The 253506-nt window shown below is 41.5% G+C and overlaps 2 protein-coding genes and 1 pseudogene across 4 annotated transcripts; 1 reads left to right on the plus strand and 2 right to left on the minus strand.

The window, feature by feature from the left end:
• The first annotated feature begins 44114 nt into the window (after positions 1 to 44114).
• Positions 44115 to 199584, plus strand: IGF2BP2 (insulin like growth factor 2 mRNA binding protein 2). Of its 2 annotated transcripts, XM_032406974.1 has the most exons (16): positions 44115 to 44366; positions 45957 to 46017; positions 156554 to 156602; positions 157709 to 157760; positions 161090 to 161153; positions 163340 to 163612; positions 165745 to 165879; positions 174707 to 174829; positions 175167 to 175302; positions 177713 to 177841; positions 188537 to 188605; positions 189502 to 189618; positions 192970 to 193044; positions 194421 to 194552; positions 196258 to 196371; positions 197715 to 199584. In XM_032406974.1, exons 1-16 carry the CDS (start codon positions 44189 to 44191, stop codon positions 197805 to 197807), a joined length of 1800 nt encoding a protein of 599 aa, XP_032262865.1. In that variant the 5' UTR covers positions 44115 to 44188; the 3' UTR covers positions 197808 to 199584. The 2 variants fall into 2 exon arrangements, with proteins under 2 accessions (XP_032262865.1, XP_032262866.1); XM_032406975.1 differs by lacking the exon at positions 177713 to 177841.
• A 10574-nt stretch (positions 199585 to 210158) lies between these two features.
• On the minus strand, positions 210159 to 243970 carry SENP2 (SUMO specific peptidase 2). 2 transcript variants are annotated; one of them, XM_032406976.1, is made up of 17 exons: positions 243719 to 243970; positions 241399 to 241454; positions 237216 to 237349; positions 236724 to 236790; positions 234810 to 234900; positions 230915 to 231083; positions 229097 to 229200; positions 227681 to 227775; positions 227200 to 227251; positions 226315 to 226381; positions 224526 to 224702; positions 223204 to 223335; positions 221313 to 221516; positions 220597 to 220676; positions 217303 to 217387; positions 214573 to 214668; positions 210159 to 213027 (listed from the first exon to the last, which is right to left on the minus strand). In XM_032406976.1, the coding sequence occupies exons 1-17, from the start codon at positions 243817 to 243819 to the stop codon at positions 212965 to 212967; spliced, it is 1773 nt and encodes a 590-aa protein (XP_032262867.1). In that variant the 5' UTR covers positions 243820 to 243970; the 3' UTR covers positions 210159 to 212964. The 2 variants fall into 2 exon arrangements, with proteins under 2 accessions (XP_032262867.1, XP_032262868.1); XM_032406977.1 differs by lacking the exons at positions 241399 to 241454; positions 243719 to 243970 and having other exon boundaries at positions 236724 to 236756; positions 237216 to 237302.
• A 1347-nt stretch (positions 243971 to 245317) lies between these two features.
• Positions 245318 to 246631, minus strand: LOC116633572 (annotated as a pseudogene).
• Positions 246632 to 253506: the final 6875 nt, after the last annotated feature.

A 253506-nucleotide genomic window follows, 5' to 3' on the forward strand; every position in this document is an offset into this window, starting at 1 on the left:
CTCATGTATTCTTCACATCTCTGTCTCTATCCCCATTCACTGCAATTGGTGCAATATACAGTTTTTGCTAAGCATCCTTATGATGAAACTCTGGTGTTTTCTATTCCATTATATTCTAGCATATTATATTTCATTTAAAAATAAAAAGCTGGTCAAGAGCTACTAACTTCATTTCATGACCTACTAATGGATTGTGCCCTAGGCTGGGTTATATCTACAATATTAAAATTCTCCTTTTGTTAATGTTTAAATTCACTTAGCTCTTTTGAGTCTCTGTATCTTTACTTTTATCTTCCGTATATGTGCTTTTTGATTTCCACGGTTCTTACTGTGATCTTCTTTTTTATTTTAAAGATTCATTTATTTATTTCAGAGGGAGAGACAGAGAGAGCAAGTGAGAGCATGGGGAGGGGCAGAGGGAGAGAAAAACTTTAGCAGACTTCTCACTGAGCTCCCCATGCAGGGGCGTGGGGTGGGGGGAGCTCGATTCTATACTCTGAGATCTTTTTTTTTTTTTTTAAAGATTTTATTTATTTGACAGAGAGAGACACAGTGAGAGAGGGAACACAAGCAGGGGGAGTGGGAGAGGAAGCAGGCTTCCTGCTGAGCAGGGAGCCCGATGAGGGGCTCGATCCCAGGACCCTCGGACCATAACCCGAGCCGAAGGCAGATGCTTAACGACTGAGCCACCCAGGCGCCCCCGACTCTGAGATCTTGACCTGAACCAAAACCAAGACTTGGATGCTCAACTGACTATGCCACCCAGGCGCCCTAGTTCTTACTGTGATCTTTACAGTTCAGGGATATGATGGAAATTCTGAGTGTGGGTGATTTTGTAGATGATGCCATGGTTTCTTTCTACCTTCAAAGAGAAAAGTCAAACTTGCTACGCAATAACTCAGTCCTGTTCAATTTCCTCTTATCCAACATCTCAGGGACTGGTCTTAAAGTCTTAAAGTCACTCTTATCACTGGGTCTTTCTATTTGCAACTCACAAAATTCTACCTTTGGGGTACCTGGGTAGCTCCACCAGTTAAGCATCTGCCTTCAGCTCAAGTCATAATCTTAGGGCCCTGTGATCAAGCCCTGTGTTGGGCTCCCTGCTCAGCAGGGAGCCTGCTTCTTCCTCTCCCTCTGCCCCTCCCCCTGCTCATGCTCTCTCCCTAAGTAAAATCTTTAAAAAAAAAAAAAAAGTCTACCTTTGTTTTTAAAATTTAAACACCTAGCAAAGAGGAATCTTGAAAAGGAATGAATGGATATTTTTCTGAGTATTCTATTGCTACATGACAAATCACCCCAAACCTGATGGAGTAAAACTGCAATCATTTTATTACGCTATGGATTCTGTGGTTCAGTAATTCAGAGAGAGCACAGCGGAATGGGCTTATCTCTTCTCCACATGTCTGGGGCCTCATCGAGACAAGACTCATGTGGCTGAAAGATGGATCATCTGAGAGTTTCTTCACTCATATGTCTGGTGCCTGGCTGGGATGACTTGAGGCTGGGCTCTGTGGGGTCTGTCAACTGGACCATTTACTGTGGCCTCTCCATATGGTGTGCGTTTGTCTTGTACCTTTTTGTATAAATGCCTTGAGATTTAGGTTTCTGGGTTGTTGTTTTTTGTCCATCACTTAATTGTTCAGTGATATCTATTCAGATTTTTATTACTTATCTTGATGTCTTTGGCTCATTTATTCATCCCCAAATATTATAGATCTACTTGTTTCAGGCATGATGCTGAGCACACAGGTACAGAGCTCAGACACAGCTTTCACTTCAGGCAAGAATGTATCTTAGTGAAGGAGCATTGACGCTGATATCAGGCAAATTGCACTTAGAATCACAGCTTCATCACTTACTAGTTGGAATCTTACTTGAAAAATTACATAGGTCCTTGTCCTCTTTTTTCCTCCCAAGAATGGCAATACTACTCACTTAACTAAAACAGTGCCTGGAACTTGGTGGAAACTTAATGTGTTTATTCCCTTTAAAAACAAGAACTCAGTGGAAAATTAATAATTACATCAACACATTCAAAACAGTGTGAAAGCGTTAATATAAAGGTGTATATAGGGGGGCCTCGGTGGCTCAGTTGGTTAAGCGACTGCCTTCGGCTCAGGTCATGATCCCAGGGTCCTGGGATCAAGCCCCACATTGGGCTTTCTGCTCAGTGGGGAGCCTGCTTCTCCCTCTGCCTCTGCTGCTCCCCCTGCTTGTGCTCTCTCCTCTGTCTCAAATAAATACTAAATAAATAAATCTTTAAAACAAAATAAAGGTGCATGTATAAGATACTTTGTGAACAGAGAAGTACTACCTAGCCTAGGCTGGCATCTTGAAAAATTTCCCATAGAACAGTAATTCCCATGTTGGGGTGGGAAGGAGGAAGGAGTACAGAAGCTGATGGGGAATCTTTGCGCCGAAGGACCAAGACTAAAAAAATACATTCAATATTACAACATTACTTTATATATGAGGAAGTGAAAAAGTATTGTTCTGATGATGCAAACTAGAGAAGGTAAATATAAAATCACTCCAGATGGTAGAGATATTCGTATGTAGAGGATATATTCTGTATATCAGCAATTCTCAAAAAGGTAGAATCAGAATCTCTAGGGAAGGTTGGCATGAAATGCAGACATAAATATATATCACTTTAAGGGTATTTTTTTTTTTAAAGATTAAGAAACTTCACTGGGGTACCTGGGTTACTTAGTAGGTTGGGCGTCTAACTCTTGGTTTGGGCTCAGGTGGAGATCTCAGGGTTGTGGGATTAAGCCCTGAGTTGGGCTCCGTGCTCAGTGGGGAGTCTGCTTCCCCTCTCTCTCTGCCCCTCTCCCCACTTGCGCACTCTCTCTCTCTCTGAAATAAATAAATAAATCCTAAAAAAAAAAAAAAAAGATTAAGAACTTCACTAAAAAACCTAGTGACTAAGCCTTGAGTACTGAGTAGGAATTGGCCAGGTGAAAAAGAGAAGAAAAGAAAATTCAGGGTAGTAGGAGCAGCCCTCACAAGAGCTCCAGGGTGTGACAGAGCCGGCCTAGCTGGAGGACTACAGGTGGTTTTACATGGCTGTGAGTGAGGGGTGGATGAGCATGGAAAGGCTGGTCGGGGCCAAATCTTAAATCACTTATATGCTCTACTGAGGGAATATGGAAGGCAATTGGGAGTCACTGAAGGATTCTGAGGGAGAAAATGACAAAGGCAGATTTGTTTTTCTAATAGTACCCATAAATTTCCTTCCGCCGTCATGATTTCTTCTTTAATCTCTCAGAAAGCAGTAAGTGCGAGTTTAATGACCCTGGCCTGATTCTTAACTGGTAACTGCTTCTGCCATGGTAGATGCCCTCTTTTTTGTGCTTTCTCTTTCTGTCAGACACTTCAATCATTATTGATTGCACAGGTGAACCTGGATAGGTACGCTGCTGTTTTGGAGCAGATCTTACTAAATTGTTACCTTTGAACTGTCACTATTTTGGTTTTTATTATCTTTTTTTTTTTTTTTTTTTTACAGAGAGAGACACAGCGAGAGAGGGAACACAAGCAGGGAGAGTGGGAGAGAGAAGCAGGCTTCCCACTGAGCAGGGAGCCCGATGTGGGGCTTGATCCCAGGACCCTGGGATCATGACCTGAGCCGAAGGCAGATGCTTAACGACTGAGCCACCCAGGTGCCCCTAGCTTTTTGTCTTTTGATGAGTCTATCTAGGAAGCTTCCAGGGCTGAGTTTACTGGGAGGTCATAGGAGGAAGTGAAAAAAACACATTAGGCTTGTAGTTCAAGTACATGATTCCATATTTTGCCCTGCATGACTTTGAGCAAGTCACAACCTCTCTGAGCTACAGTTTCTTCACTTGAACCATGGAACTAATAATAATCGCCATGTAAAATTGTTGCGGGACTAGAGACAATGTTCTCCACGTGCCTGAATCAGAGTAGGTGTTCAACGATAGTAAACTTGGCAGACGTTGTCAGTGCCCCACCTGTGTTCCCTCAGCACTCATTGTTCCCATACAATGAACAGCTTCTCACCACAAGCTCCCGTGACTCTACCTGCAGCCTTTCTCTAGCCACAGAAGCGTGATCAATCCTTGCGTGGGGTAGGCTGGAAATGCCAAGGAATTAATGCCCCCAGATGCAATCCTTTCAACCAGTGATCAATGGGAGTTACTAGATTAAAACTCCCCTTTCCTGTCCTCTGAGTGACACAAACGGAAGCCTATTCTACATATTCTCCAAGAGGTGCCCAGTGGACTGTGACTCAGTAGTCTCCAGGGGTACTTTCTCATTGAAGTGTCCTGTATTGGCTTCTTTCCTTTCCCAGCCTCACTTCTCCATGTCCTACCGGTGATCACATCCCAAAGAAACTACTTGCACTCAAATCCTCATCCCTTGGTCTGCTTCTGGGGAACCAGTTGGAGACAGTAACTACTGTTCATGCATTCAGTAGTCATTTAGTCATTTAGTACAGACAATGTGTCAGGCATCTTTTTTTTATTATTACTGCTCCATCTTCCTGTAAAAGTCTACATCTGGGATTTCTGGTTTCTTGCATTTTAAAAAATTATATTATTTAAAAATTAAAGGAAAAATCTTTCCCATAATCACAGCAGCTTAACACAAAAGCTACTTTTATGTCTTCCTATTTCCTTCTTTTCTTTAGCCACGTGTACATATATTTCTCAGCTGCAACTGTAGGTGCAATCTAGTATTCCATGTTTCATTTTTCTACTTGGTTTCCTACCACACTCATTTTCCCTAGCCTTCAAAATTAGCACTTTAAGGGCTGTGTTGTATTCTATCACCCTATTGTAGGATATTGTGATGGTTAATTTTATGTGTCAACCTGACTGAGCTACGGAGTACTCAGATAATATTTGGTCAAACATTATTCTGAGTCTTAATGTGCTTAGATGAGATTATCATTTCAGTTGGTAGACAAAGTAGAGCAGATTGCCCTTTCTAGTGTGGGTTGGCCTCATCCAATCTGTTAAAGGCCTGCATAGAAAAAGGCTGACCCTACTCTAAGTAAGAAAATTCTGTCTGCCAGCCTTTGAAATAGGACATCAGCTTTTTATTTCCTCAGACTCAAACTGAAATATCAGCTCTTCCTGGGTCTCCAGCTTAAGTCACTCTGCAGATCTTGAGACTTGTCAGCCTCCATAATTGCATGAGTGAATTCCTTATATCTTTTTATGCACACACACACACACACACACTATTGGTTCTGTTTCTCTGGAGAATCCTAATACAGATGTGTAGGTTGTTTTTTATTTTTTCCCCATTATCACTAGCACTGCACATAAAGTCTTTATGCTTGTTTTAAATTTTATTTATTTATTTATTTACTTATTTTTAGAGAGTTGGGGGAGGGGCAGAGGGAGAGAGAATTTTAAGCAGGTTCCATGCCTAGGTCAGAGCCCAACACAGAGCTCGTTCTCACAACCCTGAGGTCATGATCTGAGCTGAAATCAAGAGTCAGACACTTAACCTACTGAGCCACCCAGGTGCCCCTAATTCTATTTATTTTAAATGAACAATACATGAGCATTATACAAACTGAAAAGATTTTCCTTCCTCCACAATGAAGCTCACTATTACAAACTTCTTGTACATCATTCAAGAAGTAGACTCTGCCTATATCGCACAACTGACAACTTGCTACACATACTGTTCTGTGCTTTTTCCATTCAATGACACAATGCAGTCATCTTTTATGCCATTATGCACTGCCTCAGTGCTTCTGACAGGCTTGTTCCCTCAGCTCCCCTTGCTGCTACTTTTTGTAACACCACCTCCCCAGCACAGGGGCTCTCTCTCAGGCAGATAAATCACTATCCACCTTCTCTCACTATCCACCTTCTCTACTAATTCATTTAGTCACTCGACAAATGTTCACTGAATATTTGCTATGAGCTTAGCACTGTGCCAAGCAATGGCACAGAATGGTGAGCAAAATAGGCCATAGCTTTGCCCTCGTGAAGCTCAGTCTAAGGACACAGAAGCACTGAGCCAGAAATTTCAGAGAAACCAGGAGAGTGAAGTGATGAAGGATGTTTGGGGTGCAATGGATGACACAAGAGGGAGAACCTGGCCCAGAAGGGCTTTCTGAAGGAAGTGTCACCTTGCTGAGACCTGAAGAAAAAAGAGTAAGCTAGGGGAAAGGACTGTGGGAAAGGGATCCCTGGCAGGAGATGACAGGAGAGGGAGAGCAGAGGGAAAAAGAGACAGCATAACATGGAGAAAGCTTACTGGGCTGGAGAGATGAGGCCAGCAAGGTTGGCAGGAGCCAGGCCATGGAAGCTTCACGGATTCTTTCCCTGAGGCACTGAAGGTTCTGCTTTTTGTTAGTTCCTTCAGTTTGATGTTTTTTTATCTTTTAACTATTTTACATACTTATAATCTATTGACTTTTTCACTACATACTCTGCATTATTGTTCAGTGCTTATTCTAGGGTTTACATTGGCATCCTTAATTTCTGCAGCCGAATTTAGTGTTTATATTGTATCACTTTACTTTTTTAAAGATTTTATTTATTTATTTGAGAGAGAAAGAGCACAAGCAGGGGGGAGGAGCAGAGGGAGAAGAAGGATCCTCACCGAGCAGGGAGCCCAACGTGGGGCTCAATCCCACATCCACAGGATCATGACCCGAGCCGAAGGCAGACAACCAACTGACTGAGCCACCCAGGAGCCCTATTGTATCACTTTATATAAAAGGTAGAACCTTAAACCATGTGGGTCCATTTACCTACCCAACCCCACTCATCTTTATGAAACACATGTCATATGTATTACTTCTGTATACCTTATAAATCCCCCAGGAAATTGTTAAATTTTGTCTTAAGCAGTCTTACTTTTTAAAAATTAAAAGGGAGAAAGTAGTCTTCTATATTTATCTAGATATTTACCATTCCTAATGCTCTTCATTCCTTCTTAAAGATGAGTTTCCATCTTAGTATCATTTCCATTTAGCCTGAAAAGTCCATTTAGCATTTCTTATAGTGTAGCCCCGGTAAAAAATTACCTTATTTTTAATGTGGAAAAGTCATCTTTTTGTTTGCATTATTGATGGATATTTTTGCTGGGAATATAATTCTGGGTTGACAATATTTTGTAGCATTTGAAAAAATGTTGCTGTTACTGTGAACAACTATACATCAACAAACTGGATAACCTAGAAGAAATGGATAAATTCCTAGACACATACAATATTCCAAAACTGAATCAGAAAGAAATAGAAAATCTGAACAGACCAATTACTAGTAATGAAATTGAATCAGTAATCAACATATTCCCAACAAACAAACATCCAGGACCAGATGGATTCACAGATTAATTCTACTAAACATTTAAAGAGCTAATATCTATTCTCCTCAAAGAATTCCAAAAAATAGAAGATGAAGGAAAGCTCTCAAATATATTCTACAAAGCCACCAATACCTTGATACTAAAGCCAAAGATACCGAAAGGAAAAAGGAAGGTCAGAGCCCAACACAGAGCTCAAAAAAAGGAAACTATAGGCCAATATCCATGATGAACATACACATAAACATCCTCCACAAAATATCAGCAAATCATATTCAACAATACATTAAAAGAGTCATTCACCACAATCAAGTTGGATTTCTCCCTGGGGTGCAAGGATGGTTCAACATTCACAAATCAATTAATATGATACACCACATTAACAAAATGAAGGGTTAAAATCATATAATCATCTCAAAAGATGCAAAAAAAGCACTTGACAAAATCCAACATCTATTTATGATAAAACCTCTCAATAAACTGAGTACAGAGGAAACGTACCTCACCAAAATGAAGTCATGTATGATAAGCCCATAGCTAACATCATACTCAATAGTGGAAAACTGGAAGTTCTTTCTGTAGGATGAGGAATAAGACAAGGATGCCAACTCGCACTACTTTCAATCAACATAGTACTGGAAGTCCTATCCAGAGCAATTAGGGAAGAAATGAGGCAGTAAAAGTCATCCAAATTGGTAAGGAAGAGGTAAAATTATCTCTACTTGCATAACACATGATACTATATATAGAAAACCTGAAAGATTCCACCAAGAAACTGTTAGAATAAGTGGATTCAGCAAAGCTGCAGAATATAAAAATCAATACACAAAAATCTGTTGCTTTTCTATCAGAAAAAGAATTTTTAAAAATATGAATTACAGTTGGATCAAAAAGAATAAAATATCTAGAAATAAATGTAATGAAAGAGGTGAAACACTGAATATATATATTTCAGTATTCTGAAAACTGTAAGACACTGAAGAAAGAAATTGAAGAAGACACAAATAAATGGAAAGGTATTACATGCTCATGGATTATAAGAATATTGTTAAAATGTACATAGTATCCAAAGCAATCTACAGATTCAATGCAATCCCTATCAAAATTCCAGTGGTATTTTTCACAAAAATAGAACAAACAATCCTAAAGTTTTTAGGGAACAACAAAAGGCCCAGAATAGCCATGGCAATCTTGAGAAAGAAAAACAAAACTGGAGGCATCATATTACGATTTCAAATTATATTACAACTCTATAATAACCAAAACAGTATGGTATTGTCATAAAAACAGACACATATATCAGTGGAACAGAATAGAGACTCAGATATAGACCTATGTACATATGGTCAATTAATTTATCACAAAGGCACCAAAAATATACAATGGAAAAAGGATAGCTTCTTCAATAAGTGGTATTAGAAAAACTGGACAGCCAGATGCAAAACAATGAAACTGAACCCCTATCTTACATCATATTCAAAAGTCAACTAAAATGAATTAAGTAATTGCATATAGGACCTGAAAACATAAAACTAGAAGAAAAAATAGGGGTAAGCTGGAGGACAATAATCTTGGCAATTTTTAAAATTTAATACCAAAAGCACAGGCAACAAAAGCAAAAAATAAACAAGTGGGACCACATCAAACTAAAAAGGGGTGCCTGGGTGGTTCAGTCAGTTAAGCGCCCAACTCTTGATTTCGGCTCCAGTCATGATCTCAAGGTTGTGTGACCAAGCCCCACATCGGGCTCTGCGCTCAGCAGGAAGTCGGCTTCTTTTCCTCTCCCTCTCCCTCTGTCTCTGCCCCCACTTGCATGCTCTTGAGTACACACTCTTTCTTGCTAAAATAAATAAATCTTTAAAAAGCTTCTGTACAAGGGCACCTGGGTGGCTCAGTTGGTTAAGCGACTGCCTCCGGCTCAGGTCATGATCCCAGAGTCCTGGGATCGAGTCCCACATCGAGCTCCCTGCTCATCGGGGAACCTGCTTCTCCCTCTGACCCTCTCCCCTGTCATGCTGTTTTTCTCTCTCTCTCTCTCTCTCTCTCAAATAAATAAATAAATAAATAATCTTTAAAAAAAGGTTCTGTACAGAAGAAAAAAATCCGGGGTGCCTGGGTGGCTCAAGTGGTTAAGCATCTGACTCTTGATCTCAGCTCAGGTCTTGATCTAAGGGTCATTAGTTCAGGCCCCGTGTTGGGTTCCACACTGGGCATGGATCCTACTTAAAAAAAAAATCCATCCAAGAAAATGAGAGGCAACCTACATAATAGGAGAAAATACTTGCAAACCATATCTTCAATAAGGAGTCAGTATGCAAAATACACTTTAAAAAACTCACAACTTAATAACAACTTGTGCACAACAAAAGAGAGACCACACAGAGAACAGGCAAAAGTAATGGAGACATGGTAATGAAGGGAACATCCCCTACCACCCCAATCATGCTACAAACTACAGAGGGGAGGGACAGTACCCAGGGAACATGAGCAAATTCATCTGTGCTGGGGTATGGAAGAAAAGCTGCAGTTTAAAAGGGTAACTAGAATATAAAGGAACCAGCCCTAGAACGCTGCCAAATAGCAGAGAAGCTGCTGGAACTCTCTCTAGGTCAGAGGCACTGGCAATGCCACAGTTTGCACACCCTCTCTGCCATGATAGCCCAGATGCGAGCACACTGCAGGTGCCATAGCATGCCTTGCCTCAGTGATATCTGAGTCCATACCATCCCCACATGCCCTGGCACAAAGAAAAAGAAGCTGCGGGGAAAAAAAAAAAAGCAACTGGAATAAAAAGATCCAGCCCTAGAACACTGCCAAGTGGTGGGAAAGCTACTGGAACCCTCTCAGGGTCAGAGGAGCTGGCTAATGCCACAGCTTATGTTCTTTCTCCACATTGATAGTGGGACAGGAGTAGGGTCAAAGTACCCTAGCCAGCCTATCACCTCAGTGAGCCCTGGGCCCCTGGCCAACACCAACCCCAGCCATCCCACTGAGACTACCCCAGCATGGGGCACATTGGGACACCTCTGGTCAGTTCTCACTACAGCCATCATGACAAGATGACACAGGCACAAAGCACCCCAGAACACTCCAGGCCCACACCACTTTGACTTCAGATGGTTTGCTAAGACATCCCTGACACAGACCATTCTGGGACCCCTGGCTCCTACCTGCTTTGGCTCAAGCCAACCTGCTAAGGCACCCTTCATGCAGAAAGCCCTGAAACACCCTCACTTATATCCACTTCAGCTTCAGCTGTCCTCCCAGGGCATGGAACACCCTGGGACCCCCGGTCTATGCCCCACTTTGACTCCAGCCACCCCACCAGGGAACCCCCCCCCCATGGTGAGCCTCCCGACATCCTGGCTTGCACCCATTTCAGCTTCAGCCGTCTTGCCAGGCTACCCTCTGCACAGAGAGCCCAGGGACTGCACCAGCCCACACTCACTTCAGCCTTAGCTGTCCTGCCAGGATGCCCTCTGTAGGAAGAGCCTCAGGACCCCCTGGCTTGCACCACTTCAGCTTTAGCTGTCTTTCCAAGGTATCCTCTGCACAGAGAGCCCTGGGACTGTCCCAGCCCATATCCATGTCAGCTCTGCCTTCCCACCAGGGCAAGTCCCAGCATGGAGCACCTCAAGACCCCCAGTCCATGCCAGCCACAGCTCTGGACAGACAGCCCAAATCACCAGGCACACACACAGTCTACACAGGGAATGACCATATTTCAAGTTTAGGAGAAGCAGCCATTCTGCCTAATTCATAGAAACAAACAGAAAGTCAAGAAAAATGAGACAGAGGAGTATGCTCCAAACAAAAGAACAAGACAAAACCTCAGAAAAAGAACTAAATAAAACAGAGAAAAGTAGCATTCCTGACAAAGAGTTTAAAGTTATAAAGATGCTCACTGGATTAGAGAGAAGAGTGGAAGAACTCAGTGAGAACTTCCACAAAGAGATAGAAAACATAAAAAAGAACCAATCAGAATTGAAGAATGTAACAACTGAAATGAAAAATAGACCAGAAGGAATTAACAGTAGATTAACAGATACAGAAGAATGGGTCAGCGATTTGGCAGACAGGGTAATGGAAGTCATCCATGCTAAACAATAAAAAGAAAAATAATTTTTTAAAATGGGGATAGGTTAAGGGATCTCTTGAACATCAAGTGAACAAACATTCATATTATAGGGGTCCCACAAGGAGAAGAGAGAAAGAAAAGGGTAGAAAACGTATTTGAGGAAATAAGTGAAAACTTCCCTAAACTGAGGAAGGAAATAGTCATCCAGGTTCAGGAAGCAAAGAGAGTTGCAAACAAGAAAAACCCAAAGAGGTTCACACCACAACATACAATAATTAAAATACCAAATGTTAAGGAAAAAGAGAATTTTAAAAACAGAAAAGAGAAGCAAGAAGTTACATACAAGGGAAACCCCATAAGGCTAGCAGCTGATTTTTCAGCAGAAACTTTACAGACCATAAGGGAGCAGCATGATATATTCAAAGTGCTGAAAAGAAATAAAAAATCTTCAATCAAGAATACCCTACCCTATCCGAAAGGGTACATGCACCCCAATGTTTATAGCAGCAATGTCCACAATAGCTGTGGAAAGAGCCAAGATGCCCATCGACAGATGAATGGATAAAGAAGATGTGGTATATATATACAATGGAATATTATGCAGCCATCAAAAGGAATGAGATCTTGCCATTTGCAACGACGTGGATGGAACTGGAGGGTATTATGCTGAGCGAAATAAGTCAAACAGAGAAAGACATGTATCATATGACCTCACTGATATGAGGAATTCTTAATCTCAGGAAACAAACTGAGGGTTGCTGGAGTGGGGGGGGGGGGGGGGGGGGATGGGGTGGCTGGGTGATAGACACTGGGGAGGGTATGTGCTCTGGTAAGTGCTGTGAATTGTGCAAGACTGTTGAATCTCAGATCTGTACCTCTGAAACAAATAATGCAATATATGTTAAGAAAAAAAAAAAAAAGAAGAAGAAGGTAGCAGGAGGGGAAGAATGAAGGGGGGGAAATCAGAGGGGGAGACGAACCATGAGAGACGATGGACACTGAAAAACAAACTGAGGGTTCTAGAGGGGAGGGGGGTGGGAGGATGGGTTAGCTTGGTGATGGGTATTGAGGAGGGCACGTTCTGCATGGAGCACTGGGTGTTATGCACAAACAATGAATCATGGAACACTACATCTAAAACTAATGATGTAATGTATGGGGATTAACATAACAATAAAAAAATTAAAAAAAAAAAAAAAAGAATACCCTACCCTGAAAAGTTATCATTCAGAATTAAAGGAGAGACAAAGAGTTTCCCAAACAAACAAAGTTAAAGGAATTTATCACCACTAAACCAGTCTTACGAGAAAATTTCTTTCAGTGGGAAAGGCCATAATTAGAAATAAAGAAATTGTGAACAAGAAGATATAAAATATGACAACATATACATAAATCTTTTTTAAAAGATTTATTTATTTGAGAGAGAGTGCAAGCAGGGGGAGGGACAGAAGAAGAGGGAAAGGGAGAGAAGCAGACTTCCTGCTGAGTGATAAGACCGACTAGGGGCTCAATCCCAGAACCCTGAGATCATGACCCGAGCTGAAATCAAGAGTTGGTTACTTAACTGGCTGAGCCACTCAGGCACCCCTTGACAACATATGTATAAAATGCTGGGGGCGGGGGAAGAGTAAAAAAGCCAGTTCTTTTAGAATGTGTTAAAACTTAAGTGAAGGGGAGCCTGGATGGCTCAGTTGGTTAAGCTTCCAACTCTTGGTTTCAGCTCAGGTCATGATCTCATGGGTCGTGGGATCAAACCCTGCATTGGGCTCCATGATTAGCAGGGAGCCTGCTTGAGAATTTCCTCCCTTTGTCCCTCCCCACACCCACTGTCTATCTCTCTCTCTGATAAATAAATCTTTTAAAAAAACTTGGGGCACCTCTGCTCCTCTCCCCTAATGCTATCTCATAAATAAATTTTAGAAATCTTTTTAAAAAATATTTTATTTATTTATTCGACAGAGAGTGATAGAGTGAGAGAGGGAACACAAGCAGGGGGAGTGGGAGAGGGAGAAGCAGGCTTCCCACTGAGCAGGGAGCCCGATGAGGGGCTCAATCCCAGGACCTTGGGATCATGACCTAAGCTGAAGGCAAATGCTTAACGACTGAGCCATCCAGCCACCCCAATAAATAAAATCTTTAAAAAAAAAAAACCTTAAGTGACCACCAACTTAATATAGACTGCTATATACTTAGAATGTTATATATGAACCTTATGGCAACCACAAACCTGAAACCTATAATAGATATACACAAAATAAGGAAAGAAAGCCAAGCATAACACTACAGAAAGTCATCAATCAAAAGGAAAGAGAGCAAGAGAAGAAGAAAGGAACAAAGAAGAATTACAAAAACAATCAGAAAACAATTAACAAAATGGCAATAAGTACATACCTATCAATAATTACTTTAAATGTAAATGGTCTAAATGCTTTAATCAAAAAAACATAGGGTGGTGGGATGGATAAAAGAAAAGACCAATCTATATGCTGCCTACAAGAGACTCAATTCAGATGTAAAGACACATACAGACTGAAAGTGAAAGCACGGAAAAAGATATTCCAAGTAAATGGAAGCAAAAAAAGAGCTAGGGTAGCAATGCTGACATCTGACAAAATAGACTTTAAACAAAGACTGTAACAAGAGACAAAGAAGGGCATTACATAATGAAAATGGGATCAGTCCAACAAGAAGATATAACAATTGTAAATATCTATGCACCCAACAGGGGAGCACCTAAATACATAAAGCAAATATAAATAAATATAAAGGGAGAAATTGACAGTAATACAATAATAATAGCAAAGTTTAACATCCCACTTACCTCAATGAATAGGTCATCCAGGCAGAAAATAAAGAAACAGTATCTTTGAACAACACATTAGACCAGATGGACTTTACAGATATACACAGAACATTCCATCCAAAAATAACAGAATGCACATTCTTTTCAAGTGCACATAAAACATTCTTCAGAATAGATTGTATTAGGCCACAAAACAAGTCTCAATAAATTTAAGAGGACTGGAATTATTTCATGCATCTTTCCAACCACAATGGTATGAAACTAGAAATCAATCACAAGAAAAAAACTAGTAAAAACACAAACACATGGAGGCTAAACAACATGCTAGTAAAAAACCAATGGGTCAATGAAGAAATCAAAGAGGAAATAAAAAAATACATGGAGACAAATGAAAATGAAAACACAGTGGTCCAAAATCTTTGGAACACTGTGAAAGTGGTTCTAAGAGGGAAATTTATAGTGATACGGGCCTATCTCAAGAAACAAGAAGAATCTTACATAAGCACTCCAACCTATCACCTGAAGGAACTAGAAAAAGAATGAACAAAATCCAAAGTTAGTAGAAGGAAGAAAATAATAAAGATAAGAGCAGAAGTAAATGAAATATAAACTAAGAAAAATAGAAAAGATCGATGAAACCAAGAGCTGGTTCTCTGAAGAGATAAACAAAATTGAAAAACTTTTAGCCAGATTCATCAAGAAAAGAAGAGGGAGGACCCAAATAAATAAAATCAGAAATGAGAGAGAAGACATAATAACCAACACTACAGAAATATGAAGGATTATAAGAGACTACTATGAAAAATTATATGCCAACAAATTGGGCAACCTAGAAAAAAATAAATTTCTAGATACATACAATCTTCCAAAACTGAATCAGAAAGAAATAGAAAATCTGAACAGACCAATTACTAGTAATGAAATTGAAACAGTAATCAAAATATTCCCAACAAACAAACATCCAGGACCAAATGGATTCACAGATTAATTCTATGAAACATTTAAAGAAGAGCTAATATCTATTCTTCTCAAAAGATTCCAAAAAATAGAAGATGAAAGAAAGCTTCTGTATACATTCCTGATACTAAAGCCAGACAAAGACACTACAAAAAAAGGAAACTACAGGCCAATATCCCTGATGAACACAGACGCAAAAATCCTCAACAAAATATTAGCAAACCACATTCAACAATACATTGAAAGGATCATTTACCATGATTGAGTGGGATTTATTCCAGGGATGCAAGGATGGTCCAATATTCACAAATCAATGAATATGATACACCACATTAACAAAATGAAAGATAAAAATCATATGATAATCTCAGTAGATGAAGAAAAGCATTTGACAAGATTTAACATCAGTTTATGATAAAAACTCTCAACAAAATGGATTTAGATGGAACATATCTGAACACCATAAAGGTCACAAATAACACCACACAAGAAAAAGAAATAAAACACATCCAAATTGGTAAGGAAAAAGTAAAACTGTCTCTATTTGCAGATGACATGATACTATACATAGAAAACCCTCAGACTACACCAAAAAAACTGTTAGAAGTATTAAATAAATTCAATAAAGTTGCAGGATACAAAATTAATACCCAGAAATCAGTTGCATTTCTGTATACTACTTATGAAGTAGCAGAAAGAGAACTTAAAAAACAAGCTCGCTTAAAATAGCACTGAAAAGAATAAAATCCCTAGGAATAAATTTAACCAAGGAAGTGAAAGACCTGTCCTCTGAAAACTTTAAGATCCTGATGAAAGAAACTGAAGATGACAAAAAGAAATGGAAAGATATTCCATGCTCATGAAATGGAAGAATATTGTTAATAATAAGCTGGAGGTATCACAATTCCAGATTTCAAGATATACTTCAAAGCTGTAGTAATCAAAACAGTACAATGCTGACACAAAAAGAGAGACATAGATCAACAGAACAAAATAGAGAGCACAGAAATAAACCCGTGCTTATATGATCAATTAACCTATGACAAAGGAGGCAAGAATGAAAGACAGTCTCTTCAATATGTGGTACTGGGAAAACTGGTCAGCTACAAGCAAAAGAATGAAATTGGACCACTTTCTTATGTCATATACAAAAATAAACTCAAAATGGATTTAAGAACTAAATGTGGGATCTGAAACCATAAAACTCCTAGAAAAAAACATAGGCAGTAATTTCTTTGACGTTGGCTTTAGAAACATTTTTCTAGATATGTCTTCTCAGGCAAGGGAAACAAAAACAGAACTAAACTTTTGGGACTACAACAAATTTTTTTAAAGCATTTTATTTTCTTTTTTTAAGTAAGCCCTATGCCAAATGTGGGGCTCAAACTCCAACCCCAAGATCAAGATTTGCACACTCCACCAACTGAGCCAGCCAGGTGCTCCAGGACAATACCTGGGGGTATTAAAAGCTTTTGTACAGTAAAGGAAACCATCAACAAAATGAAAAGGCAACCTACTGAATGGCAGAAGATATTTACAAATGATAAATCTAATAAGTGGCTAATATCCAAAATACACTAACAACTTCTACAACTCAGCACCAAAAAACCAAATAATCCAACTTAAAAATGGGCAGAAGACATGAACAGAGATTTCTCCAAAGAAGACCTACAGATGGTCAATAGACACATGAAAAGATGCTCAACATCACTAATCATCAGGGAAATGCAAATCAAAACTACAGTGAGATATCCCTTTACACATATCAGAATGGCTAAATCAAAAAGACAAGAAACAAGTGTTGGTGAAGATGTGGAGAAAAAGGAACCAATGTGCACTGTTGGTGGGAATGTAAATTGGTGATGCTACTATGCAAAACAGTATTGAGATTCCTCAAAAAATTAAAAATAGAAATACCATATGATCCAGTAATTCAACTACTGGGTATTTACCCAAAGAAAATGAAAACAATTCAAAAAGATATATGCACTACTATGTTTATTGCAGCTTTATTTACAATAGCTAAGATATGGAAGCAACCCAAGTGCCCATCTGTAGATAGATGGATGAAGAAGATGTGTATGGATATACAATGGAATATTAGTCAGCCATAAAAAAGAATGAGGTCTTGTCATTTGAAACAACACAGATGGAGCTAGAGGGTATTATGCTAAGTGAAATAAGTCAAGGAAAGACAAATACCATATAATTTCACTTACATGTGGAATCTAAACAAAGAAACAAAAAGCAGAACAGAACTATAAATATAGAGAACAAACAACTGATGGTTGCCAGAGGGAAGGGAGTGGGGGAATTGGAAAAATGGGTGAAGGGAGGGGGATACACAGGCTTCCAGTTATGGAATGAGTAAGTCATGGGGCTAAAAGGCACAGTATAAGGAATATAGTCAATAGTATTGTAATAGTGTTGTATGGCAACAGATGGTAGCTACACCTGTGGTGAGTATAGCATAATGTATAGACTTGTAACATTGTGTGTCAACTATACTTCAATAAAAAAGTATACAGCTCAAAAACTAAATAAAAAACAGGCAGAGGCCCAAATAAACAAAATCACTAATGAAAGAGGAGAAATAACAACCAATAGAAATGCAAACAATTGTAGCAGAATATTATGAAAACCTATAGGCCAGCAAATTGGACAACTTAGAAGAAATGGATAAATTCCTAGAAACCTATAACCTACCAAAACTAAAGCAGGAAGAAATAGAGAATTTGAACAGACCGACTACCAGCAATGAAATTGAATCAGGAATCAAGAAACTCCCAACAAACAAAAGTCCAGGACCAGACAGCTACATAGATGAATTCTACCAAACATTTAAAAAAGAGTAAATATCTATTCTTCTCAAACTATTTCAAAACATAGAAGAGGAAGGAAAACTTCCAAATTCATTCTATGAGACCAGTATGACCCTGATACCAAAACCAGATAAAAACACCACAAAAAAAGAGAACTATATGCCAATATCTCTGATGAACATAGATGTAAAAATCCCCAACAAAATATTAGCAACCTGACTCCAACAATACATTTAAAAAATCATTCAGAGAGGGAGACAAACCATAAGAGATTCTTAATCTCAGGAAACAAACTGAGGGTTGCTGGAATGGAGGGGGATGGGAGGGATGGAGTGGCTGGGTGATGGACACTGGGGAGTGTATGTGCTATGGTTAGCGCCGTGAATTGTGTAAGATTGATGAATCATAGACCTGTACCCCTGAAACAAATAATACATTATATGTTAATAAAATGAGTTTCTTGTGAAAAATAAATAAATAAATAATAAAAATAAAAAATCATTCACCATGATCAAGTAGGACTTATTCCTGGGATGCAAAGGTGGTTCAATATTCACAAAACAATCAATGTGATACATCACATCAATAAGAGAAAGGATAAAGGCCATATGATCATTTCAACAGATGCAGACAAAGCATTCAACAAAATACAACATCCATTCATGATAAAAATCCTCAACAATGTAGGTTTAGAGGGAACATACCTCAACACAAAAAAGGCCTTATATGAAAAGCCCACAGTGAACAGCATACTCAATGGTGAAAAACGGAGAGTTTAGCCCCTAATGTCCAGAACCAGACAAGGATGTCCACTTTCACCACTTTTATTCAGCGTAGTACTGGAAGTCCTAGCCACAGCAGTTAGACAACATAATGAAGTAAAAGGCATCCAAATTGGTAAGGATGAAGTAAAATTCTAACTATTTACAGATGACTTGATACCATACATAGGAAACCCTAAATACAACACCAAAAAACTACTAGAACGGATAAATGAATTCAGTAAAGTTGCAGGATACAAAATCTAGGTACAGAAATCAGTTGCATTCCTATACACTAATAATGAAGTAGCAGAAAGGGAAATTAAGAAAACAATCCTATTTACAATTATACCAAAAACAATAAAATAACTAGGAATAAACTTAACCAAAGAGGTGAAAAACTTGTACTCTGAAAACTATAAAACCCTGATGGAAAGAAATTCAAGACAATGCATAGAAAGGGAAAGACATTCTATGCTCAGGGGTTGGAAGAACAAATATTATTAAAATGTCTATACTACCCAGGTGCCTGGCTGGCTCAGTCAGTAGAGCATGTGACTCTTCATCTCAGGGTTGTAAGTTCGAGCTCCATATTAGGTGTAGAGATTACTTAAAAATAAAATCTTAAAAAAAAAAAAATGTCTATACTAAACAAAGCAATCTGCAGATTTAATGCAAACCGTATCAAAATACCAACATCATTTTTCACAGAACTAGAACAAACTGTCTTAAAATTTGTATGGAACAACAAAAGACCTTGAATAGCCAAAGCAATCCTGAAAAAGAAAAACAAAACTGGAGGTACCACAATTTCAGATTTCAAGTTATATTACAAAGTAATAGTAATTAAAACAGTATGGTACTGGCACAAAAATAGACACATAGATCAATGGAATAGAATAGAAAACCCAGAAATAAACCCACAATTATATGGTCAATTAATCTTCGACAAAGGAGGAATGAATATACAATGGGAAAAAGAGAGTCTCTTCAACAAATGGTGTTGGGAAAACTGGACAGCTACATGCAGAAGAATGAAATGGGAGCATTTTCTCTCACCATACACAAAAATAAACTCAAAATGGATTAAAGACTTAAATGTGAGACCTGAAACTATAAAAATCCTTGAAGAGAGCACAAGCAGTAATTTCTTTGACATTGACCATAGTTAACATTTTTATAAATATGTCTCCTGAGGCAAGGGAAATAAAAGCAAAAATAAACTATTGGGACTACATCAAAATAAAAAGTTTCTGCACAGTGAAGGAAACAGTCAACAAAACGAAAAGGCAACCTACTGAATGGGAGAAGATATTTGCAAATGACATATCCAGTAAAGGGTTAGTATCCCAAAATATAGAAAGACCTGATACAACTCAACACCCAAAAACCAAATAATCCAATTTAAAAATGGGCAGAAGACATGAACAGAGATTTCTCCAAATACATACAGATGTTCAACAGACACATGAAAAGATGCTTAATATCACTCATCATCAAATGAGATTTGGTATCATTTGATATCACTTCACACCTGTCAGAATGGCTAAAATCAAAAACACAAGTAACAACAATTGTCAGTGAGGATGTGGAGAAAAAAGAACCCTCTTGCACTGTTGGTGGGAATGCAAACTGGTGCAGTCACTGTGGAAAAGTTTATGGTGGTTCCTCAAATAATTAAAAATAGAACTACCCTACGATCCAGTAATCACACTTCTGGATATTTGCCCAAAAAATACAAAAACACTACATCAAAGGGATACGTGCACCCCTATGTTTATTGCAGCATTACTTAAAATAGCCAAACTATGGAAGCAGCCCAAGTGTCTGTCGATAGATGGATAGATAAAGAGGATGTGGTATATATATACAATGGACTATTATTTAGCCATAAAAAAGAATTAAATCTTGCCATTTGGGACAACATGGATAGAGCCAGACAGTATAATGCTAAGTGAAATAAGTCAGTCAGAGAAAGACAAAGAGCATATGATTTCACTCATCAGTGGGATTTAAGAAACAAAACAATCGAGCAAAGGAAAAAAAAAGAAAGAGTGACAACCCAAGAAACAGACACTGAACTATAGAGAACTGATGGTTACCAGATGGGAGATGGGGGCGGGGGGAGGCGAATGGCTGAAATAGGTGATGGGGATTAAAGACTACACTTATTATAATGGGGGAAAAAACCAGACAGAGGAACTGCATAGACATTTTTCCAAAGACATATTAAATGGCCAACACATACATGAAAAGGTGCTCAATATCTCTAATCATCAGGGAAATGCAAATCAAAACCACAATAAGATATATCACACCTGTGATGGCTATTATAAAAAAACAAACAAACAAGAAATAACAAGTGTTGGCAAGGATGTGGAGAAAAGGGAACCCTTAGGTACTATTGGTGGGACAGTAAATTGGTGCAGGCATTACGGAAAACAGTATGGAGTCTCTTCAAAAAATTAAAAATAGATCTACCATATGATCTAGCAATTCAACTGCTGGGTTTTTATGTAAAATAAATGAAAACACTATCTCAAAATGTATCTGCACCCCTGTGTTCATTGCATTGCAGCATTTTTTACAACAGCCAAGATATGGAAGCAACCTAAATGTCCACTGATGGATAAAGAAAATGTGAGATTGATATATATATATATATATATATATATATATATGTAATATTATCATGTTATGTGTGTGTGTGTGTACGTGTGTGTACATGTGTGTGTAACAAAGAAGGAAATCTTGCTGTTTGCAATAACATGCATGGACCTTGAGGGCATTATGCTAAGTGAAATAAGTCAGACAGAGAAAGAGAAATACTGCATGATCTTACTTTTATGTGGAATTAAAAACAAAAAACCCCAAGCTCACAGATACAAAGAACAGACTGCTGCTTGCCAGAGGCAGAGGGTGGAGGGTGGGCAAAAGGGTGAAAGGTAAAAAAAAAAAAAAAAAAAAGTTGTTTCACTGTCTCCATAGTTTTTACTAAAAGTCAGCAGTTAATTGAAGTATTGTTCCCCTGCATGTAATGTTTTCATGATTGTCCCTTTATCTTTTTTAAGCAGTTAGACTATGGTGCTTGTAAGCATGGCTACTTTATATTTGCCCTGCTTAGATTTCACTGACTTTCTTTACTCTGTAAATGTCTTTTGCCAAATATAGGAAAATTTTATCTATTATTTACTAAAGTATTTTCTTTATCTCACTCTTTTTTTTTAATAGCTTTTTAAAATATTTATTTATTTATTTATTTATTTGAGAAAGAAAGCATGAGCAGGGGGAAGGGCAGAGGGAGAGGGAGAAGCAGACTCCCCACTGAGCAGGGAGCCGGATGTAGTGCTCAATCCCAGGACCCCAAGATCATGACCCGAGCTGAAGGCAGATGCTTAACCGATGGAGCCACCCTGGTGCCCCCCCATTTTTTTTTTAAGGATTTTATTTATTTATTTGAGAGAGAGAGCACAAGCGGGAGGAGGCACAGAGGGAGAGGGATTATCTTTTCTCTTGAGAATGGGTCACATTTTCCTGGATCTTCAAACTGTATCTTGGACCTTGTAAATGCTGTTTTAGAAATTCCAGACTTTAGGGGTGCCTGGGTGGCATAGTCGGTTAAGCATCAACCTTTGGTTTCAGCTCAGGTCGTGATCTCAGGGTCATGAGACAGAGCCCCACGTTGGGCTCTGTGCTCAGCGAAGAGTCTGCTTGAGATTCTCTTTCCTGCTCCCTCTGCCCCTCCCCCCAATCGTGCTCTCTAATAAATAAATCTAAAATTAAAAAAATTCCAGATTTTGCTATATTTCTTTAAAGAATGTGGTGTTTGGTTGGTTGGTTGTTTGTTTTTTTATAAACCAGCAGTTTTCTTGGACTTAAACTGTAAACTCTATCTTTTAGATGGTAGCTCAAATGTCAATTCAGTTCTTTTTCTTCTTAAGCTCCAAGTCTCTCCAATGCATATATAGTTCAGGGATCAACCAGAAATTTGGACAGAGTTTATACACAGAATTTAGGGGTCTCTCTCTATGACTCTCCCCTTTCTCAGATTCCACCTTCCCTTTTCCAGTACCTGGGATTTCCCTGAACTTTGTCCTGTGGTGCTTTAGACCAGGAAGAGTTGTGTTTTAGTTATATCATGCAGAAGTAACTGTGGCGTGTCTTTAGGCAAAAAGCTCCAAAAGTGGGTAATTTTCCCTGTGATATTCTTTTCCTGAGTATTTTCAAAATCTGCTTGCTTTTGATTACTCTCCAATGTCCTCAGGTTTTGTGCTTTTGTATTTTGTCCAATTTATAGTAGTCTGTGGGAGGACTGAGTCTACTAGGAGCTACTAAGCCAAATACCCAATGGTCTATTCTTGTTTTGAATCATATCCTTAGGATAAATTCTCAGAAATGGGATTTGTGGGGGAAAAAAGGTATACAGCTTTATGTTTTATAATTTGCTTGCTTGTAGATATTTCTTTTAAAATATTAATATTTAGAGAAACTCATTTAGATTTGTTTATGTCTTGTTTTACTGTTTTTATTGAAATTTTTTTAAGATTTTATTTGTCAGAGAAAGGGAGAGAGCACAAGCAGGGGGAGTGACAGGCAGAGGGAGAAGCAGGCTCCCCGATGAGCAAGGAGCCCGACTCAGGGCTCGATCCCAGGACCCTGGGATCATGACCTGAGCCGAAGGCAGATGCTTGACCAACTAAGCCACCCAGGCATCCCTGATTGAATTTTTTTTTTTTTTAGAAGGCTGCATGCCCAGTGTGGAGCCCAGTGCCAGGCCTAAGATCAAGACCTGAGCGGGGCTCCTGGATGGCTCAGTCGGTTGGGCATCTGCCTTCGGCTCAGTTCATGATCCTGGGGTCCTGGGATCGAGCCCCGCATTGGGCTCCCTGCTCCGTAGGAAGCCTGCTTCTCCCTCTCCCACTCCTCCTGTTTGTGTTCCTTCTCTCACTGTGTCTCTCTCTGTCAAATAAATAAAATCTTTAAAAAAAAAAAACCTGAGCCGAGATCAAGAGTCAAATCCTTAACTGACTGAGCCACCCAAGCACCCTTGAAATTTTTCTGAAAAGGTGAATGGGGAGCATAAATGTCAGACTAGTGGTTGGACTCAAAGGATACAGTTCACGGACTGAATCATAGTTCTCTAAATCTCACACAAGGTGCCCACAGTGACCTGGTTTAGGATCTTCCAGCGCCAACCTCAGAGGTTGTTGAAGCTAGAACCTTCTACTCTTTAGATTCATACCCTTGCTATAGCCTCATCCTGGGCAGAATATATTTCCATGACCCCAAAAAAAGGACTTCCTTTTAAACTCTGGAAACCAGCCTATTTCTTCTCTTTTTCCCGTTGTTCATCCTTACTCTGGGCCTGACCCACAACTGGTTTTCCCACCCTAGAACTTGAGAGATTTGGGGTTTATGTTCCTTTTTTTCTCAGAATGCCATGCATTTCTATGTGAATTTCTCCCTCCTTACTGGAGACTAGCTCTCGTACCAAGTAAAGAGGCAGTATGTATTAAATAAAAGGCCTTGTTATACCCTTTCCAGATGGTGAGAACTTGTAGACCCTACGTTCGTATAACCAAATTTGGACTTGTATTTACATATCAAGGGATTCCATTTGGTTACTTAATACAAACATCTTTGTGTTTCATATCTGTTATAATAATTCTATATAAAATATAACAATCCATAACTCAGTGACTTAAAACTATAGTCATTTATTTTTTACTTATGCATCTTCAGACTGCCTGAGCTTTAAGCTTTATGCTGCAGGTTGGGTCTATGTTTTCTCCATGTATTTCTCCTTCCCCTTGGACCAGAGGTTGCCCGATTATTCTCATGGCAAAAAGCAAGAGTACAAGAGAAAAGGCTGCAATATGCCATTTTAAGCCTTCCTTTTCATTATTTTCATCCTTAATCCACTGGCCAAAGCAAGTCACATGGCCAAGCCCAAAATCAAAAGTACATGGAATCCATTCTATCTATCCTGAGGCCACAACAAGGGTGTGAATGTAAAATACGCCTACAGGGCAGTGAATAATTGGGACAATAATTCAATCTACCACACTTAGGGTACCACATTTGTATGTCTTTTCTACGTGGTTTTTTCATTTAAGGAGTATTCAACAGCTGTTAGAGCATGGAATTTACAGTCAAGTAGACTTGGGTTTCAATCTTTACTCCAGAATTTTGCTAACTACAAGAATTTGGGCAAATAACCTCACTTCTCTGAATCATGGTTCCTCTTGAATCATTCATAATTCCATCACCCAGATTTAAACCCTGTAAATATTTTGGTGTGTTTATTTTTTCTAAGCACATAATAATTTTCCCCACAAATTTGTAATAATACAATATGTTTTTTAAAATTTTTAACTTCAGGAGGCCTGGGTGGTTCAGTCAGTTAAGCATCTGCCTTTGCCTCAGGTCATGATCCCAGGGTCCTGGGATGGAGTCCCGCATCAGGCTCCTTGCTCAGCAGGGAACCTGCTTCTCCCACTGCCTGCCGCTCCCCCTGCTGTGCTCACTCTCCCTCTCTCTCTCTTTCTCTCTCTCCCTGACAAATAAATCTTAAAAAAAAAAAAAAATTTACTTCAAGGGGCACCTGGGTGGCTTAGTCAGTTAAGCATCTGCCTTCAGCTCAGGTCATGATCTCATGGTCCTGGGATCGAGCCCCGCATCGAGCTCCCTGCTCAGCAGGGTGTCTGCTTCTCCCTCTCCTGCTCCCCCTGCTTGTGCTCAATCTCCCTCTCTGTCAAATAAATAAGTAAAATCTTAAAAAAAAAATCTTAACTTCAAAATAGCATTTCCCCAGACAGCAAAAATGTTGTGAAAGAATGATTTTTTTTCTGCTCCCCTCCCCAATTTTTTTAAAAGATTTTATTCATTCATTTAGAGAGAAAGCGCAAGCACACACACAAGCACACGCACACACACACACACACACACACACACACGAGCCCACACACGAGCACACGTGAACAGGGGGAGGGGCAGAGGGAGAAGGAGAGAGAATCTCCTGCCAGTGCAAGGCTCCACCTCACGACCCTGAGATCACGACCTGAGCTGAAACCAAGAGTCAGATGCTCAACGGACAGAGCCACCCAGATGCCCCTGCTCCCCTCCCCAATTCTTATCAAAGTTAAGACCCTGTCGGTGAGGGTGGGGGGTGTGTTTCAGGCTGTGCTTGTGACAGAATCACATGGAAACCTCAGTAAAAATATGGACTCCAAAGGCCCCCAGACTTGCAAAGACAGAACTTGGGCTGGGCTTCAGTCCCCCCACTCCACCCTTAAGATGGTCTAATTTTCACAGTCCATGGAGGAAATTAAGTTCCTAAAGGGACCCAAGCCACTCTTACTTTCCATCCTGGAAATCCTAGAAACTCAGAATGGTTATCCAAATATTTTAAACTGCCTGCCAGTTTCAGGGAAAAGCACAGTTTTTAACTGCCACATTATTTTTATCATATGGATATAACAATTTATTTTCCTCTTGCTGGGCATTCAGGTTGTTTCCAATTTGTCCCTATCTCACGTAAATCATGTTGCAATAAACATATTATACATAAATCTCTGGCTACATTTCTGATTATTTCCAGTGAAAAGATTCCTAGAAGTGTGATCATTGAACCAAAGGGTATAAACATTTTGAAGGCTCTTGATAAGAACTATTTTGCCAAATTGCTTGACAAAAATGTTATATCAATTCATTCTCACACAAGCATAATCTTTACATAGTGTTGCTAATGCTTTTAGATGGAACTCCAAAGGGATTATTTTCACTTAGGGTGAGAATGTGAAACTGTCACAGAATAGAATCGAATATGGCACATTTAAATATAAATTTCTTTTAAAAACTGAAGTTGGAAGCAATAAAAATCTTTAGATATAAAAATCTGAATGACAAATTGAGGAGAGGAGTAGGAAATAAACCAGAATCTCTGTCAATACACTTCTAAGAAAAGAGGAAAAGAGGGCACCTGGGTGGCTCAGTCTTAAGCATCTGCCTTTGGCTCGGGTCATGATCTCGGGGTCCTGGGATTAAGCCCCACATCAGGCTCCCTGCTCAGCGGGAAGTCTGCTTCTCCCTCTCCCTCTCCCCCTGCTTGTGTTCCCTCTCTAGCTGTCTCTTTCTGTGTCAAATAAAATCTTTAAAAAAAAGAGAGAGAGAGAGAAAAGAAAAGAGGAAAAGAAACAAAAACAACAAAATGAGGTCAAGTTAGAAAATAAGGACAATACAGAGGGGTTTCAGAAACGTACTATAGGGGGAAACGCCTGGTGTTCTAATCAAACTACCAGTACACAAAAGTGATCCAAGAACTCAGACCACCTCTTAAATTCACACGCATGTGAGAAGGGTGAAAACACTCAAGATGAAGCTGGCAGCCTGCAGATTCCCCATCATCAGGGTAACCCAAAGGTTAGCTGGGCTCTGCTCATGTCTTTGATCAGATGCGCTGGAGCCCTCCTATGCCCAACCAAGGTCCACAGCCCTTCCAAGCCTTCTGCTGATTTACAAAGGCATGTGTTTTGGAAGGCCCCTCTGCCTCCCAGCTCTGGCTCTTCTGAAACCATTTCGGTTCCCCAACATGTCCATATGGTTCCCTGCTCCTCTTTCAGCAAGCTGCCACTCACACAGAACATTAGTGTGTTCAAGTTCACTAAGATGTGGGGGCTTGGGGGCTGGGTCACATTGCCCATTATGCCACAAAGAGCTTAGGATTACGTTTCAGGCTTTCTGGTTCATAAAAGTCCTTTTGATCATTCCCTACTGGTTTCTCCCTGGCTTTCATTCCCACAATATCCTACCCCTCTCCTCTCCTCTCTCCCCCACCCTATAGGGAGCACCTTCTCCCCACCCCGACCCCCAAGAAAAATTAATTTCCTGCTTCTGTAAGTGCAGCCTTCTGGCCCTTTTTGGTTGCCTGAGCCCTAGCCAGCCCTTACGCCCTAGGGGCTTATCATGGTATTTCCTGAAACTAAGACAGCTACTTTCCCAAGAATTCTGCTAATAGATCTTACCGCTGAAAGACGCTCCCAGAAGATGATTAGAGTCAGCACTCTGCCTTCAGCAGGTAACTGAGACTCAGATTAAATGAACTGTCCCAAATTCTTAAGAATGAAGTGGTGAGGACCAAACTCTAGGTTTTCTGTTTCGAAAGCTGTGCCTTTTCCACATCAAATTTATATTTACCATGTGATGGTAGCCTGTCTGGCTTCTGAGTTAGTAAACCTACTTAGAGAGCCTTCAGTCTCTCATCAAAAGCAGAATCTCTACCACCATTCTTTATGCCTTTTGCTTCTGACGAGAGTAACTGAGTTGGACAATTCAAAATTCTTTACTGCTGGATTCAAAACATCTGAGAACTGCTGAATTGAATACTATCATAGACCTTGTAGATACAGTGATCACCCACTGCTACCTCACTCTCTTCTCTTAGAAAAGGCAGCCAGGCCAGATGAAAAGCTTAAATGGAGTTAGGCATAATGCTAGTTTTGAAATTAATCACATTTTCCACTGACTTCCATTATCAATTTGATGATGCCTTATCACAGAAAAAAGGTTTTGTGCGTAAGGTAAACAATATTTAAGCCTGCAATAAGATTTTATAAACTAGTCTTTTTTTAAGATTTTATTTACTTATTTACTTATTTATTTGTTTCAGAGTGAGAGAGCTCAAGAGCCTGTGAGCAGAGGGAAGAATAGAAGGAGTGGGACAAGCAGACTCCTCGCTCAGCACGAGCCCCACGCAGGGCTCGATCCCATGACCCTGAGATCAAGACCTCAGCTGAAATCAAGAGTTGGATGTTTAACTGACTGAGCCACACAGGCGCCCCTAGTCTTTTAAAAAATAATCAAAGGGAACCATAATGCATAGTTCTTCTACTGAACCAAAACCAAATCGATATCTTACGAAGCTACAGAAACTCTCCTTCCTCTGACTGGAGCACGGTGAAAAGATGCTCACTGGTGTCCTGCCTGACTTTTACATTTAGTCTTTCAGTCTAGCTTGAGCCCAAGATAAACTTCCTTAGAGGCAGGGGTTAGCTATTTGTTTATTTCATTGACCTGGTAAGGGCTGTTAATAGGTCTATGTTAGTTGTTCTTTTTAAAACAGCAACAACCATGAAAAATCGCTTATAACCAGCTGCTTGTGTGTTACTTAAAATTGTCCATCTGAAAAATGGCAAACTTCTGACAAAACAACAATTTTCATTTTGGCATAATATTTAGCTGTTCTCTTTGACAGTAATTAGCTAAACAGATCGTCTGCTTCTGAAAACCATTTCTGGGGTGATTGCTAAAAATGTCTTTCATATAAAGGAGGGTGATTTTTTTAAGTTATCTAGGAGGGTATATATCCAATTTGTCTAAAATGGGAAAAAATTGGGGCACCTGGGTGGTACAGTTGGTTAAGCGTCCGACTCTTGGTTTCGGCTCAGGTCATGATCTCACGGTTGTGAGACTGAGCTCCGCATTGTTCTCTGCACTCAGTGCAGAGTCAGCTTGAGATTTTCTCTCCCTCTCTCTCTTCAAATAAGTAAATAAATCTTAAATAAATTTTAAAAATGGGAAAAAATTACAAAATAAATTTTTAAAAATTGAGTTACCTGGGATATAAAAATAGATACCTCCTACTACAGCTAGATTTAGTCTACCCATTTAATATCAATGGCTATTGGTTTTTAATATTTAGAGAAGAAAATCTCAAAAACCAATCACCAGGCATAGTGCCAATCTTAAAAACAAATTAGTGAGGATTATTCAGTTGAATACAATAAAATGTTCAGTCATGCTTCCTCAAAAACACCGTGAAAACCAGAGATAATTTCCCTGGCTTTGAACAAAAGGACTCACTAGTGTTATTTATCTTATACTAGGTGGTTCTGTATTGTGTCTTCTCTATCAACATTGCCAGAAAATACCAACAATGCTAGACTTCCAGAAATTTTGCTTAGGTTTATTTTAAAGTCATGCATGAGTCTGATACTTTATTTGGGCAAAACTGCTAATTAACAACTCTGGTTTTGGGGCAACAGGTCTATTTCTTCCTTTGACATGTTGCCCTATCTCCAACCCCCCTTCTTTTATGTGCATGTTAGAGAAAAAGTTAAAATTAAATCTATAATCACGAATATTACCGAACATCTTCTCTAACCTGGCATAGAGGTTTCAAAAACACAGAAGACAAATTATAAGTGTCCGGTGAGGAGGGCCACAGCCAAGAGGGTTGTGAATAACTGTGACCCTAGCTCAAGTTCTTGCTTTTCTAGGTCTAATGGCCATCCTTCGTCCCAGATCTGACTCACAAATAGCCTCATTTCACTCTGCTGAAGCCAGATCACAGTAAGAGTCAGATTTAGTTCTAGGCATCACAAACTTGCATATGCAAAGGTGGGTGATCAGAGTGGTGAACAGTGGACCCTGGTTCATGGTGGGGATGCTGAGGAATGGAGTATCCGAAAGAATAGGAGGCCATGATAATTGATAACACTAAAGGGCAAGGAGGAGGCTGTTCTTTGTAGCTCTACAATGCATTAACATCAAGAACACTGCCTTGCCTCGTGTCCCTGAGCCTCAGGCTCTTCATTTATAACATAAGCTGGTGGGCTGGAAGATCTTGCTCTAAATGGCTTTGAGTCTATAATTAGCAGGGAAACTGATTTCATCCCAACTCGAGGAAAATCTTTCTTCCAATCAACCAATCTTCTAGTAACAGGCAGCTTCAGGAGGTGAAGCTCCTTGTTTGTATGGGCAGAGTTAGGACAATCGTCTGTCAGGAAGCCTATGGCAGGATCTCATGCATCCCCTGGGAAGATGGACCAGATTACTGCAAAAATCCTTTCCAACTTGTCTAGAAACTTTTCCTGTTTCAAATAGTTGCCAGGAGAGCAACTCCCATTGTAGTAATGCTAAAGTGCTCCAAGTCAAGAACCTCAGCAGGAAGAAGGAAAGCAAAAACAGTCTGCAGTAAGAAAATCGATATCCTCTTCTGGGTGACAGGCCTCGTGCCAGGTACTTGACATCTGTAAGTTAAAACATCTTGGCATCTTTAAGTTACAACAGTTCCATTAGGCATTGTTCTCCTTTTACAAAACGGAATTGAAGCTCAGAGAGGCTAAGCCACATTATTAAGGTCACACAGCTAATAAGTGAAACTTGGGAAGTTTAATTCTAGGTGTACTGACTTCAATATAGCATTTTCCACAATGCTTTCCTGTCTCAAAGGAACAGTGTATAATGGGAGAAGGCAAAGAACATAGAGAAGTAGAATATCAAGGAAGCCCAATGCAGTGTAGATCAGAAACCATGAGCTAAAGACTAAACTTCCATGGCCCGTAGGCAGGGGAGAGGGTATTTACTTACATGCTGAGTTTGGGAGGCCACAATACTGATAATGAACATTCAATTATAAAACAAGAGGCTCCTGGTGTTTCTGCTGACATGACTGTTTTAGACTGAATGTTTGTCTCCCTTCCAGAGAATCTGCCAGATTCCCTCACTGGGACTGTCCCCAGTCTTTTCAGGCATTTACCACTTTTCAACATTTATTGTAATTACTTGACTCATGTTCCCTTAGACCACAGATTCATTGACTAAAGTTGTTTTTTATTGTTACTTTATCATTTTATTATATGCTGTACATCTACAGACTTAAATATATGATACTATTGCTTGGATATCTTCTAGATGCCCTTCCAAATCCACTCTTCACCCTTCCCTGCCCTACTGTGTGCTGGAGGCTGCCAGTTACAAATGGCACTGATGGGCTCCCTTGGCCTCTGCCTTCTGCTTTGGCTCAGCCATTAGGGGGCACAGGCAGGAGTGGGAGAAGAGTAAGACGGTACTGCCTCAGCTCCCAACTTGTCACGCCACAGTGAGCAGTGACTGTGCTTGACCCAAGGCTGAGGTTCCTACTAGGTAGTCTGCTTGTCCTGTAGCTCTCTTGATCCCATTAAATTGTCCCTGCCTCCCATCTCTCTTGAGCCAAGTTCCCTGTTGCTGCTTGTGGCAGGGTGCTTCACCAGCCCTTGTTTATGTCACCTACCCCACCCACACCTCTAAATGGTGCTTTATTAGATTTTCAATCACTCTGAGTGTGTCATGTTTCTTACCAGGACCCTGACTAATATATGTACTTAAAAGCCTCATTAAAAAAGAAGGAAGGAAGGAAGGAAGGAAGGAAGGCAGGCAGGCAGGCAGGCAGGCAGGCAGGCTGGCCTCTCACTCTTGTAGCTCTTTCCTTTGGCAATTATCTATGTATCTGTAACGAATTTGCTTACACTATTCCTTGATTTATCAATTTTGGCCATTATCTCATCGATATCCCATTGAGGTCAATGACATTTAACACTTCCACATCTTCCTCTTTCCAACACAGTTAGAAACCAATGTCTTTTGTTAAATGAGATTGGTGAATAAAAAGGCAGCCTTTGTTCTTAGTTAGGATGATTCAACCAAAAAGATGTCTATTATCCTAAGTTAATTTACAGTATAATGTAATCTCAATAAAATACCAACTTTTTATGGAGCTTGACAAGCTGGTACTAAACTTCATATGGAAGAACAAACACGCAAAAATAGCCAGGAAAACACTTTTAAAAAGAAAGAGTGAAATGAAAGAAAAGAAAAAAGCCACAAGGGGGACTTGGCATACTGGACATGAAAACATACTATTAAGCCTTTCTAACTAAACAGTCGGGTATGGGCACATGAATAGACCAGTAGAAAAGAAAGTCTACACATAGAACCAGTCCTTATGAAACTTTAGTATGTGATAAAGTTGGCATCTCAAAATACCTGGCTAAACGGATTTTTAAATAAATAGTACTGATACAACTAGTTAGCTACTTGGAAAAAAAGGTAAAATTAAATCCATACCTCATACCATACACAAGAACAAATTCTAAATGGATCTAAATAGAAAAATGAAACCACACAAATTTTATTTTAAAAAATGAGCAAATTCCACTTTAACCTGGGTGTAGTGGAAAGCTAACTCAAAATCAAATGGAATGCAAGAAAAGACTAATAAACTTGACTATATAAAAGCAAAAATTTTTGCATGGGAAAAACACCATAAACAAAGTCAAAGATTAAAATCTGGAAAAAAATATTTGCAACATGTATCACAGATAAAGGGCTTCTATTTCTTCTATTTAAGTAACTCACAAAAATTGAGGTGAAACATAGATCAAAACCCAACAGAAGAACAGGCAAAAGATATGAACAGAAAATGTACCCAAAAAAGGAAATAAAGGTGATTATTTTTTTTTTTTAGAAAATAAAGGTGGTTCTTAAACATATGAAAAGAAGTTCCTTCTCACTCATAATAAGAGAGATACAAATTAAAACTACACTGAGATACCATTTCTCACATGTCAGACTGGCAAAAAATAAAAAGTCTAATCATATACCTTTTTGGCAGGCTGTAGGGAATGGACACTCATATATTGCTGGTGAGAAGGTAAATTGGTATAACCTTTATGGAGAAGAATTTCACAACATTTATTTAAAACACACATGTGCGGGGTGCCTGGGTGGCTCAGTCATTAAGTGTCTGCCTTCGGTTCAGGTCATGGTCCCAGGGTCCTGGGATCGAGTCCCGCATCAGGCTCCCTACTCAGCGGGAAGCCTGCTTCTCCCTTTCCCACTCCCCCTGTTTGTGTTCCCTCTCTCCTTGTCTCTCTCTGTCAAATAAATAAATAAAATCTTTTTTAAAAATTAAAAAAACACACATGTGCACACACATATAATCTTTTGACCTAGCAATCCCACCAAGAATTTGCCCTGAAGATAAACCTCCAACAACACAAAAATAAATACGTAAAGGTTATTTGTAGCATCACTGTTTGCAAAATTAAAAACTCCTGGAAACCACTGACATGCACATATAAATGGCATATGAGTAAACAAAAAAGAATGAGAAAGATCTCTATGAACTGGTACGGAGTGATTTCCATGATATATTGTTAAGTGAAGAAATCAAAATGCAAAAGAGTATCTGCAGTATGCCTTTTTGCTGGAAAAAGGAGGAATAAGAAAACATACATGTATATGTTCATTTGTGCAAAAAGAAACACAGGAAAGATAAACTAGAAGTTATTAAGATTGGTTACTCTCAAGAAACAGACCTTTTTAAAAAGATTTTAAAGATTTTATTATCTTTTTATTTTATTTATTTATTTGGCAGAGAGAGAGCAGGAGAGCACAAGCAGTGGGAGAGGAAGAAACAGGCCCCCCTGTCAAGCAGGGAGCCCAATGCGGGGCTCGATCCGAGGACCCTGGGATCATGACCTGAGCCGAAGGCAGTCGCTTAACCAACTGAGCCACCCAGGCGCCCCCCTTTTTAAAAGATTTTACTTAGTTATTTGAGAGAGAGAGGGAGAGAGCATGAGTGGGGGGGGGCAGAGGAAGAAGCAGACTCCCCACTTAGCAGGGAGCCCAACTTGGAGCTCGATTCCAGAACCCTGGGATCATGACCTGAGCCGAAGGTAGATGCTTAACCGACTGAGCCACCCAGGCTCCCCAAGAAACACTCTTACCTATAGAAAATAATTTAATTGTTACCAGAGGAGAGGTTGAGGGGGGAGGTTGGGTTAAATAGGTGATGGGGCTTAAGGAGGGCACTTGTCGTGATGAGCACCAGGTGACATATAGAATTGTTGAATCACTATATTGTACACCTGAAACTAATATAACACTGTATGTTAACTAACTGGAATTAAAAAAAAAAGACTGGTTACGCTCAGGGGTTGGGTGGGAATGGGTTGGATAGAATAGAAGGAATGGAAAAGGGATGAAAATCATCTGACTATACCTTCTGTGTTTTGGAACCATGTTAACGTTTTACATACTCAAAACAACAGGGGCGCCTGGCTGGTTCAGTTGGTTAAGCGTCTGCCTTCGGCTCAGGTCATGATCCCAGGGTCCTGGGATCGAGCTCCAAGTTGGGCTCCCTGCTCAGTGGGGAGCCTGCTTCTCCCTCTCCCTTGGCTGTCACCCCCCCGTTTGTACTCTCTCTCTCATTCAAATAAATAAATAAAATCTTAAACAACAACAACAACAACAAAAAGAGAAAAATAAAAGTAACAAGGATGGGGGCACCTGGGTGGCTCAGTCGTTAAGCGTCTGCCTTCGGCTCAGGTCATGGTCCCGGGGTCCTGGGATCGAGCCCCACATCGGGCTCCCTGATCTGCGGGAAGCCTGCTTCTCCCTCTCCCACTCCCCCTGCTTGTGTTCCTTCTCTTGCTGTGTCTCTCTCTGTCAAATAAATAAAATCTTTAAAAAAAAAAAAAAAAAGTAACAAGGATGGGGGCACTAAAATGTGCAAAACAAATGAACCAACCAAATTTCAAATGAATAACACTGAAGGGGGAAATAAAACACAAGTAACTTTTGAACACTATAATTGGACTGTATACTCTCAGGCTAAACACAAAAGAACTCTAAACTAGTATTAGATAACAGGAGCCCAGTTAATAGCCACCTTTTTTTCCCACGGAAGCATGTTTTAGCAATTCTGTGTATTCTAGGATTGAGCAAATAAGTAAATATATTGCGGATAATGGGAACCAGGTTTCTCACTGTTGAAAGAGTTACAAATATGAAAAGTGGGAGGGAAGAGAAAATGAATCCTATAGTGTTTCACTGGAATCAGAAGTATTGGTATGAACTTGAGATTTTTTTTTTTAAAAGATTTTTATGTATTTATTTGAAAGAGAGAGGGCACAAGCAGCAGGGAGCGGCAGAGGGAGAAGGAGAAGCAGGCTCCCTGTTGAGCAGAGAGCCCGATGTGGGGCTCGACCCCAGGAGCCTGGGATCATGACCTGAGCCGAAGGCAGATGCCTAACCAAATGGGCCACCCAGGTGCCCCTGAACTTGAGATTTTAAATATAGTAATAGACTGGCAAATATAGACAGGCATAGATCTGCATGTGTGTGTATTCACATAATCTATCTCCTAGCCTTTTTGGTTGAGAGGCTCTAGAATCAACAATATCCCAGTAGCAATGAGCATATCTAGCATGCAGATCTTTGTTTCTAAATACTGTTCTCTGCTAAAGAAGCACCAGGGCTCCCCAGGTAAGTGGCTGATGATAGGACTGAGGCAGAGAAAGTACAAACCAGGAACAATGTCAGAAGTTCACACGAGCCAGCTTGAAGGGGCTCTTACTGGCTAAAAGTGGGGCAATCTGAGCAGAAAAATACTTAATGGTAGTAAAAGTTTATAACACTTTGAATAACATATGCATCCACATGGATATATTAAATGGGGGAAAAGGGAATGCTCTTCCTTCCAGTAGAAAGCCAATGAATACAAAAGGAATGATGAAATTATAATCACCATTTGGCAACCATAATTATTCTAGGCAAGGATCAACAATTGATACTAAAACTAGTGGTTGAAATTTTAAGGAATAGAGTATTTAAAGTTTCAAAGTATCTCCCCTAGAGATACTTAGTAACTTTATAATAGAAAAACCTGGCACACACCACTTTCAGCAAATGAGCAAAATTTATATCACCAAAGTTAGTAAGGCGACAAATCAGCATCATAAGCCTACTGATACAATGTACAGCATCACTGTTGTGGTATTCCTGCAAGAAAATCTATAATCTAATCATCTAATCATGAGGAAACATCAAACAAACCCAAATTGAGGGGCATTCCAAATAAGCTGTTTTTTTCCATCAATAATGTCAATGTCATGAAAAACAAAGGACTAAGGAACTGTCTAGAATAAAAGAAATAGACAAAACAGTGATCCCAACAAACAATTTCAGATTTTCTTTTGCTCTGACAAACATTATCGACATACCTGGTAAAATCTGAATAAGGTTTATGGATTAGACAATAGTATTATTTATTTCTTAGTTTTGACAATTATGATGGGGTTATATAAAGACTGCACTTTTGTTTTTCAAGGGCAGTTTTTAATTTTTTTAAGATTTTATTTATTTATTTGAGAGAGATAGAGAAAGACAGCATGAGCACGGAGATGGCCAGAGGGAGAGGGAGAAGCTGAGTGGGAGACGGAGGCGGGGCTTGATCCCAGGACCTGGAGATAATGCCCTGAACCCAAGGCAGACTGAGCCACCCAGGTGCCCGAGACTGCTCTTTTTTTTAAAGTAGATATAAACTGAAGTTTTTAGGCATAAGGGAACATCCTGTCTGCAGTTTACTCTCAAATGGTTCAGACAGAGAAAAGGATAAAACCAATTTGATAAAATGTTAACATTTGGGGAATCTGGGTAAATGGTATATAGGACTTCTTTGTACTATTCTTGCAACCTTCCTCTAAGTCCAACATTACATATATGTTATATACATTTATAAATTTACCTGTGCATATATAAACATACAAATATAATTTTTTATTATCTGTATAAAATAAAACAACTTTTAGTTTTTAGAAAATGTAGATTCCTGGGCCCAGCTCTGAAATTTCTGGTTCAGGAGTTTTAGTAGTGGGTCTTGGGAATCTGTATTTTTAACATTTTTCTAGTGATTATGATGCTTAATCTGGTTTGAGAATCATCCTCTGCCAGATACAGAAATAAAAATTTTGCTACTAAAGAGGTAAAAAAGAACAACCCATTTACCTACCACCCCGCTTTAAAAACAAAAACCAAAACCAGTTACAACGGGAATTGTGTGCCTTCCCATCTCCTATTCTTTTTTCCCCTCCCAGAGATAATCATCCCAAATTTGAAGTTTGTCATTCCCATGCATGCTTTTATACATTTATACCATATAAATATGTTCATATTTGCACATTTTCAAACTTTGTAAGCAGTTCATAACACTCCTTCCAACAATATAACTTTTCATTTAGCATATTTTGATATTTAACATTGATACAAGTAGCCAATCATTGATTTCATCCAGAAGAGAGGGAAAAACAAATGATTCCAGAAAAAATGAATAACATGCATATTCTTTGACCTGATGTATAATATTCAATTTATGACTATACCACAATTTTAAAAATCCGTTTTTTTAAAGATTTCAAGAGACAGAGCGTGTGCGTGCATGTGCATGAGCAGGTTGAGGGGCAGGGAGAGGGACAAGGTCTTAAGCAGACTCCTCCCTGAGCACGGAGCCTGATACGGGGGCTGGATCCCATGACCCTGAGATCATGACCTGAGCCAAAACCAAGAGTCAGACACTTAACCGACTGAGGCACATGGGTGCCCCTAAAAATCCATTTTCTTGATGATAGATCTGGGTTCCAATTTTTCACTATCCTAGTGTGATAATGAACCTTGTATGTTTGTACATGTTAGAATTTCTTTAGAGGAGAAATTGATAGGTCAAAGCGTGTGCACATTTATTCATTTTCTCTGGATTCATCAGTTTTTCCCTCTCTTTTGGATCATGCATGGTCATCCATAGTAATAGAAGAGAAGGCAGGGTCTATGGGCACAGATGCGGATATGAGGGTCTGATAGAACATGCTGAAGTGTTCTTCTCTTTGCTTCTATTTTCTCAGTGAAACAGAAAGCAAGGTTATCGAGACCTAGGGTGGATGAGGAGCAATTGGAGAGTAGAGGGTACGAAGAGAGGTGAGATAAGTAAAGGCCATCTAGGAGAATGGGAGAGATTGCCAGGGAGTGCTAAGAGCCTAGATCTCCAGTTTTACTAGATACTGACAAATTGTTCTTTAGAGGAATTGTACCAATGTACACTCTTGCCAGCAGTGGATGGCTGTTTCTGATGCTCTACACCTTCACCAATCCCTGTATTCAGAATTTTATAATTTTTGCCAAGTTGTTTGTGAAAGGTTTTAATTTCCTCAATTACTCATGAGTTGAACTTATTGTCCATTTGTTTCATCTTCTGTGAATTAGTACGTTCGTGTTCTTTCCCATTTTTCAAACAGTTGTCTTTTTCTAATTTGTAAGTTCTCTTTATACAGTTTAGATAATATATCAGTTTTTACATTATGACTATACAAATATTTTCACTGTTGAGCCTATGACCATTGCTTCTTTCTTGTATGACCATGTATTTTTCCTAGAGTTAATGATTTCCCTTTCCATCTGCCTAGTTTTCCATATACCTATGATTTTTTTTTCCAAATGCTCCAACATGCCTGGCATCTGATCAGAAATAATTACTATGCATTCATATAGAAGTGCCATTTTTTTTGTTCCTTGAAGTCTTCTCTTTCTTAGCCATCTATCCTCTTGTTCCAATTTGTGTTGGTCGCTCTCTGGAAAGCTGCTCTGGTAGCATTGTGGATCTTCTATTCATAGACTCCTGGGTTGGATTCCATATTTCCCAAATCTCCTATCTTCCTCTTCCATGGTTTTGCTGGTACTTATCCTCCAGTAGCTCCCCCCAAATGGGGACATATCTGAATCCATGCATGTCTTTTTTTTCAAGTAAACTCTATGCCCAATGTGGGGCTCAAACTCAGGACCCCAAGATCAAGAACTGCATGCCCTTCTGACTGAACGAGGCAGGTGCCCCGTGCTCTGGATCTTTCATGCCTTCAATAAACCCTTCTGAAGATCCGTGTCTTTAATTCTAGAAAAATTTTGTTGTTATTTTTTTTTGGTAGGGGTCATTATTTTCTGTTCTCTTTTTCTCAAACTTAGTTCTGAATCAACATTTGAATTTGATTGTAGGTGTGGAGCAGATGCTTTTTTTATGTTCCTGTGCCTTTGCATTTGTTACTCCTTCTGCCTAGCATGCATTTCCTCTCACTCCTTCTCCTATCCTAGCATATCCCTGCTTATCTTTCAAAACTCATTTCCTGTATCAGCTCTTCCATGATGATCCCCGCCCTGACCCTAGCTGAACGAGATGGTCTTTCCTCTATGCTCCCAAAGTCTGTTATGGAACCTCTTATGCCATACTACAGTGTGTTTATACATCTGCCTCCCCTACTGATCATAAACTCTTTGAGAGCAGGATAATGTTTATCCATTTCTGTATCCTCAGTGCCTAACATTGTGTAGTGCCATGAATAAATGAATGGATTCAACGAGGGGAGAAAAGTGAACATTTCCTCCTGCTACATGTCAAGCACCAAGCAAGACAGGTACCATCTCCTACATCTTCATTTAATCCATAGAGCAAATCTCAGGTAGTAATTGCTTATGCAACAAATATTACCTGAGCTTCTATTACATACAAGGTTTGGTACTTGGCCAAAGAATGAAAAAAAACAAAATCTCATTTCTCCTGAAATTTACCACAGAAAAGACTTTTCTCATATAATTTTGAAAAATTGACATTTAATTCACATACCAAAAATTCACCTGTTTAAAATGCACACTTTAACAGTTTTTAGGATATTCACAAGGTCATGCAACAGTCAGCACTGGACAAGATACTTTTTATCTGTATGAATGAAGTGCTGTATGTATCCTGGGGTCAAGTCAGAGGAGGAGGCAGTTTACCAGGGGAACACTTTCCAGGGAAAGGAGCAGTATGTGCAAAGTAGTAGAGTTCTGAGAGCCTAGTATTTGGAAAAATATGAAAAATACAGAGGAGCTGGAGTTTATATTGAGGTAGTAGGTTATACTATTTTACAAATGAGGAATCTGAAGGTCAAAGAGGTGAATTAACTCAACCAAGGTCAGACAATTTTTCTTCTGCTAACTGAAAAAGTATCTGAAGGTTACCCTACCACCAAATCATCCCCTTGAGTAAGCACGCACTGACACCACCAAACACTGAATTGGCTCCAACTACAGTTTCTCCCCCAGCCTTCTAGCAAATAGGCCTCATTTTCCCTCCCAACTCCTTGTATTACCTAGCACCACTGGCCATACAGACCACCATCATTAGTTGAGCAAAAACATTTTCACCATGGTTTTATAGATTCAAACAGTTAAGGCAACCACAGTGATGCTATCAGAAGGTACTCTGTCCCTGGACAAAAATATTTTGGTCATGAAAGTCCAAGGGGCACCTGGCTGGCTTGGTTGGGAGAGCACGTGACTCTTGATCTTGGAGTTGTAAGTTCGAGCCCCATATTGAGTGTAGAGATTACTAAGAAATAAAGAAAGAGAGAAAGAAAGAAAGTCCAAATCGAAGCCCTAACACTTCATAGGTTCTTTGTTTAGCTAGAATATGTTTGCCAGTCATGTTTCAAGCTCTGTATGACCAGAAAGAAAGTCTACTTTCCTGGGCCTCAGTTTTCCTACCTGCAAAGTGACATTAAGAAATCTTGTCCCAGCTACGCTACTGCGATCCTCACTGAGAAACCATGAGGATCTGTATTGCCTTCAATGTTCTTGAGGAAACGGTTAATATGCCTAAAAGTAATATGCCTAATACAAAAATGTCTCCAAATTTCTGACCTCAGTTAAACGTTCATAAAATCTTGGCTTAGTAGGTTTAAATTCAGCCCAGATCCATTTCCATTTCAACTCTCTGGGAGCGGACGAGTTAGGGGAACTCAGGAGGAAACAGGCAGAAAATAAAGTTTTGTCAGGGAGGGGCAAGGACCTCTGGATTTCTGGTTTGGCATTTGAGGCTGTCCCCTTCTCTCTCATGTGAAAGAGCAACTCTGCATTCTAAGATAAGGAACTGTCTGTGCTACAAATCAGAGGTATGGTGGAAACGTGTCCACCACCACACTATGTAAACCCTTCTGCAGCACCATGGTTTACAAACTGCTGGCAGGACAGAAGACACAACTGCAGCAAAGAGCAGTTATTTCTCAGAAAAAAAATTTGAAAGTGACCAGGTGAGACATGGCAAAAGAGTTCACCAGAAGCCACCTTGGCTAAGAATCTTTAGATGCTTGTTGCCCACTAGAGAATCCATGCTAAAATGTTTGTGGTTTTGCAGTAGGACCAAGGAATTGATATGTCTGAAAATATCACACAACAAAAAATAGCTTTACTAACCTTTCAGAGAAGAATGAGACCAAGCACCCCTGCCACTCTCATTTCTCTTTTACACGGTGCAAATCTGAATTATTGGAAATAAAATGAGCAAATGCTGTCCTATAATACAAAGGTGACTATACTGATTAGGGGTATTTGTTTAAACAATCTGAATATCATTACCCCTGGGTCTGCTGAGGTTTATATACACACAGTAGTTTTCATTTGTGATTCTCCAGTACATTTTGATAGGGAAGCATCCATACCTAGTTTATCTATTAGTTTGGGAAATAATGGCAAAGTCCATTCCCAACTCCAGGAACAGTGCAATCCAATCCTTTTTTAGAGAGAGGAAATATGTGAATATTTGAGACCACAGCCAGAATTCAAATAACTGCAATATGTAGGTATACATTATTTTTCCTCTGGACAACTAATTAATTTAAGGAGATCTCCCTCTCCAAAAGAAAGTATTTAGAAGCTCATTAGTTTCTAAGAAAAGCATTATGTGTGTGACCACTGTGTCTTAACACACTACTCAGTTCTCCTTCATAGAGACTTCACAACAGCCCTGCAAGGGTTAGTTGTTTTATCCTTTTTTTTTTTTTTTTTTAAACTGAAGAAACTTAGGCTCACAGATGCAGGAACATTCTAAGCCACACAGCTGGGGACAGAAAGGAGGAAGGCCTGAGTCCTAAGCCTATAGGCTTTCCACCTGCCAGTGCGTCCCAAACAAGAATCACCTGCGAGTACGTAAGGAAAATACAAAATCCAGGCTCACAGATTCAGTCTGCAAAGGGGCCTGGAAACATGCTTTTTTTTTTTTTTTTTTTTTTAAACAAGCCGCTCTCCCTCCACCCTCTTTGTCAACAGGAACGCTTAGGAAAGACAGTCCTTCACGACCCAGCCAGGCGATCTGAACCTGTTCCATCTTCACCGAGACCCCCAACGTCCTCAAGAACTCTTACTCCTCTGATCAAACCATCACCTCCACTAAGGCCCCCAGAAGTCCAGATCTTGGAATCTTCTTCTGCCCCTTCTTCACCTCTGAATCCTGCCAATTTTTTTTTTTTTTCTTCCCTGTATAATTTCATTTCCTGGCTGGGACCAGGCTCTAACCACCAGACTTCCAGCCGGGCCCCGGAACTCCCAACAGCCTCCAGCCCTTCTGGCTCCTTCCCTAGCCCCTCGGCTCGGGCTGCTATCATCCCAACCCTGCCTCTTCCGTCGGTCACGTTGTTTCCTCCGCTTGGAAGGACCTCTTTCCTCCCCGGGCCCTTCCCAATGCTCGGGGAACTCCTACACAGCCCGAGCGCCTCCGCTTCCAGCCACCCTCGCCTCCCACCACCCCGGCTCTGGGACCAAACCCGGCCTCGCAGCCCAGCAGTGAGCGTCCGTCCTCCCGGCCGCAGCCCCTGCCCCCTCCCCGCTGGCCTCCCCACCCGCCACCTGGCTTCGCAGCGGCCGCTCGGGAAGCCCTCGGCACTTCCCAGAATAGAGAGCAGCTGCCAACGTCAGGCTGCCGCCCGCCGCGGGGTTCCGGGCGCACGGGGTGCGGGCGGAGGGGACTGGACTTCACTCTGGCCTTCCGTCTCCCCCAAACGGGCCGGGAAACTGAGGCCCAAGGCCGGCGGCAACTTCCCCAGGGTACACAGTCCGCGAGGGCCCGACCAGTCCCGGGCCCCAGGCGTCCCGACTCCCGTCCGCGAGCCCTCGACCACACGCGCCGCCCGGTCGCCCCGGAGAGCCGGACGGGGAGCGGGTCTCTGAGGGAGCGCTCCGCCCGGGACCGCGCAGAGCGCCAGACGCGGCCAACTCGCCGCGAAAGTTGCCCAGCCTGCCCTCGCCTCTCACCTCCGAGGCACACCTTCCCGCGGGCCCTAGCAGCCGCACTCTCACATCCGGTCCACCTTACGCACACCCCTCTCCACGCTCTCCCACGGCCCCTCTCCCTCCCACGCCTGCGGCTCGCGGCCGCTCCCCCGCGCCCCCTCGCGCACTCCCACCCGCGCCCGGGGCGCGCCTTCCCCGCCCCGCCGCACGCCTGGCCTCCGCGCCGCGCCCGCCCGGGCTTCTGGCGCCCGGGAGCCGCAGCCCCGGGCCGCGACCCGCTTCCGCCCGCCCGGCGGGAGGCAGAAGCCGGGGTAGCCGTGCGGGGGGCGAGGGGCTCGGCGGCGCGGGGCGGGGAGGGGGCGCTCGCTCGCTCACTCTCGGCTGCGCACACGCCCGTACAAACTCTCACACAGACACACGCGGGGTGCGCTGCCGCCGCCCGCCGCTGCTCCTCCTCCCGCCACCGCCTTGAGAGAGAGAGAGAGAGAGAGGAGAGAGAGAGGGAGGCAGAGAGAGCGCTTTGTCCGCGCGCCGCCGCCCGGCCCGGGACTCTGCCCCGAGGAGGCAGCCGCGCCGAGTCCCCGCCTCCGCCTCTGCCCCCGGGCGGGCCGGGCCGGCCGCGGTGGGGGGAGCCAGGCTGAGGGTGGGGGTGGGTGGCGGGCGGGCGGAGGGCGGGGAGGGGGGGCGGAGGAGGAGGAGGAGAGACGAGGGCAGCGGAGGAGGCGAGGAGCGCCGGGTACCGGGCCGGGGGAGCCGCGGGCTCTCGGGGAAGAGACGGATGATGAACAAGCTTTACATCGGGAACCTGAGCCCCGCCGTCACCGCCGACGACCTCCGGCAGCTCTTCGGGGACAGGAAGCTGCCCCTGGCGGGACAGGTCCTGCTCAAGTCCGGCTACGCCTTCGTGGACTACCCCGACCAGAACTGGGCCATCCGCGCCATCGAGACCCTCTCGGGTAAGCAGTCGCCGCTGCCCCCTCCCCCCGCCTCGCCCAGCTCAGGCCGGGACGGCGCCCGGAGGGAGGCCGAGCCCTGCGGGCGGCGCCCGGCGGGGGCTCCCGCGCCCGCACGCTCACTTCCACGCACCAGACCCTCAACTCTCGCCGCCGGCCCGATCCCGGGACGGCCCGCTCCCCTCCCCCCACCGCTCCGACTCCCCCCCCCCGCCCTCCCAGCCGCAGCCCTGGGGCGACCCCCGTGCCGCTCCGAGGGTGCCCAGGGCTCACTCGCTCTCTGGGGGCACCCTTCCTCCCCCTGGCTCCCTGAGCTGCTCTCCAGAGTTTCCCCACCCCCATCCTCAGAGAGCCCCCGTCCCCTCTCTTCCCTGACCTTCCCGTCACCCCCTTTGTCAGGGGACCCCCTCCAAATCCTGCATCTCCTTCTCCCTTGACCGGACCTTACCCTTTTCCGTGCCTCGTGCCCGGGACCTCTCGCCCTCTGGCGTCCCCTGAGCCGCACTCTCCTTTCAAGCCCCCTCCCCACCTCGCCCCGCGGTCCCCCACTTTCGGCACCCCCTCGGCGCCACCCTGATGACCCCCTCCGAGGTTTCGGGGCTCCCCCAACCCCAGCCCCTGCACGACGGCACATCTCTCTCGGTCCTCTCCCGAGCCTCAGTCCCCTCTCGCTCGTCTCTCAAGCGCTCCTATTTTTCTCTGAATTTTTTGTCCGATTTTATTGAGAAGAACTCGGGGCTGGGGGCTTTCCGCCGCCTGTCCCCCCGCCTCCCGCTCGGCCAGAAGCACCTTTTTACGAGGTACCCTGTCTCAACTCGGTGGGGGCCCGGGCTGAGAACCGGGAAAGAGGCGACCGGGGGGGCCCGCGAGAGCGCTGGAGCCCAGACGGGAGACGGAGAGCGACACACACACACTCGCGCGCGCGCGCACTCACCAACTCTCCCTCTCGCACACGCACCGCTCGGAGCCGCGCTCGCCCCCGGGGCGGGAGCCTGCGCCCCCCGAACCCCGGCCCGGCGGGAGCCCCTTCCCCACTGGCGCGCGGGGTGGGGGCGGGGCGGCAGTAAGGCCAAGGTGACACCCAGGAGCCGGCCGGGACTGGGCTCTCGCAGAAGCGGCCCCGGGGTGGTGGTGGTAGGGGGGTGGGGGGCTTCAGTGCGTCTTCTCGGGGCCACCGGGTGGAGAGGGCAGGGAGGGGAGCGCAGCGGAGCCTTCGGGGCCCGGGTTAGCGGAATGGAGAGGTGGGGGCCGGGAGAGGAGCGGGGCCGCGCCAGCCCTGCAGCTTGAGTTTCAAATGAGCTCATCCTTTCAAATTGGCGCCGCTCTTTATTAAATTTGTTTTTCCGGTAATGCCACCCACAGCTATACCTGGGGTCGGATCCGGGCTCGCGCCCTTCCCACCTCGTCCCAAGACTCGGGGCGCCCACCTTGCTTCCCACTGGGAACCAAGTTTGCCCAGCTCGAGCGGGGTAGGAGACCCCTTGAGGGCGCCCGAAGGCGGAGCCCGAGCGTGGAGTTCTGTGCGTGCCCCTCCTAGACCCCCGCCGGTTTGATCTAAGGAAGGTTCTGAGTGCTTTAATTTCTGTTTTAAAGGTAAAGTGGAATTGCATGGGAAAATCATGGAAGTTGATTACTCAGTCTCTAAAAAGCTCAGGTAAATATATTTTGCTTAGTTACTTTGTGATAGGGCTTACGTATAAATACAGAAATACACTCAGTTTTTTAAAGTGTGCTTTTATAGTTTTTAAAAAAGGCTTTTGTTTGTTTTGTTAAGTGGAGATAACATAGTTTAGAAAGTTACATTTTTTTACTTTCATTATATAAGGTGTTTACTGTACTTGGAAAATATCTGGTGCCTTATTGGGGGTGAGGGGTGGCGAACCCTAGCTGTGTGAAGTTCGCTGGGACCGTTAAACTTGTTTATCAAAACTTGCCTCCCACCCCCCACTCCCACCCCTACCCCCAGCACAGTGGCAACAAATGCTTGTCAAGACTTCCTGTGAGATGTTAAGAGTAAATATTTACTTTGTCAGCTAAATTGCTGAACTAAACTTCGCGATTAATTAGTTTTCTTTTTTAGATAGCTTAACGTTGAATAATAAAATAATTCAGTAAGGGGTCAATATTTTGCATAGCACTCTAAAGAAATAAGTTGTTTGGATTGGGTGGCAGTTAAAAAGCCAGACTTTTTTAGTCACTGAGACTACTGACTATTGCTTCTGAGCGTTTTGTTGTTGTTGTTGCTTTTAAGGTATGTTTGAGGCTAAATAAGTATCTTTGTGAAATCTGTAGTTATATTTAAGTGCACTGTTGTTAATGAAGGAGTAAAGAGTTTTGTGGAAGTTGGATTTCTCCACAGTGATTTGCCTACGTGAGAAGTATCTATGAGGAGAGAATGAGGGAGAACATCTTTGTTTAAAGTTTATTGTGGACTTTAAATTGGGGCCCTTTATTACTCATTCTACATTTTTTTTTTCTCCCATGTGTCCTAACTTAGTTTATATCCCATTCACATACATTTCTTCACCATTAGTCATTAAGTAGCTGGATTGAAAACTCTAAGTGAAGTCTTTGATCTACCACCTTTACAATTTGTGATACTCAACATTGTAACCGCTTACTTGATTTTTACCAGAATTGAACAGATTTTAAAACAAACGTACTAATTTTATAAATACTTAGATGTTTTGTTAAAGAGGTTTTAAAAATTGTGGGCGCATTTTCAGATACTTTTATTTTAACTAAGTGACAGAGTATCTTTTGTTTGCAAATGATTCTGTGACGTGTCACAAAGGTAATGCCTTTTTAAAAAGGCAAAAGTTAGTTATGATTTGCAGTTTCATGTGTAATACTAAGCTAGTTCTTCTCTCTAGGAACAGATGTAGTGTGTAACTGGTTTTTCAGTTAAGTATTTTAATTTATATACTTTTCTATAAAGTTTTTTTTTGCCTGAGAAATCCAAGTTGAAACTTTCTGATATATTAAGTACTTATTGTAAGTTTAAATTACTCATCCTACAACACTTGAAAATTTGATGACTATATTGAGCAAAACTTGAAAGAACCACCTAAAACATTTGATGGGCTATTATTCTATAAATGCCTAATTCTATTGGCTGTCTAGCTGTTTTGAGTCCTTTTTGGGGTTATAATTAATAAAAATCACTAGAATTTTAACTTTGTTTAGTTGGTGTCTCATTTCATGTTGCAAAGTACATTATTTCATGTTGCAATGTAAGGGAAATACTAATTTATCTAAAGTTATTAACCTCTCCTAAGACTTCTCAAAAATAAACTTCTTCTAAACTTTTTCTTTCGAAATGAAGAGGTTATTTGCTGTTAGCCAGAGTGTCATTTAAGTAATTTTGTTGTGTTTATGTGAGAGTTCAGAATTAAAAGCATGTCCCCAATTTTTAGTATTAATTAAATAAAGAGCAAACTAGGACTTATACAGCCCTATTAGTACATGATTTCTTTGAACATGTGGGCGATATGAAATACCTAGGAGGTAGATTAAAATGCGCTGTGTATGATTCACTACACTGAAGACGTCTGACATACCAAATGTATGCATAAGCTGCTGCTGTAGAGGGTTGCATCATTTCTGATTGGATGGTTTTACTCTTTTTTTCCCTTTCCTTTATTGGTTTAAAATGCAGGAATTAGTTGCTTGTACTGCAGGCTAAGGGAGAGATGGCTAATGACTGGCGTTGTGTACTGAGCTCAGACCCCTGGGATGAAGCAGCTGTATGTTCTCATGTACAGGGCACTACCACGGTGCTGGCTTTCAAAAAGCAGGGTACTGTGACATTTGAAACCAAAGCTTTTATGTTATATGGTGACTATTTTGGTGTTCCTTTGTTGCATTTCCATGAAATTTAACAAGTTAGAAGTAAATTTGTCAGCGTTAAGTCAGTTCTATATGTGGTTTTTGTGTTAGTTGAAGTGAAAATGTGAAGAAAACAATTCATCCTCATTGCTTGCTTACTTAAAAAATCATTTAACAATTGAGTGTTCATTTTCTTTATATTGTTCTGATTTCTTTCTGTTTTCAAGAATCAGTTTTAGTATCTACATTCCAAATAGATTTTTTTAAGCTAATGGTACTTTGGGAGGAGATGTTTTTATCTTAAGTCATGAAATTATTGGCATGCCATTTGCTTACCAATTGGGTCTTTTGTTATATATCATTCTAGCATCATTTTACATGTGCTATTATAGTAGACAGACTAGATAACCATTATTTTCTCAGGGTCATCAGCAGCAGAAAACTCTTTTTCCTTTTTGCCATATGTGTTTCATTCTTACTAGATACAAAGTATTGTAATGCAAACCATAGACAAACCATCTATTTTTCTTACTTTCTAAGTTGATTTCAGGCTTTGTTGAATAAAAATCTTTGGATTGTTTTTCTCTATTCATATTTGTTGGTAGTATATATAAATCAAAGATTCCTTAAAGAGGAAGAACTTGGTAGTGACTTTAAAATTCTGCTAAAAGTTGTGGAAACTTCCTTGACAGAAATTTCATTTTTGATGTTGAGGAGAGTTTAGTTTAAAAATATATACATATATCTGCATATGTATCTACTCGCACGCACACATCACATAAATTGTTTTGAGCTAAGACATACGCTAACCTGAATGTGCTTTGTAACTAAAGTTGAATGATTCTGTGAGAAACAAAACTTTGAAAAATGCAATTTCTGCCCACTGCTAGGAAGTAACCAAGTGGTGCTAGACATGCTTTCACTGAGATGGTGTGAATACTATGAGGTAGTGTAGGAAAAAGCTATGAATTTGTCTTTCATGAGTTAAAAATCAGTAATTGTGTTCTCTCCAATGCAAATGAATTCGGTCTCCTATAGGAATGTTAAAGAAAACAGTATCTCAATTGTATTTTGCTTGTATGTACTACATTGTGTATAGTTGAATTAAATACCAAAAAGGAAAAAAAAAAATCACCCAACCTCAAGCCCTCCCTGCAACAAAGGCTTTTGCTACATCAATTTTTAATTTTGTAGCAACAGAAAAGACTTTTTTATGTTAAAATCATATGATAGCCTTCTATTTAAAGAATTTGTTGAATTAAAAATTAATTCCTGAATTTAATTAGATAGATTCCATGTGTGGATATAACATATATTAATATAAAACACATGTCAAACTGTAAGGTAACTTATGATTTGACTTTGAGTTGGACATTTAGTTTCCCATTTTTAAAACAAAAATTTTTTCATATGGTTCTTTCTAGGCAATGCCATAAAGAATTACACATTTTTGTGACCTTTAAGAGATAATAGAAGCAACAAAGAAAAATATTAGTTGATAATTCAGGTGATAATGTAGGTTTAAAGTTCTAGCTTACAAATATTACAAGACTGGTCATTTGGTGTTTTTATGTTATTTAGCTAAATATTAAAAAACATTGAAAGCTACAAATCAAAATACTTTTTATGTGCTGCTTGATTTACCAATTTGTCAAATTCATCTCAGTTTTAAATTTGTATTGTAGCAATTTATAAAAGTATTAAATGGCTGCATCTGACCATTAATTTTAAAAGGAGGTTTGGTGATGTTTAATACATTTGTCAAATGGTGTTTTTTAAAATGTTTCCGTGTAATTATGGCTGGATATAAGATGACCAGTAAGGGATGGTCTCAGAGTTTTGTTTTTTACTATTTTAACCTGAGATTACATAAACATGAGAGAAGATTAGTAGTATTTGTACAATACCTTTTACACATGGTAAAATAATGTATTTTCTTTAAGAAGAATTTTTTAAAGGACATTAGATGATTTAGAACTAATTGCATGTCAAATTTTACATCTAACTATTTTGAGTAGATTTTTTTTTTTTAATGGAAGTTGCTCCAGTTTTTCAGCTGGGGGGATGTAAATGAGGTTGAAAGTGCATAAAAGGATAGTAATTGGGCACACTTACTAAAAGTCAAAACAATGAAAATCAGATTTCTACAGGAACTTTTTACGCATATCTGATACTTCTCAACTTTCTAAATATTTGCTGTCTATTGCTGAATCACTCTTCCAAGTCTTCTAATGAAATTCTCAAAAGTAGATGAGCAATTGGTCAGAGTTGTGAGAGGATATTATTTGAGCTAAGTGTGTCATCTCTGTGATTCAGTGGGGTGTGTGCACATGGGTGTCTGTGTGCATGTGTGCTTTGTGGGGGACAGTACTTTCAGATGGTATCAAGAGGGAAGTGGAGGAAATCTTTAATTGAGCAACATTTGCTCTGGAGTTTAGAATCTGACAAGGCAAATGAAAATTGCTGGATGTTTGAACCTTGTGACAAAGGGAATCAGTATTTGCTTTGAGTGATACATAACTCTTGTAGGTGGTTAACCTTTTGGAAGCCAGGGCTCCAGCACCTGTGGGGGCTTCTGCACCGAGTGTGCTGCTAGGAGGACGATATAATGCACAGTGTACTCTCCTTCCTCTTGCTTGGATATCCTCTCTCACTATTAGAGTTAGCTCAGTGATTCTGTGAAGGCTCTGATGATGTATAAGCCATTTTTATAAATGTTAGAAAATTCAAAATTTGAATATGCATTTTCATTTAGAAATTCTATACTGTGGAAGACAGTATATTATTTTGTACAACAGAAGTACTCTGACAGAATCAATTTCATTAGAAGCATAAATATTGAACTGGTTTCTTTGGAGACTCTTAAAAAAAGTTTCAAAATATACTTTTAAAAATTCCACTTACATGCCACCAAAGTGTCTTCACGTTCTTTTTGGTGTTGAAGAAGAGAGTGGCGTGGCTTGGCTAAGCCAGTTTTTTAAACCAGTTTTCTAAAACTTTTAGTCAAAAGCATTATCTCTCAAAAGTTATGATTAACTTCTTAATTTGAAGGATGACATAGTTCTGTTTAACAAAACATGCCCAAGTAATTTATTAGTCAAGGTTTATCCTTTTTACACTGAAATTCAAGTCCAGTCAGTTTGGGTAGTCATTCAGAACACTATCGTTGAAGAAAACGTAATAGCAAATAAACAACGAACACCTACCGGTAAAGATAACAGTTTTTCCTCCCATTTATCATCATTAAAATATTTTTAAAAATCTTTTACTTTATAATTTGACTTCATGCTTACAAACTTATAATTTTCATTTGGTGGCATGGACTGTATGGGTTCTATTTTCGGCAGCAAAATTGCAGAGTGCTCAGAGCATTATTTTTAAGGTTTTTCTTTTCCTGTTTTGATCATGTACTTTGGTCTTTCCATAAAATAGAGAAGAAAAATTATTTTCCTTTATAGAAAAATTCAGATTCTGTTGCTTTGGCTTCCAAAGACAAGGGAGGATATGATAATTGTTTCTTTAATTTGGTTTAGAGTTTGATGGCATATTGAGGTAAAGATTAAGTAGACCAGAGAAAATGGATGCTTTTGCACTAATAGCAGGCAATCAAATCTGAAAGCTAACCCAGTGTCCATCATTGAATAGATATATGTCTCCTTCCAAGCCTCTCTTTCTCACTATGTAATAGGCTTGCATTTTTGAGATACATTTTGTTCATTTATTCCCAGATTTCCTTGTTATTTATCTATTCTGTACTTTATTCTTAAAATGTGAATATTACTTAGAATTTTCCCATTCTGTTTACTATCAAGAATATTTCATAAAATAGCTGTTTTAATGAGTCCCATAAATGAAAATTAAGCGTTCGAATGCATATTTTAGACTTTCTGATACTTACCTGTATCATAAGAAATGTTGTACCTAATGACCAGGAAAATATGTATGGGACCATTTCAGCTTTTCTCATTATGATATAATTAATATGTGCCAGTGTGTGAGAATTTGTCTTAGGGGGAAGCTTGGATTTTTAATTTTTGTTTTGAATGTGATCAGAAAGGTTGTTTCATGATTCCATGTGTTGATGTGTAAATAATGCTAGTAGTATTCTCTCGGGGAGATATATGTATTTTTATGTGCCTGCATCGTATATTCATATAGTACTGATGTCTCAGCCTCTTCAACACATTATTTCATTTACTCCAAATAATAATTATGTGAAGAAGATAGGACAAGTAATTTCCTCCCCTTTTTTCTGATGAGGAAACTTAGTTTCAGAGAGATTTAATAATTTGCCCAAGGCCACATGGCTATTAAATAAAGCTGTGGCTAGAGCCCAGGTCTTCTGATCCTCAGTCCAGCATGCTGAGACTTTTTTTTTCTATTTTTTAAATTAAAGAAGTCAGTCAAAAGTGTTGTAAGGCTCAAAGGGTGCCTTTCAAGAGTGATGGAAGTATATGAAAATAGATTTGTTTGTGAATGATCCTTTGCAGTCTTATTCTTACATCAATCTGAGTGATCTGTGCTTTGTTACAGTTTTTTTAGAAGCAGAAATAATTAGAAACAAACAGAGACAATTTAAACATTACCAGCAGCATTACCTCCTCCTCACACCATGCTCGCCCATAGACAGAAGTGGGGTTGGAGTTTGTTGCTTTTTTCAGTGGTTGCATTCCTTGTGCTATGAAATAGAACACTGCCAAGAAAGACGTATCTCTCGACATCTTGCACCACACACATTAGGCAGTGAGCTGTAGCTCTGGTCAAGACTATCAGCCTTGTGGTAAAGGAAAGTCTAGCTCAAGGAATCACTTGGGTGGGTTCTTCCTGGGTTTTAACCAACCCATTGCTGGAGGTCAGGACTGTGTTTTGGTTTCTTTTCCTGGTGGCTGCCAGGTCTTTCCCTAGATTTGGTGTCTCTCTGCTTCACTTTCTGTACAGAATATGGCCTTTGGCCTCTCTTGTGGGGATGGAATGAGTATTAGTAGGATAGTATCCATGAAGTTTTCAGATTCATTAATGATACAATCACTCAAAAACATATACTAAATAACTAAGCATGTGAAGTGCAGTTCATTTTCCCTTAATTGTAAACTTTCCCTGTATTTATCCTCTTGTTTCCTTTAAGTTTTGTGTACTGTCCTATGTATATGGTGGTGGTGGAAGGGAGGAAGGCACTATCAAAAAATAATAGGTGAAAAGATTATTTCCAACTCCCCACACATTTCATTTCTTTAAGTTAGGATAGTCTGGAGTTAGGTATTGCATGTTCTGTGGAATTCTGACTCTGAAGATGGGGAAGGAAGGTAACTAATACTTAGGAAGCAGTTCCTGTGCTAGGGGGCTGCACGAGGCCTTCTGTGTATCTTATTTTATCCTCACAACAGCCGGGAGAGACCTGTACTTCATCCTTTTTACAGATAGGGTGGTCAGGCTTCAGGCTCAAAAGCAGCTCCTCCTTCCACCTGACCAAACCTGCTTCAAAGAAATAGTGGTCCTATTACCTTTGCTCTCCTCCTAATTTAAATATAGTAACAGTACCCTACCAGTAAAGCAGGAGTTGTGATAATGTTTACATAGGCTACAGAGTAACTTTGTATGTTTTTCCCAACTCAGAATAAGAGATAAAGTTTACATGTATACAACAGATATGCTGAGGAAGATAAGGGGCTGAAGTTTAGTTATTTTTAGTATAATTGAAAAACAGTGAAAAGTGTTAGTCCTAATTTGAGGACACTTTTTGAAGTAGTCCTTCCTATTGTAGAGGTGTTAGTAATTATGAAAGAGAGGTGTTTTTAAAAGTCATTGTGGCTGAAAACTAACATAATGTGTATGCAGTGTGGGGAGAGGGTCTGTATTCATGCTTTTGGCCCAGATATATTTTTTTAAACCCTGAAAAAAGACTCAGCCTTTTTTGTTTAGGACCTAGAATGTTGCACAAAGTTTGGCATGGTTTCATTTTCATCTGTATATAAAAAAAATGTGTATGGTCTAGAGAAGGAAAATATGGGATTCTCACAAATTGCTTTTCATAAAATGATTCATCTTACTAACATTAGAAAATTTTAAACCTTTCTGACACATGAAAATGTCGGTGAAAGCACAGGGAGTGGAAAGATGGGTCTTTTTGATACAATACTTAAATATTATATAGTACATTGGTGACTTTTTTAAGTAAACAAGATGTAAGATACAATTATACTATCAATGAAATGAGATTTACAAGAGTTTTGCTTCTAGAGATAGAGGTGCTTTTTTGATAAAAACATAATCTTATGAACTTTATTATGATTAAAAAATATGATTTTTCTCAGTCAAGAACCTCTAATAGAGCTTAAAATGTTATCAGAGAAGACATTTTTATTATCTTGCTACATCTTCTCTTTATGCTTTCTCTTCAAAAAGCAAAGCAAAAAATATGTAATCGAATGGTGATTCTGGGGACAGGTTAACCTCAAACCAATTCACGAAATAGAAGATATTTTGAAAAAGCTCATGTGAGGACAGGCTATAACTGTATTATGTGGAGACCTTTTACTTGAGTCCCTCCTGATCTTTGTGATTTTAACAATGCATAATGAAAAATGGATGTTTTTCTTCATTGTATGGGTAAGATTTCGGAGTAAAATATTTGTGCATCTTTGAGAGAGTCATATAGATGATTCAACAGTTTAACACTAAGAAAAATGGAGTTTAGCCTCTTCAAATAGAAGGAAGGGGGGAATGAGAGAAAGAAAGAAAGATAGACAGTTGGAGGGAGAGAGGGAAGGAAGGGGGACAGGAGACAGGCGGCCATAGCAGCATAGGTGACTGAGTGAACTATGTCAGGCAGCTCGTGCATTCTCTAATTCCGGAGCACGGGGGGAAAGACTGGTACTCACTGATAGTGCACAGAAGACAGTAAGTGACTCTAGTGGTGCCAGCAGGACTGAAAATCTCACACAATTTATTCTTTGATGTTTAAAAACTCTAGGAGTATGTGGCTGGCCTGCCCCACAAAAGGTTTTGCATTTCTTTCTATGAGGCCCTGTACTGGCCACTTCCTCCCTCCCTCCCTCCCTCCCTCCCTCCCTCTCTCTCATTCTCCTTCCCCTTTGCATTTCCGTGGGGATGGCTAGGCAGGGCTGGAAGGTGCCTGGTGTGCAGGCCTACCTCCAGTGCAGTGCCCCCTCGCTGGCTGAGTTTGTGTGCGCTTGCTCAGTGTGTTGGAATGTATGGGTTCTGTGGCATACACTTACCGGGAAAGTGCAGCAGACAGACACACAGACCCACACACAGACACACACACACACACACATACACACACGCTTGTCAGTGGTTGGGGGGGTTGTCAAACATAGCTGGCTTTTATGAAGAGTTGAAAATTTGGGAAGGAATTTCCTACTGTTGAAAGTTTAGGCTACTTTTCTCCCCGCTAGAGTGCAATTGTATTTATTCTTTGTAAAGGGAAAACATCTTCCCCCCCCCACAAATACCATTGAAGGATAGAAAAAAAATTTGTGGATGCATAATCTGGCCTTGCTCCTGGATCTTGCTGTACTCTTTCCCCCTTTCTCTTTATATGAGTAGTGATGTCTTCAAATCATGGACACTGAATTTGTAAAATAAGCTTTTGAAAACTCTGAGTTGTGTCACTGCTAATGATGATAAAATCAAGGATCTTTAGAAACCAGGTTGTAAGCTCAGTTATTTTAAAATGTAGGATTAATTTCCCTTTTGAGGAATAAAGAATAAAATACTTGCTCAACGAAGACTTCTAATTTTTTTGCCCCTTAATATTTTTTAAAATTTTACGTTCATTTATTTTTTTTATTCACAAAAGATTTGAGATAACAAAGGTGCTGTTTATTCAATTATTTGAAATAAAGAAGACAGAGATTTAGTCTTATGAAGTAGGTTAGTGAAACTGACATTTTGTTTTAAGGGCTATAAAAGACTGGGAACAGGTGGTTGGTTCTAATATAATTCTTTATACATCTTAGGAGATTTGCCAGGGAAGAGTTAGCTCTTTGGTTCATTGATTTTTGTATTAATGGTTTGCTGTGCCTGTCTGTTTCAACGATTTCAAGACAATAATTTTGATATTGAAAATTGGTGGCTTTAGTTCACAATTATGGACAAGATGTTAATACCTGCCTTAAAAATTTCCAGGCCTGGGGCACCTGGGTGGCTCAGTCGGTCAAGCGGTTAAGCGTCTGACTCTTGATTTCAGCTCAGGTCATGATCTCAGGGGTGGGTGAGATCAAGCCCCGCATCAGGCTCTATGCTCAGCGGGGAGTCGAGCCTGCTTAAGATTCTCTCCCTCTCCTTCTGCCTCTGCCCCTGCTTGTGTGCCCTCTCTATAAAATAAATAAATAAATCTTTAAAAAATATTTCCAGGGGTGCCTGGGTGGCTCAGTCGTTAAGCATCTGCCTTCAGCTCAGGTCATGATCCCGGGGTCCTGGGATCGAGCCCTGCATCGGGCTCCCTGCTCTGCGGGAAGCCTGCTTCTCCCTCTCCCACTCCCCCTGCTTGTGTTCCCTCTCTCGCTGTCTCTCTCTGTCAAATAAATAAGTAAAATCTTTAAAAAAAAATGTTTACAGGCCAAAGTCCTATCTTTTACTCCCCATGGTAGTACGTTTAACAGTGTGTTTCACAAAGCCTTAGGATTCTGAGGAGATGCCAAATTCATGGGAAGGAAGAAGTGGACATATGTACATGGGAGATCCTGGCTTCTTAACCACCTTTCAGTCAGAAAACAGCTATATTCATTGCAGTTTTATGTGTTGGAGTTCAGTCTAGAATTTGGTTCAGAAAAGAGGTTTGCTGCTTTAAAAAACAGTTTGAAAGTTATCTGTCCTATAGTATATAATTCTGGGCCTTGAGTCCATTCCTTGTTCAGACATTCCAGCAGATCCAAAGCTCCTTCTCAAGGAAAATTTAGACCCTGCCTTTGCTACTTCTAAATCTACTTCCTGTGGAATGGCCTGTCACTTTCGCTTTAGTAACAAATGTTTGCTTTGCCAACTGCATGCCAGACTAAATCTATGGATTTTTCTATAATCAGTAGCACAGAATGTTTGCCCTTCGGGAACTTTCTAAGGAGCTCCTTGGCCAATGATTGCACTTCAGTTCTTGGTAGAGCCATTAGAGTCAACTAACTTTGAAGAGTGATGGGTCTGGTGACAAGGGACCCACTCATTGATCAACAACAGGGCTTTGCTTCAGGAGGTCCAAGCAGGTTGGCCCTCTTGCCCCTTCTTTAAACAGAGCGTCCCTACTTTTATCTGTTGCATATGGTGAGTTTCCATGAACACAGGGGTGATCTTCAGAATATTTTCAACTGGTTAGAATGGACACCTCACAAGTCAGAGGGGACATAAACCATTATCTAATACACACTTGCACAGCATCAGTCCTGCATGCATGAGTCTTGTTCTAAAACAGGATATTAGGGGCGTATGGGTGGCTCAGTCGTTAAGTGTCTGCCTTCGGCTCAGGTCCTGATCCCAGGGTCCTGGGATCGAGCCCCTCCTTGGGCTCCCTGCTCAGCGAGAGCCTGCTTCTCCCTCTCCCTCTGTCTGCCTCTCTTTCTCTGTGTCTCATGAATAAATAAATAAAATCTTAAAAAAAAAAAAAAACCCAGGATATTATTACTTCAAACAATATATGTTATTCTCTCAGTGATTTCTTAACCTGTGGTCAAGGACTCTTGGGGGCAGTACTTAAAGTCCTTGGACTTTGCCTTCTATGTTATTTAAAGAGCCTCCTGGAGGGTTTTCATGCCCAGAGAGAGAGGAGGCTCCCCTCCGAGCTCTGCTTTGTGCCCACGTGCTCCATTGCTCCAGCTTCAAAGACCACTGATTTCATATCCTACATCCAAGTTTTGTAGTAAGGTTGTCACAAGAAACCACCATATATTTACAGGGGTCCACACTCAAATACCTGCAGGTGATGTAAGTGGTGGCAAGGGGGGGTTTCTGTGACGTACAGGACAGGTAGCTCTTAAGTCAGCTTCAGCCAGCTGCTACCATGTGGAAATGTAAGGCCAGTGTTCGCAAATCTGATTTTTCAGAAGAAGCTGGAAGTCAGAATTCTTATGTTAAATATTGGCAACAATTCAAAAATTTTTGTAGAGATTGTGAAGGTCGAAGAAGATAACTTGTGGGTTGAATCTGGCCCACGGGTTGCTGGTTTGTAGTCTCTGCCACATGAAAATTCGGCAGCTTCTATAAAATATTGTTGAAGACTCTCCATTACGTTTAGTATCTCCTACCCTTAAGGCTTGTCTGTGAATGAGAGGGGAAAGTCCTTCTGTTGATGAACTGGATAAACTCGTATGTCTCTTATCTAATGATGATGATAGCTGTTTAGAAGCTCAAAATTAAAATTATGTCTCAGTTGCTGCAGCCATCCTTAGTCTAGTTAGTTTTCTGGAATAATTATTTTCTCTACTATAAAGTACCTACACTTTTAATTTTATATCCTTATTATGTTTCTATTATATGGAACCATCTGAAATCCTTTTGTAAATTTAGAAGGTACATATGCTGAATGTGTGACCATCTTATAATTTTATGTATATGCTATTTCATTATACATGTTCATGAGAAAAAAAACAAGCCCTATTTTCATATAATTGGAGGAACGTATTTCCTCATCGGTCTCAATTACACCTTCTCCAGTTAAACACTGGGCCAGCTATAGATGATGTTTTAAACTGTTTTTAAGAAGATATGATTCTCATATGTCTAGCAAACATTTTTTTTTTAAATAAGAGCTTGAATTCTGCCTGTAAATCAACATCTGATATAAGGCAGGTAGTTTTAAAAGCATAGTGTGGGGGCGCCTGGGTGGCTCAGTCGTTAAGCGTTTCCCTTTGGCTCAGGTCATGGTCCCAGGGTCCTGGAATCAAGCCCCACATCGGGCTCCCTGCTCAGCGGGAAGCCTGCTTCTCCCTCTCCCACGCCCCCTGCTTGTGTTCCCTCTCTCACTGTGTCTCTCTCTGTCAAATAAATAAATAAAATCTTTAAAAAAAAATAAAAGCATAGTGTGTACTTGGCAGGAAAATTCAGTGGTGAAAAGTAGTGCTTTTAAATATTTTTGAAAAGTGTTTTGGTTACTGTTGCACTTTCTTGTATTTAAGTTGAGGAAATTGAAAGCCGTATGGATTCTGCTTCTGGGTCCTGGGTGCAGTAAATACTCATTAAGGCCAAACTAAATGGAAACTGCCAGTTACCTGAGGGACCTTTACAAAAAAAACAAAACAAAAAAAACAACAAAAACACAAAACCCAAAGAAAACTGAAACACAAAAAACTAGTAGGATTGTTGGATTAGCATTTTAAAAATGTATCTTTTTATTCTAAAACTTACATGAAATTAAATAGCTCATTAAGAATCCCTATAATGGTGAGGTAGAGCGCATGTCTTGGGGAACATAAAATTAGATGATCTATGGTAAGACATAATAGAGTGGCATATAAGAGTCTGAGAATTCAGGATTTCATTTGGTTTCCCTCATTTGTGAAGGATCTAATGGCTATCAGTTCCATAAAAATAGCTAACTCTATTTTTTGGACTGATCTTTTGAACTTTAAAATTTTGAAGTTCCATGAAATCTTGCTCTTGTCTTGTTTTTTTTTTCCACTGGTGCATCTTGAATGCCTTGAAAAGTGAAATTAGCTGCTCGTTAAATATTTTTCAACTTTTAAAAATTAGAGCCATAATAAGGTATCCTTAATAATTTGCTTTTATTTCTTTTCCTCTTCTTTATTTTCAAGCTGAGGGTGGGGAGAAATAGCAGTTCAAAGATTTTACTCTTTTGTGAATGGGTTTTTCAGTCTTTGTACTGAATCCTTGGCCTAAGTGGAATGAAATCTTCATGGGCATTTTAGGTACAAAGGTCCTTTAAAACATGAGGTGCACTGCAAAGAGCAGTTTCCCAGGGCCGCAAAGTGAGTTTTGGAAAGCAGAGCCTTAGATTTGGTGGAACCAGAATAGGTTTTGCAAATCAGTCTTTATAATAATAATAATAATAATAATAATAATAATAATAATAATGGTGGGTTAATCTTAGTATTACCAGATTCAGTGTGATTACTCGAAAATACAATTTTCTCTGTAGATATTTCTCTCTCCAACCCAAATTAGATTAAAAATATGCCAGGAGTCATGGAAGAAAAACATATATAGCCCCCCCACACACACACACACAAAAATGGCTATCCTCTTATTGCAAGATAGTAGGTGGATACAAGAAGCAAGTTAAGTTGTGTTTTTATGTAGTAAATCAAAGATGATCAGTTTAAGCAGACAGCGTCTGAAATTGTTGTGAAAAAATAGACAAGTGCAAAAATGACAGAATTTACCAATGGGTAAGATAATGCATACCCAAGGAAATGACTGATCTTAAAATAAATGTTAATTGCAAAACAAGATGCTGTCAAATGCTCTGTATTAGTAATCTATTGCTGCATACAAATTATCCCAAAACTGGGGTGCCTGGGTGGCTCAGTCAGTTAAGTGTATGACTCTTGATCTCAACTCAGGTCTTGATCTCAGGGTTGTGAGTTCAAGCCCCACACTGGGCTACATGCTGGGCATGGAGCCTACTTAAAAACAAAACAAAACAAATTATCCCCAAAACTTAGCAATTTAAAGCAGCGAACATTCATTATCTCTCACATTTTCTGAGGGTCAGGAATATGGTAGCAGTATACCTGGGTTGTTCTAGCTCAGCATCTTTTATGAGGTTGCAGTCAAGAAGATCTGCTATCAAGCTCACTCTTATGGCGGTTGAAAGGCCTCCGTTTCTCTGTGGCTGTGGCTAGAGCTTTCAGGCCTTCATAACATGGGCCTCTCCATAGGTCTGCTCACAGCATGGCCACGGGCTCCCCTGAGTGAGTAATCGAAGAGAGCGTGACACCACAGTGCCTTGCCCCACCTAGTCCGTGAGTTGTGCATCATCACTTCTGCCTTATTTTGTGTGTGAGACATGAGACACTAGTCCAGCCCGCACTCAGTGGGAAAGGGTCACTCAGGAAGTGAATACCTGGAGGTGTGGGGATCCTTGGGGCACCTAGGATTTAACTAAGTCAGTCAGGAAAAGTCAACAAGTCAAAGAGAGTCTTAGCTGACCTGGAGTTTATACTGAGGAGAATAATCCCCTTCTATTCATATTGATACTTAGCTCCTTTTGGAGCAAAACAAATTCCTTATAAAACACCAGTAATAACAGTTATGGATTACTGAATCCTTTTATAATCCTTACTTAATTTTTCAGAACCCCTTCTAGGGTGAGGGAGGCACTGCTCTCCTTATTTCAGAGATTGGGGAACTGAGGCCCAGACTGTTCAAACGGCTTAGACAGGCCACATATTCAGCTTTCATCCCAAAGTGTCTGCTCCCCGCCTCTCTTTTTACCCTCTTTCTCTTCTATCCTCCAAAGAATGATTGTAGTTACTTTCTCTTTTATAAAACACAATTTAATTTTTCCCTTTCAGCCTTATCTGAAAGAGCTGATTTTTTAAATGCTTAATTGAAAAGTTTAAAACACTGTTCTTATAGTATCAATAAAGTTGTTAGCCACTTTTCTGCCAGCAGTAAGAGCCCTTTTTGCTATTTTTGTAACTGGGTGAGGTCTGATTTCTCCAAAATTGTGCCGTACTGTGGTTAGCCATAGTCTACAAGAGGAAAATAGATTTACCCTTCTTTAAAATCATTGGTTTTCTAAGAAATATGCTATTTACTATACCAAATCTGAGTAAATCTTTCTGGGACAAAATGCAGTGGTCACTTTGATATCAGACAAGGCCAGTTCTCTTCCCCACTAAAAATGCAAAACATCAGGCCTTCAGATCTTTGGTATCTACCTTTTTATACATTTATTTCTTGAGGAGATTTGATCGTGTTTTTGGTGTTAGTCATATCCACATTGGTGTTGAAGGATTCATTCTGTGTGAGTGTTTTGCTAAATTCATGCAAACCTATCAACTTTGCCTATAGAATGTCCTGACTTTGACTTCACTCAAATATAGTATTTTAATAGTCATGTCTTTAAGTTTTTATTGAATCTCAGTGCTTACTTTACTTGCATTACATATTCCTATAACCCATTTAACCTTTTCTCTCAAAGGTCCTGATAACACGATAGTGTCGAGTGAGGAGTTATTTTGATTCTTTTCTTTTGAATGTGTATAGACTGAGACTTATAGAGTGTTAAAGTCCTTTAGGAATGACTGCTCTCTAGGAAAGATAGATACTTTTTATATTGTTTAAGAAAAACCACTGGGGGGGGCGCCTGAAGTGTCTGCCTTCAGCTCAGGTCATGATCCCAGGGTCCTGGGATCAGCCCCGCATCCGGCTCCTTGCTCCGCAGGGAGCCTGCTTCTCCCTCTCCCACTCCCCCTGCTTGTGTTCCTGCTCTTGCTATCTCTCTCTCTGTCAAATAAATAAATAAAATATTAAAAAAAAAAAGAAGAAAGAAAAACCATTAGGGGCAAATACTGAATTTTTTTTTTAAGATTTTGTTTACTTACTTGAGAAAGAGAGCACGGGTGGGGTGAGGGACAGAGGCAGAAGCAGGCTTCCCGCTGAGCAGGGAGCCTGATGTGGGGCTTGATCCTAGGACTCTGGGATCTTGACCTGAGCAGAAGGCAGATGCTTAACTGACTGAGCCACCCAGGCGCCCCCTGAATTTTTTACACTCTGTATATTCTAGTTAAATGAGTATATCCTGAGTTATCCTTTGTGGGAGAGGGTTGTCCTTGAGTGGGTTCTCAACCTCTCCATAGTTTAAAATCTTGATGTATTTTTTTCACAAAACAATCAAATGATGACATTAAGAATTTTTTTTTCTTCAGAGATTTGAAAGAGAACTCCCCAACTGCCTTCAGTGGAAGGACCAAGTTTACGATTTGTTTCAGATTTTTGTCATCTTCAAGTGTTAGGAGGTTAAAGGTGAGCATGAACAATTCTGGGAGCTCAGAGGACCAATGTGATATGTAACTCTACACGTTTTTTTTATTGTTGTTTTTGTAATATTTTGACTGCCTGTAGATATTCACCCAAAGAAATGTATTTTTTCTCATTCTTCCTCAGAGATTTATCTTTTTAGAATCCCAGCCTGGGAGAGAGGGAGGAGGGAAAAAAATCAGAAGCCAACAAATGGGCTGAACTGCCACAGGTGACCTCCTCAATCTCCTATAATCTCAGTTATTCCTCCTCAAGTTGCCCCTCCAGTTGATTTGTTTTTCAAGTCTAGAAAAGCAGCATTTGGGGTGGAAGAGAACATTTCCTGCTTGGCTACCTGACAGAGCCTGTTTCCCAGGTCTCCTCCCAGAGCCACAACAGGTGTCTCTACCTACAAAACACCTCAGCACAGGAGCTGTCCACAGAGTTCTGGGTAGGACACAGCTCCTCTGAGTGTCTCTGGGTGTGTGTCGTGGCTCTCCTGGATGGTTGCATGTTCTTTGGAAATGTACATGTTTCCTGGTTTTTCAGAAGTGCTTCTGGGCTAGTGCAATTGATGTTTGAACCTCAGACATTCTCTCTTGTGTCTAACAGCCTAGGGACTACATAATGTACAGTGAACGTGGTTGGGTGTTTTTCATCATCAAATACATCAGACCCTCTCTGAAAACACAAGCGGCATCAATTTCTCTGAATCTGGTTGATGCTGTTCAATTCTTGACCTGAGGTTATGGTTAGAATTAAATACATTGAGGCTTTATTGATGCCGGTTAGGGGAAGATCAATGATAATTCGTCAAATGTCTGAACGGGCAGATTTTTTTAAAAATGTATGTTACTTTCAATTAAGTACTGCAACCTGAGTTAACAAAATGTTGCTAAAGAGCAATCCTACCAGACCTTTTTATTGAATAGAAAAAATGATTTATATTCATCATATCAGTTATATGTAAATACTTCCGAAATGTGTTTAAATAGCTTATTCTCTTGAGTAGTTTAAATTTCCCTGTTATGATCTTGTTAATATTGATTCCTTGGTTAAATCAGCCGCCCTTCCCTTCTTTTTAAAGAAGGAGTAAATTCCAGTTCTTTGCTGTTAAAATTAGAATTAATGACATTTCACTATTCAATGGGCTATAATATCTCAGTTCTTTGTAGGTTTCCAGTGCCCTTAAGATGGAAATAATTTAATGTCTGAGTATCAAACTATTCTAGAAGAATTTAGGATGATGCCTTTGTAATTTTCACGTGACAGGAAGTGGTTAAAAAGTCATCCATTCAAAAGAGAGTTCAATTTAAATCATGGCAATCCATTATTACGTAATTGACAGAAATGAAGGCAATTTTGATCAGAATAATTATAGTTTAATAAAATGGAAATACCTCTTTTTTCAGTACTTTTATTTGGGAAATAGTCACCAACAAGAATCTAATAACCCAATAGTACTTTAATTTGGGGGCTGTTTTAATGTTTGATCATTTGACATTTGATTCTGTACTACCCTTTAAAGGTAAAATTTATATATGTTTTAGTTTTGAAGGAAACATCGTGGGTAACTTCTGAGATTGAGCCTAGCAAACTACATTTTTCAGAGATAGGATGATAACCTTCAATATCCCGCTGCTAAGTAGAAGAGGCTGCCTGGGAGCTGTGTTCTGGTGGGAGATATGGAGCCTGCAGTCTGCTAACCCCTCCTACATCAGCACTCAAAGGGTACTTTCAGCGTTTAACTTCTACATTTATTTCAGTTCTTCTAGCAACAAAAAAAGTGTTTGTGGGTGTTTTCATCTTGAGAAAAGCTTTTACTTCTGGCTATTTTCTCTGTCGGGGGTCTTTAGAGACCTGAGCTTTGTTGATAGTGCCTCAGTCTGGCTGGTGGGTAAGAGGGATTCTATGCTTACTTGGTGCTATTACATTTGGATTTTGAAATTCACTGCCTGCCAGCTCTCAGTACCTCAGGTGAATATCAAATAATGTCCCAATAATTTAAAAAATGTTTTTGAGACTCAGTAAGGAATTCAGGTTATTTCAGTTTGGAAGAGGATTACCTGAGCACCTACTATGTGTTTAGCCAGAGTGCAGGGCACAGAACGTAGGACACAGAAGAAGCCAGCCCTCAGTCTCCACATTAATGAGCTAGGCTCTAAAGAGTCTTCTCTTATTCTTTCCAAATTCACAGAAGCGAACGATGAGGAAACTGCTGCTTTTGGCCCTTACCATCCCCATACCAGCTTAATGTGTTGCCATATTTCTGATTAGTCAAGAATACTTTTCAAATGTCTATGGTGTGTTAAGCTTGGGAGGGAGCAGGACTCAACCTGAAATTGAACCAGACTCTGTCCCGTGTGCCTGAGTGCACCCCTGGTTTGTGCAGTAGGTTTACCTTCCACATTACACTTGTTTTAAAGATTTATTTATTTCAGAGAGAGAAGGAGAGGGAGAATATGCAAATGGGGAGGGGGCAGAGGGAGAGGGAGAGAGCGAACCTCAAGCAGACTCCCCACTGAGAGTGGAGCCTGACATGGGGCTTGATTCCACAACCCACAAGATCATGACCTGAGCTGAAATCATGAGTCAGATGCTTAACCATCCAAGCCACCCAGGCGTCCCCCACATTACATTTTCTCATTACTTACTCTCAGCTATTCAGCCACACTTACACGTGAGGCATTGGCCTAATTGTTGTAAGAAGTACAAAGGTAGATAAACCACAGAACCTGCCTTTGCCTGGAAGTGAAATTAGCCTGTAGTTCCTGATCACACCTGTCATGCGGGGGGACAAGGTCCAGATGCACCCTCATGGGGCAGGGAGTACACTCACTGGGTGTTGTAAAATTTGTTGTGGGCCCTGGGAAACTGGCAACAGGGTGATCCCCTTGAAGATGTAGCTATAAGGTCCCCTTCCTGTGTAAGGCTCGCCCAGCTCCTTCTGAAATGTTCCCACTCAGGTTTTCGCTATTCCCTCAGCTGTCACCGTCTGACTGCAGAGTTATCTGTGTGCACAGCAGGCTGGTCTGATAGTCTGTTCACTGTTCTAGGAAGGAAATAGTGACTTACCCATGGTGTGTGCCCAGCCATCACATGGGCGGTGCTTGCTAATGGTTAAAGTGAATTGTGTCTGATTTTATCCTGGTTTAACTTTAGTAACTAAAATTCTCAGGGAATGGTACATTCTGATAAACTAAGTGATTGATGGTTAATCAGAAAATCCTTTCTTTGGCCTGCACTGTTGAAAACCTTTCTAAAATTTTAGACCTCACCTTATTGAGGAGAGGTCTAATATTTTTGTAATAAAATTAATTTAGAATAACTATTAATATTGTTCAGCTAGAGAAAGTATAAGGAAGTGATTCTCAGTGTGGCCTTTTGACCATCAGCATCACCTATGAACTTGTTAGAAATGAAGATTTTCCACCATAGCCCAGACCTCCTGAATCAGAAATTCCCAGGTGGGTCCAACAGTCTGTGTTTTAACAAGGCCTTTAGGTAATTCTGATGCACTAAGTTAAGAGCCGCTGGTATAGGTCAGTTGTTCTGAACCCTGGATTCATAGTGTAACACTTGGGGAGCTTTAAAAAATGCAGCCCCTGAGCCCACTCCCAGAAATTCTGATTCATTTGGTCTGGGGTAGGCCTAGCATAGCTGTCTTTTAAGTGCCCCTGGGTGATACTGACGTGCAGCCAGAGCTGAGACCCAGTGATGTAGGGAGTGGAATTACTCACATGATCATCTGCAGCTCTCTTAATAAATCCAGGGGCACCTGGGTTGCTCAGTTGGAAGAGCATGCAACTCTTGATCTTGGGGTTGTGAGTTCAAGCCCCACGATGGGTGTAGAGATTACTAAAAAATAATAATAAATTTTTAAAAATCCAAAATAATGCTTCTTTCTCCTAAAGAAAAATTTACAGTTGTGTTTTGCTTAATCTGGGTTTCATTGAGCAGGCAGTCCCCACTTTTCATGGCATTGCATTAATAAAAAAGCAGGTGTTTTGGGCGCCTGGGTGGCTCAGTTGGTTAAGCGACTGCCTTCGGCTCAGGTCATGATCCTGGAGTCCCTGGATCGAGTCCCGCATCGGGCTCCCTGCTCGGCAGGGAGTCTGCTTCGTCCTCTGACCCTATCCCCTCTCATGTGTTCTCTTTCTCTCATTCTCTCTCTCAAATAAATAAATAAAATCTTTAAAAAAAAAAAAAATAAAAAAAAAAAAATAAAAAAGCAGGTGTTTTAAAGTCAGTGGTATTTTCCCACAGGAACAATGTAATATTTGGGTGTTAACTTCCTGATCAAAGCCTTGGCATCAAATAAATCATAGATGGGACCAATAACATGTCATAAAATCAATGATACAATAATTATAAACCTCTATGGTCATTTAAAATCATAAAATTATCCTCCAAGTCCATAAAATCATCATAAATGTGGTGTGCAACCTAGGATCACCCCAGATGTCTCAGTGCTGTAGAAAAATGCGTGTGGTCATAGGAAACACAGTTTCCTGAATCTATTATGTAATAAATATTCATTAACACTATTTGTATGCACTCTTAGAATTTGGAGAAGAAAGATTCACATAGTCTAGGTCTCTCAAAATGTCCAAGGATGTCTTGAATGGATGCCTTTTCTCCCAGTCGACTGACCAGGAGTAAACTTGGAGGTGGATAAAAATACAGGGACCTAATCATTGTCTGCTGCTGTTGGAGGTGGTGGTAATGTGGGTGTTTCTATCCCTGAAAAGCTCTTTTTAATGAAAGGACTGATCTGAGATCTCTTCTCTTGGTCTTACTTAGTTCCTTCAAAGTTCTGCCTATCAGCAGAAATAGAAAGGTAAGAGAATAAATGATGTGATCAATACACTTCACACTTGACTGAAAAACCATAAATTTTTATATCATTAGGGCCTGCTTTTTAAGGGAGGAACTTCAGATGTTCTCTTTGGGGTGGCCCAGTTTGGTATAGGCTTGTGAGAGTATGGGCAAGCGGTGTGGAGGAAGGAGTGCTGGACTTGGAACCAGTTTAATCCAGCCGTGCTCCTTCCTACCTGCGTGGCTCTTGATAGGACACTTCTTTTTTTTTTTTTTTTTTTTTTGAGTTTCCTCTGCTTTCCTGTAATGTGAACATGAACACACCCTATTCCCAGAATTGTCAGGGATGAATTGGTTAATAGAGATAATTGTACCCAGCAAGGGACGCTTTCCATAAAGGTTACTTTAAGAAGTTGAAATACTGACTGGGGAAACAGACATGAGGAAGTCTATCTGTATCTTGCTCCTCTTGACCCTGGAGTAGAAAGCTTGCTTCGTGGTAGGTACTCAAGCAGATAGAGTTCTGGGAAGCTAGGGAAAATAGGGTGCAAATCCTTCCTGAGAAAGACAATAATAATGGCCATAGCCTGGGTCATTAGGAAAGGCCCAAGAATGGCTGGGATTTGGAGTGTGTTACTGTCTCACTTGTAGCCAGGTCTGCATTTTGACTCTGAATGCCTTGTCAGTTAGGGATCTTGGTGACTGTATGTTGCTCAGTAACTGAAGGGTTGTTTGGACCAAACTATTGTTTCAAACTTTTCCTGGCAGGTATTCCCTGTTGATACTGAACTCAGTGCTGTGCATTGAGACCAACTTCTATAAAATAATCACAAGTTCACAGTGACTTAAATTAAACCACAGTGACTTAGAGTATACAGATACTACACTCTAAAAAAATTCTAAGGCAATTATCAAATAAATGTGCTACTAGGGAAGATTATTGCCTATTATATTACATTAGTCTCATTGATTTTATTAAATTAGTCTCAGTGATTTTTTTTCTAGCTCAGGGGTTCTCCTTGCCCTTGAAATTTGTTTTTCAAGAATACACGAAGTTCTTTAACTAGAAACAGTTCTTTAAGCTTTAATATGATTGGTTATTCAAACAGAAGTAAAGGAAAGTAAAAATGGTGAAGGAATTGGGGCGCCTGGGTGGCTCAGTTGGTTGAGCGGCTGCCTTCGGTTCAGGTCATGATCCTGGAGTCCCGGGATCGGGTCCCTCATCGGGCTCCCTGCTCGGCGGGGAGTCTGCTTCTCCCTCTGACCCTCCTCCCTCTCATGCTCTCTGTCTCTCATTCTCTCTCTCTCAAATAAATAAATAAAATCTTAAAAAAAAAAAAAATGGTGAAGGAACATAATAATTCTCTAAGTTTTTCCATAGATTCCTAGAACCCACAGAATCTATAGACTTTAGGGATTGTCTAGACAACTCTCCTCCCACTGTCTCCTTTGTGCTCAGTGAGGTCAACAGTGTTACCTTGGGCATTAATACAGAGTCATCCTCCTCACTATCATTGCTATGGTTTTTCTTCTACCTAACACAACCCCTAAAAGAGATCTTAGCTTAAGCTAAGTTCAGGAACAAAACATTCAGTATTTTTATTTTCTTTTTTTTAAGAATTCACCAACCAAGATGATTTAGTTTCTTCAGTTTCCTTTGAGACACATTTCAAAATAGCACTGGTATACCATATGATCCAGCAATTCCATTTCTGCGTATGTACCCAAAATAAAAGCAAGAACGCGAACAGATATTTGTACACCTATCTTAATAGCAGCATTATTCACAGTAGCAAAATGTGAGAGCAGCGTAAGTGTCCATTGACAGATGTGATGTATACAGGCAATGGAACACTTTTCAGCCTTAAAGAGGAAGAAAATTTTGACACATGCTGTAACATAATTGAACCTTGAGGACATTATGTTAAATGAAATAAGCCAGACACAAAAAGTCAAGTACTGAATGATTCCACTTATTGTGAGGCACCTAGAGTATTCACATTCATGGAAACATAAAGTGGAATAGTAGTTGCCAGGGGCTGGGGGGCGGGGTAAGGGGAGAATGAGGAATTACTGTTTAATTGCTACAGAATTTCAGTGAAGAAGAAGAAAAAAGTCCTGGAGATGGATGGTGGTGATGGATGCCCAGTAGTGCAACTGTATTTAATACTGTCGAACTATATACTTAAAAATGGTTTACAGGGCTCCTGGCTGGCTCAGTGGAAAGAGCATATGACCCTTGATCTTGGGGTCATGAGTTTGAGCCCCATGTAGGGTGTAGAGATTACTTAAAAATAAAAACTTTTAAAAAATGGTTTAAATGGGGGCGCCTGGGTGGCTCAGTTGGTTAAGCGACTGCCTTCGGCTCAGGTCATGATCCTGGAGTCCCTGGATCGAGTCCCACATCGGGCTCCCTGCTCGGCAGGGAGTCTGCTTCTCCCTCTGACCCTCCCCCCTCTCATGTGCTTGCTCTCTCTCATTCTCTCTCTCTCAAATAAATAAATAAAATCTTTAAAAAAAAAAAATGGTTTAAATGGTAAATTTTATGATACACACACACACACACACACACACACACACACACACATATTCACAATAAAAAATGTTTGGAAAAAGGTGATCTTCCAAATAAAGTCAAGACTTTGAAAGGCTTTAAAAAAAACAACCACCACCACCCTGAAGGAAGGGAACTGGCTGAATGAGATGGTAAAGTCTGGTGGGAGGAATGCTGGCCTGGGCTCTACTTGTTCTGCCATTCACCAGCTCTGTGCCCTACCCAGCTGGCCATTAGTTTTGACATCAGTAAAGTGAGTGTGGAGGCTCGTTCCCATCCAGCCTTCCTGCCTGCTTTAGAATTCTGGGAGTCACAAGTCCTTCGGAAAGAAATACTTTCTCAGGAACTCCTGTCCATATGAAGATACGGAGCCAGGCACACCTGCGATTTGAGGGCAGCCCAGTTCTCTAGAACTTGTTCTGACCAGCCCTTGACTCAGGCACATTTGAAAATAGACTAATCATTTTATTTTATTTTTTTTTAAGATTTTATTTATTTATTTGACAGCAAGAGTGGGAACACAAGCAGGGGGAGGGGGAGAGGGAGAAGCAGACTCCCCGCTGAGCAGGGAGCCTGATGTGGGGCTCCATCCCAGGACCCCGGGATCATGACCTGAGCCAAAGGCAGACACTTAACCGACTGAGCCACCCAGGTGCCCCAAAAATACAGTAATCATTTTAACCTGTCCATCTTGCCTCACTGCTCTAGAGGCAGGAGCAGACCTCCAGAGTTGTTGGATTCCAGAGCTATATTTTAGTGTCCTGTACCTGCTTTGACCCCAGGCCCAGAGACGGGGGCTGTTTCTCTCAGTGCTTTTGACACAGTGATTGTGGCATCAAAAGTCAGTTTCTGCCTTCAAGGATGGGGGCTGTTCCTCCCGAATTGCCTTTATTTTCACTCATCTATGGAAAAGGTTCTCTCTTACCTGGGCTAGTATATCAGTCACGTAAAAGTTGTTTCTTTTGGCTTTGGAGCATATAGTTTTGTAAGAAGTTAATCCTTCCCCTCAGGTTTCGTGTAGGCTCATGTTAGCAGAGCTTTGCTTTTATTAAGCACACACAGGCTGAGTGGCAGGCTGCAGCTTCCCTTTAGCACATTGTGAGTGCCGTGTGCGGGCAGCACGTGGATATGTTGTGTGAGAGGAGGTACACACAGCCTGGCATGAAAACTAGAGGCCATTGACTGGGCTGGTTGCTTGTATGGATTATCTCCCATCTCTCAATAGCCCTGTGAGGCGTGGTGGCAACTTTATTCCTCAGAAGAGAAGATTGAGAGGTTTGGGGAGACTGCCACTCTCCCAAGGCCACCAGCAAGAAAGGTGACAGACCTTAGATCTGAGCTTATATCTGTCTGACTGCAAAGCCTATATATATAGTCTTTCTGCTATACCACACTTCATAATATAGAAAGACATATAACTGTGCTACTTGATAATGTAGAACTGAAAGATTATCTCTAATAAGGCAGTAATAGAATCACTAGCTAGTTCTGTTTGTAATTTTTCTCCCCATAAGGCTGAGATCTGACCAGTTTGTGACTAGTGAGCCATGTTTGTGATAGCTATGACCAAAAAGTAGAACAATTCTTCCATGTCCTTGTATCTTAGGACAATAGAATATCCTAGCTGGGATAGAGGAGGAAGTGCTGTAGCTGCTTAGGAGAAGGTCTCAGGTGGTTCAGAGCTATCCTAGGAGTCTAATGCTGCTAGTTCTTCATAGGTCTATTTATGGTGTCTTTTAGGAATGCTTATGGTGTGACCAGATACTCTCATTTTGTTTGCACCTGTGTATTTCTAAGTAATAGTGGCTCTTACTCCATCTATTTTTAACTTCTACTCTAAGTCTGTAATTTATTATAGGATAGTACTTGGAATTTATCTTGCCTTCCTGTTCCACTCATTAGTCATTCATTTAGACTCTAACAAGTCAAGATGAGATATAGAAAGAATGCTACTTGATGTTACTGGTTGAGGGTGTGTTCCCTTTGTGTGTCCCTTCTCCCCTCCCCCCAATATTTTTCCTAAGGCTAATGTATCTGACACATAATTTGTTTCCATGGATTAATTTGATAAATAGATGAAGGAGCTTGCAGTTTATAGAGAATCACTGTTTATGTCTTTGATAACATCTGTGTTAAATGAATACATAATGCAATTTATTTTAACTTTTGGGACTGGAGAAAAAGGATAGATACTCAATTCCAAAAATAGACTTTTATTCTGTATATCTGCTGTCTTGGGAGGGGTCATAATTTGATGGTGTTTGAAACCAATAAAGTAATGATCTGCTTTTTAACAGGATTTGCTATAATTTGATGGGTGATTTCTCTGTGACTGTGCATTCAAGCTGATAGCAGCAATAGTAATATCTTTACTATTCCACTAAAGTGGAATTCAGTATGAGAAGGTGCATGTGGGTTTAATGAGGTTCAAAATTAAGGTGTAGCCACTCCTGTTCTTCAAATACCCAAATGATCCATGTCATATATAGGAATATCATACCCACCCCCGTCTTTCCTTTTCCTATTTTCCCACCCTAGGAGGCCCCCATTATCAGAGGTGCCCTTTATTTCTTTTCTTCCACTTCTGCCTGAGCAATGCTCCCGAAGGAGGAGAGAAGAGAAATTAAGAATGGGGGGCCTGTTCCTGGAACTATATAGCATCCTGTTAGAATTTTTTTAGAACATATTTCTCTGGGGCGCCTGGGTGGTTAAGTGTCTGCCTTCGGTTAAGTGTCTGCCTTCGGCTCAGGTTATGATCCTGGAGTCCCAGGATCGAGTCCCACATCGGGCTCACTGCTCAGTGGGGAGTCTGCTTCTCCGTCTGACCCTACCCCCTCTCGTGCACTCTCTCTCTCTCTCTCTCTCTCTCTCTCTCTCTCTCAAATAAATCTAAAAAAAAAAAAAAAAAAACATATTTCTCTGTAGAAATGATATTATGGAAATAATTGGTTATATGATACTTTAAGCTCATAATGGCTAGTTAAGATACTTAGGTGCATTTAAAAATCACCATTCTGTTAAGTTTTCCATGGTCTTCTCTCCCTTCTTCCCACTTTTACAGTCCTACCTAGGATGAACCTCCTGGTGAGCTGCTGGGTCCTGTGAAAGCTGGGCCTCCAGCTGATGTCAGCTCATTCTGAGGTGCACCTTGGGATGCACCTGTATCTGTGTGTCGGCAGCTACCAGTCTGGTGCCTGGCACAGAGGACATTCTAGCCAGTTCTTGCTTAATTAGGTTGAATTTAAGGAAGAAAAACGTTTGCATTCTCTATTTTATCCTCATTAGTTTTTCAAGAACTTTCTTATGTAGAACTCATCAGCATGGGAAGTAGGACATGCAGTTGGATTTATTCATTGACCCCTTTATTTACTTACCAAACATTTATTGATCACCTATAATGTGCTGGGAACTACCAGGCTCTAAAAGCATAACAGTGGACCTGTACCGTTCCATTGCCTGCTCTCTTGGAGCTTAGAGTCTGGTGGGAAAAAAGAACCATCATCAGGAAGGCCCTCACTGGGTCAGGTGGGGACTGTTCCTAGAAATACATAGACTGCTATTTTAGAAATACATGGATGAGCTTTGAATAAGCCTATGTGTCTGATGGCAAAATCTCTTTTCTTAAATATTAGTATTGAAAAGTGACTTTTACAATTATTCAGAATTGTGCTTAAAAATAAATTAATGAAAGATACGATGTGGGCAGTTTGTTTTTACATAGTGTTTGATTAGAGTAATTCTCATTTACTTTCTTTTTAAATGAAGTCTTAAAGTAGTAATCTGAGATATTAACTAATAAACTTTTCCAAATACTCTGTTAGCAAATTATTAATTTTCTGAGTTTTCTATTAAGGCAAGTGATCACTTTTCCTTGTGCCTGGTGACTAATTCAGTTGCATATTATTTCTATTCATAGTTCCCCAATCTTAGGTAAAACTGAATAGATTTAATGGTGAATAGCTTCATCAGTTTCATGTGGGTAAAAACAGAAAAACATGAAAAATAAAGTTAAGAAAATCATAATACAAAGCCAGCAAGATAAAGGGTGGCCAGGTTGGAAGAAAGTGAAATTTTTTCTTGATATTCTTTCTGTGATGCAAGATTTCTTTCCATAGATTAGTATAATTTATTCAAGCTATTTGAAGAGATTATATTCTTAACAGTTCCCGTAAAGTTCTTTATTACGTACAGTCGGAAGCCCAGTCACCTCTTCACACTTGTTACTGTGAGTGACTGCTCTTTAAAATGTAGAGGGGCTTTCAAGATAAACATAATTCTGTTGGGGGACTTTAGGGGAGCTTCTGAGACTATGGATAAACAGTACCTCATGTCAGATCTGCCTGTGTTAGGGATTCAAGCACACCTGCTAGCAAAGAGGTTTAACCTAGTTTCTCAGATAAAAACTTGAGGTGGAAGAAGGCTGAGGAACCATCCAGGGTGAGCTGAGGAGGTGTTACCTTCAGCCTACTTTCCCTGGGATGATGCATTTTATCCTCAGGTCAGTCAACTTCCTAGGCCCGTGTATTAAAATTCTTGGTTGTGGGGTGTCTGTGTGGCTCAGTCGATTAAGCGTCTGCCTTCAGCTCAGGTCATGATCCCGGGGTCCTGGGATTGAGTCCCACATCAGGTTCCCTGCTCAGTGGGGAGCCTGTTTCTCCCTCTCCCTCTGCTGTTCTCCCTGCTTGTGCTCTCTCTCTCTCAAATAAATAAAACCTTAAAAAAAAAAAAAAAAGATTCTTGGTCGCGAGTAACAGAAACTCACTTCATCTAGCTTAAGCAAAAGGGGGGATTTTTTTGCTTACTTAGCCACCCTGCAGAATGAGCTGGAGTGAAGTGGGCTTTAAGGACCTTCAGAATGAGGGACTTGAACACAGCTGTAGATCTCTGTTTGGCTCCTTCCCTCTTTCTTGCCACCTTTTGTCTCTATCTAGCTTCATTTTTTTCATATCTCAGATGGGCTTTCTTTACATGGAAGGTAGTACCACATTCAGTGCCAACCTGTAGATGTCTTTAAAACCTGTGATCTGGGAGGAAACAGCTTAAGTTCCCTCCAGTTTAAGTTTGAAAAATCCCAGGGAAGAATTCTGATTGACCTGGCTTAGGTCCTGTGCCTTTGACATTTGTACAGACAAAGGGATAAGGTATATGATAGGCTTGGCTTGTGTCCCGTGCCCAGGGAGGTCACACAGACATTGCCCTGCAGGAATCGTTACAAATAGCCAGAGCTATTTCTTGCTTTTTTAGTCCATATGAGGCCCAGTTCAAACAACTAGTTAAGATTCTTTCTCTAATTCGTTGAAAATCATTTGAAGTCTTTTGTTGTTGTTGTTTTTGTCAGGTTATGGACTTTACACCCAGCTAACCTGTAGGCTCCTCTTTGATTTGACTCTGTTTTCACAAGAACACAGACTAGCAGCCTGTGCTGTAGTGTGTTTTTGAGAATGGTAGTTGATTGACTAAATGAATACCACTGGAGTAAGTATATTGAGGCATAGAATCATAAAACTCAAGTGGTGAAAGAGATCTAAGATTCCTTCTACCTTTAAAAGTTTCACCTATATTATGGGGCCTCCAAAACACAAAGAATCTGGAGATAAAAGAGGGCGAGCACTTATAAATGTTCCGCCAGTTCTGGGAACAGAGGAGAGTGACGAGAAACGTGCTTGCCCTTGTGAACCTTACATTTACCTAAAGAAAAATCTTAACAGGCTAACTAAGGATGCCACATTTCTTTGATTTTTGGCTGAAATCAGACTAGTTTAGAGCTTGTCTTTTGAGAATGAGTTGACCCATGAACAGAGCTGAAGCTCTGATTGCCAGTATGTATCTTTGAATAATTGTTTAAGAAGCAAAACAAATTATTAGTGAATGATGTTTGTTTAGCAGATAAAATCTTTTGAAATTTGGCATCTGTTGGAGAAAATAAATTAAAAGAGTTCTTGGGGGTGAGAATGACTAAGAGCTCAGTCTTTGAAACTGACAAACTAGGACTCAAATCTGAGTGCTCCGACTTGGTAACTCAGGCAGGTTGCTAAAGCTCTTCCAGCCTCACATTCTTCAGCTATAAAATGAAGATATCTATTTTTATGGCTTTTTGGTGAGTATTAAGTGAAAATTAAACAGTTATTTTTAAATAACTTTTTCTATTGTGGTAACATATACATAATATAAAGTTTACAGTTTTAACCATTTTTAACTGTACAGTTCAGTGGTATTAAGTACATTCATATTATTGTGCAACCATTACCACCATCCATCTCCAGAACTCTTTCATCTTGCAAAACTGAAACTCTATACCCATTAAACACTAACTCCTCATTCCCCTCTCCACCCAGCCCCTGGCAACCACCATTCTACAAATAGTTACTTTTTTTATAAATGGTAAGATCTCAAGAAATGTTAGCTGTTATCCCTCTAGATCAGGCGTCAGCAAACCCTAGCCCACAGGCCAAGTTTGGCCAGCAGCCTGTTTTGGTAGGGTCCTTGAACTGAGAAAGATTTTTGTATTTTTAAAGGGTTGTAAAAACAAAATAATATGCCACAGAGTATGTAGCCCACAAAACCTAAACTATTTAATATCTGGTCCTCTATAGAACAGAAGCTGACCCCTGTTCTAGATCTGATGTATATATATATTTTATCATGGGGTCCTTAAAGAATCTGATTAAAAACGTGTGTGTGTGTGTACTTGTCCATGTATGTGGATGTACCCTTCCATGTATCTTATGGGGCTTATATGAACATCTATCTTAGACCATGAATTCTCAGTGGGGCCATGTTACCCTAACGCAATGAAATTGGTTCTTGGAGGAAAAGATCTTAGATATTATAATGATTTGCAGCCTTCCAAAGAGCCACAGTATATAAACAGATACACAGTATAGCTTTGGTATTAAATTTCTTGGGGAGAGGGGCTGGGGTGATTAGAGCAAATGTCTAGTTAGGTAGTTAGGCTTGTTAAGGAAGTGATAATGAATAAAAGTTTGAGGAACACTGCCCAACACTAAATTCTGGAAAGCAAGATGTGTGTCTTATTAGTCTCTGAATATACCAGCATTTAGCAGAGGATCTAGAATATTTTCTTCAGTCTGTTAAATTCGTTATAGCATAGTTGAATGAAAGAAGCCTCTGATCTGGTTCAGTGATCCATTCTGTCTAGAAATTGCTTTCACAACAAACTCTGCAGCACTAGAAATTTTTAAGTTCTTTTTAACCTTTAAGAAGTTTGTTAAATGAGGGGGTGCCTGGGTGGCTCAGTCGTTAAGCGTCTGCCTTCAGCTCAGGTCATGATCCCAGGGTCCTGGGATCGAGCCCCATATCAGGCTCCCTGCTCAGCGGGAAGCCTGCTTCTCCCTCTCCCACTCTCCCTGCTTGTGTTCCTCTCTCGCTGTCTCTTTCTGTCAAATAAATGGATAAAAGTCTTGAAAAAAAAAAAAAGTTTGTCAAATGATTAATCTTTCTGATACAACAAACGGATGCTTCTTGCTTATTAGGATAGAATTTTTCTTATTTTTTCTTACATTTGTTATTGACACAATAAAATGAGTGTAGGGGGGCGCCTGGGTGGCTCAGTCGTTAAGCGTCTGCCTTCGGCTCAGGTCATGATCCCAGGGTCCTGGGATCGAGCCCCAGATTGGGCTCCCTGCTCCGCGGGAAGCCTGCTTCTCCCTCTCCCACTCCCCCTGCTTGTGTTCCTTCTCTTGCTGTGTCTCTCTCTGTCGAATAAATAAAATCTAAAAAAAAAAATAAATAAATAAAATAAAATAAAATGAGTGTAGGTATTAGAGTGTAAAGCCCTCTAACCTTAAACCTTCCTGTAAAGCTCCTCACAGTCAACTCTAAATTGGAAACGAAACACAGATATATCATTATTTTACTGGAAAAAATTAAGTCGGACTTAGAATATACAGATTTTGATAGTAGGCCACTGAAATGTTAGGAACTTAGGTCATCCTGATCTCGCCTCACAGGCAAGGGCTGTGTCTTACGTATCTCTGTGTATCCCCAGTACCTAGGACGTGGCGGGTGATTCATGATTGTGTTTCTGGTTCTGGCTGTACTGGTGATGTTTCCGCACATGCCTCACTGTATCCTGGAGTTGTTTCTACTAGCAGGTTTTCTTAGCCCCACCTGTTCTCACTCACAGACCTATTCCGATAGATACGTTCCACCTGTCTCACTTTGGTCCCCGGTCCCAGCTGGTCTTTCCACCACTGTCGTAGAGTTTGATGATGATAAATAGCAGGGTATTGTTCAAACAGCCTTCATTGCCCAAGGGAAGTTTTCATGGCATAACAAATGCTAATGTAGTAGTGCCCAGCTTTGTGGTTGACTTAAGAATGTATGTGGTAGATGATACTGAAAAGGCAGAGCCAAGGATTCATGCCTTCTCTGGGCTGGGAGCTGGAAGTGGTATCTGGGGAGAGAGACCCTCCATTCCAGCCTGAGGCTCTGAGGGAACAGCCTGAAGATCCAACAGGCCAGTATTCCTCAAATATCTCCACTAATACTCCCCTTGGGAATCAGAAGCTATCCATCAAAAAGACCTCTGTGAACATAAACCTTGTCTCCTGTTACATTTTTTTTAACATTTCTGTGTCTAGCAATGCACTCCATTGTATATGTGTTTGCTTTCATATAAAGATATCAAAAAATAATATAAAACTTTACATGGAATTGATATTCCACAAGAATTAACATTCATCCTGTACCTTGAGCCCATCATTATGAAGCACTGGGAAGACTTACATCATAGATGGAGAAGCATAGCTAGGCTATCGGTTGGGCACAAACAGGTATTAGCCATTGTGGCCAGTCAGATAATGAGAGTTGAGGTGTTTTCACATGAAGTGATAAAAACCAAGAACTAGCTGCTGAGGCAGTGGCGTGTGGTTAGAATGACAAAGTGATAGCCCTCTGGCTCTCCCTGCTTTATGTCCCAGAGTTTGTAAATCAGCTGCTGTGGTAGAGTCTCTGGGAACCCTTTGTCCTGCCCTCAAAGATGAGAACTCCGTTTGGTGCCCATGGCAGTCACAGTGGCCCTGGGGCTCCTCATCACCTTAAGTCCTTCTGCACCTCTGCAGAGCCTCATGCAGCCCAGGGGAGGCCCACCACATTGTCCTTGCTGAGGGCCGGGGTGCAATTAGGCCTTCTCAGAGTAGAGGTATCATTCTCTTTTCAGTTAAGAGTCCAAATGTTCAGAAACCTATATATGTGAGGGGTACACTTATTGCTGTTCATGGAGCAAGAGGGTCCACTCTTGGTTTACAAGTATCCCACATGTCTCAAATTTGAATCAAATGTATGATAACCTCCAATCTTATAGTTATCCTTTACTATAAACCTTCTTAAATGGCCTAGTTTCACCATGACATTTTAGTGGAATTAAACTTGAACTAAAAATTATGTAATTAATTACAACTACTAATTGAGTCAAGCCTGTAACTTGATAACACAAGGCCCACAGCTGACAGGTGGTTAAGCCCTACTGCATAATTTCTTCATATTTGTTCCTTAAGATAGGATTTAAAAAATCTCGAGTTAGTGTATTGTTTGGTGACCAGGCTGGAAAACCAGTGACTTCCACCTTCCAGCTCTCAGCCTGAGGTCCTGGTCTGCCTTCATGGAGGCTCCCCTCTACAAAAGTCCTGCAACCCATGAGTCTTGTGCTTTGACATATTGTAGTCACTGTGTGGACATAGTTAGTCATGCAGCTATTTTCAGACAAGATCAGTGTAGCTGTGCCCCTTAATTTACATTCTGAGCTTCTGGTGATGGACTGAAATTACTAGGGAATAACCATTTCTTGATGACTACCTTGTAAGTGCCATGGCTTAGTGAAAAGGCTTCTTTCTCAAAATCAGTGTGTGATAATATAATTTTCTATATAAATGAATGTGAACTTTTTAAAAACATGGTACATTAGAGAAAGCCATGGTCAAAAAATTAATGCCAAGCAGAGTTGGTGAGTAAAATTTATTTCAAGACTATCTGAAGGAAGGGGGCGCCTCGATGGCTCAGTTGGTTAAGCCTCTGCCTTTGGCCCAGGCCCTGATCCTGGGGTCCTGGGATCCAGCCCCATGTGGGGCTCCCACTATAGGCCAAGCACCTTGCCAGCTACTGGCAAGACAAAAGAATTATCTATCAACCTATCTATATACATATATAATACATATATGCATATATTTATGGGGCACCTGGGTGGCTCCGTCATTGGGCGTCTGCCTTCGTCTCAGGTCATGATCCCAGGGTCCTGGGATCGAGCCCTGCATCGGGCTCCCTGCTCCACAGGAAGCCTGCTTCTCCCTCTCCCACTCCCTCTGTTTATGTTCCCTCTCTTGCTGTCTCTCTCTGTCAAATGAATAAATAAAATCTTAAAAAAAAAAAAAGACAATGTGAAGCAAACATAATGGTGTTGTTGGTCTCTTTGAGTGTCATTGTGGTAGAGAGGAAAGGGGATAGGTTTTGGAGTCAAACAGACCAATGTTGGAAATTAGCTATGATCCTAAGCAGGTTTTTCCAGGGTACAACCAGTTTTTACTCATTCAAAAGAAAGCTAGGGGGTAAGGCTTAATAAGTCTCTACATCATTAAAAAGTTCCTGACATGTGAAGTTCTTGGCACATAGAGGGTGTTGTTAGCAGTCTTCCCTACTGGGGCATCTCTTCCATTCTTCCTTCCCCAAAAGAAGAAGGAAGGACTTGTCTTACTCTACTGAGTCAGGGTTTAAATTTAGCAAGATCCCAGAGTCAGTACATATATGTTTTAAATGGTTATGGGAAATGTGCCCAATATTTGAAATGAGCTGTACATGATTCATGGTTTTTAGCAATCTATATATTCTGCCCAATTCTAAAAAAGATTTTTTTTTAGGCAGTTAATTCATTTCTTAGTCATACTATGAACTCCCAGGACCTTATCCCATGAATGCAGCCCTGGTTGGAGCTCTTTGTTGAGCCTTGAATGCTTCAAACCCACTAACCTCATTTTGCACATTTCCCCAAAACAGGCACACACATACATACACACAATTCATGACCCAGTTTGGGGGGCACAATGTTAAAACAAACAAAATTCTTAGAAAGTTGAGAGGTGCTTAAAATAGTTTGATTTTTAAATGGTTTAGGAGCTTTTCCCATAAGACGTGGCGCTTGCTGCTATAAATAGAGGCATGCATGTGTGTCCAGAGTATCCTCTGTAGTCCCAGTGCTTAAGAGGATCAAGAAGCTGGTTGTATTATCGTGATATCTAAAGTCCAGTGTGAGGGGCGCCTGGGTGGCTCAGTTGTTAAGCGTCTGCCTTCGGTTCAGGTCGTGATCCCAGGGTCCTGGGATCGAGCCCCGCATCGGGCTCCCTGCTCGGCGGGAAGCCTGCTTCTCCCTCTCCCACTCCCCCCGCTTGTGTTCCCTCTCTTGCTGTATCTCTCTCTGTCAAATAAATAAATAAATAAATCTTAAAAAAAAAAAATAAAGTCCAGTGTGAGATTTTAACCTTGTTAACTCCATACTTAAAAAAAAAAAAAAACCTTCATAAAACCTGCAAGTCCAATTGAGACTATTTCACATGAGCAGTTATCAGATGTCTTGTCACTTTCCTTTCTTAAGAGCAAACAACTGGTTCCCCTCCCCCCATCCACTATTTGCATCATCATTAGGATTTTTCTAAGGGGCTTTGATAATTGTTAAAGCTGGGAGATGGGTACATAGTATCTATCTACTTTTATATTGTTTTTACATGTAAATTAGAGCAGATAAATTTTTTAAAACTCAGAATAGCCAGAATTCATCCTTCTTTATGAATGGAGTATGGTGGTAGTATTACTTTCTTCAGTCTCATCTCCTTGGGTTGTTCAAGGCAAGGTATTGGAAAAGAAAAGAAACTAAAAATAATTAGATATGAGATCCCCAAAATGTACATATTATTGAATTCTAATATTTATCCTGAGAGTTTCCATTCTGAAGCGATCTAAGAACTGCTAGGAAATGTGGGTAAGAACCATATTTAAGTGTGGCGGCATGGCCAGTGTAGTGTAATTGAAAAGCAGAGGACTTGGCATCACAAACTGAGAGCCAAGGTCTGGCTTTGCCAATTACTAGCTAAACGGTCCTTGGGCACACCACCCAACCTTTCTAAGCCTGTTTCTTCAGCTATAAAACGAAGACAGTATGTGCTGTGCCTCTTAGGAATTTTTTTTTTTTGAGCTATTATTATACATAGACTGGTGAGTTATTCATTTAGCTAGAGTGCACCATCATTTGTTGAACTAGGGACTGGAAATATGCAGCAATAAAAGCAATCACATATAGAATGTATTCTCAAGTAGCTCATAGACAAATGAAGGGAATACAAAAATACACAGAAAACAAACACCACACCACTTTTTTTAAAAGATTTTATTTATTTGAGAAGGGGAGAGAAGGTGAGTGAGCATGTGCGCACATGTGCAAGCAGGGGGAGAGGCAGAGAGAGAGAGGGAGAAGCAGACTCCCCACTGAGCAGGGAGCCAGACGTGGGGCTCAATCCCAGGACCCTGGGATCATGACCTGAGCTGACAGCAGATGCTTAACCAACGGAGCCACCTAGGCACCCCCAAATACCACTTTTGGAAGACATTTTTAAATAGTGCAAAATATGCCCAGTACCAGCTGAATGCACATGTTGAAGAAAACAGTGAGAAAAAATGGTCCATCATATATGCAAACAGAACTAATTTCTAAATACCTGCAGTTTGTCACGGGTCTTTAAACTTCCTATCCCTCTTTCTATAGCCCTACTGTGATCATAATTTCTCTAGATAAACTCACTTGGTATGAGAAACTATATAGCTACTTAAAAAATATTTGTCCCACAAATGATACATGAATGCATTCTTCTTTCCATAAAAAGCAAATAGATCCTCCTTTAACTCCCCATCCCTATTCCCACTCACCTTCCTCCCTTTCCAAGTGTAACCATTGTTTCCTTTTGGTATCTGTTATTCTGTACTTTTTCTCTTCCTTTACACATGCATATATGTATCCAGAGAAAATACATGATGAAGCATCTGTTTTTCTTTTGTTTTGTTTTAAACAAGTGTTGTTACACTAAGTGGAACATCCTGCAACTTGCTTTTTTCACTCAACAACATGTCCAGGAGAACTTTCCGTGATCTGGCTCATTCCTTTTAACCTCCCTTCACTGTTCTGTCCTTACTGTTCACCACTTATATACTGATGGACAGTTAGATTTTTTCCAATTCCAAACAAGGCCGTCTGCACATGTTTGTATATCCCCTTTAAGCATATATGTAAATTCTTCATGTATTCTTAGGGTAGATATTGAGAAGTGGAATTGCTGGGTTGTAAATTATATACTCTAAAATTTGACTAGTTAATGGCAAATTGGCCTGCCAAATAAGATGAACACTATTTTTCACGCTTCAGTCTTTTGCCCAGCTCCTCGGAGTTAATTAAATAGGGAAAGGTTTGCAGAGGCTAGTGATGGTGGTCTGGAGTAGACTAGTGCTTCTTAAATTTTAATATGCAGACTAATTACCTGAGGGTTTTGTTAAAATGCAAATTATGATGCAGTTTGAAATGGGGCCTAAGATTCGGCATTACTTAAAAGCTCCCAGGTAAAACTCACACTGCTAATCAGGGACCACACTTTGAGTAGCAGAAATCTAGAGAACAGATCTCATTCCAGCTTGTTTTTACATAATACCGAAAGCTACAGTTTTTATGGGTGTGTGTGTCCATGCCTTAACACGTGACACAAGCATGTTTCCAGAGAAAGCTATGTTTCTCCATAATATTTAAACTCTGGCCCTAGAAGCCTAGACCTTTAAGTCCTGTGAACACACATGGCAAAATGTTGATGGTTGTTGAAACTGGGTGATGGATACATACAGGTTCTTTGTACTATTCTCCCTACTTTTGTGCAGAGCATTTTATAGACATGCTCATAATATAAACTTTAAAATAAAAAAAAGATCCTTTGAAAATTGAGTTGCCCCTAAGAATTTTCACCTTGGCACATGCTACTATGCCTTTCCTAGATTTCCTCTGGTAGGTGATTGGAAAATATTTTGTGTTAATCAGTTAGTATATTTTGAGTCATGTGAGTTTTAATTTTAATATATCCAAGTATTTTTAGAAGTTTAAAAATAAGTGCAAAAAGAGCTTTGTTGTGTACTTACCTACCTTAGCAGCTGCAGTCGGATCCTCCTCAGCCTTCCTCATTCAGAGAGGATGCCATGAAATATGACTGACACCATGATCACAGCATGGGAGTGTGTGTGTGTGTGTGTGTGCGCGCGCGCGATAGCATGATAGCACTGGAGGTACTTTGAGAGCCTCGAGGGTCAGAATGCTCATGTGCTGGTTTATTGGTGGTTACCTGGAACACTGTTGGCAGGATTTTGAGGTCTTTTTTAGGATTCAGCAGAAAAAAGCTCTGTGATTCATTAGCAATGTCTGTCAAGGTGTGCTGGATTGGAGAATGATAGCACAGATGCTGTCTGTGGTTGGGTGATGATGGCTCAGTGAAAGCACTTGTTTTATAGTTGAGAAAACAAGGCTCGTAGAATTTCAGTGATCTTGAACTCATACGTTAGTAGAAGAGCAGGTACTATATCACTAAGCCTCCTGATTCCTAGTCTAGTTCCCTTCCTGCCATTCCATCCTGATAATGGGAATCTAATTATGCTGAAGGGTATTTGCTTGTTGAAACAGCTTGGTAGAGTTGAAGGAGCCATTCACCTTTTAACTGGGTGATGTTGGGCAAATCAGTTAATCCTAAGGAGGAGTGTGGTTTCTTCTTATGGAGGTATCTCTCTTTTTACTTGAGCCACCAGGAAGCTCAGAGCTGAACTTGTACTTGTGATTCAACTCTCTGGTCCCCCTTGGCCTGCATAATTGTATTCGAATCCTCCTTTCTCCCCCAGTCTGCCTCTGTCTTCATCTCCTAATCTGATTCCATGTTTTCTTGCTCTGGTTTATTTGTTTCATTTTTATTTCTCTGTTTTATTATATGTCTTTACCATGAGCTGCCTCAAATATTTGTGAAACAGATGGTATATGAATAAAGAACATTGGAATGTTTGAAAAAGTTGTTATTGACAAGGCTGATGAGGATGAAAATAGTGTCCTAGTTCTGAGAAAATGTTGGTGTCTGTGGTATCTGGTCTCTTTTTCTCCCTGGTCTTCTTGTCTCCCTAATGGATCCATCTTGGTCACTTCCACCCCTCTTTCTCTCTCTCTGGCTTTGGCTGTATCCCAAGCAGTGTGTTTCCAACTCTGTCTCCAGTCTCACCTGAATTTACAGATACATGCCCATATTTCTGACTTCCCTCTTACCAGATGGCTCCATCTGAATGTCCCACAGGTCCCTCAGCTCAGCATGTTCCAAGTGAAGCGCTCATCTCCAAAAACCCCCAAACCTGCCTCTGCCTGGATTCCAGTGGCACCACCATCTACCCCATTTCTCCGATCAGTCACCTGTGCTCACTTTTTACATTCCATAATCCACCACATCGAATCAGCATCTAAGACCTGTGACTTTACATTTTTACCCAATTTTTGGGTCTATTCGCTCTGCTCCATCCTTCCTGTCTCCTTCCTCTCTTGTTCCCCCACTCCAGCCCATCCTTTCTCCTGAAGTCAAAGGTCTGCATTTCTCTTCAGGCGAAGGTTCAAGTTATTTAGGCCTTTCATACACTTGCCTTTGCTAATAAGCTTATTAGTCTTATGTTTTGCCATTCCGCAACCTTGCCCAGAATGACCTTTTCTTTCCTCTTCCTTTGGTGCACTCCAGTCTGCATTTTAAGACTTGGCTCTTCCCCCTTTCTCGGATGTCTTCAAGCTTCTTGCTTCTCAGCGTCCTCTACACATCTCTATTGTAGATCTTACCATTCTGTGACATATTGTCCCATTTGATTGGATGCTGTTTGAGGGTCTGGATTGTGGCTTTTGAGTCTGTATCTCTTGTGTTTAGCACTACATACATGACACACATGGTGAGTGTTCATCAAAATGTTTGCTGAAGGGACGCCTGGGTGGCTCAGTCAGTTAAGCGTCCGACTCTTGATTTCGGCTCAGGTCATGATCTCAGGGTGGTGAGATGGAGCCCCACATCGGCCTCCATGCTCCGTGTGGAGCTTGCTTAAGATTCTCTCTCTCCTTCTGCCCCTCCCTCTCTAAAAATAAAATAAGAAATGAAATAAAATAAAAATAAAAAACAAAATGTTTGCTGAATGAAGGCATTACATTCTTGGAACTCTTTTGGAGAACAGCACTAGTGATAGTAGTCACATCAACAGCGATTACTGCCATCATTTACTGAACTCTCACCTGCCAGGTACTGTTCTAAATGCACTGTCTTTGGTGGTCAGTACTCTTACTATCCTTACTTTACAAATAAAGAAACTGAGGCATAGAGCTTAAGTAACTTGTTAGAGTTTACCCAGACGTAAGTGGTGGAGCCAAGAGTTGAAACTAGGTTCCCTCTTGACCATCATATATAATATGAGACTTACTTATTTATCTGTGGGAAGGCAGGGCTTTACCCAGGAGTTATTTTTTGAAGTCACTTCTACTTTCTTAGTCTGCTATTTTGCAGTAGTGTAGGAGAACAAGATGACATCTGTAACCTAGTGAATGACACCGATATCATGTGAGTCCCGTATAACAGGCTCCTTGCTTCCCTCCCTTCTGTTCTGGACTCTCCTCAGCTGTGTGAACTGGAATAAGGATGCAGCCACAATTCTTGCTCTTCTAGAAAGCACACATTTTGGAGCACCTCCAGAAAACTGTGTTCAGCACTATATTAAGGAGAGGTGGAGAGTGGCAGGCAGCCCTCACCCCAGCGTATCAAAAGAGATTTGTTTCTCCCCTTAATCAGCAAACTCAGGACTTCCTGGAAGGGAGGGCCAAAAGTGAGAAGTCTGAGATAATGAATGGAGCTGGACAAGTCTATGCTTTTGTCAGATCACTTACACAAGTGTGCTCAACACATTAAAAGTATGACAAAGGGCTTTTAGAGCACTTGTTTTTAGAGTATTCAGACTGCAAGAAATTAAAATTGAGCTAACTCATGGCCACGATATGAAAAAAATTCTGTGTTTAAGCCTAAGAAGTTACATTAAGAAAATAAAACAGGAAAAAGAATGTGGCATGAAATGAAGTGATAGAAGGAATTGTAAGGAACTATAGGGATAAGGCCACTTGCTCATTTATCCATTTGTGATGATGTTTCTTTCTACCTTATAAATAAAGCCCCTCCTTGGTTTCCCTAACTTGGCTTTTATGTTGGGAATTTAAACTTACCTCAAGTCTGGGTTTGTTTTTTTTTAACTAATTGATTTTAGACATTAAACACTAAATTTCTTTTAGTGTTTAGTGCGTGTGTGAGCATGGGGGTGGGGGGGGCAGGGGAGAGGGAGAGAGAGAATCTTAAGCAGGCTCCATGTCCAGCACGGAACCCAACTTGGGGTTCGATCTCACAACCCTGAGATCATGACCTGAGCCGAAATCAAGAGTTGGGCGTTTAACCAACTGAGCCACCCAGGTGCCCCTAACACTAAATTTTAAAGCTATATATTTGGGGAAATTTTCTACTTAAAAAACTTACCTATTTCTTCATTTTGTTTCCATTTGAATATGTAATCTGGACTTGAAGTTTATATATGAGTGATTTATATTCCTTTAGTATTTAGGCTTTTTAAAATACTTAAAAATCTAATATTTTATCTTAGCCAAACACTCAAGTACTGTAGTTTAGGTGTTATAATAGTGATTGTTCCCTCTTACAGAGAAAGAAGACTGATCTGTTTTACTAATCAACACACAGAGCAGTTAAGTGGCTCAGTTATAGGAGCTGGGGCAGTATCTGGGAGGTATAAAGATTTGGCCAGCTGTGTTTTTGCAGTTTGCATGCTCCCCACTCAGTGAAGGGATTTACAGGTATATTGACATGGTTTGGTTGGCCTACTGGGTGGCAGTCACATGTTTTGTGGCTCTTGGGACCCTGGTTGGTACTGTAATGGAGTCTGCAGGGCTCCCTCAGGCACTTCTTTATTCTCTGGCTGGCACCATTTAAATCCTGGAACTTGTGAAGCAGGAATGAGGTCTTCTGCCCATTTGTTAAGAGATGGCCCTGCCAGTGACATTATTGAGAGCAGACATTTGGAAGGATAAAAGAAAAGGAAAGAAAGGGAAATGTAGGGATTGTTTTATGATGATGGTGATAGTACAGTGCACTGTATACAATAGATGTAGTACTAAAGTGCTTATCTTTTTTTTAAAGAGTTTATTTATTTGAGAGAGAGAGAGCATGCACAAGCAAGGGGGAGAGGCAGAGGGAGAGGAAGAAGCATACTCCCCACTGAACAGGGAGCCCAATGCGGGGCTCAATCCCAGAACCCTGGGATTATGACCTGAGCTGAAGGCAGATGCTTAACCCACTGAGCCACCCAAACGCCCCTAAAATGCTTATCTTTAAAGGGAAGATGAGAATCTTTCAGGGGCAGAAGCATGGGGAACAGATACTTGCAAAAGGATGAATTTGAGGAGGGTAGGGGGATGGGTTAGCCTGGTGATGGGTATTAAGGAGGGCACGTATTGAATGGAGCACTGGGTATTATACGCAAACAATGAATCATGGAACACTACATCAAAAACTAATGATGTAATGTATGGTGATTAACATAACATAATAAAATAAAATTTAAAAAAAAAAAGGATGAATTTGAAATCTTTCAGAAATTGTGTAGAAGCGTGGTAAAGACCAGACCCTGCAGGGACTGGGTCTTCTCTCTTACACAAATGGAATGTATACACTGAATAAAACTTACAGTGGAGAAAAATAAAACAATATTCGTTATTCAGCAAACATTTTTGAGTATCTACTATGGGTCAAGCATTGTTGTAGGCAGTTGGGATATAACAGTGAACAAAACAGATAAAAATCACTGTCCTCATAGAGCAAACAATTTGAGGAAGCAGAAAATACATAAAATGTATGACTTCGAACCTTTTTGTTCCAAGTAGTAGAAACAGAATCCAGCTAGTTTAAGCAAAAGGAATTGCCGGGGGGGGGGGGGGGGGGTTCTGATTGGCTCTCTTTGGGACAGATGTCTATTCCACATCAATCAGATACGGCCCCAGGGACAGGGTTCCAGGATATAAACATTGCCTCCAAGAGCTCACTCCGTAGATGAAGAGGCAGTTCCTGAGGGTGTGGGGTGCAGGGTGAGCTACTGAGAGTCTCAAAAATATGTCTATTAAAGGCTCTCTACTTTTCCAGTTCCATTGTTTTCTTTCATTACTGAGAATGAGTCTTGCAATGCAAATAAGCTCATAGGATTTGAAATGTTCCATCTTAAAAACTCCAAGTACAAGAGGTTTTTGCAAAGTGGAGAGTTTACTTCCTTTAGCAAATGTTTTAATAGTTTTGGGTAGTAGTCTTTTTATTTATTTACTTTTAAAGATTTATTTATTTATTAGAGAGAATGAGAGAGAGAGAGAGCATGAGAGGGGGGAGGGTCAGAGGGAGAAGCAGACTCCTCGCCGAGCAGGGAGCCTGATGTGGGACTCGATCCTGGGACTCCAGGATCATGACCTGAGCCGAAGGCAGCCACTTAACCAACTGAGCCACCCAGGCGCCCCTGGGTAGTAGCCTTTTTAAAATGGACTTCTCATCTTCCTGCTTCTTAAACAGAGTACAGTGCACGTATTTTAATTGTGATACAGTGATTACCTTAGGCTCTTTTCAAGCTTTATAAACCTGTTTTTCCCTATTCTAAATGGTCTCAGGCTTCTTGCTCTTTAATTTCTGTGGCTGTTTCTTGGATTTTGAAAAGCCTTTCCACCATGTCATCTGTTCCGTCTTTCTCAGCTGCTCTGTGACTACCTATAGGAGCTCCTTCTCTCCTCTCATAATGTATAGTTACTGCTAACTAAGCCACTTCCCACTTGAGTGTCACAGGTGCCGTGGGGAACGCAGTTAGACCTCAGGGTGAGTCTTGAGTCTGCTAATTTGGCAGATTATACAAACAAACAACTTAAACTTCTCAGAGTCTTCTCTTTCTAATCTATAATATTGGGATAAAGGTACTTTCTCTATCAGGTCTTAACCAAAGGAGCAAATGAAATGTTTGCCAAAGTATTCTGCAATGTATAAAAAAATCTACAAATATAAACGACTGTTACTGCTGTCACCAACGTGATGGTCTCTGTTCTCTGGTTTTGCCTCTCCTGCCACATCCCATTTTCCCTGGGAGAACCAGAGAGTTTCCTGTAGATCATTAGACACATTCCCTGGGGTTGGCCAGTCCTGCTTGACCAGTCCTGAATCCTAACTCTGCGGTTGTGCTCCTGCAGACCAGAGATGTAGGCTTCATTGTCTGATGTCAATTATACACGCACCGCCACATCCCTTCTTAGGAGACCCGGATTTTCTTGGCATTTGAGCTTAAGAGGGAGACAGTCTCGCTCTTCTACTCACCGAGGGATGTGGAGAAGGGACTCATTTCCCTTCTGGTGGTAGATGGACCTTCCCTGTTTTGTGTGGGCCTTTGGTCCTCAGCAGCTGAAGTGGAAGGGAAAACTGTAGTGACTGGTGCTATAAGCAGTTAGCACCATGTTGGAGATAAACTATGAGAAGATGGTTCATTCATCCTTATTTTGTGATTTTTGCCTAATAGGTAGTAAGCATGGCAGAGACATAGTCCTCTTGGTTCGTGTGGTTTTGTGACTGAGATGAAATCATTTCTTTTTTTTTTTTTTTATATTTTATTTATTGCTTTGACAGAGAGAGAGACAGCGAGAGAGGGAACACAAGCAGGGGGAGTGGGAGAGGGAGAAGCAGGCCTCCCGCAGAGCAGGGAGCCTGATGCGGGGCTCGATCCCAGGACCCTGGGATCACGACCTGAGCCGAAGGCAGACACTTAACGAGTGAGCCACCCAGGCGCCCCAGAGATGAAATCATTTCTAATCTTTGAGGCTGTGGTTTCTCTATCTGTAAAATGGACTTGAGAGCAAATCAAGGAATGGCTTTAAAACAATACCGTTGGGGCGCCTGGGTGGTGCAGTCGGTTTCGGCTCAGATTGTGATCTCAGGGTCATGATCTCAGGGTTGTGAGATCAAGCCCAGCATCAGGCTCTGCACTTATTGGGGAGTCGGCTTAAGAGTCTCTTCTCTCCCTCTCCCTTTGCCCCTCCCTGCTGCCCCTCTCTCTCTCTCAAAAACAAAAACAAAACAAAAAACGGAATACCCTTGTTTGATCATGGCTTCACTATTTAAGAGTTACAGGTTCTTAGCAATGTTTGCTATCTCCTTATATAACTTTATTTCTGTGGATTCAATCTTTTATAAAGATGCCTATTGATCTATCAAAAGCCTCAGAGTGAAAGTGTGATGCTCTACCACTAGGGGGCATTGCTGCCTTAGTCACATGATCTGAACCTACAAATAGCTGAATTTGAAGCTCCTCCCTTCAATCTTCCACTTAAAATTTGTAGTAGTTCTTTATGTATGTTAAATATATACAATAAATACAAAATGCAAAGTACAAAATGCAATAAATAACTGTTTAATTAATATGAAATGATCTTTTAAAAAATATTTAAATTGGGCGCCTGGGTGGCTCAGTCGTTAAGCCAGGTCATGATCCCAGGGTCCTAGGATCGAGTCCCACATCGGGCTCCCTGCTCGGCAGGAAGCCTGCTTCTCCCTCTCCCACTCCCCCTGCTTGTGTTCCCGCTCTCGCTGTGTCTCTATCAAATAAATAAATTTTAAAAATCTTTAAAAAATATTTAAATTAACTTAAGATATAAATATTTATCATACAGTTCTTTGTCGTGGTGTTCACCCAGTTAACCTGAATCCTGGAGTAAACAATCTGTCTCATAGGTTTGTGGTTTGTCATCAGCCTTTAGATTAGCTCAGGGTCGTAGCACCTTTAACTACTTATCTAGTCACCTAGATTTCTTCTCCCTGCTTCATTTACGGGAATGCTGTGTGTCTGGCCTAGGATGCTTTAATTAATAATGGAGATATTTTGGGGAAAGTTTCCAACTTTACTTCTTTTTAGGCAGAAGGTGAAAAGCTAAATAAATGTTTATATAGTGTCATGATGCTACTAAGAATATAGACCCGCTTTTGTCTCTTTTCCCTGCATCATAAGGAAGTCCTTTTTCTATCACCTAAGAAGATGAAGTAGCCCCTTTTTGTTTTTCTCAAGTCATAGCATACTGTTTTTCCTTTCATAGAGTGACAAAGATATCATAAGAACTGAGGATCTGACATTTGCCCACAATTTCAGATTATATTTTTTAGGATAAATTCCTAGAAGTGGAATTATTGAGTCTAAAGAGCATAAATATTAGGACACCTGCTAATTATCGCTAAATTGCTCTCCAGAAAGGTTGTACTAATGTATACTCCACCAGCAATCTGTTAAAGTATTTTTTTCACTGTATACACTCCAGAATTGGATTCCTCCTTTTTGTAGCCTTCTTTTAAAAAATATTTTAGAACTATAAACACTTTTTTCTTTTTTTTTTTATAAACACTTTTTTCTAGGTAGAAGATCTGTTGATCAGTATTTCCCAAAATGTATTACTAAGCTAATGTGATATTAAAAAATGGTTCAGTGGTCCAGTAAATTTTTAAAATGTTTTTTGTAGATTTATGAAGCACACATATATGTGAAGGCTCTGAGAAATCCTGTAGTAAACGAATCTGTTTAACGTGGTGTTTCCCAATTTTGTCTAATTACAGAATCCTCTTTTAAGAGTAACATCTGGTCATATTTCATGAAAACAGGATTGTATTTTAGAAAGTGGTGATAGTTGTTCCTGAAGCTTTTAGGAACCACCACAGTATTGAAAGGATTTCTTCTCAACTTAAGTTGTATTCGCCTTTGATCTTCATTCTGGAGGTTAGAACCTGGGGTAGCTTGATCAAGTACAGGAAAACGTATTAAGATACATAGACAGAGCACGAGCTTGTCGGGCCGGCTGAAGAAACAGACTCCAGGTTGAGCTTCCAGGAATTCTACAGAACTGGTCAGCCTGGGGAGCTGCTGCTTCCGCCACCATCAGGAAGCTTCCGCCAGAGCTGCCTCTGCCAAAACGGGAACCACTGAGTCCACATTCGTGCGTCCCTGCCCTACCAAAAAGAAGGGTTGGGGAGTGTGGTGTTTGGGATCCTGTTTTAGGAAGGAGGGATTTTACGCTATGGTGAACTATCAAATATGGAGAGAATGTTTAAAAGACTTTTGGCAGCCACTGTTGGCAGAAATCCAAGAGGACAGAGCTGTGTAATGTGAACACCTCTGGATGTAGGTCAGAAAATTGGAGTGTAAGTCTGGCCTACCCACTTAGCAGCAACATGACCTTGGGCAAATCCATTTTCAAACTTCTGCGTTCTCATCTCTAAAGAGGGGATCATAATTTCTGCTTACCCAACTCACAGGCTTGAAGTAAAGATAAAATAAGAGTAACAAGTGTGAATTTACCTGAGAAACTATAACGTATGAAATAAGTGAAAGGTATTTTTTCATGCCCCAGATATTTCTCTGGACCAGGGGTTGGCAAACTTTTTACGTAGAGGGCCAGATCGTAAATATTTTTGTCTTTGTAAGCCTTATAGTCTTTTTCTTACCTACTTAACTCTACAAAAGGAGCCATAGACAATATGTAAGTGAATGAGTGTGGCTGTGTTCCAATAAAGTGTTATTTATGGACATGAAATTTGAATTTCATGTAATTTTCACTTGTGGAATAGTATTCTTCTTTTGACTTGTTTCAACCATTTTTAAAAAGTGAAAACCATTCTTAGATTGCAGGCTGTACAAAAAGCAGGTGGCAGGCTGGACTTGGCCTATGGTCCATACTTTGCTAACTCCTGTTCTATAACATGATACTGAAAATATTTTAAAATGTAGGGTTGTTTTGCCTTAATGTAGTAGCAAATACATTTGGAGCTTTTTCTGATATTGTCTAAATAGAAAGTGTACTATCTTTATCGCTCCCTAGATTGGATTCGATAGTAGCTGCCTCTTTGATAGTAGAATTAAATTAATTCAGCAGGCATGTATGGAAATGGGGGTACATTTAGGTAAGAATATTCTGTGAAGGGGTGCCTGGGTAGCTCAGTTGGTTAAATGTCCCACTCTTGGTTCTGGCTTAGGTCATGATCCCAGGGTCCTGGGATGGAGGCCCCTTTCCCCCACTCGGATACGCTTGCTTGCCCGCCCCCCACCTCTCAAATAAATAAATAAATAAAATCTTTAAAAAAAAAATAGGGGTGCCTTGGTGACTCAGTTGGTTAAGTGTCTGCCTTTGGCTCAGGTCATGATCCCGGGGTCCTGGGATTGTGCCTCGCGTCAGGCTCCCAGCTCAGCAGGGAGTCTGCTTCTCCCCCTGGCTTGTGCTCTCTCTGTCTCACTCACTCTCTCTCTCAAATAAATAAATTTTAAAAATATTTAAAAATAATATTCTGTGGAAGTTGAGTTTGCTACCCAGCCATTAGGCTCTTAGAACCTCCACATTTTCTCTCCTTCTGTGCCTTTGGTTTGGGGAAAGCGATAGGGCAATCAGGTACTTCTTTTATGGGAAAATGCTAAAGTTGCATTTAGTGCCATTCCCCTTTCATGCCCACAATTCATGCCCCTCAAACCCACCCATTCCTTCTTTTAGAATGTTCTGTATTTGGACAAGAAGTTCTCCCCCAAAAGCCTGATTGCCACTGTAGTCTCATTGTCCCTATTGGAAAACCAGAACCAGAGTGTTTCCCTCCCTGGTCCCCAAGTCCTATAGAACTTCCTTCAGTCAACAAAAGCCCAAGATCGTTTTAAATAAATCAACTAAAGTAAAAATGTATACTGTAGAGCAGTTAACAGTGGTATGCTTCTGAACTAGCTTGGTTTAGAATTTCTGGGTCACCTAAGCACTTTTCCATGCTTCCTTTTATTTAAATGAACCTTTCTCAGTTTTTCTTTTTTCCTTCTGGGTGCAGGCAGAGAGTCAGGGATGGTGTAGATCTATTGAAATCTAGAAATGGAGAGTGGAGAGATGGGGGTAACCGGGAAGGTGGGGGGTGGGGAGATGTGGGAGCAAGAAGGGAAAGGGGCGGTCAGAGATTGAAGATGGGAGAGGATGTGCCTGCCTTCCTGTTGTACCTGCTACTTGGTGAAGCATGCGAGGCTGCAGGCCACCTTTGGAGAAGGACAGTGCATCTTATGTGCATATGTGTATTTATATGAACTTCACTTTCTTAGCTGCTGCCATATAGGCTAACTCTGGGATTTACTGATTCAAAGAAACTATATTTAATTTTGCTTTGCCTGTATCCCTTTTATTTGGGCTTTACTAAATATAGCTGGATGGAAGGGAAGGAAGGAGAAAACAGTGTGTAGAGCAGAAGTTAAAACACGCCAGAGCTTTGGCAGCTTTGGGACAGAAAAATAAAACTTTAAACCTGCTTTCTATTTTGAGGCCATCACAAGATGTTTTGTGCTTACGTTCATTCCTAAGTCATAAACAGGGGTAGGAGGGGTTGGGGATTAAGTAAGTTATCTCTTGAAAAATATTAATTTGAAACTGAGTTAAAATTAGCAAAGGAAGAAAGGGGAGGAATAAAACATTGGATTCAGCCTATTTGGAAGCAAAATAATAAACACCTCACGGGGGTAGAAGAGGCATGCAAATTTCCTTCCAGTCTTTGGCGTCTGCTCCTGCACAGAGCCCCATTGTCTCCACGTGGGGGGCAAGGCTGAGTGCTGGGAGAGCTGACTTGGCCAGTGAGGCCTGTCCGTGAACTTTGACACAGGTCAGCCTCTTTTGAGGCTGGGATCTTAGAGTCAACATGATTTCTGACTAATAGGCACTAGCCGTCATACCACGAACTGGTTTATCGTAATATAATTATCACATAGTAGATGTGGTAATAGCCTATTTTTAGGCATTTCTATACTGGGAATCCTGCGTGGTGAGGATGGTCTCTAGGAAAGCATTCTCTGGTTCCATGAAACAAGGCCCCATCGGGAGATGAGACTTCCCTTCCTGGAAACCTGTTTGCTTTGCAGATGCATCTCTCCCCCTCTGCGGAGGCCTTTCAGCGTTGCTGAATAGTGGTAGGAATGCTTACCCTAGGCTTTGGCCTGGGGCATTCTCCCTCAGGTGCCACTTGCCCCTTAGGGTGTATTTGTGGGTCTGCTCTAAAGAGCCAATACGCAGGAGAAGCTGTGAACCTGTGTGCAGAAGCCTTAGCCAGTCACCTCCATACCCAGAGAGTCCACTTTGTACTTAGACCATCTTTAAAGATTTTATTTATTTTTATTTTGAGAGAGAGCAAGAGAGCGAGTGTGAGCAGGAGGAAGGGCAGAGGGAGAGGAAGAAGCAGACTCCGCCACTGAGCAGAGAGCCCGACATGGGGCTCGATCCCAGGATCCTGGGACCGTGACCTGAGCCAAAGGCAGATGCTTAGCCAACTAAGCCACCCAGGTGCCCCTATACTTAGACCATCTTTAATTGGCCTTCTTCAAGCATAGCCCTAGTGATGTCACACTCCTACTCAAAAATCTTCCATATAGGGAAAAGACTGGAAGGGAGTGTGCCAAAATATTAATAATGGCTTTCTCCTGGTGATCAGCTTCTTTCTGGTGATAACTTTTTTTTTTTTTTTAGTTTATGATTTTTAGACTTTTCCAATTATTTTTACAATAAATGTATAATAATGTTTTTTGAGAAAGATATCATTTTTGTAATGATAAAGAGTACCATTTAAAAATCTTTACTGGCTCCCAGCTGCTGATTATAAACACCCCCCCACACCCACCCCAACATTCAGGGTCTTCGTGATATTGCTGCAGCTTGTCCAACCTTACCTCCTCTCTCTCGGTCCTACCCTCCAGGTCACAAGCAAAACAGAGCTACTCATGTTGCCAAGTACATTTGGTGCTTTGTCTTTGCTGTGCTCCTCTCTACCTGTTAGTTTTCCATTCTTCAAACTGATTTTACTTTCTTTAGAGAGTATTTTTATCATGTACTCCTTGTAAAAGACTTGGAAATAGAAGAACACAGATAACAAAATCCTTGATCCCACTTCCTAGAGATAACCTCTGTTAACACTTTGATATATGTGACTTTCAGAAATATTTTTGAGCTCTGCAGCTAAGCATGGTCAAGCGCATCTTGGCTGTCTGTTACAGACTTCATATTCTAACTTGTGTTGTTATTCATACCTGTCTCCTCTCCATTCTGGAGTTTGAGTTCCTTGACTGCAGGTGTAGCTACAAGAGTGACTTTTCATCTTTGCATCCTCCACAGGTTTTGAGCACAGTGACCTTCACGTAATAATCAGTCTAAAGCCATCTAATAAATCAAATGAGAGAGCTAACACAAGCATGTAGCTTAGCACAAACCATAGTAACAAACACAGACGTAATGGTTACATTATGAATATAAGGCTGAATATATTCATAAATAGTCACAGGAAAAACACAAAAAAAACGTAATATTGGAGGTGTATCTGGAATGGTTAAATGACTAGGGCCCTACTAAGGTAGGACCATTTGGGTACATTACATGAAAGAGATTCACCTTTGAAGGAAGGAATAATCTTATTTGAGGCATCTGTATAGACCAAAGGCTCTCAACCCTGGCCCACTTTGGAATCACTGGGGAGCCTTTTAAAAATATCAGTGCCTGGGCTCAATCCCAGACTATTAAATTAGAGCCTTGGGTGGTGGGGGAGGGGGCTTAGCTGTTTGAAAATGCTGTCCAGGTGATTCTAGAGCATCCAGGAATGAGAACCACAGTCTAGGCAGAGAAATCTTCCTTAAAAAATAAAAAAATAAAAAAATAAATGTCTTGCTGTGACATTGTTAGAGAAGCCAGGAGGTTATCATCTTGAGGGTGGGAGAGTTCTGGTGGTGTGAGAAGATTTGGTACGGATCGTTCTGTATTATGTGTACTTTAAAGCATCTGGATAAAATTCATCTGTTAGCTTTTATGAAGATAATAGCCTTTGTGCATCTCAGATGGCCCAGACTCTTTCCCCTTCCCGAAGGCTGCGTTCTCCTAGAGCCATAACTGAAATAGAATATGGCCCACATGAGTTATGTTATCATGTTCACCTCTATTATTATATGAAAGGTTCTTCCAGGGATATTTGTCCCCTATTCAAATACTATCGAAATCATGTGTACTCTCAGACATGATATTTCCCACCTTTTTGTCTCTTTTTCGCATGTTAAAACCTCATACTACCTACCTGCCCCCCAACAAAATAAAACAGACCACCAGGCAGTTTTTCTTCATGCAAGCTTTTCTAAAACCACAAAGTAGGGTGGAAAAATCTATTGCAGTTTATCATATGGAAAGGGAAATCTCAGTCCCTTGCTCTAGCTGTCAAGTCGCCATGCACCCTAGAATATACACTTTCCACCGTGTGTCTCCTTGGATTTAATACAGGAAATGATATTTTGCTAAGTTGTGCTTTCATGTTCTGAAACATGCTTGCATGTTGTCATACAGTAGTGTTTAAATCCAAACCAAAGTGATTTTGTTGCAATGGAAATATTTCAATTAATGTTTATAGTTGGAACATATAAACAAAACTTGGGTTGAAATTAGTTGATTAATCATGGCATTCCTGGGTACAGGAAGAGTTTTGTTAAACTCTATCAAGGGAAGGATTAATGTCTCTGTCTGTGAGGTCCTTCCAGGCAACTTTTCATTGGGAAACCTGGGTTTTAATGTTGCTTGGTACAGGATATTTCTCTTTTGGCAAAAGCAGAACAACCAATACCACCAAGTAAAATGTGCCAGCACTTGGAATGGGGATGAGTACATCACACTTCTGTCAGTAAAGCTGCAGTTCTTATTCCCTGAAATTCACACACACACACACACACACACACACACACACACACCTCCCAGTAAATGCAGTAGTAAGGTATTGAGCCACCGGGCCAACATCCCAGAGTGATACCTGCCATGTCTCTTTTCTTTCTCTTTATTTCCCCTAACCATCAACTCTGTCATGTTTAGTTCTCTAAACCAATGAATCACCAGCTCTTCCTTCACAGATTCTTCCCACACACGTACACCTCTTTTTTTGTGTGTGTCCAGGAATAAACTTCACATATTCTCACTCAAGTCACCTTTTATGCATTCATATCCTTTAGTAGGAGTCCTAGGACCATATTTTTGGGAATACCAGTCTAAGCACGTGTCATCAAAAAGAAATAATTATGGCCAAATGGGAGAGATTTTCCAAGGCTTTTAGGATATGATAGGATCATATCAAAATGTCTGGAGAAAAATTATACGCATTTAAATCTTTCCTTGTTCCAAAAAAGCATTTGACCTAAAGTACAAAAATTCTTGAAATATAAGAAAAAAACAAATGAAGAAAACAAAAGGAAAATTAAGGTAGAATGCTAAAGTGAAGACAGAGGGAAAGTTTGGTCAGAGAAAGGTATATAATAATATGCTACATGGTTATAAAACCTGGGCCACAAATTCGACTCTGAGCTTTCTTTTTTTTTAAAATAAGGTGGGTAATTAAACCCAGGAAATTTTATTTTTTAAATTTTTTTATTAATGTATAATGTATTATTTATTTCTCGACTCTGAGCTAACAGGAAAGCAAAAAGAAATGACTGATTCTCTCCCCAAAGTAGGGGATAGAGGAGGAGCTCCTTGCTGGGGCATCTTGTTCCCAAGGTGAGTGTCAGGTACCATGAATACCCTCGCAGGATGACAGTTCCTGCCTTGGTTGGGGGTGGGGGAGCAAACCCCTAAGCAGTTTTAAAATGGTGTGTGAGTGGAGTAAGAATGTCCAGAAAAATGGACAAAATCTACGGAGGCAGAAAGCAGACTGGTAGTTTCCAGGGGCTGGAGAAGGGAGGTGGGGAATGACTGCTGATGGGTACAGGGGTTTCTTTTGAGGGCGGTGGTAGTATTCTAAAGTTAGATAGTGGTAATATTTCATAACCTGTGGGTATACTAAAAACCACATTAAATGGGTGAATTTTGTGGTATGTGAATTATATCATTATAAAGCTATTTTTAAAAATTTGAAAATTGTAATTATGAAAGATCGTAAAATAACATACAGGAAAAAAATCAGCTCATGAGTCTAAGATTCACATCTTCCACAAGATGTACACTTCTAAGGGACAGTGTTACAGCTGAGGTACTGCTTTAAGGGGAGTTGGTCATACTGGGTAGAAATTGGACCATGCAATCTCTAAGTTTCTTTCTATTGTGAACATTCAATTTTTGACCAATTGTAAAAAGACGATTAGGTCATGAGACAATTGGGACCTATTTGAACATTGGCGACATATTTGATAATATAAAGGAATTATGTACTTTTCATTGTTAGTATATGATAATGGCATGGTGGTAACTTTCTGAATGTCTTTGAGAGATGCATATTGAATTATTTCTAAATAGATGCTGGGATATCTGGGTTCGGCTTGAAAATAATCCAGTAGACAGGGTATAGATGTAACAAGGCTGGCCATACATTGATAACTGTTCAAGTTGAGTCCATTACACTATCTCTCTACTTTTGTGTAAGTTTGAAAATTTTCCTGATAACATGTTAAAACAGATTTTATCATTCTCTGTTAAATACAAAAAAATCTAACATCACCTAATTTCTTGCTCATGAGAAATTATGCTATTTGCCGCGCTTGTCTCATTTGCTGATCTATGGGTGACTTCTGAGAGATTGGAAGCTCGGGTGCTAGCTCTAGGTCACAACGTATAAGTAAGCATGAAATTCCAGTAAGGTCATCCACAGCTTTTTCAGCCTTCCCTGTGCTTCTCAGAGCGTGCTACATGGGTTATGGAAAGAATAGTTGCTGCTCTTCAGAAAGGCAGAGGGGAACACTCTTCTGTCTTTTTTTTTTTAAGATTTTATTTATTGATTTGTCAGAGAGAGCGCGCGCACAAGCAGGGGGAGTCACAGGGAGAGGGAGAAGCAGGCTCCCCGCTGAGCAAGGAGCCCAATGTGGGGCTCAATCCCAGGACCCCAGGGTCATGACCTGAGCCGAAGGCAGATGCTTAACCAACTGAGCCACCCAGGTGCCCCAGTACTCCTCTCTTAAGGGTAGTTTTGCCCTTTACGTTTCTTTGTCTCCTCTTTCTCCCTGCTCTTCAGTGGATTTGAGTGCTAAAGTACTTAAATGTAATATCTTCTTGGGAGGGGAACTGAAAGAATAGCGTTTATCCTTGACTTCCTATGTGAACTTAAGACCCGTGGGTCTAAAACCCTTGCCCACACCCGTAAGACTGTGGGGAAAATGGGGTAATGTTGACGCGGCACATGATTAGGAGGGAATGCCAGCTTCTCTTGCAGTACTTTCTTCAGGTACTCTTTGTTCTCAGGAAGCTGGGCAGTTGTATTTCCTTCTCTGATTCTAAAGATTGGAATTCTTACTCATAAAAACATTTATTGCATTGACATCCCATGTGTTCCATTACACTGGATGTACAGGTTCATTGTATAACTGAAACTCATTTTTATGTTCAGCAGACATTTGCGTGTCTACTATATGCTAGGTGTCCTCTTTGCAGTGGCCTGCAAGGGAGCCGAATTCTTACACTAGTTTTGGATTCCCGTGTTACCTCCCCTAAAGAACCAGCATTGGTTTTTGGAACATACTGGCTTTCTAGGAGTTTACAGGCTATATTTAGCTCAAGATAAAATAGATGAAAGTACTTTAAAGTGCAGTCAAATGTTCTACCACTGACCTATATCCCCCAAAGCAGTTTGAATTGTTGAAAGCACCAAGTGACTATGACGTGAGAGTAAAGCTGGAGATGTTTTGCTTCATAATATGTTGCTTGTGATGTCAATGAAACATCTGGTTCTCCACATTACTTAGACTTTAATGACAGAGTTCCAAGGCATAAGATAGTCTTATATATATATATATATATATATATATATATATATATATATATATATATTCACCTTATTTCTCTAAGTCAGGGTCTCCCTTGAGGTTGTCTCGTTGGCAGTGCCAATAGGCAGCGATGCTAATTAAGCACAATGCCCAGCACTGTGAATACCTCTGCTGCTTGCTGTTCTTCTCCTTCAACTGTAGCAACAACCCACCTACTGAATAGCTACCTGTGCCAAATAGTTTGCATGCATTACCTCATTTAATCCTCAAAGCAACCTTGTGAGGTAGGTGGCCTTATCCTTGTTTTACAGAGAAGGAAACCAAAGCTAAGCAAGGTCAGATGTCTTTCCACACAGCTAGTTAGTGGTATATCTAAGAATCAACCCGGGTTTTCTTAGTTTCAAAGCCCATACTCTTTATAGAGTGTGTTGCCTCTTCTTGGTGTTTGGTAAATATTTGCTGGATTGATGCGTGTTTTGGATGCTTGACAGATCTTTTGCATATCTCCTAAATTTATATGAGATGAAATGGTTATGAGTCTATAAGAAATACCAAAGGCATTATATGAATGGGAATCTATGACCAAACCCATGTTTTGTTGCCTAGACATATGAAGGCAAAACCCACCTGTACTGTCTCCTGTTGCCATTCAGAAGTGCCTTTTGCTGCTGCATCAGGGTTTCACAAAGTGCTCTCAGTGCCAATGGCCAACTGCTCACATTCTCTGTGGGAAAGAATGTTATTGTTTTTGGTCAGGTGGCCAGTTAGCCTAGTTGGTTTTGGAGCATAGTGTTACTAAAGGTTAGCCTCTTCAGATATGAGCCAGTTAGCTTGAATGCATAAATAGCTTCTGTCACAGGCAGGTCAGGGTATAGATATATGGATAAATTGGATCTCTAAGCACTAATCAAAAATCAGTCAGCAAACATTTACTGACCAATTGCCACATGCCTGACACAATGCTAGGAGTGCTGGAGGATTAAGAGGGGGAAAAAGTGTGAGATATAGCCTCTCAAAAGTTTACACCAGTTGGTGCAGATATGACTCACACAGAAAAATATAAAAACAGGAACCATATCTGTGTTGTTTTTTTTTTTTTCATGTCCTCATGCTCAGCAACCAGCTTAGTGTCTGGTACATCATTAGAACTTGATAAATAGTTTTTGAATTAATGAGAGTGCAGAGGAGATAGGTAGCTTTTTTTTTTATGGCTTTGTAGAAGAAGTTGGATTTGAGCTAGACATTCAAGTATGAATACATTTAAGGAAGAGGAGAAGGGTGGGAAGGTGGGAAGGACATTCCAAATGCAAAAGATGGTGTCAAGAGTACTCTGGAAACACGGGAGTGCATGTATAAATGTGCTCAGGAAGAGAAGAGACCAAAGAGACTAATTTTGCTGGGCCAGAGGTACGGCTGGAACCATGGAGTATCTTGAGTGTTGGATGAAGACATTCAGATTTTATTCTGTAGCCATCTGAATTTCTGATCAGCAGAAAGGTATGATCAAAATGGATGGTCGAGGATGGAACTGACTAATGGTTGGGGAGACCAGTTAAGAGACTATGGTTATGTTTCGGTGTTTGGGTAATAAGGACCTGAACGAGGGTATTGGTTAAGAAAGCTGAAAGAAAGAGGCAGATGGAAGAGCTATTATGAAGAGAGAAGAAACAGGGCTTGGTGAGTAGTGACTGGATATGCAAGTCTAGTGAAGGTAAGGAAGAATAATCAGAGATGGCCCAGTGATCCTGAACCAGGGATCTTTGGGAGAAGGGTGATGGTATTGTTTTATTAAGTGTAACATGGAAATCAGAAGAGAGGGATGGGCTTGAGAAAGTAAAATTTTAAATTTGAGGCACTGGGACATCAAGAGGAAGAGTCTGCTTAGTAGTGGGAGAGGGTGGCTGTGCCCTGCTGGTCTCTTCGGATTGGGCAGCTGCTGCATCTACTGTGCATGAACAGTGGTATATCCCTGGGTGCCCCCCAGCTATGCCTTGTTACAGGAAGTGATAAATAATTTAACTTTTCATAAGGGATATATGAGTTGAATCTAGTAGATAATATATATCACCTTTTCTGCATCTTTCCTAGTAACATTGGTCCTCCCAAGATGGGACGACATATATGCTTTGAAGCAGTTAGTGAGAAACGAAACTTGGAGGGCGCAGTGCACTTTCAAGCACAGTGCACCCCTGCAGGTCCTTGAAGTGATGTCTGTGCTGGATGTGCAGGCCGTGGCTGTACGCGCTTCCTGGTGAACGCTCTGTTGGAGTGGGATTCCTGTACTCATGATCATCAGCTTTATGAGAGCTTTTTGATAAGCACAGCATAAACAGGAAGAGTTGGACTGTTCCTCACATGGGGTCTTTGATTCTTTAACAACATCAACTAATTAAAAGTGCGGTATAAGACTTCGATTTGTTTCCCCCAACCACTCTGCATTGTCCCTGTAGTGAATACAGAGCTGAAGCATAGTAAATAGCTTAGATAAGTCTTCATTCTTTCTCTTTATTTTAAAAAAAAGTTTTAAATCCTCTTACTCTCTTTAGACCCTGGGGAATGTATGTAAAGTATATTCCTATTTAATTTCATTGACAAAATTAAATTTCTCATTAAAACAAAAATGAGGGAAAATGTTCTACCTACATTGAAGTACAAAAGAAGTTTGTGACTACCTGCTCTCCAATATTAGAATGTACAGAAACAAATAGAAGTATTTTTAATCAATTCAAGTGTTTTTCTCTGATTTAAGAAAGTCAGGCTATAAGTTCATTAGGTAATAATTCCTTTAGCTTTATCAATCCAGCAGTTCTATCCTTGCACATGGCCCAGTGATGGAGAGCAGGGATAGTAAATACATGTATTTATTTCTTCTGGATCCTAAACGTGCACAGCAGGTGTGAGAGAGAAAAGGTTCCAAGGGGTTAAGTAAGTTATTGTCCAACCATGCCATGAAATCTTTTGCAGCCATTAAAATTAATGTAGAAGAATATTTAAAAACCTGTACAATGTACTAAGTGAAAAAGATTGCAGAACAGAAATAAATAGTATGATCCCATTTTCATAAGCATGTACCCAACTGTAATAACACTCATCAGATTACTAACAGTGGTTATCTTGTGATAGAATTACTAGTGGTCTTAATTTCCTAATTTCTTCTCTATATAACAAAAATGTTATAAAACTGAGGGGCACCTGGGTGGCTCAGTCGGTTAAGCGTCTTCCTTGGGCTCAGGTCATGATCCCAGAGTTCCAGGATCGAGCCCCGCATCAGGCTCCCTGCTCAGCGGGGAATCTGCTTCTCCCTCTGCCCCTCACCCTGCTCATGCTCTCTCTCTCACTTTGTCTCTCTCTCTGAAATAGATAAAATTATTTAAAAAAAATTTTTTTTAAATGTTATGAAACTGAAACTTTTTTTTTTTTTTTAAAGATTTTATTTATTTTTTCGACAGCAGGGAGCCCGATGCGGGGCTCAATCCCAGGACCCCAGGATCATGACCTGAGCCGAAGGCAGGCACCTAACGACTGAGCCACCCAGGCGCCCCGAAACATTTTTTAAAAGGATAAAATGTGTACTGGAATACATAGATTTCAAGGGAAATGGCATGCATTCAGGTGGTAATGGTTTGCTTATCTTCAGATGACTGAATTAATGATGGCCCACACCTTTCTTCCCTTTTCCAAAAAGATGGTTTTTTGAAAATGATGAAAGAATTTAGGGTGCCTGGAGGACTTGAGTGAAAGTACACCAGTTAGACCTCATACATTAGCATATATGGAGGGTCTGGATTGGAGCAAAGGTATAAGGATGGCAGGAGGACAAGAGTTCCAAGGGGACTGGTAATGATGTTTTCTCAGGAGATGTTCTCTCCCGTCTTGGCCTCTTGTTGCAATCCGGGTAGGTGGGAGTTACCAGTGGAGGAAGAGATCCTGGATTACAAATGTGAGAATTCTCGAAATCTCCAGCAAGGAGCAGGCATGATAGCATTGACCTTTACTGAGTTTTCTAAGAGTTAGACCTAGGGCTAAGAGCTGTAGATACACAGTTGACCCTTGAACAATGTGGGTTTGAACTGCATGGGTCCACTTATGCAATTTTTTGTACTACAGTACTGTAAATATATTTTGCATATGATTTTCTTAATATCATTTTCTTTAGCTTTATTGTAAGAATACAGTGTATAACACATATAGAAAATATGTGTTAACCAACTGTTTATGTTATCAGTAAGGTTTCTAGTCAACAGTAGTCTATTAGTAGTTAAATTTTGGGGGAGTCAAAAGTTGTATGGGGATTTTTGACTTCATGGGGGCGTCAGCATGCCTAACCCCTGCATTAGTTAAAAGGTCAACTGTATTATTCTTTCACTGAATTTTTACTACCACACTATGAGTTATAGGTATTATTATGAGTCCCATTTTGTAGATGAGGAAATGATGGCCCAGAGATGAAATAACTTGCCCAAGAGCTCACCATTTAGTAAGAGAAAGCCAAGATTTGAATTTAGGTACGTCTTATTTTAGAATTTATACTTGCAGGGGACAAGATCCATGTTGTCCCAGGCTGAGGGAATTGCTCTCTTTTGCTTCAGAAGGTCTCAAAGTCATCTGGCGAGGTTTATAATACATAGATTAAAGATCAACAAATAATAAATTCCCAGTGTCAGAGGCAAAGTGTGGACCTGTGTGGGCATTTCCTGAAGGATCCTTTCACCTTGCAGCTTTCCAGTGCTGTTGAGGGAATGTTCCCCACAGAAAAGTAAGTATCCTCTCGCCTTTATACATCCCATGGAACATATAAGCTGCGGTAATGATTCTCAAAGTGTAGTCCTCTTACCATCAACTGGGAACTTTGTAGGAAATGCAAATTTTTAGGCCCCATCCCAGATCTGTTGTACCAGAAACTCAGGAGGGAGGGAGGTCCTGTAAAGTGTGTGTCAAGTCCTCTAAGGAATTCTGATGCTGGTTGGCTTGAAACAACTGAGCTAGGATATAGCCCCACTTTTGAAGAGTTTCTAGTCACATATTAAATCAGCAAGAGGAATAAAAGCGAAAATGCTGCTGTGGTTTTGGTGTACTTTAAATTTTTGTTGAAGATGAGTCCTTGCCTGATTTATCTCAAGAATAGGCTCTTTTCTCCCTGAGCCAAGCTAATTCATGTTTTTGGCTTGGTATCAGGGACCCTTTTAACACACTGCAACTTTGCTAATTTTAATAGTGCCTTTGTCTTTCAATGAGAGATCATATCCTGGCTAATTCCAAATCTGATTGTAAGCACTATTTTTTTTTCTCACACTGGTTAGTAAAACAACTTGAAGTTTTTTTCCTCAGAATTACCCAGAGGAAGAAGTGATGGTCATAAACACAACACTACTCTGCATTCTAGAATATTACTAGTTTTCAGAGTTCTTAAATATGCTCCTGGGAGGAAGTGGCATGGGAGTTACCGTAGAGATTACAGGATAGATGGTCACAAAGTCTGCACGAGGAAGAGGCCAGGCTCATTCAGAAGTGCAATTAGTCCATTCATTTAATTGTTTACACTTCTTCTATCAGCCTTAATTGCTTGTTTGAACTATGGACTCCAGTGTAAATTATAATCATTAGTGTCTAATCAGTAATTGATTATGTCTTAATTTCTTTAAGTGAGTTTATCTTCAAATGAAGACCCCCCCACTTCTTGTTTTTTCCCTTCTTGACATTTGTTTTTAAGGCCAAGAGTCTTTTAATAAATAAACTATTAGGTAATTATATCATTTATTACAACATAGCCTTGGCATGTACATGTTTAGGTTAAATTACCATTCTCAATGCAATCAGGCAGGAAAAGGGAGAAATTCTTCAGTTACTATACATATTTTTAAATAATTTTAATGACTGGAGAAAAGTAAAAGGGCCTTATGGAATTTCTGACATTATCAATGACATTGGAGTTCTTTGTGTCTACAGCTTGGAGAATGGGTTTCTCAAAATGCGACTTAGGCTGATTTTGAAATTATGCAGGGTAGCCAGACCTGCTGGAACAGGGTTGCTACCCATCAAGCTGTGTGCGGAGGTTGAGGTGGGGGTAACAGTTGGTATATTCTAAATCCAGAGTTGGGGAATTCAGCCTCTAATGATTGTTACATAATATGCCCTACCAGTTCCTCCTGCTGGCCTGCAGTTTGTTGGTTGGGAATTTTTAGAAATAAAACAAGTTCAGGGCGCCTGGGTGGCTCAGTTGGTTGAGCATCTGACTTTGGCCAGGTCATGACCTCAGGGTCTTGGGATCCAGTCCCACATCCTTGGCTCCCAGCTCAGCAGGGAGTCTGCTCGTCCCGCTCCCCGCCCCCCTTGTGCGTGCTCTCTCTCTCTCTCAAATAAATAAATAAAATCTTTTAAAAAAGAAAAGAAAACAAATTCTGTAATTGGGGAGAGAGCATCTATATAATCTATTATTGGGGGGAAAGAAAATTAGTATTTAAAAAGGTTGCTGTTTGACTTCCCACAATAGTAACAGTCACAGGCTTTGTGGCATATTGTTCTGTCTGTCGGTTGCTGCTTCTGGTGTTAAGGCACAAAGTACTTGTTCATTGACACACTGAGCACAGGCAGGCAGTACATCATATATTTAATGGTGTGTCCGTTATGCTGACCCATTAGTCCTTCCTCTGCCTTTGCTGCTGCTGCTGAGGGCAAGCTGAATAGGACCACCTAAAAAAGTGGTAGGAAGCAAACTTTTATAATTTATATTTGCGACACTCAACCTATTAAAGAGATTAAAGTAGTCATTGTCCATATATATATTTTTTAAATCCTGTAAGAGCAGAGTGCCTATACCATAAATACCAGAGACCTCCAACCCCAGGGAAGGTGTCTATACCAAAACATAAGGATAGTGAAAAGAGCTGATGTCAGAGTATTACTAGTTTTCAGAGCTTTTAAATATGTTAACATCTTAAAATCAAAATTTCTTCAAAGCAGGAGTGCCTGGGTGGCTCAGTCTGTTAAGCGTCTGACTCTTGGTTTCCACTGAGGTCATGATCTCAGGGTCGTGAGATTGAGCCCCGAGTCAGCCTCTCCGCTCAGCATGAAATCTGCTTGTCCCTCTCCCTCCCTCTCTACTCTTCCTCCCTTTCGTTTTCTCTCTCTCTCTCACTCTCTCAGATGGATGGATGGATGGATGGATGGAAAAATAAATAAACAAACAAAATATTTTTTAAAACTTCTTCAAAGCAGTAAGGGTACCTGTTTATAAGTTTGAAGTAAGCAGATAATTAATGTTGAAAGCATAAGAATCATAGAAAATTAAAATATAGGGGCGCCTGGGTGGCTCAGTCGTTAAGTGTCTGCCTTCGGCTCAGGTCCTGATCCCAGGGTCCTGGGATCGAGCCCCACATCAGGCTCCCTGCTCTGCGGGGAGCCTGCTTCTCCCTTTCCCACTCCCCCTGCTTGTGTTCCCTCTCTCGCTGTGTCTCTCTGTCAAATAAATAAAATCTTTAAAAAAAAAAAGAAAGAAAGAAAATTAAAACATAGTAATTCCACTGATATTTGACAGATAATTGATAATTCCATGGGTAATTGTCCTTAACTCCTAGTGATTTGGAAATGATTTATTTTGGAGTTTTCTGTGTCTCTGACTTATTTCTTTGATTTACCTGCTTTTGCTTTTGTTTGTTATTTTGCTTCTTGCCCAATTACACTTCCAAAAGAAGGCAGGTCCAGAATGAAAAAGAGCCCACATTCAAATTTATCATAGCCACCTTTGGATACCTAGATCTTTACAGATCAACTTTTCAACTTGAAGCATCAGAGAAATCCTTTTCTTGTCCTGCTTCCAGACATTAGAGTATTTTCTCTTCTCCCATAAAATATTTCAGATAATTTCTACAGGAATCTCTAGCTCCAGAATCTATCATTTAAATGAAAATCTAAATAAAAATTATAAATAGGTGTCTTGCATAAGGTGGTATATGTTCTTGTGAGCTTTGTCCCCACTTGTGTTCCACTCTCATATAGTCTTTCTCCTAGAAGCTTATAAATCAAAGTATGCCTCATACCATGGACCTGCCTTTTTTTTATCCCAGAAGAGACATTCAGTTTAAACTGGGGTTCCAGTGCTAGAAAGGCTAGTCCTTTTGAATTATATCCTACCCTAGCTGGCCTCCCCAGTGCTGCTCAGGAAAATAATTAATCACCATCTAGTAGTAGATCAATCCTGTTGTTACTGGGAGGATGTGGAGTTGCCCATGTGAGAAGCAGCTCCACAGCAGAGCAATGCCTGCCATTTGGAGCCCTTATCCTTGGAATGCTGATGTTTGGAACCAGCAGGTTTTATGTCTGTAGTTGCTACGAACAGTCTGGTACACCTGGCGTCAGTAGCTCTGAAAGATGGCTTCCTGTACCATCGAATGCCCCCTACTGACTCGGGATGTTCCCAGGCAAAATGTGTCATGCCACATAGACTATATCTTAAGTTATATGGAAAATAGGCTTACTTTTTAGAATTACATTAAATTAGAATGGACTAGGGGCAGGAAGGGGTGGATTTCCCGGTAAACTGTGGCTACACATTTTTGTGTTTTCAAGTAGGTTTGGGGGTCTGTGGGGTCCTTAGATGATAGGATAGATTCTCTTAAGTCTGGAGTGGTTTAATTGTGGTTCTCCCTGAAGGAAGGTCACCTTCTCAAACCTAGGTTTGAGTTCTTGGCTCTTCAGTTAGCGAGGAGTGTAAAGGAATGGACGTGGTCTTGTCAAAAAGAGAACTTTCAGACCACCCACCAAACCAGAGGTAGGCTAGGACTTTTTTTCTATGTACAGCCTCCCACAGCTTATGATTTTTATTGCTACCCAGTGGCATTTGCAGTACAAAATGGTGCCAGTGATATTTCAACCTGTTGGGAAACAGCTAAACTGTGTACTGCAACCAGAGCTGTTTGTTTGGTCAGCTACTTCAGGCTCTCATTTTTGTGGCCAGTGTTTTGTTTATGAGTGTCTTCTCCTCTATGGTTTCCGGCTTCAGCGATGAGGGGTGGGAGTTGTGGGGACTTGGGGGAGAGGGCAGACAGAAGATGATTGGGCTCATTTCATTTCCTGAATCCTGTTAGGCATTCTTGCGTTTCTTGGTTCCATCTTGGCTGGGCAGCATTTCCCACTAGTTTGTCAGACCAGCTTTCCCAGCCACCTCTGGGGGCGGGAAGGAAAACCACACCTTGCTCTGTGTCACCAGTTAACAGGCAGAGTTTTGTTCAGTAAATATTTATAGAACCTCCCTATTAACCTCGAACCCTGCAACCTTGTACCTTTGAAAAGTTTATTCTCCCTCCCTGGCCTCCCAAGTAACCGTTTGGGTCCAGGCAGTACATCTCGGAAGGACAGCGATGGTGCCCTTTATCTCAGACTGGGCACCACAGAAATACATCCTTCCTGATCTAAACCCTGAACTTGGTGGACTGTGCCCCTTTTTTAGGGTGAGAGAGCAGAGCGTTCGTGGGAAAGGGACAGGGGCAGATCGTCTTTCACGATTTCCCCCTTTGATTTGTCAAGTTAAACCCTTGTGATCAGAGGAAGTGCAGAGCAGCGTAGGGAGAGGAATAAGCCTGCAAACCCAGTGAGCTGCAGCCTTCCCTGGCTCTGCACACAGCAACAATAAGGTCATCACCCTGCATGAGCTGTTACCTTGTCCATGAGAGAGAAAGAAGTGCCCTCTGGTAATTTTGGAAATAAAAGTAGATACAACCTAAATATCCAGCAATAAGGAATTCGTTTATTAACTAGGATTAATCTTTAAGCAATACTATGTTGAATTTTTTTTAAGATTTATTTATTTATTTGAGAGAGAGAGAGCACGAGCAGGAGGGGCAGAAGGAGAGGGAGAGAGAATCTCAAGCAGACTCTGTGCCCAGAGCAGAGCCTGAGGTGGGGCTCGATCTCAAGACCATGAGATCACAACCTGAGCCAAAACCAAGAGTCCAATGCTCAACCGACTGCACCACCCAGGCACCCCCTATGTTGAATTTTTAATGCTTTATAAAAATGTGGTATGTTGGAGAGAAAAGACGAAACATCATGGAAAGCATGATTCCAGTTTTATAAAAACAAAGAAGGGAGCGGTGCCTGGGTGGCTCAGTCAATTAAGCATCCGACTCTTGGTTTCGACTCAGGTCATGATCTCAGGGTCATGAGATCGAGCCCCGAGTTGGGTTCCACACTGAGCAAGGAGCTTGCTTAAGATTCTTTCCCTCTGCTCCGCCTCCCCTGCTCGCATGTGCGCGTTCTCTTTCTCTTTCAAAAAGAAAAAAAAAGGGGGGAAAGCATCAAGTTGTTAATAGTTTTCTTTGGGAATATGGGAGATTTTTAACTTTCTTTTCCAGTCTCCTGCAGTGAACATTTATTACCTTTTGTTCTTTTTGTTGCAGACTTATACACAAAAGTACATAAAACACATATATGAAGGTTCATGAATGAGTCTAAAGTGAATACCCGTGTAACCACTACCCAGGTCAAGAACGTTAAAAGCAACATGACTTTTAGTATTGGAATACTGATAATAAAAATGTTATTGAAAATTACTTTTCCCGAGTCCCTAACGTGGCTATGGTAGAAATAAAATAAGACTGTATATGAAAGTGCTTATGCTTATTAAGTCTTAAAACATCTATCAAACATAAGCAGTTATCTTTCTCCTCTAAAGTGCCAAATAGGACAGGTGCACATGAGCAATAAGTCATTTGCTGAAGCTTGTGTCATACAGAGATTTGCACTGAAAACGTGTCAGTGATCCCACTTGTCCTATCTGCAGGTTCTTCCCTCACAGGGAAACCCTGCTGCACAGTCTTGGACCCCAGGAGAGGTGTCTCTGACAGACTCGATGTAAAAATCTTTTTCCTCCTTTTCAGACTGGATACCCTTGGTTTTCTGTGATTCTCTGGGTGGTTGCATGTGGTGGAAGAAGGTTGTGTGAGTGCGTTGATGAGTTGATTTCACCGAAGTCAGAATTCCAAGCAGTCATGTTTTTATACTTTATTATTGAATTATCGAGTCTTTCACCTCTTGAAGTTTGACTGGAAACAGGCAATGAATCAATCATAACTGAATCCTTTCATCTGTTATTGTTGTCAAGGCTGCTCCAAATTTGTTGGGCCATGTGCAGAGTGAAAATGGGAGGGCCCTTTTTCAAAAACACAGGGAAAAAGTCTTTTAAAGGTACTGAAATATAGAGCTTTTCCCTTTCTTCCATGGTCTCTGTCTTGACTTGTCATGGTGTACTTTATTTGCTATTTCATGTCACTCTAAGTAAGGGAAATTTTAAAATTTTAATTATTATGATGAATTTTACTGTTTACCTTTATAAGGTACGATGCCAGTTTATTTTATTTTTATTAAGTTTTTAATTTTAATTCCAGCAGAGTTAACATACAGTGTTATGTTAGTTTCAGGTCTGTAGTGATTCAGCAGTTCTATACATTACTCGGTGCTCATCATGATAAATGTACTCTTATTTCACCCGTCCCCCCGCCCCTTCCTTCCCCTCTGGTAGCCATCTGTTTGTTCTCTGTAGTTAAGAGTCTGTTTCTTGGTTTGTCTCTCTCATTTTTTTCTCCCTTTGTTCATTTGTTTTGTTTCTTAAATTCCACATCTGAGTTTAAAATGCAAATAGAAGCATTTAATTCATATGCAAAATCACGAACATTAGAAAATTTATATTTTGTAGCTCATACATTGTTCTTACAGGAACAGTGGAAATACTGCACCGAACAAACTCAGCCATTTTTATTTCACGTAATATGTGCATGTTCTACCAACACTCCCTTTGGCTTACTGACAGTGAGGACTAATGGAAAATAAGCTACAGATTGCCCTATCTTTTCCCTTCCTTTTACATCAGACATGATCATTTTCAGTGTAAGTGGTTAGCTAACATGGGAAAGTAACATGAGGGAGAAAGGATAGTATAGGGTTCCTTGGTTGTTTGTGTTTCTTAGGACGGTATTGCCTTATTTCTACCTTCAAGACAAATTCTGGTGCCAATGGAAAGCATTCTTTCTTGGGTCTGCACCTCCACTCACTCAGTCATTGACCTCACGTGCTTACCTTGAGCTCGCTCTGAGTCTTGCTGAAATCCCACGTATGGTGGGTCCACCAGAATTCTGTGCTCCTAGGATGGCATGAATGCTCCACGCAATCGGGATGACAAACAGAGCAACATGCACATTACCTGTATCTCCTCTGCTTGTACACATGCTCCGCTATTCTATTGGACTTCACTTTCAGAACACACATTCAAAGATAAAATTATTAAGAATTCTTCTGTGGCCCCAGGAGAGCATTAAACAAAGTGAGGTGCAGGGCCCTGAGTGATCTTACAGGCTGCCGTGGCCGGGAAGCTGGCCCTAACAAGCTGGCCTTGTTATTTTTGTAATCCTAATGACCGGTTCTTGTTGTCACCCTTCCCATGGCTTTCTATTCTGGGTTTCGAGTCCTTATCTGTAATCCTTTTGGGCCCAGAGTTCTGTTCAGGGCGAATTCTAGGCTTTTTGACTGTGACAAATAGCAGTCATTCGTAGTACAAGGTACACTTGCTGTTGATACCAGTTCATTTTTCATTATGTGTTTATCAGTCAGACACATTAGCCCAGGGATTCGGAATAGGAAAGAAAGAATGCGGAGTCGAAAAGGCCAAGCTGTTGGAATTTAAGAAGTTTAATAAAAATCAAAATTTATAACTAGCAGCTTCAAAACTGTACTTTTGCTGGCTGCAAGGTATTCTCCCTTTGTTACTGTTGGGTTTATAAAATTGTCAGTGTACTGGTAAGCTGTTTGCAAACCAGTAACTTTCTGAACTTATCTCTGAGAGGTTATTGGAGTATTTTGCCCCTGTGCCTTCGATAGAAAATTCCTCAGAAAATATCTAAAAATTCTTTCCATTTCAACAGACTGTCAACTAATCTTGAGAGTCTGTTGAGTAAATGGAGGCTACAGAGCTTGGTAGTTAAGAGCATAAGTTCCGGTTGGGCAGACCCTAGTTCACATCCTGGCTCTACCTCTTACTCGGTATATGATTTTGGGCAAGTCACCTATGGTTCTGAGCTTGGATTCCTCACCTGTGAAGAGGAAATAGTAGAGTAGCTAGCTTAAAGGATTATGCTTGTTAATATAGAGAAAATGGGTTTGTTTGATGTTTGACACAGAATGGGCATTCACTTTTAACTATTATGCTTATAGTATAAACTGAAAAAAAAAGTCTTCAGATGACTGTATTTGTGAGGTTAGATGAATAATAATATTATCAGATTAATAAGTAGTCTAGTCTAGTTCTGTAGTTCAGAACTAGTTCTAGTTCTGAAATCCGGCAGATAGCCATGAAACACGAAGGAGAAAAATGGTGTCGTGTGTATCAAACTGAATGTTTGAGAACAGGAGCTGTGAGCCATGCATTTCAGTATCCTCAGCCCAGCACGGTGGCTAGCACATAGTAGGTGCTTGCTGATTAAATGAAGAATGAATAAATAGGTAAATATTTTATTTTTCACCTTGTGTGACTTCTATCCTTCTAAATTTATAAACAAACCAAGAGATATATTGTGGGTTTTCTATGTGTGAGGATCCCCTTTGCTTTTTGACAACCGAAAAAAAAAAAAAAAAAAAACCAGACAAAACCTGGTGGCATCTTTACTTTTAATAAAGATGGGATAACTGATAATTTCCCATATCTGAACACAGGTTTGACCTGTGAATCCTGGGCTCAGTGACAGATGGTCTGAAGCCTCAGCTGGGATCTGGGCTGCATTGTGGGCCTGGACAGAAACCAAAGCTCTGTGTGGTTGCTTACCTGGGCTCTGGGGTCATAGCCTTCCCCTAGAGCTCCGGGCAGGAGAAGCTGTCTCCATGATGCATGCAGCATCAGAGATGTTAAGTGTCTGCTCCCAGCCAAGCCCAGCTGCATTCCAGCAGGTGGTGGTGATTCCTAGGGAGACAGGAGAAAAACAGGCTGTCGTTTAGATTGAGGGAAGATCTGTTTGCCTTTTGACAACAAAGCCTTTAGGAAGATATTTGAGCCATAGGGTGCAATTTGAAGGGCTTAAATTTAAGTGAAAATAATTGACAAAGTAATTCAAAAGTCATTTTCTAATGATTTATAAAAGACCAGAGAGGCCCTTTTGTATGTGATTTTCTGCCAATTCTATTTAAGTCCTCTGCAGTTTAAACACCAGAGGATTAGTGACCTGGAGAGGTGTTTTCAGCTTTGAAAATTATGGAATAAATTAGAGGCTTTTGACCCAGTATAGTTGCAGTTGTCTCCTCCACCCCCATTTAAAGTGTGCTGCAGAAATTCATGTTCTGTTAAGAGTTTTTCAGAACAGTTAGATTCCAGACATGGGTATTTATATTTGCCACTAATGACATGTGAAAACACATAAAAGGGCAGCTTTTAGGGATATTTTTATTATTTGAAAATGATATGATGTCAAAATAGATTTTTATACTATTTTAAGATTTACTTATTTATTTTAGAGCGCGAATGTGAGCGGGGGCTGGGGGAGGGGCAGAGGGAGAGGAAGAGAGAATCCTCAAGCAGACTCCCTGTCGAGCATGGATCCCAGCACAGGGGTCAATCCCAGGAACCCGAGACTACAGCCTGCGCCAGAATCGAGAGTCGGCCACTCAACCTATTGAGCCACCCAGGTGCCCCATACTATTTTTAAACTGGATTTTGTGTAGATCCAATTGATTATTTTTTTAGTAGAAGGGAGTTATTAATCTCATTTCTATTCCCTCCTACCTTATTTGAGAAAACTATTTTTTTAAGTTTTTATTTGAAGTCCAGTTAGTTAGCATAGTGTCATATTTGTTTCAGGTGTACAACTTAGTAATTCAACACTTCCATACAATACCCGGTGCTCATCACAGCAAGTGCACTCCTTAATCCCTATCATTTGTTTAACTCATCCCCCACCTACCTCCCCTCTGGTAACCATCAGTTTGTTCTCTATAGTTAAGAGTCTGTTTCTTGCTTTGTCTCTCTCTCTCTCTTATTTTTTTTTCCCCTTTGCTTGTTTGTTTTGTTTCTTAAATGAGGAAATTATTTAAGGGTCATTAAGGATTAAATATCCTCTTACAGTTTGACAATCTAATTTTTAAAGATTGTATTCAACAAAATGTCTCCCTACTTGTTTTTGTGAAAGTGTTCTCTGTGAAGGAAGCAGGAGAAATCTTGCACCTTCAGTTGTTGGATGAAGTAGCGGGAAGATTTGCTGATTGCTTTTCCATGGACAGAAATGCAACTGCAAATGATAAAGAGAGATGATAACATTGAACCTACCCATAAGGCTTGAATCTGGATTGCTAAGATTTTATATAATAAAAGTTGCTGTGGGGAGGATTCTAGTGGCTACACAAACCAGCAACTGGGTCCTGTGCCTGGATTACTCTCCTTCTTTCTTCCTTTTCTGGTCACGACCTAAGCTTACCCTGAAGCTTATTACCCTTCAAAACCCAACTCAGATGTCACCACTTCCTTGAAGCCTCCCTGACTATTCTCGGCTGCTTTGCCTGTGTGGCTTTTGCATTTTAGGTGCACTTCTTAAGGAAGGAGCACTTTCCGTAGTATTCTGTAATTATTGGTATTTATCTTTTGCACTGGATTTATGAGTCCTTTGAGGGCAGAGTCATCTTTGTGGTCTAACCCCCAGTATATTGCCTGGAAAGTAATAAGCACTCAAAGATTCTATTGAACACTCAACTACCAGAAGGCAATACCAAAATAGGTACCCCGTGGGGATATTTTGTGTTGGTAGAAATGAATTTATTTTAGATTTCCTCCTGTTTATGACTTCTAAAAGCAATCCATTAGATGGGGAAAAAGATAATACCCAGTGTTGGCAATAGTATGGTAAGAGATATTTGTACATTGGTGGTGAGGGTATAAACTGGCACACCCTTTCTGGGAAACTATTTGGAAATTTGAGGCTTAAATATGGGCATAACCTTTGACCTACTAATTCTGTTTCTTACAATTTGTTCTAAGGAAATAATAAATCACTCTGGTGTTTCAAAACATAATCAAAGGAACAACAGTTATATGTTAATTACACCTCAATAAAATTTTTTTTAAAGTATAGCAGCAACAGCTTTCTAATATTATGTGATCGAAAGCAAGTATGTAGTGAGTTCCTGAGAACTTGAGATGATGATAACTTCTTGAAGTGCTTCTTTTATGTTTACCTTATCATCCAGCCCATTGTCTTGCATGTAGTAGAGGTTGAATAAATACTTTTAATGAGTAAATGAGTAATTTCATACATTGAAATAAAAAATATCAAGTCTATGTTCACCCATATCATCCAGCCCACTGTCCTGCATATAGAAGTTCAATAAATACTTTCAGTGAGTAAATAAATGAGTAATTCCATAAATTGAAATTAAAAAACCCATCAAATCCATAGAATAAGGTAACCATTACTCCTGATGCTACCACCAGATTTAATAACCATTAATTGACGTACTCGTTTCCAATCTTATTTTTCTTTGTTTAGGCTTTTAAAATTATATGAGTAATATATATGCATATTCTTTTTGAATAGTACTTTATAATCTGCAAAGTGTTTTTATATTTTATCTTCTCTCAAATCAGAAGAGGTACCACTCCCACTTTATAGAAGGGACAACTGAGGCTTACAGCAGAGCCAGGATTAGAACTATCACTTCTGACTCCTGGCCCAGTATTCTTTTTACTATAGGAGTCTTTGGGAAACTCTTAGGAAACAGGGAGTACCTAGCATGTTTATTAAGGGCGGGTGTGCATCAGTTCCAGAAAGATGTTGACAGATTAGAAGGAATTTAAAGAGGAGCCAACACTGCTGGAAGGAAGGACATAGGAGAGATGAAAGGAGCTAAATATGTATAGCTTGGCCAAAGGATGATTAAAGGGGATATGATAACAGTCCCTAAGAATGTGAAGGATGTAAACATCATGGAAAGAGAAAATGTATTTAGAACCAATCAAAGCAGTATATAAAAAGAAATAAAAATTAACGCTAAATATCAAAAAAAGCTGTTTCATGGAGAGACTTGCTAGCTTGTAAATTGGAATCCCAAGAGAAGTATCAAAAGCCCCATATATAGAAGGCATTTACGACTGAGTTCTCCTGCTTACATTTGGGGAGGGCTTTCTAGTTCTAATTTTGATGACTGAGATCATGGCCCTTCCTAGCATGGATTTGCCACCCAGTTCTGATTGCACAGTTTTGCATATCAGGGTCAAAAGAAAGAGTCTTGTTACACTCTTGTAGAAGCCAAACTCAGGCACGTCCCCAGCGTCATGCAGTCCAACCTTGCTGACTGTCCATGAAGCCTAAATTGAAACCCTAAGTGTGGCTGTTTAACTCTGCAATCAGGTGATTCCTCCCTCCATGGTGCCCCCTGCTGGGCATTTCAGGTTGTGAGCAAGATACAGAGGAGCCTCCCTGCTGCAAAATTAACAGCCACAGTTGGTGAGCAAGTGGAAACATTCCTGAGGGAGCCTAGGAGGCACTGCAGTCCTTTGTCCTGTGAATGCAGTTAAGACATTGCCATTGCCTGGGTAGGAAGTGATCTTGCACATATTGCGTGTGTGAAGTCACGTCCCGGGAGAGGCACCAGAGCCCATGGGGACATCAAATAAAATCTGAGGCCAAAGCTGTAAAAGGTATTCACCATTCACTGGGATGTAGCCACAGAATTATCTCTACCCCACAGGAGTCATGCAAGAGAGATGTCCAAACTAAACAGGAATTTAGAGAGCAGTCTTAAAAGGAGTGTGATGTTCAAAATGGGAAGGGATCAGAGGTCTGTTGCAGCCCTTGGAAGGAGCTGGAAGGCATTCAGACTTGCAAAAGAGTGGGCCACCCCCACCTCTGAGACCACATGAAGCTAGGCTCAGTGCCGTCTGAGACCAAAAGGTGCCAGTTCGGCTTCAACCAGGCGCAGGAGCACCCAGCCTTAACGGTCTGGTGAATTTGATCTGGAAAATTGAACAGGACTGAAAATGGTGATCTGGGGTCCCTTTGGGGCCTGTGACACCACCACTAGGAAAACGACCTGAGAGGGAGGGAAGATTCTTAGAGATCAGACCCAGCACTCTGGCAAGGCAGAACTGGGCTAGGACTTGAGTTAACAAGTATATGCATGTAGTTTGTAAACTAACCTTTCCTCCTGCCCGTGCAGCCTTCCTCCCATTCCTGCTTATTCACTCACTCAGCAAACTCAGTCAGCCCCACTTCTGTGGCCAATGAGGAGCCTGATGAGAAGGATCTGAAGCCCATGATGGTACAGGATCCGGGGGACACTGGATAGTGGCAGAACTGTGATACAACCTGGGTCTTCAGGTTTCTAGGGCAGGGAGCTTCCCCTCTGCTGCATAAAGCTTATTATCTCCTCCCAGAGGAGCTCTGTCATTTTGCTTTTCTTTCCTGAATGAGGACTTGGCATCAAGACAGCCACAGATAAGACACATGGTGTCATAAAAGCAAAGATAGGAAAACTGTATACTCCTTAGCAGTCTATATCGATACTCTAAATCCTTTAAGATAGAATCTGCTGTGCACATAGGTTATTAAGGGATTTAAATATATTTTCACGTGTACATATTGTCATAAAATGCAGTTCTGTGACATAAAGCACATTAAGTTGTTTTCTTTAGCAATCAGTGTAATTCAGAATTCTGTCCTTTTGCAATAAGGACTGTGTGTTGTGGCTTGAGAGCCTGCTATGTGCTCTTTGGTGCATGGATGGCATCGGTATCTTCACTATTACACCTTGAGGGAGGAGTTGCTTTTCTCTCTATTCTGCTGCGGGGAGACTGAGACACACTGGAGTTGAGGAATTGGCCACGGTCACAGGGTAAGTGGCAAAATCTGGATTTGAACTCATGCAGTCTGGCTGCAAAGTTCAAGCCCTTTACCATTGTGCTATACTGTCTCTCACAAGAGAAGGCCTTTGGAGTTAACATTTTAGCCTGAATCTCATAGGATCTGCCCAAGAAATTTGAGTTTTCAGTTAATTTCCCGGTCCTAAGCAACACTTAAAATTATTCTAGTCCATGTGAATGCTGCCGTAGAACACTGTAGACAAGTGTCAGCACACTTCTCACCTCATTGGAAACCCATAAAAGTAATTGCCAGGTGTTAACACACACTTAAAAAAAAAAAAAAAAGAGCTTTAACACTGCAAAGGCAAGCAAAGTCTCCTGGATCTCCCCAGTGTATGATTCTTTGCTCAAAGTAAGTGGAACGGATGGATGGAGGCACTGAATGATTGAGTTATGGGTTTTGATTATGCTCTTAAAGGGAACTAAGGAAAATGTGTATAGGATTGGGAAATCAGAAGACATTAGTTCAAGTTTGGGCTCTAACATCATTCCCCCTGTACCCTTGGGCAAGTCACTTTGCCTCTGAGTGTGTTTCCTCATCTTTAAGATGAGATTGGTACTTTTCACCCTTCCCACCCTCACAGAGCTATTGTTAGAATTACACGAGATAATACATGTGAAAAGGGTTTGACCTACGTAACTGTGCAGATGCTCATTATCCTGAGGCTCAGGGGTCCCAGAGAGAGGTGCCAGAGTAGAGGTGGGAATTTAAGTTTCCCTTGGCTACCCTATTAAAAAGGAAGTGTGCACCCTCTTGTGGCGAAGTGTGGGGGTTAAGGGAGCCTTCTGAAAAATGCTGGAAGGTTGTTACTGGGGTTTTTAAAAGTTGTCTCCAGAAATCCTTTCCCATTAATGAATGTACACACTCTTTCTAAACAAAAACTTAAAATGCAGTGTAAATAAATTGCTTAGTCTTTACCCAGTTTTGTTTGCATTGAGAGATACTACATATTTTTCTTCAGTCAGAATAAATGTTTTCCTCCATTTTGTTCCTGTTTCATTCATAGAGGTTTTTTTTTTCCTAGACTACTGTATTTATTTTGGTTTCCTTTGTCTGTTTGCATTTACTTTTTTTATCTGATTTAATACCTATTAAATTTTTCATGTACAGTTAGAGCATACCGTGTCTGCCTATGATAACACAGGGCTTCTGGCACCTACCCATATAGTAGATGCTCAATAAATGGTGCTGAGTGGATGCTGACAATCTTCTTAAGCATTCCTCAGTTCCTTTCCCTGTTTTACCTGTGGGCACCCCCTTTTCCTTGGCATCAGTTTTCCTGAAACATACAGAAATAAATTAAGGAAGTGTGGCATTTCAGTCACTTAACATTATTTTTCTTAGTTCCCTCTCTAGTAAAGTGAGGGGGTGAGAATAGGTGATTTCCAGGGTTCATACTCTGTGGAGGTAAGGAAATAAGATGACATTCCTTAGCAGAGTTTGTGAATGTCTTATTATGCTTGTCAGCTTTTTTTTTTTTTAGATTTTTTTGTTAGAGCAAGTGAGAGAGAGCACAAGCAGGGTGAAGGGCAGAGGGAGAAGCAGGCTCTCTGCTGAGCAGGGAGCCCAACGTGAGACTCGATCCTGGGACTCTGGGATCATGACCTGAGCTGAAAGCAGATGCTTAACTGACTGAACCATCCAGGAGCCCTTGTGAGCTTCATTATATCCTCCCTCAGTTCCTAGGTGAATAGAGGGAGGAGGCATCAGAACAAGGTATAGTGGAAGGAAAGGCAGAAGGAAGGGTAGAGGTGGGATGAACTACAGGATAAGAGATCATTGTGTGTTGGGGTGGGGGTGGGGATTAATAGGACAGTAGCAACATTCCAGAAAGAAGCTGTAACATCCTGAGCTATGTGAAAATTTTTCATAACTTATGCACATTGTATTGTCTGTGATGCTCACAGGGGATTATCTAACTCAACATCCTTTATTCCCACATTGCTCACATTAAATTTGAGGAAAAAAATCTTTTTCTCTAATTGAGTTATAAAGTCCCTGATCATGTAGCCATTCAGACTACAGCATTGCTTTTTAATTGGCTTTATATGCTCTTCATTTTGCTAAAAGTTTCTTCTTCAAACCTGCTTCTTTAAAAGCATGTTGTTGTTTTAGAGAACTTGTGATGCAGGTATCATAGAAGGAGGCCAGTGTCCTTACAGGGAAGGCCCTTGTGGTGTGGGGAGGTCGGGGGGGGGGGGGGCTGGCCTGGAATTGGGTCTCAAATGTTTGACAATTTCAAGATTCATACCAATCTAACTAGTAAAAGACTTGATAGTCAAAATGTCAGTTGAGTGACATACTGAGAAGCACTGAAAACCCTGCACTGTTCCTCTTGGCTGGCTAGAGTCTTCCGCTGGAGAGGTCAGGTTGCTATTGCAAAATGGCTTGGTGCATGATGGGGAGTTAATTAGCTTCATTAATTGAACAGACCTTTTTTGAGTTTCACTCTGTGTGCCAAGTACTGAGCAAAATGCTGGAATTAAGACAAAATTCTAATTTTTAAGGCCTTACACTTCCATCAGAGAGCCGTGTAAGCAAATACTACAATCAAGTGCTTAGTGCTGTAAAGGGATATACTGGGTGCTTGGAGGCAGAAGGAAGAGGTGAGTGCCTACTGTACTAGAAGTCTCCTTCAAGGAGAGTAAGAGTTTCTCTGGACAAAAGAGAGAACGTGTACACTCTGGGAACTGCAAGGAGTTGAGAATGATCTTTACTGCTCATTGTCTTTAAGCCATAAAACCTGATGAGAAATTGAGTCCTTGAACCTTACTTGTGAAGAAGTCTATGAGATTCATGGTGGCTAGTCATGGTACCCTCACCTGGAAAATGATGCAGCTATACCATCTGCTCTTTGGGCTTCTCTTCTTCTAGATTCCATGCTGTACAGCAGTGGTTTTCAAACTTCTGGTCTCCGGACTTCTTTACGCTCCTACAAATTATTGAGGACTCCAAGGAACTTTTGATATTCACCATATGTGAAGTAAAAACTAAGAAAGTTTGAAGGTATTTATTAATCCACTTAAGATAATACAATGATTACATATTAATAGAAATAATGATTTCTTAGAAATAGCTATATTTTATAAGGCTAGAAAATTTAGTGAGAATATTGGCTTTTTGCAAATCTCTTTAATGCCTTGCTTAAGAGAAGGCATATACATTTGTATATCTGCTTCTGCATTCAGTCTGATATATTATTTTGGTTGAAATATATGAAGAAAATCTGGGCTCACCCAGATATGTAGTTGGAAAAAGAGTCTTTCAGTAGCCTTTTCAGATAATTATAGATATTCCTCTTTGATACTACATCAAAACTTGACAAGTAGTGGTTTCTTAAAGATTAGTTGCCATATAGTATCTGAAACCATCCAAATGAACTTTAAGATTCTGTTACATTAGAATCTCTTACTAATGCAGAAATTTGTAATACCATACATTAGTTATTTAGAAAATACTGTGTTATTCAGGTCTTCCAGATGTTGACGTTACATTATCCATTACAGTATCAAAAAATCAATCATTTGCTGTCCTGACTGATCTCATCTCAGAAGTCTTAAATATTAGTAAGCTGCAAGCTCTTGATGGTAAAATACAAGTTTCCCCAAATCCTCATTTTTGCTTGAGAGGTCCTGTTTCATCATTAGCAGCATAAATACTATCAGTTGTTTTCTTTGAAGTCATAGGCTCCCTTCATTTATTTTCAAGAGTATGTCAGGTCCCCAGTTCTGAATAGCTCTGACTGCCTGTCAGTCATTTTTTTTTTTTCAGGTAAAAATGGTATTTCCATGAAGAAAGCCCACAACTCCATCACAGAAGTTCCTTTCCTTGAGACAGCGTCTTACTTGAGTATATGCAAAAGTGCTTTATGTATACTTTGCGTTTTATCACACAATATTTTTTAAAAGATTTTATTTATTTATTTGACAGAGAGAGAGAGATCACAAGTAGGCAGAGAGACAGGCAGAGGGAGAGGGAGAAGCAGGCTCCCTGCCGAGCAAGGAGCCCGATGCAGGGCTCCATCCCAGGACTCTGAGATCATGACCTGAGCCGAAGGCAGATGCTTAACGACTGAGCCACCCAGGCACCCCTACCACACAATATTTTGGAAGACCAGTGCTCCAGGGTCAAGATTTTTAAAAATTAGTAATTTTTGCTGCTTATCAAGGACTCCATTACTGAATGTGTACAGGTGAGAATACAATGACTACGGGTACATTTTAGTGCCATTGCCTTGATTTATGCGAAGGTTTCAGCAGTTTTAGCTATCATTGCTTTTGTACCATCTGTACAAATACCAACACAGTAGAAAAGGCAAATCATATTTTGGTATTATTAGGAAAATAGTTTTAGCCTTTTGCAACTCCTGAAAGAGTCTTGGGGATCCCAAAGATCTGCAAATCACACTTAAACAATATATTTAATATATTTAACAATTACATATATATATATAAATTATATATATAAACATATTTAATATGTTTAACTCATAACTGAGTTAAAACCCATATCCTAGAAAGGATAATGCATTAGCTAACAATTTAGCAGGGGGTGGTTTATTTAATTAACCCAACACTCTTGCCAACCTAAGGCTCTGAGGGAATGGAGGAGAAGGACAGTGTTTGATGAAGGGACGGGGGTGGGGAAACCCAAGAGCAGTGAGGGGTCCATTGGACAGCTAGCTCTCTGGGGAGGGGAGGAATGATACAACTTTTCCTCTCATACATTGGGATTGATCCTGGTCATGTCTTTATCCTTTGCAAATTGCACACATAGTTCAGGCATATGTAATGTGAGTGCCCCTCCCTGCACATTCTCCAGCTCCGAGGCACCGTCATCTCTGGAGCGGTACGATAGACCTCATTAGTTCAGACCTGACTAATGTTGAACTTGTGACTATTGGGAAGTAAGTGGTGCAATGCACAGAAAAGAATATGAGCTTTGCAATGAGGCATGTCAGGGCTCAAACCCTGGCTCTGTCATAAACTAGCTGTATGGCCTTGGGCAAGGGGTGAACCTTTCTAGGTGTTGGTTTCGTCTCTGTGAAATGGGGCTGCCACTACCTCCGGAGGGGGTTGCAAATGTTAAATGAGATAGCTGATGGTAGGTACTCAGTAAATGCCTGTGACCTTGCACATGCCAGCTTCATTTATCTTAAACTCCATCACTGGTCATTTATAATAAAGCCCTGAATCCTGTTCAGTGTCATCCTTGGCTTTTTTGCTTTTATTAAGAAAGTGAGTTTTTGGAAAAAGTTAGATGCAGTACTGGAAGGATTGTTGGGATGCTGCTTCTCCAGGAATTTCAATAAATATTTCACAAAAGCATGACCCCTCTTCTTCCCTGTTCCTGGGGATGCTGGAAGTGCTCTGATCCAGAACCCTCTCCTCCAAAGGACTGCCCTTTTGTTCACCAGCTCAGCCTGGAAGTAGCCCAGTTACTGTTCAGTTCACCCCAGCCACTTTCATGCCATCTGCCCAAAGTGAAGAAGCAGAAGAAAGCCATGTGTGGAACAGTGGGCACACAGCCACCTCTCCAAGGTCCGCCCAACGGCCTCTTCCCTCCTGGTTGCCACCCAGGCTGATTCTTCCCCAGTGCCTTGTCTCTCTGGCTGTGCTTAGAATCTTCACTGTTCCTGGAATTTCTCTAATTGTTTCTAGACTCTGGGTGGCTGCACCTTTTTTTTTTCCATAGCACCCTTGGTGAGTTTCAGAAAACCCTGTGGTCATTAATGAATCTATTTTCACAACCTCCCCAGAAACAAGTCTCTTCCGTGTTCTGGATCAAAGAACCTATTACTGACACAAAAGGAACCCAGCCAACTGGCCTTCCCCCCACAGGAGGCAGGCCCCACTCTAATCTTGCCTTGGCTTTTGACTTGCTGTGTGGCCTTTGTTTCCGCATCCAATGATAATATCTACCTCACAGGAATATTGTGGAGTTCAATAGATGCTAAGAACTGTTCCTCTTCGAGGCTGAAAGATCGGTATCACATCTACTACAGTGCCAGAGGACTCAAAGCACCTTATAGGAGTCTAATTTTTCCCTTATCTGGTTGAGGTAGATTAGTGGCGGGTGTTCCTGTGCCCACATTGTACCCTTGCAAATGTGCCTTCCACCATCTCATTTCAACACTTCCTATTCACTTCCTCTTTGCAGGCTCACAGGAAATTGTCTATCTGAATGGAGACTAAAGACTGATGGGCTAAGTAGGCTTTGTGTCATTTCACTCTTCAGTTTGTGTGTTTGATTCCACTTGTGGTCGGGGGGTGGAAGTGTTCTCCTCTGACCCTGCGTCCTTTCCCAGTCTCCTTTTTGGTTTCAGTCCCTTTTCTCAGTACTTTATCCTTTGACCTCTTGGCAGCATTTGGCACGAATAATGATCACTTTTTCCAGAACTTGTTGGTGATATTATACCCCCAGAATTCTGCCTCTGTGACTTACCAAACCTGGTCCCTCTCATCTGTTGTTCCTCTAATAAAGGCTGAGGTTAAATTAAAACCTTTTCTCAGCACGATCTCAGAGGTAATCTCATCCATTTTCAAGGTTTTAACCAAAACCAGTGTTCCAATTCTGGTCCTGAATTTCTTCTTGCTTGATGTTTCTTAGATCCTCCTAACATCATGCAGATTCAGTATGTTCAGTATATTTAGAATGGAATTGATTTTCTCTTCTCTACACACCAGAAATCAGTCCTTCTTCTGGATGAACTTAATTCTGTCAGGGCTTCCACCATTAATTCAAATATTGGAGTCATTTGAACTCTCTTTTTCTCAACCCCTACATTTAATCTGTCCCCTGTAAAGACTCTCTCTGCCCCAATTTTTAGGTTTGAGTCCTATAAAATCTGCCATATTGTATCAGTGGTTCCCTACGGGTCTCTCTGCCACCAGTGTCAACCCACTGCAGTCAGGTTAGCCTTCTGGCGAAGAGCACTTTCAAGCCTTTCCAGTCCCTCTGCTGACTTAAAGTAATTGTAATGATTAACTGTTGCAGTGTAACAAATCCAAACTGAGTGGCATAAACTAGCCACCATTTTTTTTAGACTCACAGATTGTCTGGATTAGGAATTTGGAAAGGGCACAGTGGGTCGGCTTGTCTCTGCTCTGTGATGTCTGGGCCCTCTGCTGGAAAGATTCAGAGCTGGGGTGTGACTTGACATCTGTCACATCTGACAATCTGATGCTGGCTGTTGGCTGTGCCCTCAGCTGGAGCTGTCGGCTGGAACAGTGGTCTCTCCATGTGGTTGCTTGCGCTTCCTCACAGCATGGTGACTGGGTTCCAAGAGCAAGCATTCATAAAAGAGGCAGGGTATGATCTAGCTTCAGAAGCCCTACACTGTCACTTTTGCCATGGTCACAAGCCTGACCAGATTCAAGGGAGGGAGCATAGAATACCATCTTTCAGTGGGAGAAGTGTCAAAGTCACATCACAAGAGCATGTGGATAATTTTGTTGCTATCATCTTTGGAAAATACAGGTTAAAGAAGCTTGTCAAGGGTCTTCCAATTAGTAAACAGTTGGGTGGGGTTTGAACATAGAACCTTTGACTGCAATCTTAACCTCCATAGTGTCTCCACTTAATCAGGGCAAAAGCCCAGGTACAGAAAGAGATGGGGGGAAAAAAAATGATAGCAGTTATAAAAACTTACTAGGAATTATTTTTAAATTCTGATCTCCCCTTGTCCAGTTGCAGTCCTGCAAGGTTCACAACTCAAGGGAAGGAGGACTCTTGTTGGCGGATAGCTCGAGCCAGCTTAGTCCTTGGACCACACTGGCCCCTGTGGACAAGAGCCCAGGGAATGATCTCAGTGACTGTCTCTGTGTCTGCCTCTTTGGGCCTCGGCTGGGCTGTTTTGCTCATGTGCTTTCTTGGAAGCTTGCTTTCTCTTTTCTTCTCTCCATCCGTTCATTCCTTCCTGGTTCTGGTACCCACTTAGACCTCCCTGCCTCTACCATGTTTGCTTTGACCTCATCCTCATTGCAGCCCCACTGAGAGTTAGAGATTTGTCTCAGCATGGTTTGGCTTCTCACTGGAGTTGGCTCCTCTGGCTTCCCTGGGGTTACTCAGGCTGAACCTGCTTTCCTGGGGTTTCCTTCCAACCTTGTTCATGCTGTTTTGTCTGCAAGATGAATGTCCTTTCCTGCCCTTCTTTACGTGAATAATGCCTATGCTTTCTCCAAGGTTCCGACACCCCTCTCCCTTATGGCTGGTGTGGCCTCTCCTCAGAGCTCCCAGAGATTCTTGTACATTCTTCTGGAATGGTTTTTACACCATTCTGTACTTACCTGTTGTTTCGTTCCATGTGACCCTTACTACTTCCAGCAGGGAAGAAACTGGAGCCCTCCAGGTCATTGTTCATCGTGGAGCCCTCCATGCCTGTTCAGGGCTGGGCATATCAAAGACACTCAGATCCTCCTGAGGTAGTTGACGTGTGCCTGGAATACTAGTGCTTGCTCATGTCTATTAATGGATAGACTGGGGTGGGTGCTGCCAACAGAGTTATTGGGGTGGGAAGAAGATTCAAGGATCTTGAGACTGAGATGAGGCTTCTCATCCAAAAAACTATTGTGTGTCTTTAGACAAATCACTTCTCTGGGATGTAGTCTTTTATTTATGAAATGAAAGGATTTCTCTAAGGACCTTCCCAGCCTTAATACTCTATAAAGATAACTTTATCTGATAAGCTTTTGACTATACACTGCCATGGAGCTAATTCTGAGTATTGGAAATATGACCCAGTATCATTACTTCCAAAGGATAGGGTTTAGTTATTTGCACAATTTTGATTGTGTCCCTGGTGGGGGACTGTGGTTAGCTGGATCTGATAGAGTCATAAACACGTCCACAGTCTATAAACCCTGTTCCTTCCCCCTGTAAACCTCAGTGGACCCTAAATCTCATGACTTATAAGTCTCCATTGAACTTAATGTCTTCTCTCCAGTTTAGCCAATAAGAAACATTTCAACAATTTTCAACTCTTAATTAGCAAAGCAAGACAAAAGTACATATCCCTTTGGAAACAAGACAAAACAGTTTTTTATGCTAACAGTTTTCCTTTATAATGAAGTCTGCTCTTGAAAGCACCCTAATATAGTAGGTTCTTATGACTCAATTATAATTACATATATATATATAACATACATAATAATTATATATAATTATGTATATGTAAATGTATGTGTGTTGATGTATATGTATATACATATACAACTGATCCTTTAACAACAGTTTGAACTGCACAGGTCCGCTTATATGCTTATATGCAGATTTTTTACAGTACTGTAAATGTATTTTCAGTTCCTTATGATTTTCTTAATATTTTTTCTTTCTCTTAATTATAAGAATACAGTGTATAATACGTATAAATATAAAATCTGTGTTTATCACCTGTTTATGTTATCAATAAGGCTTCCATTCAACAGTAAGCTATTAGTAGTTAAATTTTGGTGAGTCAAAAATTATATGCAGATTTTTGGGGCACCTGGGTGGCACATCCGTTAAGCCTGTGATTCTTGGTTTCAGCTCAGGTCATGATCTCATGGGTCATTAGATGGAGCCCTGCATCTGGCTCTCCGCTCAGCATGGAGTTGTTTCTCTCTGCCCCTCCCCTGCACATGCACATGCCCTCTCTCTCCCTCTCTCAAATAAGAAGATTTTATTTATTTGAGAGAGAGTGCGTGAGCACAAGCGGGGAGAGGGGCAGAGGGAGAGGGAGAAGCAGACTCCCTGCTCAGCAGGGAGCCCGATGCGGGGCTCTATCCCAGGACCTTGAGGTGATGACCTGAGCCGAAGGCAGACGCTTAACTGACTGAGCCACCCAGGTGCCCCTCAAATAAATAAATATTTTAAAAAAGAAGTTATAAGCAGATTTTTGACTGTATGGGGTGGGGGTTCAGCACCCTTAACCCCTTGTTGTTCAAGGGTCTGCTGTATTTACATAATTACACAGCACAGGGCCTGAAGTCTCCACTCAACCAGCCCTGATGTAAAGAGGCCACATAATTTTCCAGTGAACTTACATTGAGTACAGCTGAGGGTCATTTCCTGGAGTCTCTGTGTAGCCTCCACCAGACTGATCATTCTTAGTTTGATTATCCCAGTCTGGATCATACAAGCCTCTTACTTTACTTCTCTTCTCCACCCTCCCACTGTGTTACCTATTTCCAAGCTCAGTATACCTCCTCCAGAAAGCACAAAATGGCATAAAATTGAAAACTTAAATCTGTCAGTGTTGCCTCTCATTCAAGTTTCATTTCAAGGTGAAGTGTGAAGGAAGTGGTAAAGGAAGGTGGTAGTGTAATAAGAAGTGATTCAGTTCTTATTACAATCCCTTCTTTAGTTTTTGAAAATAACCCGTGAAGCTGCATTACTCTTATCTTGTATCTTGCTCCTGTGGCATGTCCTGACAGTGATTTCCTCTTCTTGTGCCTCAGTTTCGCCCCCTACAAAATGGGGATAAACAAACACTGCCACCTGGAAGTTTCTAAGGGCTGCCAAGGAGGCTGGTTAGTGGTGAGTGAATGGTTGGTAAATAGAAGGCATTATCTGCCACCCAGAAGAAAAGCGCCTCACAAATAGACTGAAAGACTGCCCTGACTTGCCAAAGGGGCATTCTTTGTAAGCAGGAAGAGTCAGGAAGGAAGCTAACATGGGTAAATTCTCCCCAGGGTCTGTTGGTCCTGATGACAGGGAACTCACAAGGTGGGTGTTTATGTCTTTTCACATGAAGGTGAGGGGGGTGGTGGACAGACAGGGAGGAAGATGTACCTGGTCAGGTACATGAGAGACCTACTTGAGGTTTTGATTTTTTTGTGTGTGTGTGAGAGAGAGTGAGAGGAGAGAGAAAGCAAGGAGTGGGGAGGGGCAGAGGGCAAGGAAAGAGAGAATCTTAAGTAGGCTCCACACCCAGCACAGAGCCCGATGTGGGGCTTGATCTCACGATGCTGAGATCATGACCTGAGCCAAAATCAAGAGTCAGATGCTCAACCAGCTGAGCTACCCAGACGCTCCCAAGGTTTTTGTTTTGTTGTTGTTGTTGTTGTTTTAAAAGATTTTATTTATTTGTCAGAAAGAGAGAGAGCACAAGTAGGGAGCGGGCAGAGAGAGAAGCAGGCTCCCTGCTGAGCAAGGAGCCTGATGTGGGACTCAATCCCAGGACCCTGGGATCATGACCTGAGCCGAAGGCAGATTCTTAACCAACTGAGCCACCCAGGCATCCCATGCCCTGAGGTTTTGATTGTCAGACAGCATTTTATTAGTGGGAAGGAAACCAGCATGAAAGTATAGTTTTTAGAGAAAGAATTCATCTCCAATAAAATGTATTGTTCATTAGCTGAGGTGAGCAGGTAACAAAATTAAATAAGAGACAAAAAAAAAACCCACTTGGAAGGAGAAGAGTATGAGCCTATCCTTTCAGATGTGATATTAACTGGTTAAAATTTACACATTAATTTTTTATTTCAAATAAGATACCTGGGCTATTTTGCTCTCTTGATAGTACATGGTACATAGGAAGTGGCATTTGGGAATGCTTTGTGGCCTCTGCTCACTTCCATATGCACGTGTGTGTGTGTGTGTGTGTGTGTACATGTGTGTACGCATACACATACAGCTTATCGATGTTGTAGGTGAACTTTCTTTTCCTTAACGAGACTACCCTGGGAGTGATTTGCCATCCCTGTACCAGCTGCGCTTTGATGTGGCTTGACTCTAGACTACCTTCTCAGTCTACAGTTTGGTTTCAGAATTAGCTTCTGACCATGCAGAACATGCTCCCAGCCCTGGCACGTAGTCCAGGGTGAGCAGTTCTGTAGTTCTAAGCTGGTTTCCCTTTATGCAAAATGAAGTTATTCTGAGATTTGAAAGTTAGGTTCCTCAGAACCCTTTTGTGAATATCACCTGAAAGATCTCAGTCTCAAAAATGGGGTGGGTGAAGCAGCTTCAGCAGCATGCCTTCTGAGAGACCTGTCTGTGTCCTCTCACATCATCTAGGTAAGAGCTGCTGTGAACAACATGCTAAATTTCTGGTGGTTTGCTGGAGAAGGCTCGTTCTGCTCACCAGAGCCAATTATGAGCATCTCTTTCCAACTTCCACTTGGTGACGTCATGTTAGTGGATTTAAATGAGCTATGCTAAGAGTATTTGCACCACGGAAATTGGCAGAACTACAAATTACCGCCTTCCCCACCAGCCTAGCCCCTGCAAGTTTATGCCCTAGTGGCTCTTGGATCCAGTACAGCTTGCTTCTCTCATTTGAATTTGTCTCTAACAGAGCCCACTTATTTGTACTCCAGCCTTTATACCCCAGTCAGCGCTCCTGGTCACTCCAAAGTCATCACTGTCTTTTTCTGTTTAACTCATAGAAATGTCCTTGCAAGGAGATGAGGCACCAGTGTAGACATATTATTAAGACTTTTATTCTAGCAGACCTGATCCGTTTTGTCTTTTATATTATTGTCACCCGAAGATAGGTAGTATTTTACTGTTTTGTAGAGCCTTGTCATCCCCCACTCTCTGCCTCACAAATAACTGGAATTACAAATGACTGCCCTGCTCAAATGCCTGTAGTTGATCTCCCATAGCCTCCCATATTAGTGCAAACTCCTCACCCACAGAAATAAGGCCTCTGCACTTATCCCAAATTAGTATTCATCTGTCTCCTCATTAGGTGTACCCAGTTGCCCCTTGCCCAAATACAGGCTGTTATTTCCTCTCCCCACCCAAGGTCATGTGTGACCATCACAATCATCATGGTTCACACGCAATACCACCTGCCAAGGCACGATTGGGGTCCCTGGTTTCCCAAGGATGTGGCTCCTTTACGTTGCAAAGGGCAGCAACTTGGGAAGGTCTGGGAAGCCCAGAACAGCTCATCACAGAGGTGGTTTTTGACTCCAAAAGATGCAAAACCATTATCTCTGGTGTGACCTTGCCCCTTGTTCATCTTCCCTGCTTGTCAAGTTTTCATCATGGCTTTGCTCTTCCCCTCTTCCTGCTTCAGTTTTCCATTCAGATTTCTTCCTTCCTATCTATCTGCCAGTTCCAGGGGGCAGTTTCTGACCTAATTTCTGGCAGAGTTATTGCTTTGACTCTTGAACTACACTCACGTTCTCCATTGGCTCTGATATACAATACCTACCCTCCCAAGTGCAAGGGTCAGGATTTTTGTTTGTTTTTGTTTGTTTGTTTGTTTGTGGGTTTTTTTGATGAAGAGTCAGAAAGTAAATGTATTGGGCTTTGTGGCATAAGTCTGTCATAGCTACTCAATGCTGACATTGTAGTGACAATATGTGTGTAAACAATACATTTCTATAAAACTTTATTTACAAAAACAGTCTTCAGCCTAGATGTAGCCAACCAGCCAAGTTTGGTGATCCCCTACTCTAGTCAAACACTTGTTAATATCCACTTCTCACACCTGTTCATGTAACTGCCAGCCTAAATATGTGATATTCATTCATGTAGTCAATGCAAGAGATCATGTCTGGGACATGTCCAGCTGGGAATCCTGCAGCCTCAGAGTTGAGAGTTCTAGAGAATACTACTTGTTCTATTTACTCTGCCCATGAAGGAGTACTAATTTGGAACTGGGGAGAAGCACTTGTATTCTGAGGGCCAGTGTGACGTAGAACAGCATGTCCCAAATTTCAGCCATCAGTGTACTGCTTCCATGTTTTCTGCCATATCTTCACCACCTGAACCATTAACTTTTTTATTGCCCTTTAAAGTGATTCCCCCTTTAAAAAACTTAACTCAGAGGCACTTGGCTGGCTCCGTCGGTAAAGTATGCTACTCTTGATCTTGGGGTCATGATTCAAGCCCCACGTTGGGTGTAGAGCTTACTTAAACAAAAAAATTTAATGTAAGTTTAATTTAAAAAGAAACTTTATATCATTTATGTAAATGGAAAACCAGTACCATTTGCAATAAATAGAAAGTAACCATAAAAAATATACTGTGAACAAAGTGTTATTAAATTTTAGGTACTGTTGCTTGTTGAAAGGTTCTCCTTTCAACATGATCTCCTTTTTTAAAGAGGGAGAAGGATTAGTATTGGTGAGGTATTAAAAACTGTCCAGCCACAGCCTGAGACTTTTTCCTTGATGTACAAAGAAATATTAGAAAATAAGTGAAATGTGATACATTGTTTTTTATTGCTGAATTTGCTCATCTCCTGCAGTCATCACATGGAACTATGTATGTCTCGTGTGCCACTTAAAAACACTACCAGAATGGAAGGACTAGTGATGTGGGCGTCAGATCTATGTTCAGATTCCTGGCTTCACCTTAGATTCCCCAAGTGCAAAGTGCAAGCAGTTAATACTTCACCTTCATTCATGCAAGATAGGAGCCAGGTATTGACTGTCTGGGTCAGTGGCAGTGTGGGGCTCTTTTAGGCACTGTGTCTAGTGTTCGTAGGGTACCCAACACAATGCCTGTCCCTCACATAGGCACTGTTGTTGTCCTTGGAATGCCTGTGAGTCCACAATCTCTCTTATAGTTCTTACAGTATTATCTGTGAAATTTCTATAACTGACCCTATCCCATCACAGCTGAGGGACCTTGGGCAAGTTACTTACATTCTCTGCCGGCCTGCTGGCCAGTGTGAGACTCAAATGAGGGGGCGTGTGTAAAAACGCTTTGCAGCAGTGAAGGCTGCACCGGTTTTATCCCTGACAGTACCTCAGATGGTAGGTTTTGGTGTCCTGTCTTCCTTGCCTCCCGGACTGGTTCCTGGAAGGCAGAGACTATAGTGGGAGCCTTCTATCTACATCACCCCTTTGCATTTACAACTTGTGTGAAACTGTCAGTGAAAGGAATGGAAAATGTAATTCCTGTTCATTCTCACTTCCTTTTCTACCTCCCAAGACCGGAGCTTTTGGCCTTACAATCTCTAATGAATCTCAGTAGTCCCTCCTTCCCATGTGGAAAATACTGGTATGGTAGATGAGGCTGTGGCCATTGGTGTGGGCCCGGGATGAAAATGTGTCTACTTGTCCGCGGCGGGTGCTGCTTGGGTCTGTGTGTGTCACCTCCCACAGTCCCATTCTGCACCATTTGCCCTTTAGCCGGTTAATTCTCTGCCATTTCAAAGCTCACTCTCCACCTCCTGTGATCCTGCTGATTCACAGTCTTCCCTTTAGAACTTTTGTTTGTTACAGATGTTTTTACAAGTTCTTAGCCATGGGGTTCTTTTCTTCTAGCCTTTACAAACCATTTTTCTTGGCTCACAGATTAAAGTCTGTCTATCTGTGTCATTGAATGAAGATTTCTAAGACTTCTCTGAGTCCTATTCTCAGAATAAACCACTCACAGCATAGAAATTCTTCCTTCAAAGGTTGTTTTTTTGTTTTGTTTTGTTTTGTTTTATTTTGCCTGGACAACTTAGTTCTTGTACAGATTTCTATGGGTGGAAGAGACATCTGTTGTGTCCTTGAGGGAAGGCGGCAGGCAGGACTGGAGAATCCTTGACACTGAGCAGGTTTGTAGAAAAAGGCCATCTGGCCCCAAGAAATGAAGTAGCCTGCCACAGTCACATATCGAGGTGGTGGCCTCATGCTCAGCAGTCCTGGTGCCTCCCTCTCTGCCTATGACCTCCAAATAAACTGGGGTCTCAAGCCCTGAGGGAATGAGCTTTCTCTCAGGGCTCTCTGGCCCTCAAAGGGCTGCAAGGAACCTGGTCAGAGACAGAGGGGCCTCTCCTCATTCCAGTGACCTGGCCTGACCAAAATGGGATGAATTGAGAGGCCCGATGACATGGGCTTACAGGGCAGCTACTCCTGCTATCTGCTCACTTGTTTACAGTCATCCCTCGAGCATGGAAAGTGCTAGATGGTGGGATGAAGAAATCACAGGGAGCAGAGTCTGGCTGGGCAGTAGAGATGTAAACAGAGGGTTGTGGTAAGTGCGACAAAGAAGGCTGTGGGAGTACTGACCTTGCCAGGATAGGCACCCTCCCCCCAGTGAAGGTGAAATTTTGATCCTGGCACCTAATGTTCACCACACAATACCTGGAAATGAAGAACGTCCCCCGCCCCCATCCTGAGGAACAGCCAGCACTGTTGGGGTTGGCTTCCCCATGCACCAGACTGACTGAGTCAATACCCTCTCTTTAACCAGACCAGGGAGCTCAGGACAGCCAACGGTGTTCTCCCTGGTGCTGCTCCTCTCCACCCTCCCTGAAGGAAAGTAGGAGGTGAATCCCCCATGAGGATAGGTTGATGGCATGGATATGGTGGCCAGCCTCCCAGTCCTGGCATCTAAGGAACCCTACATAGTAAGGCAGCCTACTCCCTAGAGATCTGTGCTCTGTGCTATTAGCAGAGGCATAAGGAGAGACCTCTGAGTTTTGTTTCTGTTGAATATAGAAAGAGAGGAAGGAATAGAGGCATATTCTGCTTCAGCACACAGCAGGTTTGTAAGATTGTACTACAGACCAAAGGCAGATCAGCTAGATCAGTGTTTATTAGATAGCTGCTGAAGAGAAGATATCAATTTTAAAAATCCAAAAATATGTTGGGCAGAAGAATCATTATTGGAATAAGTAAATAGTCTTCTGTGGGCCTTACTTTGATGGAGGCATTATTTACATGGATTTAAAAAAAAATAGAAGTTCTTGTGCATTTGTTTAAAAAAAATCAATCATGTTGTTTAATCATGGCTTTCACTAACCTAAGACACTCTTAGTATTTTTAATGGATTTATCTGTTGTACTCTTCAATAGGTGTGGTAAATACCTGCTGGAGACAAAAGAGTATTACAGTGGTAGTTGGTGAGATGCTTTTGTTTTAAGTTAAAGAGGCACTTAATTTGTTGGTTAAATGTACCTGGCAGCCCCATGTCAAGGAGAAATGAGGGATAGTCAGCGGACTTCCCCAATAGTGGTGTGCACACAGCCACAGGAAAGGGTAGAATTATGCTCATACCCAAATTTTCAGAGCCACAAGGCTCTTTTCTCTGAGGAAGGAAGTCAGTAAGAAGAAAGAAGAGGGGCGCCTGGGTGGCTCAGTCTGTTAAGCTTCTGCCTTCAGCTCAGGTCGTGATCTCAGGGTCCTGGGATCGAGCCCCGCATTGGGCTCCCTGCTCAGTGGAGAGCCTGCTTCTCCCTCTCCCTCTGCTGCTCCCCCTGCTTGTGCTCTCTGTCTGTCTCTCTTGCTGTCAAATAAATGAATAAAATCTTAAAAAAAAAAAAAAAAGAAGAAGAAGAAGAAAGAAGAAAACAGGTTCTGAAAAGAAGGTTAATGCTGATGGCTATGTTTATGTGTCTCCAGTGTTTCACCTGGTGTTCAACTGACCCTGCAAAGGGCCTGATGTTTTGTTTCCGGGTCTTGGTGAAAGATTTAACATTTTCATGGCTCAACTCAGGAAATAGGAAGCTTTTCTTGATCCAGTTCCTGCCAACCTCTCCAGCCTGCTCTCTTGACCTTCCCTGGAAGCATTCTTTGCTCCTCTCAAACTAAATGACCTGGCCACCATGCTTTTATGTACCTCATTCCCTTGACATGGAAGGCCTTTCTGGACTCTTCTCCACTTTTGACCTTGCTTCTGGACCCCTTACCTTTGTTCACCTGGCCCATTCTGTCTCCTACTGCTCAGGACTCGGCTGAGGTGTCTCTGGGGGCCTTTGCTGGGTTCCACCCTGGCACCCTCCAGGGTGACACAGGCCTGTCTTGGCTATAGGGTGCACTCACTGTGTATGTGACTGTCTTCCCAACCAGACTGTGAGTTCCTCCTGGGAGAGGACAGGCTTTTCACCTGTCTCTCTGGTGTCCAGCATAGTAAATAACTCAGCAAGTGTTTGTCAAATAAATGAAATTAGTGAGATTAATCAAATCCAGAAGTCACCTCCTAGAATACTGAAGAAAAGTGGGGAAGAATTCTGTCAAGTTTCTGGGGCACCTGGGTGGCTTAGTTGGTTAAACGCCCCAACTCTTGGTTTTAGCTCAGGTCATGATCTCAGGGGTCATGAGATCGAGCCCCGCGTCAGGCTCCATGCTTAGTGGGGAGTCTGTTTGAAGATTCTCTCCCTCTGCCCCCCCATAAATAAATAAATCTTAATTTAAAAAAAAGAATTACGTCAAGTTTCCCAGGGTGGGTGAAGTGAGGGAGGTTCTTGAACATATGAAGAATGATCAACCTCATTTGTAATTAAAATACAAGTAAGATAATACTTTTCACCTGTGAATAGGCAGAAATAAAAAATTTGATAACTATGTTTTCAGATGTGTGGAGAAACAACATTATGTTGCATTTGTATTTTAACATTATAAATGCAAGCCCTTTAACCCAGTGATTCCACTTCTAGGGGCTCATCTTCCAAGATATAGCCACACATGTGCAAAATTAGTAGATAGATAGATAGATAGATAGATAGATAGATAGATATTACAGCATTTGGGTTTTTGTTGGTTTGTTTTGAAATAGCAAAAGAATAGAAACATTATATGTCCATCAGGAGACCATGGGGCACCTGAGTGGCTCAGACGGTTAAGCGTCTACCTTCAGCTCAGGTCATGATCCCAGGGTCCTGGGATCGAGTCCCGCATCAGGCTCCCTGCTCAGCGGGGAGTCTGCTTTTCCCTCTCTCCCTGTGTCTCCCCCTGCATGTGCTCTATCTCTCTCTCTCTTTCTTAAATGAATAAATAAAATCTTTAAGAAAAAGAAAGGAGACCAGTTAAATTAATTATGGTACTTTCATAAAATTGAGTATTATGCACTTATCAAAAAGAATAATACAACTCTACGTGTATGAGTATGAAATAATCTTCAAGTGAAAACATAAACAGAGCACTAACATTTTTATTTGGTGGGGAGAATATATACATACATGCTTATGTATAGAATACTCTGGAATGATTTTTTTTTTAAAACTAGTATCAAGAATAAGAGGGCATAAGTACAGAAGGGAATTGTTATACTATACCTTTTGGTATCTTTTGAACTTTGTGCAAAGACAATATAGTATTTGGGGCACCTGGGTGGCTCAGTTGGTTAAGTGTCTGCTCAGGTCTCGATCCTGGGGTCCTGGGACAAGCCCCACATAGGGCTCCCTGCTCAGGGGAGTCTGCTTCACCCTCTCTCTCTCCCTTTGTGCTCTCCCTGTCTCTCTCTCAAATAAAATCTTTAGAAAAAAACAAAAGTACATTTGTTTGAAAGAAACCAGTTAAGTGGTAGGTGTAAATGTTCAGATTTGCTGAAATCTGCAGGACCACTGTATAGAAGTCACTGAGAAGAATTCTATCCTATGAACACTTTCCTCCTGATGTCTCCCCACACCCTTCCACCCTCTGACCCCTGCCTTTGAAGTCTTTCTTAATCACCTGTTACCTAGACCCTTGTTGCTGGAAAGAGCCTTGGACACTTATCTAGTGGTATTTTCATCAAATCAGGCTGAACATTGCTGCTTTTTGAATAAATATGCTATGCCTTAAGTTTCACTTACTGCTAGAGCATGTTACTTTAAAAATATGAATGTGGGCTTTAAAGAACTATTTAGATCAAAGTTGCAATAACAAGAAGAGTATCACTACAATACTAATTAACCAACATCTGAATTATGTGCCAGAGCTGTTTCTGTGTAGTGGAAACATAGGCTTTGATCTGGTGATTTCTGACATCAGTGGAATTCCTTGGAGGCAATTATAGTCTCCTTATTCACAGTCCCATGCCAAGACCTACATATACCTATAGGATGTTGGACGAGCTCCTACTTAGCTGTGCCATACCCTCCATTCGTAGTAAATTTCATGAAATAACATCACACCTTCAAAATCCAGGTACCAGAGATTGTGCAAGAGTAACCCTGACGGTAGTGAAGGTGTAAACATAAAGCTTCTGTAATCAGGTAGAAAAGGGAATAAATGGGATAAATTGTGGCTGTTGGGATGGGTCATGATACAAATAGAGTCAAAACCCACTATTTTTGGAATACTACTCAGCCATCAAAAAAATGAAATCTTACCATTTGCAGTGATGTAGGTGGAACTAGAAGGTATTATGCTAAGCAAAATAAATCAATCAGAGAAAGACAATTATATAATCTCATGTGGAATTCAAGAAACAAAACAGGATCATAAGAGAAGAGAGGGAAAAATAAAGACAAAACAGAGAGGGAGACAAACTATAAGAGACCCTTAAGCATAGGAAACAAACCTGAGGGTTGCTAGAGGGGAAGGAGGTAGAGGGATGGGGTAACTGGGTGATGAGCATTAAGGAGGGCATGTGATGTAATGAGCACAGGGTATTATATAAGACTGAGGAATCACTGACCTCTACCTCTGAAACCAATTATACATTATATGTTAATTGAATTTAAATTTTAAAAATGGGAAAAACCCACTATTTTTGGATTGTAAGCCATCCTATTATAAAATACTATGGAGGGGCGCCTGGGTGGCTCAGTCGTTAAGCGTCTGCCTTCGGCTCAGGTCGTGATCCCAGGGTCCTGGGATCAAGCCCCGCATCGGGCTCCCTGCTCCGCGGGAAGCCTGCTTCTCCCTCTCCCACTCCCCCTGCTTGTGTTCCCTCTCTCGCTGTCTCTCTGTCAAATAAATAAATAAAGTCTAAAAATAAAAAATAAAAAAATAAAAAAAAATAAAATACTATGGACTGTGTCATCTATCTTATTTATTGGTTTGTTCAAAACAATATGCAAGCTTTGCTGAATTGGTTTTTTTGTTTTTGTTTTTGTTTTTCCAGTTCTCTTTGTAGCTTAGGTCCATGGAGATACCTCTTCTGCTTCTTAACCTTCTCTTTGTGACAGTTTTGTTTTGCTGCTAAAATGAAGTGAATTTTAGTTTGGGAAAGCATTTGGTCTGTCATCTTGTCTAACTGCCTCCAGTTCTGAGGCATTAACCAGAGAGGTTAAAGGACTGGCCTCAACATCTGTCTGACAACGTGTCCAAAGGGGAGCGGGATTCATACTCAGCTGGGCATGCCTTCCACTCTGCTGCCCTGTTGTTGAAATAATGGTAACCTTTGGTAACGGAATGTTTTATTAGGGGTGGGGAGAATCACAGAGTTAGAAAATCCAGGGAATAGATTTAAATTTATATTTTTTCTTAAATCGTATTTCTCTTAAGAAATCAGGGCCTTTTCTTTTGCTTACAGACATTTGATAAAGTGTTTGCATTTCCACAAGTTTCTAGTGGATATTACAAGTTCTCTATTTACCATCAAGGAACAAAAGTACTCTCACTTAAGCATAATAATCAAGGTGCTCTTAAATGAAGAAGCATAATCCTTCAGTTTGCCAGTTGTACTCCTCAGCTTCTAAAATTATCCTGAAATGGATTTTTAGCCTGACTCCTCAGGTGGCTCCACATAATTTCAGTAGCATCTTCCTTGGTTCAGTGCTGCCTCCATGCAGTGCCTTCTATTGAATGACATGGTTGTGACTCATCAGATGAAGTCAGATTCACTCACATTTCATAGGAAAACCAGCTCTCCTGGGTACATCAGAACCAAAGCTGGGAATGAGAGATGCAAGCGCATTTGAGGTTGCTGTGCGTCTATCAAAATAATCCTGCCCACATTTGTAGGGAGCACTGCAGTTTACAGGGTACTATCTCATAATTCCTTGGGGTTTGGCAAGGGACAATTAAGAGGAGAGGGCAGTTGCTCATCACAAAACTAAGGAGACTGGGACTCTATGAACAGCAGAGGGGAGGGCAGCGCTGAACCCTCCTCCCTCCCCCAATCATGTTGCTGAGGACCTGGCCCCAGGCAAAAAGAGAAGGAGCTTCCCGAAGTAGGGGGCAGCCCTGTGCTGCATCCAGGGGAGGGGAAAGAGATGGGAAAAGGAATTTGAAGCTGTGGTAGCAGGACCTCTTATGGCCACCTGCTGAGCCAGGTAGGTTGTTCACCTTTATTCAGGCCAGGCGTTGACTTCTCTCTGCAACTTCCCATTGATGGATTGTGCTGGGGCCCACCCAGCCAATGGTGCTGGCTTAAGAGGAAGTGATGAAAAGTCAGGAACCAACTGAGACAGATGCTCTGTTTACAGTCTTACAGACAGGGAACTCAGAAGAGGCTGTGAATCAGCAGCTGGAAGGAATTCTGTGTTTAAGCGCCAGAGATGTTAACCCTGTCATGTACATTGATTCATTCATCAAATTTATGGAGTGCCTGCTGTGTACATGCCACCAGGTTAGAAGCTGTGGATGTATAGCAGTAGGGGTAGGATGTGCATAGTTGCAGAAGGTACAGTTCATGAACCTTGCATTTCTCTTAGTACCCTGGGAAAACTTCTCTGTGTAAAAGTCTAGTCTTCCAAAATTGGTTATAAATCAAATTTGCATATCTGAAGTTATCTCCCTGCTTATTTGCTTCATTTCAGAATTGATGTAAAGGGATCATAAAATGAATCCTCATTAAGAAGATGAATCCTTTTTTTAAAAAAAAAAAATATTTATTTTAGAGAGAGAGAAAGAGAGAATGGGGGTGGGGGGTGGAGGGAGAGGGAGAGAGAGTCTTAAGCAAACTCTCTGCTGAGTGCAACTGCCCTCTCCTCTTAATTGTCCCTTGCCAAACCCCAAGGAATTATGAGATAGTGCAACTCTCCCTGAACGTGGGCTTGATCTCACAACCCTGAGATCATGATCTGAGCCAAAACCAAGAGTCAGCTGCTTAATCAACTGCACCACCCAGGTACCCCTAGATGATAAATCCTTTTTAAAAATAAGAACAATTTATATACTCTTTCCCCGGTTCATTCATGTTTTTAAAGTTGACTGTTTGAGGTTTTAGAAAGCAAATATCAGGGCGCCTGGGTAGCTCAGTCAGTCAAGAATTGGACTCTTGATTTCAGTTCAGGTCGTGGTCTCAGGGTTGTGAGATCAAGCCCTGTGTCGGGCTCCACGCTCAGTGCGGAGCCGGCTTGAGATTCTTTCTCTTCCTTTCCTCCTGCCCCGCCCTGCCTGTGCTCGCTCTCTTTCTCTCTCGCTCTCTAAAATAAATAAATGAAATCTTTTTTAAAAGTGAATTGCATTGTACTCAAATCATGTAACATTAAGAGCTAGTGATTTTTCTCTCTTTTTTCATTGCACCTTATGAGATACCAGTTGGTCACTGATTTTTTTTCTTTGCATCCGGTGAACTGCTCTTATCTTTCCATTGGCATTGTGTGAAAAGTTGTTTTTTTGACTCCTTTCCCAATTTTGATAAATAACTTTTCCCATGGTCTTTTCTATTCTCTCCAGAGTACCCCTTTGTATAGCAGAGAAAGCCTTAGGGGGTCCAGTGCCAAGGACAGGCCCTGGGTAGGGAGGAAAGCTTCTCCAAAACCCCTTTGTGGCAATGCACGTGTCCCACATTACACCTGGGAGTATCTACCACAACCTTAACTTCTCCATGGCCCTTGGAAACAAGGACTCTGCGATGCTATTTGCTAGCTGCAATTACATTATAAGAATACTGTGCAGAAATAGGTGTTTAAAGATATTTGGTTCACTTCTAGCCAAAACCTAATTTAGGCTAGCAAAAAGCAGGGATAGCCTTTTTCCTTCAGTGTTTAATTAGATCAAGGCACCAACTCTGAAGTACTTTCTTTTGTCCTATTGACATTAAGTTGAGAGTTCTAAGGGTTGCTGAAGTCAATATTGTCCTGTCTTTTTTACTCCCTAGAATATAAGCAGCCTGAGGACCTTTTTGTTTTGTTTACTAATATACCCCAGAACCTAAGCCAAGTGCTTGGCATATAACAGGTGTTTAGGGAACATTTGCTCAATGAATTTGGAAAAGTTTTAAGTTTAATCTTAGAAATCATCCTGTTCTCCAAAATCAGATAAAATGTCCTATATTTAATCTCCTGTCAGAACATTTGGGTATGTGTGGCTTAGGTTGTTTACAATCCAGTATAGGTGAGATGTTACTCTTGTGTGAGATGGTGAATACTACTTGATGTGCACAGCAAAGGGAAGGAGTTCCTTTGTGAGGGAGGGGTATGTGATTTGGCTAACCCTCTCCTACCTTTCTCTGCTTATTGGGATTCAGGGCTATAGTAGAGATGCATTTAATTTTCTCAATCATCATCATGACTATAATGAATAAGATCAAAGTGTTCTATAACTGCTGGGAATAATTCCTTCTTTTCAGAAGTAAAATGTTGGTTTATCACTCATTCCCAGACATTGAGGACTCATAGCTTCTGGCTTGAATTTTTGTGTTCATTGTGAAACTCTTTCTTCAGTAAGTCAAGGCGTGCTGATGTACTTCTTGTGTTAAGGGGGGAAACACCACCTTTACATGAGTCACGACATCTAATCACAGGAAATGTGTGTAGTGGCTACTGTGCTAGGAAATATCTTCTATATTTTTCAGTCAGCAGCCTATTGCATTGAGCTGATGAGCATAAATTAGAGTCAAAGAAATTGGCTTGGTTGAAGACCAGTCAGTGTCTTCAATAAGCACATGTTCTTATAGTTGGAGGACAGAATATGGGATGGAGTGGGCCAGGAAAAAGAAGCCAGCTGTCAGCAACAAATGCTTCTGGTGAATTTGCTGATTGCTGAGCACCTGCTGTGCTCTAGACTTGGGCTGAGGAGGGAAAAAAATGAAGAAGGCCCAGGTAGGAAGGAAGGGAGGAGGGAAGGAGGGGGACAGATTTGTGTGCTCTTTGGAAAACTAAAGAAACAATTATTTGAAAATGGGTTGAAGAGATGCTGGAAGGATGGCATAGGTGTGGGTGACTAGGCATGTGGCTCTCTTTGCCTTTACAAAGATGATTTTGTGTTTACCATACACCACACAAGGCAAACATTTATATACTCGGATCATAACTTGTGTTGCATCGAGTTTATGTGTATCATTTATCTTGGCTCAAATTATGATGTCTAAATATGTGTTTGTACCCTGGTTAGTCTTAATTACAGATAATGAGTTGAGGGCCTTGTAAAGAGTAACTAATCACTTCTGTAGAAACACAGTTTGGTTTTGTTAACTGGAACCTTCATCACAGCAGAATAAAAACATTAAAGAAAATCCTTTCAGTTCTTATTCTGTTTAGATCTTAAAAAGCTGGAAGTTGGTGTGCAGATTTTTGGTTCACAAAGACTCAGCCTTACCTCTCAAAATCTCACCGTCGTGAATCCAAATGCATGTTTGTACTTTGGCACACATAAATGTTCTGGCCTTCTGAGGACTTAATCCATGTGTCTGGGATCTACTCCACCTTTCCCCGTACAGCAGTTGTTTTTGGGAGAGAGGTCTCAAACTTTATCATGAGGCTCAGCACAGCCCTGGTTGAGGCCAGCGGTACTAAGCAAAACTGTGAGGCAGATCATTCCCCCCTTTGCAGGCCTTTGCAGGTGTGTCCAGCTCCCAGCCCTTCACCAGAAGAGCTGACTGTCAACCAGGAGTCAGCTGACCTGGTGAAGAAAGTCTTTATCCGCCAGTCCCCCCCCCCCCCAAGGGCATTTATATGTAAGCGAATTCTTTTGAGGAGCAACAAGTGAGCCGCAATGGTGAAGTTTCCAAAATGACCCTTCCTGGAGGAGGTGTTTTTGGTCAGAGTCTACAATGAGGTTGACACTGAGAGGGAAAGGCTAGAAGTCTATTCCTAAGACCCATTTTCCTAGAATTTGCCTGAAAGGGCGTATCTTGTCCAAAATTCATTGAACTGAAATCTATACATAAAGTGTAAATTTTGCTATTGGTGAATTGACAATTACAAAGTGACATTTTAAGAAAAAAGATTTAAACTTGTAGAGCCTATGTCAAAAATATCACTCCCTACCTGTGAGATGCAGGCCAGGGGACTCATCAACTTCTCAGTTTATGGATTTGAAAAATGGGGATAACAATGCCCACTTCCTGTGGGAGTGGTAAGGCTTAAAATGAGATGCTTAGGATACATGAACTTAAGCCGTGGTGGTGGTTTGGGGAAAGCTTCCCGCTAAAAACACTGTGATGAATGTTTGGGGTGTACCTTTGAAAACTTTATTAGACTTCATTAAATAAAATAACTTGGATGGGGAAGAGATAGTGTTAAGTGAAGCACATGGAGAAGTTTTGGTCACACCAGAGCTCAAACTATTTCTTTGTCATGTCACAAAATGAATTAAGGAGGGGGATGGTGGATGGGAAAGGTGGTATTATTTGTAGGAAATTGTATACAAACCTTGATAAGAGTGGTCACACTTTTCCTGTAAGCATTTTTTATTTTCTTTTTAATTTCCTGAAGAAGTTTTTGGCAAAGAAAAATATCAATTTTTTCCCCAAATTATTATTAGATTTTTTTTTGTCTTCAGTTCAAATAGTTCTCCTATTTACCGCTATTCTGGTAAAAGGAGCCCTTTGCCAAAAACTGAATATGAATCAAAAAAGAGAAAGTTTTAGATACTTCCTTTTTAAAGAGCTAAAATATTGGATCTCTGAGAAATCTGGTTACCTACTTCGCTAGAACAGTATATGGTCATTTCAGTCTACAAAGTCAAGCATGCTAGTTCCTTTTTTTTTTTTTTTTAAGATTTTATTTTTTAAGTAATCTCTACCCCCAACTTGGGGCTCGAACCCACAACCCTGAGATCAAGAGTTGCATGCTCACCAGCCGAGCCAGCCAGGCGCCCCCATACTGATTCCTTTTAACAGATTATTTTAAACTTCCTCTTACACTTTCCAAAGGATTTATAGAATCCTGCAATTGGAATGAAACTTAATGGTCTTTTAATGCAAATTATACTCACTGTACCCCTTCCCAATAGGGGAATTACTTCACCATCTTGCCCAGGAGTAACAGTCTGGCTGGTCTTCTCATGAACGTCTAATCATCATAAATCATCCCATTGACTTTTCTCTTTTGCCTTCTCCCTCTTTCAGCAACAATTAAGAATTTTTGGTGCTTTCCTCAAAAGGGAAATCTGGAATTGTGTTAGCAACTTCTTAAAAAGTCAAGGCCTTTTTATAAGCTAGTAGACTGTCTGAGAGGGTGTAGGAGGTTAAGTAAGTTACAAAGTCTCAGGCTACTGCTTATCATATTCACTGATGTCTTTTCTGTCACATTCAAGCAGTGGACTTTCATGAGCTCCTGACCCTGAATGTGCAGGAAGCATGAGTATGTTAGGACTGCTTGAGGATTTATGGTTTTGTGGACCTGAGTTTATAGAGGAAAGGAAGTTACCAGGTTTTTAACTGTAGTTCTGCTGGCTTAAAACCCTTTACAATAGGTCACCACAATAATACCTAATTTAATCCTTTTATGATTTGGCCCATAGTACTGCTAGTATTAATTCACAAAGACTTTGATCACATAATTTTTCTTACTAAAAAATCCCAAAACCTCTTTTTGTTCATTTTTTTCAGCGGTTTATATATTAAAAACATTAAGTTTTCTAATAACTGTTATAATACATTTATTTTAGATCCCGTAGAGGCAAAGGCAATTGTTCTTCATAATTTTGTAACAAAGAAACTGACTAAACAATTTGTTTAGTTGACTCCTAATCATTTTCTGTGCCCTGCCTCTGTGTGTGTGTGTGTGTGTGCGCGTGTGTGTGTGTGTGTGTGTTTGAGAAAGAGAGAAAGAGAGACAGACAGAAAAGAGGGATTTGGGGAGAGGATTTAAGTGACAGTTGACTAGAGGATTGGACTTGGCTATCACTGGTGAGTCATTTGCTTCCCTGAGCAGCCCTAGGTCCTAGTTCAATTTAGCACTGAATATCTTTTGTACAGACTGTCCAGAAGTTTTAAGTTTAAGGGTTTTTTAAAATTTTTATTTAAATTCAATTAATTAACATATAATGTATTATTTGTTTCAGGGATACAGGTCTGTGATTCATCAGTCTTATATAATACCCAGTGCTCATTACAACACATACCCTCCCCAGTGTCCATCACCCAGTTACCCCATCCCTCCACCCCCCTTCCCTCCGGCAACCCTCAGTTTGTTTCCTATGATTAAGAGTCTTTTATGGTTTGTCTCCCTGTCTGGTTTCATCTTGTTTCATTTTTTCCTCTCTTCCCCTATGATCCTCTGCCTTGTTTCTTAAATTTCACATATCAGTGAGATCATATGATAATTGTCTTTGATTGACTTATTTTGCTTAGCATAATACCCTCTAGTTCCATCCACATCGTTGCAAATGGCAAGATTTCCTTTTTTGATGGCTGAGTAATATTCCATTGTGTATATATACACACCCCATCTTCTTTATCCATTCATCTGTGGATGGGCATCTGGGCTCTTTCCATAGTTTGGCTATTGTGGACATTGCTGCTATAAACATCGGGGTGCATGTACCCCTTCAGATCCCTACATTTGTATCTTTGGGGTAAATACCCAGTAGTGCAATTGCTGGATCGTATGGTAGCTCTATTTTCGACTTTTTGAGGAACCTCCATACTGTTTTCCAGAGTGGCTGCACCAGCTTGCATTCCCACCAGCAGTGTAAGAGGGTTCCCCTTTCTCCGTATCCTCACCAACATCTGTTGTTTCCTAACTTGTTAATTTTAGCCATTCTGACTGGTGTGAGGTGGTATCTCATTGAGGTTTTGATTTGTATTTCCCTGATGCCAAGTGATGTGGAGCATTTTTTCAGTGTCTATTGGCCATTTGGATGTCTTCTTTGGAGAAATGTCTGTTCATGTCTTCTGCCCATTTCTTGATTGGATTATTTGTTCTTTGGGAGTTGAGTTTAATAAGTTCTTTATAGATTTTGGATACTAGCCCTTTATCTGATATGTCATTTGCAAATATCTTCTCTCATTCTGTCTGTTCTCTTTTGGTTTTGTTGACTGTTTCCTTTGCTGTGCAGAAGCTTTTTATCTTGATGAAGTCCCAATTAAGTTTAAGTTTTGAACACATACTAATGAGTGCATGGAATACAGTGGAATCTGACTGTAGCACTATCTGGTGAGGGAGGGTGACACAAAAACCATGGTGGTTTTAGTCTTGGCTCTGCCACAGTCCTTGGAGTTGGTTAACATACTTGCCACTCTTTACAGAGAATGCACATTTCGTGGTGCTCTAATTTCCCTCCAGAGTGGGACTGTGTGTCATCTGATGGCACCCAGAATTGCTGTGGAAACAGAGGGGACCTAGTTAGGTAGAATCCCTCATAGAACACCAAAGGACTCTATCATAGGATCCTCTTTACTTCCTAGATTACCTCTCTTGTCCACAGTTTACCTGGGGATCCTCCAGTCCCTAGACGGCCTAATTTTCAAATGGAACCTGAGGTCTCACGAGCTGTATTCCCACAATTTGTGAATTTTGTTCTCCACTTAAGCCCTCATCGTGGTCAAGGCTTGGGCTAGAATTCCCAAGGTAGCTGATTAGACTTGTGGCTAATTACCATATGCCTGAAAAACTATGCCATCATCCTCTGCATATGCAAGCATGTATTTTACTTCTTCCCCCCCCCACCCCGCTAAATACAGGTAAAATAGTTCTTCAGAATCACAGAAATTCCATGACAATTAAATATGATTGTATTTCCCCAAATGGTTGGCCACTTATTCTAAGCTACAAATTCTACCATACAAAATAATTTCTGCCAGGTAATTGAAATTCCTAACAATGGACATCTCGTTTATCTGAAATTGACTCAAGTTGGAACTTTCTATTTCTTCTGGGCATCTACAGTACAAAGATAATAACATTCATAAAAAGTATTCTGAGGCACTTAGATGTTGAAAAACTCCATATACTGTCAATTAAGTCAGTTAGAATTAGATGAACTGGGGTTAAATATATTTGTTTTATAGTTCTTTAAGATTTGATAGTCTAGACATGTATGCTACAGTCACCAATTAACCAGAGTATGGAATCAAAATAGCCAAGTTCCCCAGCCCATTCCCAAGATGGCTGTAGGGCTATATTACCCCTTTCCTGGTAGCATGGAGGCTGAGCTTCTTTCCTTTTCTCACCCAGAATGCTTACCTTCCTTGAATTTTGAGAGTGGGTAATTCTAAATTCCTAAATCCTGAAGCCACTGGGAAAGAGCCTGTGTATCTCCATTAAAGGACACTCTCTGCTTGACTGTGGGTCTTACTCTGCTTTCGATTAAAATGAAAAAGAAAAAGATCAAAACCCTGTTCCTGACTGCCCTATTTATTCTTGTCCCTTTATCCCCCATGGTTGTTGGATCTCTCTATTCTCTTTAAATCTAGAGCAATTCTGCAGTTTTTAGATTTTTTAATGACATTGACATTTTGAAGAGTCCAGACTAGTTGTCTTGTAGAAAATTTTACATTGTTTCTTTGCATTGCTCTTTTCTCCTATAGTTTTTTTTCCCCCTGTGGTGAAATGTATGTAACAAGATTTGCCATTTTAGCCATTTTTAAGTGTATCGTTCAGCTGCAGTAAGTCCACTGGCCGTGTTATACCACCATCACCACTATCTGTTTTCGGAACTTTTTCATCATCCCAAATAGAAACTCTGTACCAATAAACATAACTCCCCATTCCCCCTTCCCCCAACCCGCTGATCTAGATCTAATTAATTTGACTAGTATAAGTCTGAGTGGATTCTCTTAAGTTTGGGGATATATTGAAAACATTCCTTCATGTGAAAAAAGTTATAAGAAAATAAATATAAGACCCTAACAGATTAACTTTAGTATAGGTACTTCCCAAGTGAGCACACTAACAGATTAACTTTAATAAGCAGTACAGAGGGGCACCTGGGTGGCTCAGTCGGTTAAGCCTTCAGCTCAGGTCACGAATTCAGGGTCCTGGGATCGAGCCCCATGTAGGACTTCCTGCTCAGAGAGGAGTCTGCTTCTCCCTCTCCCTCAGCTCGTGCTCTCTCTCTCTCTCAAGTAAATAAATAAAATCTTTTAAAATAAAAATAAAAATCAGTGCAGAGCATAAAATTTTGATACATGCTGCAGCATGGATGAACCTTGAAAACATTATGTGAACTATAATAAGCTGAACACAAAAAGACGAATATTGTATAATTCCACTTACGGAGGTATCTGTATTAGGCAAATTCTTTACTCTTGTTTTTAAGGTAGATTGATGAAGGCATTGAAGGCATGCATATAAACTGCAGGTGTAACCAATTGCTTTTGATGAAGGGATAAGTGCACAAAGTTTGGGCAGTTTGGTGTGGCAAGATGAAGAGGTGGGGAGGGAGGCAGTAACAGGGTCGTGAAAGGGAATTTGGATGTGGTGACAGGAGTCTAAACAGGCAGGAGTAACCAGTCACACTTGTGTTTTAGAAAGTCACTGGCAGCCAGGGAGGGATAGATGGGAGAGGAGGGAGTACCTTCAGAAAACGGGCCAACTAGGAGACTGCTGTAATGCTTCTGGGCAGTGAGGATGAGAAATGTCATTACATAGATTTAGAGAAGCTTGACTTCTTTTTTAAAATAAAGGAACTGTAAAATTATTCCTTTTTTTAAGGAACAAAAAATTATTTTCTTAAAGCCAGTCACTTTCCTGGGGCGCCTGGGTAGCTCATTTGGTTGAGCATCTGCCTTCGGCTCAGGTCATGGTCTCAGGGTCCTGGGATCAAGCCCCGCGTCGGGCTCCCTGCTCAGTGGGGAGTCTGCTTCTCCCTCTACCCCCCCCCCCCCCCCGCTCATGCTCTCTCTCGCTATCTCTCTCTCTCTCTCAAATAAATAAATAAAAATATTAAAAACAAAAAACAAAAAACAGCAGTCACTTTCCTAAGTTACTATGCATGTGTGGCTTTTTAAAGCAGGGCACACTTTTATGGATTTCAGAGAGAAAAAGATTTACATTTGTTGGTTGAAACTGAGCCAAACACTGTGTTTCCTTTCTAAAGGAAAGAGGGAAAAGAACTCTTCCCTCTTCTCTTGACTAACTGGCAAAGGAGAAATAAACAGTTGGCCTTCCTGGGTGGGGTCAGGGGGATCCACATCACAGGCAGGCTACAGCCAGCAAGAGGAGTGCTTTTCCCAGCCCCTGGGGTGCTGTGTTCTCCTTTTAGACTAGGCACTGGGCTCTGTGCTGGACAGGAGACTAGTAAACTGCAGACTGTCCTTGAGGAAATTACCATTAGCAGAGGGTTGGTGGGGGGACACGACAGCCCCAGCAGAGAAATAATTATAGCAGAGTGAGCTGTTACAAAACCTGCAGAGTGCAGAGGAGACAGTTCTGCCTGGAGATGCCCCGGAAGCCTCCGCAACGTGTGAGCGGGGTTTGAAGGGCATGTGGAAATCCCTCACAGGGGAGAGGGAGACGGGCATCCCAGGACCCCGACAAGGAGGCATAGCATCCAGATGGTGCTGTGCAAGTTAGCAGAACTCACAGGTCCTGATCATTCCTGATCCTGAAAGATAATCACTCAGGATAATCTTCCCAGTGACCCAAGGATCAGTTTAATTGGCTCTGTAGTGATCTCCAGTTCCTTTTTTAGTTCTCAGCTCTTTTTCTTCCTTTCCATACTGATCTAAGATTAGAGATGCCACACGCTAGCTTTTTAGAGATTATTTCTCCTAGAATCCTGCTTAATGAACATTCCAGTTACTGAACTGATTGCTCGATGTGCATTCTTTACATGAGATATTACAGGGAAACATTGTTTTAGGCCCATTTAGTTAGGATTTGGGGTAATCTGGACTGGGCAGAGTGTCATGACTTACATGTTAGGAACAGAGTTGGCTAAACAAATTGATATTCTGTTAAATAAGATTTCAAGAATGCCTAACCTAATTATGGAAGAAGTGAGGTGTTTTTTGTTCTTTCTTTTTTTTTTTATTTAGTAGTTTCTAGCGTACTTTTCAAAAATAAATCTGTGTATTCATTAAAGCCGCCTTAGTAGGAGTTTTAATTGTTCATTTTTTAAAGTAAGTAAGATGTGAATACATTCCCAATTTTTAAAAAAAGTAAATGACAGAAGTAGCTAAAATAAAACGTGTATGTCCCCTTTCACCAACTACTTGTAGCTACCTTTTTTAATGCATTTACAAACATACACATTTAATAACATGTAGTCTCTTTGGGGCACTTAAAAAACTGGATCAGCCTAATCTATAATTAGCTCTCTTCTTATAACAGCATGCCTTAGAGAGTTCCCTATGACCATGCCCATGTGTTTACTTCATTTTTTTAAAAAGTAATCGCTATACCCAATGTGGGGTTCGAACTCTCAACCCCGAGATCAAGAGTTGTATGCTCTACTGACTGAGCCAGCCAGACGTCCCTACTTCATTCTTTTTAACAGTTTTATAATGTTCCATCTTGTGACTGTCCTATGATTTATTTATTCATTGCCCTGTTGGTGGATACTTAGATTGTTTGCAGTCTTTGTCATAACAAACAATGCTATAGTAGCTGTCTTTTTTCATATCTTTGTGTTCATGCATGAGTTTCTTCCAACAAGACTTATACCAGTAAATTCTTGGTTAGCGTTCAGAATCGATGTTTATATCTGGAGATACCAAAAATATTTTTCTTTAGAAATATTCAATTTCTTGCAAATTCTGATGCCTTTACTATAGTTAGGCTGATGACATCTTCTGTGGAGCATTCCATGTAGCCACTACGTGGGGTGGTGTCAGCAGTTTTATTATGAACTATTGCCAAAGGCAGTGTCAGAAGAGAGGCTTCCTAGCATAGAGGTAGAAATCAGTTCTTGGTTCTTTTTCCTCCTTCCTATCCTGATACAAGATTAGAGGTTCTATAGACGGGTTTGTATTGACATTTAAGCAGCCCTATGGTAAAGCATGAATGCATTCTCATTTTTAAAAAATAAGACAGAGGTACCGTGTAGGATCTAGAACATAGGGATGGCCCCCCTTGCATTTAAAAGCAATCTGAGAAAACTGGAGCTCCTGATTTACTTCATTGTTTGTTTCCATGTTTCCTCTCTCTTTTCCTCTCTGTATGAATTGTAACATTGTTTTCTGGGGCTATTGCCCAGATTAAAGCCATGCAAAAACATGTGGCTCCGTGTTGCCACTATTTGGTACCTCTGACACCAGAAGGAAAGAAAAAGTAATGGTGAGTACTTTGGCCATCACATCCCTTCTCTTGCAACCCCCCCAAATGGATATTTGGGGAATTGAATGTCAACTCTGTCCATTAAAATGACCTCTCTAATATTTAAATGTTGATTTGTATTTTCTTTCTAGGATCTAACATGTTCTTAAAAGGTAGAAAAATTCTTATCCTCCTATTTCTATTCTTTTTTTCTATCTAATTTTAATGTTTACATAAAAACAAGAAACAATCTAAATCACTTAAAGTTATGAGACCAGCAGGATGTCCCAGAAAAACAGAAAAATCCTCTGACTAGAAAGGCAGGAAAAGTCCCAAAAGTCCATCAACTGGGGATGGGTTAAATGCACTTTGGTACATCCAGGTAGGATAAAATAGAATGAGGATGCTCTCTGCCAACATGGGAAGATCTCCAGGATGTTACTGTTAAGGTGAAAAAAACAACATGCAGAGAGCTTGTAGAATATGCAAATATTTCTGTAAGAGAAAATGAAAAATAAGAATTTATATTTGTATTTGCTATTATTTGCATAAAGAAACTGAAGGATAAGTAAAAAGTATTTATTTCCGGGGCACCCTGGGTGGCTCAGTAGTTAAGCGTCTGCCTTCGGCTCAGGTCATGATCTCGGGGTCCTGGGATGGAGCCCCGCATCGGGCTCCCTGCTCAGTGGGGAGCCTGCTTCTCCCTCTCCCACTCCCCCTGCTTGTGTTCCCTCTCTCGCTGTGTCTCTCTCTGTCAAATAAATAAATAAAATCTTTAAAAAAAAGTATTTATTTCTGGTGAGGGAACGGGGTGCATGGGAGTAAGACTTTCCATAGTCTACCTTTTTATAGTTTTCTAATTTTTGAATTGTTACTGTATTGCTTATTTAAAGATAAAAGTAATTTTTGAAAGGAAATTTTGCACTATTAGGTACGGGATGAGCTAAATCTGATCTTGTTGAAGCCCACTCTATATGTGACTTCACCTGTCACGTTTGAGCCTAGGTACCTTTTGGGGTAGGGTCAGTTACAGGACCACATGTTTTGGGGAGGAAGGTAATAAATTCTGTTAATTAGAATATATACGGCAATTTCAGTTCTAACTACTTTGGCAAGAAATTGAAAAGGCACATCTGCATTTAAACTGTTTCTTTAGCATATTCAGACTTGTTGGGTTTATTCTTCACTTTTCCCCCCCAAGTAATTGAAAACCTTAAAACATGATGCTCATGAGTCACAGCTGGAATCTCCTGCTGATGCCTCCGTAAGCACAGTGAGAAAGTGAATTCAAACTCTGGTCTTAAGCCTGTTTTTATTATTTGCTGATGTCTGTGTCCTAGAGAGAGTGTTACAGTCTGAGCTTTCATTTTTACAGGAGCAGAAAAATTCAGATCCGAAACATCCCTCCTCACCTGCAGTGGGAGGTAAGCTAGTCTCACTTGCATGTTTAGAGTCTATCCTCACCTTACTTTTTAATAGGCCAACAAAACATCGCTCCCTCTGTTAGTTCCCTGAAGAAGTAGAGGTCCTCAAGGCCTGTCCCACAAGGCCCCTGGGTCCCCTCTCTTCCTTTTTCAGTACTCTAATGTATGTGATCTGTCATAACTTTAGGGTTGTGTTTGTCCCTTTTGTGGTGCAAGATGTGTGCTCGGAGCCCTCCTGCTCTGTCTTCTCAAGCACCAAGCACCAACAAACTGTGAAACAAAATGTATACCTGGCTGGTGATTTTTATCTCGTAATTTTGTGAATGATTTTTACCTTTCCAAATTATGATTTTGGAAAAATAAAATAAAATCAGTGGAAACCCAATAAAAATAGAAGGTCGTTAGTTTGAGTAGGTTTTTTATTTTGAATTAGTTTTGCTAGTGGCTAAGATATAGTTTCAGAATTGTAAAACTTCTTATAAAATAGCAACCTTAAAATTTAAGAAGATAAAATTTGAGGAGCGGCCTTATTGCATTATTTAAAAACAAACTGCCCCAATGTTTATTTCCAACTCAAACAAAATCAAAACAGCCTTAAAGGAAACAGAATGTTTTGTCTAATATTTTTATTACTTAAAAAAAAAAAAACAGCCTTTATTATGAAACATTTCAAACATATATATCCCATTGCTTTGTAAAATTAGGAGATTCCCTAGAGAAAAACAGAAGGAAGAATGGTTATAACTTCCAAGAAAGACAAGTGAGCCTTGTATTTTATTCTGCTTTTCATTTCAAAACCAGTATATTCCAACCATCATCATGAATGTGATTGTTAACAGTTACTAAGACTGAAATTCTGCTGTGTCACCTCAGTGAACAGATTACTTGAGAGCCAATAAGCAAATGCAAGTACCATATATTTATTCAGTTCTGTTTTGTTGGAAGACCTGAAATATCAATTTAATGAGATTATTCCCGTAACTGTCCTTGTTTTGTTTTAGTTCATTTGCTGGAAAATATCACTATACTTTTTTTTTTTTTTTTTGTGGTGAGTATGATCTTGTCTTCCCATTCTGACATTGAAGGTTTTTTTTTTTTTTTTCCAGGTGCTGGATGGACTTTTGGCTCAGTATGGGACAGTGGAGAATGTAGAACAAGGTAATAAGTGAGGAAATTAGCCTAATGAATTTTGATAGGGATTATTATCTGTTATTTCTTATAGGCTGGGTCAGCTCCAAAGAGAAATAGTAAGTTCAAATTCCTTTGGAACAAGCTTCCTCTGTGTATGAGAGATATTCAGATCTTTTTATCCATATCTATATAATTTATTTTTTCAAGGAGTAGGATTTTCAGGTTGGTTTTTTATACTCTGTTAATATGCTGAAGCACTAGGCAAACACTGTCAGGCTGGGGTAAGCTTAATTCACTTGGAAGTAATTTAATTTACGCTCTTACAGTTTGCCTCTTCCTGGCTAAGAACAACAGATCCCTAATGTCTTAGACTGAGTGTTTCTCAAGGAGTAGGACCCCCCACAGTGCTTATGAAAATGCAGATTCCTGGGGCTCACCATAGACCTACAAAGTAAGACTCTTAGGGGTAGGAGTTCATGAATCTGTATTTTAAACAAGCACCCCCAAGTGATTTTTGTGTGTACTCAAGTTTGAGAGCCACAGGCTTAGGAACAGTGTTGGAAATCCACAGAAAATATATACTCTTCTTCTTGCCATTCTCATCTCATCTAAAACATGAAATGCTGTGATTTTAAAAAGAAAAAAAGGTACCTTTTTAGGGCGCCTGGGTGGCTCAGTCGTTAAGCGTCTGCCTTCGGCTCAGGTCATGGTCCCGGGGTCCCGGGATCGAGTCCCACATCGGGCTCCCTGCTCGGCGGGAAGCCTGCTTCTCCCTCTCCACTCCCCCTGCTTGTGTTCCTGCTCTCGCTGTGTCTCTCTCTGTCAAATAAATAATAAATAAAATCTTAAAAAAAAAAAAAGATTATTTTTCCTTTGGCCTAAAAAACAGAATGTGAATTTGGTTATTTACTGACTGTGGGACCTTGGAAAAGTCACTTACCCTCCCTGACTCAGTTTCCACCTGTATAAAATGGGGAGAATAATTTCTACCCCTTCCATATCACTGAATAGTTGTGGCACCCAAAGAGAACCTGTATAAATATTTGTAGGTGATGGAGTCCTATATGATCTCAAGGGATTGTTAAGGTTCACTTGGAAATCATCACAGAGAACCCATTTTCTTATATGCAATCTGTTCTATCTGCCAATATAATAATCATTTTAAAGTAGTAATTATTCAGACATTCTCCACTCCATGAATATTAAAAATATTATTATTCAATTTCATGCTGCTGACTGCCCATGCCCAAAGCTGAAGGGAAAGAGCTCAGAAAGAAGACATGATTTACAAGGATTCTATTTCTCAGTTCTTGTTATTTCCCTCAACATGGAAAAGAAGACATTCTAATAAGGATTGGATATATTAGGCAAGATGGCCTCACAGACATGAACCTGTAAAAGTTACTAGCCAAGACCATGTTATAAATTCAGGACAATGCCATGCAAAGAAGAATTATTCCAGGTCCTTGGGGCAGTTTACAGCTCCTAGCGCACCTGTGCCCTGGAGACCACCCAGTTTCCAGCTGCCTCACAACTACAGGATAGAAGTGTTGGGCTTTTGTTTTGTTTTGTTTCATAGGTGATTCCTGATTTCGCAGGAAAACATTTTCAGTAGAGTTTTAAGAAACTTTTTAGAGCTTTTATGTCCAGCGAAATAAATTATTTGAATGGAGCTCAGTTCTTTCCAGAATCACAGAACTGTCTGATTTCCTGACGACAAGTGTCTTTGAATAACAGAGAATATGACTAAGAAGTGAGAACAAAATCTGGGAATCTGAGAATCCTAGTGGATAGATTTATTCAGGAGGTTCAAACCCAGCCCTTTCTCCCTTTCTGGGAGTCGACAGCCTCATCTGGAACACTAGAAAGCAGCAAATAGGAGCCCTCTGTCCATTCTGGGTGTCAGCACTGAGAGGATGGTTATGGGCTGCTCATCCCCTGTTTTGCACTGTGAGGACTTCTCTGGGTAAGTGTGAATTAGAGGCAGCAAGAACACTCCCAGGCAGAGCCGGGCTGGGCTCTGCATTTATGACACGTAAATCTCAGTAGCAGCTCCTTCCTGAAGACTATGCATCCCTTCCTTGTGAAGGCTGCAGCTACCTTGAAGTTACTGGATAAACAATATCTTTAACTGTGGTCTTTAACCTCTTGGAGAGTCTTAGGAAATTATAAACCAGAGAAATTCATATAGCCACACCTTTGAATCTTTGGTGGGGGTGGAGGGGGGGTGTGAGTTTATAAAATTCCAGAAGCCCTAACATGGATCCAGGATTAGGAATTCCTACACTACAGGGTTTTATTATTCCTTTGGAAAGCAGCTTTATCACGGTTTTCTTAAATTATCATTAACTTCCTGTTGTTAGTCTCTCAGTAGCTTAAATGTTTAAAGGGAGGATCTGATTTAGTCATGGCTACTAGTTTGGGGAAGACCAGGATTTGGGGGTTAAGTTTACTGGCTTGAATTGGGAAAGTTTTATCTTGCCTTCTGAATTTATTTTTAACTTCTGACTTTAGAAGAAGAGGCAAGCAATTAGGAACCAAGATAAGCCAGCTCACAAGAGTTTGGTATTAGCCACTCTTAGAGTTTGTGTTCTTTCCTTCAGCCAAGTGAGTTATAATTGTCAGTTTTCTTTATTTATTATATACAGTTAACACAGTCATGGAGCTCAGTCAAAGGGAAACAAAAATATGATTAATTCAACTTTAGGAATTAATGAAGAATTAAAATACTTTCTTATTATTTTATACATATATCCAGTTATTTAAAAATAAATGCAGACATAACACTTAAAAGTCATAGCTTGCTGGTAGTACAGTAAATTGATATAAACTTCTAGGAAAGTAATCTGAAAATATGCATTAAGCATTATGTTCTGTTACCCAGTTATTTTTCTTTGATTTTAGCCTAAAAAAATAATTCAGAAGAGAACACAAATCAGATGGTGTTTGCAGTAAAGGTAATTTTTAGCAATACTACTTAGAATAGCAGATACTGAGAATAACCCATATGTCAGCGATTGAGGAATGGTTAGGCAAAAATCATGGCACATTTACTTACTAAAATTTTATGTAGACAGTAGAAATGAAAAATACAAATATGTGCATAGACATATGACATGCAATAGTATTTGTAAGTGAAACTATAGCTTTGAGTTGTATATACAGTTGATTACAAATGTGCATATACAGTCAATTACTATTTACTATGAATGCACACGAATAAAGATAGAGATTCGGGTAACTGTGGAGTTAGGGTGATGAGTTTTTTGTGCATTCTTCCCTAAAATCTGTTTACATTGAGCCAGAAGGTGACAGCTTTTTTTTCTATGACAGTATAGTTTTTGCTTCTTTCCTAGTCAACACAGACACAGAAACTGCCGTTGTCAACGTCACATATACAACAAGAGAAGAAGCAAAAATGTAAGTGGATTTGGGCTTCTTGGGAGGGTTGTCTTTAAATTCCCAAAAGATGCATATGTCTGGCATAGCAGAAGAACCCCAGGGCATCTGTGCTCCCTTTGATAAGTCAGTGGAGCTCCAGGGCATTTATACCGGGATGTTTGTTGGTTGGTTGTACGGAGACTTTATCTTGAAAAATGTTGGACCTTGGCATCAAAACTGAGGTGGGTGTGGTGTCTTGACATGGTCAGGAATAGAGGCATCAGCTCTGTGATACTGTGTTCCCCAGACTCTGCTTTGCCAACCACTGGGAGCTGCCTTTACCTGGAGCTTCCTCCATGCACCATGAGGAAGAAGCACAAACCTATTTCTATCCACACTTGGTGAAGAGATAATGAAACATCCATTTTTCCTCTGTGTAATATTAAAAAGGGGATCTATCTCAATGACAGCAACAGCAGGGAGAATTGTCTGGGAGTGGTTAGTCAAAGATCACCTGGTTTGGGTTTCTCTTTCCTAACCTCCATGCACTTCCTAGTCCCCATTCATGACTACATTGCTTCAATGATGGTTAATTTTGAGGTTGGCGATTAATGGACATGGGATTGAGTTTTTAACAACAGAACAAAACAAAACCAAGTTGCTTTTTGTAGAAGGTCCTTAAAGTGAAATGCCTGTCAAGTCACTTTAACTCGAATTATGGTCAAACACGGTCATGGATGTGGCATAACCTTCGTTATACATCCCAGAATAATAAGTTTTATTTATTTTTCAAGGTTTCAACACACATGAAGACATATTTAACCCATCCTCATACCACTAGTCTTAAAAAAGTTAATTTTGCATTGAAAAAGGCAATAGATCATTTGCTATGGACTTTAGCCACACATATATAAGCAGGATATAGACCAGCAGCTCACCATTGTAGCTTGTGTCCAGCTGCCACTTAGCTAGGACCTCCATACACGAGATGACTTTGTTGCTTTTATTGAATTCAGAGGTACTGCTTTGTAATAAATTCACAAACCCTAAACATTAACCTAGTAGAATAAGGTTATTGTTTTCACATGCTGCAAAAAACTTGTGAAAAAATTGTTCCGCTTCCTGTATAGTTTTAAAAATGCAATAGTGGGATATTGTGTATTCCCTATCAAAATTAATAAATAATTTAAAATAATTTTGTTTTTGAGGATTCAAGGAAAAAAAGGCTCTCTTAGTTGCTATGGGATAGTAAGTGTTGAGACCTTTCCGGAAGCACACTGGGTGGTATTTAATACTTAGATTTCTGCATATACTCTCTGACCCAGCAATTCCATTAGGAATTTGTCCTGTGTGCAGTTGGAGTTGCAAAAATGTCCATGGCAACACTGTACATAATAATAAAAGATTGGATCTATATAGATAGATAGGTAGATGTATCTAACAATAGGGAATGAGTTGCAAAAACTATGATAAATCAATAGAATGTTAAACAGCCAGTAAAAACTAAATTGCAGGACATTTAATGACTTGGAAAACCTTTAGAGTATTAACTCTTTTTTAAAGATTAAAAAATAGGGGCGCCTGGGTGGCTCAGTCAGTTAAGCAGCTGCCTTCAGCTCAGGTCATGATCTCAGGGTCCTGGGATCGAGTCCCGCATCAGGCTCCCTGCTAAGCAGGGATCCTGCTTCTCCCCCTGCCTGTGCTCTCCCTCTCTCTATCTCTGTCAAATAAATAAATAAAATATTTTTAAAAATAAAGATTAGAAAGTAGTATATATACTATTAATCCATGTTTATAAATGATAATAATAGTTAAGAAAAGAAAGATACAGGATGGACTAGGATTTTTTTTTCTCATCTGTGCATATCTATTTCTGAATTTTCAATAATAAATATGTATTATGATCAAAATGAGAAAAAAATGACTCTTAATTTTATACCAACATTTATAAAGAGTTTCTGATGAGGGGGAGACAGGCTTGGGTGGTGAAAAAAGGCAGAATGTGTAGTTGTCTATCCAGTCTGACCAGGCCTGTACATTGTGATTATTTGTTTAATTGTTAAGCATAAGCTCTGAGGGAACAGAGCTGGCATCTGCCTTGCTCGTCGCTGTATCCTCGGGGAGGATTAACTAGTAAACCAGACTGAATGAACCTGTCCGCTGGCCTGGGGGTTCCCTTTGACATCACTCTCTGACAAAGCTCACCTGCTCCTGCTGCATTTCAGAGCCATCGAGAAGCTAAGCGGGCATCAGTTTGAGAACTACTCCTTCAAGATTTCCTACATCCCGGATGAAGAGGTGAGCTCCCCTTCGCCCCCTCAGCGAGCCCAGCGTGGGGACCACTCTTCCCGGGAGCAAGGCCACGCCCCTGGGGGCTCTTCTCAGGCCAGACAGATTGATTTCCCGCTGCGGATCCTGGTCCCCACCCAGTTTGTTGGTGCCATCATCGGAAAGGAGGGCTTGACCATAAAGAACATCACTAAGCAGACCCAGTCCCGGTACGTGCCTCCGGGGCTTCCTTTGCTTCGTTCTGACAGGCCCCCTGAGTGCTGGTGGGGCCCAGTCATCCTCAGGTGGCTATTGCTTGCATCAGCATGGGGGGGGGGGGGGCTGTGCTGTATGGGATGGTGGCTTCTTAAAACAAAACTACTAACAAACTAACAAAGCTGGGGACTTTAATGTGCTTTCATGCCAATAGCCTAAAGGTCATATCCTGAACTACTAAAGGTTCAGAAAGAAGGTACTGATGACTTCACAGCAGAGACTAGTCCTCGTAAGCTTATTAATGCTTGTGAATACATCAGTTTCTAAAACAGCATAGGTATGGGGCTGAGTTTTGTGGGATCCCAGAAACCGCTTATCTTAGTTCTTACCTCCTGTCTCGAGTTGGAGCCCTGAGTGGTAGTCATTCTTTGAGATCACTTAGGTGGTCTTGTAAATAGCTATGTAAAAGAAGTGAGTGGGTCTGCCATATTAAGCAAGAAATGAAGTACGTTAGCCTTATGTTTAGTCTGTCTAAGGAGATTGAAGCAGGAGTTGGAGTTGAGGAGGTAGTAGGAGTTGTCGTGGATAAAATGACCTGTGGGATTGTTGATTTTTGAATGTTCTTAAGAACACAGCATGATGTAATAAAGAAAGCACAGGACGCAAAGACCCATGTTCAAGATTTACCATTTAATAGCTCTACGATCGTAGGAAAAAAAGTTGACTTCTCTGAGCATCAACTGCTTGTTCTGTAAACCAGGATTATTGTTAGATTTAGGACAGCCAGGCAGATTGAAAGAAATAATTGCTATGAAAGCGCTTAAATTGCAGAACAAGTTGCTGACAAACAGGAGTTATTTACATGCCTAGTGCATTTTTATCACGTCATCCATTGAGTGTCTTGTAACCTGAAAGAGAAAACACCATTTTCTTCAGAGTGTCGGAGTTACTGCCAAAGAATGGGCACTTATATGTATGAGTCCCAGAGTTCATTGTCATAGCAGTGAAATGATGACCCAGTAGAGAGGAGAAGTACTGTCTGCTGTTCCATTTATTTTAAAATCAGCCCTTTTCTCCCCTCCAAGTTTGCTTCGCTGCAAAAGTGATTTTTAGTTATATGTCTTCTTGTTCCAAAAATTTCTTAAAGTGGCTTTAAAAATGCAACAAGTTTAAATAGAAGTGAAGTTTAGTTCTCAAAAATATGTGCCCATTTTTTACAAAGAGACCAAAGACTTGGATCTGGGCTTTCTAACAGCCAGAGTAAAAAGGGATACAATCAATTATGTAATTTTCAAAGATAACAAAAACAAGTAGGGCCACAACTGCCCTAAAAAGTCTGATAAAGTCATCAAGCTTTTGAGCCATTACTTTTAAGAGCCTGGAAGGAGGCAGGCTGCCAGTGGCAAGGAAACCAAAAACTTAGAGAGGCAGAGAGAGGGCATGCCTCTGTTTTTAATCCACACTCAAATACATAAAGCTTGCTTGAATTTGGTGTTTGGATTTGGATTAACATATGGCTTTTAAAAGCTACAATCAGTTCAGGGACTGGCACCATGCCAGTGTGCAGTGTTACCCCCACTCACTTGACCCTTTGCTTCTGTGATCATTTGAAAGACTACACAAAATACTTCACTTACCAAACTGGCTTCATTACCAAGTTGGCTTGGTGCCTTTGTCCCACAGCACTCCTGCAAGAAATATTCCCTTCTAGGGGCGCCTGGGTGGCTCAGTCGTTAAGCGTCTGCCTTTGGCTCAGGTCATGATCCCAGGGTCCTAGGATCCCAGGGTCCTGGGATCGAGCCCCGCATCGGGCTTCTTGCTCCACAGGAAGCCTGCTTCTCCCTCTTCCACTCCCCCTGCTTGTGTTCCTGTTCTCACTATCTCTCTGTCAAATAAATAAATAAAATCTTAAAAAAAAAAAAAATAGAAATATTCCCTTCTAAACGGAACTGCAAAGAATCCAAGTTTGGCACAAGACGTCCTGCCCTGCTTGCCGCCTTCTTGAAGAATGGCATTGGTTGCACACGTGCTAATGACACTTCGTTGTCTGTGTCCCTGCTGTACGTTGGCCCGTGAGATGCTTTCTCGGGACTAGGATCCTGTCCCAGATGACGTTGTGTTATGGCTCCTGATTCTTTCCCTACAGGGTAGACATCCATAGAAAGGAGAACTCTGGGGCTGCAGAGAAGCCCGTCACCATCCATGCCACCCCAGAAGGGACCTCTGAAGCATGCCGCATGATTCTTGAAATCATGCAGAAAGAAGCTGATGAGACCAAACTGTAAGTTTGCATACAATGCCCAGATCACTTAACAGAGAAGAAGAGTAAGTTCTCATTCACTTCACACAAGAAATTTTTTAAAACCTGTAATTCTGTTACTCAGTAAAGGGAGCAGGGGACAAGATTATTTTTTAAGAAATTTGTTCCCAAGGAGAATATAGTAGGAAATAGATCTTTTATGTTTTAATATGGCTGTTTCTCCACTTAGATGTTTCTTTTGGTGATCTGAATGTTTCCATCACTCATTACTAATAATTACTGGTAGAAACATAGATATATGCTTCTAATGCCATGAGTGATGGGGGTATTGTGTATCTGCCTGTTCAGTATGACGGCCATTGGCGACATGCTGCTACTGAATGCTTGAGAGGTGGCCAGTGCAACGGAGGAGCTAAATTATTTTAATTCATTCAAACTTAAATAGTCACATTTATGGCTAATGGCTATCATACCAGACAGTGCAGGTGTGTTTGGAATGTACATTGTCATCGAAACTATCGTTTACTGTTCTGGAAAAGCTTTTTACTACCATGTTGCATTCTTAAATTTTCCTTAAGTAGTAGAAACTGGTATCCAAGTAGCTACTTTACTCTTTCCTTTTTTACAAAATACTTCTTGGGATTCCTGAGTGTTGTACCAGTTCGAATGGCAGGTACAGTTCTTACTAAACCCATTGACTTTGTATTATAAATGAATTAACAGTAATGGAATAGACAATGAAGAAGTTCCCTGTCAGTTTGGCAAAAAATTCACTTATGGGTAGTGGCAGCAGTTTTATAGAGAAGCAGTGAGGGATAAATCAAATATAAAATTAACTTAACAAATAATGTCAAATAAGAGTATGAAGATGAGAAGATGAAAAGAAAAATAAAAAATCAAACCAAGAAGATGAAAGTAGTCCTTAAAAGCAAAACATTGCAAATCTATTCTCAGATTTCATAAGGGACTCTAACTTATGAATTTATTACTTATGAATTATTTACTCTGTTTGAGGCCTTTGAAACACCCCAAATGCCATGGCTTCATTTGAATAAGCCCCTCCTTCATCCAAGTTATTGAGAACTTTATAAATAACACCTTTCCTGGTCCTTCAACCTCAGGACAAGCAGCTTCACATATTCTAAATAATCAAAAAGACTGATGTATAAATTAAATTTTTGAGTTTTCATGTAGAGCCAACATAGTGTTTGAATATCTTTGAAATCAATTTTTTTGAGTGCCACACCACAGCTAAGCACTGTGCTGGGAAATGAGTCTACAGCCATAAACAGGACCCAGTTCCTGCTTTTATGGAGCTTATGATCCAGTGGGAGAGACATTCGCTAAACAAATACACCAGTAGGTCATTAAGCACAGCCATGAGACATGTGAGAGTCGAAAATAACTGCATGTAAGTGGAGGGCCCTCATCAATGTTTTAGGAGAACGGAAAGAGATTTGGGGGGTTCAAAGAAGACCTCCCTGGGTAAGTGACATTTAAGCTGAGTCCTGAGGGGTATGAGCAAGAGGTAGAGGATGTAGAAGAGGGATCCTAAATTTTCTTTTTATTCATTTATCATTTATTGAGCACCTACTCTGTGCCAGGCATTGTTCTATGTGCCAGTAAAACAAAAACCCCGCTCTCTGAAAGTTCCATTCTGGTGGAGTTGCTTTGAATACTGGTGTATAGTAGCAATGCAATTGGTCCTAACTACCAGAAAACATAACAAGTGGCTTAAACAATAAGAAACTATTATTCTGTCACGTAAAGAGAAGTCCTGAGGTGGACGACTCAAGGTCAGTTGAATCACAGACTCAGAGACTCACAACCTTTCTTTCTGCTCTGTCTTCCTCAGGATGTCTGATACTCCCCTAGTGATGACAGGATGATTGTAGTGATTTCAGACCTTGTGTCCCCACAGAAAAATATTCAAAAGTTGAAAGAGAGGGCATCCTTGCTCCTTCTTTTTTGAACATTTTTTTCTGGTAAAAAACACATAACAAAATTTATCATCTTAACCATTTTTTATTGAGATATAATTGACATAATACTATATTTGTTTCAGGTATACAACATAATTATTGGCTATTTGTATATATTGTGAAATGATCACCAGAATAAGTCTAGTTAACATCGGTCACCATACACAGTTACAGTTTTTTTCTTGTGACAAGAACTTTTTTTTTTTTAAAGATTTTATTTATTTATTTGAGAGAGAGAGAATGAGAGAGAGCAAGTACATGAGAGGGGGGAGGGTCAGAGGGAGAAGCAGACTCCCCGCTGAGCAGGGAGCCCGATGCGGGACTCGATCCCGGGACTCCAGGATCATGACCTGAGCCGAAGGCAGTCGCTCAACCAACTGAGCCACCCAGGCGCCTGTGACAAGAACTTTTAAGATTTGCTCTCTTAGGAACTTTCATGTATTCAGTATAGTATTATCAGCTGTAGTCACTGTGCTGTACATTGTATCTCATGACTTAATTTACTTTATATGGAAGTTTGTAACTTTCGACTCCCTTCACCCATTTTGCCCATACCTCACCGCCCCCCCACCCCTGTCTCTGGCAACCACTAATCTTGTCTCTGTATCTATGACCTTGTTTTGTTTTAGATTCCACATGTAAATGAGATTATGCAGTATTTGTCTTTCTCTGATTTATTTCACTTAACCATTTTTAAGTGTACAGTTCAGTAATGTTTATATATATTCACATTATTGTGAAACAGATCTCCAGAACTTTTCATCTTGCAAAACTCTGTACCCATTGAACAACTCCCCTTTTCCCTCTCCCTCTAGCCTTTGGTAACTACCATTTTACTTTCTGTTCCTATGAATTTGACTGCTTTAGAGACTGCTTATAAGTGGAATCATGCAGTATTTTGTCTTTTTGTGACTGGCTTATTTCACTTAGCATAATGCCTTCAAGATTCATCCAAGTTGTAGCATGTAGTAAGACTTCCTTTTTAAAGCTGAATAATATTCCTTTGTATGCATATATCTCATTTTGTTTATTCATCCATTGATAGGCATTTGGGTTTCTTTCACCTTCTAGCCAGAATAGTGCGGTTATGAACATGGGTGTGCAAATAGCTCTTCAAGATCCTGCTTTCAGTTCTTTTGGATATATACCCAGAAGTGACATTGCTGGATCATATGATATTTCTATTTTCAATTTTTTGAGGAACCTCCATACTGTTTTCCATAGCAATGACATCATTTTACAATATCACCAACAGTGCACAAGGGATCCACTTTCTCCACGTCCTCACCAGTCCTTGTTATTTTCTGTTATTTGGATAGTAGCCAAACTAATGGGTTTGAGGTAATATTTTGTGTTCACAGTATCTTATAGTGGTTTTCATTTGCATTTCTCTGATGATTGGTGATATTGAGCATCTTTTCATATGCTTATTGGCCATCTGTATATCATCTTTCGAGAATGTCTATTCAAGTCTTGCCCATTTTTAAAATGGGTTATCTGATTTTTTTTGTTGTTGAGTTGTAGGAGTTCTTTATATATTCTGGATATTAATCCCTTATCAGATACTTGATTAGCAGATATTTACTTCTTTTCCCTACGTTGCCTTTCCACTCTGTTGACCTTGTCCTTTGGTCCACAAAAGCTTTTATTTATTTATTTATTTTTTTTTTTTTTTAAGATTTTATTTATTTATTTGATAGAGAGAGACACAGCGAGAGAGGGAACACAAGCAGGGGGAGTGGGAGAGGGAGAAGCAGGCTTCCCGCTGAGCAGGGAGCCCGACGCGGGGCTCGATCCCAGGACCCTAGGATCATGACCTGAGCCGAAGGCAGATGCTTAACGACTGAGCCACCCAGGCGCCCCTACAAAAGCTTTTAAATTTGATGTTAAATTTGTCTGTTTTGGTGTCTGTTTTGGTGTCTATTTTAGTGTTGTTTGGAACTTGTCTATTTGGTGTTTGTTGCCTTTGCTTTGGTGTCTCATTGCTAAATCTAATGCCATGAAGCTTTCCCTGTTTTCTTCTAGGAATATTATAGGTTTTAAGTTTTACATTTAGGTCTTTATTCCATTTTGAGTTAATTTTTGTATGGGACTAAGATAAGGGTCTAGCTTCATTCTTTTGCATATGGATATCCGGTTTTCCCAGCACCATTTGTTGAAGATGTTGTTCCCCATTGTGTTATCTTGGCACCCTTGTCAAAGATAATTTGATCATATATGCAAGGGTTTATGTCTGGGCTCTCTGTTCTGGACCATTGGTTTATTTGTCTGTCTTGATACCACTACCATAGTGTCTTTTTTTTTTTTTTTTTTTTTAAGATTTTATGTATTTACTTGAGAGAGAGTGACAGAGATAGTGAGAACATGAGCTGGGAGGAGAGGGAGAAGCAGGCTCCCCGCTGAGCAGGGAGCACAACATGGGACTCGACCCCAGGATCATGACCTGAGCTGAAGGCAGAAGCCCAACCAACTGAGCCATCCAAGCGCCCTGCCATTACCATAGTGTCTTAATTACTGTAGCCTTGTAACATGTTTTGAAATCAGGAAGTGTGAGTTCTCTAGCTTTGTTCTTCTTTTCAAAATTGTTTTGACTGTTCAGGGTCCCTTGAGATGCCAAATGAATTCTTTTATTTCTGCAAAAAAATGCCATTGGGATTTTGATAGGGATTGCATTGAATCTGTAGATCACTTTGGGTAGTATGGACATCTAAACAATATTAAGTCTTCCAATTCATGAACATGGGTTGTCTTTCCATTTATATTTGTCTTTAATTTCTTTCACCGCTCATATAGTTTTCAGCATATAAGTCTTTTATCTCCTTGGTTAGGTTTATTCCTAAGTGTTTTATTCTTTAGGATACTATTGCAAAATGAAACTTCTCTTAATTTTCTTTTCAGGTTGTTCGTTATTAGTATATAGAAACACAATTGATTTTTGTGTGTTGATTTTATATCCTGCAACTTTGCTGAATGAGTTTATTCTAACAGTTTTTTTGTGGAATCTTTAGAGTTTTCTTCATATAAGATCATGTTATCTGCAAACAGATGATAATTTACTTCCTTCCTTTTCAATTTTGATTCCTTTTATTTTTCTTACCTAATTGCTCTAGCTAGCACTGCTAATACTAAATTGAATAGAAGTGGTGAAAGTGGGTATCGTTCTCTTGTTCCTGATCTTAGAGGAAAATTTGTCTTTCACCATTGAATATGATGTTCACTGTGTGCTTTTTACAAATGGCCTTTATTTTGTTAAGATAGTTTCCTTCTATTCCTAAATTGTTGAGTGTTTTTATCATGAAAGGGTGTTAAATTTTTGTCAAATGCTTTTTGTGCATTAATTGAGATAATCATGTGGTTTTTGACCTACATGTATTGACCTATATTAATGTATATTACATTGATTTTTTTTTATTTTGAACCACCCTTACATTGCAGATGTACATCCTATTTGGTCATAATGTATCATCCTTTTAATGTACAATGCTTTTGAATTCATTTTTCTTGTAGTTTGTTGAGGACTTTTATATCAATATTTATCAGGGATATTGGTCTGTAGTTTTCTTTTCTCAAAGTGTCTTTGTCTAGCTTTGGTATTAGAGTAAAGCTGGCCTCATAGAATGAGCTTGGAAGTGTTCCCTCTTCTTCAATTTTTGGAAGAGTTAGAGAGGGATTGGTGTTAATTCTTCTTTAAATGTTTGGTAGAAAAAATAATGTTTGGTAGAATTCTCCAGGGAAGCCATCTGGTCCTGGGCTTTTCTTTGTTGGGAGGTTTTTAATTACTGATTCAGTCTCCTTACTCATTATTTTCTGTTCAGATTTTCTATTCAAGGTTTAGTCTTAGTAGGTTGTGTGTTTCTGGGAATTTACCTATTTCTTCTAGGTTATCTCTTTGTTGATGTACAACTGTTCATAGTATTCCCTTGTAATTATTTTTATTTCTATGACATCAGTTGCAATGTCCCCTCTTTCATTTCTGATTTTAGATATTTGAGTGTTCTTTCTTTTCTTAGTTAATCTAGATAATGTTTATTAATTTTGTTGATCTTTTCAAAAACCAATTCTTGGTTTTTTCTTTTGTTTTTCTGCTATCTCTTTTGCTTATCTTTGCTCTAATCTTTATCATTTCTTTCCTTATACTAGCTTTGGGTTTAGTTTATTCTTTTGCTAATTCCTTGACGTTTAAATTTGTCGATTTGAGATCTTTTTTTTTTTTTTTAATCCATTCAGCCAATCCATGTCTTTTAGGTTGGGAAGTTTAATTCTTTTACATTTAAAGTAATTACTAATAGGAAGGACTTACTCTTGCCATTTTGTTGTTTTCTGCATTTCTTGTAGCTTTATTGTCCCTTCTTGTCTGTCTTACTGCATTCTTTTTTTTTTTTTTTAAAGATTTTATTTATTTATTCGAGAGAGAGAGAGAATGAGAGAGAGCACATGAGAGGGGGGAGGGTCAGAGGGAGAAGCAGACTCCCTGCCGAGCAGGGAGCCCGATGCGGGACTCGATCCAGGGACTCCAGGATCATGACCTGAGCCGAAGGCAGTCGCTTAACCAACTGAGCCACCCAGGCGCCCTGTCTTACTGCATTCTTTTGTGTGTTTTTTTACTTTGTTCTTTGCCTTTTGGGTTTTTTTAGTGATATGCTTTGAGTCCCTTCTCATTTCCTTTTCTGTATATTCTATAGACATTTTCTTTGTGGTTACCATTGCAATTTTATAAAACATCTTAAAGTTATAGCATTCTGTTTTAAACTGATAGCAACTTAAGTTCAATCATATTCAAAAACTTTGCTCTTTTACAACTCTACCCCCCACTTTGTTACTGATGTTACAAATTGCTGTTTATGTATTTTATACCCATTAACAGATTTATCTTTTTAAAAATATTTTTGTCATTTAAATTCTGTGCATCAAAATTAATATAGTACAGGTTATTATATTTGTGTATTTACTTTTACTAGAGAACCTTATATTCATATGGCTTTGTGTTGCTGCTCACTGTCCTTTCATTTCCATTAAAGGACTCCTTTTAGCATTTCTTGTAGAGCAAGTATAATGATAAGGAACTCCCTTAGCTTTTGTTTATCTAGGAAAGTCTTAATTTCTCCTTCATTTTCACAGGAAAGTTTTGCTGGATACAATATTCTTGCCTGATGTGTTTTTCTTTCAGCATTTTGGACATATCATCCCACTTCCTTTAGGCCTGCAAAGTTTCTGCTCAGAAATCTTGTGGAAACTCCCTTGTATTGAATAATCACTTTTCTCTTGCTGCTTTCAAGATTCTTTCTTTGTCTTTGATTTTGGAAAATTGGCTTATAATGTGTCTCAGTGTGGTTCTCTTTGGTTTTGTCCCAGTTGGAGTTCTTTGAGCTTCTTGAATCTACATGTCCATTTCTTTCCTGAGATTTGGAAAGTTTTCTGCTATTATTTCTTCAAATGAGCTCTCTGCCCTCTCTCTTTCTTCCTTCTGGGATTCATCTATTAGTCCATTTGATCTTGGCCCCTAAGTTCGTTAGCCTTTCTTTGTGCTCTGTGGGGACCTTTTTTCATTCTTTTTTTCTTTCTTCTACTTTGACTTGATGATTTCAAATAACCAGTCTTCAAGTTTGCTCATTCTTTCTTCTGCCTGTCAAGTCTGCTGTTGAACCTCTTTAATGATTTTTTGGGGGTGGGGGGGTTCGATTATTATATTTTTTAGTTCCATTATTTGTTCTTTATAGTTTCTCTCTTTGTTGATGTTTTCATTTTGTTCATGCATAGTTTTCCTGTTGTTTAGTTGTCTGTGTTCTCTTTTAGTTCATTGAGTGTCTTTATGACAATTACTGTAAATTCTTTGTCAGGTAGCTCATAGAGCTGCATTTCTTTAGGGTTGGTTTCTGGAGTTATATTTTTATCCTTTGATTAGGCCGTATTTCCCTGTTTCTTTGTATGTCTTTTAATGTTTTGGTGGGATTGGGGCATTTGAAAAAACAACCATCTCTTAGTCTTTGTGTACTGGCTTCAATGAGGGGAAGACCTTCCTTTACTTATCAGCGCTACTGGAGGTGTTAGGGCCTCTCAAGCCTTTTCTGATCTCTTTCTCCCCCTGCCTTCTGACTGTAGAGCTGCAGCTCTAGCATACTGCTCACCTCTTTTTTTCAGCGGCTTTCGAAACTCTGGCACCAGTCTCCTCAATGCTCCAAGTGAGGCAAGACAGAAACCAGTCCCTTGGGTGGCTCCCAGATAAGCCAGGATGTCAGGTGTATGGTCCATTCTTTTGTTTGCATCCCATGGGAGGATCCCTGGTGTGGGAGATTTCCTCCCATTTGTTCCTCGCTATGCAGCATAAGGGAAGGAGCATGTGTAGCCACACTGAACACTGCAAATTTTTCCACCCCTTTTACTGGAGTCTTTTCTTGGCTTTACAATGGCCAGGGTGCTATGGCTTCTCAGCTGAGCTCTGGACTTCACACAGAGGCATTCCAGTCTCTCTGTTGCTGTTAACTTGGTGTCTCTGTGGGGTTAGGAGGGCCTGTAGCATCCTAGGCTGCCATATGGCTGATATTCTCCCTTGTCTTTTTTAAGAACAAGAAAAACCTTCCTAAAGTCATGCAACAGACTTCTCCTCATACCTCATTGGCCAGATTCGCCTCATGGACCCACTTCCAGTCCATCTTAACAAGGGAATATAATTACCGTGGCTTGGCTTATGTTAATCAGAATTCGTGCACTGGGGTTGGTGAGGGAACCAGCCTCACCTAAAGCCCATCACCACTTGGTACCTGAACAAAATGACTTCTGTTTGTAAAGGGAAAAAAGTGGTTTAATAGCTCTTAGAAGGCAAGCAGTGTGTCCACCTTAAGTGTTAAATTGTTGTTTGTCTCTTTTAGAGCTGAAGAGATTCCTCTGAAAATCTTGGCCCACAATGGCTTAGTTGGAAGACTGATTGGAAAAGAAGGCAGAAATTTGAAGAAAATTGAACATGAGACGGGGACCAAGATAACAATCTCATCGTAAGCCACCCATTCAGTTTAATTGTGCCCAAAATGGAGAACTTGAGCATTTTGATATGCCCAACTCCTTCATCTGCCTTTCCTTAAAATAGGAGTATAATCATAAGTGATGTAATTCTCTCCAACACCATCAAAACAGATGCATAAATAGTTACCAGTCAGACATTTTCTACTATGGATATGAGCTAAGTCACCTCTAAGATTTGAGATAAGATGGCAAGTATTTGATACCACAGTGTGTGGTGAGGGAATCCTCCACCAAGACTTGTTTCTGATCCTTCTGGGATTTTATTTTTCCTTTTGAAAAAGGAAATCTCTCTTTTTTCCCGGTGGCCAGCTTGCAGGACTTGAGCATATACAACCCTGAAAGAACCATCACTGTGAAGGGCACAGTCGAGGCCTGTGCCAATGCAGAGGTAGAGATTATGAAGAAGCTCCGTGAGGCCTTTGAAAATGATATGCTGGCTGTTAATGTAAGTGCCGAATGCTTTCTTCTCTACTGGTGGTTTTCACATGTGTTTTCAGGCAGGACACAAGCCTCTCTAAGAATAGTTGTCATTCAGCTAGTGAGGAAGTGCCTTAGAATAGATATGCAGAGTTATTACTGCCTTCTTGGGGCAAGAGCATTGAAACAAGCAGGAAACCAACTCCTCGTGGATTGTGATAAATGCACTGGACAAAATAGTGTGAAACTATTAAAATCATAACTTTGAAGATTATAAAATGAAAAATTGCTTATGATATAACGTTAATTAAGAAAAGAGCACATAGAAGTGTATTTAACTCAGGTTACGGTTATGTAAAATAATATGGAGCAAAATGACTGGAAGGCTGCATACAAAAATAAAAACAGCTGGTACACTAGGAAAGTGGGATTTTTTTCTACTTTACAGACTTTCTATATTGTCCTGTTACTTTTTAAATTTAAAAATACATACTTTAAAATTAAACTCTGCTTTTCATCCCTTGCTTACTGATCTGCACGTCTGGATCACCCAATAAATGTTGTCCAGCACCTTGGCTCTCACTGATGCTTCAAGCAGACGTCCGGGTTTGGGCATGTCCTTCCTGTTATTGCTAACTAATTCTCACTTTATATTGGGGAGACACCAGTCTGACATTCAGAAATCTTAAAAATAATTGTCTATCAACAAAGCCCCAAGCTCCACTCAGAGGAGTACTTTTTTTCATTTTTTTATTACAATGATTTTCTAACATAAACAAAAGAGGAAGTGATACTACAATAAGTCCTCATATGCCTATAATCTGACTTGAACGGTTATCAGCTCATGGCCTGTTTTGTTTCATCTGGACTTTTGTCTTCTTTCCCACACTCCTTGAATGACTTTGAAGCAAATCCCAGACTTGGTAGTATTTCACAGAGGAGTAAATGTTGACAAAGAGCTCTGTAGGCTAAACCCAGTGCTGTCAGTGCAGCTCTTTCTAAGGACCCTCCTCCCCAGGTCAGAACACTATCCCCACCTCGCCCCATCCCCACCCTCTACCCCGTAGCAGCCCACATCACGTGATAACTATGGAACATGATTAGGACAAGATTGCATTGTCACCTCCCTGTTTGTGTGTATTTGTGGAAATATCCTCAGATGATCTCATTTTCTTCTTTTGGGCTCTTGACGCCGTACAATAAACATCTCTTCTGTGAATATCCAGAAAAGTTACAGAAGGGTCTGGGTGTTCCAAAGTACCTCAACTTGAGCATACCACTTAGACTCATCCATGTCTGCACCGAAGTCATGTGTTGATAGGTGAATAACAAAATTACTGGATCTTAGGGATGAGGTCAAGGTTAAAGTTCCCAGCTCTCCTACTCCAAACATCCTAAGAGAAGGCAAGATAATGGGTGGCCCTAGTCACAGATAAGAAAACAGAAAATGTTAGAGAGCTGCTTAGTGTTCAGGAAGACAAAGGTAGGAGCAGGGAGGACACAGCGCAGGTGACGACATCCCTCTGCCTCTGAAGGGCTGGGCAGTTCAAACTCACCACAGCCTAGGTGAGCATCCCCATGTATAAATGGGAAATTAGCAAGCAGGTGAGAAGATCACAACACTGGCAACCAAATGGTGAAAAATTCAAAGTTGTGAACCATCCTGAACCTGGAGAATGAGTTTACATGTGTGGTATCCCAGTGAAAGGTCTGATCTTTCTCTGGATAGAGTTGGAAAAACCTATTAACCCAATGTGTTTTAAACATATTCATTCCACAAGTATTTATTGAGTACTTACTATGTACCAGGCACTGAGCACACAACACTGAGTAATACAGTCTCCGTCCACAAGGAAATTATGGTCTAAAAGGGAAGAGGCAACTAATCAGGCGATGCAAATACTCTGTGATGATACTTGAAATAATATTTGAAGGAAACACAGGAATGTTGGTGGGGGCGCATAGAAAGGACACTGGCGCAGAGACCTTCAGGGTGAGAGAAGGTTTCCTGGCTGAGGGGACATCTAAGTTCAGGTGAAATCCACATGAAGAGCAGGACTTAGCCAGGTGAGGAGGAAGAGAAGCACATTCCTTACATGATGGATAATGTGTGCAGGAGCCCAGCAGTGAGAGGGGAGCAGGATGGGCAGGGTGGGGATGAGGGGTGAGCAGAAGAGAGGGTGTGGTGGCCTGGGTCCCCCAAAGGAGCCTGGTTGGCTGTGTTATGATGTGTAGACACTCTCGGAGAAGCTTTGAAGGAGTGCCACGGTCAGCTTGAGGTTTGGAGAGCCCACCCCACCAGCAGGGTGGTCCATGAGGCCAGGGCAGTGCTGATTAGGAGGCCCTGGTGCTAACCAGCCAAGAGATGGAGGTTGACCCAGGCAAGCTGGGCCTCTCTGGTCTCCTCCCCTCATCTTTTTCTCCATTTCTGTTCCCAGCAACAAGCCAATCTGATCCCGGGGTTGAACCTCAGCGCACTTGGCATCTTTTCAACAGGACTGTCCGTGCTGCCTCCACCAGCAGGGCCCCGAGGAGCTCCCCCCGCTCCCCCTTACCACCCTTTCGCTGTAAGTAGCTCAGCATCCAGAGGTTTGCTCATGCTCTGGGCACCCCCAGGCAGCAGCATTACTCTGCTATGTTGAATCACAGCTAAAGCTTTAATTTGGAGGCCATAATCATAAATGATTGTAGGATAAATCCAACATTTCTTAGGACTTCTTCCTAATGGACAGATAAATATTATTAAACCATCCTCTAAATATATGCTCTTGAACATAGTATATATTAAATCTAGGAAAGAAACTGCAGTGCTAGCAAATTCACTAACTAGAAGCCTCTTATTATAAAACAGGATTTGTTAGCTCAAATAAGAATCTTCATGAGTATTGTTCATTTATTAATAGGGTACCTGGATAACTCAAATATATATATTTCTTACCTGTTTCTACAACTCAAATGCATCATTTTATTAATAGGCAGTTTTTAAAAGAAAATAATACACAGTGTTTGTTTCTAAACACTTAGCACAATGCCTGGCATTTAGTAGGTTCTCAATAAGTATTTATTGTTTGAGTCATCATTAATAAAAAGGGAAATGTGAATGTTATGAGTTTTCTAATTGTTGCTTCCATTTACAAGCATTATAGATCAATACATTGTCAAATTTGGGTTCAGGATACTTGACAGCTTATTTTTTTTCACTCCTCATTCTTTTCTATACATATTGCTTATCGTTTAAGCAAACTTTCTTTCCTCCGATGTTTATACTTTTTAATGGGAAGAGTTAGGTTGATGAACACTGCGTTAGCTAACCCTCCTGTCTTCTGAGAGGTGGTCTCTGGTGTAAGCATTGCAATGTGAGAACTCCTAGTAGCTCTTTGAGTTATCTGTAGAGAGACAGGGTGAAGCCACTATGTTCTTCTGCCAGCAATTTATAGACATGAACTGGTACCCACGTTTTTGGTCACAAGAATATACACATTCTGCAGTCTTGTTTATATACAGATCTTCTGAGTCATTTCTAAATCTTCATACCATTTCTTTGGAGGTATATCCATTTTCTCTTAAACTAAAGGATAGGGCCCAATATTAGACCATGCGTGTGGGGGTGGGGGCCAGGTTAGAGGGAGCTAGGCTGTGACAGGAGGGACTGTGGCAGCTATCACAGTCATGTGGCTACTCCAAGGAGCTAGAACAGCCCTGAGAGGTGTACATCCCCATGTCTTTGCTGTGAGATTTGAGAATGACCAAGGTTGGTCCATTCAGTGGTGTTGAGACACATCTCATTTCTTAGGAGAAAGTCTGTATCTACAGCCTACAGAAGATAACCTCGGAGGGGCGTCTGGGTGGCTCAGTCAGTTAAGTGTCTGCCTTCGGCTCGGGTCATGATCCCGGGGTCCTGGGATCGAGTCCCCACATCGGGCTCCCCGCTCAGCGGGAAGCCTGCTTCTCCCTCTGCCCCTCCCCCCAACATGTGTTCTCTCTCACTCACTCTGCTCTCTCTCTCTCTCAAATAAATAAATAAATAATCTTAAAAAAAAAAAAAAAGAAGATAACCTCAGAACTGAAGTTGAGATAAACATAAATGCTCAGGGGAGAAGTATGATAGAACAGGCCACTTCTAATATCAGTAATCTGAGATCATGGGGTCAGCAAACCCCTATTTTGAGATTTAGCTCAGGGGCCAGACTCACCTACCACTTACTTTTGTAAATAAAATTTTATTGGGGGTACCTGGATGGCTCACTTAGTTAAGCATCCAACTCTTGGTTTTGGCTCAGGTCATGATCGCAGGGTCATGAGATCAAGCCCTGTGTTGGGCTCCTCGCTCAGCAGGGCGTCTGCTTGAAGATTCTCTCCCTCTGTCCCTCCCCGTGCTCACAAACTCTATCTCTATAAAAAATAAATGAATAAATCTTTTTTTTTAAGATTTTATTTATTTCAGAGAGAGAGTGCACACAAGCAGTGGGGAGCGGCAGGGGGAGAGGGAGAAGCAGGCTCCCCGCTGAGCAGAGAGCCCGACGCGGAGCTTGATCCCAGGATCCTGGGATCATGACCTGAGCCAAAGGCAGACGCTTAACGGCTGAGCCACCAGGTGTCCCTCAATAAATCTTTTTAAAAAAATTTATTGGAACACAGCCATGACCTTTGGTTATATATTGTCTGTTTGCTTTTTTGCTGTAATGGCAGAGTCGAATACGTGCAATAGGAACCCTGTGACCTGCAAAGTCTAAAATAAGTATTTGGCCCCTTACAGAAACAGTTCACAGACCCCTGTACTGCAACAAGGGGAGAGGCTATCGTGTGATAGCAGAATATTTTCTAAACTTGAAAATAAGTTTTGCCAGTTAGAAAGCTTCCTTTCATCTGAGATTTTTACTACAATGGGAAGATAACCATTTTAGTAAAATACGTAGTTCCTGTTCTTCATCAAATAGATTTTACTCTTTTTTTTTTTTTTAAGATTTTTAAAATGTATTTATTTGACAGAGAGATAGCACAAGCAGGGGGAGTGCAGGCAGAGGAAGAAACAGGCTCCCCAATGAGCAAGGAGCCCAACATGGGATTCGATCCCAGGACCCTGGGATCATGACCTGAGCCAAAGGCAGATGCTTAACCGACGGAGCCACCCAGGCATCCCAGATTTTACTTTCTTTATAAAGCTAAAAGCCATGTATTTCTGATCTTGATCCCATAGATCAAGATTAGGTTCTAATCCAGAGCACGTAGTTGCCCCAACTGTCTGCGACAATATGGCTCTCTGGGGCAGCTGTGAAAGTGCAGGCCGGGCATGAAGGTGGCCATCACTACCTACCTGCACAGGACCTAGGACAGGCCCCCAAAGCCACTCTTTCAGAGTCTGAGAAGGACAGGGTAGGGTGGGAGTGGTGGGCATGCTTTAAATACTTATATTGTTCTCCTGTCACGTAGGCTTTCAGATTTCCAGGAACCTCTAGGGTATTTCTTTGCTTTTATGTATCACAGAACTAGTACTTTCGCTCTTGGCATCCAAAGGTTGGGAAGTCTCTGTACCTCCTTGTAGCTGGCTTACACATGCCAGGATTGGTCTCTGACCTCTGAAATTTTGGAAGCATATGTGTATGTTTGGAAACTTTTTTATTATTTTCTGGTTAATAAAAGTAATATGTGCATAGTATTTAAGAAGCAAATAATACAGAAATATAGAAAGTGCAAGTTTTTCTCAATATAGAAATAACCAGTGTTTGCATGTATATGGGTGTGTGTGTATATATAATTTATATATATATATATATGTTACATATATTTAATATATACGTATTCAAATTTTTCACTCTACTGTGAAAATCCTTGTATATACATCTTGGCTCTTTTATCCAGTTATTTCTTCAGAATAAATTCCTTGAAATGGAATTTCTGAGCCTAAGAATGTATAAATTTTATACATAATATATAATTATAAAATATATAAATGTTGATACCTAACATATAAATTTTGATACATGGAGGATATACTACTTTTCCTTCCCACCAGTGTATTTTTAACCTTGGGCAGGTGACTTAACCTCTTTGCATCGCGATGTCGCTGGTCTATAAGATGGGGGTAGTAATCATATACATATCATGGGGTTGTTGTAAGGGTTATTAAATAAGTTAAAACCTGCACATAATAGTTTCTATGCAAACATAGCTGCTATTGTCATCACTTTTACTTTCCATCTTTTTGTTAATGATTTGTAACAGCTGATTACATATTAAGGCTATTATCTATTCGTCATGTTGTCCATATTTTCTACCAGCTTGTCATTTCTCTTTGCCTTATTCATGGTGTCTTGTGCCATAATAATTTAAAATAGATACTTTGAACAAATTGTTGTATGAAGTAAAATGTAAACATTTCCCTTGGCCTGCCTTATCTTACCCAAAGTTTACCCAACAACCATTCCCCATAAGCATAGCACCTTTATGTTTACACTTTTTAGAAATGTTTTCTCAGCATATATACAATCTTTCAAAACTATATATGTAATCATGTCATACAGAATTACAAGGTTTTTGGTTTTGGGTTTTTTTGTTTGTTATGGGCATTTTTTCATAGCTAGACGTAATTCTCTTTAATGGCCACGTAATATTCCATTGTATGAATTTACTATAATTTTTCTAACCAGCACACTATTTTTAGACATTTGTATTGTTTCCACATTTTCTATACTACACAGTGTCAAAATGAATATTCTTCATAAGTCTTTGCACAAATGTGTGAGTATATCTGAAAGTAAATTCTCTAAGACTAGACTTATTATATCAAAGGGTATATGCAATTTAAATTCTCACAGATATCCCTTCACCAGAATTCATGTAGAAATTTTAAGAAGTAAGGTAGTTAAATCAGTGATGTTTGTATGGATTCTGTCCTTTGGTGTCACGCTAAAGAAAAAATCTCCCATCCAGGACTGTAAAAATATTCTCCCATGTTTTCTTATTGGTTTTTGAGGATTGTTATTTGTATTTGTATCTGTAATCCACAGGGAATTTATCTTGATTTATACTTTGACAAAAGGATCTAACTTTGTTTTCTTTCCAAATGGATAGCCACATTTCCCAAAATCATTTTTTGAGTGATGTACAATTTTATCACTCAGTTTGAAATTCTAGCTTTGTCATACACTGAATTCCCACTTAGTCATCTTCCTGACTCTGTTCCATTCATCTCTTTGTCTACACTAATTACTGTAGTTTTATACTCTCTTTAACAGCATGATTATTTTTTTCTCAAAGAATGAATTGGAAAGATGACCAACTTTTAATATGCTTGGGAAAATTTAACAATATATAGAAGTTTTCTATTCTTGAAGATTTAATAAGTTTTCTGTTTCTTGAGTTTTCTATTTCTTGAAGCTATCCGTAAAACATCTGGGCCTACCACCTTTTGTTTGTTTCATTTGTAAACTCTTCAGTTTCTTGTAAGTTTTTGACTTAGTTGTGTTGATTTTTATTTTCCTGTAAAAGTATTTATCTAATTTTCATATGTGTTGGCATAACTTGTACAGAGCAGACTGTTGGCCTTTTAAATCCCTGAACTTGTGTATTATTCTCTTGTAATTCCTAGCATCGTATATTTGTGTTTTCTCTTTTTTTCTTTTCTTTTTTAAGTTTTGTTTTGTTTTGTTTTTGTTTTTGTTTTTAAGTAAACACTACCCCCAACATGGGGCTTGAACTCAGGACCTCAAGATCCAGAGTCTCATGTTCTACGGACTGAGCCAGCCAGGGACCCCTCTTTGTTTGCTTAATCAAATTTGCTAGGGCTTTGTCTATTTTAAACTTCTAAGTAGCTAATGGTTTCTTTTTTGTTATCTTGCAATTGTTTCCTGTACTTTGTACTCAGACAGTGTTATCGGAACATTTCTGATTTTTGTGGCCTTACTCACGCATAATCAGTTTTTGAATTCATGGGTGTTTGGAAAGATGTGCCTTTTTCTGATGGGCTCAGAGTTGTGTTTATAGCTATAAAAACAAGCTTCTCATTGGCGGCTCATATCCTCTATATAATTATTTTTATCTGTATGATTTATTACATGATGGGAGAAGTTTGCTCTTCTCCCACTGTGATTATGGTTTTGTCAAATTCTTTATTGTAACCAAGTTTGTTTAGTGTGTTTTGGTCAGCTCACTCTAGAAAGAATCTGGAATTTTATTCCAAATTATTAAGCTTTCTTTCTTAATGAATACGCAGTCTCATAATCTATAGTTTAGAATTAACTAAACTGTAACTGGTTACTTTGCTCACTGCAGATGCTTTCTTGTTCTCCACATGCTCTCAACCGACTGAGCCACCCAGGCACCCTGCTCCACATGCTCTCATTTTTTGAGTTGTTTGGGGCTTTTTTGTTAGTCTGTCAGGAATACTTGCTTCAACAATCTTTTTCAGGAATAGTACACAAGTAGCATAACTTCTAAACCATTCTAGATCTGAAAATGCCTTTCTTTTCCCCTCACACATGAATGAAAGTTCAACTGGCTGTCTAGAGATTCTAGAGTCCTAGTGCTTTTAGAACTCTGAAAACAATACTTTCAGTATTTTGTTTTTCAGGTACATGTGCTAACCAGCCTAATTCTCCTTATTTTGTAGGTAGCTTTTTCCTCCTTCTGTCTGCAAGTTATTTGCCTTTTTTAGTATTTTTGCCTTCCCCCTCGGAATTCAGAAATCTGAATCTCAGCCCTTTGATCTCAAGTTTCAGATTTTTCTTTGGTTCAGGAAAATCTTTTGCTTCTCTACTTAATGTTTCGTTTTACTTCTCTTCCTCCACTTCATTTTCTCCTTCTGGAACTCCCACTTTATGGATCATACATCTCTATTCTCATGTCTGGTTCCTTCTTTTTGTTTTGCATGGGTTAATCTTCCAATGCCCTGATGGGCTTTGCAGGAGTGTCTTTTCTGCTGTTATATACAGCCTCTGTTGAATGTTTCCAAGATCAATCTAGGTCCCTCCTTGTTTTTTTCTCATAGCAATTACTTACATGTGAATGAACTGTCATCTTGAATCTAATTAAGAAATCAAATCAAAGGGCGCCTGGGTGGCTCAGTCGGTTAAGCATCTGCCATCAGCTCAGGTCATGGCCCTGGCGGTCTTGGGATTGAGTCCCCCATTGGGCTCCCTGCTCAGTGGGGAGCCTGCTTCTCCCTCTTCCACTTCCCCTCCTTGTGCTTTTGCGAAGTGTGCGCTCTTTCTCTCTGTCAAATAAATAAGTAAAATCTTAAAAAAGAAAAAAAAAATCGGGCGCCTGGGTGGCTCAGTCGGTAAGCGTCTGCCTTTGGCTCGGGTCATGATCACAGGGTCCTGGGATCGAGCCCCGCATGGGGCTCCCTGCTCAGCGGGAAGCCTGCTTCTCCCTCTCCCACGCCCCCTGCTTGTGTTCCCTCTCTCGCTGTGTCCCTCTCTGTCAAATAAATAAATAAAATCTTAAAAAAAAAAATAAACTTTTTTTAAAAAGCTCTTCCCTCTTTCCTGAATTAATTCACTGGGTCATTTGTTTGCCTTGCTCAGCTTTGCTCCCCTCTGTCATGTTGTTAATTCTCTATATATGTCTAATGAATTTTAATTGTCTATTCATATATTTAAATAAACTCAACAGAAGGCATATTAGAATCTTTAGGGGAGTTTTTCCATAACATGTGCCGTGGGCCCCACTGGAACCTATGAATTCGCAGTGTTCTAGGTGGGGGGCAGCACTGGGCATGGTGGTTGAGACCTTGGGCTGCAGAGTCAGACACAGATCTGTGCTCAGATCCTGGCTCTGCCTCTTACTAGCTTAACGGTTTCTAGTTTTCATCAGTTCCTGAGGTTGTCCCATGAGAACACAGAGGTGGATAAGCAGCCATTGTGGGGAAGCCCTTTGACAAGCTGGGGTAGAATGGTGAACCTTCTGAATCTTGGAGAGCTCTGCCCAAGTCCATTCCCTCCTCCCAGGCCCATGACCCCATCCCTGGTTCCTAGGGAGAGCATCCACTGTCTTTGCAATGTGGCATCAGTCTGTCTTCACACGAAAGCTGTTTCAGTATTTTTGAACATAATCTGTATGCCTGACCCCTGCCCTGTCCACTACCCATTTCCTACCCTCACTCTTCCTACCCCCTGATTTCTTCAGGCTTCAGTGTATTACTTAAATCTGGCATCATGATTATGGTCATACACAGCAGCTTGGAACGAAGGACACTGCAGTTCTTCCCGGAAAAGCCGGTCCAACTATAATTCCCTTTTTAATTTTTACAAATGCATTTGATATATACTCCTCTACTCACACCCCAGAACAGTCAAGCAGAGAGGAAAAGCAGATACCAGTTTCCCTCAAACTGAGAATGTAACATGAACCAGTGGGTAATAATGACCACACACCCCCTTGCTGCCACTGTTGGCAGGGGGTGGGGGCCACCTTTACTATGACATCCTTCACCCTCTCCCAGGTGTCATGATGCCTCTCAGATACTCAAAAATAAAGTCGCTTCTCCTTTGTAAAATAACAGAATTCTCAAACTGGCACAGTGAGGCCAACTTCTAAGTTGGGGGTGGGGTTCCATATTAGCCTCCCCACTCCCTGGGCCCTTGGTTTATCAGATGGCTACAACCTGCTTTCCCGGTAAAGAGAACATGTATTCAGGTCATCAGTGGGTAATTTCTCTGATCATTGTGACAAAGTCTGTTTTGAAAGCCTTCTTCCATTTGAGATTGTAGACTCCATTTAAGCTTGGGAGGATGGGAAATAGAGTGTGTGCTCTAAGCCGTACATTTCATTATAAACAGTGCTCACTTAACACTCCTCATTCAACCCATACAGTAGCCAACGATAGATTCTTCATTCCTGTGACCTCCCTGAATGCCACGTAACATCCTTCAGGGGCATCCATTGTACTTAGGGTCTAATCCACATCAGAACCAAGGCCTGCAAGACCTCCCCATTGTTTGCAGCTGTACTCTCTTACTTGCTTTCACCGTACTGGTCTCTTTTCTGTTTTTCAAAAGGCCAACCTTTTCTAGCTCAGCACCTCTAAGAGCCCTGCTTAGAATGTTCCCTCCCCAGTGCCTTGCCTAGGGTGCTGTGCTCTCCATGGGTCCCAGCTCAGAGATCACCTCCTGCAGGGGTCTTCCTGGACCCTCCCAAGGTTGCCCTCCCACCCATCATCTCCGCTGCTTCCCTTCCGCACATTGTCCTGTTCACTTCTTTCACAACACTTGTCTGCGTCCCCGGTAGACTGTCAGTCCCGTGGTGGCAGCGACCCTTCTGTCTTAATAGCTGTGTCCCCAGCACCTAGAGCGGTGCTTCATAGGTGGTCAGGTGCTCAGATATCTTTTTCATGAGTGAATGAACGGTCAAAGGAACCATTGCAACAATATTAGAAGATCTAATTTCTAGAAGATCTAGGTGATATTTTAGTCCATTAGTGGATGAGGCTCAGAGTGGTTGAATAAATTATTCCAACTTGTATAGAGCTGGTGATTCAGACTCCAGTCTTGTGACTATTCTGACTCCAAAAACCAACTTGTGTGCACAAAGCCAGCACCTCCACTAGAAATGAGCTCCTGGCTGCCAAGTTTAGGGTTCTTTCCCCACAACAGTTTTCCCCCTATTCTCATGAATAAAAGAAGAGTGGGGAATTCGTCCTTTTTACCCTTTTACAGCTAATTCTCTCTCCTAACCCGAGTGGTAGATCTACATTTGATACAGTGTTTATGTTGGGAGTATTTGAACCCAGATTGGAGCCACACTGTGCCTGGTCTACTCTTGGTCTCATGTGAATTTGGGGAAGAAAAGGCAAATAACAATTCAAAAGAATCATGGCTGCTCTGAGGCCTCCTACAAGAGGAAGGGGAAACATCCTTTCCCCAAGGCAGAGCTTTGAGCAGAAAGCCACAGGAATTCTCCCCTCATCCTCCATGGCTCAGAACAGGGACCTGCGCAAAGGGTCTGGAGCGGACTGCTCTTCAAGGAGGAAGCAGGCCCTAGAAAGACTTCTTCACCCCGCTTCCTGTCAGATGTGGAGTGCCAGGAGAATCTGGTCCCATAGCACCCTCTTGTGGCTGTGAGGTGTCACTGCAGCCTCTTTCCAAGGCGCGAGAGCTAGGGTTTGCTCTCACTACAGCAGGGGTTCCCTTCCGTCAGCAGAGCTCTGTGGACAGCAAGGGCGCCCCTGGGGGAAGCTCCCCCGTGTCCCCACCTCCTCTCCGCCCCCCGAGGCCAGAAGTCCACTCTCCAGGCTCAGAAAGGGGGACTGTTTCATTTTGTCCCTCGTGAGTCGTAAGGCGAAGTTGTGATTTGGAGCTCAGAGTGCAGCAGGAGATCTGGGAGACAGAGAACACCTCAGACGAAAGCGAGGCCCCGGACTCGAAGTCTCATCCGTGTCTGACCAGTGTCGGAAACCTAGGAGGTCATCCTGCAGGGTGGGCCCTCAGGCGTTGGCTTCGTGGTACCTCCCTTCCTGTCACAGGCATGCCCGCGTTTACGTGACTTTATGTGAGGCGCCGGTAACCGGACCATGCTGATTCTGTATCCTGCCCGTACGAATATATGCAATCAGACCTCTTCCTGTCTCACGGCTCGTAAGAGTCTGTGAATAAAGGATCTAGCACAGTGCCTAGTACACAGTAGGTAGTTAGTAAGAAGCAGCTACTTCTCTAAATGTTATTTTCCTAATAGCTCTGTTGTTTTCTGTCCACATTTACCTTCCTGCTCCCCCCCCTTACCCCCACACTCACGCACATTCACACTGTTTATTCACTCATTTTCTTTCCCTCCTCTCCCAACCTCTTTCTCAATTCCCCCCATTCTCAATCTCGTCATTCCTTCCGAAATTCTCTGAGGGAGCTCATGGACCCAGTTTCCCGGGAGCACATTTGCTGGTCATGCATAACTCCAGATAATGTCCTGCAGTCTCTGTACCTTGTAGTCCCCAATCCATGGCTTCCCAGAAAATAGCAGCCACGGGGCCTGCCTGTCTGAGGGAGGGCAGGTTAAAGGAGTGTGCGTGCGCCCTCACTCCCACAGCAGTAAGTTCTAGGGGCCTAGTGCTTGGCGCGGCTGAGCCCTGAGAAGCTCAGCCCGGCATTCAGTGCTCCAGTGGGAAAAGCGCAGCAGAGATCTGAGCCGCCAAGGGACAGGTGCAGACAGACAGTGGGGCCAGGTAATGGTGCAAGGAGCCTGTGCCGTGTGTGGGAATCTCGCCTCCCTGAGTGTGGGGCGTGTCCCTGTGGGCACCCACTGACTGACCGACTGTTTCTTTCATGCTGCAGACCCACTCCGGATACTTCTCCAGCTTGTACCCCCCTCACCAGTTCGGCCCGTTCCCGCATCACCACTCCGTAAGTGTCCCCTCAGGTCAGCGCCATCTGCCACTCGTCCTCCTGTGACAGGCACCACAGAGTCTTTGGCGGACTGACCCACGAATGTTCCCAGTGTGAGTGCTGGGTCCCGTGCTTCCCCGTCAGCCTAGGAGTGACGCATCACGGGGCATGAGCACACCAAACTACCCCAGCATCCAGGCTCCCTAAAGGTCCTTCACAGTGCTGGTGCTGTCCTGTTCAGCAGTCCTGCTGAGGTTCACAAATCCATAGGTGGCAGGAGACTGGTACATGTGACTGATCAGGAGGTCAGATCAGGAGGCCGTGTTGAGCTAAAGAACTGTTTCCAAAGGTCTGTGAACAAAGTCTAACAAAGGGGGTCATGTCGTTCGCGAGGACCCCTGGTGGCCTGGCCCATGTCTCTCTGGGCTGTCACCATGTGGCCTGGTCAGGGCAGGTTTCCTTGTCATCTTCTTTTGAACACGATGTCACTCTGATGAAAATACCCTCTGTGGCTCCCAGGTGCTGAGCGGCTTCCCGTTCCTCCTAACAGAGGGCCTCAGGCCCCATCCTCAGGCCAGCTATATTTAATAACGGTCTTGATTTCTTGGATAAAGACACAGGAGCAGTACACATCACATTTGTATGTGACAAAAAACCTGTGAACAGACAGCTTTCTGTATCCAGCCGACTCCGAGCTGCTCAAGAGGACTTTCCATTTTGATTATCCTTCAGGTGCACTGTGTTCAGGTTCATCCCTCAGGCTTCACACCTACAGAGCCCTAGACCACAGGAGAATCCCATGTGCCATTTTGGCCTTCACAGCACATGGCTTGTGGTAGATGCTCGGTAGCTGCTGAGTGCCTACAGGAGCCACCACAGTGGGAATGACGTCTTGTCTTGTGTTGCCCTTCCAGTATCCAGAGCAGGAGATTGTGAATCTCTTCATCCCAACCCAGGCTGTAGGTGCCATCATCGGGAAGAAGGGGGCGCACATCAAACAGCTGGCCAGATTCGCTGGGGCCTCCATCAAGGTAAAGCTGCTCTCCGACGGCCGCCCTCTTCCATCACCAGCCCCCCACCCCGTGTCCCTTGTTGCTTCTGCTGCTCCTGGCCAACGTCAATGCCAGGGACAGGGGCCCACAGGGTCTGGCAGATTTGCCTCCAGGATTAATCCCATCGGCTCTCCTCTTTACCTCTCCCATTACTTTCTTGTTAAACTGATAATTGAATTAGAAAAAATATTAGCAACACCTAAGCCAACCCGGTCCTCTTTGGGCTAACACAGCCCTCTTGTCAAGAACGTAAAGCAAAGACAGGCTGAGGGCTTTCCTGAGCCTGGGGGGCGGACACCAGCAGAGCATCATTTACACTTGGCCCTTATCAGAGCTTTGACGCTTTAATTAGTCTGTGCTGCACAGATCCTTGACCCTCAAGGAAAGTTTGCAGGGAACACTCTTTGGAAGTTGCTAATGCTGTAGATAACGAGAGCTGGGGGACACAGCCCGATAGGCAGCCCTGGGACCCAACGCAGCAGCTCAGGCAGGAAGGCCCCTGGATTTCTGGGAAGGGCGCGAGAGCCGGCCTGGCGGGGGCAGTGCCGTGCCCACATCCTGCCCCCTCGAGCGCCCTGTGAAGAAGCGTCCCAGGGGCTGAAAGGGAAGGATTCTTCAACCCTGGTCCTGCTCCAAGCCCAGCTATCGGCTCTGACTCACAGGCAGAATGCTGAGCACGTCCCAAGCCTCATGAAACACTTTCGAAAACAGAGTTCCCGTTGTTACGTAAAGTAATTTGCTACCATGGGACAACCCGGAATTCCGAACGAGAAGTCTCATGACTTGGAGAGAAAGAATGCTTGCACTTTCTCCTCAAGAAGAACTGGAATGTCTCCCACAGCAAGTGTGCTGGAGAAGAGGCAAAACCAAAATGCTCCGAGTAAAGGACTGCAGTGAGACCGCCGACGAGTTTGATGTAGGTAAAGCACTTCCCGTCTGGTACCTGCAAAGCGCGGAGACCGGGTGCGAGCCCTGAGGTGCGGGCGGCCCGCAGCAAAGCACCCGGGGGGGCAGGCGTGTTGCCGTGGCGGGACCCCAGCCCACGGACGGACGGCCATGGCGGGACAGGCCGTGGTCGTCCTTGATGCTGCGCCAGCAACGTGCTTCTCCTTCCCCGGCCCCTGCCTCTCTCCACACTAGTGAAGGAGAGAAAACCGGGGAGGCCGAGTCTTTGTCGGAGAAATTTCCTACTTTTAAAAGTTAGTTTTTTTTGTTAGTTTCAACAGGACTCCGAACGCATTTTCTCTAAAGCAAAATGGGTAGTCTCCCTCTCAAGAACCCTCCGTTCCTGCATTGCCAGTCTTTGGGGGCCACAGCTGGAGGCACGCTGGGTGCTGCCAGGGCGGGGAGAGAGCGGTACACTACTGTGTGGGAGCTGAGTGCTGGCAAGGGGGGTGGGCAGAGGTGAGGCCGGGGACGTGCACCCCGAGATGCTTTGGAGCTGGGCTCCCGCCGCTCGCCTGCCCTACTGAGCGTCTGGGCAACCCTCTGCAGAATGCACACACAACTCCTGAACCTTGCTTCGGGCCCTGCTCACCCTGGGATCTGGGCAGGCACCTCACCTCTGGGTCCCCTTTACTTCAGTCATAAGACGGGTCCTCCTTCCTGGTGCTGTCACGGCAGTTTGCCGGCGGAGGGTCATTCCAGAACAGCAGGAGCTCGTGAGTAGCTCTGAGACTTCGGGTCTGGGCGGCGGCATCAGACAGTGGAGAGATGGGCCGTTTGCTTTGCAATGTGAGCCAGGCAGCCGGGAGTCGCTGGGAGGCGGACAGTGACGGCGGAGTGGATTTGGTCAGCGCCAAGCGTGAATTGGCCTCGCAGCCCTCCCCGATCTGGGCGGGTGAGAGCCGGGACCCGCCGGGGCCGGGCTCCGGTCTCTCTCGTTCACTCTGCGAGATAAGGACCGGGCTTAACACCAGCTGTGGATGGAGAAGTAGAGGCAGGTGTTCCCGCCAGTGGTCCCGAGGGCCAGTGTTTGGGGGGCCTGCCGGCAGGCCCCAGCCCCCAGAGACGCGTGATCGGGCTTCTCGGCAGAGGCTGCTGCCCTGCACAGGTGGAGGCCGACAGGCCGTGAAGTCCTCCCGAGGAGCTCAGGCCTTGGAGACCTGTGCCTCACGTCCGTCCTCATGCCACAGAGCATCAGAGCCCGAGCCCTCACCGAAGATGCTCTGATCCCAGGGCAGGCGCAGGTCAGAGCACACCTTGGCCACACCAGAGCACGATAGAGCTGCAGCAGCCGCACAGCAGCCGGAGGCTCACGGATGCAGCCTGGCCTCGGCCACGGACGGAGGCGGAGGTGGAGGTGGGGGGCTTCCTGGGGAGCCCACGTCTGAGACACAGCAGCTAGTGGTGAATGACATCCACTGTGAACATCTCCTTCTCCAGGCTCAGTCTCGGACAGGACCTCTCCTGAGCCCTGGCTTTTTTTTTTTTTTTTGGCTTTAGGAACACTGTGACCCTGTAAATGAGGTTTCTTGTTTTGACTTTGCTCTCTTCGTAAGCTTAAAACTGAGTCTGCGGCCCATCTGAGGCAGGTGTATAGGACCTTATGAGATCATTTGTGTACTGACCTCACTCCCGGCTCATTTCTCAATGTCTGGTGTACTTTTCACTCATTTAACTTTAACTATAGTTTTGCTACACTATTTCTTTTCAAAGCTACCTTAATGGTTTTTGGAATAAGGCAAGCTATGCAGAGAAGAACTTGTAATGGGGATCTAACAAAAAGTGCTTGCCTGGTCCGTCATTTGAGTTGTGTTACAAGAGAACTCAGACTCACAAATGGTGAGAGCAAAAGGCGGAATTGAGCTTGCCAGGGTTCACCTCCCAATTTCACAGATGAGGAAACAGAGTCTGGGGAGGGGAGGGATTTGCAGAACAGACACTGGGCCCAGGGTGTCCTCACCCCTGCTCTGGAGCTGTCACACTCAGTTCCCGAGCCATGGATGAACTGGTCTGAGCCCCCTCTCCCCCCCCCCCACCCCGCTCTAGCTCAACTGTCACCTGTAGCCGACTACCTCTGAGCTGAGCGTTAGAACCGGGGCAGCTCTCCTGCAAGCTGGCTCCACAGCAGTGCCTCTGTGGACTAGCTCTTCCTCCCCTCTGGGGCCCGGGTGAGGTGGCGGAGCCCACACCTCCCTCTTCCTCCTAGAACTCGACTCCCTTGGCTCTGTAAAGGAGGCTCGGTGCTCGGTAGCCAGAGTGGAAGCAGCAGGTGCAAAGGCAGAAGCCCTATAATCCCTTGCTAATGTGTGTGCGCCACACACCCAGACAAGGGAGGGGCCTGGGGAGCAGGGCCCAGCAGCAGCATTTTCCTCTCGTCAACTGCAGATTGCCCCGGCGGAAGGCCCAGACGTCAGCGAAAGAATGGTCATCATCACCGGCCCACCTGAAGCCCAGTTCAAGGTCAGTGCCAAGGGTCACCTCAGCCCTGCAGTAGCTGAGGGCCTTAAGCAGGCAGCAGCCACCTCAGAGGCATGTTCAAGACTCTTCCTTGGGAGGCCCGGCCTCCACTGCCCTTCTTGCGGCTGCTTACTCGTCTCAGACTTACCCTGTCTTGCCTACCTCTGGGCTGTTCCCTCTGCTTGGAGCCCTCCTTCCTTTCTCTTTTATGGAAAAGTAGATAGTCTGTGGGTACCCAGTTCAAATGGCACCCCCTCTGGGCTATCTCTGACCCCTGAGCTGTGGCTTTGAGGACGGGTGTCTCAGACTCGTTGAGTCACACTCTTCCGGCTCTGGGGGCATAACCGTGGGGTGTAAGGGCACATAGCAGGAGTTTGTTGGGAGTTGTTTGGTGAGGTGCATTTTGTCTTTGCCCTTTTTTCTCCCCTAGGAAAATTATAAATTGAGTTTTCTGAAAGTCAGAAGCATATTTCTAAAAGTATAGTCCTCATCATTAAAAATATTTAAGATCTGAGAAGAAACATTAACACGTGGAAATATTTAAGAACAGTAACCCTTCGACTCATGAGTGGATAAACAAAACATGGTATATCCACTCAGTAGGACGTTAGCCATAAAAAGCAAAATTCTGATGCATGCTGTGGTGTGGATGAACCTAGAAAACACTGCATGAAGTGAAAGAAGACAGAAGGCCACGTGTTACATGAGTCCCTTTATCTGAAATGTCCGGAAAAGGCAAATCCATAGAGACAGAAAGGAGGATGGCGGCTGCCGGGGGGCCGGGAGCAATTGGGGCTGCCCGCTAGTGTGGGGTTTTTCTTTGGGGGCCTGGGGGGGGCAGTGTCCTGGGAAGTGGGGATGGTTGCCTAACGTTGTGAATACACCAAAAACTCCTGGAGTGTACACTTTAAAATGATGAATTTTAGGTTATATAAGTCTATCTCAATTTTTAAAGCCTTTAAAAAAACAAACCAACCAACCATAACCTCCCAGCTGCGCTGGCTCTGGAGTTAAGACATCAGCAAGCAGCCCCGTCACCACCCACCTCGCCTCCAGCCTTCAGTGACCCGAGGTCTAAACTTACCGTGGGGGGAGGAAGTGAAGAATGCCCGGCACCGGTTCATTCAGCCCGTTCGTGGGGGCTAGGGCGATGAAGATCAGACCCCGTCGCCACCAGCCCCGAGCCCACACCCCCCACACCGAGAGCTTCGTAGCGGCGGCCGGCGCAGCGCCCCGCCAGGTCTCTGGAGGAGGGCAGCAGGCTCCGGGGAACTGGGGGCTGGGGGTGCCCCGGGCCTGGGCTGGCCAGTTCTGGCAGCAGCACCGCGGAGTGGGCCGCCTGGCAGCCGAGAGTCACCCGTCACGCCTTGCTCTCTCAGGCCCAGGGGCGGATCTTTGGGAAACTGAAAGAAGAAAACTTCTTTAACCCCAAAGAAGAGGTGAAGCTGGAAGCCCACATCAGAGTGCCCTCTTCTACGGCTGGCCGGGTGATTGGCAAGGGCGGCAAAACCGTGAGTGCGCCCCGAGCTGGCTTCGTCTTCCTGGCTGACTCCCTGTGCCGGCCTCCCCTGATTTCCCTCAGACCTCTGTTGGCTCTTCAAGGACATCACTCAGGGGCTGAGGGCCCCCAGTCCAGGGTGCTGAGCCAGGCCACCAAAAACACCAGGGTTCTGCACCCGGAAATCCGGCATCTCAGCTACATGCTGGAAAATGAAGACCCCGACTCCCTATAGACCGGGAGGCTGCCTCCTGCCCCCCGCAAGCCCACACATAGCAGCAGGAAAATCCTAGGGAACAGAATCCCGTCCCGAGGATCCCCACTTGGCCGACTGTCCATCTTCTCTAAAGTCCCGCTCAGAGGCAGGCAGGGGCCATCCTACGCTCGCCTCTGACTTTTCAAACTCTCCCTCCTGCAGATTCTGTCTCCTGGCTATTTCCCAAACCTACCCATCTGTTACAGGGGAGCTAGTTTAGCCATCGGGTGGTAGGTGAGAAGGAAATACTTACAAAAAAATAATAATCAAGGTCTTCAACCTGAAGGGGGCAGCAACACAAAGGAATTTGAAAAGTGCCAGAGAATTAACTGTGAAGCTTGTAGGAATGAGCAGATAGTCCGTCAGACGCAGGTGTGTTCTAGAACAGGACATCCCCCCGTGGCGGGGATATGACCCCTGAGAAGTTCCAGTAGGGCGTGTGCACACTAGCAGACTGGCCGTGTTGGGGGCTCTCTGGAGTCGTGTGTGTGTGTGCGCGCGTGCACATACCTGCTGTTTTCTTTACACAGAAACTCTTACTAAGCACTCAAAGCCAATTTCTGCATATAAGGAGTCACCTTCATACAAAAGAATAAAGTCAATGGCTTGCAGATTATTCTCCATATCCAGGAACGTGATCAGCACCCGAGGGCACACACACCGGCTCTAGACAAGCCAGAAGGCGGTAGGCAGGAGAGCTAATGGCCCACGGGGGAGTCTCATCCTGAGCCCTTGGATCCCCTATTTGGTCATTTGGGAACCAGTCACTGAATTCTGTGCACCACCACTCCCCCCCACCCCGAGCTGTCAGCTGTCGGCTGAGCACTTGGCGCCCCCACCCATGTGTTTAGCACCCCGGAGGCCAGGGCCTGGGCTGAGCCCCTGCGTAGTGTAGGCTTGTTGAGGCTGGGGAGAGTAGGAAGTGGGCCGCAGGTGAGGGGGGAGCAGCACTGGCTGGAGGCTTCCCAGAGGGGGGCTGGTATGGAACTGGAACGGCAGGGAGAAAAGGTAATGATCCGAAGGTAGAAGGAGGGGAAGACTTGGAGGCAGGGATGAAAATGAAGAGCGGGGCCCAGAGCAATGCCTGATTAGGAAGGAAAGTTTGCTTTGGTGAGTCTGAGAGACTGAGAGGTGGTGTTGGCTCACGGCTGGCACCCAGGAGGGATCTGCCTTCCTGAATGACGGGAGAGCATGGGTCACTGCGAGCATGGGCAGGAACTGCATTGAAGGGAATTCCAGAGTAAGAATTCAGCCCCAGAAGGAGCTCCAGGGAGTTGGGGACTGGACCCTCCTTGAGCCACCCAGTGAGTCTCCAGGGCTCAGACATGGCCCCGTGCGACCAGAGACTGGGAAGCCCCCGGACACGTCCTAGGCTGAAGGAAAGAAGAAGAGCCTCCAGCTACCTTGCCCTCCAGCACTCCCCTCTCCCACTTCCTCCTGAACCCACTTTCTCCCTGCCCAGGTGAATGAACTGCAGAACTTAACCAGTGCAGAAGTCATCGTGCCTCGTGACCAAACACCAGATGAAAATGAGGAAGTGATCGTCAGAATTATCGGGCATTTCTTTGCTAGCCAGGTACCTGTGCTGTGAGGGTCTGGTCTCTCTGGCCAGCCAGTTTTCACTTCTCTAAGCTCTTGGTGGCCTGTCCGGTGGCCACGGGCCCTACACACACCCCACCCCCGAACCCCCACACACAGATGGAACCTCCCCCTGGCTCTTCAGGGACTGCCTACAGGGCAGGGGAAATTGCTCCACACGGTCTCCTCACAGCTCTCCCCAGGCATGCTAGAGGAGCTCAAGGAAGAACCTAGCACTTTGAAGTCAAGCCGAGCACATCTCCAGCCCCCTGCAATGCTAGAGCATAAGGTCCCCCCTTTCTTTGCCACCTACGCACGCCTCGGTCACAGCCTTTCCCTGCTGGGAACCACATACCAGGCAAGGACCCACCCTCGGGGTCCCCCCGGTCAGGCTCTGAGAATCTCACTGTGAAGGGTTGAACCTGCTCATTGCAGGAGAAACTGCTCATTGCAGGAGACCTCCGTTTCTCTGCCGTCCTTCTCCACCTCACCATGACTTCCCCCGTCAGGGCCCAGGACCTCCTGTCTTTAATTCGGAAGGACCAGTGACTCCGCGTCATGCGGCCTGATTCTTTTCGATGCTCTTCGTGTGTTGGGTTTGGGGACAGAGCAGTCCCGGTCCTTGCCCCGAACCAGGAGGGCCGGCTAAGCGTACAGGGAAGCTTTGTCTGAGCGGTCGGCCTGCTCTGCCGGAGCGGTGCCTCTGCCCAGAGGCCTGGCGAGGCCCTGCCCCTCCCTGCGTCCCAGCTCTGCCAGTGCCCTGCCTGCCTACAGGGGTGCGGGGGGTGCGGGCGGTGCGGGGGGGGGGGGGGGGGGGGGGGGGGGCGGGCTTGGGCTCACTGTGTTCTCTAGTCGTACCGGGTAGGGGGTCTGGGCCAGTTCCTCACTTCCTCCCCATCGCATTTCCTGTCCGTCTTTCCTGGCATCGCACTCATGTTCTTCCCAGGGGCTCCAGGAAGGCGGGTGGGGCAGACCTGAAAGCCACAGTGTGTGTAACGGGAGGGAGAGTGCTGTCTGACCTCCACGAGGCCCCCTCGGCACTGGTTCCCTGCCTCTGCTTCCTGGCCTCTCTTAACAAGTACCTGGAAGCTTCTGGGGCCCCACCTCCTTATCCTGCGGCACCCAGCGGCCTTAGGGAAGGGCTGGGGGAACCCTGAACTTTAGGCAGGAAAGTACCCCCCCCACCCTCAGCCCCCAGAGTGAGGGCCTCAGCAGGTAGATGACACTTCTCTGAGCACCCCACTTCCTTTCCCCAGTCCCAGCCCCAGCCTCCCACCCCACCGCTTGTCCTCAGAACCGGGTTCCTTTTTCTCCCCCGTCCCCTCCTCTCCCTTGCTGCAGACTGCCCAGCGCAAGATCAGGGAAATTGTACAACAGGTGAAGCAGCAGGAGCAGAAATACCCTCAGGGAGTCGCCTCACAGCGCGGCAAGTGAGGCTCCCACAGGCACCAGCAAAACAACGGATGAATGTAGCCCTTCCAACACCTGACAGAATGAGACCAAACACAGCCAGCCAGCTCGGGAGCAAACCAAAGACCATCCTGAGGAATGAGAAGTCTGCGGAGGCGCCGGGGACTCTGCAGAGGCCCTGAGAATCCCAGGGGCCAGGAGGGACGGGGGGAGGAGGTCAGCCCGGGGGCCCTGCCCGGCCTCCTGCCTCCCCCAGGGCCTCTGCAGGCTTCCCAGCCATCCACTGCACCATCCACTCGGATCTCTCCTTAACTCCCACCACGCTATCCCTTTTAGTTGAACTAACATAGGTGAACATGTTCAAAGCAAAGCAAAATTCACCCCCATTTCTTTTTGTGGAAATTGTCTCTGTACATGTGTGTACATATTAGAAGGGGAAAGATGTTAAGATATGTGGCCTGTGGGTTACACAGGGTGCCTGCAGCGTTAATATATTTTAGAAATAATATATCAAATAACTCAACTAACTCCAAGTTTTAATCAATTATTAATTTTTTTTTTCTTTTTAAAGAGAAAGCAGGCTTTTCTAGACTTTAAAGAATAAAGTCGTTCTTTGGGAGGTCTAATGGTTTAGTAAAGGAGCTTCGAGACCACCCACACAAAATTCACCCGAGGGAAATCTCGAAAGGACACTCACAGCAGTTCTGGATCACCTGTGTATGTCAACAGAAGGGATACCGTCTCTCTGAAGAGGAAACTCTGTCTCTCTTCATCCCTGTCTAGCTCACACACCCATTTCTCTTTGCTTCACAGGTTTTAAACTGGTTTTTTGCATACTGCTATATAATTCTCTGTCTCTCTCTGTTTATCTCTCCCCTACCTTCTCTCCCTCCCCTCCTTCTCCATCCCCATTCTTTTTAATTCCCTCATCCCTCTGTGTCAATTCCCAGTATCTACGCACCCCCCAGGCAAAGCAGTGCTCTGAGTATCACATCACACAAAAGGAACAAAAGCGAAACACACAAACCAGCCTCAACTTACACTTGGTTACTCAAAAGAACAAGAGTCAATGGTACTTGTCCTAGCATTTTGGAAGAAGAAAACAGGAACCCATCAAACCAACCAACCAAACAAAGAAAAATTCCACAAAGAAAGAATGTATTTTGTCTTTTTACATTTTGGTGTATAAGCCATCCATATTCAGCGAAATGATTTCTTTCTTTTTAAAAAAAAAAAAAATGTGGAGGAAAATAGCAATTTACACGAGGTCGTTGGCCCAGGGCGGTAAATTTACAGATTTTTTTAAACGAGAAAAACACACAAAAAAAGCTACCTCAGGTGTTTTTTACCTCAGCACCTTGCTCTTGTGTTTCCCTTAGAGATTTTGTAAAACTGATAGTTGGAGCATTTTTTTATTTTTTTAATAAAAATGAGTTGGAAAAAAAATATCAACTGCCAGCCTGGAGAAGGTGACAGTCCAAGTGTGCAACAGCTGTTCTGAATTGTCTTCCGCTAGCCAAGAACCTGTATGGCCTTCTTTTGGACAAACCTTGAAAATGTTTATTTAAAAAAAAAAAAAAAGATGACAAAGAAAAACAGAGAGAGAAAATATTGGAGATGTCCTGAATTTCAATAGGGTACGCGCCATTAGGGCTTTTTGCGCTAAAGGATGAACATGTACTGGTTTATGTGAACAAGCCATTTACCACCAGACTGCAATGCCAGTTTCCTCTACTGCAAACAGTGTTCTGTGACAAAAACAAAAACAAAAAAAAAAATGAAATATATCCAGCTAACAAGATCCTGGTGTCTTGGTCTCTTATTTTACTAAGCATCACCCATCCCAAAGTGTCAAGAGAGTTCCAGCCCTGGGGGACTGAGGGAAAATGGGCAGCATAGAGAGTTAGGCCTGGGCAGCTGCCCTGAGGAGGCAAGGCTTCTGCAGGCGGCTTTCTGGGAGAAGCTGAGCTAGGCCAAGGGTGCTCCAGGTGTGGTCCCCACCGGGCAGCACCTCTATCACCTGGGAACATGCTGGAAATGCAGATTCTTGGGGCCCACCTTGAATCAGAAACCCTGAGGGGCCCCACAGTCGGCTTCAGCAAGCCCTCTGGGGGATTCTGAGTGTGGCGGAGTTTGACAGCCATGGAACTGGAGGGATGGACTGCCTGCACGTCAAGGTAGGTAAGACTAGCCCCTCTCCTTAGGGAACCGTAAGCCTGGCCAGGAAGGAGTTGATTTTTATGTGGGGGACTGGGAGAGGATAATACGCCTGACAGTTCCAGGGAAGAGGTGCTCATCCCTCCCCAGAAGCCCCATTGTAAGTGTTCCAGGAGGTCCGAGAAGGGCAGGGTCAGCCTTGGACAGGAGGCCGGGGCGGGCGGGGGCGGGGTGTTAAACTTGACTCTCCCGCAGGTGTGTGCTAAAGGTCAGACCGGAATGGGCCTGTTCCGTGTAGGAACCTTCGCTCATAGAGCTGTGGGGTCGGCTAGAGACAGATGCTCCAAGTCCAAGCAATCTTAGGAATAGAGAGGTGATACTGGACTGCCAGTGGTGGCCAGTCAGGCTTTGGGGGTGACCGTTCATAGCACAGCAAGGACAGGTGGAGGGGAACTGATGGGGTTGCAGAGTAGCTACATTCCCCTTCTAACAAACTCTGAGGGCTCCTCGATCACTTAAAGTTTGTTCCTCACCCATGTCCCATCCCCATTCGTGATTTTCTCCGAAGTCCAACTTCTGAGATGCTCTTTGTACTTTAAAGTCTCTGCGTGTAGATGCAAGCTGTTCCTTTCCCTGCTGCGGTTGGCAGGACTCCAGGCAGGGACAGACTCCCCGCTCCTGTGGCCGTTACAAGTCCTGGGACCTCTGGCTCTGCCCTCCCTCCTCTTCCCTTTAGGCCTCAAACCCGCTGCCCTCTCAGGGAGAAGCAAACCCCAGGCTGACTGTCGGAGAGAAGCTGCAGGGTTCCTGGCAGCCACGCTTATTTCTGAAAGCTGTGCCGCAGGCTGAGGTGTCCCTGTCCGGTGGACAGAAACAGCACACCTTTAAAGGCGGGGCTTTAAATGTAGGCCCGAGGGCTTGGGAACGGGTCTGTCAGGACAAGAGCGATCACCTCGCCGTGAGAGTGAGAAGACACAGGACCCTCCAAAAATGCACTCTTAGCTCTGCTGCTCCCGTTTCATTCCTTGGCCTTCGTTCCTGTTGGCAGAATCTGAGGTTTCATTCCAGGTCCTAAACTGCCCATTTCCAAAGTCGTTGTCTCCGAACATGTGAGAGCAAGGGAAGGACGTGCTAAGATGATGCCGGGCCTGCCCTGGTACGGAGCACCCAGAAGTTGTCGTAGGGTTGCAGAAATGAAGGGGAGGCCACACGGAGAGGCAGAAGACAGGAAGGAGACAGCTGGCTGGTTCCTAAGCAAGGATGTTCTCCCCACAGCCCACTTTCTGAGAACCCAGATGCTGGACGAAATCCTGCCCCGCCTTACTGTCAACCAGAACAGCTTCACGTGCACGCGCTGGACTCGAAGTGCTCGCCGCATCTGCGTGAGCTCACACTACTCCCAACTTTGTATCCATTTCTTCTGTGAATCCCTGACTTCCTGTCTTGAGAGGACATCCTGACATCCCAGAAAATCCTAATTACAGGATTTTATGCCAAATAAAGGACAGTTGTTAAATGGGGGCTTAGGTCAACAACAACAAAGCTTTTGTTCATGAGCCTGCACTCATAAAGCCCCTCCCTGTTCCCTTGGACAGAGCCCCTTGAAAACCCGTGACCCATAGTGCTTTTGAAGACAGTGACCTCTCCCTAGACTTGGTGAGTAGCCCCAAACATTTCTGCCCTCTAACTAGGTTTCTAGATGTTACTGTTCCATCCAACATGGAGCTCTAGAAAAGGATGACAGGTTGATTGCAAATTAGCAAAGAGGGTTCCAGCATAGAGGGAGAACTTGAAAACATGAAAAAAAGGGGAACCAAAAGAAGTTGGGTGGAGAGAGTCAACAAAGAATCAAAGGGATTAGGTCAGGCCAGAAAGAAGGTGATCTTGACAGGGCAAGGGGTGAGGGGAGGGAGGAAACACCGATTTCTAAGGGAGTGACCGGGCACCCATTAGGATGTGAACGGCTAGTGAGCAGACAGGAGTGGGGTGAGGACGTGAAGAGTATGAAAAGCATTTGGCCTTGTCTTATTCCTACGTCCCTGGGGAAGGATGCGGGCAACAGAGGCAGCCCGGCTAACGATTACGAAGGAAGCCCACCCTGTGTAATTTAGAGACTAGCCTAAATTGTACACGCATCCAGACCCCTTAGAGCCTACTGGAGGCTCCTTTGGCCTGCTACCACAGATGTCTAATAACACTGCTAGCAAATTCCCTTGGTGTTTACAGTAAATTATTGCTGCTGCCTTTTATTTATTTCCTCTCTACGTTCCCCTTAAGGTGCCGATAAATTGAAATTTAAGACTTCCCCCACATGCATCACCCCAGGGCAGGCCTGAAGGCAGGGACTGGGACTCTGGTACCATATACTGGGGTCTCACTTCCTCATCAGGAACATAAGAGAAAGCCCAGGCCCAGAAATGTTCTCCCTGCTCGTCTGTACTCGAGCAGTATAACCTTGGAGACCAGTCTCTTAGAGACCTGTCTCCTTATCTGTAAAATAAAGGTTTAAATACAACAAAGTCCCCCCAAGTCAAAAACGGCTTCTCCTTAGCAGCCTTCAGTGTTCCTTCTTATGGTTTCTCATTAAGTATCAAAAAGATGAACACTTAAGAGCATCAAAAATAGACAAAACAACTAAGCACCCAAAAAGCAAGGGAAACTGACAATAAGCGATACCGAACTGGAATGGGAAAACATCAATGCCTGGCATGGTCTAGTTTCACAGAACCACTTTTTTGAAAGAAAGAAACATGCATACTTGCCATCTCCGGGATTACCCACCACTTGCCCCTTCCCACTGGATGGAATGCTGGTGCGGAGGGGAGAGCAGTGATGGAGCTGCAACGGCCATCTTAAAAAGCAACATGGAAGCCAAGTGTTAAGGAAAGCTCCTGACACTGTGGAGGACAGGGCAACATCAGACTGCTCAGGCTCAAACTGGTACCTGAGAGAGAAAACTACCTTTTTAAAGAAACTGTTATTTTATGCCCTTTGGTATGGCAACAAACCAGTATCTTAATGCAACCAAAAATAGAGATTCAGACCTGGATAGATTCTGTCATATTTTTTTTGGATAGAACTAAAGTTCTAATAGGATACAGACCAAAACAGAATAACAAGCAAAAAAATCAAGCTAGTTTCAGATATCTCTGCTCCACTACGGAGTGCCAGAAGGCATTTTAAGAAGAAAAAGGGCCGTGACTTGAGAATTTCAATACCCAGTCCAGTTATCTTTCAGGTGTGAAAACTTCAGGAAGATTCTATTTGCAGGGATTCAGATAAGAGAATTCCTATGTCTTTGAAAATAAGTATGTGAAAATGTTTCCAACTAAAAACTAAAGCCAAATAAAACTCATGTTTAAAAAAGACAAAGTAAGCATTGAAACCAATTAAACTAGAAATGTTTAAATTGTTCTAAATCTGTAACTAAATTTAAAACTGAATTTAAATATCAAGATTACCCTTGAAGAGGAAGCAAAACATGGTAATGATAAAAATCCCAAAACACATGTTAACAAAGACCAAAAATGTGTGAAATGTATATGGGAAAAGGGGGGGGGGACCACAAGTGTCATAATTGGGACAAAATTGATCACTGTGCCAGAGTGCTAGCTGCAAAACAAAAATCCACGGTCTCCTCTTCCCAGGCCCCCAACCCCACTGTGTGCTGGTCTCCCTTCCCTTGCAGAACCATGTGGACGCGTGACTGAGCACGAGCTTGGGGCCACTCCTACCCAGGCCCATTGAAAACTGCCTATGCTACCTCCCCCAAGGACTCTGTGCTGGCCAGACCTTAAGGATTGCAATGAGGGGGTTGACACCCTCTTCTGTAAACAGACAGTAAATATTTTAGGCTTGGCAGGTAAGACTGTGAGCTGACACACGATGATGCTACCTCCGAGGAGGGAAATTTGGCAAATTACATATGCTACATATTTGACCCAGCAATTCCACTTCTAGGAATCTACGCCAAAGATATGTTAGCAAAAACGAAGGGACATGCAAAAGGCACATGCATTGAAGCATTATTTGTAACAGAAGATTGACAGCCTAAACATCCATCGTGAGGGGACTGGTAATGAAGCACAGCACCTGAAACAGTGGATTATTATAAGGCTATAAAAAGAACTGAAGGAATGAGGGGTAACTTATCTAGAATAAATTGAGGTTTTTATTTATTTGTGAGACAGAGAGCACAAGCAGGGAGAGAGGAGAGAGACAAAGGGACCAGCAGACTCCCCGCTGAGCGGGGAGCTCAACGTGGGGCTCAATCCCAGGACCCCGAGATCATGACCTGAGCTGAAATCAAACGCTCAATCGACTGAGCCACCCAGGCACCCCTAGAATAAACTGAGTCTTTTTTTTTTTTTAAAGATTTTATTTATTTGACAGAGAGAGACCCACAGCGAGAGAGGGAACACAAGCGGGGGAGTGGGAGAGGGAGAAGCAGGCTTCCCGCGGAGCAGGGAGCCTGATGTGGGGCTCGATCCCAGGACCCTGAGATCATGACCTGAGCCGAAGGCAGACGCTTAACGACTGAGCCACCCAGGCGCCCTAAACTGAGTCTTTTAAACAATGAGGCACAACTGTTAACATGGTATCTTTACTAATGTAAAAAAGGAAAGAAATATGAATACTTATATATCTAGCTATATTTTCAAAAAAGGGAAGATTAAAAGCTAATAAAGAATTGAAATTTAAGACTTCAGGGAAAGAACAGGGTGAGGCAAGGAAACTGAATGTATCTTGTTGCATCGTTTTGCTCTTGGACTAATGTTTATGTTTTACATAATTAAAAAACAAAGCAGGGGCACCTGGGTGGCTCAGTTGGTTGAGCGCCTGCCTTCGCCTCAGGTCACGATCCCAGGATGGGATCGAGCCCCCGCATAGGGCTCCCTGCTCAGCGGGAAGCCTGCTTCTCCTTCTCCCTCTGCCTGCCGTGCGCTCTCTCTCAAAAATAAATAAAATCTTTAAAAGATAAAAAACAAAGCAAAAAGCAAATCCCCAAACACCAAGAACAAATGAATCCAACTGTGTATCGAGTTGATGGCATAATTACTCGGAAAAAAAATGATTTTAAGAGAGTATTTTCACTGTGAATCTCCAGTGGGATATGGTCTAAAAATAAAAAGAATTGCAAAGAAATCTTAAACTGTATTCAGTAACCTTGTTAGTTGTTATGCTGGTATTGATATTTTGAAATTATTATAAGTATACTGTGGGGTAAAACTAATTATGTTGATGTTGTTAGCAACCAAGGTTTTCAAGATTACAATATAAAATCAAAATCCTTAGACTAGGGGCGCCTGGGTGGCTCAGTCGTTAAGCGTCTGCCTTCGGCTCAGGTCACGATCCCAGGGTGCTGGGATCGAGCCCCACATCGGGCTCCCTGCTCCTCGGGGAGCCTGCTTCTCCCTCTGCCTCTGCCGTTCCCCCTACTTGTGCTTGCTCTTTGTCAAATAAATAAATAAAATCTAAGAAAGGGAGGAAGGAAGGAAAGGAAGAAAGAAAATCCTTAGACTTACATTGGAATTGGAAATCAGTAGAACATTTTTTCCCTTTGAAGAAAAAGTATTTTCTAGTCTGTCTATTGTAAAGGCCTAGAAGCACCACTAACCCAGTGGTCATCAGCATTAACAGTGCCCACATTCTGGTCTCTACAATTTCTCACTAAAAGAAATCCTTCAATAAATGGCCAGTTTCAGGTCTGGAGCAGGAGATGTGTAAGATGAGCCTTTATCATACCTGTTAAGCAAGAAAGCTATCACAGACTTGTGGGATTCTGTGAAAAGAACACTGAGGCCAAAAATAGGTCAATTTGAACATCAAACAGATTATTAATGAGTCAAAACATCATATATTCTTTCCTGTATGAAGTGCATTTCACGGTAACCAAATAAGTTTCTTTTATAGAAGAATTCAAGAATTCAGTGAACACAGAAGCAATGACAGAATTAGAAAAGCACCATTTTGTACCTCTTAATGAAATAATGGGTCATCAAATTTAAAACCAAGAAGATGGACAGGAAGCTTTACAGCCTGAACCACTGATCAATCTTAGCGCCACTAAGTAGGACAACCAGATGCAATACAATAGGGACACCAATGAAGTGTCCTTACCTACTTCAACCTGGATCCAGTCCAGCTGCTAGATTAAACTTAACCAGTTTATATGAAATACAAGGGCTGGCGGAAATAGTTAAGCCCTAGCAAGGAGCTATAAGCCAAATCTGGAATGTGGGACGTTCCACAGGAAAATGCATTTCTCTAATAAATAATAGTATAAGGAGGGAGACTGCTGTTGCGTACAAGTCTCCAGAGCTCTGTAATCGTCAAAGGCAATGCACGCGTGAAATAAGATGTCGGATTTGGAACCTGTATGAGACTTCAGAGACCACTGTACCTACCTAGCACAAACTCGATAGATTAAAACAGATATGTATTCTCACAGCTCTAGAGCCAGAAGTCCAAAAGCCAGGTGTCAGCAGGGCCTTGTTCCCCGGAGGCTCTTCCAGCTTTTGTGGCTCCAGGCTTCCATGGCTTGTGGTAGCCGTCACCTCAGACTCTCTTTCCATAGTCTTACCTCCTCTTTTTTGTTTTGTTTTATTTTGTTTTAAAGCAGGGGGAGTGGGAGAGGGAGAAGCAGGCCTCCTGCTGAGCAGGGAGCCCGATGCGGGGCTCGATCCCAGGACCCCGGGACCATGACCTGAGCTGAAGGCAGATGCTTAATGACTCAGCCACCCAGGCACCCCCAAAAACGAGTTTATAAAGTAGCCCATCCAGACCACCATTATTAACACTTGGTATCTTTTTCCAGACTTTGTTTTAGAGATGTATAAACAGATTTTTTTTTCACACAAAAATGAGTATAAAATATAAACACTGCCTAGGCCCATTTTTAACACCTCCTCCTCTTATCTCAAAACTCAGTCTCTTATAAGGCCTGTGATTGCATTTGAGCCCACCCAGATAATCCAAGATAAATTCCTTTTCTCAAGTTAATTGAGACTTGATTTTAAGAGAATTGAGAATTCAACTGAGAATTGATTTTAAGTTAATCTTTTGTCACAGAAGGTAATATTCACAGGTTCCAAGGATTAGGATGTGGACCTATCATTTTGGGGGCCACCATTCATTCAGCCCACTGTATATCCTGATTAGAAGAATAAAACATTCGTTAAATGACCAGGAAAATTTTAATATGAACTGAATATTAGATGATATTAGCAATCCTTATTCTGTTAGATGTGAAAATGATAGAGGGTTTTTTTTAAGTATATTAAGGAGACATTCTTAAATATTTAAGTAGAATGACGTGAAGGTTTTGCTTTAAAATGCTCCAGACTCTCCCCTCCCCTATGAAAAAGTGCATCCAGATTAGCCACATTATAGTAACTCCTGAAAGAGGGTGATGACTGTGTAGGTCTTAGGATTCTCATAACAAATTTTTTGTAAAGTAGTTGAAAAAAAGATAAAATTGTCCACTAAAATGAGACAGTAAATGTCTCAGAATGATCTTATCCAGAAGACCAACAAAAATATTTTAAAACTTAAATCAGTGGAGGGACGCCTGGGTGGCTCAGTCAGTTAAGCATCTGTCTTCAGCTCAGGTCATGATCTCAGGGTCCTGGGATGGAGCCCCAAGTTGGGCTCCCTGCTTGGCGGGGAAGTCTGCTTCTACCTCTCCTTCTGCCTGCCGCTCCCCGTGCTTGTGCTCTTGTGTGCTCTTCCTCTCTTTCAAATTAAAAAAAAAAAAAATCAGTGGAGGGTCATCTGGGTGGCTGAGTCAGTTAAGCGTGTGCCTTCAGCTCAGGTCATGATCCTGGAGTCCTGGGGTCGAGCCCTGCGTCGGGCTCCCTGCTCCGTGGGCAGAGTCTGCTCCCCCACTCCCTCTGCCCCTCCCTCCACTCGTGGTATCTGTCTCTTGCGAGAGCTCTCTCTTGCTCAAATAAATAAGATCTTTAAAAAAAAAAAAAAAACTTAGGGACAACTGAGTGGCTCAGTCGTCAAGCGTCTGCCTTGGCTCAGGTCATGATCCCAGGGTCCTGGGATCGAGCCCCGCATCGGGCTCCCCGCTCAGCGGGAGGCCTGCTTCTCCCTCCGCCTCTGCAGCCCCCGCTGCTTGTGCGCTGCTCGCTATTTCGCGCTCTGACAAAATCTTTAAGAAATAGAAATTAAAAATTAAAAAAATACTTAAATCAATGGAGATACAGATCATTATCCTGTGCCAGAAGAAATAAGTCAAAATACCAATAGGTGATTTTTTTCCCTAATTTGTTTTTAATATACCTAACTTTAACTCAGAAATTTTAAATGAGAATTTCTCCTAAGAGAATGACCCAAACATGGTACAAGATGGTATGTGCAACAATACTTAATATAATTATGTTACAGCCATATTCTAGAACACTATGCAACAACTAAATGATGTCAATATTTATTGACACGAAGGTATGTTTGAGATAAAGGGGGTTATATAGCCATATATATAGTATGATTCCATATTTGTTAGTAACAAAAAACATATGCATGTGTGAATGTGTACAATTCACACACTTACTTATACATACAAGAAGGGGCATATATACCAAAGGCCAGGATACATACCAAAATGTTAAATGTTCAGCTACTGACTCTGAATGGTGAGTTTGCAGAATTCTCATTCTTTACCATTTATCAGCATTTCACTTTTCTACTATGAACACCTATTATAGATACAATTAAAAACAAGCATGACTACAGACTGGATGATCACCATATGCCCTTCAGGAGCCAGTATGTGTGCCAGGGGCGGGCGGGGGCAGGGCTTCTCCACTGTATATTTGAAGTACATTCTTCTAAGAACTTGATGTTACTTCTCCCGGCACTTTCCAAAGTGTGTTCCATAGAACAGTTCTACAGGTGACACACACAGAAAGGTTCCATGTCCAAGTTTTCAGAAACATGAGGTTCAGACATTAATCTGTTCTAATGTTTGCTGTGCGTCCCAGGAGGAAAAGCCACGGAACCCACGCATTCCCAGGACCATTCTTTCACATCCTAGATAGAAGTAACAGGACCTGTACTTAACATATTTTATAAATGCCAACACACAAACCTGAAAAACAAGGACTATTTACATATTTCCATTGAGGGTCTGAAAGCTTCTGGCCCATTTTCCTAGAATGATTCATCTCAAAATAGTCCCACATGTATCATATTTTTGTGGTCTCCAGCTTTACAGTTTTAAATATAATTTGCATCCTGCTGTCAGGTGATTTGGAGCTGAGCTTTTTTTTTTTTTTTTTTAATATTTTATTTATTTGACAGAGAGAGACACAGTGAGAGAGGGAACACAAGCAGGGGGAGTGGGGGAGGGAGAAGCAGGCTTCCCGCCGAGCAGGGAGCCCGATGTGGGGCTCGATCCCAGGACCCTGGGATCACGACCTGAGCCGAAGGCAGACGCTTAACGACTGAGCCACCCAGGCGCCCCTGGAGCTGAGCTTTTTAAACTGGATTTCTGTCCATTAGTGGGTTGAGAAACCAGCTTGGTGGTCATAACCTACATTTTTATTTAAAAAATGGAAATAAAACTATCAGAGTTTAGCAAGGGTAAGTAGTGTTTTTATAGAACTTTTGTGTCTGCATAAAATCACATAATATATATACATGTATGTGCTGGTCACAATAAAAAATACAAAAAAATTTGCAATCAAAAAATCTGAGGGGCACCTGGGTGGCTCAGATGGTTAAGCGTCTGCCTTCGGCTCAGGTCATGATCCCAGGGTCCTGGGATCGAGCCCCACATCGGGCTCTTGGCTCAGTGGGGAGCCTGCTTCTCCCTCTCCCTCTGCCTCTCTTCCTGCTCATGCTCTCTCTCTCTGTCTCAAATGAATAAATAAAATCTAAAAAAAAAAAAAATCTTGAAAGCCACTGAATTAAAGACATGAATTTATTGGTAAATAAGATGAAATCAACACCTACTGATTTCATAAAATCAATACCTACTTATCTATTGATAAATAAAATCAACACCTGTTTCAATACACCCAAACTCCTCCTTGTATAGATTAAGTAAATTAAAAAAGTGATCAGGGGCGCCTGGGTGGCTCAGTCGGTTGAGCGTCTGCCTTCGGCTTGGGTCATGATCCCAGGGTCCTGGGATGGAGCCCCACATCGGGCTCCCTGCTCAGTGGGGAGTCTGCTTCTCCCTCTGCTTCTCCCCCTGCTTGTGCTCGCTCCCTCTGTCAAATAAATAAATAAAATCTTAAAAAGTTACCAAAGCAATACAGCCAGCTAGATCTCTAACTTAAAACAGTACCAAAAGTTTGCTTGAATATTGGGTGCTTAGAGTTTTTCCTCAAAGAAACTAGAGATCAGGTTCCCAATTAGTTCACAAAACCAATTTAAACTATGTAGCTTCACTATAGTACTAAGGTTACCACAGACTTAAATTTCTCTAGCTTGTTGACTTATCTGTATCTGAGGTTCGATAGATCTCCAAGGACACATTCTCCCACACCCACACCTTGGTCCCAGCACCAAGCAACTCCTTAGAGTGCAAACAGCCACCATTCAACCTGGCATTCCTCAAGTTGTGCTTAGGATTTCAGAGGAATAGTTCAGAAGTTCTAATAGTCTTTGGCAACTGAGGTAGAATCTGGGGCTCTCCAGAACATCTTCCAAATGCTCCAGGTTTGTGTCCCTCCCACCACATCCCAGCTCTGGTATAAGGTCAAACATGAGAAAGACACTTGCTTACCAACAGTTTTTGTGTATGTTTTTTTCTTTTTTCATCTTTATCAATCTTGAGGACAGAGTGCCTACTAAAAAAGAACAATGGTCCACTCTTTTTTCTCAGATCCCCAAACTCCTGCAATTTAAAAATATATATATCTATCTATCACTGGCTTTAATGTTGGTAATTGGCTACTGGTAAGATCAGCTGTTGATTTTATCACCTGACTGCTTTTCTCATAAGCTGTTTAGAAATAAAAATTCTATTAGTGACAAGTTTCTCTGCACCAAGAGAGACACGTCAGTGGCCTAGAGAAGCATGGCCTGTGGTAACTCCTATTAAATTCAGGAACTCGGGGTAAACTAGAAGGCCGTTCTCTAGCTTAACTCTCTGCTCTCGTCGATTTCATTACGTCCTGGGAGACTGTTAAGGGCTGTCCTGAAGAGTACACAGTAGTGGGCAGCTCAGCGACAGCTGCTCGAAGAAGCCCCTCAGCTCCTTGTGTAACACAAACGACTGAAACCCCGTTGTCCCTCCCCGGGGTGGAACACAAACCGCCATTCCTCACCGGATTTACCCCACATGGAACAAATCTTAAGGTACTAAATTCTCAGGTGAAACCTCCAAGAGCCAAGTGGAAACCAGGTTTTTAGTATAATGCTGAGCCGGTAAATGTCCGGCTTTTCGGCTGTAGCAGCTGCTTGATCCCAGCACTCACTGGCACAGCGCCGGTAGCCTCCGGAAAAGGCTGTGTGCGGCCTAAGCTTGAGGGAGACTCCGCACACCCAGCTCCCCCTTCTACTCCTCACCCAGCACACGTCCTCTGGTGTGCCTATCAAGTAGTCACCACCATTTCTGCCGGGCCCCAGGTCCTATACGGAGACTCTGACACGTCTCAGGGGAAACTGGCTACAATGCCATGCGTCTGTGACCGGCGGCCATGCCCTCCAGAGGGCAGACACGCTGATTCATGGCAAACACATGCCCGATTTTCCTGGTTTTACCCCCTTGCTTTTGTGCGCCAGGACAAGTGTGGGGGGTTTAGATGGGGAAAGGGTTAAGAGTCATTTCAGCACATACTTTTCAGGTTCCGCCAGACAGCCTTTATTACACCGGGAAAGCAACACTAGGCACTAGATCTTGCAAAATATGCTCTGACCAACTCTAAACTCTCTGAAATTAAAAATGCGTAACCACTGGAAAGTTTTTAATGAACAAAAAAGGTAAATACAAACTTTCATATGCAAAATAGATCATTGTATAACTGGCAGCCTCAGAGCCAAGTACTAAATTTTCTTCCAAATTTCAGTGGGGATGGAATGGGGGAGGGAGGGACGTAAATCCTAATGAGTACAAAACTTAATTTCGGTTTTATATATAGAAAAAAAAAAACTTTTGAGGAAAAATAGCTTTTACATTGAAGAGTATCTTTTGACATCAACAGCCCGGGCCAGCCCTTACAATTCTGAGGTTTATACTCAACCAGTATGGGATGAAAATGAAGATTTAGGGCTTACAGTTACTTCAAATGCAGTTTCAAGAGTAGCCAAGCCACCTCATTTCCAGAGAGAGCGGTCTCTTTAGGATGACCACGACACTGTCGTGCAGCCGCCTGGAGAAGCACGGTCCCGCTCTGGCACGGCCCGTGCGGGCGCTGCAGCGTCAGGCTGGCCCCGGAAGGCCCCGGAGCCCTCCGCCACGGCGCCTCTCCCGGCCTCCAACGCAGGAGCTCCCGCTGAGTTGGCAGTTTCTGCTCCCGCCTCAGAGCAGTTAACACTTCCTTCCTCCCCGCACTGATTGCCCTCTGGATCTTCAGCTGGGAGTGGAGCTTGGGTCACATTCCTTTCAAAAATAAATAGTTCAAACAGGTAATTCAGAGTTAACTGTAAGAGCAGCGGCAGACGGCCACTGCCCGTTATGTTTGCAAACGAGTGAGCGAATGAACACACGTGAACAAACACACAGAAGACGAATCATAGAATAAATCCTGCATTTCCCACATTCATAGGGAAAAAAAAAGATCTTTAAAAAAAAAAGAGTTATTAATGAGCGTTTGTTCTTGTGTGGGTTGAACAGTCCAGGCTCTGGGCAGGCACAGGCGTACACAGGGGGTTGCAGGCAGAACGTCCACACACCACGTCAGGACCAGGGTGCAGGCGAGGCCGGCGCGCACGTCCTACAGCTCAGGACCTGTGAGCCAACAGAGGTGATGCACGGACTTCTGAACCCACGACGCATGAGGTATATGGCAACATCCGTCCTCCGTGACACAACCACCAGCAGCTCGAGGGACTGGGCGGGGCACTCTCACAGCAGCTGCTGATGGAGGATTTCCCACACCATCTTCTTCCGGAAGAGAGGCATCTGGTGCTGCAGTCCACAAACGACACATCATATGCCACACAGTAACCCTCGGGGCGCAATCGTGTAAATAAACCGGGTCCTTTACAGAAGCCTGGACTCTTTTATGTCATGGTTCAGACTTACAAAGCCATAGATAAGGGGGTTATAATGTTCTTATTAAATTGTCTGTATCAGAAGCAGTTTTACATGTTAAGGAAAATCAAAGCAGGTTGCAGAATTATACAACAGAATCCCACAACTACGTCATAGCACAAAGACGTGAACCAAAATGGAAACACCCAAGTGGTAGCATAATATGAAACTTTTCTACTTACATATACTTACAGAACATTCTAAAATGAACATATTTTGCTTTTTCGAGAAAAACATGAACTCTATTTAAATAAAGGAAAAAACACTCAAAAATCTCTCCCTGTTTTACCAAACGTTCTACATTGTCAATTCTGTTCAAATGGCAACTTCTGCCCTTCAAATCTCACGTCAGTAGGTTCGGACAGCAAATAACCCCTTGTTATTTAGAAGCATCAAAGAAGGAAATGGCTTGGCTCAATATATTATTCTGCTTTATGATAATCACTACATGGGCCAATTTTCAAAGCAGCAACACACAAGACAAATCCAAGATTACCTGTAACTCAACTAGTCCTCTTTTTGATGAAATCAGAAGTTCACACCCTTGAGGTACTCCTGGTATCTCATTCTAAGATGGATATACCACTTTACTATAAACTAGTGATTTCCTACCTGGAGGGGCCTAAAAAGTCTTAATACATGGATGTGTAAGTTATTTTAAATAGTTCAAAACATATAGTAAAAAAAAAAAAATCACACATTTATTCTTAGTAAAACTACTAAAACTAACCAATAAAAAGTGCCTTTATTTTAGACTAGAATTGTATTAATTCAGCATGGGAGCCCTAGTTACTTCATATTGCTCACCAGCTTGGAATAGGGTTATCAGTCCTATTCAGTAAGTAGTTTGGTAGACAACATCTACCCAAATGAGGTCTGCTGAAGAAAAATATATTTTAAAGGGGGTTGTCCTGACTCAGTTATAAAAAGGTTGAGAATCCACTATTACAAACATAAACTCTCAAGAGTTCCCAACACACTTGAATTCCCGCTCAAATACAGAGCCCCGGAGAACCTCAAGTAACCAGCACAGAAGGGGAAGGCAGTATTTGTAGTTCTAGCTCAGACCCGCAGCTTACCTTCTCACAAGGCCTGATTTCCCCGGGCTGTCACACACACTCTTACTTGCCTCCTCCTTTGGCCAAAAATATCAGTAATACTCAGGAGCTAGTGAACACTGGAGTTCGGAGATATGCAAACTGCCTCACTGGTCACCAAAGAGGAGGAGAAACCTAAGAGCAGATGCAGTGCCAAACCCCGATCCCAGCAGGAGCGGGGCCACGGCCGAGGGTGACAACAGCAAGAGCGGCGGCACAGGGGCCATTCTTCAGACCTTACTGTGCACCAGGCACCGGGAACCCGCTCGGAGTTCATCTTCTTCGATAACAAGTAAGTGGGTGAGGAGGGGGCTCCACTCACCTGAGTAAATGTGATAGGTTTGTCCCTAGAGATATAATCTGCATATTTACAAGTAAACATTCCACAATCACTCCCATTCAACTGTTGAGGAATCTCCTAAAATATAAAAAAAAAAGGGGGGGGGGGGAGAAAGGGATAAAATGTCATCAAATACAAACTCCTTTGACTTCTTATAAATATTACAGTGGATAAACAATATTATAAAGGTACTACACAAACACAGTCTTTATGTGGCATAAGAACTCCCACCATGACTGGAGTTCGTGACCCACACAGAAAATATTTTTCAGAAAGGAAAGGAAAAGCAAAGTGACAATTCCATCTCTTGGCTCTCATACTAAGAAACCAAACTGAAAGTTTATTACTAGGAACAGGAATTCTAGTCAGAATGGTTTCAGAAGCACTTTATACATTTTGAAAAGGGCTAAATATGGCTCAATCAAAACAACTAACCTAGTTCAATACTGCAGGGTTTAACTTCTCTAGACAGGAAAATAAGACCACAACTTTCGACTCCCACAGCTACAAGCAGGGAAAAGAAAAAATGCCTCTTGACAGGCTTCCATCAGGATCTTGCTTTGATGGCTCAATTCTGTCCTGAGGCAAAAGCAGAGCTTACTGCAAGCAGTGCTAAAGGCCCCAAAACCAATCCACTTGAGCTAAACTGACACACCCCCCAGGCCTCTGCTGCCCTAACCTTGGCCAGCCCCATTCGCATTCTGGCTGTCAGCTCTAAGGAGCACAAGATAGTAAGAATAAAAGAGTCTGAATCCCCTGCTGGAAAACATTCCAGATGACCAAAGCTCAATTTTTATTCCAAGAAATACAGATGATGATTGTAAAAAAAGAAAAGATTGTCTGAACATGCACAACACCCACACATACGTAGGTAGCTCACACTTTTCTCCTGAGCACAGCATCTCTCACAGAATGGAGAGAACTATAGACTCCAACATACAATTTGTTTTCTTTATTACGTTCCCCATACCAGAACATGGTACTCATCCTAACAGACTCCTTATATCTATGCTTTCCTCAGGAAATTTCAAAGCTTAAGCTTCTAATTATTCAACTTAGAAAGGAAAATCCCTTCAGTAAAGATAGGGGAGCCATTATACACAGGTGAGGGCTAAAACTGAATTCATGCAGCTTACTTTAAAAAGAAGCCATTAGGGCTCACAAATGTATGCATTGTCAAACCCTGAATGAGATTCAAATCTGGCAAGTATAATACAAAGCACATTCACAAAGAGCATACTTGACTCTTGAGGACCTGTGGCATGGGACCTTTCAGACCTAAATAAACAAAATTCCCAGTAAGTAACAAGAACTTTAAACTTTCATCAGCACCTACCAAGAAAAATAGCTGACTTGAGTTTATTAGCTTTTTTTGAGAGACATGCTAGCATATGGTTAATATTTACAATTTGTTTTTTAAAGATTTTATTTATTATTTGAAAGAGAGAGCGCGAGCACTCACAAGCAGGGGAAGTGGCACAGGGAGGGGGAGAAGCAGGCTCCCCCCTGAGCATGGACCCCAACGCGGGGCTTGATCCCAGGAACCCTGGTATCATGACCCAAGCCAAAGGCAGATACTTAACCGACTGAACCACCCAGGCGCCCCACAATTTATTATTTTTTTTAAGATTTATTTATTTATTTGCGAGAGATAGAGAGTGGGTGCACAGGAGGAGGGGCAGAAAGAGAGGGAGAGAGAATCTTCAAGCAGACTCCCTGCTGACTGTGGAGCCTGACGCGGGATCGATCTCACAACCCTGAGATCATGTCCTGAGCCGAAATCAGGAGTCGGATGCTTAAAAGAATCCAGAAAGAAAGGACAAATTGTCTGCAAAGGAACGGTAACTATATATCAGATGTCTCGGTAGCAACAAGGAAACCAGAACACAGTGGACTTATCTTCAGAGTTCTAAGTGAACAAACATTGACAACCTAGAACTGTGCACCTAGAAAAACATCTTTCCTGTATGAAGGTGAAGCAGACACATTTTCAGATTTTCACAAACTAAAAACATTTACTACCAGACGTTGACTAGAAGAATTTTTAAATGATGTGTTTCCAAAAAATGATCTCCCAAGAAAAGTCTGAGATGCAAGAATGAATGCAGAGCCAATAAACTGATAAAGATGTAGGTAAATGTAAACAACCATCGTTTATATAAAGTGATAATGATGTGTGATTCATAGGCCTTTCCAAAAGACAATCTAAAATAGTGGACAGCAACAGCATGTTAAATTGGCAGGAAGCAGATGAGTTGTGTAGCATGGGAATGGGACTGGAGGGAAGGGTTCCCAAGGGGCATAAAGAAGCTCTTGGGGTGATGGGCATCTTCATTATCTTGAGTATGATGATGGTTTCACATGTATATATCTATGTGAAGACTTATCCAATTGTACACTTTAACTGTGCATTTTTCTTCTGTCAACTACACCTCAATAAAGATTTAAAAAAAAAAGTCAGATGCTTAACCAACTGATCTACCCAGCTGCCCCAACATTTAGATTTAAGCAAGAAATAAAGGCCAAAAAGCAGACATCTTGATTAAACGAATTTCTAAAGATTTAGAAGCAGATAATTCTTAAGATGTATACTTCAGGAGAACGCATGCCTAAGGGTATGAGTGAGTGAGGGGAGGGAAGAAGTAGGGTCTACATAATATGCCACAGTCAGTAAAGGCAACAGCACTTCAAATGCAGATGATCGTCACTTACATGTGGCTTCATGCTGTAGTGGGTCCACTCTAAAAGATTCAGATCAATATTTCTTTTGGTCTTACTTTCATCCTGTAAATACTGACTAAAAAAACAACAAAGGAATATATTGATGAATCCCTGTGGAGACTTACCATTATGATTACAAAGGACATTACAAAGGATGTTTAATAGACAGGCTATTCTCAAATCCATCTTCACTAGAGCTTTTTTTAAAAATGTGATTGCTGGGGCGCCTGGGTGGCTCAGTCGTTAAGCGTCTGCCTTCGGCTCAGGTCATGATCCCAGAGTCCTGGGATCGAGCCCCGCATCCGGCTCCCTGCTCAGCAGGAAGCCCACTATTCCCTCTCCCACTCCCCCTGCTTGTGTTCCTGCTCTCGTTGTCTCTCTCTGTCAAATAAATAAATAAAATCTTTTAAAAAAATAAATAAATAAAAATGTGATTGCTTTTGGTTTTTAAATTTCATTTTTTTCCTGCTTACAAAAACTGGACATGCCTTAGAAAATTAAAACCTGTAAAATATAAAATGCAAAAGACCTCATAATAGCCACTCCAGCAGTAATTACTATTAATAGTTTGCTGTGTATTCTTCTAGTTCTCCACTACTCACACACAATTTAAAAACATACACTTTATTTTTTTTTTTTAAAGATTTTATTTATTTGAGAGAGAGAGAGAATGGGAGAGAGCACATGAGAGGGGGGAGGGTCAGAGGGAGAAGCAGACTCCCTGCAGAGCAGGGAGCCCGATGCGGGACTCGATCCAGGGACTCCAGGATCATGACCTGAGCCGAAGGCAGTCGCTTAACCAACTGAGCCACCCAGGCGCCCCATACACTTTATTTTAAAAAGTACTTCATTTTACAACTTGCTTTTTCTCACTTAAAAATAGATATAAAATGTGGGGTGAAGGGTGAAACAGGTAAAGGGGATTAAGAGCACACTTACCGTGATGCACACTGATTAATATACAATGTTCTATAATGGCTGAATCACTATATTGACTACATTGTACACCTGAAACTAATATAGCACTGTATGTTAACTATACTGGAAATTGAAAAAGTACCTAAACTTGTGGTGAGCATGGCATAACTAAAGAATTGTCAAATTACTAAATTATACACCTGAAACTAATGTAACATTGTGTCAACTATACTTCAATTAAAAATTAGAATAGATATAAAACAAGACAACTGGCCTAGACCCCCCCCCAAAAAAAGCCTTTGCCATGAAAAATGAAAAAAGGAAGACTAATCTAAATTAGACTAAAGAGACATGAAATCCACCTGTGAACTCTGACCGGCTTCCTGGATTAGGGAAAAAAAACTATAAAACGTACCTGAGGAAATCAGAACATGAGCCAAAAATTACATGTGACTAATTGCTAATTTTCCTTTTTTAAAATTAATTAATCAATTAATTTGAGAGAGACAGGGAGAGGGAGAGAGAGAATCTCAAGCAGACTCCCCGCTAAGCGCAGAGCCCAGCACGGCTAAGCACTAAATCCCACAACCCTGAGATCATGACCTGAGCCAAAACCAAGAGTCAGACGTTCAATTGACTGAGCCACCCAGGTGTCCCTGATGGCTCATTTTCTTCAGTGTGATAATGACATTGTGATTATGTAAGGGAACTTCCTTGTTCCTAAGAGATACATACTTAAGTATTAAGAGTGATTTAAGTTTATCCAGATCTTCCGAGGGTTATCAAATTTAAGCCAGGCATCTCCATTCTCATCCCAACCTTCATGTAAAGGCAACCAGCATCAGTGGTGCCGGGGCATGCACTCTCAGTGGGAGCCATCTCGCCCCCGCCCTCTGGCGGGAGGAGGGGGTGGAAATTGGTTCTTGGAAGGCAAGAATCTTAGATATTTCAAAGGTTTGTAGCCCTCTAAACCCAACAAACAAAAAGCTTTATTCCTTAGCACAATTCTCTCTTGTCATGGAGAAATTAAATTTTTCTCGGAGGTAATAATGCAAAAAAAATGTCAAGAAAAGCTGAACTGGGAACATCAGGAAAGGGAGTGGGCCTCCGATCCCCACAGGAGGGAGAGGGAGAAAGAGCAAAGAGTGAGGTGTGACAGAAGTATGATTTTTTTTTGTATCCTGTTATAATCAGGACACAAAACTTTGCTGTATGATTTCAGCGAGAACATTTCTATCTATGTGATAATATGTACATGTCTGCGCACATGTATGTATGTGGGCACGTTTTATATACATCTGAAACAGAAAACACTAGAAGGAAATAACTGTTTTATAAACAATTTGGTGTATCTTATGATTTTTCAAACCTTCTTCTCTAAACTTTCTATTCAAGATAAATAGTAAATAAAAAGGACCTTTTACACCAAAACAATATTGAAAAAGAGAGAATTGAACTAATTGTTGATAACAAATTTTGTCATTCATTTAAGAGGTTCCTTACTAAAGTATCCTTATAAACTTATTCAAGTATCCTTACTAAAATTAAAAACGAGAACCCCCATTTGCTTCCAGTGAGCAGAAGGGGTTCAAAACAGACTGCTCTTACTGAACTGCTTCCTCACTGTGAAATTCATGTCACCACTTTACACAGCTTACTAAGTGGCTATGCTTTAAAGGCAGGTTTCTAGCAATTACTATTTGAAATGGTTGCCTACAAACCATACGCTTTAACTTAAAAGTTACCTCTTGGTTCTGAAATGAACCCAACTATGGATGGAAAGCAGAGACATGAGTGGGTTTAAGAATTCGAGGAATAAGACCCTAGTTAAGAGTTCCTCAGAACATTCAGAATAATGTATCAATCCTAAAGAAACCTAATTCAGGGGCGCCTGGGTGGCTCAGTCGGTTAAGCGTCTGCCTTCAGCTAAGGTCATGATCCCAAGGTCCTGGGATCAAGCCCCACGTTGGGCTCCCTGCTCGGCGGGAAGCCTGCTTCTCTCTCCCACTCCCCGTCCTTGTGTTCCCTCTCTCGCTGTCTCTCTCTCTGTCAAATAAATAAATAAAATCTTAAAAAAAAAAAAAAAAAATTCAAATCACAGGATTCTAATAAGACATATTTTATATTACAGTGCATGACAAACCTGTTTCCACTGATGCTACTAAATAAGAGTTCTCAGTTAAGATCAGATATTAGGGGTTTTTTTGATAAGAAGATGAATTCAAGTCAATTCCTGAACAACTGGGAGAATAGCCTTCACTAAACATTAAACTACCATCCACCAGAGCCTCCCTGGATTAAATACAAGATAGATCAGCTAACAAGGGCATAATGACACAACAGTAAAGTTTTTCAGCCTTTACTTACAGGAGAATCTCACAGATCCTGTGGCCCTTTTGTCCCATAGAATCCAGATATTTAAGACACCTTTTTCTTAGGTCTATCACCTACAATGGAAAAATACAATATCCAGAAACATCTTAACCACAATAGAATTTTATTTCTAAAAGGAAAAGCATCTTTTAAAAAGTCAATACAAGTACCAACATAAATGGATTTCTAAGACACATTTTTTATAAATTATCACAGATGATATGAGCTTCATTTCTATAAAAGTATATACCTCTAGTCCCAGAGAAAACCTAGAAACTTACTCACCAAAACATTAGTGGTCCTCTCAAAGTGATGAGATTTTTTGTTCTTGTTTTTTTTCTTTATACCTTTACTTTTCTATAATAAATCTGTACCATCTTGTAAACAAAACTAAAGAAATCAGATAAAGAACTCATATGTGTACTAAAACTCTTTCCTGTCTTCCTGTATGCCATCTAGCTGTGTGTGTGTGTGTGTGTGTGTGTGTGTGTAATTTAATCTTTTGGGGTTTTTTCTATTTTTTTTTAATTTAAATTCAATTAATTGCCATCTAGCTTTCTAAGTTGTTCAACTCAAGAACCAAGAAGGGACTCTACAGAGTATGCCTTTATATGTACTACTGGATTTTTAACTGGGCAGAAAAGGGTAGCCTTCATTAGTCAAGAAAACAGCCATTATACAGACACCAACAATTAACCCTCTCAACTCACCACCAGGCTCCAATGTACCTTCCGATGAATAGGCACCAGAATAAGTTCCTGTTCAAAAAGATTGACCCCTTTGGTCCATCTTTTCACTGCTTGGTAACCACCAGACTTTAATTTGGGATAGAAAAAAGTACTGAATGCGTGAAGTGCTGGATACCCTTGTTTTTTGTTTCTTTCCACCAGAAGATTCATGTAAAAATTAATGACCTGTAATACCAAGGGAGTAAACGTCAGAATGTGGCAAGTACATTACCAAAACTAAATTTCTACCTAAGTTAGGACGAATTAGAAGGTAAGAAGCTCCAGGAAAGGAATGTACTAGAGATGGGGATGAAAGGATTGTTTACAGCATAATAAGGAAAATAAAAGATAATGAGTGCAAAATGGGAGGAATTAAGGAGTGAAATTGTACTTTTGAAGTATGTGAGTAAAAGAGCCAAGGAACTTAAGGAGAAAGTCTGCAATAATGAAAAGGTGTATGCAACTACATCACATGAAAAAAATATGCAGAAATATTAACTAGAATTGAATTTTACTATTCATAAATTTTACTATATATAAAAAAATATTAACTGGAAGAAAATATACCCAAACATTAATATTTTGTTTATTTTTGAGTGGTGGCACTTTTGAATGATATTTTTATTTTACTTTTCCTGTACTTTCCAAATTTTCTATAATAAATGTATAGCATTTATAATGTAAAACAAAAATACTAGTTTTATAAGAATGTGTTTCTATGTCATTAGTCTGGCGGGGATGGGAAGGAAGGCAAAGGGGGAAAATGCAGGGACTTTGGGGAGTTAGGGAAAGGACCAGCTAGAACATGTACAAGAACTAAGAGCTAGTTTTAGCTAAGTATGTAAGGATACAAGATGACAATTCAGCAAATTTTTACAGTTATCACTCAAATAAAGAAAAAGACACATTTTATATATACATGTGTGTACAGTGATCAATCTATCCCTTTATTACTGAAAAAATAAAATGGCTCTTATAAGAATTCCTCTAAAATAAGTATCGCTTGCTGCTTCCTTCTATTCATCAGCTACACCCAAGCTTTATAAAAATGTCACTGAGGGGTGCCTGAGGGGCTCAGTCAGTTGGGCGTCTGCCTTCGGCTCAGGTCGTGATCCCAGGGTTCTGGGATTGAGCCCTGCGTCGGGCTCCTTGCTTGGCGGGGAGCCTGCTTCTCCCTCTCCCTCTGCCTGCCACTCCCCCTGCTTGTGCTCTCTCTCTCTGTCAAATAAATAAATAAATAGTTTAAAAAAAAATAAAAAATAAAAATGTCACTGAAGAGGTGCCTGGCTGGCTGAGTCAGTAGAGCATGAGACTCTTGATCTCAGGGTCGTGAGTTCAAACCCCACGTTGGGCACAGAGCTTACTTAAAAACAAATAAATAAATTTGTAAAAAAAAAAAAAAAAGTCACTGAAGACTACTAGTAAATGAAGTGGTGGATGAAACAAAGCACCGATGCAGAAGAGGGAAACATGGCTAATTAAAGGCAGCAAAGAATCAGAATTGACCACTGTTTTAAGTTTTGAGATGTTTCTGTTTTGTTTGTTTTTTTTTAAGATTTTATTTATTTATTTGACAGAGAGAGAGATAGCGAGAGAGGGAACACAAGCAGGGGGAGTGGGAGAGGGAGAAGCAGGTTCCCCACTGAGCAGGGAGCCCGATGCGGGGCTCGATCCCAGGACCCCGGGAACATGACCTGAGCCGAAGGCAGACACTTAACTACTGAGCCACCCAGGCGCCCCATGAGATGTTTCTGTTTTAAATGAAACCAAAAGCTGCTTTCCCAACCCCTTATAATTAGGTAGAAATCACTTTGGTTATAGATGGTAAATGGTTAAGCTTAATAACAGAACAGGGGGAAAAAGAACAACTTACTTCATCATTGAGCCAGTGGTAGTTCTTCAAGGTCTGGATATCACCTCGAGTGATTCGCAACTTGAAAGCGCTACTTAGGACCTCATCCTGTGGGCCATGACCTAGGGCATTACTGATTTCCCTTTCCATGTCCTGAATTAGAAAGTCCAGAGGATGTATTTTAAACAGAACCACAATCAGATTTCAAGAGTCTGAGGCTAAAACAAGCTTTTCATCTCTATAATACAAAGCAGTTTTACTAATGGTTATAAAAATGTTAGTTCAATTACCAGCTTCTGGAAACAATAATCTGGCAATAGTATTTCCATTTAAAGTATAGTTTCAATTATCTCACTACCATTTATTGAGCACTCTGAGCCAAACATGGTACCAGATCCTTGCTAGCAGGGAACCCAGGGGTGCCTAACTTCCTAGCCTTTGCTCCTTTCACAGTACTCTTAAAGTATTTTCACACTTTCCTTATTTACCTACTAAACTTTTATTTAAAATCATCAAAGTAATAGAATTAGGCGCCCTAAGAGATGTTACTATACAGTTTGGACATGAAGGGAATAAGCAAACAGGGCGAAACTGGAAAACACGGCAGTGGTCTACCAAATGAGTCCTCACTGAACAGATGGCTTCATTATTCTGAAGAATTATGCAGACAAATGTGTATTTAAGCTACTGAGATGAATCTATACACCCAAAAGAAATTAGTTTCATTCAAATATTTTAAATCCTGCTTTCTCCACTGCATACAATTGTGCCGTTTTATGGATCTCTCCACTTGTGTGTCCAATATATAATAAGTGCTCAACAGGTTCTCACTGCATAGGACTGACTATCACCTACTAAGACAACACTGGAAGAGGAGCCAAGATACAGGCTCACCTTTAAAATGAGAATTTTTAACTACCTTCATTTCCTTGGTTTTTCAAATAAGTTTTTACTATTTTCAAATGCAATAATCAATAAAAGGGACATTTTAGTAAATAATAATCACTTTTTAAAAATGCAATGAGCTCATTCCTAATGCCAAACCCATACTATGTAACCCAAAATATTTGAAGAAAAATCTGCAAAGAGCCCATTACATTCCAAGATATGTGACAAATATGTCTACTCACATTTGCTGAACATTAATCTGATCCCTTAGGCCACCTTCACAGATCACTAATGATCAATGTAGCCAGTGACTGGACATCCCTTGGACCTGATTTCTCTCATACACTCATCCCTAGCCTGGAGAAACTCCTCAAAATAAAACATGTGTTCAAGTCTTGATAACTGAAGTTATTTAAAAACATGCCTCTTATTCTGATCAACACAAGAAATAATACCTCTGTAAGTTCAAGAAGATCATCCATCCTTTTATCCCTCTCTTTGCCTGAGCAATGTTTTTCTTTTGTCTCAAGTATTGACATTTTCCTCCTGAGTAAGCCATTGCTCCCACTGCCCAGGCGGAGTCGGGCTGACACCTCTTCGGATAGGTCAGGTTCCAGCTGGTGTCCCCTCCTCTGATCAAAAAAGTTTCTATATTCTATTGACATGTTTGATATTTACACATATAAACATATATAACACATGAAACATAAACAGTGCCATTATCCTGAGAGAATAGGCAAATCTCCCAAGTAAGTGAAGGAGATTTTGTCTGCCTGTCCCTGCAAGAGGAACAAAAAAATGCTCAAGACCTAAGGCTCACAGGGCGCCTCAATTACAAACCATGAAACAGAACACTCACCACTTTCCCTGTAGGCAGCAAGAAAAGTATTTTCAGTTCTCTTAGGCCAATGAAAAATAAGATGGCTACAAGATATGTTGGAGTGCTTAAAAAAAGCAAAACCTATGACCCATAATCCCATCACTCAGAATAAAGTATTACTATCCTTATAATAAGTAAACTTGCTCCATTTCATTTTTTTAAAGGAATTATTTACTACAGAAAAATGTACAAACATTTACATACCACTTGATTTTTGTAAAATTAACACCTATGTAAGCACCATTCGGGTCAGCAAATAGAACTCTGCCAGCATTCCAGAAACTCTTGACAATATCCTTCCTTATTGTGACCTACATAACCTTTAATAGTGAATTTAAGGCATCTAGTAGGCCAACTTTGAAAATGAAGAAACTGAGTTAGAAAGAGAGCTTTCGATGAGAACCACACTAGTCTCAATGTGCTGAGCCAGTACTCTTCACTCTCACTCACTGCCAGGGATCCCGGTCCCAGGAAACCAGCAGCTGCTGGCCCCTCCCCACGGCCCCAGACAGCATAGCCTTCAGGTTCGGCACAGATGGAAGCACCAGGTAGTCTTTACCCAGATTCCAAATATGCTCCCTCTCTGTCCTCTCTCAGGCATAGCTCCCCCGCCTTTTTCAGCCAGTGTTCCACAGGCGATAAACAATAACTCAATACAGAAGGTTTCGCTCCAAATGACTGGGAACAGGGATGTTCGGAGACCTACACTCTTCCTTACAAAGAGGTTTAATGGGAGAAGAAAAACTTGATCGAGCTGATACTTCACATAAAGCAGCGCCCTAAACTTTGGTATTTCTATGTATCTAAAATGTGAAATAATCTCAAACATCAAGTTTGCCTTTAATTTAGAAACGTATTTCTTTTGGATACAGAGTGTTTAGCAAAACACTCTGCTGCTATTATTTAAAATGTTGGTATTGCTATGGAGATCACCGGAACACTTTGCATTCCAGTACACTGAAAAATGTAAAATCCAATTAAGCATAAGATTGGTAGTATTTTCAAATAAATCTGAGATCCTGACTCTAAAAAGAAGGTCCTGAACATATCTTTCCTAGAGACCATACGGTTTTTTAAGATTCTCCAAAAGAAGCCAGGCACTACAGATATAGGGCTGGGACGGAGGCAAGTTGGTCTCTCTTACAAAAAAGGTAGCTACCATACAGAGGTGAACATCCGGGAATTCAGAAGGAAGCCAAAAGTTGTGTATCTTCAATGCCTGCTGCTTTTTTCAAAGAAAACAATGAAATTAGAAATCAAAGTAATATTTTTCACCTTTCTTACTTTTCATGAGCACCAAAATTTTAACACAGGTCAGGTGAAAGAGTAAAACAACATAAAATTTAACTAGGGTTTCCACTTACACCTTCATTTTCAAGTCTGATTCCAACTGTCCTCTCTGTATCAGAAATTTTCCCCTTTGAACAACACCTGAGGAAAAATATTGGGAGAGTATAGACTGGATAATTTTAACTTGTACATGTGAGACTAGTTTTAGAAATAAGACTTAATAATTTGTCAACAAAAACCAACTTGAGTTTATATACTCCTCTAAACCAAGGGTCAGCAAAGTTTTTCTGAAAAAGGATCAGATAGTAAATATTTTGAGCTTTGCAAGTCTTACAGGTTTTGGTTTTTGTTGTTGTTGTTTTTTCTTTTTAAGTAACCTCTATGTCTAACACGGGGCTCAAACTCATGACTCTGAGGAACCCAAGATCAAGAGTCACATGCTCTATAGACTGAGTCAGCCAGGTTCCCCAAGTCTTACAGTTTTTGTCACATCTTCTCAACTTCCATCATAGCTTAAAAACAGCCAGACAGGATGTAAATGTATTAGCATGAATGTGTTCCAATAAAACTTTACTTAAAAAGAACAGGCAGGTGGACCAGATTTGGACAATGGGCCAGAGCTTACCCCAAACTCTGCTATAAAGGAACTATCATCCAAAATCCTAAAGGCACAAAGAACTGCCTTCACTGAAAGGTGCTAATTCCTAAAGATGCCCACCACAACCACACACCTATCTCAGTGGCACCTGCATCTCCGAACCCCTAATGCCCAGGAGAGAAGGGCACCCTCCGAGCTAGGCTGGGCATCCGACACAACAGCCACCCATGTACCCATACATGCTGACCAGCTACCAGAGCTGGGGAGAGTTCACAATTCTTTAGACATAGTTATTCATCAATATAACTTATAAAGAAAATAATATATCAAAAGAAAACTTAGAATGAACTGAACCATGTACCTCTTCTCACTTCTCACTGAGCATAAAGGTCCCCTTGTTTCAACAACTCTGTCTGTGAAGAAGATAAAGAAAAGATTGAATGTTTCCTTTATTAATCAATCATCTAGCTAGAATTTCAACTTACACAGTTTCCAAAGTATCAAGACATTCACTTATCATTTAATGCCATTTAGTGAACAGCTAGTGGAGAAATATAAAGAAATTAATAAAATAAATATTAAGAAACTAATTTTAGGCTCACAAAATATTTGCTAAGTAGAAGCTAGGAATAATAATCAAGAGGTATCTTTTGAATCTACTTCATCTTGAAATAGCCTTTTAACTAAAGTACTTGTACTGGATAAGCCCAAGACAAAGCCCTGGGGTCTGACAATGTTTTAAACTTTGGTATACCATCTTTCACTAGGATGTCATTTCTCAATTTTATGTGCACATGAACTAAGCTCAATATACGGAGATAGGGCTAAATCTGGGAACTCACATTGTTTTGGAACAAACTGAGTTGTTTTGACTCCGTGACTTTGCTCTTCGCCCCAGCCTTTGGTCTTTAATGTGTCCATCTGACTTCTTTGAGAGCTTAGGAACACAAAAAGTGAAGAAGGTCAGATACAAAAGGAAAGTCTACCATAAATATTCACTATTTCCATCTGACAAGCTTCTCAAAACAGGGGTTACTGATTACCCTGTAACATCAAATTATGAGAGAATGCAACATAGCACCATCTGGGACTGGGATACAAGGAGTATAATCCTGATGCTAGTATTTCAGCCAAGTTACCTAACCTCTAGTTTCAACGTTGGTAAAATTGGATGTTCTCAATCCCCAGCACCACCTCAACCAAAAAAGCTCAGTGTGACAAAACTCAAGTTATGAGATGAAAAATTTTAAATGACATAATGAAATGGATCCTAAAACAATACAATAAAAGCAGGAATGTAAACAGCAAAATAGTTTGAGGATTTTCCTGACACGACAAGAGCAAAGTTTGAAGCATACTGCTGCTTCCAACAGTGGCTAGTCAAAACAGAGAAAATATTAACATTCTGCCTGAGTAAACGCAGAGAAAGAAAATTTTAAAAAAAGCTCACAACAAAAGTTAAAATTCCTAGACAACTAATCTTCTGCTATTTGTACATTCAACAAGCTAGAAAGCCTTGTGACTTTTTCACCTTCAACTTGCCGTTACATAATTTCCAGGATTCCCCCCACCCCTGCTGTGTACTCTCACACCACTTGTTAGAATTATCCTGCGTGCCTCAATCCTGTACTCATATATTTTTGTCCCTTTTTTTTTACAGGTGAATATAAGGTGAATATCAGCTCCTTCTGCCACTGTCATCTACTTGCCCAAAGCATTAGAGTATTTAACAAGAAGTCTTATAAGGAAAACTTTCTATAACCTGGGGTGACTTTAATCTTGTCTCTAAAATGGAGGACTTCCAATCATACACAAATGCATTCACTGACATGCCACAGGGACTGTGTGTGTATCAGAGAGAGAGGCTAGGGTGGGAGGAAGGGAGAACCGGGCAGGAAAGGAAGAGGGGGGAAGAGACAGAAAAAGACAAGAGACTAAGGGAAATGGGTGTGCTGGAAAGGTTGAAAAAACTCTCTACTCCCTAAGAACCTGATTTCAACCTGTAATTCTACTTTTCTATATCAGAGTTTCGAGAGTTCATGTGAACAAAAGATTCTAAAGCTAAACGAAAAATCTATTTTGTAAAACCACCGTGGCTCCATATATCTCATTACTAGATACAACATGCAGGCAAATTATAAGGATAGTTCTCTCAATGCAAACCTCTTTTTTCAACAAAGCCTTTCTCGCCAATCTCCTCTCCAAAATTAAGTAAAAAGATGTGTGGCAAAGCATTGATTTTGTTAGCTCAGTTTTACCTGTGATAAGTTGGAGTTACAGGAGGAACAGAGTTTCCATGACCACTTTCTTTAAGTCGCTCCAATAACCTTCGGTATTTCTCTCTTTCCTCTTTTTGAACACCCTAAATAAAAGAAAGGATGTCACTTAAGTGTTAACATGTTAAAGCTATCATTAAATCATAAACGGAGACTAAGAGGTCAAATGCAGCCCACAGATGTGTTTTATTTGCCAACACTTTTTAAATTTCTTTGAATTACCAACTTCATAAATTTGAAAAGAAAAATCTAAAAATCTGACCTCTTTCAAAAAACTGAACCAATGATCTGGAGCTGTGTAGGGCTATTCTCCTTAGATGGGCCACTCACTCCAGCCTGCTCCACTCATTTACATTACCTGCTAGACTCTGATGGCATCTGGGTTTTTGACAGCAGTTTTTGTCAACCACAAAAAACTCAACAGAAATAATCCACCTGCATATTCAGAACATTCAGTTTCCAAAATGGATCTGGTCCACCAATGACTTCCACAGCCAGATCCAGCAGACATTTTCTCAGCCTTTACGTTACTTGACCTCTCTTTCCAACACCTCACCCTGCTGACCTCCCTTTGCCTTCTAGACAATACACTCCTGATTTCTTCTTATCTTCTCAGTCTCCACTGCCAATTATTTCTGCCTGCCCTCAAATGCCAATGGTCTGCCCATTATCTCTTTTCTCACACTACATTCTCTCCCTGAGTACTCTCTCCAACTCCCTTGATTTATCAAACACCAATATATAGAAGATTCAGAAATGTGTCTCTAACCCTGCCTTCTCCTCATAACTCTCATCACCTATATCCAAGAGTCTACGGGACAGGTCTTCTTGCGTGTTTCACAGGCACTTTAAACAATGTCCAAAACTGAAGTCATCATCTTCCCCCTAAACACATAGGGTATCTTGGTCAGTGACACGTATTTATCCAAGACTGAAATCTGAGACTCAGGCTCTTCTAACTTATATTACCCTTAACCAATGAACACGCATTTGCTAATATTACCTTCTACTATTTTAGAATATATCCTGTGTATATAAATATTTTTGCTCAGTCCCATCTCTGATTTCTCATTTAAGAGGTACTGAAGCCTACTTCAGTCCGTTCCTCTCTCTGCTTGCCTCTGTTGATTACAAGCTCCTAGGGGACAGGGCCTCATTTTATTCAATTTTTGAATTGCTGACAACTAGCATAGCACCTGAACCTCAAACAGATAATTCTTTGACTAACGAAACTAAATGGCTCAGAAAACCATCTAGCAAATTGCAATAGGTGATGGTCCTGGGAAATGTCAAGTACAGGAATAATTCTAAATTCTCCTAGAATAAGCAAAGATCTCAAGAGGGAAGTAAAAAGAAGACTGCTGATGAAGACATCATGCTAAGTGCCCTGAAAAAGGAAAAAGAGGACACGTTCACTGTTTACTTCTCTTACGTAGTCACAATTATGCCTTATAAAAGAAACAAGTTAGTAGAAGAATTCAAACACCCAAAAGGAACAGAATCTCCTCTCTTCCTAGCATGATTCCTTTTTCTGCCCTATAGTGGAAAAAAAATCTGAAAATTGACTAAATTATGTATGTATACAATATCTCCAGAAGGGTATGTTCAAGTATCAGTGGTTACTTGCTAACCATCAGACAGGGTCGTGGGGTCAGGTACTGGAAGGGAGACTAGGAAATTTACAGTCACGGTACACCTTTCCATCCCTTTTGAATTCTGTACTCCAGTACACACATTATTTATTCCCCTAAAAATTCATAAACTATTTTTTAAAAGTGATCAGAGGCTAAAAGGGCTTACCTCCTCCACGGTACAGTGGGGACGCCTCAGACCCTTGCCACCCTCTTCAGAAATCATCTCTGTTACAACCTGTTCCTGAGACTTCCAGGTTAAGGAACTCTCTGAAGGGCCTTTGCTATGACGACGGCCACCTGGTCTTCTGTTATACCCCTCTGAGTTCAAAGTAAAACTGAGAGATAGAAAAAAAGAAAAGAAAAAGTTACCACCGAACTCCTTAAATTGCTAGAATTTAAGCTCCCAGACCATCCTGAGATGAAGCTGTCTGTCCTAGGTTAAGCCTGCTCTTGTCAAATCAGACAACTACCATTCACAAAAGTTATTATCCATCTCTAGAGCAGAGGGCATTCCACTATGGAATGTCTATTTGCGGTCACCAGAACTGCCACACGAAAGCCTCTGCCTTCTTCCTCATGCCCAACTGTCCAACCACAACTCTGTATTTAGCCCTCCTGTGACACATACCCTCCTCTGGTACTACACTTTTCCTTTAGTCACCTGGCACCACTGGAATTAATTATTGGTGTCATTATTTATTTAATGTCTACGGCTCACACTAAACTTTAAATTCCATGAAAACAGAGATTACATCCTTTCACTATTGTATCCTAGTACAGGATCTACGCCAAAAAGTACTCAGTAAATATCTACTGAACGTTAAATTAATAAATGCTAAAGAAATGGAAGCCATGAAGCCCCCACCTAGTCCTTGTTGGTGGTGACAGAGCCTGCCTCTCCTGCAGTTACCAATAATGTGTCAAACTGGTATCCTACCCCTCTTGATGTGATGTTTTAAAAAAGATAAACCACTGATGTAGTATTTTTACAAAAAAAAAAAAAAAAAAAAACCTGTAATATTTTAAAAAAAAAAAAAAAAAAAAAACCTGCATAATCTTGAACAAGTAATGAGTAAACATCAGACAAAATTAGGGAACATTCTACAAAAGAAACACCTTCTACTCTTTAAAAAATATCCATGCCATCAAAGACAAAGAAAGGCTAAGGAATTGTTCCAGATTAAAGGAGATCAAAAAGACATGAAAATTAAATGTAACACATGATCCTGCACTGAATCCTGGACCAGAAAAAATCATCTCTATGATGGAAAAATTTAAATGAGATTACATAATAGTATTGTATCGATGTTAAATTTTCTGATTTTGTTTATCTGTGATTATATAAGTGAAAGTCCTCACTCTTAAAAAATAAACATACTCATGCACTTATGATTAAAGGGGCATGAGTCTAAGACTTACTCTCAAATGCTTCAGAAAAAAATAGGTATATATGACAGAGCGTGATGAAGCAAATGTGGCAAAATGGTTACAACTGGTGAATCTGGGTCAAGTGTACTCATCTGCAGAGTTTTAAAATACATGAAGACAAATACTAACATAATTAGATGGAGAAGTAGACAAATCCTTAATTATGGTAGAAAACATCAACACTCCTCATTTATCAATCAGCAAAAAAACAGAAAATCAGTAAGACCTGTAAAACATTATCAGCCAACTTGACCTGTGTGACAATTATAGAACATTCCACCTAACAATAGTAGAATACATATTCTTTTCAACTGCACATTGAACATCACCCACACAGACCATATTCTAGGACATAAAACAGATGTTAACACATTTTAAAGAACTGAAATTATGCTACAGTATATTCTCTGACTGTGATGGAATTAAACGAGAAATAAAAGAATGATACTTGTTCATACTTTCTCTCTTAGCCCTACAATCAGCTATTTATCCAACTCCAAAGGGGCTGCTTTTCTGTTAATGTCTCATTCTTAAACGGGAATGGGGAGCCAAAGATTGCCAGATATCTGAACAAAGACTCTAATATGAAAAGATAATCTGCATCCCCATGTTCACCTAAGCATTATTTACAACAGCCAAGACATGCAAGCAAGCTAAGTGTCCATCAATGGATGAGTGGATAGAGAAAATATACACTGAAATGTTATTCAACCATAAAAAAGAAGGAAATCTTGCCATTTGGAACAACACAGATGGACCCTGAGGGTATGATGTTAAGTGAAATAAGTCAGTCAGAGAAAGACAAATATGATTCACTTACATGTGGAATCTTTAAAAAGCAAACAAACCTAAACTCATAGGTACAAACCTCCAGTTATCAAATAAGTAGGTCATGGGATGTAATGCACAGCATGGTAACTACAGTTAATATCATGTTGTATATTTGAAAGTTACTAAGAGAGTAGATCTTAAAAGTTCTCATCACAAGAAAAAAATTTGTAACTCTGTATGGTGATGGACATTAAACTTATTATAGTGATCATTTCAATAATATATACAAATATCAAATCATTATGTTGTAGACCTGAAATTAATATGTTATAGCTCAATTAAAAAAAAAAAAAGACTCTAATATGAAAGAAAAGACCAAAATAAACCAAAGTGGGGAAAGGAATTCAGAGGAAACAAAATAGGGAGAAGAAGAAATTTTAAAATAATTAACAGCTTTAAAGAAATAAGAAAAGGTAGTGCATACGTCTTTGCCTCTTTTTTTTTTTTTTTTTTAAGTAATCTCTGTGACCAACAGGGGGCTCAAACCCACAACCCTGAGATCAAGAGTCGCATGCTCCACCAACTGAGCCAGCCAGGCAGCCCCTTTTTTTGCCTCTTTTAATAAGAATAAGATTCTTAGAGCAATAAAAAACCATAGGAGGAGGGAGTGGGAGGACTCTTCCTACTTAAAAACTATGACATCAAAAAAAAAAAATCAGCAAAAGATTTCGTTTTTAGGGGAAAGGAGAACAACAAAAGAAGAGAATATATACAAAAATTAGATCAATCAGATCAATATAGAGAAAAATTAGAAAAATAATATCCAAGAAATAGAAATACTAGAATGTGAGAACACAGAAAGAAGAAGAAAATTACTACTAAAAGAAGAACATTTCACAAAACTGATGTGTGTTCAGTATATGAAAATTCATCATGGTTTCTGCATTTTCCATATGCATATTATACTTCAAAAATAAAGTTTAGGGAAAAAATAAACTTTAGGGAAGGTGGGTAGGGGGATGGGTAAAATAGGTGATGGTGATTAAAGAGTACACTTATCATGATGAGCACTCAGTAATGTGTAGAATTGTTGAATCACTAGATTATACACCTGAAACTAATATAATACTGTATGTTAACTGTACTGGAATTAACATAAAAAAATTAAAAAATAAAGTTTAGGGGCACTTGAGTGGCTCAGTCGGTTAAGTGTCCAACTCACGGTTTCGGCTCCAGCTGTAATCTCAGGGTCATGGGACTGAGCCCTGTGTGGGGCTCCATGCTCACCATGGAGTTGCTGGAGATACTCTCCCTCGCCCTCCCCTTCTGCCCCTCCCCACTGCTTGTGCTCGCTCGCTCTCTCTCAAATACATAAATAAAATCCTTTAAAAAAAATTAAGTTTAGGGCGCCTGGGTGGCTCAGTTGGTTAAGCGACTGCCTTCGGCTCAGGTCATGATCCTGGAGTCCCTGGATCGAGTCCCGCATTGGGCTCCCTGCTCGGCAGGGAGTCTGCTTCTCCCTCTGACCCTCCCCCTCTCATGTGCTTGCTCTCTCTCATTCTCTCTCAAATAAATAAATAAAAAATCTTTAAAAAAAAAAAAAATTAAGTTTAGAAGTGAGCAACAAATCCTTTTTAAAAGGTTTTCAAAATCAGATGCTATAAGCATAGGCTATAGTACAGAGAAAGTAACACATACCTGAGTTCAAATCTCTCAATAGCTGTATGACATCTGGCAAGTTACTCACCTCAGAGTACTTACTTAACAAGCTTACATAATAGAACAAAAGTGGGAATGCCTAGCAAGAGTGAACACCTAAGTGCTAAGTTTCCATTTACAAAAAGGCAGAATTTAACACTTACCCAAAGGAAGGCAGGACTCTGCGGGGCTGATCTCGGGTTACTGTCACTCTGATCTTTGGATAGTCACTTATTCCATTAGGAGATTTATTACCTATTTTAAAAAATGCATTTGTAATTGTAAAAAAAAACAAAAAAAAACCCAAACCTGTGAACAGTCTGCATTAGAAAATCTGTGAACAGTCTACGCTGTAGAACTAAATATCTTATTCTTTCAAATGCTATTACTATACAGAGATCCAGAACAAACTATAAAAGCTGAAGAAAAAGCAACAGTGCTTAATTTGTCTTTGATCTCAGAGAGACAATAAAAGTTCACAGGTAAGCTTTTCTAGTTGCACTTGCTGGAACCATCAAGAAGGATGAAGAACTCAATGATACAAACTCCATGTAATCTAATCCAATTGAGTTGTTCGAATCATTTCTTTTTCCCAAGAAAACAGGTTTTTTTAAATGAAAACCTACTATATGTTACTATTTCACTGGAAGCTTCCAACACTTATGAGATGGTTACTATACTTCGAAAAAGGGTAACCAAACTTTCATCAGCCACATTTACTGCTGAAGCTACAGCACAACTGTGGAGCCCCTGAAGACTCCAAAATGTAAAGAGATCTAAAACTGAAAGTTTTTTCACAAGTCTGTAGCAGCAAAACTTAAACTGACCTGAATTCCTTTGTTTGCAAAACCTGATTTGAACCAATGTTCAATTCTAATGGGATTTTTAAAACAATATTCAAAAAAGACAATATATCTAAGATATGAAAAATTTTACATTCCCCAGCACATCTTCAAGGGTTTCAGATAAGAGACTGTAGACTCCTTTATACAAGAAACCTGCCCCAGGAATACCTGTGCTTCTCTGACAAGGCTACACGAGCACACAGAAATATAGTGCTGATACCTCAGGCACAAGACAGTCCCATCCCTTCCATGTGTCCATTTTAATGATAAATAGTTTTTAACATTTACATATTCAAACAGTATGAATAGATTATAAAATCTAATTTGTACTAACTTTTTAAAATGAAATGAAAGACTCCAAAAAAATATCATCTTTGTTCCAGGTCCTCTGGAATTAGATTCTCAGACTCAGGGGTATGCATTTACTCCCCTTTGCTCTTCTCTGCCACCAGAGAGACTTTACTTAAAAAGCTTGAGAAGGAAACTTACTACTGTAAGGTAGTATCATTTCCTTATCACTTTATCATTTATCATTTCCTTAGTTTCATTTATTTCCTTAGCTTCTTTTATCATTTCCTTAGTTTCTTCCACTTTTGACTTCAGAACCCACAACTTTTCTAAAAGCTTTTATCCCTTTCTTTCAAACTTTATAGGCCTGTGTGACAGAGATCACAGTCATTTTCAGGAGTCTGGATTCTTCCTACTTTTCCCCATGACAGAATTTTATACAGTTATGTACAATAATTACAATTCAATTTTGGGCTCCAAGTATGACATGGAGGTGCCTAATGCATAAAACTATGAGAACTGGAAACCTAAAGTTGCTCCCCAATCAGATGATGTCCCTTAAAGACAGGGTTTTATTATTTTATTATTTGTTTTGTATTTTGTTATGAAAGGTTTTATTTATTATTTTGCCCTTTTGTTATCCTTGATAACACATGCCTGACACAGAGTAAGCTCTCAGGAAATGCTTTTATTTGTTTTTTTAATGAATGAACTCTGAACTAAGTCACATTAAGGACACTGATAGTACAAACAGAAAACACAAAAAATAAATCCAATGACAATTCTAAAAGAAAACTATTTAATAATTTTTAGAAGGTAGAGAGAATATGTCTGTGTTCTCATCCCAACCCAACTCAGTATTTGTTTTCCTTTCATATTCTCAAAACTCAGAAAAAAGAGGCAGAAGGAGATACAGGAAAGCAGAAAGATTTCTGACCACCTCACCCAGTTTCAGCATGTTGTTCCAGGATCCAGAACCTGTCAGTTCATAAGATGAAGAGTTCGAAAATACCTTAAAATCAAATAGAATCACCTCTGTAGTATCTCAATTTTAGAATTTAAATAAGTTTTTAATATAAAAAAATCACTCTATTGGTGATTATTTCACTAGCTCACAGAAGAGACATCATCAGTAAGACCAAAAGTTTAATTGGTGAAGACTCACAAAATTATATATAAAATAACTATTTCAGGTTCTTTACATATACTTAAACAAGAAAAGCAGATGTACTAGTAATTGGACTCTTTATAATATTTTTTTAATGTGTAATTTCTTAATCTTTAACTTCTTGGCCTTTATATCAAGGCTAATAAAGACATCAACATTTCTGGAAAGAAGTCATTCCACTCAATTCCTAAAAAGAATATTTCTAAAATTTAACTTTAATGAATAAGTACAAAGATCAGTAGCCCCAATGGAACCCTATCCCCACTGACCTCTCCTGAAGGGGCCACATTCCGTGTTCCATTACAAGCAGAAGTTACCATGGGTTTTGTGGTCAGCTGGAATGGGAATCCAAATAAGCTGGCAGCATTGTAGAGACTGGTTTTGACTTGGTGAATGAAATAATCTAGACAATATAATATAGATTACATATACATATAAGTATAGAATAATAAACTTCTAGCAAAAAAATAAGATTATATTTTAGAAAAGGCCTCTCTCAATCTCTATTAGAAGTCCTATTTTCAATCACTGAGATAAGTAGGTATCCATAAAAGTAACTTTCCTCCTATCTGAATAACTAGAATTCCAGTATTGTGATTCTGGGTTTTGGGGTTGCTTTGTTTTGTTTTAGGTAGGCTCCATGCCCAACGTGGGGCTTGAACTTACAACCCTGAGATCAAGAGTCACATGCAGGACACCTGGGTGGCTCAGTCAGTTAAGCGTCCAACTCCTGACTTCAGCTCAGGTCATAATCTCATGGTTGTGAGATCAAGCCCCACATTGAGCTCCATGCTGGTCGTGGAGCCTGCTTAAGATTCTCTCTCTTCCTCTCCCCCTCCCGCCCCGCCCCCTCATGCACACTTTCTCTCTCTCTCTCAAAAAAAAGAAAAAAAGAAAGAAAAAGAGTCACATGCTCTACCAACAAAGCTAGCCAGGTGCTCCTGTTTTTGTTTGTTTGTTTGTTTGGTTGGTTGGTTGGTATTTTTAAGTAAGCTCTAGGCCCAGTGTGGGGTGTGAACTCAGGACCCCAAGTTCAAGAGTCACATGCCCCACCAGGCACCCTGTGATTTTTGTTTTTTAACAAGATATCTCTTCTGGGATGCTACAAAAACATGAAATCATCACTTCAGCAAATCACATACTGATTCATAAATAAATGCCCTGAAATGACAACTTTTAAGCAATGAGTTCTTCAGAATATATAAAATAAATAAACCAGAGAGATAGGGGCATAACTTAACCTGTAGCACGTAGACACTAAGTATGGCAGAATCTTACAGGAAGCACTATAATTTACTCACTGGTTTGTCCTTACTTCCTGGGCAGGTAACAATATGCTCCTAAATAACTATTTACTAAGTGCCTATTATACACTGGCTACTCAAGGGTAGAATTAGCAAAGCATAACACATGCAGCTCTTATACATCTATGATGAAATAAGGCTATCCCTCTACTGAGATGTGTTAGATCTGATGCACCACCCCCCCGCCACCAAAAATAAAGATTACAAAATAAGTAAGTAAATAAATAAGAGGGAGGGGTAGATTTCAGTGCTTGCCACACTTCCTCCTTTTATGACAGTACTCCTTTCTCATTTCCTACACTACTGACTGGTTCTCTACAATTTCCTTTCTATTTCCCAATTAAGGGTATTTTAAAGCACTAGTTTGAGAGAAAGAGACCATCACTTTACCCACATTGTGCTTTAGAGAAAAAAAGCCTGAAATTGAAATGGTGGCTTTAAAACAACAAGCACTCCAGAACATATAAGATATAAAACAGAAATAGAAAAATAGGGGAGTAACTTAAACAACAGGGAGGATGTGATAGCTAAGTAAAGCAGAATGCAATTTGAAGTAATTTGTATCTAGAGAATAGGTAAAAGTATCAAAGTTTGCAAATTACTTGTTTCTCATTTTAAGACTTAGAGAATTCCCGGTTATCCCTCTAGTAATGTTGAGGGATATCACTTATATTCTGCTGTACTTTCTTAAGTGGAAGAATATAAGCTTTAGAGATTGGTGCTTAACCCAGAGCCTGTAATCCAGACCCCAGGGAGCACGGGGTATTCCTAATAACTAACAGAGTTAAATAGTGGATGCTAAAAAGTATTGGAATAGTTATTTTCCTACGAATTTGTCAAAATCTGAGTATTCCTTGAGATTATGCCAAAAAGATCTCAATAACTCAAAAAAGGAGGAGGAGGAAGAAGAAGAGGAAGGGCGAAGGGGGAGTGGAGGGGGGCCTGTTTCATCTGTAAAATGGGGAAAAGACCACCTTACTTTCCTCACAATAGACTAAGTTAGATCTCTTAAAATTCCTTTCATCTCTAAGATCATGGGTCTGTGATTCTAAGGTCTTCTTTTTCCTTTTACCCTCCTTTTGTTTTTTCCTCTCAAAAGCAAACAAGAGAGTCGTATTGTCCAACATAGTTGCCGGTGGCCACATGTAATCACCTAAGTTTATATTTAATTAAAATTAAATTCAGGTCCTCAGTCACACTGACCCCATTTCAAGTGCTCAATAGGCATCATCACGGAGAGGCCTATTGGATGCATTCCTGTAGACCTTTACAAACTCTGCCAATAAGTATTACACCTGCTACCTGCTGCTTCCCCCTTGGCTTAGGTTCCTTTCTATAGTAGCCATTCAGAAAATTATAATACATATTTCATGGAAATCATGGAGGGAGGGGTCTTTAACATGGAAGAAAGTCCATGAAATAGATGTTTACCATAATTATTTCAGGAAACTTCTGTAATACCACCCTCAAAGTTCTTTTTGGCTTTCTTTTGTTCTGATTGAAGGATAGTTGACACACAATGCTACATGAGTTTCAGATGTAACCACTGTCAAAGGTCTTTACCACACTGTTATTTACTTACATTTTTGTTTAAAATTGATTCATATTTTTTGCTAAATAAATGTATTTGAAAGGTAACTTTATATCACTACTATACATGTAAAGAAACATTATTTGCCTTATAAAGAAATGAAACGTAACAATGTAAGTTCTAGCTGGGCCTGTTAAAAGAAGGGAGAGTCGGGGCACCTGGGTGGCTCAGCCGGTTAAGCGTCTGCCTTCAGCTCAGGGCATGATCCCAGCATACTGGGATTGAGCCCCACATCGGGCTCCGTGCTCAGCAGGGAGCCTGCTTCTCCCTCTCCCTGCCTATTTGTCTATTTGTGATCTCTCTCTCTCTCTGTCAAATAAATAAATAAAATCTTAAAAAAAAAAAAAGTGGAGTCACATGTAGTAGATAAGTATTAAAAACATACTAGCATTAAATCAAGATTTTCTGCTTGAAATAGTCAGAAAATTAAAAACAAATGAAAAGGATATAACTTTTTTCTACATAATTCACATATTACTTAATGCTATGAAATGTTGTATCCCCTAAAATCATTTCCTGAACTGATATCTATCCTGTGCTTTGGGAAATACTGTCCTAATGAATTTAGTATAAATCTGGCATTCAAAGTCCTCTTAATTTGATACACCTCTCTCTAGCCAACTTTTCCCCTGAGTTCTATTCACTGTTTCCTGAATTGCACAACTCTCCCATAACTGTTCCCTCTGCCTAGAATGCTTTCCCTTCCTATTGCTCTGTTGATATCCCACCCATCCTTTAAGATCCATCTCACATACTCACTCTTTCATCAAATATTTACTGAGACTTTTAATCAGCTGAAAATTGGACAGTATTTTGTAACTATCTTTCCTATTTCATTTATCACATCCCTACTGACATTAGTAATTATTTATATGCTTGTCTTATACCCTCAATGATACAATCATATACCTATACAATTGTTAAGGTCCCTAAAAACAGAGACCCTGTCTTACTCATTTTTTCTTGTTCCTTTAGAACCTAACACATTGCTTAGCAGTAAGACATGCTCAATAAGTACTCATCGAATTTAAATGAAATCTTAACAGGCATGTCTACTCTTAACTACCACATCTGGAGGTAGATCGAAATGCACATTCATTTTTGAGACAAAGGAAATACTATTATAGCACTCCACTGTGCCTTTTTCCTTTAATCTAGTTTTGTTCTCTTCTATCAAGCTATGTCTAGCCCTCTGGATACAGAGAAATAAACAATTTGGGGCAACACATTAGATTCATTCACTCAGCTATGTGAACTAGATGACTCAGTTTGAAGTAGTTTTTTACCATGTTTTCTCCTCAAAAATAAAAAACGCCTTTTCTTTATAGAAGATTGAAAATTTTAAAATACATATTCAACATACAGCCTTATTTATCTGGAAAGATATTCAAGTCCCGGTTAACAGTGGTTACCTCAGAAAAGATAACTGAGTAGAAAAGGGACAGGAAAGAGACTTACTTTTCACTGCACATACTTTTTACCTTTTGAATGTTGTTCCATACATATACTTTTCCTATTTAAAAAAATGTAATTTTAAAAAATTATCATATTCAATACCTAATCTTGGTCTTTTAGCTGGTATTTCATCAGCGTCCACTGTAGAAAACAAAGTGCTGAAAAGAGAAAGAGAGAGAGAAAAAAAAAAAAATATATATATATATATATATTTACATATACACAATCCATTTCTGTAAGTAAACCTAGTATGCATACAACACATCCTCTTCATCCACTTTGTCAAAAAAATCAGATTCAGCTGATGCTTTCAAAGAAAACACTCCTCTATAGTAGGCCTTTACCATTTGAGGTCTTAACACTATTGCTTAAACTATTTCAAAGGGACTCAAAACTCCCTATCAAATGATAATCTGTACTCTGGCTAAAGTACAAACTTGAAACTGGCCAGAAATTACTTGGCTAGTAAATGAACATAGGTAAGAGCCTAGGACTTGTATTTCCTTTTTCTCTCCAGAAATGATTTTATTATTTTTATTTTTTTTTAAGATTTTATTTATTTATTTGACAGAGAGAGAGAGACAGCTAGAGAGAGAACACAAGCAGGGGGAGTGGGAGAGGGAGAAGCAGGCTTCCCACTGAGCCAGAAGCCTGATGCAGGATTCAACCAGCTGGTGCCCCCGGGTAGGGGGCACCGGCCGGTCACAGAAAGGACCCAGGGATCATGACCTGAGCCAAAGTCAGATGCTTAACGACTGAGCCACCCAGGCACCCCTCTCCAGAAATGATTTTAAAACAAATAATTTCCTTTTGAAAGATGACATCTCCCCCGCCCCTGCAAGGAAAGCCATCTTCTACTTCACTAGACGTAGACAATATAAGAAGCCTTAAAATATAATTCTTAGCCAGAAAAGTTGTTCTATTTAACTGCACTTCTATCATGGAAACTAAATTACAGTGGTAATAAAAAACTGGGGAATTTGGGAAAGTTTTTGGACCTATACCTCAAGAATGTTAAAGGCTTATGATATACTATTAGTCATCTTTTTAATGATAATTATGATTGATCAGTTTTACCAAAAATAATGAACAGAATAAATCCCAGGAAAATACCATTCAGTTCATAACTTTAAAGTCCCAGTAAGATCTCCTGGCTTCATTTTGACTGAAAAATGGCTTACATTGTGAAGAACTGGTTTAGACTAAGGATATGTGGTGAAGAACAGGGTTTTCATCTCCAAATCATTGTTCCATCTATTTGAAAGCAGGGATTCACAGCGAAAATAAAGGATGGGGAGGGGGAATTAACATTCTCTCCTTCAATAAATATGCACCAAGTGTCTATCATGCACCAGCCTCGGCACAAGGCCCTTGGGGTAGAATAAACAAATACTATCCTTATATATATTAAGCATCATTTTAGGCACTTTACAACATGTTCTCAAATGATCCTCACATCAACTTCACAAAAAGGTAGAAAAGAATAGGTTGAAACCTTGGGCTCTCTAGAACACATGATGGAATTTAGCCAACAGCCAACTTCATCAATGGCCTGCATTCTCAGACTCATGTATTAAATCATCTTGTTCTCTCAAGCTCCAAGAAACCACTCTTCAACAATCTTGAGGCTTAATTTAAAAAAAATGAAGTTAACACTTGATCACTAAAAGTTGATGATGGGGTATATGGAATTGGTATGGCATTTTATTCTCTAGATTAATTCTCAAGCAAGGTGGTATGAAATGAGACAAACCAACTTTTAGGTTTCCCAAAATTTTACCTGAATTTTAGAGTACAAACTAGTGATCTTTTTAAAGGAATCAGACACCTAATTTTTCCCCCTCATACACTAACTCTAAAGCACAGTACCACCCCCCCTCCCCTGCAAAACACACACACACACACATTTTGACAGCTGTTTCAGAACAAAACAGCTGCTGTTTCTTGGTGCTAAGAGAACAATTCTTGCAGTCAAAACGGCTTTGGGCAAGCTATGAATCTCACTTCCCTTAGCTGCACTTACTGCCTACAGATGACACTTGGGAGTGTGCTTCGTTAACAGTGAACCACAACACAGACAGTATTCCTTCAATTTTTAGTTTTCAACCTAAGAGTAGCAAGATACGATACAGCCCCATCTGACAGCAACCAGCTTGGGCTCTGACAAGAACATGAAAGATCCTAACCGTCGCGGGCCACTCCAAAGACAACTAGCTCGTTCCATCATCAGGAGCGCATCCGCACAGCGTGGAGGGAGCGATTACGTCACCAGGACACCCGCGACTCGCACCTCCACCGCCTTGGCCCGGCCAGCTGTTTCGGCCGAGCAGGGCCTGCCTGGCTGGATCAGCGCTCTCCCCGCCGAGCCCCGGGTGGGGGAGGAGGTACAGCCAGGCTGGCGCTCGGCCCCCTCTCCTCTCACCTGTTCGAGCGCCGCCTCTTCAGGAGGGCCCGGGTAGGGGGCACCGGCCGGTCACAGAAACGGAAAATGGTGCCGAGAATCCTAACCAGCCATTTGTACATACCAGGCCCAAGCAGCAGCGGCGGCCGACACACCCCGAGACGCAAACCCCAGAGCTGTCGCCGCCGCTGCCGCCTTCGCCGCCTCGGCCACCACCGCCAAGGCTCAGTCGCCGACTTGTGACGCTATCGGAGGGCCCACAGATAAAACGTCCTAAGGGTTATAGGATGCCCCCCCCGCCCAACCGCGCCACCACTCCTGACGTCACCTCCTCCCGCCCGACCGGAAAGCATCTTCGTCCTCAATCTGCGCACGCGCAGCTTCGCCCCCACCTTCTCCTCCCGAACCTAGCAACCGGAATGAGTACGGGACGGTTCCAGTCCAATCGCTGACGAGATCGGAAAGGCTGTGGGCGGGGTTTTCCCTGCGGCGGAGCCAGTCGCGAGACGGCCCGCGGGACAAGGCCCTCAGGCCACACGTGAGGCTTCTCCACCCCGGAGGGAGGGAGCGCTCCGGAGGCCTGAAATACAGTAGTTGCTCAGTAAATGTTTGTTGAGGGCACAGAATAAAGGTAGTTCACATCAGTTAACAAATGTTTATCCTACTAACTGCCCTTTAGTTTGCATATACCTTCTGTCCAGTACTTTACACACATTGTCACCTGCATTTCTCCCAGCACCCCCAGGCGATGGGGAGGAGTCTTGTGCCCATTTTTAATAAATAAGGAAATCAAACATAGAGCGATTAAGTAATTTGCCTAAAGTCACAAAGCTAACTAGTGGTGTAGCTGGATTGGAACCAGGATCTGAGAACCAGCGCCAGTCCCTGGCCCTTGATGTGAGTCTACTGGGAGAGACGTGATTACAAATTACAAGATAATTATGTGCAAAGTGCAGTAGGAGCCAGAGAAAGGAAAACCACCCCTTGGGGAGGGATAGGGAAGGGCAGAACTCAAAGAGGGCTTTACTTAAGGGAGAGTGGTACCTGAGTCCTACCAGTACCTACTGGTCTTCCCCTCCACCTCCCCCGGCTGGCAAGGAGTGCTGATTAACTCTCCCTCTGTTATCTAGACGTCACACTTCTGGTTAATTATCAGTAAGAGGAAAAAGTCCCACCCTCTTTAGTGACAGAATATCCAGTCCCCTCCTCCAAACAGTCCTAGAATCCTTCTTTTCATGCCCCACAAATCCATCCCTGACTGCCACTTGACCCTTTTTATAATTCAGTTAATGCCAGACTTCCAGGCTTGCTTGAACTTTAACACAGGCACTCCCCATGACAGCCTCGTCCTTTGCTCAATAAAGTGTTCTGGAATTCTGGTGCAAGTCACCACCTAGAGCTCCAGAACCACCAGCTACCCACCTGTGCCTATCACCACTCTGGAAGCAAATCCCAAGTTGGATGTGGGCCCCTCCCTTCATTCTCCAAATACAGCTAACAGCAGACTATTATTCAAAGTTTGAGAATAGAATTACAAAGACCAAAAGATTTTTTTTCTTGAGAAACTGTTTAATTTCCATCAACCTTATTCCACTTTGTTTGCCTTTGTGGAAGAGCAGCTTAAGACCACTCAGTGGTTGTTCCTACCCTTTCAGTGGCCTGAGCAGTAGGACCTGCAGACCAGCGTTCAGTGGCAGGCTGAGCGCTCCAGTCTTCAGTAGGGAACTGCTGAATAGGCACCAAGGGCACCTGCATGCCTTCAGACCAGTCTTTGACTTCAGATTGAGTAGCACTGAACTCAGGAGCTGGAGCAGTCCATTTGATAAGGGAGCAGAAGGCAAGCTGAAGATAAAGCATAAAGATCTGCAACCTCCCTCCCCCACCCCCACTCCTGGGTGGGACATGAGTGACATTCTTCCAGGAATCTCCCAACTATCTTAATGTTAATACTTTGCTAGAGGGGAAAACAACCTTAATTAGACAATGGCAAGGCCTCCAGTATCTTGTAGGTCAGTCCTCTTTAGCATATGAAAGTTCTTTTGAAACCTCCCTTTACCTGACGTCCCCCAACTCCCAAGTACATAATCACCACTCCTCAAGCCTCCAGGGCAGCAGCTCTTTCTGCCCACAGGTTCAGACCCCGTTCTTTAATAAAACCACCGTTTTGCACCAAAGACATCTCAAGAATTCTTTCTTGGTCATCAGCTCCGGACCCCACCTCACCTCACCTATATTCCAAAACCACATCACATTCACCCTGACATTCCTCCCAGGTCACAGCCTTTTCAGCAGCAGCCTGCTCTTCCTTTGCAAACTCTTAAGGATCTCTGTAAAGATCAGCGTAACTTCCCATGGGTGTTCATGGGAATTAGTGCCGCAGATGCACAGAACTTCCCGGGCTAGCATCCACCACATCAGACCCGCTGAGTGAGCTCCCTTGTTGCAAGGGATGGTGATGTCCACATAGTGCAGAGGAGAGTCTATGCTACACGAGCAATGGTAGGCAGGTTAACATAAGATGCCTCTGTGAGAGGCTGGTGATCAGCCCTGGGATCAGTAACCACCAGAAGTCTTGGCTCCCAGAAGGCTGCCTGGATCTGGTTCTTGAAGGTTCTGGGAGTGAAACAGCCAGCCATAGGAGTGGCTCCAGTAGCCCCAGCAAACTTCAGCACAGCTCGCTGGCCAGTATTCCTGGATGATAGGACTTTTTTTTTTTAAGCGGGGGTTTTCCATGGCAACAATGGCAGAAGCTGCCCGCAGAAGCTTCTCCCAGGTTCTCTTCAGATTTATGGTGTAGATGCCATTACTTTTTCTTTTGTAGATGGACTGTTCCATTTGGAAGTCAAGGTTGGTGCCACCTAAGTGGATTCCTGCTGCAAGGAATTTGAAGACACCTTCCTCCTTCATTTGCAGGACATCAAGAGCTCCAGACATTGTAAAAGTTTCCCTTTAAGTTATGGTGGGAATGTAGAACAATGCCGCTGTGTGGACCCCTCCCCTAGTAGTGCGGAAAGCAAAGAGCAGTTGCTTTGGAAGTGGCTATTAAAAGGACTGCATCTGGGGCACCTGGGTGGCTCAGCAGGGCGTTGGGCTCCCTGCTCGGCGGGAAGCCTGCTTCTCCCTCTCCCACTCCCCCTGCTTGTGTTCCCTCTCTCGCTGTGTCTCTGTCAAATAAATAAATAAAATCTTAAAAAAAAAAAAAAGGACTGCATCCGTAGTCTATTGCTCATTGCCTCCCAGAAGGACTTTCCTCCCTGCAAAGTCATCTCTCCACTGTTCTCAACATCTTTGACAAGGCACCAATAGCAGAGAATTTCTCTTCCACCTCTACCCCAACCTGTTTGAGGCTAGACTTCCAATTAACTTTATTATTTTTTTAAGACTTTATTTATTTATTTGACAGAGAGAGAGAGAGAGAGTACAAGCAGGGGGAGTGGCAGGCAGAGGGAGAGGGAGAAGTAGGCTCCCCGCTGAGCAGGGAGCCCTGATGTGAGGCTTGATCCCAGGACCTAGGATCATGACCTGAGCCGGAAGCAGACGTTTAACTGCTTAAGCCACCCAGGCACCTCCCCCCTTAATTAACTTTTAAAAAGTCTACCACTGGCATTATTATGCAGAGCACTTTGGCTGTGTCCCAACTGTCCATTCCACTGTAAGAATTGGTCATTGCCTTCACCAAACCAAGAAGAACCCTCAAGTATTGATTGGGAAGGGATTTTCCAAACCAAGAGAGCAGTCTTTGTTCAAAACATAAATGAGAAAACTGCAAGCTGCTTTAGAATAGCAACTTATCCCAGGTTTTGGCCACCAAGATTTAAGAAATACTGGCAACGAGTCTCAGGCCACTCTAGTACAACACCACATTTTTTTTTCCCGCCTCATCAGTAGCACCTGCACATACACAAAATGAAATGTTAGTCACCCTCCATGAAAAGTGGAGGGCTTCGGAATTGCCTCAGTCCAAATCCCTGGGCCTCAACAGCAAACAGGAGCTCCCGAGTCAAGCGATTGCTAGCCACGACCCGCACCCTCCGCCCCACCCCCCACCCCCCACCTCCACACACAGACATCCCCTTTTTGTCCTCTTAATGTTTCTGGTTGCCCTCTGAAAGGAAGAAAGGAAGGAGACTCAGCGTTACAAGTTTCTCCTGCCTGGGGTTTTGCCAGTTGGTGCCCCCGCTGCCCTGCCGTCCACAGTAGAGGCGTAGGCCAATGCCTGTCCACTGGTCAAGGAGTGGGATTATCCCCGCCACTGAGGCAGCCATTCCTGGACCTGGGAGCTCTTCACCAGAGGGCTAGAGAAAAACAAAAACAAAACAAAACACAACAAAACAGGGGCGCCTGGGTGGCTCAGTCGGTTAAGCGTCTGCCTTTCACTCAGGTCATGATCCCAGGGTCCTGGGATCGAGCCCCCCATCGGGCTCCCTGCTCGGCAGGAAGCCCGCTTTTCCCTCTCCCGCTCCCCCTGCTTGTGTTCCTGCTTTCGCTATCTCTCTCTCTCTGTGTCAAATAAATAAAATCTTTAAAACAAACAAACAAACAAAAAAACCCAAAGCCACATGGAGGAACAAGGACATTGAGGTTTCTTCCTTGGTTTGGGTAACTTGCACCCTCGTACTGCTGGAGGGGCACCTCCTCATTGTATAAGTTTTCATTAGGGTATCCTCAACGGTTGCCCAGTTTTCTGAAAAGATCCTCTTCCTCTTCCTCCTTTTCTTTCTGCTGAGATCCTCTCCAAGCCTTTCCAAGGCCCATCCCTAATTTTCCTCAAAACCTACCTCCGGTCCACAGAACAATGAAGACCCAGCCAGCCCTCCAATTCATTGTTCAGTCTTGCACATTTTCCCTTTACCAGCACTCAGAGTGTTAAAAGATTTCTTGTTAGTTTTGCTTTTGCTGACCCCTGCCAGAGTTCTGGGCCGTTTGATGGAAGTGGGTAGGAGCCCAAACGTGAGATATTGTTGGTTTGGGCCTAATGTGCCTAATACCCAACATAGTTCATTCACCACCCTGAAGATTAACTTCCTGACGGGGACCAACTCTGGTATCAAGAAAAACATATCCTCCTAATAATGTGACTTTGATCTTGTTCAATCTAATCTGGCCTTATTATCCAAAAGCAAGTAGAGTTCCTTGTCCTAGATTTTATTACAAAAGTTGCTCACAGGCTTGGCCTGCTTCGTGGAGAAGTAGCACCTGGCCCTACCTGAGCCTCTTTCCTAATCTGTAAAATAGAGGTAATCAAACCGGCTTCTCAGATCTGTGGGCCAATGAAATGTGCTTATGTATGTGATGGACCGACTTCAGTGCCCAGCATGGCCGAGTGCCTAATGTTTCTCTTCCCTTTTCTTTAGTTATCTAATAAGCCAATTTACTTGTCACTTCTGCATCCTGCATTTTCCTACATTTTCCACAGATCTGCCCTTTCCCCTCTCCAAAGCCATCAGAACTACTGTCATTCAGACCCTGATCATTTCTCAGGCTTTTGCAAAGCCACCTCCTCTTGTGCTCTGTCTCTCTTGTATCTATTTGCAGGGTGATCTCTCTTTTGTTGTCTTTTGTTGTTGTTATTTTGTTGTCTTTTGTGGTTGTTGTTAAGGAAGGCAAATTTATATTGTTGTTCTTATTTATCAAGGAAAATAAATTTATAAATTAAATTTGTGGTTTTCTGTTACTAAATCACTAAAAGTGGTTGGGTTGATTTTCATCAAAGTCCAGATGTTTGTTTGGAGTAATCTGACTTCAACTATGGAGCAACCCTGATACTTAGTTTGGAGGGCCCTAAGGAGAACCTCAAAAAGAAAGGAATCTCTGGGAGGACCTGAAACTGCTCCCAGTTTCCCAGCCAGAAGGGGAGGGTGACTCTAGGCAAGAAAGACCCTGCTGAGTTAGCATGAATCCCTCAAATGGTTCATGATGGTTCCAAATGAGGACCCAAGGCAGATGTCACAAGGGTACGCCTTCCAAATTACAGGGGTGGATTTTTCCAGAGTTGCTTCTCACCCAGACAACCCTGTGGGCCTGCTCTGTGTGTATAACTGTCTAATGAAGGTGCAAGATTCTTGTGATCAATCCTTGGAAAGCCAGTTAAAAATAAAAACTGAAATCTGGTTCTAATAATAATATTTTATTTTTTTTTTTTAAAGATTTTATTTATTTATTTGACAGAGAGAGACACAGTGAGAGAGAAAACTCAAGCAGGGGGAGCAGCAGGGAGAGGGAGAAGCAGACTCCCCGCTGAGCAGGGAGCCCAACGCGTGGCTCCATCCCAGGACCCTGGGATCATGACCTGAGCCCAAGGCAGACACTTAACCGACTGAGTCACCCAGGCGCCCCTTTAATGAATTTTTAATTAATAAAAGCATTTTGCCTCTGTCTTGCCAATATGCATACCGGCCTTGCTAGAGCCCTTTATCCTTGAAAGGCTCTGAGCAGCACTTTGCAAAGAAGCAGTTACTTGAAAGCACTGGACTTGCATTTATTTTGTTTGATACATTGTTTGTAAGGAAGTCATGGTTTCTAAAGCAAAGTAGCTCTATTCCATGAAAAATACTTCTTAGGCCAGAAAAGAAAAGTAGTACGCAGGTGTTTTCCTTCTTGTTTTGTAATAGACTACCAAAAAATTATTCACATAATAATGTTAATAAGCTAACCTAAATGTATTATTCTCTATATATTTATATTATTTCTTACATTTGTTATATATTGTTATGGCATATATTATTTCTTATATTTATTTGTATTATGACATAATAGTAATATATTAACATATAAACAAGTGAAAAAGAAGAAAACTTAGGTTCTCACTGCCTTGAAGATAAAACCCAATGTCCTAAGCATGGCATACAAAGTTCTTCATAGCCTGTCTTCAAGTTACTTTATCATTTCCCTATGCATACATCCAAATTGGCAATCCATACTTCTTTTAGGACTCCAATTTTGTTGCCTCTGCCTGGACTGCCTTTCCTCCACCTTCTTCATCTCATGAACTCCTACCTAGTCTTTAGAACCCATCTCAGAAAGGACCTCCTGTGTGAGCCTTTTCCTTTGGCTCCTCCCTGTGCAATTCCAGCATCTTACTGTTTCCTCCTCAGTTCTATGGAGTATGTATCCATAGCTCTATATTAATATTGTTATTATTAATATGCCTGTCTTCTTGAGAGAAGGAGCCATGCCCCATTTTTCTTTATTATTTTTTTAAACGGAAGCTTGAGAAATGTTCAATAAACGAATGAAGAAATTAAACAAATATACAGATGAGGGGAAAGTTGCCCTGATCTCCTTGTAGAAAATGAATCAAGGAAACAGACTTATTTTTCTTTTTTTTTTTTTTAAAGATTTTATTTATTTATTTGAGAGAGAGAGAATGAGAGAGAGCACATGAGAGGGGGGAGGGTCAGAGGGAGAAGCAGACTCCCTGCCGAGCAGGGAGCCCGATGCGGGACTCGATCCAGGGACTCCAGGATCATGACCTGAGCCGAAGGCAGTCACTTAATCAACTGAGCCACCCAGGCGCCCCAGACTTATTTTTCTAAAGGTATACAGCTAGTGAGAGATTGTGGGGTCACTGATGCAGACGAGAAGGCGTTAGAGTGAGTCATATAGCAGCTCAGAGCACTAGACCAGGGTGAGAGAGGACATAGGTCACCTTTCCTGACTGTTGAGGCCAATGAGAGCTATAAAACCACCTCCCCTCAGTTCCAGTACACTTCTATACCTGTTTTTCCTGTCCACACATTTGGAAGCTTGCCTGCCCCTTTCTATTCTGCTCTCTGTAGCAAGTGATTTCTAGGTTAAAAAAAAAAAAAAAAGCCAGTGCATAATACTAAGTTGGAAATGGGGCAAATTGTGTTATTCTTGAATTGTGATTATTTATCAGGGTCATTGTATTGAGAAAATTGACCATTATTCACTCTTGACTAGCTGATGAGAAATGAAGAAATGGTTTTCCTCAGAATACCTTGGAGTAAATGTTAACACTCAAATAGTTATGAGTTGGCCCATCTTTTGGAATTTTTAAAAACTTTTATTTTGAAATAATTATAGGTTCACAGGAAGCTGCAAAAATAGTACAGGGATGTGTCATGTATCCTCACCCAGTTTCCCCAATTGTAACATCTTACATAACTAGAATGCAGAAAATTGACATTGGTACAATCTACAGGTCAAATTTAGATTTTACCAGTTTCACATGCACTTATTTGTGTGTGCGTGTAGTCCTGTGCAGTCTTATCACCTGTGTAGATTGCCGCGACCAGCCCACAAGCGAGAGACAGAACTAATTCATCTCTCAAAGATTCCCTGTGCACCTGTTCTGCAGTTCTCCCCTCCTTTCCTCTGCCCCGTTCTTTGGAGTGCTTTATGTTTTTTCATATTTGATATTTCTTTTTTTTCAAGTTTGATATTTCTTACTAATTCTCTTTCTTTGAGAGGATGGGTTCTCCCATTGATTCTTGTGCTGTTTCCAATGCTGGAAGTAGAAAAAAGCACACAGCTAGGAAGCTATAGGGGACCTTCTGTGCCTACGGGCAGGAAAATCATTAACATGAACACAAAGAGACCTCCCAAGGGAAATGATTCTTATTCCTATAACTGGCTCGTTTCCAGGAAAATGTACATTGGCTCTGTCTAGATAAAGGCTTGGCATGGTACAAAAACTGATAGGAGCTCAACAAATATTTATCAGACAAGCACAGTGATCCAACAGTGAGCAATGCATTCCATAACCAGTTCCTAAGAGATTGTAGAACAATTCTCCATTTGTTCCAGAGGGTAGTTACTTCAAATCAGCAAAGCTTACAGCAAATGGAAAAATAAAAAAGCTAGCAGGTCACCTATTTGTTTTTCCCTGTTTACGTATCCTTAATTTATTTCTCTAGCAGGAGACAAAAGACAAAAATAGACTATAGAACTGACTGAAGTCGTTCACCTGAAACATCACTGCTGTCAGGTGCTCTCCATTCCTAAAATCCACCTGATCCCTCTTCTCAGCCTGGTTCAGCCTGCCTTCTGACAGGAGGGAAAGGTGTGGACTGTGTAGCCACATAGGTAATATAGTTACCAAGTGCTCAGTGAGCTTACCTTGATAGCAGGCACAGTGCTAAGAACTTTACTTATAATAGTTCTTTTTTTTTTTTTTTTTTTTTAATTTTTTTTATTTTTTTATTAGGGAGAGACAGCCAGAGAGAGAACACAAGCAGGGTAAGTGGGAGAGAGAGAAGCAGGCCTCCCGCCGAGCAGGGAGCCCGATATGGGGCTCGATCCCAGGACCCCGGGATCATGACCTGAGCCGAAGGCAGACGCTTAACGACTGAGCCACCCAGGCGCCCCTACTTATAATAGTTCATTTAATCCAGAAAACAACCCTGTGAGATAGGTGGTTTTGTTTTCTTCATTTTACAGTTGAGAAAAGTAAGAGTTCGAGAATAGAAATTTTTTTTTTTTTTAAGATTTTATTTATTTATTTGACAGAGAGAAAGAGAGAGGGAGCAAGCACAAGCAGGGGGAATGGCAGGCAGGGGAGAAGCAGGTTCCTCGCCGAGCAGGGAGCCTGCCCTGGGACTCCATCCCAGGACCCTGGGATCATGACCTAGCCGAAGGCAGACACTTAACCGACTGAGCCACCCAGGCGCCCCACGGAAATGTTTTGCTTAAAGCCACACAACTAGTGAGGAAGACGCGGGATGTGAACTGCTGCTAGGGAGTCCTGGCATTCATCAGGTCTGAGGGATGACACAGAATCTACACACAACACTTTGAAAAGCCCCCCAGGGTAAATCTGATGTACTGACTCTTTGGGAAGCATTGCT

The sequence above is a fragment of the Phoca vitulina genome, unplaced genomic scaffold (assembly GCF_004348235.1).
Source record: "Phoca vitulina isolate PV1807 unplaced genomic scaffold, GSC_HSeal_1.0 scaffold8, whole genome shotgun sequence".
Lineage (NCBI taxonomy): Eukaryota > Metazoa > Chordata > Mammalia > Carnivora > Phocidae > Phoca > Phoca vitulina.

Bases quoted from the DNA above. Each gene is read 5' to 3' on its own strand.
- IGF2BP2 (XM_032406974.1), top strand. From the start codon at position 44,189: ATGATGAACAAGCTTTACATCGGGAACCTGAGCCCCGCCGTCACCGCC. The intron at 44,367-45,956 runs GTAAGCAGTCGC...TCTGTTTTAAAG, and splicing joins CGCCATCGAGACCCTCTCGG to GTAAAGTGGAATTGCATGGG. The intron at 193,045-194,420 runs GTCAGTGCCAAG...TTGCTCTCTCAG, and splicing joins CACCTGAAGCCCAGTTCAAG to GCCCAGGGGCGGATCTTTGG.
- SENP2 (XM_032406976.1), bottom strand. From the start codon at position 243,819: ATGTACAAATGGCTGGTTAGGATTCTCGGCACCATTTTCCGTTTCTGT. The intron at 241,455-243,718 runs GTGAGAGGAGAG...TTCTCTTTTCAG, and splicing joins AAGAGGCGGCGCTCGAACAG to CACTTTGTTTTCTACAGTGG. The intron at 234,901-236,723 runs GTGAGGTGGTCA...TTTTTAAAATAG, and splicing joins GAACAACATGCTGAAACTGG to GTAATAAATCTCCTAATGGA.